Raw genomic sequence first — 284,772 nt, forward strand, 5'->3', positions numbered from 1 at the left:
GGATGGCCTCTCATAGTTATTGATTTAAAGGATTGTTTTTTCACTATACCTTTGCAAAAAGAAGATAGAGAAAAATTTGCCTTCATAGTGCCTACTTATAACAATTCTCAACCTTCGAGGAGGTACCATTGGGCTGTCCTCCCCTAGGGTATGTTAAATAGCCCCTCCCTGTGCCAATATTTTGTGAACCAACCATTGCAAATAATACGCAAGAAATTTCCCAAATCTATAGTATACCATTACATGGATGACATTTTGTTATCTGATTCAAACATAGATACCTTGAACAGACTGTTTGAAGAAATACAGATACTGTTACCTAAATGGGGATTGCAAATTGCTCCTGAAAAGATTCAGAAGGGAGATTCTGTTAATTATTTAGGTTATTGAATAGGTTTGCAAAAAATTAAGACACAAAAAGCACAAATTAGGAGAGATCGCCTACGGACTCTTAATGACTTTCAAAGACTGTTAGGAGACATTTCCAGTCTACGACCAGCTATTGGGATAACACCTGATCTAATAATTCATTTGAACAAAACCTTGGATGGTGATAAAGATTTAAACAGTCCCAGAGAATTAACAGCTGAAGCAGAAAAGGAACTGACAATGATTGAGGAAAAATTACAACAGGCACATGTGGACAGAGTGAATCCTGAGCTCGATTGTATTCTCGTCATACTACCATCAAAAATTTCTCCTACAGGAATTTTAATGCAGAGAGATGATATTATCTTGGAATGGATCTTTTTACCACATAAACCAAGTAAGAAACTGAAAACTTATGTGGAAAAAGTCTCTGAGTTAATTATAAAAGGCAAGCTGAGACTTCGTCAACTAGCAGGCATAGACTCAGCAGAACTTATAGTGCCTTTCACTGCTGATGAACTAAAGAAATTATGGGAAGATAGTGAATCATGGCAAAGAGCTTGTGCTAATTTTTGGGAGACATTAATAACAACTATCCAAAAAGCAAATGGCTTAGCTTCATAAAGAGAACTTCTTGGATCCTTCCTCGAATCGTCCGTGATGCTCCAATAACTGGAGCCCGTACATTCTATACTGATGCCAATAAATCAGGGAAGGCAGGTTACAAATCAGAGGACTTGGGTAAGGTGGAACAAAGTCCTTATGATTCTGTCCAGAAGGCAGATTTATATGGCATTCTTATGGTACTAAGAGATTTTAAAGAACCTATTAATATAGTCACTGATTCACAATACGCAGAAAGAGTTATTTTATATATTGAAACTGCTGAATTTATACCTGATGATACAGAACAAACCTCATTGTTTATCCAGGTTCAAGATTTGATCAGGAACAGGCTTTGCCCTATGTACATAACACACATTCGATCCCATACGGGTCTGCCAGGTCCTCTAGCACAAGGTAATGCAGAAATTGATCACTTATTGATTGGTAGTGTGCTACAAGCCTCTGAATTTCATAAAAAACATCATGTTAATAGCAAAGGTTTGAAGAAAGAGTTTTCTATTACATGGCAACAAGCTAAGGAGATTGTAAAGAAATGCCCTACCTGCTCTTTCTATAACCAAATGCCACTGCCAGCAGGGGCTAATCTGAAGGGCTCCCATAGGAATGAAATCTGGCAGATGGATGTGTTCCACTTTGCAGAATTTGGCAAATTGAAGTATGTTCATCACACCATTGACACTTATTCAGGCTTTCAGTGGGCAACTGCTTTAAGTTCAGAAAAAGCTGATTCAGTAATCACTCATTTATTAGAAGTCAAGGCTATCATGGGTATACCTACACAAATAAAGATGGATAACGGTCCTGCTTATGTCTCTAGGAAAATGAAATGGTTTTTTGATTATTACAATATCAAGCATGTTACAGGTATACCATACAATCCTACAGGTCAAGCAGTCATAGAAAGATCAAATCGAACTATAAAGGTTATGTTGAGCAAACAGAAAGGGGTGGAAAACACCCCCAGAAATAGGTTACATAATGCTTTGTTAACCTTGAATTTTCTCAACACTAATGAGAAGGGAACAACGGCTGCAGAAAGACATTGGATAATGGAAAAGTCTACTGAGCTAAATCAACCAGTTTATTTCAAGGATGTGCTGACCTCACAATGGAAGCCAGGAGATGTGCTGCATTGGGGAAGGGGTTTTGCTCTTATCTCCACAGGTGAGGAAAAATTATGGATACCGTCAAAATTAATAAAGGTTCGGTTTGAAGAAGAGAAGTCACTTGGAAAAGATAAATAACAATTCATTCACAAGGATGACGAGCATACTGAGGGTAAGGTTTACAGATCGGTTGGGGGCAGGGTTCGTTTCTTATCTCCACAGGAAAATACTCATCTTCAAAGAATTTAAGGGACCCTGAATATTTAATTACTGATGGATGGAAAATAGTTACGACCCACTAAGTATCAACAATTAAATTCTATACATACTGTAAGTATTGATTTTTTATATATATTTATATGTTTTATTGAACACTTCTTTATAAATGTGTAGAGCTGGTTTTGGAGTTGGACTATGGCTCAGTCCCTCTTTAATTCCAAGCCTGTTGATAAGAGATATTTCAGAGTTTCTGTCTCAGGTCAGGAGCCATGAAATGGGACAGAATAAGAATAATTTTATACTTGATAAACTTTCTTTGCCTTTCCTCATATCTGTGTCTTTCTTTATATGTCAGTATATGTCCTTGTTGTTAATGTTTAAATTTCCCATAACAAGCAACATATTTTCCTACAGTAATTTTTGAAGTTTTCAGGATGAAGATGGGGCCCCAGAACATCAACTCAATCTGGTTTTTATGACGTCATTAATTTTTTTTTAAGCGCTAATATTAGACCTGCTTTTTGGTACCAACTGCAGGAGACAATTTCGAATGATGCACATTTTTGACAACACTCTGGCCAGACCTTCTCAAAACGCTCAGAGACTAGTTCTAATTTTCTTAGGTCAAAGGTTAATTTGGAATTTTAGCATCATTTGCTTTCACAGGGGCCCCTAAGAAGAACGTCGCCCCCATGTCAGCTAGAAGCAATCTAAGAGGACGACGTCCCCTCTCCCAACAGAGTTTGCCCACAGGGTTAGGGACATCTTTTAGTGGTTGGTTTAGGGTTGAGGGGATGGGGAGATATTGTATGGAATTAGGGGTATATTCAAAAAAAGGGGGGGGATTAACTGGTTTGATAAGATGATTGGTATTTGTGACTTACTGTTTTTAGAAAATTATATTGGTACTGTTTCTTGTATATTGATATATTGAATATTGAATGTGAGTGTTCCTACCTCTATTTTTGTATAAGAGTATGATTATATTGTATGGATACATCTATCATATCACAATGTAAATTTCTACCTCTGATACTATTTATGTAATAATATTGTTTACATTTGATATGGAATGACATTGTTTACAGGTGAAGATCATTGTCTTCATATATTGCACAGTTGTTTTTTCTCTTAGTTTTCAAATTAACAATAGTAGAGTGACTGGATAGTGTTGTGTTCTTCCCTATTTTAGTCAAATTACTTTTTTTGTCCATTAAGAATGATGTTGACAGTATGCTTCCTTTTTATTGCCTTTAATATGTTGGAATACTTCATGTACATATATTTTCTCCATATTTTATAAATTGATGTTAGATTTTGTCAAAAGCCTTTTACAAATTCAGTTGTCAAGTATTATTGACAGGTTTGGCTTAAACCTGAATTTTGAGAGTGAAGTTTACAGACTGATTTGCAAATCCATAGAGGAAGCATGCCATTCTTTGTCATTTCGCTATAAGACTACATTTGTCGTGCAATGTGCAATGTCACAATTTTCTATAAGAATAAACACAAGATTGTGGTATAAGTATAATGTGTGGGAGTTAAATAAGATGAAAAATAGGAATAATTGACAAAGCGTAGCTATTGAAATTTGATATGCACTACCATTTAGACAAGTTTTCTTTATGTAGAAAAACCTAAAAATTATGTATCTGGCATATTAATTGACTTAGTTATGTTGACTCTAAGTTGGAGCTTCATTCAAAACAGGTATAGCATACAAGTAAGTCAGCTTGAAGGACTAGACATTGAATTATGGTTTTACCACTTCCTAGATATGTGATATATTGCAATTTCTTGGCTGTGTAATTTTTCCGCACCTAACTTTCCTTCTAAGGAAAATGGAAACAATAATATTCACCACTCTATATAGTCCTGTATATTTGGATTTTGAACTTAGAAGTCATTATACTTAAAACAATGTAACATTCATTATATATAATACCATGGGTTGATATATTGATTTATATTTTGTTATCTTATTAATGTATATAGAATGAAATGATTTATTAAAAGGCTCAAAATTAAAGAAAAATTATAAATGAAAATTAACAAGAAATAATTCAGTGATGAGAGTTTACAAAAGAGGAAGATTAGACCTTAATTTTACAGAATTATGTATGAAGCAAAATTAATGGAAATTGATAGATATTAAAATTATTTAGCCAGCCTTAATTTGCTCACCTAATTACAGTCTGATTGATTATGGAGTAATGACTCAAACCATGGTTAAAGTGGAAAGGCAAAGGTTTTTCAAAATATTCTAAATAGTTATGAAATAATTATTAGTATTATAATACAATAGAAGAAACAAGGTATATTGTCTTAGATGGCAAGGCAAAGGTTTTTCAAAATATTCTAAATAGTTATGAAATAAATATTAGTATTATAATACAATAGAAGAAACAAGGTATATTGTCTTAGATGGCATCAGATTCCTCTTCCTAGAACATGAGAAAACACTGAAAAACATAGGAGGTTCATTATACAAAAGTTTCAATATCAGGTTTGTGGGATGGATATTCAATTCCTTTAATTTATAGTTTTATAGTGACAAAAGCAGAAAGATCAGTGAGAATTAAATGATATATAAAATGTACAATTGTATCAATAAATTTACTTATGGGTACTTACAGCTGCATCTTAACTGATAGAGGTTATAGGTAAATAGATATAAATATTAAAGAAGGTAGAGAAAAGAAAATAAGCAAGCATATACGTATAGATTCTTTGCATAGTTCTGAAGAAAGATAATGCTTTTTGTGGAAAACTTATTTACTTAGACTAAATGAGAAGAAATACTTAATGATATAAAGCAGATTGTGCATGTGTCTTCCCCAGTATTATATCTCAAAGAGAATTAAGACTGTGGTGACCTTGGGAGACCAAGACAGGCTGAATAAGCCACCCCATTATGGATTTTATTTTAAAAGTTACTTAAATCTTTTTTTCTTTTTATTTTTTGAGAACTCAGTTGTATAAACTTGGAGTTTCACAAAATGTAGGCATATATGGTCTGGGATGTCCTTCTGTGTATGTGTTGCTTTCATTGGTTAATTAATAAATAAACTGTTTTGGACTTCACAGGGCAGAATAGAGAGAGGTAGGTAGGAAAACTAAACTGAATGCTATGAGAAAAAAGGCAGAATTGGGAGATGCTATATAGCTACAAGAGGAGAAAGACATAAGATGCTAGCTGGAACCTTGCCAGTAGGCTACGAACCTCATGGTAAAATAAAAAATAATGGAAATGCGATAAATTAAGATGTAATTGCTAGCCAATAAGAAGTTAGAGCTAATAGATCAAACAGTGATTTAATTAATACAGTTCCTGTGTGATTATTTTGGGACTGAGCAGCCGGGAACAAACAAGTGGTCTCCTACTACAGTATACCAGTGTGAAATACACTGGATGATAAATGTCATGTTTGTGGCATTTTCTACTTAATCTTAAACAATTTTGAGATGTCTGACTCCCTTCATTGCTTGGCTCATTTAAAAAATATTCTGTCCACACATATTTATATATTTAACAAATGGTGAATTAATGAATGATTATGATGAACTCACTTATTTTTTTATATTTCAAGCTCCATACATATAGACATTCACTAAATATTCATTGAATAGCTTTTTGGTGAATTATAGGTTTCTCTTTTCTTGAGCCAGACACTTCATTGCTGAATCTCTTTCTTAATAGTTCTTATTCATTCTGGTGTGTAGTACTCAATTGTGTAAATGTACCACATTTTCTTTATTCATTCTTCGGTCAAGGGACATTTAGGTTGTTTCCAGGTTCTGGCTATGACAAAAATGCTGCTATGAACATAGTTGAGTACATGTCCTTGTGGCGCGATTGAGCATCATTTGGATATATACCCAAAAGTGGTATTACTGGGTCTTGAGAAAGGTTGTTTTCTAATTTTCTGAGAAATTGCCACAATGACATCCAAAGGGGCTGTACCAGCTTGCATTCCTATTCCCTCCAGCAATGCAGAGGTGTTTCCTTTAATGATACCTTGAATTTTTCAGGAAAATGGGTGGAGCTAGAAAACATCACTTGGAGTGAGGTAACCCAGACACAGAAAGACTATTATCCCATGTACTCATTCATAAGTGGTTTATAAACATAAATCAAAGAAAACAAGCCTACAAATCACAATCTCAGAGAACTTAGACAACAATGAGGACACTAAGAGAGACATACATAGATATGATCTATATGGAAAGTAGAAAAAGACAAGATCTCCTGAGTAAATTGGGAGCATGAGGACTTTGGGGGGGGGGGATTTAAGGGGAGGAGGGAGGCAGGGATGAGAGCAGAGAAAATGTAGAGCTCAATAAAAATCAATAAAAAAGAAAGATATGCAGAGAAAAATAAATAGTTCTTATTCTTAATGTGGTTTCTGTGAGCTTAGTTAGATTCATTATCACTCAATCTGAAAAATAAAGTCATGAATTTCTATTAATATCCAGGCTTTCACATTAACATAAAATCTGAAACCAGTAATATTTTGTTATATAATTCAAGATAAGTTGAAAACATCCTTTATGATAAAGAAATTTTTGATAAATATTTTGAGTGTTAATCATTTTAAAATTTATATTTAAGCATTTCTTTGAGGATAACATATAAATGAAAATAGGTTCTTCTTATAAGGAAGTTTAACCAAGACAAGCTTTCAGCTTCATTTTTTCAAAGTCAAGAGTCTAAAATCCCCGAGTGTGTGGCTCTAATCTCTGAACTTTCCCAACTGCTAACCGGTGTCACACCTAAGTGAAACTTCTTTTTCTTTGGACTTGGCCTAGAAAGGCCTCTACATCTTTTCAAACTTTAATCTTTTTACTTACTTTTGATTTAGGAGACAAAATCAGCAATAGATCAAACTAGAACTGTATTGAAGACACCACTGGATTTTTTTTTTTGGGTATAAATGTCTAATATTTAATGATAATCTAGGTAACTTTTCTTGTGTAATTTGATTGTCATTATAGTTTTATATTAGACTACTAGAAATACTAATACAAAACAGCTCACTGTCGTCTTAAAAGCAATGTGAAATTGTTCATTCTTGAGTCAAATATGAGTAGTGATAGTCCAGAACAAAAATTTAGATTCATTCAAATAACATAGTCTAACATGGTAACAGTTTCATGAAGCCATTATAGGAATGGAACAAAGGACAGTCAATAATCAAGGCATTTTCCAAATGTAGTGTTAGAAGTAACATATGGCTAATTATAGAAAAGTAGCCAATGCTCTGAAAAGGGATTCAAATGGTATCTGGCAACATTCTTATCTTTGGTCTTGGTGGAAACAAGTATTGAACTAAATTAGTATAACCCCAAAGTTAATATAACATGACAGTCACAAGCTGTTACTTCAGATACAGATGTGAGCAAAGAATGACAATGAAGGGGGCTAAATGGAGCCCAAGAATATTCCAAATCTCTTACAATATTCTAAATAACTATTCATTTTTACAGAAACTTTAGCATGGTGATAACTTTTTCTTGGAACTTTTTTTCACAAAGGCAACTATTTGAACATGGCAGTATAGGCCTAGAGCAATGAAATATCTGCAGCCATGTTCAGAAGATGAAAAGAGCAAGTACTCCTTTAGTGAGATGTGGACTTATCAACATAGAAGCCCTTTCTGCAATGCTATTGCTTAGAAATCTTCAATGCTGCCTATTTTCAGAGTTTAACTCAGAAAATAAAACATGCTATTTGTCCTATTTTTGTATCTTTTTTTGGATATTGTCCAAACTCGTAAGCAGGCTTTCTTCACAGTTTCAGAATTCTCACTTTCTCTGAAGAACCCACACCCCAGATGACATTTCTTACTTACACTCACTACTAAATCTGACTTCTGACTTAAAGCCTAGAAATCAGGGCTTTCTCTCTCTTCTTCAGTAGCCCCTCATGAAGTTGGTGAGACCTCTTGTTGCCTTTGTGAAAAAAAGTACCACTGGATTTTTTAAAGAAACATTACAAAGACATGCATAGGATTAAGTCCAGAGATATAAATCTGGGGATATTCACAATATCCCGTAATTATAATCAAACCTACACAATTAAAAAGTAAATCAAATAAATGGTATCATTTCCATGAAAAAACATGCTTGTGTTCCCAGTATTAGAGAAAGGATACATGAGAACATATCTTTTTTTTTTTTATTGAGAAAAGGAGAAAAAACAAAAACAAAACAAGTTTCCACCTCCTCCCAGCCTCCCATTTCCCTCCCCCTCCTCCCACCCTTTTCCCCCTCCTCCTACCCTTCTCCCCCTCCCCCCACTCTTTTCCCCCTCCTTCTGCAGTCCAAAGAGCAGTCAGGGTTCCCTGCCCTGTGGTAAGTCCTAGGTCCTCCCCCCTCCGTCCATATCTAGGAAGGTGAACATCCAAACTGGCTAGGCTCTCACAAAACCAGCATATTAAGTAGGATCAAAACCCCGTGCCATTGTCCTTGGCGTCTCCTCAGCCCTCATTGTTCACCATGCTCAGAGAGTCCGGTTTTATCCCATGCTTTTTCAGTCACAGTCCAGCTGGCCTTGGTGAGCTCCCCGTAGATCAGCTCCACTGTCTCAGTGGGTGGGTGCACCCCTCGTGGTCCCGACTTCTTTGCTCATGTTCTCCCTCCTTCTGCTCCTCATTAGGACCTTGGGAGCTCAGTCCAGTGCTCCAGTGTGGGTCTCTGTCTCTATCTCTATCCATCACCAGATGAAGGTTCTATGATGATATGCAAGATATTCGTCAGTATTGCTCTAGGATAGGGTCATTTCAGGTTCCCAATCCTCAGCTGCCCAAGGAACTAACTGGGGACCTTGGCTTGGGCACTTGGGAGCCCCTCTAGGGTCAAGTCTCTTGCCCACCCTAAAGTGGCTCCCTTAACTAAGAATTGTGGTTTCGTGCTCCCCTATCCAACCTTCCTTTATCCCAATCCTCCTGTTTCCCCAAGTCCCCCCCTCCTTCCCTTCTACCTTTTCTCTCCCTATCTCCCCTTACCCCCATCCCACCCCACCCCCAAGATCCCAATTTTCTCCCCGGCAATTTGGTCTACTTCCCTTAGCCAAGAGGATAACTATATGTTTTTCCTTGGGTTCACCTTCTTACTTAGCTTCTTTAGTTTCACCTATTGTAGACTCCGTGATACCCTTATTTATGGCTAGAAACCAATTATGAGTGAGTACATCCCATGTTCATCTTTTTGGGTCTGGGATACCTCACTCAGGATAGTGTTTTCTATTTCCATCCATTTGCATGCAAAATTCGAGAAGTCATTGTTTTTTACAGCAGCATAGTACTCTAGTGTGTATATATTCCACACTTTCTTCATCCATTCTTCCATTGAAGGGCATCTAGGTTGTTTCCAGGTTCTCCCTATTACAAATAATACTGCTATGAACATAGTTATCTTAAGAAAATCAAAAATAAAAAAAATGAATTTATGAGTAACAAAATAGAAAACATATGGAACAATGGTTTTTCAATTAGCCTCTGAACAAAATATGTGGCAAGCAGTAATAAAGTTACTATCACATATAGTGTACAGACAATATTCATGTGATTGCTAAATCTTGTGTTTTATAGCAACAAATATATTAATACATAGTAGATGTATCCCTCTTAGCATAATTATACAGTAGCATTGAAAGAAAAAATCAGAATTCTCGTGGAACCAAGAAATTCTGTTAGATCTCATGAAATTGTATGCATTAAGGATGTTTTCTGAAATGTAGATGTTTTTGAAATAATACTCATTGAACCTCATTTGAAATATTTCAAATTGTTCTATTTTACCACATGAATAATTTTGGAAGTTATCAGGAGGGAACAGAACATTCCTATAACCATCTCTTCTTCTCAATGGACAGTTTTAGTCTATGTTTGTTTTCTCAGGAACTCAATGATTACGTTTTTACTCTCATTGCTGCGGTAGACTAGGCACCCATATGCCATCGGTGCCATTACTCATCACGTACCACCCATTCATGAATCCTTACTCTCCTCTTGAATTCCATGGTTATTCACTCACTATATTCAACCAAATGAAATTGATGAAAGAAGATGACAACTATTCTACAGAGAATACTTGAGAAAGGATAGGATGTTCATGAAAGACCCTACAGACCCCCTCCTCAAAACCCGTAGCTAGCATGCTCCCGGGGAACGTCCTGTTTGCTTTAAAAAAATTCTCCGGATCAGCAGCCAGCCTGCTCCCGTAAGAACATCCCATGTGCCTGAGAGAGCAGGAGATAGAGATAGGAAGACATCTTGCAAGGCAAGATGTCAATAAGATAGGATGTCAACAAAGCAGGTTAGCTATAAGATAGGAACATGATGATTGTTGCCAAGCATCCATGCTGAGAGAGGAAACCATTCATGCCCCCCGCCGCATTCTGATAACCATGCTTTTGCTTCTGTAAACTTGCTTCTTGCTGACACCCATGCTGAGAGAGGAAACCATTCATGCCCCTGCCTCATTCCGTTCGACCGATAACCACGCTTTTGCTTCTGTAAACTTGCTTTTTGCTCTTCCCTATAAAAAGCCCGCCCTCCAGTTGGCAGGTGCGCAAATCTTCCGAGAGATCTTGCTGCCCACAGGTACCTGTGTCTACTCAATAAACCTCTTGCGATTTGCATCCGTGCGGTCTCGGCCTGTTCCTTGGCGTTGGGGAGGTCTCCTCCCGAAAAGAGGTCCTCGTTGAGGGTCTTTCATCAACAGACTGAAGAGTTTCCTTTCTTAGTAACTCAGTTACTTCCAGGCAGCTGGTCTCTGTCTCAGAGTCTTTGCAGCTTGGCTTGCTTGCCCTGTCAGTGAATCTGGTCAGTTCCAGAAACTTCCTAAAGCTATATTGAGTTGTTTGCAATCCTGCTTAAGGAGCTTCCCTTAAGAATGGGATGTTTCGATCTTGGAGGAAACTAACACAACAAACCCTATTCCTCTACCACTAATCCTGACCCTGACCTTAATCCTGATCCAAACATAACCTTAACTCTTAACATATTCCTAATCCTAAAGCAAACCCTAACCCTAATTCCTAACCTTGACAGGAATCTATTACCCCCCTAACCTGGCAGGGACCTTATTCTTCCTAAGGGCTCAGTGAGCCCCTTGGGAGAAGTGGGACAGGAGTTGATTAAGATTAGGCTGTTGGCCAAGTTGTAGGTGGGAACTGATTGGCAGGGACAAGAAGTGTAGGCTGACTTTTCTGTCCCACCAGCCAGTTCTCAAATAATGACAGAGATTTATTAATAATTATAAATGCTTGGCTGATAGCTTAGGCTTGTCCCCAGCCAGCTCTTACAACTTAAATAACCCATTTCTCTTCATCCATGTGCTGTGTTGTGTACTTCACCCATGAACGTCCCCTGTTGTTTTTTCCACATCTGGCTCACTACTCCTCAGACTCCTCCCTTCTTGTCAGCATTCCCCCTGCCCCTAAAGTCCTGCCTAGCTATTGGCCAATGAGTTTTTTATTAACAATGAGAGCAACACATGTTCACAGTGTACAAAGGATTATTCCACAGCAGAGAAGAGTTGAGATGAGCTGGGGGGATTACATGGCAGGGAGCGGGGGGGATTTTTGGACAATTTTCCATTCCATCTTACAAAATTATCTAATCAATTTAGAATATCAGAAGTTTCCAATTTGGGCCAGCAGCGGTCATTGTCCGATGTATACTGAGATCAGATTTGGGGTCAAGAGGTAAGTAACTGTGGTTGTTTTGAGGTCTCCCAAATGAAGCTCTTTAAAATTAACCCCCAGACAGGCTTAGGCTGTGTCCTTTGATACTGATAGTTTGGAACCCACAGTAGATGTGAGACCAAGCTGAAAACAGGGGTCAGATCCAGCTGCCCATGGCATCTCCCAAGATTCAGATTGACCAAATGTGCCTAGAAAGTTCAGGGCGCACCCTCAGACTCATACCTTCCAGCAGTAAAGCGGTCATGAGTCCTGTGGAAAGCTCTTGGAAATCTCAACTGAAGAACTCTCAAGACAAGACTGACAGGGCCTCCCATGAGTTCCTAAGACCTAACTGGGCACTTCTAAGTTAGGTCCCATGAGTTACCTTGTCCCAGCATTTAGCTATGTTGGATGTGTGGTCCAGTCAAATGGATAGCAGCCTTTTATCTAGAGATCGGACCCAACAGAGCAAAACAAAAGTGAGAGAAGCAAAAGGCAGAGGCAAAAGATAAAAGAAATGACTCCTTGGGGAGATGGGTGGCCCTTCCAGGCCTACTCAAGGCCAAGTTCCAGAGAGCAGATTAGAAAAATGAAGGTCCAGCAGAGGACTCAAAGCTGCCAGAGGACTCCAAATGTCTGCCTGGGTTTCAGCACCAAATGTTAGATTTCTGAGGCAGCCTATATGCAGGTCTGTGTTCTCCCTTTGTGGGAAGTGTTAACTTCAGGCAAGACCAATTATCTTGAGAATCAGGCTGCAAATGCTCCTATCCATGCTAAGCAAGATTGAGCGAGGTCATCTGTAAATGCATGGGATCCTGTTTTCATAACTGAGGCCCTGTATCACAGTGTCTGAGGAGTGACAAGTCAAACTTGATTAAATTGGGTTCGCCATCACTCAAGCACTCATGTGGACTGGAGAGATGGCTCAGTGGTTAAGAGCACTGACTGCTCTTCCAGAGGACCTGAGTTCAATTCCCAGCACTGACAGGTGGCTCACAAGTGTCTGTATCTCCAGTTCTAAGGAATCTGGCACCCTCACAAAAACATACATGCAGGAAAAACACCAATGCACATAAAATAAAAATAAATAAACTATTTTTAAAAAGAAGATGACAGAGAAGCACTGGCTTCTGGTTGTGGTCTTAGATCCCTGTTCCTACTTGAGCTCTGTCCTATCTCTGCTTACCCACTAAACCAGCTCCTTGCTGTGGCTCAAGGAGTAAGAATGTGCTTCAAGATGCTTCATGGGCCTCGCAGATGCTTATTACTTCTCCTGGACCTAAAAAGCCTCAACCCCAACTCAACTGGCCCCGGGGTTTCAGATCCTGAGAGTCACAGCATCCACATCAAAGGGCAGATTACTCCTCCCCACCTCCCCCACTGCCGCCCAGTGTCCCTTCATGCTGACAAACTGACTAGCCCTCTATCTTTCTGCCCTGTAAGACACTTGGCTTACTGTACGCCTGTTTCATTTCCTCTCTCTGAAGAGCAAGAGCTGCCTCTGGGTGGAAAAGTCAGAGGAATAGGGCAGTGTGTATCCTTGATCATTAATTGTAGCTATCATCGTGATAATAGCTATCCCCAGCCACCCCAAGTGCTGCTCTAGCCCTCAAACTCCATCTAACAGCCTGGAGCGGTTCTCCCATTCCTTAGGCTGAGCATCCTGCTGCAATAAACCCTGAAGCTTCCACTGGAGGCAAGGCTATGCCTCTCAGGCCATCTACAACGAGGAGTGCCTCTACTTTCCTCCTCATTGGCATTGGCACCTGTGATGCCAGGCAGCACTGTGAATGTGGAGGAGATGATCCACCAACCCAAGGGCAGCAATCAAGTGAGACAAATAAGTAAATAAATAAAATAAAAGACACCACAATCGCCCAACCCAAGCAGCCCTCGGAAATCTCAATTCCTCAGTAAGGATGGCTTGTCCCTAGCCACACCCACATGTTTGAGTCAAGACTACTCACATCCCAATTCCCACCCCAGCAGCATCCACTCCCTACCATAAGGAGCATGGCCTTAAGGATCAAGTCAACCAAGGCCAACAACAAGGCACGTTCAGCCCCTTCCTCTCCCAGAACCCCACAGGAAGTCTCCCAGCCCTCTCCACACCGTGAAAGCATCTTCAGATGGTACTGGAGATAGGCACTGCCCAGGTGCCCCTCAGCCAGGCTTTCCTGGGGATGCAGAACTCAGATGACAAGGGGCTTCCTCTCCTCGCCAGCTGAACAAAGTTACTGGCCCATACTTCTGCCTCAAGTTTGTCCATGTTGCTACTGGGCTCTGCAGTGTGGCACACGCTCAGAGATACCAAACAAGCATCCCATCGCTAAGTGCCAGCCAATTGGCTGTTTTCATAACAGCGTGGTCTCCATGGTAACCAATATGCCTCAACGAAGCAGAGAAGAAGATTGCAGTGATATCCCACGGGAGATCACCAGCCAGCAGCACCACATATGTGCACTGATATCCAGCATCATCCCACAACTCTGAACTCTTGATAAAAAAAAAAAAAAAAAAAAAAAAAAAAAAAAAAAAAAAAAAAAAAAAAAAAACTAGGCATTTACTTTAAAACACCTAAATCATAAAGGCCCAATTTATGGGGCTGGGGAAATGAATGAATGGTTAAGAGTACTTGCTGCTCTTGCAGATTAACCCAGATTCACTTCCCAAGCTCATAACTATCTATAACTCCAGTTTTAATAAACCCAACACTCTCTTCTGGCCCCCTACCTGCCCTGACTCCACCCAGGGCAATGAGGTCTCCAATGACAAAGTGTCAAGTGGGAGGACGGGGGAGGGGGAACGGAAGACAAATGTGATACCTGGGATGGGTCAGGAGGTCTCACATAAGCTGGTGACTTACGCCAAGCAAGTTTATTGAAAAGTACAGCATCTTTGTGGGGAGAAAATGAACCAAGATCATCACAGAGCTAAATCTGACAATGTTGGGAAAGAGAACACAGGACGCTTCAGACACAGTTGCCATTGGGCCAATAACCACAGGCCTGCAGGGGAGAAAGCTGGGTTTCCAGGAACAGAACCCAACTCCTTAGAGGCCCCGGCTCCGACCTCAGACTGTACTTGACACAGAACGAATGTTCCCTTTGTCCTTTCAGTGGGTCTTCTGAGAAAGTCTTGGGCTGGGCTGGCTCCCAACACTCCCCAACAACCACGTCTGCCTTGACAGCACATTTGGGATTTTTCATGACCCTGACTACATTTTAAATGTATTTTTTTTTAAAAAAAAATTAGTGTTTTTACAAACTAAAATGACTGGCAAAGGTATAAATCAAAATAAGTTCTTACGCCGTGGTTGGAATAACGACCATGTTCTGCCAACACAAATATTGCGAGGCTATTCTGACTTGCATCTAACACTGATGTCACTGTGATTTTTTTTTATCCTTAAAAACATCGTACCCCCTGAACTTTAGTGCAACAATATTCCTGAGATGCTATGCCACTCTTGGTCACCAGTCAAAATAAAGGACTCTTTCTTATCTTCTTAATTAGCTTAATAAATGTGATGATACGTCACTTTCTCACAAGCATCATTTCATGGGCAGATCAATCATCCCTATGTACTCTCTTCATCTAAACCAGAAAAAAAAAATCCCAGTGAATAAAAACTGTGCCCGCTATGAGGTAACTCTCAAGCCTGGATCCAGCTGTGCTGACGTATCCCCATCAGGATGGGTGTGAGGAGCTATCCTCAGCCGACTGCATGGATGCTGGCCTCTGAGAACAAGAGATAGGAGCAGATTATTTATGAGAATCCTATCCTAAGACCTGAGAAGCCTCCCCGGAAATAGCTTTCAAGGGCTGGAAGAGAGACAAGGAAGAGGGCAGGGAAGAGACCGTTGGGAAAGCAAAGTCAATTTCAGCGCTATTTATCAGTCACCTAGCAAGATGCCTAAGTCCTACTCTTGCCCTTGCTCCTGGCCCTGTCCACTCTCGCCTTGTGGCTCAGCTTCTAAGCTCCACTGGGACAAGGGCTAGGGCAGCTGGCAGAATGGCGGCCTAACTGTAAGCTCAAGACACCTAAGAGTGGACGAGGGTCTTAGCTAGGCTTTCTGTCCTTATGGTGAGACACCATGACCAAAAGAAACCCGGGGAGGAAAAGGTTTATTTGGCTTACACTTAAACTTTGTAGTCCATCCCTGAAGGAAGTCAGGACAGGAACTCAAACAGGGCAGGAGCCTGGAGGCGGGAGTCGATGCAGAGGCCATGGAGGGGCGCTGCTTACCAGCTTGTTCCCCCATGGCTTGCTCAGCCTGCTTTCTTATAGAAAGCCCAGGGACAACACCCCTCACAATGGACTGGACCCTCCCCACCAATCACTAATCAAGAAAATGACCTGCGGGGGCTGGAGAGATGGCTCAGAGGTTAAGAGCACTGGCTGCTCTTCCAGAGGTCCTGAGTTCAAGTCCCAGCAACCACATGGTGGCTCACAACCATCTGTACTGAGATCTGGCCTCCTCTGGCGTGTGGGCATACATCGAGGCAGAATGTTGTATACATAATAAATAAATAAATCTTAAAAAAAAAAAGAAAAGAAAAGAAAATGACCTGCAGCCAGATCGTCTGGAAGCTTCCTCGGTAAAGGCTCCCTCCTTTCAGAAGACTCCAGCTTGTGTGAGTTGACAGAAAACTATGCCCACCCACTCAGCTGGTGACTAGTCCCCTCGGTCCTCTGCAGCTCAGCGGTCATTGGCTTTAGAGTCTTTCCCAGAGGTCACTGTGCTTGCATGCATGGCCCGCTGGGTGCCCATCTCAGCCCAGCCCGGCTTCAGGGCTTTAGTGAGGCTCTCCTGTAGCCATCTGTGTAGTCAAGAAGACCAAAATGCAGATGCCCTCTGTGCTCGTGTGGCACAAAGTACAGACACACTGGGAGCACATGGACACTGCATACACACATGCAACAAACACGCAGAAGTGCACAATAGGAAATCACATGCAGATGCACATTTAAACCACAAATTACACGGTAGAAAGTTCAGAGGAAAGGGGAACTGGAAGTCATATGTTCTAAGGAACAAGTACATGATTAAGTGTGAAGTGTGGTGTGTGTGTGTGTGTGTGTGTGTGTGTGTGTGTGTATGTGTGTTAAATTGGGCAGATAAATTAGCGGCTCTTCCTTTAGCTTCTGGGAAATGTTTCAAAACAGGGCAGAACAGAGAGTTTTTATTTGCAAACACTATTAACCATTTCCTGTTCCAACCTCAGAAGTACCTTCGAAACAGCTGTCACCTGGGCCGCTGGGCCCTGTGCCCCAGTGAGACCTCACTGTGGGCCACAGTGGGTTTGGGGTCTGGATTCTGGCCTGCCCCTCTACCTCCTGTTTCCCTTACACTTCTTTCAAAATGATCCTTCTGTTTTCTGAACTTTCTGTCCCTGTCCCCACCTAGATGGAAACTTCCCATTACCTCCAGAGTGTGGGGATCCCCTCTCCCTAACTTTCCACCTGTGCTGCCTTTGTGTGATAATCTTGAGGTCAACACCCTGGAAACTCACGCTTCTCTGCCCTGTCTAGAAGGAGGAGAGCCCCCACCGGGGCGGGGAGACTTCTGAGGGCTTGACACAGGGAAGCTCCGCTGGTGACCACCGAACTAAGTCTTGGGTTAATTCTTCCTACCTGGCTTACTGAGTATTTCCTCAGTGAGTCCAGTAAGAAACAGATGTGGATGCAGGCTCTCCAGTTCATGCTACCATGACAACCTCACATCCAACGATCACACTCACGGAATGCTAACTGCTGGCCATACCCAGATCCACACAAGAATGTCCCTAGCAGCTCTGCCCATGATCCTTACCAACTGGGATCTTCCTACACCTGCCTCAGTTGGAAACAGATCATGACACCAACCCTGGCTCAGTACCCAAAGGGAGAGCTGACCTATGACTGGAGGGAATGATGCCCCATTAAAAACTGAAGCAACAGGTAGCCAGCACAGTGGGACAGCTTGTGTGTTAGGAATTATGTGTGTATTGGGACATAGCATGGGTATCAGAGGAGAAAGTGAGTCCTGAGGATTGTGTGTCTATTGCGAGACAGTATATGTGTTTGAGACTGTGGATTATATCATGTGTGTTGGGGATTGCATATATATTAAGAGACAGCATTATGCTGGGAATCGCTTTACTGGGGAAGAGAGTGTGATAGCGATTTTATATGTATTGGAAGATAGCATGAGCCAGAAAGTGTTGGCTCACGCCTTCATCCCAGCACTCGGGAGGCAGAGGCAGGCAGATCTCTATGAGTTCGAGGCCAGCCTGGTCTACAGAGCTAGTTCCAGAACAGCCAGGACTACACAAAGAATTGGAATTGGGTGTGTACTGTAGGATAGTATTGTGTTAGAGATTGCATGTCATGGAACATAATGTGTGTGTTTGGAATTGGAAGTACTGGAGGACAACATATGTCTTGGGGATTACATGTGTATTTGCAGATCACTGAGAACGGGGAGATCATATGTACTTTCTAGAATATGTGTGCTTGGGGCTAGCATGTGTATTTTGGACTGTGGTTCTGGGGAATAATATGTATGTTGAAGATTGTGGGGTTTGTGGGGACGGTAGGATAAGGCGTAAATAGTGTGAGTTGGGGTATGACCCAGCAATCCCTCTATAGGCCTGGTCCTAGGACCCCGTTGTTCCATACCCAACACTTCCCTTTCCCTCCTGCCCTTTCTCTCCCACTGCCTGCCTCCTTGCAAGCCCTGGGACCCACAAGATTCAGACCCCAGACCCTCTCAGGAAAACATTTCCTCGTGAAGGGGGTTGCAGCGGCTATTGCCACAGGAAAACCAAGTAGGGCTGTCCCTCACCCCACTGCTAGGGAGGAGAAAGGAAAGAAGAGAGAAATAAGGCCTAGAGATAAAGGGGAGGAAGAAAGTGCAGCAGAATAGGAAGGGAGGGAGACAGGCAGGGGTTTTCTCCCTTTCTATAATAAGATGTCCCACTACTTGCTGGCCTAGGATGTTGAGTCAGCCTCCGGGAATGGGATGAGAGCTTGCTGCTCACACTCCTTCCTGCTCCTCTCCAGTCCTCACAAGCTACTGTACCTTGTAGAGCCCGAAGTCCCAGAGTCCAGCAGGAGTCTAGCTAGAACATCAGAACAGGACTGCGTGGGCTCTGTCCAGAACCCACCCTAGGCCTGTAGTCTTTTCCTAATTGCCCAGCCCGCTTGAGGGACTTGCTAGCCTGAACATGCCTGGGAGCCACAAGGCTGTCAGGAGGCTCTGTAACAGCCAGGCCTGGGGAGGGGATCCCCCTCGCTTCTGCCCACAAGCCCCATACTGAGACTGGGGGCGGCCAGTCTGTGCCTCACACTCTTTTTCCATCTCGGCGGCGCTGTACAAAGTAACGTTTCCTTTCCTTCCCCGCTGAGCCCGGTGCCTCTGAACTAGGGTGACTGCCACAGCTGGCAGATGGTTTCCAGCCGGGCTGGTTATTTTAGGGTTGTGAGACCCACACATCTAATATCAGCAGTTTCGTTTTTCCTATTTCCCATTTACGGTGACAAAACACATGAGAGCCGAACTCTTAAGTAATCAGAGATGTCCACAAATGGCCAACCAGCCTGGGGCTATACGCACAGGTCTGCCTACCCCTTCCCTCCCCAGGGAGACAGAGACAGGACAGGTGTTGGGGGTCCCCCACCACCTAGGGAATGAGAAAGGTTGACTGGGAAGGACATAAAACCTGACCACTAGGTCAGCGAAGAGGAAGACCGAGGTCAGCAGGACCAGCAATACTAGGACCACTATGGAAGCAGAGAAGACAGTGAGCTGAACAGGTGGGCCCAGTGTCTTGAAGGGGAAAAGAAGCCATGAGAGAAAGCCAGACCAGACCCAGGGGGTTTTTGGGTCTGAGGATGTGGCTGGGGAGAGAGGCATCTTCTTGGGGGTACTAGGAGAGGCTTTCAGGCCTCCTCTGACCCATCGGGCAGAGCAGGTGGCGGTGGCTTGGCTCTTGCTCCCCAAAAGTAAAGGACCAAGCCATAGCTCAGGGGACTCAAAGGTCACACTTGCCAGCCAAGATAGGTGAAGGTCCAGCTCACCCTCCCTGCAGCCCAGGAGTACACCCATCCTCCAAAGGGACAAGAGTAAAGCCCTCGTCTCAGGCTCCCTAAACCTCAGGAGCTAACAATCAGGATGTAGGGAATGGAAAGGACCAAATTTGCCCTCAATATGGGGCCTGAAGTGGAGAAGACCCATAGTGGGGCGGGAGGCAAAGGCATCTGGTCTTCTCTTCTCTCGCTCTGTTCCCCAACTCCCTCACCTCTCGCTACTTCCCCAACTCCCTCACCTCTCGCTAGCCGCCCCCACCTGCTCCTCCCAGGCATCTTTCCCTCCCCCTCCTCCTTCCCAGGCCCCTCCCCCACCCTTCTTTGCCTGTTCTCCCACCTCTGTGGAGGTGGAGGAAGAGGGGGCGGGAGCCAAGAACAGGTCTCCTCCCTCCAGCATAACCCAGGACCATTTCCCTTCCGCTATAGACAACTCTGCCTCAGCAGCCGAGGAGGAGGAGATAGCGGGCCCCCGGCGTTTGAAGGAGGCGCAGCCAGGGGCTCTGGGCATGTGGGTCCGGCAGGTGCCCTGGCCTCTCACTTGGGCTGTGCTGCAGTTGAGCTGGCAAGCAGGGTGGCTTCTAGGTATGTGGCTCCGAGGGACGTGGGATCAGGGTTGGTGGCTGGGGCAGGGCTTGAAGAAACGGGCACCCAGAGTCCCTGTCACTGGAGGAGAGGAACACCTGTGTCTCTTGGTTACCTAGATTGGCTCCTTTTTTTTTTTTTTTTTTTTTTTTTTTTCGCCCTCGGTGGGTTTTACAGGTGGAGGGCCTGCCAGGGCTCAGCATCCGCCTCCTAGTTTCTTCCAGGCAGACTGAACATTTGTCCAATCTCAGCTGATCCTTTATGTCCCTCCCTGTGGAGCAATGGTGGGTCTGGCCTTGGCCACCACGGCTCTGCTTCAGGATTCTGCCAGGCCCTGGTGTCCTTGGCCCTTCCCTGTGTCTTCTTATAGTTGGGGACATCCCTCCATGAGGCCCACACTACACACTGGATAGATGACTGGCAGTTTCTCCCCAAGGGTCTATCAGCTGTATACTCCTCATGGGCACAGTTTCCTATGTTGCCATCTCTGGAGGACTCTAGACCGCACATTCCTGGCCTCCTAGCATCCATGGTGGACTCGGGGGAGGGTGAGATCGAGGGGTACAGCGATCCTGGTCAAATTCCTCACAGAGAAAACTTGACCTCACTCCCCTATACTCTTTACCCTGTACCCTGTACCCTCTACTCTCAGGACTGAGCCCACCTTCACTGGGAACCCAGGGCTAGGGGAAAAGTCACCTAGCTCCTGGGCCAGGGCTACTCCTGCAAAGCGTAAGACAGTGACCCAAGCTTCTACCCTGTGCTGACTGCCCTAGGACATGTTTTACCTGTAACGATGTCCCCTTGCTCATATGAGGCTTCAGTCACCTCCACCCCGGCCTCTTCACAATCTTGAGAGCTGGGTAGGACTGGGAACTGAGTGTGCTCATCACCTTAGGCTGCAGGCCAAGGCCGGTTGGGAGGCTGGGAATACTTGGCCTCCATGCTGGCCTCTGGTAGGAGAGCCCTTGGGTTGCTCTCAGGACTGATGAGCATACAGCTCTGAACATGGGAGATGGTCCGAGGCCCTAGGGATGAAAGATGAACCTTGGGGGAACCTTGTCAGGAAACCCAGGGAACAAAGAGAGAAGGATCATGGGTCACCGGAGAGAAGGACCCGAGACCTAAAGGAGGCTATGACTCACTCTGGTGACCTGGTACACTGGGCATGTCCCCAAATGCAACTTTATGACAGAGTACGGACAGAGGGGTGTGTTCTGCAGGCCTGCTCTAGATTGTCTGGCAAATGTCTTGGAGCCGGCGTTCCTCTCTGGCCATCTGAACAGCCTTGCGCCGAGCCTGTCACACAGCCAATGCCCTGCACTTGGTGGCAGTGGACTTTACGTCCAGGACATCTCTCCCTTCCGGATTGCCTCGCTCTCTTTATTTCAGTTGGTCCCGTAGACAGCCCCTCTCATGCTTACTAGTTTTACATGTCTCCCAACCTCAACCCTGACTGCCTAGTGACTAAGGTGAGGAAATTCAGGCTTGGAAATGGACCACCACGTATCCAGACTAAAGACAAGCATAGCTGAGCATGCCCGTCAAACGTTCAAAGCCAGCCTGGGCTGCCTTGCTGGCAGACCCTTTCAGAAGAAGCCGTAAGTTAGGAATCCATAAAGCCATTGGTGAACATGGTGACCTTTGGCGAGCCTCGCAGTCTCTTTACGGTTTTCTCGCCTACATTTTCTTTCTTTCGTTCTTTCGTTTTTCCATTTTATTATTTTATCTTAGGTGTATGGGTGTTTTGCCCGTACGTCTGCATCGCATGTGCGCCTCGTGTCTGGGGAGGCACTGGAGTTACATGTGGTTGTGAGCTGCCATGTAGCTGCTGGGAATTGAACCTGGGTCCTCTGGGAGAACAAACAGCCAGAACTTTTAACCACTGGGGCATCTCTCCAGCCTCCCACCTACAATCTGGGAAAAACAGTGACTGCCTCGTGAGATTTGCTCAGACCACTTATGAAAACTGCCAAGCGCATCCTAAGGACACATTTCCTAAAGTCAGACTTGCTTTCTATAATCCATAATTTTGAAAAATACGTACATACATATATGTATATACACGTCTGCATAGATAACCTATTAAGCCCATTCAGGCTTGTTCCTATGTGTACGTGTTCAGGGTTGACCTCTTGGGATTGGACAACCTGCCTGGGAATTTGTCTTTGAAGCAACTGATTCCCCCTCTCTTGTTAGCCATTAGCCTCCGATAGCTTTTCATATGGGGATAGGACCGTGTGGAATTTCCTCTGTTCACATCTGTGTGGCAAGTGGTGTTGTAATCATGCTAGTCTTGTGTTCAGTCTGCCATGGTTGAGAGCTCATGGGTGTACTGGCCCTGTAGTGTCCAGGGAACGCTCTGTCAACAGGTGGCCTGGGCCTCCGGCTCCTACAAGTTTTCCACGCTGTCTTCTGTGATTTCCCCTGAGCCTTAGCGTCAGGGTTTGCGTTCCCAATCTATCAGTCGGAGCTGTGCGATCCAGTCACTTGTTCTCCTGTGACTGTGTTGGGCATCTCTGAAATCACCGCCTTATGCTGCAAAAAGAATCTTCTTTGGGGAAGGAGTGGGAAGTAGATTTGGCATGTGAAATGAGAAAGGACAGTTTTTTAAAAAAATTAAATTAAAAAATTGAAAAAAATGATAAAAAAGAAAATCTTCTTTGATGAGGGATGAGGGCACATTTGTATTAATAAGGATAGATATTTAGAAAACAGCGATACATACATGATAGGTAGATAGATAGATAGAGAGATAGAGAGATAGATAGATAGAACTCTGTGTGTATATGTGTTATATTAGTTTAGAATATTGACCTTTCTTGGGGCAATGTCTCATCAGATTGCCCAGGCCAGCATAAAACTCAAAATTGTCCAGCTCTAATCTCACCAGCACACACACACAATCTCACCTGGCTTATTGGTACTTCCTGTCTTTACTGGCTTGACTGGACCACTGTCACCAAGTACCACAGCTTATGGAGAAGGGGCTTAGGAAGCATTGTCTCAGGCTTGGGGTCTTAAATTGGAACTCAAGATAGGGGGATCCTCAGTCCCTGTGAGCCGGTTAAGTTCCAGGTCCCCCTCCTGCCTCTGAATTCTCCAGCAACCTTTGGATTCCTTGGTACCTAGACACCTCCCCGTCTTCTGCCTTTACCCTTCTGCATCAATGTCCATAATCCCCTTTCTACATAGACATCAGTCCCTCTAGCTGAGACCTACCCTCTCCAAAGTGACCTTATCTAATTAATCCTATAGCTAGCCCCTACTGCTAGTGAATTTCTATCCCTAGGTGCTGGTGTAAAGGCTCCAGTTTGTGTTTAGGAACAGTTCAGCCCCATCTCCCATCTCCTCTCATCACTGTGAGGCTCTGCATCACTGAGCATCAACGACAGATGTTAGGAAGCCTTTTACCCGCATCCCTGTCAGTCCCATGGAGACACATCCCCACCTAGATGCAGCTAGAGCTCTGACTAGCTCATCTTGCTTCTAACTGGCTCGCTTCTCCCTGGCTGGAACCCTTGTGGGTGGCATGGTTTTGGCTGAGTGTCTGCAGGTTCTTTGCCTTTGGCTTGGTTAGCCTGTGCTCTTAGCCGCTTAGGCAAGAAATGTGGAGTGTCATCTGGGACATCTCACATCTACTTGAAACTACAGCCCTGGTCATCTTTGGAAGTGCCCTTCTGGGATCCTCACCCTGGGGACATTTCTCCAGGTGGACATAGGGGATACAACCCATTTGTAATGAATAAGAAGACCCCTGTCACCCCCCTGACCATGCTGTCGTCATCCCAGATGAGTCTTGCCTACATAAGGTACTTTATGCGTCTATGCAGTTATGATTTGGCCTCAGCGCACAGGAGCCTGTGGTCTGCAGTGCGCTTGTCGTGTGGCCCTCCAGGTTCAGGCTGACTGAAAGGACTCATCCTTTCAACCTCCCAGTGCTAACCAGGACATGGCACTCACCCATCAACTCAGCTCTGTCCATGAACCCAAGAGAAAGCTCAGGGAAACCGAGAAGACCCCTGACATCTGTGAATCACACCTTCTAGGCAGAACCGCACAGGTTAAGGAGGCCAGGAAGACTCCTGTGGGGAGAAAGCCTAGCTTAGTCCCTGTTCTGCTGTTCTATTTATGAAGAACAAGGTTTAATCATCTCGGGGTTCTAGGAGCAGGGAGTCTAAGATCAAGAGGTGGTCTCCAGTGAGTCCTTCTTGCCAATGGGAGGAGTGCAGGGTCCCAAAGTGGTCCGGGGGATCCTAAGAAGGACGGGGCAAGTGCTCAGTCTTTGAGCCCAGCCTCTTCCTCCACAGCATATGACCCAACAGCCTGTGAGTGGGCACGCAGCTCCCTCCCGAGCTCTCCCTTCCCGGTATCACTCGCATATGACTTGGGGGTTAGTGTTCTGGGGACAGGCACTCACTGACGACATGATTGTGGGGTGAAAACTCCCAAGTAAGTTGGACAGGGGTGGGGTTGAAGAGCAGAAGGCTAAGTTGCCACCACTGGCACCCCCACACTTGACCTCCAACGGCAGAAGTCCCAGGACAGGTTGGACAGGGGAAAGGGGCCCTTTACATTACATTCTGGGCTTCACACCCCACTAGGTTGGAAGACAACGGGGTGAGTTCAACTAGGCTGGCTCTGGGTGCATCCCCAAAAGGTATCCCAGTCAGTTCTAGGTTCCCAAATCCTGGTTAGAGACCCACAAGATGAGCAGCAAAGTGAGCTAAACATGAAAAAGGGCCAAATCTCCTCACTGGCATGCACACTACCAAGTGAAGGACAGGCTCATCTGTTAATTTTTACAAATAAAAGAAGCGTGTGCATGCGTGTGTGTGTGTGTGTGTGTGTGTGAACATCATTGTACATGCACATTTATGTACATGCGTGTGAGCATATATGTGAAGACCAGAAGTAAATATTAGATGTCTTCCTCTGTTTCTCTCCATCTTAATTTTTGAAACAGGAGCTCTCTCTTACTGACTCAGTCAAATTGGCTCTCCAACATGCCTCGGGTGTCCTCCTATCCCCGCCTTCTCAGTCCCAGGATTACAGGCAGGCACTGCCACACCGGAATTAGATAGATACTAGAAATCAATCTCCTCACATTTGGTTGGCAGACACATTAGCAACTGAGCCAACACCACAGCCCTGTGACGCTTCTGGTGTGTGGATGTGGGTGTCCGTGGGTGCACGCACCTTTGCCTGCGTATGTGCCGGCCAGAGGAAGGTACCCTGCCTTGTTGCTCATACCTCTATGGAGATTACACCCGCTAGTGATTAACTCCGAGTCCTCAGTAATGCATCCGTGTCACATTAAGGAAAGAAATTGAAGCACCTCCCCTTGGAGTCACTTAACCAAGAGCCATTCCAGATTGGAACTCTCTGCTTCATGCTCCACGTGTCTCTCTGTTTGAGTCTGAATCTGTGCCTGCGTAAAAGCTGGCTTGTGCATCTGCCCGTATGTCTGTGTCTTCTGTTCAGTGTGTATGTGTCGTAGCTGTCCGTTTCTGTGAGTGGTGTCTGTCTGTTGTATGAGCTGTGTGTATATGTCTGTCTGTCTGTCCATTGTGGACGTCTGTATCTATGTGTACTGTCTGTCTGTTGTATGAGGTGCTCATGTGCTTATATACAAATGTGGCTGTCATGGCTGTCCGTCTGTGAGTGGTGTCTGTCTGTCTAACATAGCTGTCTGTATCTGTGAGGCTGTCTGCTGTACGAGTTCTGCATGTGTGTGCCTGTCTGTCTGTCCCTCAGAAAGGACTTTGCTCTGTCATTATGGAACAGCATAAAAAGCATCCTATGGGGAGAGAATGGGATACTTGACAGAAATCTTTAAGAGTGTTACCAGGGATTAAGTGGCTGGCTCCCACTGATCTCAGCTGACCCAGATGACAAGCACCATTGTCACCCAGTACCCGTACACGGATGCTTTCCACCTTTGTGACAGATTTTAGAAGACTGCCTTCAGCCTCTGCATTTTCTGCTTGCAGCGAACGGTCTACATGCATTATCTGGGTCAGCGGCATGCAAGAGTGTGTAACTTAAGACTGCAGCTATGCATTGCTCGGGTTGTAAAAGCTGATTACGTGGGAGATCCAAGGCATGTAAGGTTCATTGTTATATTGTTCTCTTAAAGGCAGGTTATAGTGGGGCTCGGTGGCACAAAGCTTGGAAGGCAAATGGATCTCTTGAGCTCAAGGCCGGGCTGAGTACACAGTGATTTAGCAGTCATTTTTTTATTGATTTTATTGAGCTCTACATTTTTCTCTGCTCCCCTCCCTGCCTCTCCCCTCCCCTTCAACCCTCTCCCAAGGTCCCGGTGTTCCCAATTTACTCTGGAGACCTTGTCTTTTTCTACTTCCCATGTAGATTAGATCTATGTATGTTTCTCTTAGGGTCTTCGTTGTTGTCTAGGTTCTCTGGGATTGTGATTTGTAGGCTGGTTTTCTTTTCTTTATGTCTAAAAATCACTTATGAGTGAGTCTATGTGATAATTGTCTTTCTGGGTCTGGGTTACCTCACTCAAAATGATGTTTTCTAGCTCCATCCATTTGCCTGCAAAATTCAAGATGTCATTTTTTTCCTGCTATGTAGTACTCTATTGTGTAAATATACCACATTTTCCTTAACCATTCTTCGGTCGAGGGGCATTTAGGTTGTTTCCAGGTTCTGGCTATGACAAACAATGCTGCTATGAACATAGTTGAGCACAAGTCCTTGTGGTATGATTGAGCATCTTCTGGATATATACCCAAAAGTGGTACTCCTGGGTGTTGAGGAAGGTTGTTTCCTAATTTTCTGGGAACTCACCACACTGACATAGGATAGCAGTCTTAAGTCTTCAGTGAACACAAGCTATTATTAACTTTGGCTGTGAGTTCCAACAAAAATCCCAGTCTCTTAAAATGTAAGTGATACTTTCAAACTATTGCATCACCACACACCATATTCCCTTGAGACAATATCTTCCACTAAACCTAGAGCTTGCGTTCTTCAGCCAAGCTAACTGGCTGTAAGTCTCCAAGGCTCCTCCTGTCTCTACCTCCCATGATGCTGACATTGCAAGCACATACTGCCACAGCTGACTTTTCCTTTCCAAACTCCCTCTCCCAGTTCTCCTTTCTCCCCCCTGTGAAATTTCTAACTGTGCACATGGCATCAGAACAGTTTCCTGGAACTTACCGTGTGCGAGGGGCACAGGGAAATCCTCCCTCACTGTACCCAGAAGTTGGTCTTCTCACATCTCCTCGCCGCTCACTTTGGATTAACCGGAAGTGCCTTTCTCACAGCAGGACAGCGCCTGCCTGTGATCTTGGCACCTAGGGGGCAGAAGGTGAATTGTGAGTTCAAGGCCAGCCTCAGCTCTTGAACCAGTTCCTGTCTTTAAAAGAGAAGCCACCGTTATGCGTTCTAACCACAGTGACACTTCACTTTCATCTACCTGTGCGCTCCCACAGGCAGCCACAGCATGAAAGGGAGACTCAGAAGTGCTGCCTAGGGCCTCAGATGCTGCAGCATTTGTCTCGCTTTCTCGGGACTGCAGTAGATGCTTCGTGCTGAACACACCTAGCCGCCATCGCACGCAACGAGGTGCTCCCAGATCAGCTCCTGATAGCTCTCTCAAGGGCCTATTTTCTGAGTGACACTGTACTTCTATGGATTATCTGAGTCCCTGGGGGTATCCCACTCCATATAGTATTACCACCTTGTGGCCTTCAGAGGCAGACACTCTCTTGCCAAAGCCCAGTCCCTCCTAACATCCCCCCTATGAGGAAGTCCCCACCCTTGTCATCTCTAGGCCCACCACAGGCACATGGAGGGAAGACACATGCCAGTTCAAGAAAAGAATTCCCACACGAGATGACTAAGGGAAGATAAGAGACTGTGGGGTACAAAGGGAGCAGAGACTGCTCTGAGGAGGGAGGAAGGGACATGGGGGGAGGCCCCAGACATGGACAGAGCAAGATAGAGCCCTGGGATGGACACAAGCAGAGACCCACAAGAGGACAGAGACCTGGGAAGTCAACGACCCTGCCACCAGAGGAATAAACTGCAAAGAGTCAGTGAGAAGACAAGTGACCCAAAATGCCATACATGTAGACGCAGGAGCAGGAGAGACGAGGCAAGGCTCTGAGACCCGTGATCAAATGTCTACCCAAGAACTCATCTCGGGCAACCTAGGGGCCAGCGTTGAGAGGGTGGCAGGTGGCTCCCTGAGGACACACCACGGTCCCAAAGCCTAGGGGATGGATCCCATCTGAAGACAGAAGGTGACATTTGGGCAGAGGGGCCTGGTGCATTCACAGGTCACAGCTACCCTTGGAGAGGTGTGACAGTCCTGCCCAGAACAAAGAAGAGTCCTATACCTTTTGGCTCTCCGGGGGCTTTTCTGGTCCTCATGACCCTGGTAACTCTTGAGAATCTATTTGGAGATCAGTGCTTAAGTGCGGCTGTTGTGGTGGCTTTGCGGTGTCAGGGTAGGGCTGGACAGATTACCTGGAGTGCTAAAAGGAGCTCAAGTTTCTAGTTCCAAGGATGGAGACCATAGACCAGACCACACTGATAGATTCTAGAAGGGTGAAGGTGGGGATGATATGTCTGCTTCACCAAATCCGAGTCTAACCTTACTATAGTTGCTGGAGGCCTTCTTGAAAAAAGGCTCATATATTTCTTGAGTGAATGTTCGAAGAAGAGATTTATTGACACTACTCTGCTGTGACATGCTAGCTGCATGTGGTTTAGACAGGCCAAAGGAAGAGTATACTGTAGCCCCATGATGTTTGTGTTGCCTCTGAGGAGGGACGGAACTTGGCTAGGATGGGAAGATCTCACACTGGCCACCCCCAGCCTGGGCGTGACTCCTCTGAGGACCCTTGACATCATTGTTCCTCCTGGCCCACACAGACCTACAGACCACTACCCAGAACCGCATGACTCAGGCTTCACCAACTGCGTGAGATCTAGGGACCCTGGCCTTTGCAGCACTCCAGGCCTGGCTCATAGACTACGCCCACCCGCAATTCAAGTGGCACTAGGTCATCAGCAGGGCCTGGCATCGTGCATCCATCACCCCTGTATAGCGGAGAACATCAGAGAGGGGAAATGTCAATTCTGCTTATTCATTGGTGGAGGCAATGTCTATAGTACAGTGCCCTGGGCCATGTAATTGGGTAGAATTCCCTCGCTATATGTCTAGGTACAACTGGGGACACAGCTCTGTCTTTGCACTGGCCCTTTCTCTACACGTTCCAGGTGCCCAGTGACTAGATAGGCCAAGGGCAAAGAATGCTGGCAGAAGAGCCAGAGTCGAGGCCAGAGCATCTTCAAGGATGGCTCTGTGGCTGTTTCCTGTGTGCATAGCTGTCTCCCCAGCAAGTGTGTGTTTGGCAGATCTGTCTTCCCTTGTCCCTGGAGCTTCTGACTGTACCCACATCTCTGACTGTGGGTTCAATGGTTGGCATCACATGGGTCCCAGTAGGGAGTGTTTTAGAGTACCAGCAGGAGGTTATATGTAAGTGTGCACATATATGTGACAAGAAGCCTGTCAGTGAGATAGGCACCTGCTGAGAAGAGCCACGAGGCCCTGCAGGATGTGTGAGGTACCCCTGACCAAGCCCTGGCAGCCATACCATCCCGCTCATCTTTGTTTTTGGGAGTCCTGCACCATGGGACCTCTCCTTCTGTCCACTTCAGGGACAATGGTCTTTGGAGGCCCCTGGCTGTGACCTCTAATATGGCTGGAAGACACGACTGCCCCATAGCTTCTGCTACCAGAGCAGCTCTGTCATGCTGGATGGCGTCTCTGGTCCAGGACACAGCCTGGACCCCAAGTTTACTAAAGAATACACTACCTCCAATGTCTGGGTTTTTCGTGGAAGTCCCACTTCCCAATGTAGCATCCCACTGACCCTTCTAACAGAACTAGAAGGCTAGGGCTAGAACATGCAGGTCTGGCCCAGGACTCCTTGCACTGGAGTGGGAAGGTAAAGATATCTGGTGGGGGGGGGGAGATTCTCAAAGGATAGAAGTAAGCATGTCAGATAGATGCTTCCAGTCTCTAAGTTCAGTTACACTAAAGGAAGAACCCTGCTTGTTGGGGATAGGGACTCACATAGCCACAAGAAGCTACAGGCTCCTGAGCAGGGGTACTGCTTAGGAGATTGGCCTGGGGTCGGTCTGAGAGAACCATTCCTCTCCCCAGAGATTTCAGAAAATGGTCAAAAAGGGTACGCCCCTTCCTCACAGAGTTTTTTTTCTCCTCCATCTCAGAGGTCTCCAGCAATTCCTGGAGGCCCCTCACCTTCTCCCCAGCCTGGCTCACAGTGTCCGAGGGAGCAAATGCCACCTTCACCTGCAGTTTCTCCAACTGGACCGAGGACCTTATGCTGAACTGGTACCGCCTGAGCCCCAGCAACCAGACTGAAAAACAGGCCGCCTTCTGCAACGGTTTCAGCCAGCCTGTCCGGGACAACCGCTTCCAGATCACACAGCTGCCCAACGGGCATGACTTCCACATGAACATCCTCGCCACACGACGAAATGACAGTGGCATCTACCTCTGTGGGGCTATCTCCCTGCCCCCCAAGCCACAAATCAAGGAGAGCCCTGGAGCAGAGCTTGTGGTAACAGGTGCGGCTAGAAACATCTGAATCGGAGACCCCTTATGGTGGAGCCCATGGAAGTAGGGTGGGTAGCCAGTCAGGGCCCATTCAAAGTGGGCTTGAAGCAGGCAGGATGGTTGCCCCTAAAGCGAATACATGATTGGTGTCCTAGAACTCTATCCTTTGTGGTCCTGTAGAGAGAATCCTGGAGACCTCAACAAGATACCCCAGCCCCTCATCACCCAGGCCAGCAGGCCAGTTTCAAGGCTTGGTCATTGGTATTATGAGTGTTCTAGTGGGTGTCCCTGTGCTGCTGCTGCTGACCTGGGTCCTAGCTGCTTTCTGCTCAACAGGTGTGTCAGGTAAGGCTCTTCAGAACCCTGCCCCTACCCCTGCCCCAGCCCCAGCCCCACCAAAATCAAAGCCTCAGGCCTTGCAAATAGTCTTGCTGGCCATTGTCCACCCACAATGCCTCCTTCCAACACTTCTACCTCCTACCTTCCTCATGGCTCCTGACTGTCCTGAAACCTTGTAGTCCCAATACTTCACACCCACTTGGACCATCACACATGTCCTAGCCACTACAAGAGCCTATATCCGCCCCACGCACAGCTAGCTCCAGGAGCGTCCTAGCTAAGTCTGGTCATCAGCCAGCTAAGAAGCCACACAGAGTATCTGCAGTATGTCTGCCGTGTGCTATGGTGCACTAGGAAAATGGTCACACGTGGGCATCCATCCCTGTGGCAGGCCCATAGTCCACAACTCATGACCCAAGTGGGAACTCCCAGATACTAAATGGGAAGGGCATGAGTGGGAATAGAAAGCCTGATGCCTTCCCATGGTCTAGGTCTCCTCAGGGCCTGAAACCCCTACTCCAAAACACACACACACACACACACACACACACACACACACTGCCAAGACATTCCCCTCCACCAGGGAGGATGGTTCAACAGCTGCCCCTCTAATTCAGAGTATGTTTCTCAACAGAGGCCAGAAGAACTGGAAGAAAGGAACAGCCTCTGGTGAGTCTGGGTCCCCTTTCTTGAGGGATTCATCACAGTCTACCCCAGGGCTTGGTACAGGCAGAGAGGACCGTGAGGCCTGGGAGCTGCAGCCTAGAGAATTAAGCTCACAATTCCCGCCAGGATCCTACAGCCATATTCTGATGTTCTACCCATCAGCTGACCCCAGAGTGCATAGCCCTGACATTCCCATAGTCATTCTGTTCTGGGTAGAGACAAGTAAAAATGTCACATTTTGGAAAACTAAACCTGCAAGAAGGCCAGGAACCATTTAGAGGTAGAAACTGAACCAGAAACAAAGACGCTGCATCCTAAATCTCAGAGAGGGAAGTAGGGAGAAGGGACAGCTGTTAGGTCCCAGCTTCAACGGCTGAGGTCTATAAGAAGAACCCCAAATCCAGTGACAGATTGGAAACTCAGCATAGGGAATGGCTGAGATTATGGGATGCACACACCACCCCCAAATGACTACACAGACAACTCTTTCTTCTTCCTCCCTTGAAGGAGGACGCCTCAGCTGCACCTGTCTTCAGTGTGGCCTACGAGGAGCTGGACTTTCAGGGAAGACAGAAGACTCCAGAGCTCCCCACGCCCTGTGTACACACAGAGTATGCCACCATTGTCTTCACTGAAGGGCTGGGTGCCTCATCCTTAGGACGTAGGGGCTCAGCAGATGTCACTCAAGGTCCCCGGCCTCCAAGGCATGAGGATGGACACTGCTCTTGGCCCCTTTGACCAGATGCTTCCACCATTAGCATTTTGCAGACTCTCAACGGAGAGCACCGGTTCATTCCTCCATCAAGAGGAGCATGCGGGTTACCGTGCCACAAAGGCTCCCAGGGTCTGAGCTACCTGGAGTGACAACCCACCACTTGTACCAGTTCCAACACATGCGTTGTTGAGTGACAGTTCTCTTAATGTCTGCCACGAGCTGGGAGCAGCAAGCATCCCCGTACCCTTGGGTCACAAAGCACAGAGCTGGCCTGAGCCTAGGTCTCCTGAACCCTGCTGCTGGGAACTGTGAAAGGATTGTGTGTCTGTAGCCTATGGCCTCGGGGAATTTTGTGTCTGGAAATGGGGAACCTGATTAGAGACTGCCTATGAGGCACCCCCATAACAAGGAGCTCCAGGTATACAGTAAGTAGACACAACACCTAAAGCTGTCTTTGAGAGACACTCAGCTGGGAGACCATAGGCTGGGGGACCTGGGGACCCTGAACTAGTTCCAAGGCCTGGAGAGGTTCTGGTGAAGACTAGGAAAGTGCCCAGCATCAGGGGTCTGGGGAAGCATGACCACTCACCAGGTAGAGGCTCTATGAGGGTCCCTGCTGTCCTTCTGTATGCACAGATACCTCAGATCTTTCTACAGCTGGGAAACTGAGGCAATGATGGGGCCCAACAGAGCTAGAGACCCACCCACACCTCCAGTGAGGCACTTGCCTCTCCCCTGATCTCCCTTAGGGACCAAAAGCACAGGTCCCGTGTCAGCATCAGGGAAGGGAAAAGAGAGACATAGTTTTGACTTATATCAACTGTGGCCATCTTAGGCAGTGGTTTGGGTGTTGGGGTCTCTCCGTTCATCCTCTTCTGGAGTCCAGTTCTGGCTGCCATTCACGCTGTGCTGTGAGCTGGACAAAGGATTTCAAGGGTCCCCTTGACACTTCAGACAGTCAAGGCAGCGAGAGTCTAGCTGTCTGGTGGGCACCCATATGGCCAGGGCTCCGTGTCCCTTTCCTTTGGTTCTAGCCTATTATAATTAAATGGTAACAAAAGCTTTAAGAAATTCTGTTCTCCTTCTGGCAGTGTTGGGGCCAGGGCAGTAAAGGAAGCGCTGCAGGGCCATGCCGAGGCTCCAGGTGAAGTAGGGCAGGTCACCACCCTCTTCAGGCCCAGTCTGAGCCAGTCCTTTCTATTCCTGACATACACAGTCACTCCCTAGCCTCATCTCCATTCGTCATTCTCAGGGTTACATGTCACCACCCAGGGACGAAAGACCTCAAGCGCAGAGGTTGAGGAAGAGGCATGCTCCCCACACCAGGCCTTCCGAGGCCCCCATGGCAACAGACCCCAAGCCTCAGCCCAGTTGAAAGATCCCCTGGGCTGCTTTGCCTGTATCCCCCATGTCCTCCTCTGTGAATCCTTCCAGGCAGCGTTGGTGCCATGTGTTGGGAGCCATCTCTGTAGGGTGGGTGAAGAGTATCTGGATGAGAGAGGTACCTGCGGGTCCCTTCCCAGGACACAGCATAGGACATTTCAGAAGGGATAAACTGTTCCCAGCCCAGCACTAGCCCGAGGTCCTGACTTTTGACAACAGAGGAAGGCGGGCAGCCTTCCAGCCTCTGCTGGAGACCAGAGAGCCGCCTTTGGGTGCCGCAGCTACCCACACATCCCCTACCCCTTGAGCCTCTCCTGAGCTCACTGCCATCAATCCGTATTGAGCAAGGGAGAAGGAGATGCCATGTCCTGGACAGGCAGTGTCAGAGGAGAGAGGTCAAGAATAAGCCAGGGTTCTAGGAAAACTCACCTGCGCTACAAAAGAAACCTGGTCACCCAGTTGATAGGAAGAAGGTGAACATCAAGAGATGGGCAGCTCTCCACTGTTCAAGAAGCCCTCTAGGGTAGCAGACCGTTGCGTGCTGGCCTGCTCCCTCTAGCACAGCTACAGGTGAGACATTACCCAGAGCAGTGGTCTCAACCTCCCTGATGTTGCCACTCTTTAATACAATTCCTTCTGCCGTGGTGACCCCCAACCATAAAATTATTTCATAAAAGCTACTTTGTAACTGTAACTTTGCTACGGTTATGAATCCTAACGTAGGGATTTGCTACGCGATCCCCGTGGGAGTTGCGGCCCACAGGTTGAGAACTGCTGACAGGAGAAGCAGGGTACACACATGCCTTCCCAGGGACACAGTGCTCTGCTCACAATGGCACCATACTGCGGACATGGTAGCTCTTCCTATAATTCTATAAATTCAACATCGTTCTGATAGAGAAAAAGTCTCACCTATATGTATATAAGAAAGTGGACAAAGAAGCAGACAAGATAATCGTGCAGGAAGGGGGAGAGGAGGCCCCACTGCCTGCGCTGGGACCAGAGAGGAGCCACCTGAAGTCCCTGCAAGTGGGGACTTCCTATTAGGTCCTGGCATTCTCCTGGCTCAGTGTTCAGGTTCCCAACACATGCAAGACACTTGCACACTCCCAAACCCAGCAGAACATACGGACAGAACGTACAAGAAACTCAAGTAGGTGAGGGTGTGTTCCCAGACAGCATGGGTGTGGGACAAACCCCAGCTTTGGTCAAGGAGCAGTTCAAAATAAGATGGACATATTCAGCCCACAGAGTGGAAGGCAAAAGCCTCAATTCAAGGTGGTGAAAGACTATATCATACACAGCTGGAGTAAAACATCTGCCTGTCACACGAAGACCCAATGGAAAAGGGAAAATTCAGCCTATAACGGAAAAGTTGGCAGGAGATGTAACCATCAGTTCACCAAAACATGTGGTGCACATCCTTTAATGCCTGCTTATACACGTGTGCATATATGGTGTGTATGTTCACGCATGTGTTTTGTGTCTGTCCTTGTATATCTGTTGATGCACATGTGGATAAAGTGTGTGCATGGATGTGTGTGCCAATGCAGGTCACATGTGTACACACGCGCACACACACACACACACCTTAAACGGGGAAAGAGTGCTCAGTGTTACTCATCATCCCCTCCTCCATGGCAGAAGGCACCAAGCTTATAGCGTTCACCTTTGCCCATCTGTTCCCTGTGTCACACTGTGAGGGAGGGAGGCACAGGACTGTCAGTGCTGAGTCAAAACCACACCAACCCAGCCATAGGGATCCGACCTGGCCCATGCCCTCTCATCCCCATCAGCAGTCTCAACGATTTGAGCAGAGTCAGCACAAGGTGCAGTAAGGATGACCAGCAACTCCCTGTGTCTGAAGACAAAGAACCAAGTTAGATTTGCGCCAAAATGAGAAGGGAGCCAGGTGCGCATCAAAAAACACCAGAACTAAAATCCGATTAACTCGCCTTGTCTATGTTGTTACAAGAACATCGTTATGAGTTAAAAGAATATAAAAGGGATGGAGAGTACAAAAAGAAAAAAAGAAAAAAGGAGGGAGAAGAGGAGGAGGCACAGCAGGCGGGAGGAAGTGGTCGTTTCTCTCAACGGTTCTCTGAACCTCCCGCCTGGCTCTGGGCTGCAAAGGCGCTTCTGGGCCAGGCCATCCGGTGGTGGCAGCCCCTGTTCAGATAAGAACTGAGAACAGCAGGGACCTGTCAGCACTTCACATCCGCTTTCCCGTAAAGCAGCCGCCGTGGCTGCACCTCCCCGCACTCATTTTTTCCGTCCCCTAGCTCTGCCCCAGGCACTTGTGTCACCGCCCGCCCGGCTGGGACCCTGCGCCTACCCCCTCCCACTGCGGTGTCCCTCATCTCTGGCGAGGCTGCAGCCTCAAGCAGCCTCTTGATGTGGCTCCTCCGCCACAAATCAAAGCTGACCCCAGGGGAGCAAGACCCAGGTGTCCAAGCTACCTACCCACGCTGAGCCCCGCCCAAAGGGTTTCTTTTTTTTTCTGTCCCCTCCCCATCTCTCAGGAAACGATGCCCTCCCTAACTGGTCTGCAGAGGTGGACAAAGGCCCCGGATTCAGACAATTAGGGTCTGGCACTGTAGGATGAAGGAGGCAGGAGAAGCAGCAGGGTTCTCTCAGAAGCCCAGTCAGTAGCTCTTGCTAAGGAAGGCAGGACTGGCACCTAGATCCCTGTGAGGACTAGAGGCTGAGTCCTGGTGGTCTCAGTCGTACAAGGTCAGTGGGCGGGTGCCGGTGGAGCCCCTTTGCAAGAGAGGAGCTCTCGAGTTTTTAAGGGTTCAAGGTGTGGAATTCCTCCAGATGGCAATCAATCCATCAAGGTTCTGCAACACAGGACATGAGAATCAACAAGGCCACTCGGGACACCCTTTCTTCTCTTCTAGAATAGATTTAGAGTTTGTTTTGTTTTGTTTGAGACCACAGGGTCTCACTATGTAGTCCTAACTGGCCTGGAACTCAGATCTGGCTGCCTCTGCTTCCAGAGTACTGGGATTAAAGATGTTCAACAGCACATCTAGTCTTTAATATTTTGTAAAAGGGTGTGTGTGTGTGTGTGTGTGTGTGTTTTCATGGACTGTGGGCATCATTTGTATGTAAATGTCCGTGGGGGATAGAGAGCATTTGATCCCTTGGAACTAGAGCTTCAGGCAGATGTGAGCCACCTGGTGTAAGTGTTAGGAACTGAACCTTGGTCCTCTGTAGGAGCAGTGGGCATTTTTAACTGCTGAGCCATCTCTCCAGCCAATGTATAGACCTAGTCAGGCTCCCCTTCTCACTGACAGGATCCCCTGCCAGAAACCTGGCCCCAAGGTATGGTCAGAGGGGGCTGTTACCAGGTAGCAAGCACCCAGGGACACCTGGTGGGCATATGTACACTGCTAACCCGCCCACACATGCTCATACAATCTGTAGCTGTTTGGAGGTTCATAGGTTTTTATCTCCAAACCCCAGAACCAAATCATTCCACAGGCAGAATGTTCATCAGGCATAAAAAGGGAATATTTGTGTCCCCCTCCACAGGCGCTTCCTCCACAAGAGTGAAGAGGTAGGAGCAGTCAGAATGTCCATCAGGGAAGGAGTGAATGAACCAAATAGAGTCACCCATACAGTGGAACATCGGCCCCAAGAGGGAAGGAAATTCTGACATATGCTACAGCATGGATGAATCATAACAGCAGCGTGCTCAGGGAAGTAAGCCGTTGCATGCAAAGATAAACTGCGATTCTACTCACACGAGGAGTGGACGTCAGAGATGGTAAGTCAAGCAGCGGCTGCCAGACCCTGGGGTGCAGGTGGCAACTTTGTACTTAATGGGCCTAGAGTTTGTTCTTATAACAAGAATCTTATTCTGGACTGGAAGGGCCATTGCTAAGCCAAGAGGGCTAACAGGGACATGTGGCCCTCTGCCTAATCCCAGAAGCTGCCTCAGTTAGGCAAAAGGGAAGGATTCTCATCTGTGAGCACGTGACAACTGGCATTCCTCACTAAAGTAAGGGGAAACCAAGGCCCCAAGAGGGTCACCCTTAGTAGGAAGAGCTTGCCAGGGTGACAGGATCAGCAAGATCTAGGAGAGATGTGTAGGGCTCTTGTGAGCAGGACAGGCGGCAGGCCACCAGATGTGGTGTAAAGTGAAACCAGTGCTTAGAACTTAGCCCTTCTAGAGGGCAGCTTCTCCACTCACGACTCCTCGGCTGCAAAAGAGCTCACATACAACACGGTCCTCGGTGTCACTCAGTCTGCCAATGTGGTCGTCAATTTTGTCCGAAAATGAGTTGGCGTGAGGGCTCAGTGGTTATAAGAGTAGGTTCTACTCTTCCAGATGGTCCTAAATTTGGTTCCCAGCACCCACATCAGACAGCTCATAACTGCCTATAACCACAGCTTTAGCAGGATCTAATGCCTCTGGCCTCTGCGGGCACCTCTACTCCTCCTTCTCCCTCTCTCTCTCTCTCTCTCTCTCTCTCTCTCTGTGTGTGTGTGTGTGTGTGTGTGTGTGTGTGTGTGTGTGTGAAAAACAAAACATCTCCCCAGCAGCACCTGGTTTATATGTGACCCACAGCTGGGGACCATACCCTGGTCACAAAACTAGCCAGTCGGTTCAAGTCCCAGGTAAACTAGATGGACAGGGATCAGACCCTGAACACTTCCCAGTGTTGACAGGCTCATGAAAGGTAAGATAGGAGCCAAAGGGCAGGCATTCCCCAGAGCCAAGGCAGCCCTATGGCTGTTCAAATATCAAGTTTGTGGAACATGGTGATGAGTCAAGATTATGCAAATATGCTAAAGACTATGCAAAAAATCTACTCTCCTTTCTTAATTTTACAGCTTTATTGTTACACATTTTTAATGAATAAACTTCATTTATTAAAATTGTTTTGAATTTGCAGAAAGTAGAACGGTCCTATGTATTCCTCATCCCATCCCAGACAGCTAGGTGCAGAGTCCCTGCATTTAACAGATTTAGGGAGGGCATTTGCAGCTCCTGTACATCCATGCTCACCCATCATTGTCCTCCAGAGCACAGCTTGCATCATGTTCCCTTGTTGGTGGCACTAAGTGGGTTTGTCAGATATCTGATGACATATACGGCCTTGACAGGCCCTGTCGAGTATCTTTCACAGCCCCAAACGTCCTCTTTAAGCAGGAAGAAAGGGCAGACGCACATGACTGCAGGTCATGAAAAGATTAACTCCAAGATCCAGCCACCAAGAAAGACCATCCCTTGGACTGTGCCAGACCTCCCACCTCCCCAGGGAGTATGCGAAATCCTCACAACACAAGAAAAACCAACCTACAACCCACAAAAGCAAAGTAATTAAAAACAAACTTTAAAAAGCAAAAAAATTAAAAATCACCACTTTAAAGGATCTCATCCTTTCTGTTTGTTTCCAAAACTAAAAATGAAAGCTCCTGGATGTGGTGATGCAATCTTCTGAGAATATTCCTTACATTCTAAGAGACTGGAAGTTTGCTGCGCCTTGCAGCCAGAGTTAATAATACACGTGGAGTACTTAAGACTCAAGAGTGCTATCCCACTGTGTACCCAACCTGTTTGCTTAACCTGCCTTTAAGAGAACGATGTAACCATCAGCCTTACATGCCTTGGATCTCCCACGTAATCAGCTTTTACAACCCAAGCAATGCATAGCTGCAGTCTTAAGTTACACACTCTTGCATGCCGCTGACCCAGATAATGCATGTGGACCGTTTGCTGCAAGCAGAAAATGCAGAGGCTGAAGGCAGTCTTCTAAAATCTGTCACAAAGGTGGAAAGCATCCGTGTACGGGTACTGGGTGACAATGGTGCTTGTCATCTGGGTCTGCTGAGATCAGTGGGAGCCAGCCACTTAATCCCTGGTAACACTCTTAAAGATTTCTGTCAAGTATCCCATTCTCTCTCCATAGGATGCTTTTTTTTGTTTGTTTTTTTGAGACAGGGTTTCTCTGTAGCTTTAGTGCCTAGCTCTTGTAGACCAGGCTGGCCTCGAACTCCCAGAGATCCGCCTGCCTCTGCCTCCCGAGTGCTGGGATTAAAGGCGTGCGCCACCACCGCCCGGCTCATAGGATGCTATTTTTGCTGTTCAATAACGACAGAGCAAAGTCCCTTCTTAGGGACAGACAGACAGACACACGCATGCACAACTCATACAACAGAGAGACACCTTCACAGATACAGATAGCTGTAATAGACAGACAGACACCACTCCCAGCCACGGACAGCCATGACAGCCACACACATACACAAACACATGAGTACTTCATACAACAGACAGAGAGTACACACAGATACAGACGACAGACAGACATATACTCACAGCTCATACAACAGACAGACACCAGTCACAGACACAGACAGCTACGACAGACAGACACACAGACAGACAGACACACACACATACACACACACAGCTCATAAAACAGACAGACACCAGTCACAGACACAGACAGCTATGACATACAGACACACACACACATACACACACACAGCTCATAAAACAGACAGACACCAGTCACAGACACGGACAGCTACGACACACACACATACACTGAACAGAAGACACAGACATATGGGCAGATTCACAAGACAGCATTTATGCAGGCACAGGTTCAGACTCATACAACAGACAGATGTGTGGAGCATGAGGTAGAGAATTCTAATCTAGACTGTCCCTTGCTTAAGTGACTCCAAGGGGAAGTGATTCAATTCCTTTCCTTAATATGACACTAGTCCATTCTTGTTGACTCGGAGCTCATCACTAACAAAATAATCCACACCCCTGGACCTGAAAACAGTTCTTGAGTCTCTGGCTTACTCCAGCCCGCTCCCACTCTGTGGAGCATACCTATACTTCCTTATCTATCTTAAAATATCTATACTTTAGCTACTATATTTCTGTGTCTCCTCAGTTCTTTGTTTAAGACACAAAGAACCTGGATATCAGGTCACAAAAGACATCCAAGATTCTCCGCAGTTACACTCTGAGTTCTGCATAGGCACACACACACACACACACACACACACACCTTCACTCAAGTCCTGACCCCTTCACTCCTTGGCTTTGCCTTTTCCAGAAAGTCCTGTGGTTGCAATCACACAATAAGAGACTTTTCATATGGCCTCTCCTAGTCAAATGCATTTGAATTTCATCTCTGCTTTTTCATAGCTTGATAGCTATTCTGTGAACGTTTCCTGGGAAAATGAACAAACCACTTTTCACCCCAGACGGGTCCCCAACAACAAAGAAAAGTATTTCTCTATGTAGCCCTGGCTATCCTAGAACACACTCTGTAGACTAGGTTGGCTTCAAACTCTCCTAATCTGCCTGTCTGTGCTTCCTGAGTGCTGGGATTAAAAGCATATACCACCACCCGGCTGCCTTAAAGTTCTTTTTTTTTTTTTTTTTTTTTGGTTTTTTCAAGACAAGGTTTCTCTGTGGTTTTGGAGCTTGTCCTGGAACTAGCTCTGTAGACCAGGCTGGTCTCGAACTCACAGAGATCCGCCTGCCTCTGCCTCCCGAGTGCTGGGATTACAGGCGTGTGCCACTACCACCCGGCCCCTGCCTTAAAGTTCTTACAGAATGAATGAGAGGCTATTTATAAGAGCACGGGCAACTTATAAACAACTAGACTACTGAATAAAATGTCTTTCTCAGCAAGTTAGCAGTTTATATATCCTTGGGGAGGAGTATGGCTGCATAAGCCACCTCCCCATCAATCATTAAATATATTATAATGTGTATAATATATTTATAGATAGATAGATAGATAGATAGATAGATAGATAGATAAGATAGATAGATAGAAGATTGTGGGCGGAAGTTTCTGTCCTATGTGGTCCTGCAGCCACTCAGTCTCAAGAAAACACACAGGGGTTTATATTAATAATAAACTAGTTGGCCTGTTAGCTAAGGCTTATTATTAGCTAACTCATACAACTTAAATTAACCTATATTCTTATTAGCCACATGGTTTGGTACCTTACTCGGTGAGGCATTCCCATCTTGTTTCCTTTGCATCTGGCCAATGACTGCAGACTGAGACTTTCCTCTTCCCAGAATTCTCCTGGTCTGGTCACCCTGCCTAAACTTTCTGCCTGGCTACTGGCCAATCAGCGTTTTATTAAACCAATATGAGTGACAAATCTTTACAGAGTACAAGAGCATTATTCCACAGTGGAAGATAGATTGATTGGTTGATAGACAGATGATAGAAGATAGAGAGATGATAGATAGATAGATAGATAGATAGATAGATAGATAGATAGATAGATAATCTCCTCAGAGAAGGGCAGGGCCCAGAAACAGTTAATTGCTGATATATCTTCAGAGAGAAGGTTACCTTCTAATTCTCTCATTCTATAAACTGTTAACTGCATATCCTCAAGAAGGGGGAGAGCCCTGTAGCCCCTTCCTCTCCTCAATGAAGGAACACTAAAGGGCTCAGTCTTCCGAGACTCACATTGGTAGTAACATCCACTGAGAACTCGAGTGGGCAATAGCCACATCTTGCCTGGAGAACAGCAATCTGAAATAATACACTTCTTTTTTTTTTAATTTTTCATTCATTTTCTATGCATTTGATTAAAATTCTGTCTACGGAGATGGATATGCGTATGAGGACAAGAGAGGGACTTCAGATCTTCTTGATCTCCAGTTACAGGCTGTTGAAAAGTTCCCCGTGTGTGCTGGGACCTGAACAAGGTTCCTCTGCAACAGCAACGATTGCTTTTGCCAACTGAGTCATCTCTCCAGTCTCCACAAACTGAGTTTGGAGGAACAATGTCTTCATCCACTTCCCCTTCTCTCGTAAGCAAACGTTCACGTTTGGTTTTCCTTTGCTCTGAGCCCTTGAGCATATCTTCTGCAGAGGTCAATCCAGACAGGTTTCTCCAAAGAAATCCTGTTGGGATGTGCTTCGGCCATTAACTAAACTGAATCCCAGTAGCCAACTCATTGGGCAGGGTAGAGGTTGCTTAGAGTGTACCAGAGTCCACTGCTGCCCTTCCCCCAACCTGCCAATCAACTCATATGCAGCTTTGTATTAAAGCCTGAGCCATCATGCTGTCTTTCCCCAGATATATATATGTGTGTGTGTGTGTGTGTGTGTATACACATATTATATATATATATATATATATATATATATATATATATATATATATATTAAATAACACACCCACAGAGCCTACCCAGGCATCATTGGTAACCACACTGGCTGCTGCTTCTGGGGTACATACACCTGTAGCTCACAGCTGGCAGGGTCCTAGGTTTGCTTCAGGCGTTTGAGAGGGGGCTCCAGTAAAGAGCAGCGAGCAGAAGCCAGGGAGCAGTATGCTCCAGCCAGCAAGCAGGAGTATGAATCCACCCTTGTGTTCCAGCTGGGCGTCTCAGAGACCTCGGAAACATGGGCTGTAATAAAATCCAGTGCCGGGGTTTTCAGCTGCCCCGGGTATTCAGCGGCCCTGTGCTGTGGAGGTCAGCCAGGAAGAGAGTGTGGGCGGCATTTTCCACAGAGAGGTGCCCGCAGAGGGCCCATATGACCTTCAAACACCCCGGGCCAATACTTGTCAGCAGCTGCCAGCACAGCATCTGCCATGCTGTCTGGGTCTGGTTCCTTCCCGGTGTAAATGAAGCCCATCATTGCCTTGAAGACTTGCAGCCCTGCCGTTCTTTCTGCTCTCCTCCACGTCATGTCCAACAAGGCTCTGAGAATGGAGAGCGAGCTGCTAAGAGGGCCTTGTGAGCGGAATTCCCTGCCAGCTACCACCAGGCAGCAGTCCGTGGAGCTGGAATTCTCCTACAGCTCTCCTAGCTCATCTGCCAATGAATAATGTCCTTCTCTTTAGTGTTCAGGCCAGGGTTAGCAGTTGTGAATAAAGCTGCTATAAATACCACGTCTGGAGTTTTGTGTGGACACAAGCTTTCAACAGCTTTAGGTAAACACCGAGGAGCACAATGGCTGAATTATATGGCAAAAGAATGGTTTTTTTTCTAAGAAACTGTGAGATCTCTTCCCCCATGGCTCCACACCCCTTCCAGAAATTGGCAAGGCTGAGGCTCCATGTCCCCTGAAATCTGGTGAGCTCAGAAGGGCTCTAGCAGGCCTGAGCAGGTCCTCTTGCTGAACCATTAGATTACAATCCTAACCCCAGCCGCCAAGGGCTGCTCCTTTATTTGGCCATTGTCTCATGCCTGAGACTGACCACCAAGGACCAACCGTCAAAACATCAAGGTTCAGCAATCAAATTGCATGATTTTGACTGCCCTAATTAAAATACCCAGTCAGAACTTACCAACACATCCTAGCTCTTTCTGGCACAGACCTCTGCTGTGGGGTATACACTGAAGATATACTGACTGGTTTAATAAAGAGATGAAGAGCCGATAGTTAGACAGAATGATATAGGTGGGACTTCCAGGCAGAGAGAGAGGAAGTAGGAGATGAATCTAGATGTGAGAGATGCCATGGAGGAACGAGTCAGACATACAAAATGGGAGAGAGGTAAAAGCCACATGATAGATGCAGATTAATAAAAATATGGGTTAAGTTTTAAGAGCTAGTGGGACAAGCCTAAGCTAAGGCCAAGCTTCATAATTAATAAGAAGTCTCCATGTCATTATTTGGGAGCTGGCTGGTGGGACAGAGAAAGACTGGTTACAGACACACACACACCCTTTTCTCCTCTTAAAATTAACACTTGAAGAGCACTGTTTCTGCCAGGTTCAGAGTCTCTTTGCCTTGGTTAGGAAAGGATACCTTGACATTTGATTTGTGCTTGGAAATTGGTGTTTGAGTGTGGTCTGTGCCTAATCTGGGGTCCAGAGAGGAGCACCCCACAGTGCACGGGTCTCTTCAAGGTCAGTGTTCTGTATCTGTGGTAGTCTGAATATGGTTGGTCCCCATAATCTCATAGGAAGTGCCTCTATTAGAAGTGGCTTTGTTGGCCTGGATATGGCCTTGTTGGAGGAAGTGTGTCACTGCGGGGGTGGATTTTGATGTTTCCTATGCTCAGGATACTGCCCAGTCCTGTCGCCTTCTGATTAAGATGCAGCCAGCACCATGACTGCCTGCATGCCGCCATGCTTCCCATCATAATGACACTGCACTGAACCTCTGAAAGTGTAAGTGAGCCACCCGAATTAAATCTTTTCCTTTTAAGAGTCGTCATGGTCACGGTGTCTCTCACAGCAGTAGGAACCCTAACTAAGACAGTATTGTAGCAAGTCTAAGCAGCCATTCAGGTGGTCTGCCTTGAATTTGTAATCCCACTACCTCAAATCTCCCAAGTGTTGGGATTACAGGTATATACCACCACTTCCAGCCTCTACTTCATCTTCTCCCAGTTTTAGTAAGTTATTATTTTCCAAATGTTATCTATTTTTATATGAATTGTCAAGTTTATTGTATAAAGCTGCTCACAGTATATATATTTTAATCTTCAGCAGTCTATAGATCTCTGGCAAGCCTCTCTCATTCTTGTGAGAACTGTAACAGAAAAAAAATGTCTCTTTTATCCAAGGGTTGAACAAGTCAGGAAAAGCACCATCTTAAAAGAAAGTTGTAATAACACCATCTGACAAAAACTCTTCCTAAGTCAGCATCTTCTTTAAAATCAAAATACATGGCCGGGCGATGGTGGCGCACGCCTTTAATCCCAGCACTCGGGAGGCAGAGGTAGGCGGATCTCTGTGAGTTCGAGACCAGCCTGGTCTACAGAGCTAGTTCCAGGACAGGCTCCAAAGCCACAGAGAAACCCTGTCTCGAAAAACCAAAAAAAAAAAAAAGAAAAAATCAAAATACATGCTCACGGTTGCATTCTGCTCAGCAACTGCAACACTTGCATGTGAATTCTAGAAGCACCAAGCCTTTTAGTCCATCACTCCCGAGGCAGAGGCAGGTGAATCTCTCTGTGTGTTCAAGGCCAACCTGATCTACAGAGTTCCAGGATAGCCTGAGCTGTTACATACACAGAAAAACCCTGTCTCAAAAAAAAAAAAATTTTAAAAAAGAATGTGAGACCTAATCTCTGACCACTCATAGTGAGGCACAAGAGCCCTTTGCTCTAGGAAGAGAGCCCACTGGTCGTACTTGCTTCCTGACTTGGCATGGTGATGTGCCCTTCTTAACTGGCTTTGCTTTGGCTCACTCGCCCTGTCAATTCCTGAGAGAGTTCCAGTCACCACTGAGACTCTGCCTGTTTGTGCCTATGAATTGGTACAATTTTAAAGCCTGACAGTAGCAGAATACAAACTTACAGCTGCTCTGACTTTCTTTTGCACGCTTTCTTTTCCACTGGCAGAGGTCTCTTCCTGCACACCCACTCTTACGAAAGTGTCCAAGTGCCTGCCGTAGCCCGCTCCCTGCTGCCAGCCTCTCCTGCTCTGTGTGTCTGTCATCGTTGGCATGCAGCTGTTCGGGTCTTTGATGTTTGTTCCTGTTTTTTGCCGACACAGCCGATTTGTCTTTTAATAAAAATGTGTTTAGTGTAATTTGGGTGTGTTTGGGTTTGAGCTGATTGTTTTGCCTTATGTCTCTCTCCTTTTTGTTTTTGCCTTCCCCATTCTGTATGCAACTTCTCATTCCTGGTATGCTTTAAGCTGATCTTTTTCCCTTTCCAATTGTCACCTCTCGATAGGGGGAACAAGCAACCCCCTCCAGTGTAGGCTCTAGTTGATATGTCCCATCAGTAGCTTCTACAAATTAGAGCTGTCAGCATTTTTTGGACATAGGGCGCCCTCAAGACACCTGCCTTCTGTTTGCTGCCAACTCCACCCCATTGTTCTTTGTTATGTTTGATTTTTAAAATTCCAGTCCATTTTTTCTGTATTTGAAAACATAACTCTTTTTTTTCTTGATTAATTTTTAAGATAGACTTTCACTATATAGCTCAGGCTACCCTTGACCCCTGGGTCCTCTTGCTTCAACCTCCACAAGTTTTGGGCTGACAGGCATGGGCTTTCAGCCACTTTTGAGTGGCTCTCGGGTTGACAGTTATTTTCTTTCTGCACACTCTAAAGAGAAGTTCTTTGGTGGCCTCATGATCTAGCACGCTGGTTGACTTCCCAGCTTCTTAGTTTCCCGTGGTTTAATACAATTTGCTCAGCTGTGGTTTTTCTTTGGGTTTATTCTGCTCAAAGTTACAGGCAACATCAAGTGATCACAGCCACTCCCTTGACCACACCCAAAAGAGACGGTGAGCCCTTTGGGATCAAGCAGTCTATCTCTCAAAGAAAGCCCTTGCCTTTTGCTCCAGCCACCATCCTAGAAGAGGGAACAGGCTCCATGAAGTTAAATGGTCATCCTGGTAGGGCTGGGTTTTATACCTGGCACTTCTGTCCTCAGGTCTAAGCCCTTTCCCCAGTGCTAGTGAAAGCCCCTGCACTTCTTAGGCATGCTGGAAGAGACCTACCAGCCCCTCCTACCCCCCCCCCCCCCCCCACTCCTTTGCATGTGCTCTGTCCTGCAAGACCTCCCCTTTCTATCCTGGCCTTCTCACTATTTTTTTTTATTTTTTTTATTTTTTTCCTTCTCACTATTTTTGACTATGGCTCCAAGTCTGAAGAAAAATGAAGATAGCCCCTCTTCCCCATTCATCCAAAATTTCATTCTTGTTGTTTAAATTTTCTTTCTTTTTTTTCTTCTTCTTCTTTTTTTTTTTTTCCTTTTCTAAAAATTTTGCAGGCACCACCAAGTAAGGACCTCCCAACCCCACAGTATAGGAACAGTCCCACTGTGAACCTAACAGAATTGCATCTTCCAACAAGGGAGACACGGCAGGGATTGAAGGACAGGTAAGACCTCTGCTTTGTGACATCTGCTGCTGTTGTGGTCAACCTGATAGGATCTAGAATTACCAGGGCAATAAGCCTCTGGCCACATCTATGAATCATTATCTAAACTGGGTCAATTGAAGTGGGAAGACCCCCCCCCCCATCTGTGAGCGGCATCAACCCGTGGGCTTCAGTCCTGGATAAAGCAAGCTGCGCCTCTGCCCTCTACCCGGGGATGCAGTGTGATCAGCTGATTGATGTTCCTGCTACCGTAAGTGCCTCTCCATGATGGGATGTATCTTCAAACTGTAAACCAAAATAAACACCTTTCTCCCTTAATTTTCTATGTCAGGGTATTTTTATCACAGCAACAAGACAAGTAACTGATAGAGTTATGGAGGGCTTTCTTATTTTCTCAGGAGTCTGCACACAGCACCAGGAGATACTGGGCGGAGGGTGGGGGATGATACCGACATGCGTTGGATCAAGCAAATTGCTATGCAAGTATTTACTCTGAATTAAACTGTCACCTCATAAAGGAGTGCAGCGTGTGGTGGCACATGCCTTCAGTTCCCAGCATTTCTAAATTCAAAATAACACACAAGTCTTGAAGCTAGAGAGATATCTCAACGGGTTCTTGCTTTGCTGCAAGATGTGGGAACAAGAGTCTGTGCTTCTAGCACCCACACAAAATCCAGAACAGGGGTATGCATATAACCCCAGAGCTGGGGAAATGGAGACAGGAAGATCCAACGGTATTGATGACCAGCCAGTCTAGCTGCAGGTTCACAGAGAGACCGTACAAAGCCCCTCACCAAGGTTTACTACTCATATGAGCAGTAACAAAGATCTCTGAGCTGTCTGCAAGCCACTCAGGGATCTCAGGGATGAGGTTTCTTGAGTTGTCACCCATGCTGGGGTAAGCTTTTCTTTCTTTTTTAAACTCATTTTTTACTGCATGTAGTCTGTGCACCACATTCGTGCAGTGCCTGAGAATGCCGGAGGATCCTAGAAAACTGAAGTTAGATTGTTATAAGCCTCTCTGAGTCCCGGGAATTAAACCAGGGTCCTCTAAAAAGAACAGCCAGTGTTCTTAACCATTGAGCCATCGCTCCAGCCCCTGGAATAGGCTTTTAAACAATGCAACTGCCTTTGATTGACCCAGGCATTTATAAGTAACCCCTCATCTATGCACCTGTAAGTAATGACAAAAATATAATTTGTTCAGCAAGCTGTAGTGGGGTAGAAACATTTCTATGGTCTGTTGTTGATGCCTTAGCTGGGGCAAAGGAAAACTTTTTGTATCTCTCCGGAGAAGTCACATAATGTAAGTCTTCTGGCCCAATCCTCAGGAGCTGTGTCTGGCTACTCCTTTCAAGAAAGAGCTACCGATTAAAATTCCAGAGACCTCTGCTTAACTATCCCACATTTGGGAATCTGATCTACAGAACTGGAAGTCTATCTGTAAGAACCCAAGTTCCAGGACCTTAAGAAGAAACACTAAAAACATTCTGAACATCCACGAAACGAGGACACGCTGAATAACTACAGAATGTCCATACTACAGAATGTCCCATGCAGGTTTTCCCATAATTTTTTTTATTGTACTAAGATACACATAAAATTTACTACTCTATTCTGCCATGGTTTGCATATAAAATGTTCCCCAACCTTTATGTGTTAAATGTCATGCCACCTGCAATGGTCAGAGGTGGACTTTGGGGAAGTGATTGGATTCTGAGAACCTGGCCTTATCAATAGATCTGTAATCTAGTTGCTGGGATGTGGTAGAAAGCAGGAGGTGGGCAGAATTGGAGGACGTGGGTGATAGGGATGTGCCCTGCAAGGCCCCGGTCCTCCCACTATAGTGCTTAGCCTCCTCTGACTCACTCCTTGGTGGCTGCCATCATGGGCACAGCTTTCCTCTGTGATCCCTCCCACCATAGTGCTTTGCCTTGCCTCATGCCTAATCTTGGACCAAAACCTAAAGCTGTGGCTCAGCACAAACCTTTCCTTTAGGTTGGTTTTCTCTTCTGCTTTGTGACAGCAATCACAAGGGACTGGCAGGCATTTTCAGCGCACAGCTCAGCAGCATGCTACATATTTTTACAGAGTTTCTGTGTATCTTATCACAATAAAAATGCTGGGGAAAACCTGCAGGGTAGCCATCTCCCAATGTTCATCCCCAGAATGTTCTGTCTAAACAACTGAAACTCAGCTGGATGGTGGTGGCTCATGTCTTTAATCCCAGCACTTGGGAGGCAGAGGCAGGTGGATCTCTAAATTCAAGGTCAGCCTGGTCTACAAAGTGAGCTCCAGGACAGCCAGGGCTACACAGAGAAATTCTGTCTTGGGAAGAAATAAAAAGTCTGAAACACTAGAAGAAAATAGAAACGATCAACAGAGCTTTGTTGTTTATTAATTGTAATGAAATGTCAAGCACAGACAGCTGTTACCCCAGAAATGAGCAAAATAAGAAAACAGAACAATCCAGACATGACAAAAAAGAGAAATACAGAAACAAAAAAGATATAGAGAGCTGGGCAGTGGGGTCGCACGCCTTTAGTCCTAGCACTTGGGAGGCAGAGGCAGGCAGATAACTGTGAGTTCAAGGCCACCCTAGTCTACAGAGTGAATTCCGGGACAGCCAGGGCTGTTCCGTAGAGGAACCATTGTCTCAAAAAAATAAACAGCCGGGCGGTGGTGGCGCACACCTTTAATCCCAGCACTCGGGAGGCAGAGGCAGGTGGATCTCTGTGAGTTCGAGGCCAGCCTGGTCTACAAAAGCTAGTTCCAGGACAGGAACCAAAAGCTACGGAGAAACCCTGTCTTGAAAAATCAAAAAAAAAAAAAAAAAAAAAAAAAGACGTGTAGATGGAGGCGTAGAGATATAACAGACCAAGGTTTGGGGAGGTGCTCAAGGAGCAGAGAACACCCCAGCCAACCAGAGAAACTGACCAGCTTGAAGCCCAGAGGTGAAAAGAGAGTCACAGAAAGGTGAGTTGTGAGCCCCAGAGACAGGAGCAGGGCTGGGGCGCTGGTTCGAGAAACAATAATCTTCACACTCTATAACAACACTGGAGACTCAGTAGCAGAGGTGAAGCAATTAAGTTTACAACCTTGCTAAATCAGGTGGGCATAAAAAGAAATGACTTGCATGCTGATTTGACACAAAATAATGCTGCTGTTGCTCTATATCCCTCAAATAGCATTTCCTTGACCACTGAATTTCTCATTGCTGAGTTCTTCAGAGAGATACAATCTTTCCTGCGTGTCTAGCAAAGTCCCCACCCTAAATTTCTCCATCCTTCTGGGGCTTCAGAACCCCTTCTCTTTCCTGGCAAGACATGGGGACAGTGCCTCCTCGCCTGTCGTCCATGGTGAACTCTCAGTGTACCTACTACTGAAAATGGGCAGCAGCTTATTTCTGGCTACTCCCAACTATATGTTGTGAGTATTATTTTAACTATGTAAAGATGTGTTACATTTGTTTGTGCTGCAGAATATTACTCTAACTGTGTAAAGGTGTGTTACACTTGTTTGTGCTACGGAATATTACTTTAACTGTGTAAAGGTGTGTTACATTTGTTTGTGCTACAGAATATTACTCTAACTGTGTAAAGGTGTGTTACACTTGTTTGTGCTACAGAATATTACTCTAACTGTGTAAAGGTGTGTTACACTTGTTTGTGCTACAGAATATTACTCTAACTGTGTAAAGGTGTGTTACACTTGTTTCTGCTGCCTTTGTTAACAGTGTAAAGGTGTGTGGCATTTATTCTTGTGGCATTTGTTGAATTATGAAAATGTGTGTTGCTGTTTCACCTCACCTGCCTAAGGTACCTGATTGGTCTACTAAAAAGCTGAATGGCCAATAGCTAGGCAGGACAGAGACAAGCAGGGCTGGCAGGCAAAAAGTATAAGTAGGAGGACTAAAACAGGACCCTGCCCTAAGCCTAGACACTCTCACCACATCCTCCCTCTCTTTGGGGTGCCACTCAGAGAAATTCTGTCTTGAAAAACTATATATACACATTTTCCAGTATTTCTGAAATGGCCATACTTTTGTTTTGAATTTTGCAGAGAAGTGTGCAAGTACTGATGTGTATTATATACTCCTAGAGGTCAGAGACCAACTTTGAGTCGTCCTTCAGATGCCATCACTTTGTATTTTGAGACAGAGTCTCTCCCTGCGACCTGGAGCATGCCACTTAGGCTCAGCGTCTGTCCAGGGAGTCTTGCGGACTTACTGATCTCTACCTCTCCAGGGCAGAGATCCTAAGTGTGTCATAAAACCAAGCTTTGTACATGATGCTAAAAATGAAACTCAGGTGCCCGTGATTCCATGGCAAATGCTTTACTGAGTGAGCCAGCTTCCCATCCCCCACAGGTTTTTATCATCAGAAATTAGGACTTTAATAAGAAATACAAAAGGGTGTTAGGTGGTGGTGCACGCCTTTAATCCCAGCACTAGGGAGGCAGAGAGGGGTGGATCTTTGTGAGTTTGAGGCCAGCCTGGTCTACAGAGTGAGTTCCAGGATAGCCATGTTTGTGTAGAGAGAGAGGGAGGGAAGGAAAGAAGGAAGGAAGGAAGGAAGGAAGGAAGGAAGGAAGGAAGGAAATACAAACAGGCTTTCCTGAGGGAATAGCTCTGATAAAACAAAAGCCCTCTCCAGAGAAGGGTTAAAAAGTGGGCAGGTTCTAGGAAGTAACCCTCCTCAAATCAAGTTCTGTCTCTACTAGCAGGGGAGGCTGGCTCCCCAACCGGCTTCTCAGAAAGTTCAGAAAGTGACCAGACTTCAGTCATCAGCAAACTTCAGATTGATTGGGGTTGGCGAATAGCAGGGTAGTGAAAAGAGGGACTGTATGTCACTATTCCTCTTGCCTTCACCCCTGCCAGCCACCCCTGGGATGTGAGAACTGAGCAAGGTTGCCTTCACCCCTGCCAACCACCCCCCACCCCCGCATGTGGGAACTGAGCAGGGTGAAGGCGGGAAATGTGCATGGTGATCAGAGTGGTGAGCTAGAGTGTAAGGCCCCAAGACTGTGACATGGAAAGACACAGACACAGCACAATCCTTTTATTTCTCACTCACAGACTGCAGCCAGCTCCCCAGTGACTCGGCCCCCAGCAGCAGTGAGGAAGAGACTGTCCATCCCAGGGTCATGCTGACCTGCCCCTGGCTTCCTCTATACACTTTACACTTCCTCCCCAGGAACCTGCCCGAGGGCCAGGCCCTCAAGAGGGCCAGCAATGCCCCTGAGGCTTGTCCCTCAAATTGTGTCTCTCTAGGCCAGTGGGCACATTCTCCAGAACATCACCCAATGAGAACAAACAAAAAGAGATATCTTCGTAGGAGGCCCTCGACCCACTCTCAAACAAACAGGCAAAGGCCAGGGATGCCCCAGGCACAGGCCCAAGGAACGCCAGGTCAGAGTAGCCACTGGGGCCCTCATAGATCACCCAGGGCTCTGACCAGCTATGGGGATCCAAGGGGGACCGGCTCAGGTAAATTCCCATGTGGAGCCGAGCTCTACGCCCTGATGGGTGGGAATACAGCAGCCATGTGGGACTCTGAAGCGGGGAAGCAGAGGACATGGGGAGTTCTGGGGTCCAGGATGTCTTATCTCCACCTGACCCACGTTCTCGGCCGTGTTTCACTGGGCCCCAAGACTGTGGGTAGCCGAATGGCCCTCTGGGAACCCAACCCTCAACAGAAACCCCAACACCTTCCCCTGAAGACTCCTGTGCTCTAAGATAGAAGGATGGGGACTGTGGGGTTTTCCCAAGACCCACTGGCCACCGGTCCTCCTGAGGCCTGCTGGAGGGTGGGGCTGGGAAGCCCACAATGCTACCCTGGCAACCACGGGCAGTTTCAGCCAGTGTAGGCACCAGCTCCCCTGGTAGGAAAGAGGTTCCTTCATCAGCGCTCAGTGCCTGCACCCGGTTTCCTAGAGGGCTCCTGGCATTGCAGTAGAGGAAGTCTCCATCCACCGCAGCCAATTGGCACTCTCCAGAGCGCAGGTTGGGCACAAGGCCTCCACAGTGCCAGGAGATCCCGTGGTCATCACTGTAAAAAGCCAGGGAGTGGGGACTGGTCCAGCAGATCCTGCCAAAACACTCCCGACGGTCCACGTGATAGGTGTAAGCAGGAACAAGCAGGCGACCTGAGCGCAGCTGGACTCCGTGGCCTGGACCCACAGCAAAGGTGGCCCAGTCTACAGAGAGAAGGAGCCAGAACCTTGGGTTATAGGTCAGCTGACTGCCGACCTATCCTGGACCCCGAATGCACCCAGAATGTGTGCAATGGAGTCTGCCAAGGCTGTCTTTAGAAAGCTAGGAACCTGCTTGATCGTGTGCTTTTTAATATTTTTTTTTAAAATATGTATTTTTAATTATGCGCATTTGGAGGGTGTGCACATGAGTGTGGGTGCCCATAGAGGCCGAGGTGGCAGACACTCTGGAGCTGGAGTTACAAGCAGTTGTGGGCCACCCAATCCGGGCACAGGGAACTGAACTCCAGTTCTCTGCAAGAGCTGTAAGTCATACAAGCTCCTGGTCATCTCTCCAGCTCCTTGGCCAAGTGTTTTGCTTTTTGCCTTGGGATGCAAAGCACAGAAACCAGACCATACCAGTGGCCTACCTCTGAGCCACTCCCCAGCCCTTGGCCAATAGACAGTTGGCCAATGATCACCAACAGAGCTCAACCTCTGGAGCAATTGCTACACAGGGCAGTGGAGGAAGGAGACCTCGGATGAGGTTTTTGATGAGTCCTGTTTCCTTGTCTCCCTCTCAGAAGCTGCTATATCCCTCTATGTAATACTCATGGGCCATGGACCAGGTCCTATAGCCCCTAGGGCCACTGCCTATCAGCATGGGGCAGGGTGGTGGATGAGGAACCGACCAGTAGGCCAGCAACTGGGGAGTAGGGGCTGCAGAGGAGAGAAACAAAGACTGAGGCCCAAAATCCAAAAGACTGAAGTCCAGAGATCAGGGCTGAATGAGGAGGAGGTGAAAGGGAACAGAAAGTGGTAAAAAGAGAAGGGTTTGGGAGTCAGGACTGAGATCCGCAATCCTCTTCTCTGCCGACCAAGACAAGGAGAGCCTCTGGTGGGCTTAAGTTGCCAGCCGTGCCAACACCTATTGGCCTGGTGCTGAAGATGCTTCGGAAATGCCAGACAGTCCTAGAGACAGCATTAGGAGGTCATTGCTCGTGGGTGACATAGGGCAAGAAACTGGGGACAGGGAGTGACAGAGTGAAGATTTCCAAGTGATTGGTGGACCTATGCAAGGGGCAAGCCCAAGCCCCCTTGAGGCCACGCCCATATTGCCCTGTCCTGTTCCTACCCACCCCGTTCCTCCACCCCATACCTCTAGCCCACCCCACACCAGGTGCCACCTACCCTGCAATGCTGCACCAATGGCCTCCTCAGTAAGGTCTCGCACACTACCCCAGGTCAGGCCTGCGTCACAGCTGGTCACACAGCAGAGTCGAGCAGCGTTCTTGCCAGTGGCAATCTGCACGGCCTCTGGCGTGTGGCCCAGCACGGCAATGAAGAAGAGAAAGATGGTCCCGGAGTGTTCGTCCAGTACCGGGCAAGGGTTCATGGACCTGTGCTCCTCCAGCACCGCAGTCTCCAGCACAGTCAGGGTGCCCCACTGAGGGAAAAGAGGCAGCTGGTCAAGGCGTCTGGAGCCTGACCTCAGTCTCAGGGGCTGGGGGTGGAGGGGGGAGGGTGGGGATCAATAGAGCTGGGCTTCAGTTTCTGCTCTGCACCGAACACTCACCCTCACTGAGCCCCTGGCCAGTGTGCCCCTCCGCAGCACCAGGCGGTGAGCATGGGAGTCATCGGGGCTAAGTCGCTGTTCGGCGAAAGCCAGCAATGTCGGCCTGGGAGGCACACAGAGCAACGCAGGCACACGGTAGGTCAGGCCTGTCCTCTCCCGCTGAAAGAGCACCGTCCTTCTGGGAACACGTGGGGCTCCCATGCCCTTCAGGTAGGTGCGGGGCACCTGGAATCTGTGAGGGTGGAGGCTCCACAGATTTACCTAGCCACAAGCAAGCCCCACACCTGCCTGCCCATCTTGACGGCCCTTTCCATCACCCTTGCTCCAGATTTCCCACAACCCATCTTCAGGCCCCTCACAGTCTCGGCACCCCAAATCTCTATAGAGCCCCTTCATTCTCTCAGAGCTGTTCCTTTGCCAGGCTGGCTGGTGATGGGATGCTGGGGAGCTGGGCAGAGTGACCCAACATCCTGCCAGCTAGTGTGCCCTGGACGCATATCACCACAGAACTCACCCAGTGAGAGTATGGGCAAATGGACAAAGTCAGACAAAAAGAGAGGGCTCAGTGTCCACAAATATGGTATGTGAGACCAGGAAAGGCATACCACACAGCAGGGGCAGATGAACACTGGAACCTACCCACGTGGAAGCAGAAGGGAGCTCTAGAACTCTCCACAGGAAATAGCTTCAGACATGGGAGATGGACCACTGGACCCTGCAGAGCTGTCCTCACCTGCAGCATATGTACCAAGTGGCTCTCATAGGCACCAGAGAGAGCCAGGGGCAGCACCAATCAAAAGACAGCAAAAGGAAGGAAAGCCAAGGAGACCAGAGAGGTCCTGGCTGGGCCCTAAATTGATGTCAGTGTAAAGGCTGAGAAAGTAGAGGAGTGGGGTGGACAGCATCCCAGGGCCAGGAGGATGTAATGAATGGGGGATGGGCAAAGGTCTCTCCTTCGGGTCATCCACTGTCCCGTCTCCCACTCTATACTCTGCCCCGTAACCACCTCCTAATGTCACAAGCCAGGGATCAGGCAGACGACAGTCTCTGTGTTGTGATCAGTGATGCCTATGACAGCTTACCCCTTCTTGTCTATACCCTCTGGAGCCCTGAATTGTGGGACAGCTGGGAAACACGTCCACATAGAACTGAAGCCACAGGAGGGAGTAGCCAGGCAGTCCCAGAGCGTGGTTCTTCCCCACTTAGCCTCTCAAAGAAGGATCAGTGGCAGGTAGGTTAGGGGCATGAACTGGGCCTTCCAGGGACCACTGTCCCATTTACACAATGGCAGACCAGAAAGTGAGGGTCTATAGCTTGTGTGGGGTTGATGGGAAGGCATGGCAGTGGATGCATTACCTGCAGGACATGAACAGTCAGGGTCTACAACCACCTAGGACAGACCACCACCAGTCAAGCAGCTCATGGCCAGGTACCCCAGACCAGACCAGACCAGACCAGAGCCAAACACACAGCCCACACCAGCCACTCCTGACCAGCCTGCCACAAGTCACACAGAAGTAACTAGCACAGAGGGGAAGCCAAGAGATCAGGATGCTAGCGTGGCACCTGGACAGAGCTCAAGCCTCAGTAGGGACCTAGCATGACCTCCCAGACTAAAACCCAGGATAAAGAAGTAGAGGACAGTCACTCACATACAGCACCAGCAGGCTCTGCAGACCACAGAGGGCTATGCTGACCACCACTAGCTCCCAGCCTTAGGTCCTCTGCGTCTACCAACCACAGTCCGCGCCACAAGCTCCGTGATGCATGCCGTCCTGCTCACGCTCTGGGCCTTCTGAGCGGCTTCCCATCTCCTGGAAGCCCCCAGCTCTGCGCTCAAAGGGCAATTGTACCCAAGTAGAAGCAGGTGCAAGAAGCCAAATGTCCCTTCAGACTGCACAGGCACAAGAGAGACATTTTCTCTGTATTTGGATGGCTTCCCAAAGCCTCAGACCACAGGGACAGTGAACACAGACTGCAGAAGCTGGGAGCCTGAGCCCACTCCCCAGGCTGGGAGCACAGCAGGATGGAGAGAGGTTCCAAAGACCACCAGGTCACTCCCATTGCACACAGGGGAAACTGAGGCCTACAGAGGGGACAGAGCTGTCATCCATCAGAGGCATCCTTTCCTGAGTCAGCTCTGGGTTTCCATGGAGCCTCGCTGCCCCAGGGAGACCTCGGGTGAAGAGCAGAAGCTGGACCTCCCCCATACCAGCTGCCCATGTGGCCCATTTAGCAAGTTCCAGGGACAGGGATTGTCCAGGAAAGCTGGGTTTTAGCACAGGCTCGTGCCATCCTGAGCCAAGTCCTTCTTGGGAGAGGAATCACAGAGAAGAAACTGAAGCCTCGGCTCTGGCAGAGATGGCCACAGACTTCCTGTTACAGCTTGATCTGGGCAAGCTACCCCAAGTACCAAAGCCAGCCCACATCTTTACCTCCTACCCTCACAGGCCACCCCATGTTTTGACATGTTGACTTGATACTAGGGAAATCAGAGTCCCTTCTCGGGGTCTTTAATCTTGATTATTTTTTTTTTTAAATAAACTACCCTTTTTGCTGTTTCACTTTGATTTGTATCTATAAAGATTATGTATATCTATAAATAACTTGGATCTTTTAGTCAGGTGTGGTGGGACACACCTGTTGTACCATGGAAGGTTGAGCCAAGAGGATTTCAGAGCCAGCTAGGAACATAGAAAGACACCCATCCCCAAAAGAGGATGGCAAACATAACCAGTATAATGGTAGGTGCAAGTGAGAAGCCATCAAATGACAGAGGTTTTCCTTCAAACGCTAATAAAATTGTCTAAGAGCGTCCCTCAGGGACCATTATTAAATTCTTTTATGAAATTTTAATTCAACCCAATTAATGAATTAATCAATTTAAAAGAATTGTATAAATTCTTTTCATAAAATTAAACTAATGAATTAATTTAATATGATTTCATAAATTCTTTTAATGAAACTAAGAATTTAATGGCACACACCTTGAATCCCAGCACTCAGGAGGCAGAGGCAGGCGGCTCTCTGTAAATTTGAGGCCAGCCTGGTCTACAGAGTGACTTCCAAGTCAGCTAGAACTACACAGAGGAAACACTGTCTCAAAAAGCAAATAAAACAAAAAAATTATAGAAAATAAATTATTGCCAACTGTGGTAGTTTGATGGCCCCCAAAGGGACAGGCACTGTAAAGAGAAACAGGCCATGAATTTGTGAGCTAAGCGGGAGTACATAGGAAGGGTTGAATGGAGGAAAGTGAAAATGATCTGATCATGTTTTTTATTTCCGGTATTTATTCAAGTAAAGTATTAAAAATAATGAAGGAAGGGGAGCAGAGAAAATATATATAACTCAATAAAAACAATAAAAAATAATAATAAACTTTTGACCAGACTGATGGCTTATCCTGGAGAAACGTTAATTTGTCCTGCATTTTACTCCTGAATTATTTCTCCAGCAGCTGCAGGGCCTCAGCATGCAGCGAGACATCATCATGCTCCATTTCCGTGTTCCCGCAAAAGGGAGACAATTGCCTTTCATGCATCTGCCTTTACATAATTCATAAATTCTTAATCTATCACTGAATGCACAATTAGCTCACTTGATGTTTTTATTTTAGCAACAAGACTTTCCCAGTGAAGGATTTGGGGCATGGTCTACATCCCATCACAAACTCCTTAATCCAGCGTTTGTTCCAGAGTGTTCTCCCAACCTTGCAGCTCTAGTCTCAGAACACGCTCTCCTCCACAAAACTTAAGCTCCAAACCATGTCACCAAGGAGAAAATAAGAATGAGTATAGCTTCCAAAAAAGAAAAAAGAAAAGAAAAGAAATGGGAATTCTTTTTATAATTTATTTTTATTTTATGTGCATTGGTGTTTTGCCTGCACGTATGTCTGTGAGGGCGTCAGATTCCCTGGAACTGGAGTCGCAGACAGTTGTAAACTGCCATGTGGGTGCTGAAAATTAAACCTGGGTCTTCTGGAGTCATCTCTCTAGCCCTGGAATTTTTGATATAGTATAAATATTTTTCTTTAGCGTTTATATTAAAAACAAACTAATAATTTTTATTTTTTAATATTCATTTATTTGTTATATATACAATATTCTGCCTGTGTGTATGTCTGCAGGCCAGAAGAGGACACCAGACCTCATTACAGATGGTTGTGAGCCACCATGTGGTTGCCGGGAATTGAACTCAGGACCTTTGGAAGAGCAGGCAATGCTCTTAACCGGTGAGTCATCTCTCCAGCCCACTAATAATTTCTATAGAGAATTTATCTCTTAAAGATTAAGAGGAGAGAAGCAAAGTTAAAGAAAGAAGTGATCAGTAATTATCTTTAGTTCTGACACAGCCTCTGACTACTTTTTAATATTTTATTAACTTTTTATTTATTTTTAATGTCTCTTAATGTACATGTAGTTTTTAAAGCTCCTATTAATTCTTGCAAATTACCAATTCTATCATTTTGGTGGTTTTCTTTTTTCCACCAAAATAAAAGTCTGGTTTATTGAATCTGGAGAAATAAGACCTGGGGTTAAATTTACTTACCGCTCTTGCAAAGGACCCAGGTTCAGTTCCCAGCTCCCACATGTCAGTTCCCAGCCATCTATAACTCCATGTCTAGGGCATTCAGCACCCTCTTCTAGCCTCTGTGAGCACCAGGCACCCACACAGTGCACACGAGTGCACATGTGCGTGCATACATACATGCGCAAAATACTCATACACATAAACAAAAGTAAACAAATACTTTTAAAAGGAAGAATAACTATAGTTTCCTATTGGAAATTGTTTCACATATACACCAAACAAACTAAAAAAATAAATAAATAAACAGTAACTTCATATACAAAAAAAGAAAGTTTTCATGTTTGCCTTTTTCCACCATTTCTTACAAATAAACTACTTGTATACAGTACGGGAACCAGAAATCGTTACTGGAGTACTCAGAAAGTGATTTCATTGTTGCTGTTCAATGTGTTTTTTTTTTCTCCTTTGAGATTATAATGAGCATGGTTATGCCACAAGTAAAATCAGAAGCAGGACATAGAGCCTGCCATGGGTGGCAGACGCCTTTAATCCCAGCACTTGGAAGCAAAGACATGCAGATCATTGTGAGGTTGAGGCCAACCTGGTCTACACAGTGAGTTCCAGGACAGTCTTTGCCACGGAGAGAGACCATGTCTCAGAAAGCCAAAGGAAAAAGGAGAAAGAACTTAGAAAGCTCCTAAGGCTGGGTCAGTTACCTATTATCATTGAAAGTGGCTGGTGCCTAACAATATGTACAAAAATATGTAATTTAAATTTTAAAAATTCCTTTTAAGTTTTTTTAAAATATTTATTTATTTATTATGTATACAATATTCTGTCTGTGTGTATGCCTGCAGATGGTTGTGAGCCACCATGTGGTTGCTGGGAATTGAACTCAGGATTTTTGGAAGAGCAGGCAATGCTCTTAACCTCTGAGCCATCTCTCCATCCCCTCTTTTTAAAACATTTGTAGGAAAAAAGAAAATGGAAGTTTTGGTTCTTTTCCCTCCCTGTTGCAAGTTTCACAGTCTGATCATTTGTGGGCAGCACTGCCCCCTACAGGCAGGCAGTTGGGTCGGCCCCTCTAATCAAAAGTGACGACATTTAGATTCTGAGACCCACAATGGAGGGTTGATTAGGTCACAGTGGCCTTTTAAATCTAACATTTTCTTTTTCACTATTTAGTCATCCTATAGGTCTTTTGCTTCTTGATCGCCTCGGCTGCCCACTAGCCCGTAGCTGCCTCAGCTTTTCCTCGTCATCACGGTCCTCTCCCCCGCCCCCGCCTTCTTCCTCTTCTTCATCTCCCTCATTGTGCTTCTCCGTTTTACTCATTAGCATCCCATGGGCAGGGGCATCTCTTCTATCCTCTGCCACTTCCACAAGTCCTTGGTGTGCACTGCACGAGTTCGCCTCGGAGCTGGCGTCTATACTTTGACTTGGCAGGGTCCAGTGATCCAGTGCAGCGGGGACAAAAGAGAACAAGAGCTGGAGAACTCTGGGAAAAAGGCTGCTGGGTGCAGGTGGCTGCGACAGGAAAGGAACCTGACCCTGGAAATCCATCCAAAAACGACTTTCTGGAGCACCCCGTCGTGATTTCAAATCTTAATTCAAGTAGGCTACCCAGTTATGATTTTTTTTATTATTGCCCAGGACTGCTAGACTTTTGTTTTGTTAAGCACACAAAATAAGTCAATATAGAAATAGTGAATCTCGTTAGATTTTTTCCAATTTTTTTTTAAATACTTGCGAGTTAACTCATACTGGAATCTAACATAAAACTGGCTGGAATACCAAATAATGTGTTTTTCTCCAAACATCTCCTCTTTCTTTAGATTAGATATGGGAGAAGTGTCTAGAGGGTTGGGGTGGGGTACTGATTGCACAAGAACAAAACAACATGTCTACTGAAGTCTATAATGAAACTAAGGTAAAACTGAATGGTTTGAAATTTAAAAAAAAATGCTTTCAAAGAAAATAAACAAAACAGATAATGTCATAGTTATTGTTCTTTTGCTGTGAAAAGACACTATGGCCAAGGCAACTTTTGTTTTAACGTATTGAACTATAGGCTTGCTTACAGTTTCAGGTTAGTCCATGATCATCATGGTGGGAGCAAGACCGCTGGGGCAGCAGCTGAGAGCGGACAGCTGGTTCACAGGATGAAGGCAGAGAAGGAGGGATGGGAGGAAGGAGAGGGAAGGGGAGAGGAGGGGAGAGGAGGAGAGGAGGAGAGGGAAGGAGGAGAGGGGAGGGGAGGAGGGGAGAAGGAGGGGAGGGAAGGAGAAGAGGGGAAGGGACCAGAAGACTAGACTTGGCATGGGCTTTTGAAACCTCAAAGCCCACCCTGAGTGACATGATGACGTTCACTGGAACCTCCAGCTCACCTGTGCATGATTCAGAAAGTCATTCCTCCCCCCCAAACCCAGCCCACTCAGAGAGTCTCTGAACAAAGGAAAGGTGCCAAAAAGTCCAGTTCTGCATTCTTGGCAGCTACTGCAGCTTCTTCCCCTGAAGTTGCCAGCCGCCCAAGTCCCCACCTAAGCCCTCCGTTTTTGACCATACTTGGGCACAACCCCAGCTTGTGGTGGACACGTCATCACCCGTCTCCCACAACCCATAAAAATCTCCCTGCTTTCATTTGGCAAAAAGCACCTAATATTCAAATAACCAAATATTCAAATATATGAGCCGTTCTCTTTCAAACCACCACAGAGAATGTAAACCAAATGTTTTGAAAGGGGGGGGGGAGTATTTATCAAATAGGGTCCTAAACAACCAGCTCAGAACAAACAACAAAATGGATCAAGAGAGCTCTGAGTCCCAGAAAGAACTCACCAAAATCCACCTGGAAAACCCGTGTTGCCAGTACCTCGCTCTCATCTAGCGAGTCTTCCGGGTGAAAAGTGGGTAATTCTCAGGGCCCCGTGTCCAGGTTTCAGAATTGCCAATACAAATCTCAACGATTTTCACCTCAAATGACCTAGTCTGGAGCTGGAAAGACAGGCCAGCAGTTAAGAATCCTGGCTGCTCTTCCAGAGGACTCCAAGAACCCACATGGCAGTTCACAACCATGTATAACTCCAGTTCAAGGGGATCCCACGCCCTCTTCTGACCTTCTCAGACACCAGGTACATGGGTGTGTGCACAGACACACACGCAAGCCAAATACCTATACACATAACATAAAATAAAACTTCTTAAAAAAGACTTAGTTTATTTTGGAGGCAAATATGAGTGGCCACACCTGAAGCACACAGATTTAGGGTACCTCCTACTGCATGTTACAATGTGATAATAGCTTGATAAAACTTTTAGGGTCACAGTACAAAAAAAAGTCATAAATCATGGCACTTTTCAAATACACTGATCGAAACACTAGATAAGCAAGTTAAAGTGGAGTAATCTCTTCTGTCATTTCTAGTTGATGACACGCTGAGCCTTTGTGTTGGGAAAAGACGAGAGTCTGTTTAAACATTCTAAAGGGCCTTACCTGTTAGTCACAAGGCTCTTAGGTCAGACAGAGATGAGCCACAAGGAAGCTAAATTGCGGCCAAGATAAACAGTGACGAGGCACTGAAGCCACAACTTTGGAACCTCTCTACCCACACTCGAGGATCCTAACCTGTTCATCAGAAGAGGGTTCAGCCGAGGGTGTGGCTTCTTCTTTCTTGTAGAATTTTCATTCACTCTATGCTGTAATTGTTTGTTTTTGTTTCATTTTAGTTTTTGTTACTCTTTGGGGGCCTGTCACCCAGCTCCCAAATAACTACACGGAGACTTATTCTTACTTATGAATGTCCAGCCTTTCAGCCTGGCTTGTTTCTAGCCAGCTTTTCTAACTTAAAATATCCCATTTCCCTTTAACTACATTTTGCCTCTGAACGTTTTGTCTTGCTTTATTCTTTATATCATGCTTTCTTTCATACTCCATGGCTGGCTGTGTGGTTGGGCGCCTGGTCCCTGGTGTCCTCCTCTCCTTCTTCTTTTCTCTCTTCTCCCTCTTTTCTTTCAAGCCTAGATTTCTCCTCCTATTCTTTCTGCCTGGCAGTCCCGCTTATCCCTCTCCTGCCTAGCTATTGGCCATTCAGCTCTCTACCTGGGTGGAGCTCCCTAAAGAGTTAGAGAACTCAAAATTCTGCTGGAGGAAACTATGGGCTGTGTCTCCTGCTTACCATAGCTAACAAAAGGACAATAACACATCCAACAGAAGCTCTGGAAGGGGAACCTGCTCTGGGAAAATCTTTCTGTACCCTGTGAGTATGTATCTCTGTTTTGCCTCATCTGACTGGGGCGCCTTCTGATTGGTTTAATAAACAGCTGAATGTCCAATAGCTAGGCAGAAGAGACTAGGCAGGACTTCTAGGCAGAGATAGGAACTCTGTTTTAGAATCTGGCAGGGGCGTGGTTCGCCAGTGAGACAGAGGGAGTCAGAGGTACAGAATGGAGGCAGGCAGATCTCTGTGAGTTCAAGGCTAACCTGGTCTACAGAGCAAGTTCCAGGACAGCCAGGGCTACACAGAGAGACCCTGTCTCAAAAAACAAAAACAAAAACCAAACAAACAAAAAAGGATTATACCTACAAGGCCTATAACAAATTCTGATTTCTAGCAGGGCTGATCTCTTTTTCTATCACAGTTCTTAGTAATAATGAAGGTCACAGGCAAAGATAATTATGTTAGAATTTTTTTAGAAGGATACTATCTTGCTGCCCAATTCCTCCTGTGACTTTTCATTTACTTTTCCAAACTAAAACCTTTGTACAATCATAAGACTTAAAATCTTTTCATGTGAGTATCCACAGTTAAGAATTTTGATGACTTAGATACAGAAATCAATCTTTCTTAAGAATTTAAGTTTTTTTTTGTTTGTTTTTTAAATTTAAGTTTAAGCCAGGTATGGTAGCACACTCCTTTCTCCCAGCACCTGGAAGGCAGAAGCATGTAGATCTATGTGAATTTGAGGCCGGTCTGGTCTACACAGTGAGTTCTAGGTCAACCAGGGATACACAATGAGACAGTGCCCTCCCACCAAAAAGAAGAAGAAGAAGAAGAAGAAGAAGAAGAAGAAGAAGAAGAAGAAGAAGAAGAAGAATTAGAGGTAGCCACTCCAATGAAATTATAACTAGATCAAACTGGCCAAAAGAAAACCTAAAATTAAAGGATAGTGTTTTTTTTTCCAATATCGTAAGTATAAATAGTCTATAGAATATAAATAAATACAGGGGAAACATATACTCAATCTAGGGATTTTCCCAACATAATATTTTTATTAATTATTTGGGAATTTCACACAATGCACCTGATTACACTCAATTCCCATTCCTTCCATCCTTGTGCCCCACCCCCAAAAAAACAAAACAGCAAGTCCAATTTGTATTGACCATACAGCCATACAGCCACGGGAGCATGGTCACACTCCCGGTAGCCTACCCCTTTCCCCACTGTCTGCGAGAAACCACCAGCTGTGAAGATCTACACTATCACAGTTTCAAAGGGATCTCTTCAATAGTTTCCTCTCTGGACTTTCTTTCGGGGTGCAGGGACGGTGTCTTCATCCAGCCTCAGCTACATCAGACCCCAGGGATGTGAGACAACAAAGCTATGTGGCCCCTAGATACACAAAATGTGACGGTTGGTAAACAGAGGGACTTGGGACAAGTTTCTAGAAAGAACCATAGCCTACATTAAACTTCCTCTAAGGCTGATTAACTGGTTAGAATCTCAATCGTGGAGAGGCTGGGATGCCGCAACTTCTCCTGAGTTCTCTCCAGCGCCTGTGATCACTAGGGTTGCTGGGATGAAACACTGTGAGCAAGAGAGTTGAGGAGGAAAGGGTTCATTTGGCTCACACATCCTGAATTGAGGGAATCAAAGCAAGAACTCAAACCGGATGACAAGCTGGACCAGAAACGGATGCAGAGGCCATGGAGGGGGGCTGCTTTCTGACTTGCTCAGTCTGCTTTCTTATGGGATCCAGGGCCAGGGGCCCAGGAATGGCCCCACCCCCTGCTGGGTTGGACCCTCCCCCATCAGTCACTGGTTAAGAAAATACAGTCTTCCCTACAGCCTGATCTCATGGAGACATTTTCTCAGTTGAGGCTCCATCCTCTCAGATGACTCTAGCTTGTGTCAAACTGACAGAAAACTGCCAGCACAGCCAAGCCCCTTAGCCACTTCTTGCCCGCCCGTGTCTGACCTAGCATCCTGTGACTAATGGGAACAGCTGTCGCGGACCAGCCTCAACTGGATTCACACGCTCCAGGATAGGAGCATGCGGATTATAATAATTATTAAGCAGAAGGGAACAGAGATAAGAGAGAAAGAAGAGACGAAACATAGAACACCACCGGGAGGGACACTGAGTGAATACTGAACCGGCCCTTTAATTTCCACGTCTTTTTATACTCCACTCCAAAAGGAGAAGGGGAGGCAACAGACTTCGTAAACAGAGCATCTCTGACCTTTGGCCAAGATGGAGCTGTTACCTTTCATACTCAAATCACTAATTAGCCATTTAGGTCAGGGCCTCTTGTCTTGTAGCCACTGTTGTCAACAACAACTTTTGAAAGAGCAAAACAGAGCCAGGGCAGTGGTGGCGCACACCTTTAATCCCAGCACTCGGGAGGCAGAGGCAGGAGGATCTCTGTGAGTTCGAGACCAGTCTGGTCTACAAGAGCTAGTTCCAGGAGAGGAACCAAAGCCACAGAGAAACCTTGTCTTGAAAAACCAAAAAAGAAGAAAAGAAAGAAAGAAAGGGAGGAAGGGAGGAGGGAGGAAGGGAGGAAGGGAGGAAGGAGGAAGGGAGGAAGGGAGGAAGGAAAGAAAACAAGTTTGAACTCTGACCTCTAGGCAAGGTGGAATGGACTCACAGTTATGGGCGCTGACATAAACCTCTGAGAATGTAGTAAAACAGACCCTGGTTTCCACCACCCGAAGGCTCAGAATGCCATCAGTCAGGGACCTGAGGCCTATAGCAGGGATTTCCTCATTTTCCTGGGACCCGTCTGCCTAACATTTCTACCGATATATTTTTTTATGTGTCTTAATTTATGACTTTCTTTGTTCTGGTACTATGAAAACTTCATCAAACTGTTTCAGGTAGGAATAGGAATTCAAGGTAACCTAAATTGGTGTTCCTGGGTCATGATCACTCACTCGCCTTTGGCTCCAGAACAAACTATCTCTTATCCCCTTGAGGTGAGAGTTGTGTTTTTGTGTGAAAAGAATAAATATAGATTAGAGTGCAGGACAGTGCCCATTATTGCTTCCTGTGTATTGGGACAATGATTAGACTTTGGGTAGAGTCTTTAATAGGAAATAAATATTACTTTGCTTAACTGATAACTTAATTTTTATGTCTATTTTAGGTATAGTTGTAAAAAAATGTATGAATGAAATGGGATCCATGTTTATAAAAATTTTAAATTAAGTCATTGAAACTTATGAATCACTCCTACTCTAATTTAGGAATAGTTGTAAAAAAATAATGTATGAGTTAAAATGGGATTCATGTTTATAAAAATTTTAAATTAAGTCATAAAAACTTATGAATCATTCCTAAGTACAAAACAATGAAACATCAGTGGCTGACTATAATTCAAGTACTCTTGGCTTTTTATAGTCTAAGAAAATAGTGTGTGTGTGTGTGGGTGTGGGTGTGTGTGTGTGTGTGTGTCTGCCAACAAATATATCCTATTCTACATAAAGAACATTTTTCCTGAGAGAAAGCATGTTTTCAAAGAAACAAAATATTTTCATGAATTGCTCATACACACATGTATATATATATATATATATATATATATATATATATATATGAGACAATTGAAGGTTGTCCCATATATTCAATTGTCACATATATATTTACATACATATACATGTATATGAATGAAAGAAACAACTGAATGCTCTTTCTTCCTGAGTCTTTCTTGAAATTAAGGGTTCAGGGCTGGGGACATGGCTCACTGTTAAATCACTTGCCTAGCACACTCGAGATCCTGGGATCAGTCTCCACAACTGACAAAAAGAAAAAGAATTAAGTCTACTAAGAATGAAAAGTTCTAATTAAGGAACCAGAGAAATGTCTCAGAGGCTAAGAGCACTTCCTGCTCTTCTAGAGAACACAAGTTTATTAAGAGTAATTTCATCCAAATTCAGAAGCTTGGTTTCGCTTTTGTTTGATTGGTTGGGTTTTTTGTTTGTTTGTGGTTTTCTGTTTTGTTCTGTTTTGAGACAGGATCTTGTTTTGTAGCCCCAGAAGTCCTGAAACTCACTATTATGTCCAGGATAATCTTGAACACAGAAATCTGCTTGCCTTTGCCTCCCCAATGTTGGGATTAAAGGCCGGTGCCACCATGGCATTCTTGACTAACTCTGTTCACTTTGGGAAAGTCAGTTTTCAATTTACAATGTTCTTTTGGATTGATAAATTCGTTGTACCATCTCTAAACTCACTGACAATTATTTTTCTTAAAGTACCCCTATTAAATTGCTGTCCAAAGGAGCACGGGCCCTCTTGCCCCGAGCTGGAGGCTCCTACACAGAAGAAAAGCCTCCACTCAGACTCAACAAACACAAAGTTCAAGCTGAAGCTGTAGGCTGAGCATGTGACAGTGACACCTTGCTTTTCCCAGGCTACTTGGTGTTAGGCACCCCAGGTAACCAGGTTTCTCATCCTGCAAGAACTGGGGGCTGGGGACTTAGTAGCTCCCCACAAATGACAAAGAGAGGCACCAAAAAAAAAAAAAAAGTCCTTGAGACTATACACATCGTGGTTTCCAAGGCAACCAACGGTCCCTGGGACCCTCTGAGCACCGTTGTCAAGTCCAGCACGTTCTCCTTCAGGATTGTCCAGTGGGACACTATAAGGTGGACCCACCTGTGTGCAGCTAACCAGCAACTTTCACGTCTCTCAGTCTACACCGTTCTTCAGAAAGCCAAAGATGGGAGGCCACCTGTTCACCCATCTCCCCTGGGCCCACCTTTGAGCTGCTTCCTGAGCGCTCTATGCAAGCCTGGCTCTGGGTCCAGTGCTGAATCTGTGGGGCTAGAAACTCCCAGGGAGCCTTTCTGAGCCTCTTCATGGGTCGCCAGGCCATTGCCTAAGCCCTTGTGCTCTCCGAGGCTGATGTTCACCTGATGGCCTGTTTAGTCTGACTCCTGCAGACAGATAATTAAAGGCATTCAGGCCTGTCCAGGACGTGTCTCTACAATGGTTGGGTTCAGCCAGAGTCCGGCTGTGCCTGTTGTCTTAGGTGTTGGGCCCTCTCCCCAGAGCTGGGGATAGGTGGATCTCTACACAGAGGTTTCACCCTGTTCTTCCCTTGGGAAAGGTAGGCTGGCAAGTTTAAGGCTCCCCGGGAAGCCTGGGGAGAAAGGGTCATTTAGCCAAACCCCTACTTTTTCGGCAAGGGTATGTCCTTTGGAGGCTTGTCGGGAAACTGCAGCGTGTACAAGTGGGCCATGTATTGGAGCTCTGGCATCGCCATCCTCTGACAGATGTGCAGTGTAGCATTGTCCAGACCCTGCCTAAGATTGTAGCCCAGAATTTCAGCATCTCCGGACTGATAGGGGAGCATATTCTGATCTTTTATCTGCGTCGTGTTCTTGGGCTCGGGGTCCTGAAGACACAGGGTGGTGAGCTCTCGACGCCTCGCCCGCAGCTGCGCCAGCTCTTCCCTGAGCTGGCGGGGGCTTACCTCCGCGTACAGCTGAGCCCAAAACGTGCGGTTGAAATGCTGGTAGAGCTGCCAGTCCAGCTCGCACCAGCGCTTGGCACGCTCCTGGCTCTCTGGATTCAAGTGCGAGATCGTACGCTGACTGCGTAGGTTCAGCTTGAAGGACACCACGTCATCCAGCTGCCAGCGCAGCCGCCTGCGCAGCAGCACCATGGACTCATCGAAGTAGTCCGCGATGAGCACCAGCTGGAACTGGCGCTCCACCTCCGAGAGGCACCTGCGAACGTAGCCCTCTTCAGCCTGAGCATTGTTATCGAAGCCAAAGTCAAACCACATGTTGTTTCTTGCATAGGCATTTTTCAGGCCCACGCTGACGTTGTAGTACTTCCACGGATCTGCCAGGAACTGGTCCAAGGTCTTGACTTTCCGGAAGGCAGGCGAATATCTCTTATAGTAGATGAAGGAAGACTCCAGCTGGGAAACTGGGTTTCGTAGGATGGACAAGTAGAAAGTGTCATTGGGCATGACTTTCTGCACCTATTTGGAAAAGGAGGAAGTGGTACCCCAAGACTCCTGTGTTAGATGGACTATACAAAGTTCCCAACTCCCACCTGTCCCAACTCCTTCGCACACCGCAGGAGCAGGTGCAACAGACAGTTCAGGGGCAACAAAAGCCCAGTATGTTCTTCCAGAACCAGAAATTCAGGGATATGAGAGAGGGTTGAGATGCCCTCAAGAAGACAGAGTTGGGGCTACACGTCTCATGCCAAGAGCAATTACAAGCCACTGGCCGCTTGAAGAGAATGGCAGGGTCGGCAGGCAGGCCTCTCCACCCCTACAACTTCAGACGACTCCTGCACTGACTCTACACCCCACTCCACCCCACCTCCGCCCGTGCAAGCACCACGGTCACTCACAACCAAAACTGCAGGCGAGGCAACCTCCAGCCCGCCCCGTTCTCCCACCTCCACGTTTCCCACCTCAGGAAAGTTGAACCGCAAGTGGTTGCCCATGACGTTGAAGTGATGATCCTGTGGGCCATTCTGCTCCATGCCCTCCACGTAGCGTGCCACGAAAAGCCAGGGGTAACCCAGGTGGAACATAGAGTCCTTGGGCAGCGCCACGGACAGGTTGTGAGATTCCGAAAAGCGGTAGAGAATGTTGAGCATGGTGCTGCTGGCTGTCTTATGTGTCTTGAGGAACATGATGTTGGTGACCGGCATAGAGTCCCTGGAGGAGTCCTGGGCCTTGATCCTGAGCAGACTAGGAGAGACGGTGTAGGCCACCATCATTAAAGGGGCCACAGACCCCCAACAGCATCCCCCAAGTAGCACCTCTCAACATGGGATCCCTACATTGTCTCCTTTGGCTTTCTTCCAGTGCTGTGTCCTGTCCCCGTCCCTCCTCCCCCCCCCACCCAGCACCACCACTCTGTAATCTTGAGGTCCGGGGGGGGGGGGATTTTCTGTGACAGATATGATTTTCCCCTTGCAACAAGATGCCCTCAACAGCTGTTCTTTCTATACTTTCTGTTCTCATACAAGCTATACACTCATACCTAAAACCCCAAGCATTCCCCTAGGCCCCCAAACCTGCTGTCGGTCTCCCAGGGCACCCTGTGTGGCAGTGGTCCAGTGACTTCAGACAAGATAACCAGCCTAACAAATGCCAGGATACACCCAGATGGCCTGGGTCCCCAGGCACCTTCTTGTCTCTTTTTTTTAAAAAAAATGTGCATTGGTGTTTGACCTGCGGGTATGTCTGTGTGAGGGAGCCAGATCCACTGGAACTTGAGTTACAGACAGTCATGAACTGTCATGTGCGTGCCGGGAATCGAACCCTGGTCTTCTGGAAAAGAAAGCCAATGCTCTTTAAGGCGTCTCTCCAGTCCACAGCTTCTTGTGCTAATGTAGGCCAGTAAGATGGACAAAAATGGTGAGGAGCAGGATCCAGTGGATCTTGGGACAGTGTGTTTCCTCTGAGGACAATTTACCCCTCGTCATACAAATCCAACTGGAGGATGCATGAAGGCCAGGAAGATAAGACCCTCCCGGAATCCTGGCCTGGGAGGCAGTTGGTTGTGCAAGTGGGCATAGATGGCCACCCTCTGGATGGGGTAGCCCTGGCAGGCAGGGGAGTGAGTGCTTTGGGGCCTAGTGACAAAGGAGTACAGTTGTGACCTCCCCACCCAAAAGCCATGCTTAGAAAAGCCAAGCCGTTTTGTAGACTGGGAGGTGGCCTTCCCACGGCTCCCACTGTAGACCCAGCTCTCCTCAGTTCCCTTCCCAGGCCGGGCTGGCTAGGCCACGCCTGCTCCCCAGAGCTGCCTCAGAAGGCTTCCAAGCAGGCTTGCCATCATAGGATACATGCCCAGGACAAGCATAGCTTAGCACTTTCTCCCAGAGAGGACTCCGAGGCTCAGTGAGAACGTGAGCGCTCTTGGAGCTGCAGGAGAAGAGCTCAACCTCCCAGAGCATAAGGCACCTGCGCAGAACTTACGGCTTAAACTTTTCGACGTCCACATTCAGGAAGCCCGCCATCAGGAGCACAACCAGCACCAGGAAGAAGAGTGCCACATGGAAGGACCTGTGGGCAGTAGCAGCTCAGTGTTGCTTGGATACGCAGCCCCACCCACTGCTCCACAAGGAACCCTGTAACAACCTACAAGCCCGGAGCAGGGTACTCAGGCATGCTCATCTCTGATCACCTAGGACTTGGGGGCTTCTCGGGCCCCCCAAGCCCCTGAGCTGCAAATGGGTGATTGCAGGGTAGATGCATGGACTGAGCCCCAGGCTAAGGCCCCAGCCCCCAATAGGAAAGCAGTTTTAGTGGCCTTATAAGAACACTCATGGGAACATCGGAATTGGTATCCTGATGAGAAGACAGGCACAGAGCTTGCCTCCTCTCTGCACCCGACCCTATCCTGTGAGGACAAAAAGAGGTGCTGTCTTCAAGCCCAGGAACACACACACACACACACTTCCTTCTCACAGTCTCTAGCTTCCAAAGCACCAGAAGGACTGCTCTTGCTTAAGGGTCCCTGCGTGGGGAGGGGCTACATCAGGCAAGTGGACACCTTGGGACAGAGAGGGAGTGTGCTGGCATTCCATCCTCTGAAGCAGAAGCGTTTTCGCTGCTGCTCTGCGGCTGATTGTGCCTCAAGCTAAGTCACAGTGAAAAGCTTACTCAGGTGCCAGAGCTGCCTGGAGGGCAGGCCTCTGCTGGGTCCTAATTCTTAGGACACAGAGCTACTGCATGAGGCACAGCCACCCTGGCCCAGGACATCCCTGGACATGCAATAGAGTATTAGAAAACCATCTCTTCCTAACCTTGGAGATCTTGGTTTGGGGTTGTTTCCCTGCCTTTGTAGCCCTCCCTGCCTGTACCTAGGATGTGTATTTACCTCTCAATGTCTGGGTCTGGTTTTCTAATGAGCACACTGCTGTGTTTGCTCTGTGAGGAGGCACCTGCTCCCCAGGTTCCCAAGCATCCCACTGGCTCCTCCTTTTCCTAGAAACAGGATCGTGACAGGATTTTTGCGCTCTCTGACAAGCTCTGGAAGGACACATGGACAGTTAGCAGGAGCGTGTGGTGCTCTCCTGATATTGCTGTGCCTCATACACCACATGACATAAAACAGATAGCGCCCACAATCTAAGTGGGCAACAGATGGAGTGGGTTAGGATTCCAGTTCTCCGAGAGCTGTATCTAGCACCTTCCTGGGCGTGGACCCTGAGCTTTGTTGATGACTATATGACTCCCGGATGCTCAGTCTAAAAGGCTATACGATGTACTCGGTCACCATTCCCAGGTGACCTCTCTGCCATGCATTGAGAGCAGACCCATGGTAGCTGGCAGGGAGGAACCCTGGAACATCACCCACTCCTCACCTCTATGTGAAAACCCACTAATACCCTGTGGCTTGAGGTTCAGTTGTAGATCCTAATTTTTAGGTGTTTTGAGGAGTAGGAGGAAGTTAAGTTTTAAGGGCCAGATTAGTCTGGGACTTCCCCTGAAACCCTGGGCATGGGAAAGAGTCATTGTCTAAACATACTTGTAAAGGTCAGTAAAGACCTGAGGCCAGGACCTTGCAGGGAGCTATGGCTTCAGATCCTAAGAACTTAATTTTTCTTCTCTTTAAAGAGCTATGGTTCCCAGTCTCAATGCCACTGAGTGCTGATCTGTGGCACTTGGTGTTGTAGAATATTATTTTAAGATGTGTTACATTTGTTTATGCTGTGGAACATTTGTTTGATGATACAAAGGTGTGTTGCCTTCTTTTATGTTGTATTTGTTTTACTCTATGGAGCTCTGTTACTTTGCCTGTCTAAAACATCTGATGGTCTAATAAAGAGCTGAACAGTCAATAATGAGGCAGGAGAAAGGATAGGTGAGGCTGACAGATAGAATAAATAGAGGGGGAGTGAGAGAGACCAAGGTTTGAGAAAAGAAGGGACCAGCCACTCAGCCAGCCATAGACTAAGAGTGAAAGTAAGATATACAGAAAGAAAGAAAGAAAGAAAGAAAGAAAGAAAGAAAGGAGAAAGGAAGGAAGAAGGAAGGAAGGAAGGAAGGAAGGAAAGAAAGAAAGAAAAGAAGACTATAAGCCCCAAGGTAAAAGGTAGATGAGATTATTTAAGTTAAGGAAAGCTGGCTAGATATTGACCTCATGAGGCCCAGTGTAACTTCCTAAGCCTAACTTGAATTTGGTGAGGCCCAGTTTAACTTCCTGAGCCTAACTCAGCACAGCCTGACCTAGGCCCACCTCTGCCCAGCCACCGCTGACATGGCAGGATATTATTGGCCTTTATACCACACTCCACCTCACCCCATCCCAAGACTCCAGCCCACTACCTCAGCCTTATATAAGTTCCTGCCCTGATGCAATAAAGTTTAAAATCCTGCTTTGACAGACTCCCGGCTCAGTGTGTTTCTCCTCGGTGGCCAGGGGGGAGGTCTAGGTTGTTTGACACTCACCATCTGGCTCAGCCCCAGGGAAAGACCGGCAGGACTAGCTGCTGGAGAACCCTGCAGCTAGAAACAAGCCAAGCTAAGGCCAGGCATTTATAAGTAATAATAAGCCTCCGTATGTGTTAATTTGGGAGGTGGGTGGCAGGCCCCCAAAGAGCAAAGAGTAAAAAAAAAAATCGACAACAACTTGGTGTACTTGAGATACCCTATGTTCCCTTTGTACAACATTGCTGATATCTTCTTGCTGATGCTATCCTGTTGTATGATAGCCTTTTGCTGACTCTGTCCAATTTCCCCCTACAAACAACATGTAAGATGCTATACTTCTTAATAAACTTGCTTGTCATTATCCATCAGGTTATGGAAGATCTTGTGCTTCCAGCTTTCCTGGCTTCTTTATTTTCTCGTTCCCAGGCATTCCTGGGGTCACCGAAGAATGACCGGTCCAGGCTGAGTTTGCACACATGGCAGGACCTAGCGAGGTCATACATTTCACAGGCCAGAAAGGAAAAGAACCTGACCAGGGAGGTGGTAGGTCTCATCCCCCAGGACACAGTTCCTCTAATCATATTGTCAACATGAAGCTCCTCTGTCTTATGTTTTCCTTACATCTAGTTAGATTTGCTAGCGTTTGCTGCCGTTGTAGACAAAGCATTTACCTAGGTTCCCCTTCTAAGGGCTCACTGCTTGAGCTGCCTGGGTACCAGCTGTTCTCTGATCTCCTCCTACCAGGATATTTAAGACCGTAGCAGTAGGAACAGATGGCACACATCCTTGCGGGCTCCAATTGGAGGCTTTCGGCTGCGTATCTTTTCTGGGGTGTGTACAACAGTGGCCCCTGCTGTACACGGCCCGGGTTGATGTGTCACACAGTGGCCAAAGCTCGAAACGGGTGTGGAAAGGCAGTTGGGAAGCTTCTTCCTGGTACTCTGAGATAAGTAAGTGTTCCCCACCCCGCCTCACTGTACCTGCTAGAATTCGGGCATCTGGCCTGGCCTGTCCTAGGGATCGTGACAAGATATGAGGACTCATCTGCAGCCACTAAGAGCATCTCCTGTGCACATTCACTACGTTCCCTTTAAAAGGTGGGCCTTGCCCACCTCTCTCTCTCTCTCTCTCTCTCTCTCTCTTTCTCTCTCTCTCTCTCTCTAACAGTACCCACCGCCCTAAGCCTCTGTCTCCCAGGTGAGTCCGTCTGTGTCCTAGCTGCATACGGGGCTGTAGTTAAAAGGCTTTTGTTGAAATATCTATCCGGCCTGCTACTGACTGCCTTTCTCTGGTCTTTGTCAGCTTCTTCGCTAACCTACCAAGCTCATCTTCAACTTTCCTAGTCCAGGCCTAGAGTCAGCCATACCTCTTCAAGGAGCACCGGACATGTCTGGCAGGAAACAGTCCTTAGGGATCCTAGTCTAAGGGCCAAGGATACTTGTTGCTCCAAGAGGGCCAGATCTTCCAGGTCTTCTGCATAGATAAAGCCGGGGCTCCACATATGACAGAAACCCTCCTGAGGCTACTCCTACATGTCTGATTCAGGGACTACAGCCATTAACTGAGCTTCTTCCAGTCCAAATTATTTGTCTCCTGTCTTCCACACCCTCAGTGGGGCTCCCAAAGACACAAGCCATGATAGATGTGGGCATTCCATGATGACATTAGCTACTTACTATACCTGTACTGAAGAGCACAAAAACCCCCTTAGGACCCCAGGGCAGCCCCACTACCCAATGCCCACCTCATTGTGCCATTCAAAGCTCTACCCTAGCCAGGATGGAACATGTCACCTGTGCTGGGTATCAGCCATGTCTCCAACACTCCCGGGAAGTCTGTATAGACAAAGAGCTCAGGAGCTACCCTGAGGAAGAAACTAGACAGACATCACAACCACACTGGGCCAAAATTGGCCAAATGTCCTCAGTTTCAGGGTCCTCTCTCTGCCAGATGAGCAGGGTTGACACCGAGGCAGGGGGAAAACAGAAAGGAGCAATGAGGCTGTGGAGTCTCTGCTGGAGATTCCTCATGAGTTAGAGGGGCTTCCCAAGCACAGTGTAGGCACCACCTCAAGTTAAATGCTGTTGAGTCATTGCGGTTACCACTCCCTGAGAAGTTGGCTGCATGGTAGTGAATTGTTTACAGCCTTATATAGTTAGGGTATAATAAGAGTATGTTATATGTGTATATAACGTTATATAGTGACAGTATGACTTCCACTTGATAAGAACGGTGAGGAACCCAGCCAGATAACAATAGCTCACCTTCTGTTCTCCCCCAGCTATCACTTTGGTCCTCCACATAAAAATCCTTCCTCAAACAGGCCACCTTTCACTGGCCTCCTCTCGGATTCATAAACTTTCAGCGCCCACTAACCATCTGTCTTGGAGCTTGCTGGGAATGTACCTTTACAGGGACAGCCCACAGTCCAGGGCTCCCAAATCATAAACTGAAGAGGGCTCCAAGCCTATACCACCTGCCCCTGCCTCAACACAGCTCATAACCCTTCACATGCCCTCCCTGCCTGAGCTGGGGGCCCACACAAGTCATAGTCTAAGACCTGAGACCCAGCCCGGTCCTCTACATGAGGACAAATAGGAACTTCAGTGTTTTAAAATAAATCTTGATTTTCATGTGCAGAAAGCAAAAGAAACTCTTTCCTTCTTTCTCAAAGCATTGACTTAAACTTACCACTGTGAGCAGAGCACACCTTTAAATCCCAGCACTCAGAAGGCAGAGGCAGGCAGATCTCTGAGTTCGAGGCCAGCCTGGTCTACAGAGTGAGTGCCAGGACAGCCAGAGCTACACAGAGAAACCCTGTCTCAACAAAGAAACAAATAGAACACTTTCCACCGTGAATCCTCCTGCCCTCAAGATAGATGTAAGCATGTCTAAAACCTTTGCAAGCCTTCTGCCAGCTTCACAGACCATCACTGTTTTCCCAGGACTTCTCTCTGAATAGATCCATGACATAAAACCATCTGGTGCCTGGCTCCAGGTCATAAACCAGCTTCCAGCTGCAATGACAGGAGACATTTCTTTTTCCTTTAAACTTTTCACTACATTTAGGTATTTATTGTACATATGTATGCATGCATGCTGTGTCATGCAAGTGAGGGTCAGGGGACACTCTGCATGAGTCATTTCTTATCTTCCACCATGCAGGTTCTAGGAACTAAGCATGCATATGACTGGGTATGGTGATGCACACACCTTTAATCTCAGCACATGAGGGGCAGAGGTCAGTGAATCTTGGGGCCAGCCTGATCTACAAAGCAAGTTCCAGGACAGCCAGGACTGTTACATAGAGAAACCCTGTCTTAAAATCTGCACCCCCCCCAAAAAGAACATGGATATGAGGGGGCATATTTCCCATGACTCCCACACATCCCTACCTGGACACCATCTTCCACCCCCAGACAGCCCCAGACCTTTGTCTATTCTACCCTTAGATGGAGGACAGAAGCTAAGGTTTTTACTTAGAACCTAGTCCCCCAGGTATCCTCTCAAGCCCTCCAACTCCACTTTTTCCACAGCCTGAGTGTCTCAATCAGCTCTTCGAATCAAGAGGTTTCCACCAAGATGGCCTGCTAGACATGGTCACAGGTGCCAGGGTAAAGGAATCTTGTGATCCAGTTGCCCCAACTACCAAAGAAAGTACGGACCCCATCTGAACATCAAAGATGTCACCTTATCTGCTGCTAAATCACCCAAGCCAAGCTTGGATAATTTTAACAAATAGGTTAGTTGGACCAGTGTAAATGGAGACCACATTTTTTGTTTCCCGGCCACCCACACCCAAATAATCACACAGAAACTTCATTAATTACAATATTGTTTGGTCAATGGCTCAGGCATATTCCTAGCTATCTCTTACATCTTAAATTAACCCATTTCTATTATTTTATATTTTACCATGAGGCTCATGGTTTGTTACCTCACATCTTGCTTCTTGGGCCACTACATGACATCTGTCTGACTCTGCCTTCTTTCTCCTTGCATTCAGTTTAGTTTTCCCTCCTAGCTATAGTCTGCCCCGCCATAGGCCAAAGCAGCTTCTTTGTTAACCAATAATAATAAAATATATTCATATCATACAGGGGGAATCTCACATCAGAACAAAGGAGGTTTGCTGCCTGGAGAAAACAGTCTCCAGAATGTTCTACTTCCCTTCTCCAGTGGAATATTCCAATTCCCTTTCCCAGTGTGGCTGTCAGGCTCTGGTGAGCTACCAGGACAAACAACACTTTACGGGGAATGACTCAAATTATCAAATCTTTTTACCCAAGCACCTGGTCCCACCATACTTCCCCAACCTTTACTGGAAAGAAAGGCTGTGAAAGTCTAAGGCCACAACTCTCATAGATCCCAGCATGATTCAGAGAGAAACAGTAGTCACGGCATCTTCCTGCAGAGCCCAGAGAACAGGGGTGGGCTAGCCCCTGCTGGTGGCTGAGTCCTATGCGACAAGGGTTACTCCCAGAAGTGGCAAACACTCTGTGGTCCTGGGAGTATTAGAAAACTTGTACAGGGCTGGAGAGATGGCTCAGAGGTTAAGAGCATTGCCTGCTCTTCCGAAGGTCCTGAGTTCAATTCCCAGCAACCACATGGTGGCTCACAGCCATCTGTAATGAGGTCTGGTGCCCTCTTCTGGCCAGCAGGCATACATGCAGACAAAATATTGTATACATAATAAATAAATAAATAAATATTTACCAAAAGAAAAAGGAAAAAAAAAGGAAAACTTGTACAGTTCTTCCAATCTGGCCCACCTAGATGCTCTGGTGGTAAACCCTGCCCAGTCTGAGACACCTATGCAGAGAGGCAAGAAGCAAAGCTACTTGTAAGAATGTGTGCAACATACCCCTTCCCAGATGCCAGACCTCTGCTCTTCTCAACTGTGGCACCTCTAACCCACCCTCAACCTATCCAGTACAGGCCTTGGAGATAAACTGTCCGCCCCAGGGCCACCTGTCATGCTAGTCAATGGGTAACCTGACCTCTACCCACCAGAATAGGAGGTGAGACCAGCCTAGGACCCCCCTGGAGAGCCACAGCATGAATCACTTGCCAGTGATCCAGAAAGTTGGGCATCCCTGGACCAGAGAGTTTTGGGTGCCACACACAAACACCTTCTAAACAGTAGACAGGTAGATCTGTGGACAATAGGAACAGCCTCTGAAATATGCTTCTTTTCAGTTTTTCATGTCAAAAATGACATGAAAACTCCAAGAACTATCCTTCCTACTGTAATGGGACATGGACTTTCAACAGGCCAGGGTACCTTGTCCTCTCTTAAGATTGGAGGGGGGTGGAGGAAGGGTGTGTAGAGGGAGTGTGAGGGGAGGGGAAGGAGAGGAGGAAGTGGGAATTTGGATTGGTAATTTTTTTAAGTAATAAAAAAATTAAAAAAAAAGAAGTTAGAGCTCATGGGCCAAGCAATGTTTTAATTAATATTACCACCCTCTCCTCCATGTCTTCCCTACCTCCCACACCTGACTGCATCTTGGCGAAGGCGTCATTTGGCTCTCAGCCAGCCAGGTTCTAAGGATGCAGGTCTACAATACGGTCAGGTGGCCTCCACAAACAAAATCGTATACCACCTACTTGGGACCTAGCCATTAGTCTCCAGGGCCTGTTTGCATCACAACGCAAGCTTTTCTACCTTTTCTACAGTTCCTGGAAAGGACACTCTAAACTGTTGAGCTGCCTGCAGGCTGTGTGGTTGTGCTGCAAGGTCCCAGCTTTGCGAGCTGTCACCTGTGCTGAGGTAGGCTTTGGTGAGGCAGCTGTCTTTGGGTCACTTCTGCTCCTGTAAATAAACTCTCCCATATTCCTGTAATAAATTCCTGTAACTCCAGTACAACTTATTGGTTCACCAAGCTGGACTTTGGTGGTATCTGTCATAGGCTCCCTATCTGGGGTGAGTAGATAGGTATGTCGTGTCTCCCCAGGAAAGGTTTGTCACACCACAGACATATGACACCACACTCAGCCTCAGTTCTAACCTCACCCACATGTGGCAGACTGTACCCAAATGCCCTTACTTTACCCGCTACTCTTCAAAGCCAGCTTCCAAAGTGGGATCCAATAGCTGGTCTCAAGTGACAGCTTATCAGAGGACACATAGACTCCATGGCCACATCACACACACACACACACACACACACACACACACACACGGAGATGCATACTATCCACAAGGTCACACAGGTCCCCGTGGGCAGCTCTGTCCCTGAAGGAGACTTCCCCTGGACTCAACACTCTAGGAGCACAGGTTTTCAGAAGGCCTTCAGACTCGGGTCCCTAGAGGCAACAGGAACCTGGAATCCCCTAAGCTAAGGGTTGCCCTGAAGTTACAGAGGTTTGTGCCTTACCCCTCACTAACTAGGAAACCGCGGAGCCTATTCTTTACAATATGCCAGCAAGATCCATGAGGGGGGGGGGGTGTTTACATGATTCAGAGCAGAGGCCAACTCTCTCTCTACAGCTGTGAATCAGGGCACTATGCCCGGGGCTCATAGCCCAGACATTCTTACAAAAACCAGGGAGGGACCCAGCCATAGGGCAGGACAGAAGTCACTTAACCAAGCTAATAAGTCCCTGACCCCAGTGCCTTCCCACCAAAATCTCCAGCCCAAATAATCCAGGTAAACTGCTCCATATCTCTGTGCTCAGAGTGTGGCTTTCTCATGCAGGGGCTTCCCAAACTACAAAAAACGCTCTCCTGTCCAAAGTGAAACTGGGCCTGGGGTATAATGCTATGGTTGAGGGCTTGCTTCAACCACAAGCTGCAGGTGAAATCCCTGGGTTTAATCCTCAGTATCAGAAAAATTAAAAAAAAAAAAAAGTTGACAGGAAATCTAAAAAGATTGATTTCAAGAAGGTGTCTGCACTGATTTCCCCAAATCCAAGCCAACTTCCTTTCAAAGACAGAAAACCGTCAACATATTTTGTCAGCTTCTTGAACTATTCTAGAAGGAAAGCAAGTGCCCCCCCCCCTACGCTGACCACCTAAAGCCATACCACCTTACCTCTGTGTGCCTCCCAGGATGGACAGCATCCTGACTCAGAGCCTCCAACAGAGATGGGCAGGGAAGTAGTGGTCAAGACTACTACTGCCTTGAGTATGAGACAGCCCTCTCTCAGCATGCCAGGTAGGACACAGCTTCAGGGGAAACTGAACTTAAATCCCTAAGAAGCTCACCTGCAGGCTCAGGTGCCACCCCAGGCCCCACCCTCTACTCCCCACCCCCACCCCAGTAACCTGGTTTAACTGCTGTAACCTAAAGAGGAATCGGACTTCCCTTAAATTCAGAAGGGAATGCTGGCCCCTCCCTCACTAGGTTTCCTCCTCCTCCTCCTCCTCCTCCTCCTCCTCCTCCTCCTCCTCCTCCTCTTCCTTCTCCTCCTGTATCACTAGGTGGGGCCCTGGCAGCTGGGATGTCTGTCTGACCCAGGAAAATTTCCCTGTTCAGACTCATGTTTTCGCCTTCTGCACCTTCCATGTTAATCCTCAGTCTCGGAGGGAGCTGCCCCAGTGGTGGTGGTGGACTTTTGGGGGTGTTTAGACACACATTCCCTAATTGTTGTGGGTAATAGAGATCTGGGAATGGGCCAATCGTTCTGCAGATGTGTGATCAAACTCCAGTAATATTTTCTTCTTCAAAGCTCTCTTTATACTAAAAGGAAAAGAGACTTTTTAAAAAACAAAACAAAACGGGGTTTTGCTGTAGTTTTAGAGCCTGTCCTAGAACTAGCTCTGTAGACCAGGCTGGTCTCGAATTCACAGAGATCTGCCTGCCTCTACCTCCCGAGTGCTGGGATTAAAGGCATGTGCCACCAACGCCTGGCGATTTTTTTTTCTTAATCTTGGGGTAAAAAGGAACCTTTGAAAGAGGACAGTGATGTCAAAAATGAATATATTTTAATCCCAGCACTCAAGAGGCACAGACAGTTCCTGCATGGTGGTTTTTAATCCGAGCACTCAGGAAGACAGAGATAGGCATATCTACGTGAGTTCAAGGCCAGGCAGAGCTATATACATAGTGAGATTATATCTCAGAATTACTTAGTTAATGAAAATTCTGAGAAATTATCTTACTTAACATGTAAGAGGTAAATCCAAGTCAGGCAGTGATGATATGATGGAGGAAGGTCATTGGCTAATAAAGGCACTGCCCTGGCCCATTTTATTGGTTAGAGGATAGGTGGGAGGAGAAAACAGGACAGAACACTGGGAGGAAGAGGAAGTGAGGTCAGAGTCTCGACAGCTTTCCTCTCAGGAGCAGACGCCTGAGAGAGACGCCATGCCCTGCTCCTGGCATGAAGCTCCGACCCAGGATGGACTAGGCTAGAATCTTCCCGGTAAGACCGGTTCTCACAGATTATTAGAGATGGGTTGATTGGGATGTGAGAATTAGCCAGTAAGGGCTAGGGCTAAAGGGCCAAGCAGTGATTAAAAGAATACAGTTTGTGTGTTGTTATTTCGGAGCATAAGCTAGCCATGTGGGCGGCCGGGTGTGGGGGACGCAGCCCTGCCGCCCCATATTACTACAATGATACATGCCTTTGATCCCAGTACTCGGGAGGCAGAGGCAAGAGGATCTCTGTGAGTTCAAGACCAGCCTAGTCTACTGAGGGAGTTCCAGGTGAGGGCTATACAGAGAAACCCGGTCTGAAAATAAACAGACAAACAACAACAAAAGAGATAAGTCCACGCAGACAGCATCCTATACAAGCTGAAAAAATGATGACAGCTCCCCACAGAGAGCCACAGCAATCCATGGTAGTGGCCCTGACCCTGTCGTCCATGGCTAGCTCTGGTTCTTGACCTATGAGAAAACCTTGAAAACTGCCCTTCTCATGTGCTTTTAGACATCAGAACACTGGACACCCTGCATCCTTGCTTTGGCCAGTGACCTGCACAAGATGACTATACACCAGGGTAGGATGGATGCTCAGAAGAAGACAATACCTTGGGACCTTTCACCACCCAGAAGGCCAGAAGAACACGAGCTCCAGAGATACTGTCTTAGTTACTGTTCCATTGCTGTGAAGAGACACCATGGTGAAGGCAACTTATAAAAGGAAACATTTAACTGGGGGCTTGCTCAGAGTTTCAGAAGGTTAGTCCATGATCATCATGGCGGGAAGCATGGCTGCAGGCAGGTAGGCCCAGTGCTGGAATATAAACTGTGAGCTTACATCTGATTCACAAGATGGAGGCAGAGAGAGGGAGGAAGAGAGGGAGGGAAAAGGAGGGAGGAAGGAAGAAGGATTGAAGGGAGGGAAAGAGAGACTGGGTCTGGTATTGGCTTTTAAACCTCAAAGTCCACCCTGAGTGGCATACCTCCTCCAACAAGGCCACACCCACTAACCTTTACCAAATAGTTCCACCAACTGATGACCAAGCATTTAAATATATGAACCTACAGTAGTTCTCATTCAGACCACCATACATGCTTGTGAAGATTCGGAGAGATCAGAGAGACTGAGAGAGGCAGGTGTTAGCCCCTTCCACTGAGGGTCTTGCCCTCAGCATAGCAGCTCCTATTCAGTTCACCAGTGTGTTCAGTTGCTAATAAGGGCTAGGGGCCTCCAAAATTGTGTTGTCTCATAAAGCAGTGGCTGGGGCATCTTGGCTGAGAAACTGAAGTGTAGATATGGTGATTTGAGTAGGAATGACCCCCACAGGCTCATATGTCTGAACATTTGGTCATCAGGGAGTAGTGCTACTTGACAGGGATTAGAAGGCATGACCTTGTTGGAGGAAGTATGTCACTGGAGCTGTGCTCTGGGGTCTAAACACTCAAGCCAGGCCCAGTGTCATTCTCTCTTCCTGTTGCCTGCCAATCGAATGTAGAACTAACTCTCAGCTACCTCTCCAGCACCGTATCTGCCTGCATGCTGCCCTGATTCCCACCATAACAGTAATGGACTAAACCTCTGAAACTGCAAGCCAGTCCCAATTACTGTTTTCCTTTATAAGAGTTGCTGTGGTCACCGTGTCTCCTCACAGCAACTGAACACTGGCTAAGCGATAAAGAAGAAATGTCACTACGAACGAGGGCAACACGTGAGCTGGCAAGATGGAGCCCAGACAGACGAGACAAAATATCATCTTAGTGATGGACAGACAACTGCAGCAGAAGCGAGGTGACTTTCAGACCATTCCCAACTAGAATGGACAGCAAATAAGTAGCCATATTGACAATCAGGAGCAAACATCACAGAACCTTATGACCCAGGCTGGGATAGAACTCGAAGGCACAAACAAGATCCCCGCCACACAGAAGAGTGACACCTGCCGCTGATTCACGCCGATACCTAGCACATTGTCCTCTCAAGCCAAGGGAAAAACAAATGGCTTCATTTATCTAAGTCCTATAAATAATTATAACTTATAAAGAATTGTAACTAACTATAATTATTTATAGTAGTTACTTATTGTTCTGTTTTGTTTCTTGAGGCAGGGTTTCTCTGTGTAGTCCTGGTTGTCCTGGAACTCACTCCCTTTGTAGACCAGGCTGGCCTTGATCAGAGATTCAGCCGCCTCTGCCTCCCAACAGTAGCACCCAGACAGGGACTTGAAGGTACAAAGGTTTCACAAAGCATGCCTTCTTCTCACAGCTTACACAGTTCGTTTATAAAGTCAGTTCATCCCCTTCCCCTCCCAGTTTTTCAGACTTAAGTGTTTTCACGTCCTGATAAGTTATCTCCTAATTATTAAATGCTGAATCTTAGGTGGTTCCTGAAAGGAAAAAAAAAAGCGGAGCCCTCATCAGAGTCCTTTAACAACCTTCTCCACCGGGGCCAAGAGCTAGACAGAATTTTCTAAGGCCAGTACACATCCCAGAACTTAAAGTACAAGGGTCTGGCAATTAGCTCTCCAAAATAACGGCAGGTGAGTCTACAGATGTGTGGTACTGGCTGCACCAGGCTGTTCTCTGCCCCACACCTCACCTCCCCCACATTCCACTCTGGAAATGGTAAGGGTTGCTCCACCTTAGGAGAGGAACTCACGGATCCTCCCGTCCAGGCTACAATCAGAGACATAATGGATTGTATAGTGAACCTCATGCACCCCTAAAACATCTCAGATACTTTAGCTGCTCTACAGTGACAGACAGTGGCCCAGAAGGCAGAAAACTGTCCAGGACACATGTAATCAGGTCCTCAAATTAACACCCTTCTTCAAGGCTGGGGTACCAGTTCTCTGGATTCTCACTGACTTACAGGGGCTGAGCAGAAGGAAGAGGCCATGTACCTTCATGCCCCTGAGAAAAGACAGGACATTGTGACAGTGTGGCGCCGTGACCCCTAGCCCCAGATTCCTCCAGAATCTGGAGGGGATGGCCAGTCACACAGAAGGTGCAGTCTCCTGTGACCAAGAGGCTCTACTGAGACACAGTCTGTGGCCTCTAGCCCTTCTTTAAAGTCTCAAAGGCTCAGGGATGTGGCAGCTTAGAGTAACAAATTATTGTGTCTAGTGGAACATGACCTGACCCAGAAGACAAAGGAATCTCCAACTGGCCTTGCTGGCCCATGAGATGCATTGTATGAGACAGCTCCATCTCCCTGGGGTTCTGCCTTCTCCCAGACCAGTTCTGCTAATGTGCTAAGCATAAAGTCTGTGCCTCCCCGCAGCCAGATCCACAGCTAGCGTGGGAAGAGTGCCACCCAAGGCTGGTCAAGCCCATTAGTTTGCCTGTCTAGTTGGTGCCGCTTGGCCATCTGGCATCGAGCCGGTTCTGCCTGACGTGCCAGAGAACAAAGGATCAATTCTTCACATCTCAGGCTAGGGTTGGAGGACAAAGAGTCTACCTGTCAAACAGAAGGCAAGGGCAGCTATTGGCCAGGTCAGTGGGGCCTGCAGTAGGGAGGGCTACGGTCCAGTGGCTCCCTCCAGTGCATGGTTTAGTGAGAATCAATAGGAGGATCAATCTGGCTGCCCCTGGCTTTCCACTTTTCCAGAGCCAGAGGCCAATCTTCATGTGTTGCCTGAAATGTGTCCTGCTACCCGTCCTCCATCTCCCCCACTGTCCCAAAGACCCCAGGGCCACATAACCAAATACACTGCCTATAAACTAAGGCGGTGGCTGGCAGTCACACATTCTATAAAGAGAACTCCAACGTCCAAGGCTACTGTCCCAAGGAACACCTGTTTATATTCCTACTGAATGAGGGCCAACAGGGGAAGACGGCTGCAGTCCTGTAGAAAAGGGCAAGCCAGGATCCAGGGAGACCAACCGTCATCTGGCCCACGTGCACCAGGTCAGACCAGGCTCCCAGTTGCACAGGTCACATTCAGGCCTCAGCCAAGCGTTCGTCAAGTCTAACTTATCCACTGCCCTTCTTTTCTACTACCCTGCCTGCCATGTGCTGTTCTAGAACCTAACAGTTAGTCTTGTACTTATTGAGTAATAGCCTCTGATCATGAATTGAGGCTTGTTGTACTAGCCACTAGCCATAAAGACGCAGCCCCAGTCTGACAATTCCACGTTGCTCAGGTATCAAAAACAAACCACCCTAGGGGCTGGAGAGATAGCTCAGTGGTTAAGAGCACTTGACTACCCTCCCAGAGGTTCTGAGTTAATTCCCAATAGCCACATGGTGGCTCACAACCATCTATAAAGGGGTCAGATTCCTTCTTCTGGTGTACATGAAGACAGAGCACTCAATACATAAAATACATGAATAAATAAATCTATTTAAAAACCTGTGTGTGAGTGTGTGTGTGTGTGTGTGTGTGTTCAGTTCCATTCCACCTGCAGAAACAATATGCCCAGGGATTGAAAACAGACCACTCCCATTTCCTCCCTCCCTCTCTCTCTTTTTGTATGTGTGTGAGTGTGAGAGAGTGAGTGTGTGTGTGTGTGTGTGTGTGTGCTCAGTTCCATTCCACCTGAAGAAACAATATGCCCAGGTATTGAAAACAAACCACTCCCATTACCTGTGTGTGTGTGTGTGTGTGCGCGCGCGTGCATGTGTGTGTGCGTACATGTGTGTGTATGTGTTTGCCCCCTCTAAGCATGCTCAACCTCCATCCCATGGAAAGGTTGGATCCACTCGCTGCTCCAATAAAGCAGTCTTGGCTTGTTGAGATGGAGTCTATTTCTCTGCCTCTTCTCACTGTGCTCCCAGGGCACTGGATCTTGAGACCGACAGGAAGGTGTCCATGAGTGTAAGGCCATAGCCGCCCCATGCACTCTGCAGCAGGACATGCCTCAGGCTGTCCATAGACCTGAGGCAGGAATGTGCAGAAATGCCAAGGAGCACTTTGCAGGGGCAGACCCTGGCCCTAACTAGCGATAAACGGTCATGCTGAGAGAAAATACAGTTACCTCAGGCTGCCTGCACATTTTTAAGAAAAAATGACACCAGGCTCAGAGATGAGGTACCCCACCAGGAGGGAGCGCATCAGGGCACAGCTCTGTGACTCCAGAGTGGTAGCCCATTCTAGGTATGCTTGCTCTCAGCAGAGGGGTTCTCTTCTAATGCCTGTGGGTCACCTACCCGCGCAGGCTTTGGGATTCCAGATAGTCAGCCATGGGAGGTTGCCACCAAAATACCAAGAACACGAGCAGAGGTCCTCTGCATCCCCTATGTCCAGGGGCAGGGGCTGGTTCAGGATGGCCACTACTGGATAGGGGTGCTGGGCCCAGTGAGCACAACCCCCACAAGTAAGGTCTCCATGGCCATAGCCATACATGGCACTGGATACTGACCACCTTCATGTGACATCTGTCCTTCTTCTGTGAAGCACACTGCTCTGGAAGACCACACGGCCCCTTGTAGTCCTGGCCAGGGCCTGCCCACGCCCCAGCCATCTTTCCTAGGACTGAGACCGAGTTCTCTGAGCAGCTGCTGGCCCCGGCTGTGCTCCTCCCACCGTCCTGATTAGGTAAGCAGGGCTCATATTCCAACAGCTCAGACATCTGCAGGGGGAACCCTAAACTTCTAATCCAGACACAATAGCCCCTCCCGGTTTGTACACTAGAGACTTCCTGTGTGCAGTGGAATGGGAGGAGTCAGATGTTTGGTCCTCCATCCTTGCGTTTTAAGACAGGATCTCGCTACGGAGCTCTGGCTGGCTTGGAACTCTCTGATTTAGAGATCGGCCTGCCTCTGCCTCCTGAATGCTGGATTAAAAGCAAGCACCACTCCACCCAGCTCTCTCCCACAGGGGGGTTGTCATCTTCTGACAATAATCTAACTCTTCTTCCTGTGTTGAGGTGTTAGGGGACAGCTGTGTCAGAGGCCTAAGGTTTCTCAAGGAATCTGACTGCCACACACTTGACCAAGGACATCGGGCCAGCAAACCACGATGGGTTGGGGTGTGCCTCCTATGTGCCCAGGGTAGGTTCAGGATGTTCCCTGTCCTCGGTGACTGTAGTCTGGTCAGTGAGCAGACTCAGAAGCAAGTTCATTTTCCAGCTAGCTTTTGACATGGGTAGAACTCGCTGTTGTTCCCTTGTCTGAGCAGTCAGTGCTAACACAACCCTGGATAGCTTGTCTTCCGGGTACACACTGCTACACCGACCATGCTGTATTTCATCAACTCTTAGATGCCACTCACGTCAAAATGTACTGACTTCAAGACACAAAAGGGAAAGCTATAGGGTTTTAAGAAGTGACCCTTCCCCAGGGATGGAAGAATCAAAGGGAACATCACATAGCAACTCAAGAGGAGAAAACCACAGCCCCTTGGCCCACCCCTCACCCTGTGAACTCCACAAACAAATGCCCAGCAGGAGCAAGAGTAAGGTTGGCACCAACCAGAAGGGCTTAGCACACACCTGCTTTGGGACCCCACATTCACTGGACCTATTTGAACCACGCTAAAGGGCAGGGCGGCTGCAGCCTTTTCCTCCTCCAATACCCATCACCACCACCACCACCACGTTTACTTCCCAATCCACATGTGAAGACACACTGGGAACCCAGAGAGCACCAAATGTGCGGAGGGAGGGGTGTTGTAAGCCAGAACTTTACAACTGAGTTTATGTAAATGACTTTCCAGCAGCAGGTTATAATTCAAAGTTTTCTTTTCTGGAAATTAACGATAGCAAAGAGGAGATAGGTGTGTTCGACCTCCCAGATTGCCAGGAATCTAGGCCAGGAGAACGGCCAAAGTCCTGGAGGGCAGGTGTAGGCCACAGGGTAGGCCCAGGACTGAAAGTCGCCTCTATCACTTCAGTCTGGAGATTGTCCCCTGCCAGTAAGTTCTGCAAGCACTCACAGCCCACCACACCTGCTTACCAACCAGACAGGCCTTCAGGAACGAGGTAAGCCGGGTGCAGTGGCACTGGCCTTTAATCCCAGCACTCAGGAGGCAGAGGCACGGGCAGGAGGATCTCTGACAGAAAGATCAGTCTGGCCTACATAGTAAGTTCAGGATAGTCAGGGCTAAACGAAACAAACAAAACAAAACAAAAAACAAAAAAAAAAAAACCAAAACAAGACATATGGTCTGCCTGATCAGTTGCCAACCCAAGACCTGCTTGGTAAGACAGAAGATTCCACTCAGCTCCATGTGGATGAGTCGTGTGGCATTCTACATCATAATGGTAACTGATCTGGGGCTGGACAACTAGCCTGCAGCCCTCACAGGGCACACACATCACACAGGGATCCATTCGGTGAAGAGATCACACCACACTCCTCCCGGAGCTGCAGCAAGGCGGTCTCCACCAGCCACCACAAAGCAGGTGAGAGCCGGCCTGTTTGGGAGTGGAGAAACTGCCTGCCCACTTAGTCTATCCACAACAAGCTGGCAGGAGACTAGAGAAGGGACCAGGCGGCTCTGTCTACTCTGCTCAACTCACAGAAAGGCAGCCCAGTCCAGAGGGTCCTCAGAGTTGGCTCCCGGCTAGCCAGTGACACCTGGTCTGTTGCAGGTGTCATCAGATGGCAGGCCACAAGGCCTATCAACCCTGCCGTGCCCGAGGTCCCGGCGTCTTGCAGCAACAAGATTAGGCCTGAGCGGGCAGAGTCTTATAGGGGTTCAGGATGCCTTTGGGGTCCAGCAGGACCTTGAGCTGTTGCATCATCTTCACAGCCACAGGCGGCTTGCTGTAGCCGAGGACGTTCTTCTTTTTGAAGCCTAGGCCATGCTCGGCGCTGACACTGCCCCGCTGCTCCGCTGTCCAGGCATACACGTAGGGCTCCAAGGCACCGAGCAGCTCCTGACTAAAGGCCTCTGCTGTCACATTCAGGTGAAGGTTACCATCCCCTGGGGAACAAGGGAACAATTAGTCTGAGCAGGCCCCCAAAGGTCCTCCTCACTCCTAATATCCTGTGAGATGCACTCTCCCCTAGCCAGATGTACCTTGCCCATCCTGGTTATGAATCACAGCCCTTCCTTACCCATTCCTTCAACCCTCCATGACTTCGAATGGCAGCTGCTGAGCCCCACCTTACAGTACCTCAGGCAAGTGAGGCCCTGGGAAGCAGCAAGAAGTCCACAGCTCCACTGCTGGCCCCAACCCAGCAAGGTGTCAGAGACAGGCAGTTGGATAAACAAGTCATTCCTGTCAATCAACACCATGGGACCTACAGCATCACTTTTCTATCCTCCCTAGAATGACTGGAAACTGACTTTGGTCTAAAGAGACGGGCTGGCGAGAACCATTCTGGTACACAAAGACTTTTCAAACAATACCTGAAATAAAAGAACTGAGGGCAGAGTGTAAGGGTGCACAGATTCAAGCCTAGCACTCAGGAGGCAGAAGCGGGTGGGGCTCCTTGAGCTCGAGGCCAGCCTGGTCTACATAGTGAATTTCAGGTCAGCCAGGGCTACAGAGTAGCAAAGAGATACTTTGTCTCAAGAACTGAAAACAAAAAACCAAGAAAAGAGAAAGAAATAACAACAAGGGCATCCTCTCAATCCAGGACTTGAGCCCTTTGATGGTACAAAACACCGAACTCAACTGACAAGCTCAACTATAGAAGTTGCTAAAGTGATGCTGTTTTAAGAAAGTATCTCTTACAGTCTAAGAAACTGGAACTTTTGCTGGACCTCACAGCCAAGTTAATATAAGACTACATAATTGACCGGATACCCTGCTATATACTCAGCCTGTTTATTTAGCCTGCTTAAAAAAAAAAACAATGTAAGAACCAATCGTACATGTCTCATATAATCAGCTTTTACAACCTAAGTGAATGCATGGGTATAATCATAATGACCCTGACCCAGAGGAAACACGTGGCTGTATATAGGTATGCGATGGTAATCATGCTGTATATAATATCAGATTACTCCTCCATGCCCCCACCCAGAGGACACATACATGATGGTAATCATTTGCTGAAAACAGGAAATGGTGAAAAAAAGCCTCAAATGGCAAATCTCTGTCATAAATGTTGGAGTCAACATGGATATAACTTGATAGTGTATGTTTATAGTTCTCTTTGTTCACTGAGTACTTTGGGACTGGCTGGGATAAATTGGAGTAAATACCAATCGATTGTGAAATTCTGTTAGAGATTTCTGTAAGTTATCCCTCATTCATTCCCCATATGACCTTTCCTAGGCTGTTCGGTAAATATAAAGGACTTTGTTCGGGACAGACAGACAGACGGCAGTAGAGCCTCCGAGGCTATCTTTAACATATTTAACTCAGTGCACCACAGTGAAGCTCACCCAAGTGCCCGTATCCCACCACATGTTTGGCACGAGGGCCAACGCGGGTGCGCAGGTCGATCACGAGGTCATAGAGCCGTTCTACCGGGAGGGATATGTCATACTTGAACACGTAGCCGTCACGGCTGAGCGCCTCTGTGATCCTCTCCCGCAGGGCCCACAGCATCTGGGACAATGAAAGAAAACAGGTCAGCGCACACGTTAACGGGGCTCCAGGGGCCAGTGTCTCTGACATGGCGCTGCTTTAATCCAGGGCTTCACAGATGCAGGTGAGGGGCTTGGTGAGCCAAGGCCTGGGCTGTTGGAAGAACCGGTGGAAGCTGGAAAGGGGATAGGGAGGCCAAAGCTGAGCCGAGGGAACCTGGAGCAGAGTTGTTCATTCACAAGAACTGTGCCATCATTACTTAGCTTTCATACACTGAAACTTACAAGGACTGACCCCCATCTCTCCCCTGCAGAGTCAGCCACTATCTGCCACTTTGTCACACCAGGAGCTTCTGTAGGGCAAAAGGGCCAGCCAAAGAAACCCAGCCTGGCCCTGAAACCAGAGCCAGTGAAAGACACACTTTGACCCTGAAATCAGAGCCGAATCTGCCCCTGACCAACTAAGCAGAAAACCAACCAAACCTCAGCAGGAAAACGAATCAGTTCTAAAACAGAAAACCAACCAATCCCTGAGCACACGAGATCTAGCCAATCTGAGTGCAAGGGACTGAAATCTGACCAACTGCCACCCTGAAAAAATCTCCCTGGAAAAACTCAGCCCCTAAGGCGCTCTATATGAGCCCTCCATCTCTTCAGTTTGTTGCTGCCTTTTTCCACCCCGGCAGAGTCAGGCAGAGTCACTCTCCTGGATTCTTCCCTCTCAATAAACTTCTTGAATGAGGTTTGGGTGAAGACCTTCTCTGGAGCAGAGACGAAGCGTGGGCCGAGTGGAGCCGAGCAACGCTATAACACTTGTTGGGGAAAGGTTCCCCTAGCAGAGCTGAATGGAGCGGTTCTACAACTTCCCTGGAGAAACCCTCCCCTGCCAGAGCAGAGCTGTTACATTGAGGAAGCCTTCCCAGGAGCAGGGCTGTAAGCTGCGACTCTTACTGGGACCTGTGGTGTTCCTTGGCTCCTGATTGCCAGAATACTTTTCCATCCAAGCAGTAACACTTAGTATTCCTTGGCTCCCAACTGCCAGAATTCCTTTGCATCCGAGCCACAGTGCTTACACCTTCACCCTTGTATCAGTTCCTGAAAAAACCCCAACATTTCAGGGAACGTACCAAGTAAAACAAAAGATAAGGACTTCCCCTGCCACCTGCTCGCTCGCTTGCGCGCTCTCTCTCTCTCTCTCTCTCTCTCTCTCTCTCTCTCTCTCTCTCTCTCTGTGTGTGTGTGTGTGTGTGTGTGTGTGTGTGTACTACGTGTGAAGGTATAAGGACAACCTTGAGTATTGTTCTTCAGATAGCATCCTCAAATGTTCCTCAGGGGTCTCTGAATAGCCTGCAACTCAAGCGTCAGGCTAGGCTTGCTAGGCAGCTGACCACAGGGATCTCCATCTCCCAGGTGCTCAGATTAGAAGCCCATCCCACCATGCCCAGCCTTTTACATGAGTTCTCAAGATCAAACTCGGGTCACCGCACCTGCTGCACAGCAAGTAATTTACTGGCTCCATAGCCCCTCCTTTCCTACGTTTCCTCACAACAGGCTTAACCCTGAATAATAATAAAAAACCACAATCCCTCATCACCATTGAGGCTACAGTCAAAGCCCAAATATCCCCAATTCTTTCAGGTGTGTGTGTGTGTGTGTGTGTGTGTGTGTGTGTGTGTGCAATTTTTAGAACCAGGGTTCCTTTCTGTGTCTTGGAACTTGCTCTGTAGACCAGGTGGAACACAGAGATCCACCTGCCTCTGCCTCCTGAGTGCTGGCATTAAAGGCATGCGCCACCACTACCCAGTTTTGTTTTGTTGGTTGTTTTATTTCTCTCAACTTTTAGCCAAATGGCTACTATCCAGTCCTCACCACAGACACATCTAGCTCTGAGAGGAACGTGGTGGATACTGATCTGTGATGCTCCCTGCTTGTCCTGCAGTCACTAAACCTACTGTCCCTAGCCAGCCTCTGTCCCCTAGCTCTGCTTCAGCCTCCCCAACCTCTAGAACATCTACCCTCTCTCCCATACCCCTGGGGATATCTTCCTACTTTCCCATCCCATCACCCTGTTGCCCTCACCTGTGTGGCCTCCCTCCAGGGCTCCTCACGAGGCAGGGCTGACAGGGCCCTCACTGCACTGGTGTGAGCCTTGTACGGCACCAGGTCACTGCTGGTGTCCAACCAGTGGGATACCTCGTTCTCATACAGCGCAGAGACATACAGCGCATAGAGCCTGGTATCTGCTGTGCACCTCCAGCAGGGCGAGGACTGGGACAGTTTGCATGAGGGGCCAGAGGTCCCTGAAGCGAGATGGGCCCTCTAATCACCGCCATCATTTAGCTATTCTACATGCCAGGCTGCAGGAAACATTTCGTCTCACATGTAGAATCTGTGTTTAACTGTATGTACATACGTATACATATATGCATGTGGCATGAAAGTGGAAGAGAACCTCTTTGGGGCAAGAAAGGGGACCCATGGGAAGAAGGAAATACTGAGGTTGGTAGCAGCGAGGAGATATGAATAAGATACAATAAGTATGCCTAACAATGTCACAACAAAGACCAACAGAATCTTTCATCAAAGCAAGGACAGAGGCTGGAGAGATGACTCAGTGGTTAAGAGCACTTGCTGCTCCTGTAGAGGCCCCGGTTCTTTTCAACGACCCACATGGTGGCCACAACAGTCTGTAGGCTCCAGGAGGTCCGCCATCCTGTACAGGCACAAGGAGTGCAGTGCATACACATACGAGCTGGCAAAGCACTCATACATGTAAAATAAAAATGAATCAATATTTTTTAAAAAAGAAAGCCAAAGTAGAGTGTGAATCACCGTAACTTTCCCAGACACTTGTTGGCTCCTGCTGTTATCTGAGCTAATGACCGCCCGATACTTCGGCACTAGACAGCACTCTGAATACACGTGCAAAGGTAGATGTTTAGTAGGCAAGTGGTGAACACTTTCTGACACATTTGCTTCCTATAAGTCAGACGTGTTCCTATAAATAATCCTAGTACACTCATTTATCTCACCCCAGGCTAGACTTGACTCTTCTGTCAAATGTAGATGAGGCAGAATGGAAAGTACACAGATAAGGTAAACTAGCCTTGGGGCAACACGTAGATCAATAGAAATGGGCTAATTAAGTTCCAAGAGCTAGCTAAAAGCAAGCCTAAGCTATTGGCTGAGCTTTCATAATTAAAAAGAAGTCTCTGTGTGTCTGGGAGCGGCTGGTGGGGCAGAGCTGACCGTTGGTCCCAAAAGAAAACTCCACCTACATACACACACACACACACACACAATAATAATTTTTAAAAAGGGGAAAAGGCCAGAGAGAAGGCTCAGCAGGAAAGGCACTTGCTGTGTATGGCTGGCAACTTGAGTTCAATACCCAGAATCCACATGGTAAAAGAAGAAAACTGACTCTGCAAAGTTGTCCCCTGTCCAACATGCCACACATGCTATAACACAAATGCACACATATATGTACATGTGCACACACACACACACACACACTAATAAATTTCAATAGAAAACTCGGGGCTTCTGAAGAAAAAAAAGGACCAGAGGGCAGGGTGACTCAGGACTCCCCAAGGCCTCATTCAACATAAGAAGTCAGCAGAAACATCTTCAAAACCATCCTCGCACCAGAAAAGGATGCTCAGGGATCAGACCACATCCTCTCACTGAGCTACAGCTCTAGAAAAGGGTGTCAATAAACCCGAATCCAAGTCCAGCACCAGCTAAGTAGAGAGGGGGATGCTGGGACACTCCAGTCTCTCCCAGACATTTTCTAGGAAACTCCAGAGGGACCAGCATGATGGGGAGGGACATGGGGACCTTGAGGGCTCAGAGTGAGCAGCTCTACCATCAGGAGCAGATACAGGGTCACTACCAGGCGGGAAAGTACCACATCAGGATGAAGGAAGAAGCCTGGTGTGGGAAGTCCTTCTGTATACGTGTTGCTTTTATTGGTTAATGAATAAAGAAGTTGGTTTGGCCTGTGATAGGGCAGAGTAGAGCTAAGTGGGGAAAACTAAACTGAATGCTGGGAGAAAGAAGACAGAGTCGCAAGAAGCCATCACAGACACCGGATGGAACCTTGCCAATGAGCCACAGCCACGTGGCGATACACAGATTAACAGAAATGGGTTAAATTAAGATGTAGGAGCTAGCCAATAGGAAGCTAGAGCTAATAGGCCAAGCAGTGATTTAATTAATACAGTTTCTGTGTGGTTATTTTGGGGCTGAGCAGCTGGGAGCAAGCAAGTGGCCTCCTCCTACAGCAGAGGCCAAGGCCAAAGGCAGGCTGAGAGTAACATGTTCATCATTGCCAGCCTCCAAATCAATCTGCGGCAGTAAGGCAGCCTCATGGAATCAAATCGGCCACAAGGGCTACCACATTCCCCTCAACACCTTTGATATGAAGCAGTGTAGTTGCTTACACTTCAATAAACGTGGACTGTAGCGTTAGTATGTAGCTCAGTTGTAGGGTTCTTACCTAGCAACATGAAGCCTCAGGTTGCTACACTAAACCAGGCATGGAAGAACACCTAAGCTCTTGAGGAGTGGAAGATGGAGGATCAGAAGTTCAAAGATACCCTCATCTATATAGCATGTTCAAGGCCAGATGAAGCTGTATGAGAACCTGTCTCAAAAAAATCTAAAAGCCAACCAACTAACAAAACAACCGCAACTATAAAGAAAAATACTTTAAAAAATACAATAGGATATATAACAGGCTGGCTCTAGAGGTCAAAGCTCAAGGATTCAGTGTTTTTCACACTCCCTAGGCACCTTCCTTTTTTCTCTCTTCAAGGACCAATGCTGGCTGCTTCCTGTAGCCTCTCTGCCCTCTGCTGGCAATTTACCATACTGCAGACAGCAGAACCAAGCAGGACACCAGGAAACTAAAACTCAGTTTAGGTGAAGAGCAGCTCCCAAACAGATATGCCTCCTGTTCCTTTGTCCCCCTACGAGAACAAATGGCTTCCTGACAATATAGTAAGGCTGCTGTGGACTATTCCTTTACACTGTGTGAATATATGTTGCTGTGACTGGCTTAATAAACTAGCTGACTGGCCAACAGCTGAATGGGATAGAGTTGGGCATGAAAGCCAAACAGAATGTAGGGATGAGAAAGGACAGAGTCTGGAGTTGCCAGCAGATGCAGAGGGAGCAGGAGATGAATGTGCCACGCTAGTAAAGGTACCACCATTTGGCAGAGCGTAAATAAGGAATATGGGTTAATTTAAAATGTACGAGTTAGTTAGTAATAAGCCTGAGCGATTGGCCAAGCGTTTATATTAAGTCTCTGTGTATTTATTTTGGAACTAGCTGTGAGGACAGGAAAACTCCACCTACATAAAGTCTGTCCCTCGGGCACCCCATTCCCAGGACTTGTTGGACCTTCAGGTTTGCCTTCTACGGCCCTTGCAGTTCTTCCTGCCTTTCCACACTGTAGACAGGTCTGTGGGGAGCGGCAGCCAACTTACAGGCAGCACACAGTCAGCTACGTAGATCTATTCACCACGTAGCCTGGGGGTGGGGAGACGTGTGGGAATATTTTGCTAATGTTGGTTAAAATGATCTAGATAGCAAGAACACGTTTTTGACTACAAAGAGGTTTTCTATCTACACCATGAACCCGGCTGTAAGCTTGTCCACACGCTACAGTGTTGCTGGACAGACCAGGCTGTAGCTATGGGAAGGGGAGGGAAGGAAGGTGGAAAGCAGCATAACATCACCTGGACTTTCCTCTGGTCCGTGGCAATGGTGCCGTCGCTCACCAGGCCAGAGTTCAGCACCTGCTCCAGAACGCTGGTCAGCTTCTCAGTATCATGTCCTGCACTGGAGCCTGAGGTCTCCACAAGGACATAGAATGGACTCTCTGTAAGGGAGCAGGAGATGCAGTGTAAGCCCCGGGCCCACCTGCTGGTTAGAGCCACTTCACTCTGGGTCACACAGCAAAGACAGCTCATCCCAGGTGCTTAGGGTGGCCTATGAACAGGAAGCATTCGGGCAGGCTCAATTTCACATGGTTTAAATGTAAGTTTCCTGCTGGCAGACCAAAGGTGACCCTCTGTGTGATGCCCCACCCTGTTCACCCTCAGCCTCATGGCTGGGTCCAGCTGGGTACCTCCTAAGAGCCTGCTGAGGAACAAGGCTGGCACAGTAAGGCAACTGTCAGCTTTAAGAGCTGGCTTATCCACTCTTACATGCTGTTTTTATCTAAGCTGTTCTATTTACCAATAAAGACTCGGGAGTCAAGATGTTGAGGTGAAAACCTGCTAGGTCAGAGAAGCCGAGAAGCAACCTGCTGACCTTCCTAATTGTCAGGAGACCCAGCAAGAGCATGTGTCTCCATCCACCCCAAATGAAAAGGGCCCATGAACCTCTAAGTCCCTCCCTACTCCTTCCTGTGCCTCTTTCTATCCATCTTCCTGGGTCATCCATACTTTCTATGGTTAATTCTTGTTAACTAGTTGCTGGCTCCACCCCTGATCCAAGGTTAATTTTACTAAGTCAGTCTCGAAGTTTCACAGAGAGATCAAATATCCTGCAACACTTACAAAACTCCAGAACCTCAGGGAAAGGCCACCTGTCGGTAGACAATCAGCCCAGACATGGTTACTACGGGCTAAGGGCCATAATTTCTACCATAAGAACTTACTGTCTAAAATGTGTATGACTAACTTACTGAGGGGCACTGTCCCCTTAACACAACATTAAGGCTTCTTCCAGTACAATAATACAAGTTCATCCTACCACAGATTGAATTCAGTGTTAAAAGACAGCCAAGCTTTCCTATACACAATGGCCACACAGTGCCTGCCTGGGACATGCCACTGCTGGAACCTCAGAGGGGTCCAACTTGTCCCATGGTGTCGAAGCAGCAAGGCAGTGTTGCCCAACTGCACAGGAGCAGGTACCTTGTACCGGGTTGGTCAGGTGGAGGTGCTGTCCCACCAACTGCATGCATTCGGCATCCATGAACTCAAATGCAGACAGGATCTCGCCCAGCATCCCCTTGCAGGTGCTGAATGTCTGTAGAACCTCGGCAAATCCAGGGCAACCTGCAACGGGACATAGTGCACTACCGAGGGAAAGACAGTGGGACCCAGGGTCTCACCCACCGCCTGGCAAGGTCACCCCCTTCTCAGCAACAACATATCCCAACTCACATGAACAAGGGGAGTGACCATGAAGGGCTGGGCGCTACAGGAAACACTCCACGGTTCAGCCCACAAGTTCACTTCAAGATCTCCAGATCTGAAACTACGCCTACGAACTGCTACAGAGCACTCAGAAAGGCAAAAGGAATCAGAGAGGCAAAACCTAGAAAAGTCTGTAAACATGGGGGGCCAGAACCAAGAGTCATTTCGCTCACCCATCAGCACCAAGGTCTAAGTTGGTCTCAGAAATTCACCAAACACTCATCTATGGACACCTGAGGTCTCTGCAGGGCTCCAGGACTTGGGAGCCACAGAGCAGCCCCAGGGTAGCTGTATGGAAGCGGAAAGGAACTAAGGGACTGTATCCACAGGTGGAAACCCTGTCGTAAGAGATGACATTCCTGGACTTTACAAGATCCAGGACCACTGAGCAAAAGCAACACAACCCCTTCCAAGAGGAAACCACCCTCATCTAGGTTTCTAGGAACCAAACAATTGAAAAACATGGCTATGTTTCCAGCCCAAGATAATTCAGAACATACGGACAAGATGCTGTGAGAAACCAGGTCCTCCGCTGCAAGGAAGGGTCTTGGATGCAGTTAGAGAGAACAAGAGACTGAGAAATGTCTGATGCAGCAGACGGACGAAGAGTCAAAGAAATGGCCCACAAGCAGTGCTGTGACAGAGACTTTAAAAAGATCAACTACCTGGGGGCTGGGGAAATAGCTCAGTCTTTGGTGCTGTGCTGGCTGTCGTCCAAACAAAAGGACCTGTGTCTCATCCTCAGCATGGGGCTGGAGAGATGGCTCAGAGGTCAAGAGCACTGGCTGCTCTTCCAAAGGACCTGGGTTTGGTTCCCAGCACCTACATGGTAGCTTACAACCATCTGTAACCCCAGTTCCAGGAAATCTGACTCCTTCCTCTGGCCTCCATTGGCACTGCACACACACGGTGCACAGACATACATGCAGGCATAACAACGTACATGTCGGTAAAACAACATACAAGTTTTAAAAAAAAAGAAAGAGAAAGAAAGGAAGGAAGCAGGAAAAGGAAAGAGAAGAAAAGGCAGGTATGGTGGCAAACACCTGGAATTCCTACTCTGAGGAATCGAAGACAGATACATCTCTGGGGCTCACTGGTCAGCCTGCTTAGTCTAATCAGTGGTTACCAGGACAACAAAAATCTTGTCTCAAAAACAAAAAGGTTGGCCTCTGAACTGCACTAGCATGCACATAAATGTGCACCCCACACACATGACTATAATAGATAGAGGGCATAATAAGAACAAATGACTGGGAAAGACCATAAGAAAGACCGACAGCCTCCTCTGGTAGGATCTGGTGAGTCAAGCATGCCTCTTTCTCTCCAGAACTCACTCAGCTTAGCTGAATGGGTCAGCTGCAGACAGAAGCTGGATAACAATACAGAAGGAGGAAAGAGAAAAACACGAACCACAGGCAGGCCACAGACAGAAGCTGGTGTTACATCAGTTGCATAGAAAAGGACGTCCGATGTTGTGAGAACCCTATGTATGGAGAGACGCTACAGCCAACTGCGGTGAGCTAGAGCAAGGAAGAGAGAGACCGACTGCCCCACAGCAATTACCACCAAGCCACTGTTTCTCTCAGAATCACAGAACACACTTCTGAAATCCAAGCACAGTGGGACAAAGAAGAAAAGAGCCTCGATTGTGCTAAAGTGTGGTCTGACAAGAAACAGATTATCACTTCTGTTTCAGGCTACACTCTGGACACCTGGAGGACCAGGACCCAGATCTCCAGATAGGAAGCAGAGAGGCAAGGAGCAATGGGCTCCTCTCATTCCAAGTTTGCACCAACATGTCCGACTCAGAAGCAGGTTGAGGAGGACCTACCGAGGAAAGCCACATTCACAGCCTTGGGCCTGGGTGGGCACAAGATGGACACAGCTGTGATGATTCCCAGGGTGCCCTCTGACCCAATGAACAGCTGCTTCAGGTCATAGCCTGTGTTATCCTTCCTCAGGGAGGTCAGGCAGTTCAGGATGGTCCCATCAGCAAGTACCTGGCAAAGAGGAAAGAGACAGGCCTTCCCACATCAGCCACCCTTACCTTCTCTGGAGATGATGACCCAACTCCAACCTCCCCCGACCCCAGAAAAACAGTCAGTCATAAACCCTCTGCCACTGTACCCATCCCACCCCCATTTACTTCAGGTTGGAGTCTGGGGATGAACAGAACCTGGAGTGGATTAGTCAGACTAAAGGGATGACGTTTGTCCCCAGCTAGAGCAAGACTCTCCCAACCGCAACTTAAGTTCATTGTCTGGCTGGTGGAGGGAAACCCACCCAAGACAAAGAACACACGGAGGCACACATGTGGAGGGCAAAGACCACAGCTAGAGGGAGAGGGCAGCATAGCTCGTGCAAGTGAGGGACACAGCTAGGAAGGGTAGGGAACATAGATGAGGGAACATAGAAGCCGGGAGCATGGCTTCGGTGGGCAGGGAACATATCTGGGAGAGGCAAGGAACCTCTAGAGCTGGGAGGAACAAATGCACAGCTTGGGGGGCAGGGAACACACCAAAAGAGGGAAGAGCCCATAAAAGGGGACCGAGGAGCACAGCTGGAGATACACAGGGGAACAGCCCTGCCTTGAGGGTCCCCCCACATCCGAGACCCTAGGGCATAAAGGCATTGCTCATTCCCATATGACAATTCTAACCTGAGACCTGTTGGCTAGTATATCAAGTCAGTAGCTAACTGGATTTTCAGTACAGTGAGTACAGAAAAAATAGTAGTGGTAGCTGAAAACCAACCAGAAAGCTAAGCCACTGGGACACTGTGACTTACTGGAGAAGAATGGTTTTCTGTCTAAGAAAAACATGCTCTGCCCTTAAAACCCACAAGGATCGGGAGGCAGAGGCAGGCGGATCTCTGTGAGTTCGAGACCAGCCTGATCTACAAGAGCTAGTTCCAGGACAGGCTCCAAAATCACAGAGAAACCCTGTTTCAAAAAACAAAAAAAAAAAAAAAAAAAAAAAAAAAAAAAAAAAAAAAAAAAACCACAAGGAGACGGGATAAGTAAGTTAGTCTTCACTGTCAACTTAACCAATAGAAAATCAGGAGCTGCGGAGGTCGTTCAGTGGGTAAAACATGCTGCATGACTTGAGTTCCAAAGTCCAGCACCCATGTAAACAGCTGGATCTAGAGCCTGAGAGAAGGCTCAGGGGTAGGGGCAGCTGCCACTAAGCCTGACAACCCAGGTCGATCCCCATAATCTACAGAGCAGAAATAGAGAACCAGCTTCTACAAGCTGTCCTCTGGCCTCTACATATGTGCCATGGTATACACACACATGCACACATGCACCAAATATGGAGAGTCAGACATGGTAGCACATGTCTTTAATCCCAGCACTCAGGAGGATGAAGCAGGTGGATCTCTGCGACTTTGAGGTCAGTCAACACAGAGAGTTCCAGGTCAGCCAGACTGACACAGTGAAACTCTGACTCAATAAGTATATATAAAAATAAGTGAGATGGATGTACATGGCAATCTGTGTTATAATCCCAGCCCTGGGAGGCAGAGATAGGAGGATCACTGGCCAACTGGTATAGCCAGTTGGTGAGTTACAGGTTCAATAAAAGACTATCTCAGAAAACAAGGTAAAGAGTGATAGGAGACACTTAAGGTTTCTCTCTCTCTCTCTCTCTCTCTCTCTCACACACACACACACACACACACACATATATATATATATATATATATATATATATTCGGGTGGGGGGGAGAGAGAGAGAATTGATTTTAAATTTAAATTACCATGGAAGCCCTGGGCCTGTGGGGTCTGTGTCGGTGTTTCCAGAAATATTTAACTGAAGTAGGAAAACCCACCTTGATTCTTTCTTCCCCCCCGCCCCCTCTGGTTTTTTGAGACAGGGTTTCTCTGTGGTTTTGGAGCCTGTCCTGGAACTAGCTCTTGTAGACCAGGCTGGTCTCGAACTCCCAGAGATCCGCCTGCCTCTGCCTCCCAAGTGCTGGGATTAAAGGCATGGGCCATCACCACCGGCCCGGGAAACCCACCTTGAATGTAGGCAGCAGCAACAACCCCCAGCTTGGTTAAAATGGCTCGCGCTTGAGCACCAGAATTTATCTTTTTGTGCTTCCGGATACAATGTAACCATACAATGTAACCAGCTCGCTCACCTTCCGGCCAGCATCCTTTCCCAGCCACAATGGTCTGTATCCTCTCAAACTAAGTCAAAATAAACCCCTCCTCCCTTATGTCACTTGTCAATTACCTTATGGCAGCAGTGGGAAAAGTAATTAATACAGCAAGGGTTCAGGGAAGGGGAAGAGAGTCCAGGAGGGAAACTGGCAGGACTGTGACTCCATATCAAGGTGGCCTTAGCTAACCTTCCTCTTTCTCCAATCCCTGAAAGTCTGGTACAAGTAGAGTGTTGCTGCCTGAATGAAGTGACCCCTGGTGTCCCTGAGGTGCCCAGAGCCAGGAACCATTACAGTAGGGTCCCTAATCTGGAAATGGATACACACACACCAATATAGCCCCACGTCCTGCACCACTGCCAAGCCAACACCCTCAGACTGAAGGTAAGACACCCCCAGGACAGGCTATGCACCCTTCTAGAACCCAGCTCACCACTTCCAGGCCCAGGACAGTCCCTCGAAGTGAGCCATAACGCAGAAAGCGCAGACCGCCAGCGTTGGTTGCCACATTACCCCCAATGTGGCAGCTGCCCTTGGCTCCCAAGTCCAGGGGCATGATGAAGTCCCGCTCCTGCAAATACTGACTCAGCTCCTCCAGCACACAGCCTGCCTGGCAGACCAGAATTCCTACAAAGAGCAACTGAGTTACCAACAACTTCTGGGTTACCAGGGGTTTGAGAATGCTCGCTGGTGAGAAACCCCAAACTCCTCTGTAGTAAGAACCCCCACAGAGTGTTCTCCTCCAAGGCCAAGCAAGAAGAAAGACTTCCTACTACAGAGGAAAAACATCACTTGGTCCTTTGTAATTACAATATAAGCCAAGAAAAATTAGAATGGCAAAAATGGAGAAAAGTGCTTGTCTAAGGGGAGGGAGTAGAAGAAAGGGTTGTTACAAAGTGGTGACCTCAGCTTGGGGAGCACCTGGGTCCCAGGTTACAATGTTTAGATCTGTTTTGGTGAATGAAAGCTGTTGCTGATTGCAAACAACAGTCCCCTGTACAGCAACCCAGCCTCGGTCTGGGAGAAGGCTATGAAACCCCTTCACAGGAATCACTGTGTAGCAAGTATGTCCAGGACAAGCTGCCGTGGCAAACTCTGGATACAAACGAGACTTGTATGGCATGTCCACAGTGTGAGCCACCTAGTGACTTACAGCACAGAGAAGATGGCCCTGATGCATCTATGCAGCTGCCAGCTCTAGCCTAGTCAGGATGTCCCCACACCACCCCCCACGAACACATTTGCTAGCTTAAGCACAGTCCCAGGCTAAGGACGAAGGACAGGGGAGTTCCGAGCACACAGAACACAAGCTTACCGGATATATCATGAAAGCTGATGACTTGGTTCATGAGGGCAGTGGACAGGATGATTTCATCAAAGACGGGGACACTGCCCCCCACCATGCCAGTGTTTCCCCCTTGGGGGTTCACAGCCAAGTTTCTCTTATGGCAATGGCTGGGACAAACATAGAATAGATATCAAGCCAGCATCCCAAAGCCCAGACAACCACCCTATCGCCAAAGGACAGGCTCCCAAGCTGACACCTGTCTCCGAAACCTCATCTCCTTTCTAGGCCTTCCTGCTACAGAGGTTCTTCCCCAACACCCTGTGAAGAATTCAAGGGAGAGTCCCCCACTCTCCTCCCACAAAACTATACACAGAGGAAGGGAGGCTGCCATGGTCCCTGGGGCATGGGGAAGAGGCCTATGTGGCCTAATTCTAATACCTTCAGAGCTCTCTCATTGTTTTTTTGGTTTTTTGTTTGGTTGGGTTTTTTTTTTTTTTTTTTTTTTGGTTTTTTCGAGACAGGGTTTCTCTGTGGTTTTGGAGCCTGTCCTGGAACTAGCTCTTGTAGACCAGGCTGGTCTCGAACTCACAGAGATCCGCCTGCCTCTGCCTCCCGAGTGCTGGGATTAAAGGCGTGCGCCACCACCGCCCGGCTTCTCATTGTTTTTAAGAGTCAGCAGTGACACCATCGTTACCTCCACCACCCTCACCCCCCTCTAATCCCACTGTTATAGGCTGAGTTCTGAGCCTGGACCACCAGCCCTCGGGCTGTGCTTGGGAAGCATCCTCCAGCTAGGACTCTTGCAGATAGGGATCTGGAGAAAGGGATGCCCTTGCCTGTGAGCCCGCAGTGAACCCCAAGGACAGCAAACCACAGGGATCTCCTATTGGGCAGGTGTGACTGTGGCCCTTGGTATCGGAAAGCACTGACGGCAGACACCTCCTCACTTAAGAAAACAGGAGATTTCCTCTTACCTAAGAATCTGGGACACTTCCTCGGTGGTCTGGGGCCTCAGCAACACTTTACTACAGCCTGTGACAAGAGAATAGACTTGTCAGCCCACGAGGAGGGAAGAGGCTCAGTCACAATCCTTCCTTGAAGGTGACACCCACCTTTAATCCCAGCACGTGGGAAGGCAGAGGCAGGCGAATCTCTGAGTTCAAGGCCAGCCTGGTCTCCAGAGTGAATTCAGGTCAGCCAGGGCTACACGGAGAAACATTTGTCTCAAAAGAAAAAAAAAAAAGTGTGCAGGTATCGTCTTTGCCCTCATCTCTCCTGCAGGTACCTCTCCCTGATAATCTATCTGTCCTGGCTAGTGGCTAGTTTTATGTCAACTTGACACAAGCTAGAGCCATCTGAGGAGGGAAACTCAATTGAGAAGATGCCTCCACCAGATCTAGCTGGAGGGCATTTTCTTAATTATCAATTGATGGGGGAGGGCCCAGCCCACAGTGGGTGGTGCCATCCCTGGGCTGGTGGCCCTGGGTTCTATAAGAAAGCAGGCTGAGAAAGCCACGGGAGCAAGTCAGTAAGCAGCGCCCCTCCATGGCCTCTGCATCAGCTCCTGCCACCAGGTTCCTGCCCTGACTTCCTTCGATGATGAATAGTGATGCGGAAGTGTGAGCCAAACAAACCCTCTCTTCCCCAGGTTGCTTTCTTTAGTCATGGTGTTCCATCACTGCAGTTACCCTAGCCAGGACACCACCAAAGGAACATTCTGTGTCACCAGTCACCCATCTCAGGCCTGGCTGCCCAACGCCCCTGTGGCTCCCTAGCCTTTCTTCCTGATGAACTCATTGGGACTTCAGTAACCACGCATATTGGGGACAAATCTGACTCGCTGCCTATTTTTACAAACAGGAAACACGAAACACAATCGTGTCCTAGCTTATGCTCGTCCATGACTGCTGACGCCCCTCCAAACTTCTATTCACCTTGCCTCTACACCCACGAGCAACGACGCTTCCTCTGGCTACTGCAGGCGATCTGCTTCCTACCTGGAGCCCCACACCTGTGCAGCTCGCTTACTTACGGTCCACCACTCCCGTTTCCTGGGGCTCACTGCCTTTCCCTTCCTCCCCTTCTACCCATCTTTCCCGCATCCTCCCCCATCGGCTCTGTAAACCAGCTAAAATGCTCTCATCTTAAAACAAAAAAACTGAAAACAAACCTCCTCTGGCCTGGGATCCTATAAAATGCCCTCACTTCCCCTATCCCTGCATGACAGTTTACACTTCCAGGAAACACCCAAGAGAATCACCTCCCTTGTCCAGTCTGGAATAGGCTCTGGCTATTTTTGTCTTTCTCCAAGGACCAAGCCCATAGCTCTGAGTCAAGGTCACTATCTCAATCACCTTCCCTAATCTGTTATCACACGTGGTAATCTGTGCCCCTTACCAAGCCTTTCTCCACTGATTCTGTACCATATTCCTTAGGCTCCCTGCTGTCCCTTGGCCTTGCTTTCCCAGTCTCCTTAGCTGGTTCCTCTTATCCACTAATGGCCTTGGGTCCCAGTGACCCCAATGCTGGACTCCAGATTGGCCAATGGGCCGCATCTATCTGTACAAACCCAAACTCCGTTTCCCCAGAGGCTTTCCTGGGCCCCTTTCTAGCCAGTACACAGAGATCCAGGGTTCCACTGTCTACACAGCCATGCTGTTGTTCCTCTGTATCTCATACACAGACCTAGAGACAATCCTTTCAAGTTCCTCTGGAACCTGTGATGGCTCAGTTTTTATCAGGTCTTTCCTGATAACAAGAGAACATCCATGAAGTATTGGGCCATCCTGCCTGGCACTCAAGTATCCTCATTTCCTGTCAAATGCTATGTAGTCGCCAAGTACTTCTCCTTATAGCAAGAACATCATGCTGTGTTTTCAAGTTGGATGAAATCACTTCAGAAGAGAAAATGAGACATAGTAACCACTGGGCCTGGGCTACTGAGCAACAGAAACAGGTGCAGCAGGAGGAGGAGGCTGAGAGCAGCAATTATGTAACACCCAGAGCGCCAGTCATGCATCCCACTCTCTAGAGATACCTGGATCTCCACAAAGCTGGAATCTTAACCCTGGAACCTATGGGAATGGCTTGATATAGAAACAAGCTCATATTTTTAAATTTTTAAAATTTATTTATTTTTATTTCATGTGTGTTGGTGTTTTGCCTGCATATATATCTGTGTGAAGGAGTCAGATCCTCTGGAACCAGAGTTAGACAATTGTGAACTGTCATGTAGGGTACTAAGGATTGAACCCCGGTCCTCTCAAGAGCAGCCAGGGCTCTTACTCGCTGAGCCATCTCTCCAGTCCAATGTGGAATAGGCTCTTGACAGGCTAATGAAGATCTAAGGCTGAGTGCTGGAGACGGCTGAGTAATCAAGAGCAGAATAGAGGACTAGAGCTTGACTCCCAGAACCCACACTTGGCCGCTCACAACTGCCTCTAACTCCAGCTCCAGGAGCTCTGATGCCTCCTTCTGGCTTCCACGTGTACTGCATTCACGAGCACAAACCCACACTCTCACACACACACACAAAATTTGTTTGTTGTTTTAAACTTCTCAAGTTAAGATCATTCTGGACTAAGTGGGCCCTAAATACACTGACAAGGTTTCTCTGAGACAGAAGAGGATACCTGGAGAGATGGCTCAGTGATTAAGAGCACTTGCAGCCTTTGCAGAGAGCCCACATCAGGCAACTGACAACTGCTGGGAACTCTTAACTCTAGGATGTCCAACATCTGGCTTCCTAAGTCACTTACTGTTCTCCCACGTACTCGAGCGCGTGTGCGCGCACACACACAAACACATACACACAATAAATCTTTTCTTTTTGTTTGCTTGTTTGTTTTGTGTTTTGTTTTCAAGACAGTGTTTCTCTGTGTAGCCCTGGCTGTACCGGAACTCACTTTGTCAACCAGGCTGGCCTCGAACTCTAAGATCCACCTGCCTCTGCCTCTGTGCTAAGATTAAAGGGTTGTGCCACCACCTCCCAGCTAATAAATTAAAAAAAAAAAAAGAAGAAGAAGAAGAAGAGGAACAAGGATTGAGGCCACATAAAGCCGAAGCTGGAGGGTGCTACCAGGAATACCTGGAGTCACCAGAAGGACTCTGAGCTTCCAGAGCTGAGAGGGGTGGGTGCCTTGGGTGAAAATTGCCTAAGAAGCTGTACAGATGCAGGCAGTGGTATCACAGCCCTTGCTTCAGCCAAGGACCTCCGCTTTTCAATCTGCCGGTTTTACTCCCTGAAGACCTCAGCGGTGTCTTCCAAGGCATCCAAGGTGTGTTCACAGTGACCTCTACTCCCCTCACCTGGTCTTTGCGCTTCGTTCTCTTACTCCACTGCCCAGGTCCTGACTCACCCCGGACACTCCTCAGCCAGTCCACATTGCATGCCTCCAGCTGCTCAGGGTCTGTGATCACTCTGCCAGGTATGATGCGTTCAAAGGCAGCCAGGTCCTCCTCAGACACAGTGGAAAATGGCAGCCGTTGCACTGGGTATCGCTCAGGGGTCAGCATCACCTCAGGGCTGCCGGAGACGGAGGAGTACCCTCTGCAAGCCAAGGGGCTGTACGTATCCCGAGGGCAACCCAGATACTTCAGCCCCACTGAGGCTCCCTGAATGTAGGTCCTCCTCCATCCTGATGACGCCCAGAAGAGCCTTGCAGAACATCTGGGCACCAAATGGAACACCATTGCTCCTGCCGATAGATAGATAGATAGATAGATAGATAGATAGATAAAGATTGAACTTTCAACTCACGAGCAATAAAGTAATGATCCCACAATGGCCTCTGTACCATATATGAACTCACATACACATTGCCTAGAGCAGCGGTTCTCAACATGCTGGTCACCACCCCTTTGGGGTCGCGGAGTCGCCTATCAGATATCCTGCATATCAGTATTTAAATTATAGTTCATAACACTAGCAAAATTACAGTTATGAAACAGCAACATCCCGACTGGTCTAGGTCTAAGGTGGTGCAAGCCCACCACCCCCGAACTGCAGCCGGCCCACTACGCACCCTAGCGTCCGTCCGAGTGCAAAAACTGAATCCGCAGACGCACCCAGGTTCCCACCCTTGCACCACCTTAGACCTAGACCAGTCGGGATGAAGCAACAGTTTATGGTTGCCAGACATGAGGAACTGTATTAAAGGGTCACATTAGGAAGGTTGAGAGCCACTCGCCTAGAGGAACAGGATGGCTTGGCACTAGAAGGACAGAGGAAGGGGATTCAGGCTGCAGGACATAGAGGATAAGATGCTTGGAAGGGTTCGGTTCTGAATGTTCCACCCAGCATATCAGCCCTGTAAATTCACTCGTGTATACTTGGTGGTGGTGCGTTCACTCCTGGGCATTATATTTTATCTTTTGCAAACAGCAACAGCTTTTCCAGACCCTTCCCCTTCAAAACAAAACTAGGTTTTTTTTTTTTTTGTTTTTTGTTTTTTTTTTTTTTTTTTTTTGGTTTTTCGAGACAGGGTTTCTCTGTGGTTTTGGAGCCTGTCCTGGAACTAGCTCTTGTAGAACAGGCTGGTCTCGAACTCACAGAGATCCGCCTGCCTCTACCTCCCAAGTGCTGGGATTAAAGGCATGCGCCACCACCGCCCGGCTACAAAACTAGGTTTTAAAGCCCCAAAAGAAAGGCATCACGGGAATTGTGCACCCAAGCAGTTGAAAGGTAAATTTTACATTTTACGTATACTTTGTCACAAGTTTTAAAAGGCCTGGGTAATCAACAAAAATGTCTCGAAGGGAAGGGAACTGCGACAGTGTATACTGGCCCGGGTAAGGCAACTAACACAGGAGGCTTATCCAGAAGACGCCACCTTCCAACTGAAACCTCTACTTGGCCGCTACTTCCGCCTTACCTGAGACGGAAAACCACAACACAGCATGCGCGATGCATGCGCATGCGTCATGTGCTGTGACGTCAGGGAGGACAAGCTATTTGCAATCCTAGCCAGCACGGCCTGGGAGCATTGCGGGTGGAAACGCTGTAAATAGGCTCACGCCGCCGGCAGTCCCGGCTCGCTCCCGACCTGTGCAATCACTTGACAGGCCACAGCCCCGGTGGCACAGACCCAGACACCAGCGCCCACCACCCCGGAACTGCAGCCGGCCCACTACGCACCCTAGCGTCCGTCCGAGTGCAAAAACTGAATCCGCAGACGCACCCAGGTTCCCACCCTTGCACCACCTTAGACCTAGACCAGTCGGGATGAAGCAAGCGACTGCGCATGTGTCGGCCCTCCCTTCCCAACCCCGCCCTTAGGCCCAGACTTAATCCTCCGAGTCCTTCCCAGTGAGCTCTCCTGACCCGACCTGAGACCCCCCAGGTCCCAAAGAGGAGGGTGTTCTGCTTGGATCAGAATCTGACTCCACGCAGCAGATGTCCCAGCACTCCCTATTTCGAGCGCTTTTTCCAACTGGTCCCATCATGGTCCACACGACTAGCCCCAAAAGCTAAGTGCCCGCTCCTTCATCTCACTGTGGCTCCTTCCCCAGGAACCCTGTCACCCTTGGAAACTCTTCTCTTCCCCAGGGGTTTTTGTTTCCCTAGGGACCTCTACCGCCCCTATAAATCTCTACCCTCTTCCTCTCTTCCCCGAGCTTCCGTCTCACCTGAGATCACAGGTTCATCAATAGGCACTACTTCGAAAGCCCAGCCCTCAAAGTAACACTTCACTGAGCAAGGTCCAGGGCTGGGACGACCTACGGGTACCACAGAGGCCAGTCCAGCTCTACAGAGAATTCCTGGCCTCCTGGGTCCGGCAGTACCTGGTACTGCGGTTTTCCTGGGGCACCTCCAGGAGCTGTTACTTCTTCCAGCTTACGCACTTCCATTTACCATCACGGGACAAGCCCAGGAAACACATTCTGTAAGATGTTAAGATAATTTAGGGTTCTGCACCAGCTACTTTAGATCTCTGTCCCAGGAAGAGCAGAAGGCTCCGGAGGCAAGACTACAAGTATAGCGTTGCTTCGCTGAGAAAAAGCCAAGGCATCCAGATAGTCCTTGCAAACTGGGTAAGAGAAGGCAGCACTTAGGGGTCAGTAGCTATATGCTGTGTGCTGGGAGGGGGAGGATGCAAGCTGTGCCTTCAGTAGGCCAGTTCCCTGATGTCTGTCTGTCCACTCTCCCGGGTTTGTCAGACAGGGGCACTGGAACACGGTCAGTGCATCATCCTGGCATTGTCCAGGTCCAAGTCACAACTGCATCAGGATTCCTGTACTGGTTAGGACATTCCGGAGGCTTCTGCTAGCCCCTTCATACTAAGTTGGTCCTCACTCCATAGGCCACTGAGGGTAACTGGCATAGAGAATGTCAGTGGGCTGGATAGTTCTATGTCAGCTTGACACAAGCTCGAAAGGAGGGAACTCCAGTTGAGAAAATGCCCCATAAAATCGCCCTGGAGGGCATTTTCTTAGGTAGTGATTGATGGAGGAGGACACAGTCCTTTGTGGGTGGTGCCACCCTAACCTAGTGGTCCTGGGTTCTACAAGAAAGCAGGCTGATGAGCCAGGCATATGTACGCCTTTAATCCCAGTACTTGGGAGGCAGAGGAAGGTGGATCTCTGTGAGCTCAAGGCCAGCCTGGTCTACAAAGTGAGTTCTGGAACAGCCAAAGCTATTACATAGAGGAAACCCTGTCTTGGAAAAAACAAACAAACGAACGAACAAATAAAAAAAAAAGCAAGAAAAAATGAAAAAAGCAGGTTGAGCAAGCCAGTTAGCAGTATCTCTCTATGACCTCTGCATCAGCTCTTGCCTCCAGCCTCCTGCCCTGTGTGAGTTCTTGCCCTCACTGTTTCTGGAGATGAACTGTCTATATTGAACTGTGGGTGAAATAAACCCTTTCTTCCTCATGTTGCTTTTGTTCATGGTGTTTCATCACAGCAGTAGTAACCCTAACTTAGACAGTCAGTTACAGTCAGGAACTAGAAAGATGCCCAGAGGGTGGTTTGGTCCTTTTCTGTGAACACTCATAGCACCTGATCACCACAGCCCTCATTACCTGGTAGGCCAATAGCATCTTGGCCCCCTGGAACTGGTAACAGTTCAGAGCCAGTTAAGATCAGCAGTTTTAACTGAAGAGATGGCTCAGCGATTATGGGCACTGGTTGTTCTTCCAGAAGACTGGGGTTCAATTCCCAACACGCACATGGCAGCTCACCAGCATCTGCGACTCCAGTCTCAGAATATCTGATGACTTCTTCTGGCCATTTCGGGGACCAGGCACACACACATGGTGCATAGACATACATGTAGACATACACTCATACATGTAAAATAAACATAAATCTTTAAAAAATGTCAGGTGGTGGTGGCACCCACATTTAATCCCAGAACTCAGGAGGCAGAGGCAGGTGGATCTCTGAGTTCAAGGCCAGCCTGGACACCACATAGTGAGTTCCAGGATAGCCAGAGCTTCGCAGGGAAACTCTACCTGAAAAAAACAAAGAACAGACAAACTAAAAGATCAACAGTCAGTCATGCCAGCAGTGGAGGATCAAACCTTTAATCCCACCACTCAGGGGACAGAGGCAGGTGGATCTATGTGAATTCTAGGCCAGCCTGGGTCTATAGATCAAATTCCAGGACAGCCAAGGCTACACAGAGAAACCATCTCAAAAAACAAAATAAATAAATCTGCAAGAAAACAAAAAAAATAAGCTGGCAGTCAGTCACTTGCCTATTCCACCACCCCAAGAACTGGACTTTCCTTTAATCCTAACAGCCACCCTGGGAAGTGACTGCTGATACCCTGGATATACATGGAGAATACAACATGTTGCCACAAAACCACAGCCTCTGACAAAGTTTCCCGTGATGGGTGAAAGGCTGGGCCTCATGCTAACCGGTGTCTGGAAATTCAGCACTGTCCAAGGGAATGTCTAAGACAACTCAGTAATCTGTGTATGCCCAGATTCATGTGTGGAAGCCCTGACCCCTAATGTGACTGGGGACAGGGCCTACCTGTGTGTAATAAAGGCTAAGTAGGGACTTATGGTTGGAATCCGCAGAACTTGCTATAAACACATGCGGACTGGCGATGTAGCTGTTTGATAGAGTACTTGCCTAGCATGCTTAAAAGTTCTGTATGCCTATGTAGGCCAGGCTGGTCTGGAACAAGCTATATAGATCAGGCTACCTCAAGCTAAGAGATCAGCCTGCCTGACCTCTCATGTGCTGGGATTATGGGTATGTGCCACCGTACCTGGTAGTGGCAGCTCACACCTATATGCTAACAATTAATCCCAGCATTTGAGAGGTAGAGGCAGGTGGATCTCTGAATTTGAGCCTGGTCTACAGAGATAGTTCCAAGACAGAGAAACCCTGTCTCGAAAATAAGAATTTAGAAGACACAGTAGAGAATTCCCTTCCTACCTAGCCCCACTCACCTTGCCATGTGAGTGCACGAGAGGCAGCTGCCTACAACCCAAGAGCAAACCCCCGGCAGATATCAACTGTGTGGTGTGTTTGTGTGTGCGCGCACGCATGTTAGGTTCCTGGCCCAGAAGAGGCACAGCACACGTCAGACAAGTGTCCTACTGCTGAGACAGATTCCCCGACCTGTTTTCAAAATGACCTATTTACAAGTTTCTTCCCAAAAATACTTTATTTATTAAACAATATATCCATAATCCATGATCCAAAAATACAGATATACATCTTTACATTATTTAATAAAAAGATTTACAATAATATCTCTCCTTTACAAAGGGGACAAAGGTAATAATTCCTTGAAAATAAAATGTGACATTCATGTTAAAGCTACATCATCCGATGGATGGAGTGTGGTGAAGAAGGTCCACCACAGCACACTCTGAGGGAAAAGACACTTCTTAGACCTCCCCTGCTTTAGAGCTCCTCTCGGCACAGGCAGTGAAGACCAATCTCTGCTCACAGAAAACAGGGTTCAAAGCCTGAAATAAATGTCCCTCACTGTTTGATTTCACACCCTGAAGACCTGACCTCCCAGCCTCCTAACAGGGCCAACCCTGGCACCATATCACGTGGAGGAGTTGCTCTCCGAACAGTGTTATTGCTTGAAGCAGCCCTGCCAAGGCCTTCTGGAGGCAGGTGAGGGATAAAAGGCAAGATGCTGTATCCACAGGAGCAAGCAGGCGGCCACTTCCCCAGCCATCCACAAGCCCTCCCACCGCACGGCTCTTCGGCTCTTCACGGCAGAGTGGAAGACACAGTCGATGGCCTGACTCCTGCTGACGTCACCTGCTGGACAGGCGAGTGGTCAGCACTGCTTGGACCATCACACTGCTAGCATATTCACAGATTGTGGGGCTCAGTTCTCTATTAATTCATCATGCTTCTATAAGAAACGGGAGAAATTTAAACTACTGATGATATGCACAAAAAATGAGGAAGATGATTCCTCTCCTCTTAGCAAAACACTCACATACTTACAAGGAAGGGGAATGAGACAGCAAAGACCCAGTCTTGGCTGCCACTGACCTGTGGGGGTCACCCTACTCACTCTGACTAGCACCAGGTCTCAATGGGCAGGCATGGAAGAGTATCTGGTCCAATGATGGAGACAGACAGGGCTCCTAGAACGGTGCTCAGTGGCACAGCACCGTGGCTTCTGTGTTTCTGCAGCACCCAAGCAGGAGCTGACAGTACACTTTTCCTTGAATAGCCTCCCTGCTCACAGATACTAACAATGGGACAAGCACTCCATCAGAGCCCAACTATGACCCAAAAGACCTTCCTTCCTGCTTTTTCCTGTTTCGTTGCCAAGGATCAAACCTAGGCCATCACTTCTGGAAGGCAGGTTTGCTCACCACCACACAACCAATGCCACACTGGTAGGCAAGTGATTCCACCACTAAGTTAAATTCCCAAGTCCATGAATTCTGTTGTTTCCAAACTATACGAATCTTATTTTGGTGACATTACTGTAATTGTCAAAAGTAAAAAGAAAAAAAAAAGCAGATAACTATAGAAATCTGCAAAATAAATAAATGTTAGAAGCCAGTATGCAGGATGGCCCCAAAGATGGAGTTTAACCAGCCTCTAGCAGGTCCACCAGGAAACCTCCTCTGCCTTAGGCTGAATCTCAGGTATTAAATCAGTTTCTAATGCATTATCAGGCAAGATCTGATTTAAAACTTCTTGTGCTTACAGAGATTATAAGAGGTAAAGACATTACAGGTGGCACACACCTATAATTCCAACATTTCATGGCTAAGGCAGGATGATGCTAGTTCAAAGACTGGCCTCCAAATAAATAAATAAATTAAATAAAATTAAAGGATGCATGAGGCCTGACCCCTAGGACTAAAGAAAGAAAAAAATAAGAAAGACTAAAGAATGAAGAAAAAGAGAGGGGGATATAACTCAATCTGTAGAATGCTTGCCTAGCGTGCATAAGGTTCTGGGTTGCAGCCAGATAATAGTGTACGCCTTATCAGACTGTGTGGCACACACCTTTAGTCCCAGCATTTGGTAGGCAGAGGAAGGCAGATCTCTGAGTTCCAGGACAGCCAGAACTACAAAGAGAAACCCTGTCTCAAAAAACAAAAACAAAAACAAAAAAAAGTTCTGGGTTTGGTCCCTAACATTGTAAAACCATACCTCTTGGTGTACACCTGTAACTTTAGCATTTGGGAGGTGGAGGAAGGAAGATCAAAGTTATCCTCGGCTACATTGTGAGTTCAAAGCCAGCCCAGGATACATAAGACCTGGTCTTTAAAATAAAAGGGAAAAGAGGGGAAAAAATTGTATAACGTATCCTCACAACGTTTACTACGACAAAAGAAAGGCTAAATTAAGAAATGAAAATGTCTAGCCGGCAGTGGTGGCGCATGCCTTTAATCCCAGCACTTGGGAGGCAGAGGCAGGTAAATCTGTAGCTCGAGGCTAGCCTGGTCTACAAAACTAGTTCCAGGACAGCCAGGGCTAAAAAGTGAAATCCTGTCTCGAAAAACCAAAAACCAAACCAACCAACCAACCAAACAACCAACCAACCAAACAAACAAACCCCAACCAACCAACAACAACAAAAATCCAACAACAAAAAAAAATGAAAATATCTAATTTGAGCCTGAGAAGGGGTCCCCAGGAAGAAAGCCAGCCCCTCAAGCCTAGAGGCCACAGGAACTGCATTTCCAAAGCTCCTCCTAGCCTAGAGACAAGCTTGGACAACTGCCTGGCACCTGCTGCCCAGGAAGAGTCAACATGGACCAACTAACTCAGTAGCATAAACACAAGCCATTCCTGTCTCCCTCTCACTGGGATAGGCTGTGCAGGACACCCTGACCAGTAAGAACAGGACCATGATGGCATAATGTGGGGCAGATACAACTCCCTCTTGCCTTGTGTCCTTTCCTTGGATAAAGTGGGAGGGAACTGTATCTATCGATTTAGACATGGCCATCTTAAAACAATATGCCTGTCGTCAGATAAACAACTGGTCTCTCCTTAAATTGGAAATCGCATAGCCCAGCTCTGCCTTGCGGGTCTTTCTCTCGAGTGAGGCCAGGGACAGGCTCTCTTTGGTTTTCAGAGAGCCGGAGACACTAAAAAACATGCCAGAGGAATTCTAAGTCATAGGAAACTCTCAGGATCCTGTCACACTTAAGGAACCACCACAGATGCATCTCAACAGGCCCTGTGCATACATCCCCCCACCCCCGCCCAAATATTTCCAAATTCAACACTGGTTTCGTGGACACTGGTTAGACGAAGAGTATACTCTAGTTTCCTACCTTCATTCCAGAACCGCTACTGGGCACACAAATTCACAAATCATGTCACATAATTGTAGCCCCTTGAATATAAGCCGGTGGTCCAGTGGGATGCAACACAGCAAAGTTCTAACATCAGCTCACAGTACAGACTCACTTCATAGACACACAGACCCAAGACCTTCATGCTATTACAATAATTTCATCTTCACAGTAAAAAAAAAAGTTAGGAATTCCCAGAGAGGTGGAAGCTCAGCCTGACTGTTCTGTCCGCTGTTGGGCAGTGCTGGTCGGATAACTGACAGTTCGAGGCTAATGGAAGCTGAATCTCCAGGGCGAGCTGGAAGTTCACATGGAAAGGCGGTGCACAACGAAACAGAGGGCACTTCTACCTGGGAAGAGCCCCCAGTCCCTTCCAGACACATCAGAGGTATGTTGGCCAGGAGTCCCTGGTCTTCAGCCAGGGTAAGAGCACAGCATTGGCCAGCGTCTGGGAAGACCTGGCTCACAGAACAGCAGCTTCCATGGTGCCACAAGCCGGTCCTGGATGACACGGACACGCAAGGCCGACCCTCTAGTGACAGAGCAGTGGCAGTAGACCAGGTGAAAAACATGTCCAGCCTGCACCATGCACTTTGCCTACAGCCCCAAGGGACCCTCGGCACAAGGGGTGCTGCCATCCCAGTGCTGGGAGGCCGCAGGAGTGGGGAGCCTGCACGGGAAGTCACTGTGGCAAGTCCCTGCGAGATTGTTCTGTGCAAATGGTGCAGTGGCTTCTTATTTTGGGAAATATCCAAAACTACAATTGGCCACTGAATTATTAAATATCAGTTGAAATAAGGTAGTTTTTAAATGAAAGATAATATTGCAACATGAGTGAAGAAATATATTAGCTTGCTCTTCAGCCTGGCACAACAACCTCTTCGTTACTTCTTCTTCCTCTTTTCCTGCACACATCGGGGACAGAACCTGTGACAAGAAAGACACGGCAATCAACCTTCTGCATCGTATGTCCTGGCACACAGGACACCCACGTACATACTTCCTGCCTCCCCCAGGGTAGCTGGATTCGGGGAAGACAGTGCCGGAGGACAGACACAGCAAGTGAGACGTGCGGTCTTTCACCTGGGGAGCGCTGGCTGCATATCTGAGGTTGACTAGTACATGTTGATAAAACTGGTCCTACTATGAGGTGCCCCCTACTGAGGTGACACCAACGGCTGGCTGGCTGGACATGCTGAAGACCCCATGTGCAGACACAGGCCTGATAAGCCTGTGGACACTAGTTCCTGAGACAGCTGCACTTGGCCCTGGAGACTGAATGGGTTACACAGACCCAAGAACTTCATGCTATTACAATAATTTCATCTTCACAGTGCTGTCGGTCAAGCACACATCAGAGCCTCAGACAGTACTCATGAAAACTCCAGAACACAGCAGCCACTCAGGATCCAAAGAGACATTCCAGTAAGGTCCTGATGTGGAGCCAGCTCTCTGACACATGCTACAGCTGGCATCACTTCCCTCTGTGCTCAGAAGCTCTGAGTACCTACCAGTGCTGCAGTGATCATGTTAGTTAGAAGTTACGAGTCCCTCTGAGGAAGCCCATTCCGGTAACTACAGAAAGACACGCTGGAACCCCACTCCCCAGTTCCTCTGTCTGGCTTTGGGCCTAGCACATCGAGTAGCTACCAGGCTTACAGACTCTCCAAGCTTGTGACATTCCAATAGCTTTGTCAGACTCCCTACCTGGAGATCCTGCAAGCACCACGTCCAACTTGAACCTGAAGTCAGATTCCACTGCCTCATGCAAGCCTGCTCTTTTCCCTTTCCTCAACCGAGAAACCACCACCCATCGGCAGCCCAGCCATACACCTGCTCCCACACACCCATTGCCACGGCAGCCCAACCCACTCCCACAGGGCACAGGCCCAGCCAAGGCACGTGCATGCCATATGGTTCTCGTAACATGAGGTAAGGAGCCATGCACAGTAGGCATGCTCGATAAGGTGAGATTACATTCACACCACACACATCTGACCAAAAGTCCTTGCAACATGGCATCCACCCCTCCTTTCCCAGGTGACTCTCAAACTGGCCACGGGCTGATCTACACACCAAGAATGTTACCGTGAGAGAGATGCTCCAATTGCTCCTAGGAGGAAGGCTCAAGCCCTACTATTTCATTTTAAGAACATGCATTCACTTTTAACATAAGTCAACAAAACCAGGTTTTTATTCAAAGAAAACCTTGAGAACCTCTTGAACAGTTAAGTAGTCTGCTGCTGGCCAAATGTAGGATGGAAACAGGAACATGCAAGCCTCCTGTGCCCTGGTAGATGGAGCCCCTGGAGGGGAACACAACAATTCTACAGTTCCTTCCTATGTTCTTCATGATCCCCATTTTCCCCTGGAGACAAGAACCTGCTCTCCTTTTTTTTTTTTTTTTGTTTTTTATTTTTTATTTTTTTTTTATTTTGCTGAAAATAAGCGCTACCCAACCTGGAGCCAGAGGGCGAAGGTGACACAGTCCAGTGGAAGAGCACTGGCCTGGAACACTGGGTGCACACTGGGCTGGAGACAGGGAGCCCTTCTTCCAAGGGCGTCAGTGTAAGACTATATACACACCCAGGTAAGCTGAGCAGTAGACCTCTGTCTCTAAGTCTGCTAACACCACCACCTCCCCTCCCCAGTCAGGACCAGTGCTGCAGAAATACGGAGACATACAACAAGACCCAGAGCACCAGACAGGCTTGTCCGAGACTGCAGTCAACCCCATACTAACCACTTTCCTTTGGGCTTTGTGGTGAGATCCACACAGGCAAAGTGAAACCACTCAATTGGACACTGCAAAGCAAGGGAAAAACCTGTGTCACATCTATGCACTCTGTATGTTAGACATAGAAAGGTTAACACCCACCCATCTCTACAAAGTTCGTCCCAGGGAACATGTATCCTTTAAGATCCACTCATGCTGGGTGATGGTGAAGCTCATCTTTAATCCCAGCACTTGGGAAGCAGAGGCAGGCGGATCTCTGTGAGTTCAAGGCCAGTCTTGTCTACATAGTGAGTTCCAGAATAGGAAGGCTATACAGAGAGCACTCACATCTGGATTGTCACAGCCGATCATCTCCCCGTAGGACACCTGGTGGCACAGGCAGTACGTAGGCTCATTTGGATCCACAGGCATGTCCAGCACGTCAGAGGGGTGCACAGATAGGATGCTGTCGGTAAACTCAGACCTGAAGGGAGGGAAAGATCTGCTGACTACAGGACAACAGGAGGAAGGCAGCAGATGCACAAGGCCATACCACCGCCCTTCCATCAACGGCCCACAGCTCCTCTCCCCTGGAGCCAAAGATGCTTGCAGGTTTCAAGGGAAGAATCTGCAGTGACCCTGAGCTAATGATCACTCATAAACTTGCTTCCGATTTCCTTGTTACTGGAACTTGGGAACAGCCCTAATACCCGTCACTGAGATACATTTTCAAGGATAACCTCACAACCTTCCAGCCAAATCTCTAAGAATTTATAGTGAGAATAATATGGTGTGCTAATATCAGCGAAGAGATTCCCTTGGACCGTCACAGCCACAAACCTGGGGCAGCAGCACACGGCACTCACACTACCCACTTAATAACAGCAGAGGTCGTAGAAGCAGGCAGTGGGGTCTGAGATTGCTAATGGCACTCAGCAGCAACTTAATCCAACATCAACCATTGCTGCCTACTGGGGACAAAGACCCCTCCAAATGGACAAAGCTGCTGCTTTCTCTGGGCCTCCCTTCTGTTTCAGCTGTCACCTCCTGGTGGTGACAAAAGCATGGCCCCCTGCCAGCAGATAGCTAACATTTGGGAAGAGTCTGTGTCTCACCCAAGGCTGACCTCAGGGTTGAGGCACTCACCAGAACCAATGGCTATACCCTCCTCTCTTGGAAAGGTATCTATCCAGATACCCTTCTTAGTCTCCTTTGGGTTCCAAGTATCTACCCATTAACCTCACCCAGCTGCCCACCAGACTAACAAGAATCAGCTTGGTACACACTATCCTGATGTGGGAAGGTCATATGTCAATCGTCAATCTGTTGATTTCATTGGTTAATAAAGAAACTGCCTTGGCCCATTTGATAGGCCAGCCCTTAGGTGGGTGGAGTAGACAGAACAGAATGCTGGGAAGAAGGGAAGTGAGCTCAGAGCCATGCCGCTTCTCTCCAGGGCAGACACGATGAAGCTCTGGCCCAAGATGGGCGTAGGCTAGAATCCTTCTGGTAAGCTACTGCCTCGTGGCGCTACACAGATTATTAGAAATGGGTTAGTCGAGATGTGAGAGTTAGCCAAGAAGAGGCTAGATATAATGGGCCAGGCAGTGTTTATATGAATACAGTTTGTGTGTTGTTATTTCGGGTGTAAAGTTAGTCGTGTGGGAGCCGGAAGGGATGAAAAGCAGGCCTGCCTGCAGCTCCTTCTACACTATCCTACTCACTCCCCAATGCTGGAAGCTGCCTCTGGTCTCTAAACAGCAGCCTGGTGAGAATGCTGCCCCTTCGCTCTCCCCGGTACCTGGTGCCTACACAGTGAAGCCCACCCTTCACTATAGACCAGGACATTGAACTTACACTTTACATGTGGTTTTCTTTTTTTTCGAGACAAGGTTTCTCTGTAGCTTTGGAGCCTGTCCTGGAACTAGCTCTTGTAGCCCAGGCTACATTGGTATTTTGCCTGCCTGTATATCTGTGCGAGAGTGTCGAGTCTCCTGGAACTGGATTTCTAGACAGCAAGGAGCTGCCATGTGGGTGCTGGGAATTAAAACTGGGTCCACTGGAAGAGCAGTTAATGCTCTTAACCACTGAGCCATCTCCAGCCCCTTTACATGTGCTTTTCAAATAACCATGTAAACTGTAGGGCAGTCGACACAGTATAATCCCTAAACCTGTAATACCACTATCCATACTTACACCTCAACCAGGAATGATAGTGATGATAAATTAATATGACCAGTTCCCATGAGGCTACGGCAAGCACAAGGTGAGAATGATATAAATTAATATGGCCAGTTCCCATGAGGCTATGGCAAGCACAAGGTGAGATAGTGATATAAATTAATATGGCCAGTTCCCATGAGGCTATGGCAAGCACAAGGTGAGATAGTGATATAAGTTAATATGGCCAGTTCCCATGAGGCTACGGCAAGCACAAGGTGAGATAGTGATATAAATTAATATGGCCAGTTCCCATGAGGCTATGGCAAGCACAAGGTGAGATAGTGATATAAATTAATATGGCCAGTTCCCATGAGGCTATGGAAAGCACAAGGTGAGATAGTGATATAAATTAATATGGCCAGTTCCCATGAGGCTATGGCAAGCACAAGGTGAGATAGTGATATAAATTAATATGGCCAGTTCCCATGAGGCTATGGCAAGCACAAGCTGGCACAGCTATGACACAGCTGCTGCCAAGTCCTTTGGCCAAGTGGCCACTGGGCCACGGGAACCTGACTGAGCACTGCTCCAGGTCTCCCATGGAAAATGATGGATACCACAAGCTATAACTGACACGTTAGTCCATCTCATCATGGAAAAAAACCTGCCGAACACAGGCTAGAGACAGGCACTGTGTAGAACTCAAGACAGCAACAGGCAAGTGTCTAAGCTTCAGGCTCTGAAGCCACAAGCTCCCACCCTGATACAGCAAGTCCAGGACTTCAGTGCCTTGGGCTATCTCTGGATGCCTACTGTCAAGGCCTGAGCACACCCCTTGTTCCAGCACTCTCCCGACTGAACATATGCAAATTGGGATAGCGGCTGCACCGCCACTCATGGGCCAGAGGGAACAGGTGCCCTACCACTGTCACCAACCAGCCACGGCTGCAGCAAGCCCAGCAAGCAGGTCTGAAAGCAGTGACTGTCTCCTAAGCATCAGACATAACATGGTGGCTCCTGTCAAGGGAGAAACTGAACAGTCTGCCTCATCTGTGAGATTTTAGGAGTAGTTACAATGCCTGTCTTATACCTGAGGCCTTAGGGGGATGCTCCAGCCAGTGGGTACTGGCTTCCCCACCACCTAGAGACCCCTATACTGAGCTCCTTGTGCTGAGGACACTATGGAAAACACTCAGTGAAGAAGACAACCAGCAAGACTGTCTGTGCAAACCCAGAAGCATGGCGTCTGGGTTTTGGGGAAGGAAGGAGCAGAGACACCATGCTGCCATCCCACAAGTCAGAAATGCAAAGCTCAAAACCACTTTACAGGCAGCAAGACCCTGGAGTAATAGAGCTGGGTGATCTGCAGCAAGAGAGAGGTTGTCCATCTGGTAGATTTGGCAAGAAGGGTGGTCGAGCTATTTACATAACACTGTAGGACCTACATGTGGTAGCCATGGACACCCAGTCTATGTGCTGAACATGAACTAATTGAGTTTTATGTCAACAAAGGCAGAGTGACAATTTCCTCGCTCTAGAGTCTGTGAGACCAGGACTCATTTTCACAGCCAGTTTGTCCTCAACGGAGAAGCAATGAGGGCAGTAAGAAGCTGATTTACAGAACACATATACAGCCTTTCGGGATGTAAACTTGAGAGAAGAGAGCTTTAAATAGCTATCGTAAGGAAGTTAATGCTCGGCACTCGGGATGCCAGAGTTCAAAGTGCATTGATTTTTGGCCAAAGACTAAGACCTATCTAAAAAAAAAAAAAAAAAGAAAAGGTTAAAAGATTTATGACTAGGACTGAAGGGATGGCTCAGAGGTTAAGAGCACTGGCTGCTCTTCCGGAGGTCCCGAGTTCAATTCCCAGCAACCACGTGGTGGCTGACAACCATCTATAATGAAATCTGGTGCCCTCTTCTGGCCTGCAGGCATACATGCAGGCAGAATGCTGTACGATAAACAAATAAATAAATAAATAAATGAATGAATAAATAAATAAATATTAAAAAATATTTATGACTAAATGGATAGAAATATACATCATTTTCAAAAATAGGAGCCAAAACTGTATTTTTAAAAAGGGAATCAAATCAAACGGGTGCTCTAGCACTGAAAACTATCATCTTTATGCATACACAAGTTGCTAACCTATAGTCTGATTCTCTCCCACAATGAGCAGACATCTGTAATAGCTGCACAGCCCACTGGGGAGGTACTGGTTAGATGCACACAGATTAAGCCTCCCCTCAACCCCGGTTCACAAAGGAATTCTACTTAGCAGCACTGCTTAGACCTCAGCTTCTTGAACTGTGGGTCACGAATCCTAAACTATATGAATGTGTGAGGGTGGGGGTTCCTCAGAAAATCTGGCAACAGTAGGTTTCAGAATACTCAATAACCAAATAATCTCAGCACTTGGGAAACAGAAGCAGGTTCTGTGAGTTCCAGACCAGGACTACATGGTGAGATTCTGTCTCAAAACTAAAACAAAACAAAAAGACCAAAAAAACAAACAAAACCTAAGAAATTCTTAGCACTGACAATTGTAAAATTAAAAGATCAATCAACTCTAAAAAACAATGAGAATGTTCTAAATCCTTCACTATCAAATCTCAAGCAAAAACAAATTTTTATGTTAAAAACAAGTAACATTAATAGGTACCTCACTAGTATACAAACTTGCTTTATCAGCCAGGCGGTGATGGTGCACACCTTTAATCCCAACACTTGGGAGGCAGAGGCAGGCAGATCTCTATGAGTTTAAGGCCAGTCTGGTCTACAAGAGCTACCTCCAGGACAGGCTCCAAAGCTACAGAGAAAGTCTGTCTCGAAAAACAAAACAAAATTTATGGTCTGTATTCACAGTACGTAAGTACTTAGGAGGCTGAGGAAGAAAGATCATTAGTCCAAGGCCAGTCTTGGCCATATATCTAACCTTACCCCAAAACATAAACAAAACAAAACAAAAACCAGGACCCTGTTGGGAGGACTGGCTGTAGCTCAGGGACTGAACAAGAGCTAGTGCTTAGCATATGCAAGGCCCTGGGTTTCCACTCCCCACAACACCCAAGCACCAGGAGGTTCAGCCAGAGTTCCCTGCCCTCCCGCTTTGGTCAAGCTTTGGCTTCTCCAGCCTCCCCCAGAACTCATGGCCAGAGGTCTCCTGTCACTTCACAATTTTCCCTTTAGTCCAGACATCACGTCAGTGAAACAGCACAATGCCTCTGGGAGAAGAAAGTGGTAGACAAGCCTGAAGAATTCAGGATAAATGATGTTGTGTCTAATAAGTGCAGTCACATAGTTTAACGGCAAACATGGACAAAACACGCATCATTGTATAAAACCACCAACAGTAAGTTCAGCTACTTATAGAGTGGCTTCGACCCAGCACTGCCAGTAAGTACGCAGCACTCTCCTGACGCCGAGGGTGGTATACATATGAACTGTCGCGTACACAGGATGTGAAGAGACTGCCCAAGGACAGTGTGCACCTGGCCTGGCTCAGCAGGCATGAAGTGCTAGAGTAGTGGGGACTCACCCAGGCATTCTCCCTGCTGCTCGAAAACCAGTGTTCCATTGGGAAAAGAGGGTGGAAACATCTTACCCGCTTTTATGCTTCTTTTTCTTAGGTGTGTCCTCTTCTGACGTCCTCCTGCCTCGGCCCCGGGAGCTTCTCTTTTCTTTCTGACTCCGACCTTCTGAAGGACAAAGACCCATTATTATCACAGAACAGACCAACGTGGAACAAGATTCACCCACTCATTTACCATCGTGTCCCTAACACATTTAGAGGAAAGCCTTCCAAACTGCAGTCACTAGCAAAGAGAACATCAGTCAACTTGCTTTTCAAGCTTCGTGATCCAGTGCTTTCAAAGTCGCTTCCGTCCATCCTGTCCTTCAGGTCAGCCTCAAAGCGTGCCAGGTCAGCATCAAGCCTTCGGATGTGTTTGTCCACCTGCAAAAGGACACTTGGACATGTGACTTCATAGTAAAACGAAGGCTAGGGATGCAGCTCAGTGGCTCAGCGCTTGCCTGGTGTGCACAAAGCCCTGGATTAGACCTCCCCAGGAAAACACCAACAAACAATGGTTCCACCAACAAGCAAGACAAGCAGGGCCCAAAAAAGCAAAATCATGGAAGTAGGCCCAGATGGCGACCCCCAATGCACCCTCTCTCTGGATGCTCTAAACTCCCACCCTAGATACATGTTTCCATACACCTTTTTCCTCCTGCGGCATGGGAGGCAGGAGTGAAGGCCTGCACTGCGCCCCTACACTCACCATCTCATAGGTCTGCATGGCTAGCTGCACCTTGTCGTCACTGTACTCCTTGCACTTGCTGTAGGCGTTCTGGATCTTCTGCAGGTGCTCCACACGCTGGTCTGAAGAGAGAGTCTTCACTGTGGAAATATACTCCGCAGCCAGGATGTCAATCTCTGCCTTCTTATCTAAGGGGGACCGGTGAGAGGCGGAAGAAAGAGGTAGAGTGACACGCATCCAAGAAGCTGGCAGGAGCGTCACTGGCGGCCATGCCAGTGTACACTTTGTGACACAGCGACTTGTCCAAGGCAGACCCAACACAAGCATCATCTAGCAGGCAGTCAAATTGCCCTCTGACTCTCATGAACAGCACATTTTATGGGCATCGTGCCTACTTCCTGGTGCACAACTTAGTCACATACCCACAGGAGGAGCACTTAGGCACCAAAATACACTTAGGAAAACACACAAAACCCACAAAAGCAAGAAGCGGTGAAAATGTCCAACCCACAGTCAGACTAGTGAGCGAGGCTATGCTACATCCACACCACCTAGGGTACAAGGCCAACTAATGACTTACAACCTATGGTTGAGTCCAACAGATGTTGACGGTGAACAACAGAGCAAAACGTGTAAAAACACGCTGCATGCTTCCAAGAGCAGGGACACATGCAACTCTGCTCTAACCAAGAAGTGGGACTTCTTCAAACATTCCACACACAAGACCAATAACAATGTCATATAAAACTGCCTTCCCGACAAAAATTTTCCCTGTTTAGATGAGTTGCAACCCCCCAGGATAGTTCAGTACAGTTGTAAATGTTCCAAAATGGAAAAACATAAAAATCCAAAACACTCCAGGCCCAAAGCATTTTGGATAAGGAATACTCACTTATAAACGGTACAGAAATGGGAAAAAAAACTTGGAAGGAGAAGAGCAACAAACATTCTGACTGTAAAGGACAATAGCTGAAAAGCTCTAAAAATTGTGTAGGAAGCCAGAAACCAGGCTGGGGAAATAGCTCAGTGGGTAAAGCCATCACTGTGATAATGACATGAGTCCAAGCCCCCCAAAAACCACTTAAAAGCCAAGTGTGGGGAAAAAAAGGGGTGGGGGGCCTGGAGAGATGGCTTAGAAGTTAAGAGCACTGGCTGCTCTTCCAGAGGTCCTGAGTTCAATTCCCAGCAATCTATAATGAGGTCTGGCGCCCTCTTCTGGTGTGTAGGCACACATGCCAGAACACTGTATACAAAATACATAAATCTTAAAAAAAAAAAAAAAAAAAGAGCCAAGTGTGCTCGCATGTGCATCTGTAATTCCAGCGCACTCACTGGGAGATGGGGGCCAGAGACTGGAAAATCCCAAATATGCAGAAGTAAACAAGAAAAGAGATCTTGTCTCTGAACCCAAGGCTGTCCTGTCCTATATGCCATGACAAGTGTGTACCCACACACGTGCATATACACATATCATGTATGTACACACACAGAGATTAAAAACAAACAAACAAACCAAGAAACTACACTTGAGTTAAAAGCACCAGCACTCTCCTCCCGACCCCCACACACAGGAGGCTATGGAAGGTACATTGGGAGTTCATGGGCAGCCTAGGCTATGGAATTAAGACCTCATCTCTAAATAAATAAATAAGAACCTGAGATGGGCATGGTGGTACACACATCTAATCTCAACATTCAGGAGACAGAGGCAGGAGGATCCCTATGAGTTTGGCCTGCTCTACACAGGCAGTTCCAGGCCAGTCAAGGCAACATAGAAAGACCTTGTCTCAAAAAACTACACAAGAAAAAAACCCACCAAGTGTAGTCAGAGTTTTGTACTTATAAGCAATCTTAAATCTCCATGTTGATTATTTGGGAGCAAGCGGTGGGGACAGGAAAACTCTGACTACAAGTCAGACAGTGGTGGCGCACGCCTTTAATCCCAGCACTTGGGAGGCAGAGGCAGGTGGATCTCTGAATTCAAGGCCAACCTGGTCTACAGGATGAGTTCCAGGACAGCCAGGGATACACAGAGAAATCTTGTCTCGAAGACATTGTATGATGCAAAGCCTGTGCTATACAAGGTCCCTTCAGAGCTCTCTGATACCCTATGTCCTTTGCCATCTCTCTCTGACCAATGCTCAAAACCCAGCTCAGGCTATACCCACCTTCCGTTCTCTGGTCTAGCTCTCGCATCAGCTGGAAGTTCCTCTGAAGTTCACAGGGAAGGTTCTCAATGCCTGAAAGAGACAAGAAAAGGCTGTACTTCTCAGCAGACGAAAATCTGCCTCTAGGGCTGGAGAGATGGCTCAGCTACTAAGAGCACTTACTGCTCTTCCAGAGGGCCCGGGTTCAAGTCTCATCACCTATGTGAAAGCTCACAGCCATCTGTAACTCCAGTTCTGGGGATCTGATGTCCTCTCTGGCCTCAGAGGGCACTGCACACATGTGGTGCATAGACATACATGCAGGCAAAACACACATATACACAAAATAAAATAAATCAATAAATCTTTAGTGGGAAGAAAAAAAACCTATCTCCAGGGCCTTACACCAAAGCCTGCAGGCTTTATCATCATTTCTGTTCCAGTTAGGAACTAAAATGACTGAGACCATTTTAGGGGCAGGTACCAACAGCCTGAGAGAACCTGGGTCCTATCGTGATATTTCATTTGTATTTTAATAACTAAAGCTTGCCTGAAGACCAGAGAGTAAAACAGCCACACTCGTCAGCCTCACAGACCAGGCAGCAATAACACACACCTTTAATCCCAGCCCTAGAGAGGAATATAAAACGGGAGAAGACGGCTCTCACACACAGTCTCTTTCTGAGATTCCCGGAGGCAGGATGTCATTTCAGACTGAGGTAGAGATAGGAGCCAGTAGTTGGCTGTTTTGCTTTTCTGACTTTCAAGTTGAACCCCAATGTCTTCCTCTGGGTTCTTATGAAATGTGCTAAAGAGTCCTCCTGGAAGCCAGGCGATGGTGGCGCACGCCTTTAATCCCAGCACTCGGGAGGCAGAGGCAGGCGGATCTCTGTGAGTTCGAGACCAGCCTGGTCTACAGAGCTAGTGCCAGGACAGGCTCCAAAGCCACAGAGAAACCCTGTCTCGAAAAACCAAAAAAAAAAAAAAAAGAGTCCTCCTGGATTTCTCCAACCCTGTCCTGACGGCTACTGCACCAGGAACTGTTGACCAAGCGGTCCCCAAGACATGCTCTCTCTGCACGGCCCAACATATCAGCCTCTAGCCACATGCAGCCGTGAGCCCTGGAAATGCAACCAGAGCCACCGAGTAGCTCTCTAGTCCCTGTGGTTAGAGTTAGTCCACTGCTTTCCTGCCTGCACTGTGTCCCCTGGTGAAGAGCCACCTGCATCAAGCTCTCGGCAGGCTCCTTCTGGGTCCTGTCCCACTCCAAATACTCTCCACAGCCAACATGGCCAGTACTTTAGGCCTACATCTTATAACACTTGCCGCTATAAGCCTGTATCTTCCTGAGCTCATCAAGTCATTATCACCCACAGCCTGACTCCATGGCCCTGGCAAGCTAGTCAACACTCGACCATCCAGTGGCCCTCTCTACTCTCAGAGAGAGGACCCTTTATCTGCAGTCTCCACTGCTACATTTATTTCCAGGCCTGAGACTTCTATGAACTTTAAAAAAAAAGGGGGGGGGTGAGTGTGCCTCAATTATCAGTGAGTTGTGGAGAAATGGGGCTCCTGCCCACCTGTGGCACAGGGCAGGTGGAGAGTGTGGACATCAACCATCACATGATGCCAACACTGAAATGAACCCGTCTTGGATCCACCTCAGAATACCCACTGGATGGACACTAGACTGATGACAGATCACCTTGGACACCCACTTCCCAAACCCAGCTAGATAATCAAAGCACTAGGGCGCCGCACTGGCTTGATCCACCTCCCTACAAAGGGTCTCAATTCCTCACACGTAAAGAGTGGAAAAATAATCTCCCTCAATTCTCGCCGGGAGTCAATCTCACCGTCTAAAAATAAACGGAGGAAGACATGCCCGGGATGTCAAAGATCAACCTGTTACACAGGACATCGTACCCTGTCAGACTGGCTTGTGACAGACAGCACGACTTCCCGCGAAATAACGTACCCCACTAGCCTAAAGCTCCCTACTGCTGTTCCAAAAGCAAACACCACAAGCCTCAGGTTAAGAAGGGGCGGACCTCCCCCAAGCAAGACTGAATTGGAGGGGAGGGGACCGGGGCGTGGTCGGCGTCGGGGGGTGTGGCTGAAGCGGAGAGGGCGGGCTGAGCCTCAGGCTCCGCCCCTGCGTGACGCACCTGGAATTGGCGCGGCGGAGGCGGCGGGACCCCGCGCCGCGCCCCACGCCCTCCATCCACGACCCCGCCCCAGAAAGGCCGTGATCCCCCACTTGTTCCCATGACCGGTCCCCATCCGCGACCGCACCCCGGGGTCCCGCACGAGTCGCGGTGGGCCAGGGGCGGCGGCGGAGCAGACCCGCGAGGGCGGGCGGCTCGACCAAGGTGCTTACTGTCCAGATAGTGCTCCAAGTACATGGCAGTCGCCATCTTCGCTGCGGCCACGCTCGGGGTCTGCGCGAGCGGGCGGTGCCGCGGACTCGGGGCGGGGCGGCGCCGCGCGCTCACTATTCATGAGCTGCGCGCGCCGATTGGCCGGCGGAGGGGCGGGGCACGTCAGGGCCCACCCCCACGCTTCCGGCCGGCTGCGGTCGTCAGGGGGCGCTGTGGGGCTTCCCCTGAGGAGATCCGGGTGGGCGATGGAGTCCGTCGGCGGTTGGCGATGCGGAAGCTACTTCTCTGGCTCCCGCAGAGGTCCGAGCCTTGGCAGTGCCCTGTCGAGCGCTCGACTGGGGAACCCTGCCTACACGTGTGCCGGCTCCGAGCTTCACTTTCCGGTCTCTGCCGGCGTTGTTCGGATCTGGGGTCTGGTCGGCCCGAGAGCCGGCGCCCGCTGCTTGTGGCTTCTCGAAGGTGGCAGCGTGGTCCTCCAGGAAGGAGATCCCCCCCCCCCTCCATACACACACACACACACACACACACACATACACACACACGCGCGCGCGCGCCTTGGTTAACATTGATGCGCTGTGTTGCTATTTAGTCCCGAGGGGCGTGCCCACGCTGGACCTGCGTGTCCTGACCCGCACTTCGTGAAGAGGCCATGCACACCTCGACGCCTGCAAAAAATACCTGGAAAGCCGGGCGTGAGAGCACGCGCCTTTAAAACCCAGCACTCGGGAGGCAGAAGGAGGTCTGTCGCCATGAGTTCAAGGCCTGCCGTCGTCTACCTGCCCGCCCAGACTAGCGAGACCCTCGTCACAAATTTAGAAAAAAAAAAAAAACAATAAAAAGGAAAGTTAGCGGGGGTGGTAATGGCACATCCCTTAATTCCAGTACAGCAGAGACAGGCAGATCTCTGAGTTCGAGGCTAGTCTGGTCTACAGCCAAGGTTACACAGAGAAACCCTGTCTCTAAAAACAAACAAAAGGGGGTGCGCTGGGTGCCACTTAAATATGTCAGATGGTGGAATTAAGTGTGGGTTCTCTGTGTCCGGACCTTACTCGGTGTTATCAGCGTGGATGCGCTTGCCAGTCACCACTTAGCCCCTGTCACTCCGAGCCAGCTAAGATAAGGAAATTATCTTCTGCAAAATTTCATGGGCGTAAGTTTAGGTGTCACGGGCCAATCCTTTCACTCTAACTTCACGCTGCCCGGGAATAAGGAATTCCTGTCCTGAAAGCTCCAGGGCCAAGGAACAGCTGGGGTTACAGCAATAGTGCCAGAACAATCCTCACAGCCTCAGCCTCTGACATTGTTGGTTATACAATTTTTTAGATTTTATTATTTTAACAGGTATGAGTGTTTTTCACACATGTGCATCACGTGCCTGCCTGGTGCCCAGGAAGGCTGGGAAAGGGCATTAGATCCCCTGAAACTAGAGTTGTAAGCCACCATGTAGATGCTGAGAACAGAAGCCAGTTCCTCTACAGAGCAGCAAATGCTTTTAAACTCTGAACCATCTCTTCAGCACTAAAGAATCAGGATTTTCTTGTGTAGCTTTGGAGCCTGTCCTGGAACTAGCTCTTGTAGACCAGGCTGGCCTCGAACTCACCGACACCCGACTGCCTCTGCCTCCCGAGTGCTGGAATTAAAGGCGTGTGCCATTACCGCCCGGTCAGGGTTTTCCTTTTTCTTTTGGGTTTTCTTTTTTTTTTTTTTTTTTTTTATGTATAATTTATTTATTTATTATGTATACAATATTCTGTCTGTATGCCTGCAGGCCAGAAGAGGGCGCCAGACCTCTTTACAGATGGTTGTGAGCCACCATGTGGTTGCTGGGAATTGAACTCAGGACCTTTGGAAGAGCAGGCAATGCTCTTAACCATTGAGCCATCTCTCCAGCCCCTTCTTTTGGGTTTTCTGAGACAGGGTCTTCCTATTTATGTAGCTCTGGATGTCCTCAAACTTGCTAAAATAGAGACCAGGTTGGCCTTGAACTCATACAGATCAGCTGCCTCTGCCTCCCCAGTGCTAGGACTAAGGGCATGTGCCACCATATCCCCTGGACCAGGGTCCTCATTATTTAAAATGCAATTTTGGGGGACATGTAGCCCCGGTTGCCCACAATCTGAATATGCAGCCAAAGATGATCTTGAACTGTTCCTTCAGCCTCCACCTCCCAAGTCCTAATATTATAGCGGTGTGCCACCATGCCCAGTTTACTTGGTATCTGTGAGTGCTCAGTAAGCATTCTACCAAGTGAACTATATTCCCAGCCTTAGAAGCATTTACTCTAGAAAAAAATTCGAACTATATAGCAATTTAAAATGTTTCCCACTCGGTCCAAATACTAAACCAATGGTCTTTACTTTGCGTCCAGGTCCTTCCCTTTGAAGAAGGTGCTCATTCCTGAACGCCTAATGCCTCGTGAGAACATATACACGACTTTACTGGACCTGCTTTTCTGTTCAAATATCTCTGTTCTGGAGCTCATTTTAAAGACTAATAATCTTTTTCAAAGCAGTCTTATGTTTCCTGAAAAATTGAGCATACAATCTGTATAAGGGTCTCCAACAATTTCCTCAATTGTAGACATTTTGCATCCCTATGGCAACTTTGTTACAGTTAATGAAACAATATTGATACATTATTAACTAAAATCCATAGTTTACGAGAGTCCACGCTTGCTGGAGTCTCATATTTCTGACAAATACATACTAAGTATTCCGTTACAGCATCCTGAAGAATATTCACTGCCTTAATACTACAGTATGGGACCCCCCCCACACACACACACACATATACTTTTGTAACCAATAAACATTTTAAAATCTCTGTAGTTTTGCTATTTTCTGGAATGCCATGTAGTTGGGGCTTACAGTATAGACTTTTCAGACTGGCTTCCCCTATACTAGGACACTTCAGGTTCTTCCATGTCCTAGTATGACTTGATAGTTGATTTCTTTTTTAGTTGAAAAGGATTCTACTGTGTAATTAACCAGTTTATTAGTTTGCCTGTTAGAGACATCTTAGCTGCTTCTATGTTTAGACAAATACAAATAGAACTGATACAACCATTTGCCTGCAGGAATTTCTGTAGACATAGTTTCCAGCTCATTTGAATAAATACTGACCATATATTAAAGAGTAAAGAAGTTTCTTGAGGAACAGCCAAGCTGTCTTCCGAAGTGGCCACACACACACACACACACACACACACAGGTTTTACTTTCTCATCCGCATTGATATTTTCCTTTGCTCCAAAACCTCACCAGCATGCTGTATAGTTGGAATTGTAGGTTTGGGCTAGTCTAGTAGAGGTGTGAAGTTATCTTCTTTTAATGTACGATTCCTAATAATGCTCATGTTGAGCATGTTTACATATCTGTTGGGCATGTGAATACCTTCTCTGACTAGGTGTCAGTTTGCATAGACCTTGAATTTCTTCTCCTGCCTCCACCTCCCAAGGGGTCAGGATTATAAGATATGTCTCCCAATATATCGATTTTTCTGTGCTGGGTATGAAATCTAGGGCTTTATTTGTGTTAGGTGAATGCTGAGAGCCTCCTAATCAGTTTTGTTTTTTGTTTGTTTGTTTTTTCTTTTTTTTTCAAAGCTTGATGACCTCTTTTTTGTTAAGATTTATTTTACTTATTATGTATACAGTGTTCTGCTGGCTTGCATGCCTGCACATCAGAAGAAAGAGGGCAGCAGATTTCATTATAAATGGTTGTGATCCACCGTGTGGTTGCTGGGAATTGAACTAAGGACCTCTTAAAGAGCAGCCTGTGCTCTTAACCTCTGACCCATCTCTCCAGCCCCTTGTTTTTTCAAGACAGGGTTTCTCTGTGTGACAGCCCTTGCTGTCCTGTAACTCACTCTGTAGATCAGGCTGGCCTCAAACTCACAGAGATCCGTCTGTCCCTGCCTCCCAACTGCTGGGATTAAGGCCACCACCTCCAGACCCCCTAATCAGTCTTATTGAAACGTATTAGCCTTTAACTCACTATACTTCTGCCTCAGCCTCCGAGTGCTGTTTTGAGATCTGGCCTCACAATGCAGCCCTGGAACTTGCTATGTACATCAAGCTGACCTCAAACTCGCATAAATTGTGCCTGCCTCCAGCACATTTATTTTTCCTGATTGTAATCGTTTCTATAAAAACACTACTGGAGCAAAGCAAGAAGAAAATGGGAATTGTTCAGTTCTGGCCAAGGCTGCAATTAAATCCAATTACTTCCACCAACTCTGTCCCTCGGTTTTTGACACAGTCCCAGTACACTAAAACAGCAAACATTTCTGAACGCTTTGATGAAGCTGCAGCACGTCTTGGAAGAAAGCATAAGATGGGTTTATTTGTTTGTTTGTTTGTTTTCAAGACAGGGTTTCTCTGTAGCGTTGGAGCCTGTTCTGGAACTCGCTCTGTAGACCAGCCTGGTCTCGAACTCACAGAGATCCGGCTGCCTTTGCCTTCTAAATGCTAGGATTAAAGGCGTGGACCACCACCGCCCCGCTAAAATGGCTCTTTTCTTGTGATAAAAACAACTTTTAGAACCCTGCAGTTGCGAGCTCAGAGCCATGAAAATTTGATTCCGCTACTGTTGTGGGATTTCCACGTGAGCGGAGCCTGCACAACCCTAACCCTAGATTGGCCCTTCCAGGGCACTGCAAACGGAAGTTCCGCGAGTGGGAGGTTACCAGGCAGCTGGGACCCGGGCCACGGGCTACGCAACGTCCGGAACCGGAATCGGTTCTTCCTCAGGCTACACGAACTCGGCTTCCAGCCGGAAGAGGCGGTGCGGCAGTACCTGCGCGCTCCCGCCTTCTGCTGCAGCTAACATTGGCGGGAACCTGACAGGTTGGCGGGAACTGAGCGGGATGGCGATGGCTTCGCGTCGGGGGGCGCTCATCGTGCTGGAGGGCGTGGACCGTGCTGGCAAGACCACGCAGGGCCACCGGCTGGTGACCGCGCTGTGCGCCTCGGGCCACCGAGCCGAGCTGCTGCGTTTTCCCGGTGCGCGGACAGGCCAGTGGGCGGGTCGGTGGGCGGGACTTGAGAGTATCTCTTTTCGGGCTTAGTTTTTGTTTTTTTAAAAAGTTTCAAGATATTTATTTATTATTGTGTAATGGATGTGCTGCCTAGTTTTAGGTCACCTTGACACAAGCTAGAGTCTTTGGGAAGAGGGACTTTCAATTGAGAAAATTGCCCCCACCAGCTTATCCTGCAGGCAAGCACGTGAGACATTCTCTTGATTGGTTATTGATGGAGGGCCCAGCTCACCGTGGGCAGTGTTACTTTGGGCTGGTGGAGACGGCTTAATTGATAAAATGCACATTGAAATGAGGACCCGAGTTCAGTCTTCGAGGTAAAAAGCCGGTACAGTTGTTTATAATCTTAATGCCGGAGGGGTGACGACAGGCTTGATCCTCCTTCCGGTGGCTAGCCAAAACTGAGCTTCAGGTCCCAGTGGAAGATCTTCTCCGGAAACACAAGGTGGATTACTCCTGGAAAAGGAACCTGAGGTCGACCTCTGGCCTTCACCCCGTGCACTGGAACACCAACCCCTAACCCTACAAATTAAGTAGATGGGGAATTGGAAAAATGCTTTATTGGACATTCTTTTTGTTGTTGTTGTTTTTCGAGACAGAGTTTCTCTGTAGCTTTGGAGCCTGTCCTGGAACTAGCTCTTGTAGACCAGGCTGGTCTCGAATTTACAGAGATCCGCCTGCCTCTGCCTCCCGAGTGCTGGGATTAAAAGCGTGTGCCATCACCCCTGGCTTTTTTGGATAGTCTAATCTTTAAGCCAACCAGTCAAAAGTCTTAGGGGTACTTTTGAAATCAAGGATTACATGGTTTCCACACAGTAATGCGTTCTCTCAGGGAAACTACTCCGGCTTCTTCAGAGATGGTTCAAACCTGTCTAGAGGTTTAATAACGTTTAGAGTTTGATATGAGTACAAGTCATAATCTTAGGTGCAAACTATCATGTAATTCGCAATTTTCTCCTTCTAGAAAGATCAACAGAAATCGGCAAGCTCCTGAATTCCTACTTAGAAAAGAAAACAGAACTGGAAGATCACTCAGTGCACCTGCTTTTTTCAGCGAACCGCTGGGAACAAGTGTAAACACCAACTCGCTGCTCCCCCTAGTAACTTGCAGACTTGTGTGGCATGCATGGGAATGCATGTGCGGCTTCATTAATTTTTTTTTTTTTTATTTTTTGGTTTGGAACTCTTGTCTCTGCCTCCTGCTTGGCTATGTATACACATTTTTGTGTACTATAAATGCCTACATGTATGCTTGTGACCTCATACCTGCAGCCCATGGAGGCTGAATCCCTGTACCTAGAGTTATAGGCAGTTGTAAGCTGCCTTATGGGTACGGGAGCCTCTGCGAGAGCAGTAAGCATTTAACTGCTAAGCCACCTCTCCAGTCCTGACCTCTCTAGCCCTGAGACAAGATTTCCTTTTTTTAGGTTTTTTGAGACAGGGTTTCTCTGTATAACAGCCCCGATTATCCTGGAACTTGCCTTGTAGCCCAGGCTGCCCTTGTTCCCAGAGGAGTCAAAGTTTCTTACTGAACCTTGAGCTCACTAATTTTGGGTTCTGGAGATCCAAACTCAAGTCTTTATGATTACACAGCAAACAATTTATCCACAGAGCCATCTCTCCAGCCCCCAACTTTTTTTTTCGAGATAATGATTCCCTCTGTAGCCCAGGATGTACTCTAGTTAAAGGCAAGCCTCCTGCCTCCGCCTTCTAAGTGCCATTTTCTTTGTTGCATTTTAAGGACACATACTTAGCTTGTCAGTCGATTGTATTCTGGAGCTTGCATTTTCACTTGTTTAATAGTCTCTTGCACAGCATAGCTTCTTAATTTTACTGAGGCTGGCGTATCAGTCCTTGCATGGATTTAGTCTTTGGTGTTGTCAAATCCAAAGGCATCCAGGTTTTCCTCTTTCTTTTGGTATCTCAAGACAGGATTTCTCTGTGTGACCCTGGCTATCCTGGAACTTGCTCTGTAGACTAGGCTGGCTTAGAACTCACAGAGGTCTATCTGCCTCTGCCCTCCCAAGTGCTAGGATCAAAGGTGTGTGTCACCACCGACTAGCTCTCTTTGTTTGGTTTGGTTTGGTTTTTAAGACAGGGCTTTTTTGTGTAATCCTGGATGTCCCAGAACTAGCTCTTGGCTGGCCTGAACTCACAGAAATCTGCCTACTTCTGCCTCCCAAATGCTGGGATTAAAGGCATAAATCACTACCACTTGGTTCGATTTTTTTCTCTTTTATATGTTCACATTACTGACTCTAGCTCCATAAATTAAAAACCCTCTGGGACAGGCTAGATAGCCAGCGGTTAAGAGCACTGGCTCACAACCATTTTTAGTGGGATCTGATGCCCTCTTCTGGCATAAAGTCATACATGTAGATAGAGCACTCATATACATAAAATAAATAAATCTTCAAACAAACAAAAACTCTTAAAGGTCCTGCCTGATGTATATGTAGTCTAGTTTGCTTGGAACTGAGAATTCTCTGCATTAGTCTCACAGGTTTTAGGATTACAGGTTTGTGCCATCATGCCCTAAAGATCAAGAGCTGGGAGCCAGCCTGGGCTACATAGTGAAACCGATTTCATTTTTTTTTTTTAATTTATTTATTATGTATACACATGCCAGAAGAGGGCACCAGATCTTATTATAGATGGTTGTGAGCCACCATGTGGTTGCTGGGAATTGAACAGTCAGTACTCTTAACCTCTGAGCCATCTCTCCAGCCCCAGTGAGACCGATTTCAACCTTCTTCCCCCACCCACCCAAACTGAATGCCTCCTGTGAGATGAGATGAATCTGACTTGGCCTTTTTTTTTTTTTTTTTTTTTTTTTTGCTCATGCTAAGCCCTTCATCCTTACACATCTCAGGTCTGGCACCCTGGCAATGGTGGTGAGCCTGTGGTGTTTGGGGGCAAACGTCCTTGATCTCAGTTCAGATTTGGGCACAAGTATAGGCCTCATCTTCTGGCTCCCCATGCCCTCTGCTGTCCTTTGCTCTTTGCGGGTTCCCCTTCCCCACATGGCAGGGCAGGAAGTCTCCACCGGCATCATCTAGAGAGAGGACCCCCAGCTTTGTAAATAAGTCTGTACATCAGTGTGCTGTGACTGTCATTGTATGGGATTTCCACGTTGGGATAGTTTGGGAAAACCGGTTCCATCACTCAAGAGCGTTCTGTTTTTCAGGCCATTAATTAAAGCGAAGTTGAACCAGGGTGTGACCCTTGTTTTGGATAGATACGCCTTTTCTGGGGTCGCCTTCACTGGCGCCAAGGAGGTGAGTACTGTCTGGCTTCTTTCTCGGGTTGCCAGGTTGGGCCCGGGCCTGCTTTTCTTCTTCAGTGTCACCGACCACGATGAGTACGTACGTATTCAAGTTACTCTTAGGAATTTGATGACCCTGGCATTCCTTTGACTCTCTCGCAAGATTAAGTTGGTTTTTATCAATAAAGAAATGTATATGCGGGATTTTCACATACAGTGTTGTGTTTTCCATTTGAATGATTGATCTCTCTTCCTGTGCTGCCTCACTCTGTGACCAGAGAGAGAATGACTAGGCTACTGGAGCCTCTACATCGCTTCATATGTGTAATGGTAGGACCTGCAGTGCCTTTTTTCTTTTGTTTCTAAAAAATATTCTCCCATTTATATGTGTTTAAGGCAAGGTCTCACTATGTAGCTTTTGCTAGCCTGGAACTCACTGTGTAGACCAGACTCACCCTGAATCATAGAGATCTCCCTGCCTCTGCCTATGCCTCAAGTGCTGGGATTAAAGGCCTGCCCCACCACCACCACACACACACATCTGACAGTGCTTTTTAGTTTTTAAGCCTCAGCTGTTTGGCAACAGAAAACTTCCCGGTAGTATCATTAGCTTCAGGTACGCTCACATCCTCTGCTCGGTATCAGATGGCATTGTGGATTCTTAATAAAAGTTTACATCTAAGATGTAACTCTGTGTGTATGTGTGCGCGTGCGCGCGTGTGTGCTGGTTGGGGGTGGGGGGGTTGTTCATTTGAGACAAGGTCTCACTGTGTAGCCATGGCTAGTCTGCAATTCACTATGTAGATCTGACTGACCTCAGGTTCACAGAGATCCACTATCTCTGCCTCCCTAGTGTTGGGATTGGGTTTTTAAAATTGTGTGTGTGTGTGTGTGTGTGTTTTGTCTGTAAGTATGTCTGGTGCCGGGGCTGGAGAGATGGTTCAGAGGTTAAGAGCATTGCCTCCTCTTCCAAAGGTCCTGAGTTCAATTCCCAGCAACCACATGGTTTCGCACAACCATCTGTAATGGGGTCTGGTGCCCTCTTCTGGCCTGCAGGCATACACACAGACAGAATATTGTATACATAATAAATAAATATTTTTTTTTTAAAAAAAAAAAGGATGTCTGGTGCCCATGGAGACCAGAAGAGGGTGTTGGGTCCCGTGGAACTGACATTACAAACCATTGTGAGCTGCCATGTGGTTGCTGGGAATTGAATCTGGGTCCTCTGGAAGAGAAGCCAGTGCTCTTCACTCCTGAGCCATCTCTCTAAGCACCTGGGGTTGCTGTTTTTGAGTCAGGGTCTCTTATAGTCCACACTTAGGGGAAGTCACTCAGTAGATCGTGTTGGCCTCAGACATGTAATCCTCTTGTCTCAGCCTTCTGAGCACTGGGATTCCAGGAGAGAGACACCACCACTTCTAGCCCAAGAACGTTAGTGTAAGAACAATCTTACCTCAACACAGACATCAGTCACTAAACATGCAATGTTCATGTTTCCCAGCTCTCAAGCCTTGTATTTTTATTATATTAAACCAGAATCTAGTTGATTAAGGTCCATGCATGGAGGCGCCTCTTAAATCTCTATTTATTTGTTGCTATTGTGTGTAAAGATACCACAGCAAGCATGTGAAGGGCAGAGGCCCACTTTGGAGAATTACTTCCCTCCTTACACCGAGTTTTGGGGATTTATCTCAGGTCTCAGACTGTGTGGTAAGTGTCTTTATAAGCTGAATCATCTCAGTGGCCCACGGGGTGGGCTGGTTGGTTGTTTCTGCTGGGCCTTGGACCTAGGGCCTCACACATGGTAGCCATTGCTCTCCAGTCCCTTAAGTCCTTGATGTGTAAGTTCCCACGTCTCTTTCTGACATTCACATCTAAAATATTCTGAGTCTCTAGGTTGACTGTGCCACTAGGACATCTGCGTATGCCATGCCTTATTCTGAGATTTATGAACCAGGACGTAATGTGGTTCATAAGCCGAGCGTAGAGCACAGAGCTGTGATGCCTTCCTGTTAACTCTTATCTGCAGCAGGTCCCCCAACCCCACTTTGAAGCAAAAGCTTATACCCCACTCAGTCTGCTTTCTCTAACTGTTGGCAGAATTTTTCCCTGGATTGGTGCAAACAACCAGACGTGGGCCTTCCCAAGCCCGACCTGATCCTGTTCCTTCAGTTACAATTGCTGGACGCTGCGGCACGGGGAGAGTTTGGGCTTGAGCGCTATGAGACCGGGACTTTCCAGGAGCAGGTTCTGCTGTGTTTCCAGCAGCTCATGAAGGATGAAAACCTGAACTGGAAGGTGAGTGCTGGCTACAAACAGCCGTCGAGGAGCTGTGTGGCAGTCTCCCATCTGCTGACATCAGCACGGCCGGTATAGTTTGTTTGGTTACCCATCTGGGAAATCAGGGAAGCTATTCTGGTTCTCTGCCAACAGACTTTCTGGTGGTAGTGGTGCTAGCTACAGAACCTAGGGCCTCACCTACCACTGGGCTATACTTCCAGCTCTCTGCCAACAGATTCTAATCCTCATACCGATTTTACAAAACCCTAAGATTCCTGCTTTGTCTATTGGGCTAGATGAGTTTAAGGAACAGTCCTCATAAGAATGAGATACCCTCTATCTGCAAGACTCAAAGATGAGCCCCAGCAAACGTCTGTTATCTTATTCTATACAAGCCTTTAGTCCTGTGACATCACCATTCAGAACATGGTCTTGCAAGCTATATCACACTTTACTTTGCAGTCTTTTTCATAGGAATGACTCTTCATTGTACGGATTATACTTACTGTCAGAAGGTGGAGTTTGCCAGTTTCATGGTGAGATGTCTTTTTTTTTTAGCTCATGCAGTGATTTCTTCCTGGCCTTCCTGTTGGCTCTCGGTCATTATAGGCACCTTCTCCTCTATAGCTACAACCTGGGCCTTTATCCTGCCCATTTCTTTGAAGCCTGTAGGCCTATGTGTGGCCATTTCCTGGAGCACAGAAGTGTCCATACCAGGCTTCCCTCTAGTCCTGTTTCCTCTACTCTGTAAACTTGTCTCAACACTGGTCTCAGGAATTGGCTTCAGCTTCCCTCTTGTTCCTCGCACGGAAGCCAACATGAGCCCCTTCTCTGCTGCTTGCTCCTACTCTGACCCTAACTGCACCGTCGTTCCACACATCTACTCTGGAATAGGCCTGGTGGGCCTGGCATTGCCCGCACAGGCCGTCTTTTAACTGTTGTCTACGGTTCCCAGACTTGCGGCTGGCACTTGAGTAGCACAGCATCACAGGCCAGTTTTGTCTACGAAGGCGCTGTTTCCCTGACATTACTTGCCCTTTGTTTCTGTTACATGTCCTCAGGATTGCAAAGTTTATCCTAAGTTTCTGCATCGTCTCACCATATTAGAGCAGATGCTAATACCCTTCTCTTTCCTGGGCGTTAAGTCAGCCTAGAGAGGCACCCTGGATAGTCTGGGCAAGGGTTGTGTGGCTGTAGTGGGGCCGCCACGCTCCCTTCCAGGAGGTGACCCCTGTGGCGTTTTTCTGCACACAGCCATACTTTGAGAAATACCTGGACTCCTTCCATAACCCTTCTGCAGCTTTTTAAATGTTTGCTGCCAGAGGTCTTAGCCAGACTTACAGAAACAAGGGTCCTGTCCAGACCCCCTCCAGATGGGGGGACTTGGAGATGGTGACACTTATTCAGACCGTCTCTCTTGGTTCACACCTGATCTACCTGTCCTGAAGGAACAGAGCAGCCGTTAGGACAGCTGTCATCTCCCAAGAGGACAGGAAGCAAACCAGGTTGATTTTTTTTTTTTTTTTTGAGACAGGGTCTCTACATAGCCCTGGCTGTCCTGGAAGGAACTATGTAGTCCTTAAATTCAGAGAGATCTGTCTGCCTCTGCCTCCTGAGTTCTGGAACTATAAAGGGTGGGTCACCATGCCTGGCATGGAGCCTGTTCATTCTTATCAACTGGAGGATAGTTGCTCAGCCTGCTTAGGAGCAAGATGAGCAGCTAGTGCATGTTGCTTCCCGTATCTGGGATGCAGTAGGTATGCAAGCTACAGTGTGCCAAGAACATCAGGTTCAAGGAAAGCTGTGGGTGAAGGGTCCCTGAGATCTAGGTTGGCTCTTGCAGGCCCTGGCTCACTGAGGTCACCACATGCACTGGGAATAGGGCAGAGGTGGTGTAATGTCGCTTTCCTGCTCTCTCCTTGTGGTGACAGGTGGTTGATGCTTCCAGAAGCATTGAGGATGTCCATGAAGAAATCCGTGTCCTCTCCGAGGACGCCATCCGCAGCGCCGCACAGAGTCCGCTGGAGGAGCTATGGAAATAAATTAGACTTCCACTGCAGAAACTGTTCTCTGGTCCTTTAGGAGACTGGTGGAAGACTCACAACACTGTTCAGCAGGAGCTCTTCCTGAAGAGACCTACAAGCCTCCGTCATAACCTGAGATGTTGGTGGTATGGACAAGTTGTGCAATATCTTCTCCTGTAAAGGTATTAATGTGTTATGGTATTTCTATACCGAGCTTTAGTGGTAACTTTGGGCAGTTTTACTGAGATCATTAGAAACATCAATTAGTTGAGAGTTGTATTTTTTGCAGACACTAATAAAAGCTTATTTGAAAATGTACCTCACTGGCTTCCCCTAAGAATTTGTGGAGATGGGTCTGCTTACTACTACATGGGATTTCCATTGTGGGCTTGATCAGTGTTACCAGCCTCCATGCTCTGATTCTGTGTTCTTGGGCGTGGCCAGGCTTATCAAAAGGCACGATGTTCAACATTCTAGACATTCTAGATAATAACTTTTGTGTGTGTGTGTGTGTGCTGCTGAAGCTTCTCACACTATCCCCTCCAAAACAGGATGATTTGACATTTATTTCCTGGTAGAATACAGCCTGTATGTGTAGGGTGTGTCACAGGTGAGGTGAAGCACATTCCCCCTCAGGATCAAAAAGGTATGGGCTAGGTGGATGTCTTGGCATGGTACCTTGTGCTGAGAACTACCCTGGTGTGGTGATGCACATTTAATGCCAGCACTCAGGAGGCAGAAGCAGGTGGATCTCTTGAATACCAGGCTAGCCAGGGCTACACAGTGAGATAATCATCAAAAAAACCAAACCAACCAACCAACCAACCAAAAAAAAAAAAAAGATTAAAAAAAAATGGTAGGGGATTAGCCAGGTGTGTCATCAGAGGCCTCTTAACAACCAGTCTGAGGTCAGGAAATGCAGAGCATCTGTAGCCCCGAGAGGAATGGAAAAGCCTCTGGATGCCGGGAAATCAGCCCTACTGCCAGCATAGCCTGCATTTCCGGAGAGCAGTGGGCCGAGTGTTGTGCGCAGAGCAGCCCTAAGAAGCCAGCAGAGTGATGCTAAGCCTCGCCTGGGGCCGTTGTACTGGGTCAGCAGTTTTCCTTCATTTGGACTCAGAGCAGGTAGGTGTCACCTAGGATTGTCCCACTGAGATGTCACCAGGCAGAATGAGGTAATGAAGTGATCCTCAGTCTACTAGTCCCCCAGGCCAAAACCAGGTACAGCTTGCCTGGAGGGAACTCAAGGCAAGCCTTGTAAGTGCTTTTCACTGCTTTCATTTTTTAAGTTTTTTTTTTTTTTTTTTTTTTTTTTTGAGACAGGGTTTTTCTGTAGCTCTGGCTGTCCTGGAACTCAGAGCTCTGAGTGCTAGGAATAAAGGTGTGTGCCACCACTGCCCGGCTTAAACAAGATTTTTACTATTTCTATGTGTATATGCCCACAGGGACCAGGAGTGTTAGATCCTCTGGAGCTGGGGTCATAAGCAGTTGTGAGCGGCCCAGTTTAGGTGCTGGGAATGAACTCTGGTTCTCTGGAAGAGGTCAGAGCTCCTAACTGCTGAGTCATTTCTCCAGCCCCCAGCTCATTTTTATACCATGTTCTCCTTGCACTTCTTCCCATTAGGGCCCCAGGTTTACTCAATGAGGGAAAACGACACTGGCTACACAGTTAGGCCAGACACAGGGCAGACTACTTGTCCGACGTGGGGAAGTCTGTCAACACTAAAATCACAGCCAACCATAACTGGAGGAAAAAAATCAACACACACACAAATGTTGTTTTCTACTGAAACTTATTATTTACCATTAAGAATTGCAAACTAGACTACTAAGAATGAACAACCTCAGGAAGTCTTTCTCAAGCCCTGGGAGCTCCCTCAGGTTGTATTGCTCCACACATCTGCCCTTGGTACCATCAGCAGGAGTTGCAGCAAGACCCTGGGCCACAGCAGCACAATAGCTACTGGACTCAGGAAGTGGAGCCCCAGAGGAATGGGCCTTCCCCCATCCCATCCCACCTGAAGCTAAGGGACAAGATGTAGTAGAGACAGAGAGTGTAAGGAAATAAATTATGTCATGAACACTTTGTGGGCCACTCTTGAGTTGTCACATCTGGCATATGCCATCAGAGAGCAGCTCCAACCTCACCCGTTTACAGGGTCCTAGGGAAGGGCTTTTAGGAAAAGCTGCAAGGGCCACCCCAAGCGGCAATGCCCTGTTCATATCTTCTAGGGCGAAGGAAAGGCCTCTTTCTAAGACAGCAGACCTAGAGCATCAAAGCTTGAAGGCCCAGAAAGCCAGGATTAGAAGGTGGCGGGTATGGGAATGAGCGCCAAGGAGGGTCTGGACACTGCACCTGCTGGTGCCTGGAGCTACCAGCTCCGTTTAAATATACTCTATTGTGGACTAAAAGCCATAGCTCTTTAACTTTTTGGCCCCAAACCAAGAAATTCTCTGTGACCCAGGAGGGTTTCTGAGAAGGGCAAGAACATGGAAGAAGGCTCAAGAAGCAGTGTGTACCCTACCACCAGCAGGCACAGTGTCACAAGCAAAGAGCAGCTCTGCTCCCCTCCCTTTCCTCCCAGAGGGAAGCTGGGTAGCAAGCTAACAGCAGCAGGTGGTGTGTCTTGAAATGCATCAGCCCCTTACAGGAAACAAAGCTCTTCCCTAGTGAGGTCCTAATGGGAATCAGGACCACGGCTCCAGATGACCCGGGAGCTTGTCAGCTGCTCCAGGGTCCAGGTGTCCACACTGTGTCCATGCACACCAGTATCTTTGGGTTTTCCAAATGCCCCACCAGAATACTTTCTCTCCAAAGCCAGCAGCAGCCTTGCTGTAATTCTTTCCATGTGCTCTCCTACTGAGGTAGCCCTTGAGAACCACACGGGGCAGATGACAGCCCAAATGCTCACCCTGCCCAGCAGTATGAGGCCATACGTGACTGTTACTCTGTATACATCAACCTGCAGGTCTTCTAAGACTGACCTGGGAAGTGCCCCAGAAATTCATGTCTTCATTAAACAACTCCAAACAGGGCTTTAATTCCAAATAAACCACAGACCAGGTGCCCAGGAAAAAGCAGGACCAAAGCTGATATGCTGGCTGGGGCTGGCAGTGTCAAGCGGAGAACTCTGGAAGCTCCTGGCTCACCGCACTTCCTGACCAGGCCTTCTGATGGGCGATTTTCTCATGTGGACAGGCCTTTGCTGTGTTTGGGGTTAGGCAGTCTGACTCCAGGCACCGCAGTCCTTGGTCCATGAGCAGAGCAGGCCCTCTGACAGAGGTGGCACAGCCGCACAGCACTGGCAGGGGTGGGCTGGGTGATGGAATGCGCAGACACTGAGTGCCCAAGGCAGGTCTGGGTTCTCAAAGCACCCCAACGAGGGCCATGAAGGCCATCCCCAAACCCTAGGATTTTCAGAGGGATAAGATTTCAAAGTCTTCATCCTCAGAGTCAAAGAACCTCTCCAGTCTCTCTACATCAGAAGAATCTGGAAGGAACAAGATAGAACATTAGGCATCTCTCAGGAGCTGGTGTAGGTGTGTGTTGGCTGAGGAGAGGGGGACAAACTAGAATAGGTCTGCTAGGCCCTGTACAGCCCCTCCTGACTGCAGTCTTAACAGGCACAAAGGAGTGCAGACAAGGCCCCAAAGAGGGATGGGAAGTCCACGAAAGGAAGGAGAATGGCACCTGACTCCTGGCAGCAGTTCAGGAGGATGAGGGCATCCCCTCCTTGCACCAGCTTAGGAATGAGCAGGTCCGACCAGGCTGCCCTCCACTGTCGCCCAAGGCCAGCCCCTGAACTCTACCTGTGCTGGCCCATAGGACCCAGGCTGCCCCCTGCAGGCACACTAGCTATAGGCCAAGGAACCAGGACTGCTCATCCCCAGTGGCTCTTAGACCAGACTTCATCATCACAAACCTGTTGTGCCTGGTCTCAACAGTACCCAAGGAACCTGTGGGAACATGTCTGGCTCAACAGTCCCTAGCAGACTATGGATATATTGTGCTGCTGCCGAGCTCAGGGTTTGAGGTACAGGGGCAACCAACTATTTGCACCTGGGCTCATATAAACAATGGTTAAAAGGGAAAAGACCGAGACCTGAGGGCTTGTGTCAGGCACAGACTACACAAAAGAAGAGATCGGGACAGGAGATTATCCCAGTCAGACTTGACTCTGCAACCTCAGCACTCACCTAGGGACAGGTTCAGGACGTCCTGGCAGGCCAGATGGGAAGGCTGCTGCTCCACTAGCTCAAACATAGGTAGGGCACCACCAAGCAGGGATAGCTGTCAGTGAGACATGGCTGTTAGATGCACCTTGACAGTTACTATAGCCTCACAGATAAGAAAATGGAAATGGAATCCATACTAAAGGTTACAGCATAGACCAACATAGTGGTCAACAAAGCACGGGCCTGCCCCACTGGTAATGGCTTGTTACCCCATCAGGCATACATGATCACAAAAGGCACAGGGAAGACAGCAGGATGCAACTGGCACAGGGGCAGCCTTTGGCTTACAATTTATTGCCACCCCAGAACCTCAAGAGGCAAGTGAGTGGACCAGAACTCTACCATAAAGTTAATGTGCAAAACTTAGGTAAAAGATGGCCAATTACGACCTAGACATGGCTAAGAGAAACAGCAATGTGAGGCACCCTGTCCCATTCAGTCTGCCCACATGTGTGAGGCAGGAACAAAACTCCCCATGCAACCAGTAAATAGGGCTCCTAGCTAGGCCATGCAAAGAGGCTCCCTTTACCCCAGCCACCTCATTGCCTGGGTCCCCAGAAGTTTCATCTTGGCTCTGGACAGGGGCAGCTACAGACCTTTTTGACTTGCTGACACCAATCGTTAAAGTCTTCCTCGGTCTTACAGAAAAACCCCTGAAATGAAAAGGACTGTGAGTAATGACCACATCTGTATGAGGATGAGGCTGTGATCGCTAGTCTTCAGGGATCCTGGTATGCACTCGGCAACACATGCCAGGCTGTGTGCTCTGCCCATGCTATGGTTCATACATACGGACACTGTGCTCAGTGATGGTAAGGCCTATCCCATGGTGGCAAGGGGAGAGATTCTACCATGTGTTTCCTTTGATCTCAGCTCTCAAAAGCTAGAACTGTGGCTCAAACTTGGTGCTCTCTGCACCTGCTAGCCCCATGTGTCTAGCATCTTCTATGAGGTGGGCTGTTTAGGTGGCGGTAGGACACCAAGTTCCAATCACTGAGCTACTGACATGCATTCACTGTAACATACACACGCCAGTTAGCTGAGTAATTTACCAGCGGGTTCTGCAGGAAGTCCCAGCCTACTGTCTGTAGAACTTGGGAGGGCATATATTGCAGAGGATATTCCGGGTGTTGTGTCTGTGTGACAGCTGCACACTGGCACTAGACAGGCTGCACTTCTGCCAACGAGCAACACGAGGTGCAGCCTAACTGGGCAATGACTTCCCCGGGTATGGCACTGTTTTCACATTTTTAGTTTTTCATCCTCTTTCTCCCAAACACATTCTGAGTAGGCAGGTTTATATAACTCACCAGAAATCCCTACTATATCATCAAAAAGGGAGATGGAAAAGCTCATTCAAGGGAATTGTCTCTAAGATATATTAAGTAAATAAACAACAAAATGATGATGAAAAAGCTAAGAGGAAATGAGGAAGAGACAGGTGACTCTAACAAGCTGTCATTTGTATTTTAGAGAGTAGGAAAAACACACACCCTCACACTTGGTACGTACACTCAATCACAGGCAACACTCACACACACTGTGGTTGTGACTGCCGCTCAGAAGGTGCACAGTCTCAGGGGAGGATATGAGGATCCTTAACTATATAAATCTAATCCTCTAAAAAACTACTACAGTGTAGACATATTCCTTTATATTCCACTGCAGGACTCCTGGCAGTTTGCACGGTTGGAACATACCACAGCAATGGACGGGTCAAGCTCTCCAATGCCCATCCTGCAGGGAGGGTGCTGGCAGTGGAAGCTCTCATCAGGGATAAAGCAGCTGTCAGTCAGTTCCACTGCAGGCTGTGTAGTGTGGGGGTCCAGATAGATGAGCTCCTCACCTGGGCGAGATGACAGAGAAGTCAGACGTGGCTGGCTAGGGCTGGGCGAGAGGGAGGGAGCAGACCAGAGCAACATCCAAACCCACATCAGAGTCAGCAGACAGAGGAAAGTAGACATCAAAATGCCAGGCAGAGTGGGGTGAGTGAGGGGGAGGCAAATGAATACAATACAACTCCACAGAAACACCCACTTCTTCAGGGAGACAGACCATCCCTATGAACCCATAGCGTACAAGTCAGACTCACCAACGTAGCCAATGAAGTAGTGGGCACTGTTGGGCTTCCCTCCGATAACACCCAGGGACTGGGGCATCATGAAGCAGTGCTGCAGGAGAGAAGAGGGAAGGCCACTGAGCACACTGGCCTTGCAATGCATGCAAGAAGACTGCTCCTAGACAGTCCCACACACTAGCCCAGTACACGGCCGGGAGCATGTGTTTCACCATCCACAACCTCAGGCAGGCCATGGCCTCCAGAGGCTTTCCTGAATGACACAAGAAGAAAAATGAGAAGACGTATCTCAAAGAGCTTCCAGTACAGACAATACAAATACACACCACTGGCTCATAGTTCTATCTGGGTAAACTTTGGAGCAGTGACAGGATTGAGGAACAGCTTGTGCTTTAACAATAGGTGGGCGGTGGTGGCGCACGCCTTTAATCCCAGCACTCAGGAGGCAGAGGCAGGCGGATCTCTGTGAGTTCGAGACCAGCCTGGTCTACAAGAGCTAGTTCCAGGACAGGCTCCAAAGCCACAGAGAAACCCTGTCTCAAAAAACCAAAAAAAAAAAAACAAATTAGGAGGGAAATATGAGCAGGCACTCGGAAGAGGTAGCCTGGCCAGACATCAGCCTGACCCAATGGGACAGGAGAAATGACAACAGAGGATAAGTCAGAGAAAAGTGGGAATTTGGTTGGGGGACGCAGAAGTGACAGAGGAAGTGATCTTGGGACCTATAGCAGAGGGAGGGGCCAGGGTAGTCAGGAGTTCTGGAGGGACAGAATAAGATCAAGAGCAGTGAGGAATTTTATACTTGGTTTTATCTGAACATGGAGAGGTGATTAGAAAGTCAAAGACTTTAATAAAAAGTACTGCCATTCTGTACAGCAAGGCTCTCAAGTGTGGCTCCTTAGTTTAAAAATCTGAAGCCAGGCTGTGGTGGCGCACGCCTTTAATCCCAGCACTTAGGAGGCAGAGGCAGGCAGAGCTCTGTGAGTTCGAGACCAGCCTGGTCTACAAGAGCTAGTTCCAGGACAGGCTCCAAAACCACAGAGAAACCTTGTCTCGAAAAACCAAAAAAAAAAAAAAAAAAAAAAAAAAAAAATCTGAGGGAACCAGAGTTCAAAAGGGTTTGCCTCTTGTTTTTGTCATGGAGGTGGGGGAAACCAAAGAAGTAGGTATACAGAATTCTCAGTAAATCTACCTGCAGTTCCCACCCTCCAGACCAGCAGTTCTCAACCTTCCCAATACAGTTCCTCATGTTGTGGTGACCCCCGACCGTAAAATTATTTTGTTGCTTCTTCGTAACTGTAATTTTGCTATTGTTACGTGTCATAATGTAAATATCTGATATGTAGGATACCTGATATGGGACCCCCGCGAAAGGACTGCTCAACCCCCACAAAAGGGTCACGACCCATGGGTTGAGAACCACTGATCCAGTCAGAAGTAGAGGCTCAAGAGATACCCAGGAGGGCACGGGAGAGACCTGGGAGAGACACAAGACCCTGATGCCAGGTTCAGCACCAGGCTGACTGGTCTTGAAGACCCTTTATAAACTCCAGCCATTTAAGTTTTCAACATCACCTATAAGATTAAGGCCTTTTCTCCCTCTCTCCTAAAGCTACAGCTAGTTGACTACACTTTGAGATAGATGAAAAGTTGGGAGCAGGCGCTCAGGTTAAAAGCTGCTCTTAAGACTCACCTTCAGTGTCTCCACATAGGCCTCATTGATGTCAGTAAGTCCCAGGCGGAGAGGGATAAGAAGGACTAAGGGTCTCCAGGCCGCTGGTCTGTTGGTGACTTCAGCTCCAGCAGGGAACCCATTACAGTGCCGCTCCGAATCTGCAGGAGGAGCAGCAGCTCCCGCACAGGGAAGACTGGCCCTGCACAACCTTCCTGAAGGGGAAGACATGTTTTCCATGAGCTAAGCAGCAAGGAAAAGTGTTTTGAAAACTAAGTGCTTAGGGGCTGAAGAGTTGATTCAGTGGTTAACATGACTATGTTTTCAGAGGACACAGGTTTGATTCCCAGCATGCACACGGCAACTCACAATTGTCTATAACTCCAGTTCCAGGTGATATGACACCCCTTTATGGCGTCTGTAGGCACAAGGCACTCAAGTGGTGCAGACACACATGAAAGCAAAAATACCCATATACATAAAATAATTTATGACAAACACACACACACCCCAAGTGCTTTAAATGTAAGTATCATGGAGAACAAATGTCCCCACTCAAAGAAACATGTTCTTGGTGCTGGAGACATGGCTCAATGGTTAAGAGCACCTGTTGCTATTGCAAAAGACCCATGTTCAGTTCTCAGCATCCACAGGCTCACAACCATCCTTAACTCCAGTTACAGGGATTCTAATGCCTTCTTTTGACCTACCCAGATACCAGATATGCATGTATTATACACACAGACAAGCAAAATATTTACATACATTAAAAAGACTTACTACACATAAAGACTTTCTTTTAAATATGTATATGGTTGCTTTGAATGAATGTATGTCTGTGCACGATATACAAACAGTGCCCTCAAGGACAGAAGAGATCTCCTGGAAGTGGAGTGAGAGATGCTCGTGAATCGCCATGTGGGTCCTCTGAAAGAGTAGCCTAGTGCTCTTAACTGCTGAGCCATCTCCCCAGCATACACTCTATTTGTTTAAAAATTTCTAATTACCATTAGGCCAAGTATGGTGGTGCATAGTTTTAATCCTAGCACTTAGCAGAGGCAGGGGGATCTCTGAGAGTTCAAGACCAACCTAATGTGTGTACAATGTGTTAGAAAAATGTGTCTCACAGTGCATGTGGCAGTCAGAGGACAACACTGTGAAGCTGGTTCCCTCCTTGCATCTTTACGTTGTCTCCAGGGATGAAGCCCAGTTTGCCAGGCTGGTGTGGCAAGTGCTTTTACCCACTAAACTACCTCACTGGTCCCACACGCACTTTCAAGCAAAATTTAAAGTGGCAGCCATGGGCAAACCCAAACCACTCAGACCCCTCACCAGCAAAAAGAGCATCAAGAAACAGCTCCTCTCCATCCTTTACTGTGTCTCTTGTCTATGCACCAGTCTAGCCTTCAATAAACATATTAATTAGGGTCTGGTGGTCAGAAAACTCAAGTGTTATGGAACACACCCCACAATGTTTTGCAGTCCCATTGTGGGAAGGGACCACACAGGAGGAGCTGAGAGCATTTCCTTTATGCTAGAAAAAAAGGTGTGCCCAGTAAGAAGATATGATCGGAAGCCCAGTCAAGACAGTCAGCCTGAAGGGGTGCTACAGGTCAAATGTTAGGTAACACGGGATCAAAACTGACGGTCCTAGGCAGCACACTAGGTAAAAAGAACCCATGAACCCCCAGATGCTGACAGGCTCTCAAATTTAAAAATTGAAGAGAGAATGAAATACTTATCAAGAATGCCTGTCCAACAGGTAAAGAGGGACAATGTAGAAAAATCACTATTCAAAAAATGCTTCAAAGAACATCAACATATATTAGAATCATCTTCATTAATTTCAAGGAATGGTTATCAATGAGACAAACACACCATTCTAGGGCTGGAGAGATGGCTCAGGGGTTAAGAGCATGGCTGCTCTCCCAGAGGTCCTGAGTTCAATTCCCAGCAACCACATGGTGGCTCACAACCACCTATGATAGGATCCGATGCCCTCTTCTGGTGTGCAACCATAAATGCAGGCAAAATACTGTATACATGATAAATATATAAATCTTTAAGAAAAAAAAATCACCCTCTCAGGCAACCCAGTGCAGCATCACAACACAGACACTATGAGAAATGATGCAATGGTTGGTCAAGAGCATTTACAGATTCTGTAGAGAACCCAGGTTTGGTTTACCAGCATCCACAAGGAAGCTCACAAAACACTAATTCCAAGAGATTATCTCCACACACATGGTGTATATAAGTTCACACACTCTGTCACACACACACACACACACACACACACACTCAAACAAACTTTAAAGAGAGTAAAAGTGGTAGTGATTCATGGTTCTGTAAGATTGGACTTTTTAGGAAATAGGACAGAGATTATTTAGCAATTTGTTTTTTAGTTATTTAACTTGTTTAAAATATCTTTAAAATTTTTATTCATTTTATTTTCTGTGTTTTGTTTGTGTATATGTGCACCACATTCCTAATTGTACTCATGGAGGTCAGAAAAGGGTGTTGGAAGAAATGGAGTTACAGATGTAAACCACAAAAAGAGTACTGGGAAATGAACCTAGGTCTTCTGTGATGTGGGATTACCCTCTGTATGCTTGATTACCACTGGTTAAAAAAGAATCTGTCTTGGGCGTGATAGGGCAGACTAGAGGTAGGCAGGGAAAATTAAACTGAATGCTAGGATAAAGAAGGCAGAGTAAGGAGAAGCCCCACCAGAGGCAGACAGTGGACGGCCACATGATGATACACAGATTAATAGAAATGGGTTCAATTAAGATGTAAGATTAAAACCAAAATAATAATAAAAATAAAAGCTGGGCAGCGGTGGCACACATCTTTAATCCTAGCACTTGGGAGGCAGAGGCAGGCAGATCCCTGTGAGTTTGAGGCCAGCCTGGTCTACAAGAGCTAGTTCTGGGACAGGCTCCAAAGCTACAGAGAAACTCTGTCGTGAAAAACAAAACAAAAGATCTAAGTGCTAGCCAATAAGAAGCTAGCGTTAAAAGGCCAAGCAGTGATTTAGTTAATACAGTTTCTGTGTGGCTATTTCAAGTCTGGGTGGCCGGGAATGAACAAGTGGGCCCCTACTACAAATTGATGCTCTAACATGTACTAGCTAAATCCACATAAAGCCTGAGAGAGCTTGGAAAGGAATTCTAGACACTAAAAAAAAAACAAAAAAACAAAAAAACAAAATTTAGCTGCTTTTTTTTTTTTTTTTGGATAGGCTCTGCTTGCTGGTGGTATGCTGCAGTTTCTTAAAGAGAGATCTTCCTGATTCAGCGGTAGCAAAAAAAATGTGCATTTTCAAAAAGCATGGCGGCTTCCTGGGCCATGCTGCCAGCACAAACTCTGACTCTTTCAGGAGGCTGAGTACTTGAATGTGGTTTGTGGGCAGCGTGCTGCAAGTTATTTGGTGGTAGCATGGGCCAGCTGATTACCAGAGTTGAGGTGGTGAGGACAACTCCCACCCAGCAGCCTCAGAGGCAGTGAACAGACTTCTGCCATGTTGGACTGAGCAGAGCTAAAAGGTAAAGCAGCCTTAGTACTAGCCAAGCTGTTTAACATTTTAAGAAGTGGTCCTGGTCAAAAAAGAATTACAGATGGACAATAAAGACAAATTCAGATGAAAAAGTCCTCTAAATGGGTCACAGTGCTGGATAAATGTACATAGGCTTGGGAGAGAGAAGGAAAAGAGCATAGAGTTATAAAAAGAAGTAAATTGTTTTAAAAATAAAACAAAGCCTTAAAAGAGACAGCGTAAACTTGTAGAAAAGTAACAGTAAGAAAAATAAGCTACATAAAGATGGAAAATACAGAGTCTGGATTATGTATACTATTGTGTGTTTTCTTTGAACTTTTTTTTAACTATGAATGAGCTAAGTACAGAGAGACATTTCATTGTACAGACTGTTAAACTAAACCAACATATATACTCTAAACGTATATTGACTTCAAATTTTGGATCTAAGCATATGTTGTTGCTTTGGAAAAGAGGTTCTTCTTTTGTTTTAACAGAGGATGAGAACACGTGGAATCCTTCCAGATTAATATGATTTGATTGACCAAGACCACCTGAAAGGTTGCCATGAACACCACCCCCCAAAAATACTTTGCCCAACAAAAAGCAGGAAGCAGTTAGGCGAGAACTAGGTCCAAAGTCCCTAAATGATTGTTTATAAATGTTCATTTACATTAAAGGGGGATATGTTACAGAGATGAATACTTTGCATTGACATGGATCTTGGTTTATTGATACAAATTTAAGGTCAATTTTATTATATGTATATTTCTGCTACTGATTAAGTTATAGTGTTTGTGCAGCTCATTTAAAAATGTAAAGTATAATTAAGACATATAGGTTAATAGATAATCATCAATAATAGTCAAGCCTGTAGTCATATTAGTTATGTTTTCCAGATATATAGAGATTTCAGTTAGATAGGTATTCTTCAAATCTTTCAAAGACTAACAGAATATGGCATTTAAATGTTTTAATAACTTAGGACATTTCATGACATGAGACACATCTGCTCCTGATAGCACCAATTACTTCAAGAGGATGATGGGCACCAAAGAGGCTACTTATGGCATTGGTTAGCCATATGGGCAAGAAATTGTTTTTGCCTGGACTGCTTGATGTTATGCTGTATGAACTGGACATGCGGGACCACCAGAAAAATGACTACTGAAATTGCCTAAAGGTGAGACAGTCCTTTGGGGTTCCTGTTTAGAAGAGAGTGACTGACAAATTGCCAATATAGGCAAAACTGCCTTTGAAATTTCTTGCTTTGTGGAAAAGTCTGCTGAATACTATGGGCCTGTAGGCTGAATATGGGTGCTCCAATAATATAGAACTTTGGGTGACTGTCCAGGCAGCAAGATGTCTCTGTCATTTCTAGAGTTTTGGAAGTTGCAATGCGCTTCCTGTTAACTTAGGTAATATTATAACCTTCTGGAGTCTTTGATGGAGTTGAAGGATAGTTATAGTTTTCCTTAGTTATGATAAGATAAAGTAGATATAAATATTGTAACTGCATTCTTGCTTGATACCTGTTTTGTATATGAAATTTTACTATGTTAAAACTAAAACCTTTTCATTTAGACAAAAAAAAAGGGGGGGAGGAAGTGATGTGGAACTGTATGCTATGGTTACCACTGATTAATAAAGAAACAGCTTTGCGCCTATAGCAGGGCAGAGCAGAGGTAAGTGGGGAAAACTAAACTGAATGCTGGGAGAAAGGAGGCAGAGTCAGGAGAAGTAATGGAGTCTTGCTGGTAGGCCATGAACCTTGTGGTAAAATATAAAATAATGGAAATGGGTTAATTCTAGATGTAAGAGCTAGCTAGCAATATGCTTAAGCTACTGGCCAAACATATTACAAATAATATAGTTTCTGTGTGATTATTTCAGTTCTGGGCAGCTGGGAACAAACAACACTTCTGCAAGAGCAACAAGTGCTCATCACCACCAAGCTATCTCAGAGCCCCCTTATTATTATTGTTGTTGTCATTATTGTTATTTTAATACAGGGTCTCACTATGTAGCCCTGGCTGGCCTAGACTCTAGATTGGCCTTGGACTCACAGTGATCTGCCTGCCCATAGCCTAAGTGCTGGGACTAAAGGCACAAGGCATCATGGCCAGCTTTTAAATTATTATAAATTCCTTATTGTATGTATGTGTACATAAACGTGTGTGTTCGTACACATGCCAAAGCACATGCATAGTATCAGCAGAGAAGGGTGGGAGTCGGGTCCCAGGACTACACTTACGTTGTTAGGTGTGGCAGTAGACTACCCACCAAACCACTCATAGGCCCACTGTCTAAGTTTTCTAACCTCTAAGCACATTATTGTTTACCAGAGCCACTTTTAGAATTTATTTACCTATTAATGTTTTTTCAAGATTGGGTTTCTCTGTGTAGACTGGGCTGTCCTAGAACTAGCTCTGTAGACCAGGCTGGCCTCAGAGATCTGCCTGCCTCTAGTGCTGGGATTAAAGGTGTGTGCAAACCTTTAAAACAAAAATAAACAAAATTCTTTAAGAGCTCAACTTTAAGCGGTGAAGAAACAGTTCAGCTGTTAGGAGTGTTTGGGGTTCTTACAGTTTGGTTAGCAGCACCCAAACTGGGTGGCCCGCAACTTCTTTTTCTAGCTCTCCACAGGCACCCACCCACCCACAGAGAGAGAGAGAGAGAGAGAGAGAGAGAGAGAGAGAGAGAACAAACAAGTGAGTAACGATGATTCTTAGAAAACCAAACAGACAACTCTAAGTGAGCAGATCTTTCTCTTATTCCTTTGGAAATGTTCACTGCAAACATCTGACTTCAAGTCATTTGTTTTTTCAACTGCCACTAGGAAGCTTAATTTCAGCCTTCTTGGTTCTTCTCCCTCCTCCTCTTCTGTCAGCTGTTCTTGCAGTGGTGCTCAATTTTCCTCACTCAGTGCTGACATGTCTTTTCTTTGCCCCCACCTCCTTTTTTTTTTTTTTTTCAAGGCAGGGTTTCTGCCCTGGCTGTCTTGGATTAGCTCTGTAGATACGGCTGGGTTTGAACTCAGAGATCCGCCTGCCTCTGCTTCCCTGGGATTAAAGAAACATGCCACCACCGCCTGGCCTGACACATTTTTTCTAATCTACATTTTCTCCTGCTATCTGGGGACTTGCTACTTCTGGTATAGTTATGAAGGTCTAAATCCATCAGCATTTGCTGGGCATGGTGCCTCACATCTGTAATCCCAGAACTAGGGAGAGGCAGAAGGACAACCTGAGCTATAGAGTTAAGGCCATCTCAAAAAGCAAACAAGGCTTCCCTCTGCTGGCATACTTCTAACATCTGTGGGCCTGCTATATAGGCCAGCTCTCAGCAGAAGGAAGCTTTGGCAGCCTTTGTGAATGACATCAGTTCTTCCCTAACTGTCCCATTCACAAGCAGTTCAACAAGTTGGAAGGAAAGAAACTCTGCTGCTACTACACTGTGACCCTAGCTTTGCTCTGCTACCATTTCTACAAACTGGGCTATTGTGCGCAACCTTTAGTAGTAGGCTAAAAAGGTAGTTTACTTCTTTTAAACACGTTTGCATGTGAACATGTGAGCAACAGCACATGTGTGGAGATCAGAGGCCAAATTGAAGAGCTGGTTCTCTACCATGACTGAGTCACAGAAACCAAACTTAGGTCATCAGATTTGGTGATGTGCCATCTCACCAGCATGCGTCCTGTCTCCATGGATGCCCTCAAAAGCAACTGTCACAACCCCGAGAACCGTCTTGTCTACCCTACCACACTACAGCACGCGCTTTACCCGCAGCTGCAGGCCTTCATCAAGTCCTCATGTAATTTGTCCTTGTTCTGTAATGAGCACATCCTTCTGAACAGGTCCTGGTCACAGCTAAGCAGCCTCAGGCTGCTCCCTGGGATCTGATCCCATTCACATGGCAAGGCCTCAGTTCACGAGTTTATTGGTCCAGCACTGATATTCCAGACAGTGCTGAGACCACAGGAGAGCATCATCATGGCTCCCACAGTGCCATATGTACCCAGGTTATGGGAGGGGTGGAAGAATGGGACAAAAGTACCAAAGGTCATGGCAGAAAGAGAATCACCTCCCAAAAGCTGTCCTCTGACCTTCACATGGCAAATGCACATTATACAGACATGCATTTGCACATACACACACAAACTTGTTTTTTTTTTTTTACTTAAAAGTTACTATATGGAGGCAGAAATCCTTAATAAATAAATAAATTAAAAAAAAAAGTTACTATGAGTGCTGGGCAGTGGTGGCACATGTCTTTAATCCCAGCACTTGGGAGGCAGAGGCAGTCAGATCTCTGTGAGTTTGAGGGCAGCCTGGTCTACAGAGCTAGTTCTACAAGAGCTAGGACTGTTACACAGAAAAAAAATGTGTGTGTATATGTGTGTGTATATATATACACATATTATATTGTCTTGAAAAAAAAAGTTACTATGGGGGCTGTAGACATGATTCAGCTGTTAAGAAGAACACTTGCTGCTCTTGCAGAGACCTGAGTTCATTCCCTAGCACCTGTGGCCAGCCACTCACAACCATGGTAACTCGCCAGATCCAACGCTCTATTTGGTCCTCCAAAGACTTGTGAGCATATTCACAGGCACAGAAACACACATTAAGTCTGTAAGAACAGTCCCAAAGATTTCTGCCATATCAACAGTCTTTAATACATCTTTAAAAGATACTGTTTTCTTTCTTTTTTCTATTTATTACTACTACTACTATATTGTTTCCTTTTTTTGTTTTGTTTTTTGAGACATGGTTTCTCTGTGTAACTTGTTTTGTTTTTCAACATACGGTTTCTCTGAGTAGCCCTGGCTGTCCTGGAACTGGCTCTGTGCATCATCTTAGCCTTGAACTCAGGGATCCACCTGCCTCGACTCCCCAGTGCTGGGATTAAAGGCGTGCACCACTACCACCCAGCTGCCACCATGTTTTTATTTATTTATTTATTTATTTTTTTGGTTTTTCGAGACAGGGTTTCTCTGTGGCTTTGGAGCCTGTCCTGGAACTAGCTCTGTAGACCAGGCTGGTCTCGAACTCACAGAGATCCGCCTGCCTCTGCCTCCCGAGTGCTGGGATTAAAGGCGTGCGCCACCATCGCCCGGCCACCATGTTTTTAACACTAGGGAAAAATGCTTATGATATCACAGAAGGTTTTGGTTGTTGTTGGATTTTTGTTGTTGTTCTGTGAATGTGTGGGAGTACTAGGAATCGAGCTTAAGAAATCTACCACTGAGTTATAGCCATAAACCTTTTGTTTGTTTTTTGAGATAGTGTCTCATTAAGTAGCCTAGGCTAGCCTAGAACTATGGAGATCAGACCTCGAACTCAGAGATCCACCTATACCTCCAAAGTATTAAAATTAAAGGTATATACCACCAAACCCAGCTACTCTTGTTTTTTGATTTAGGGTCTCATGTAGCCCAGGCTGGCCTTGAACTCCTGATCTTCCTACCTCCATCTTCCAAATACTAGGATTACAAGCATGCACTACTGTCCCCTAGAAGTTGGTTTGGGCATTTCCGTCAGGCTGCTGGTAGGCCTTCATTCCAGAATCATGTACTTCCTTCTTACAAGTCCTTCGCTGGATATGTGGGAGCTGGAAAGCCCTTCCTGTATCTCACTGTGGTGCATTAGTGCAGTGCAAAGCATACAAACGATTCTCTTCCATGGTAACCATCTGTATGTGGCCTATGCCATTATATTCAGCACTGACACATTATCTGTAGCACACACACAAATAACTAGCTTGATGTTGGAGAGAACACCTTCCTCTGACTTAGCCCAGGGGACAAAGTAAGGGAATGGGGTTTACAGATGTTCCCCTAGGCTTCCACCTATTGGGAAGTGCCAGTGCTGAGGCTCCCTCTTGGGCCTTGTCAGCCAAACCCTGAGCCACTTACTGATCTCCTCCATCACCACAGTGTTGTCCATTGCTATGTGAACAGCCAAGGAACTCCACGTGTCGAATACAGCAAGCTTCCTAGAGAAAGCAAGAGAATACTCCCATGAGCCTTTGACAGCATGAGCATTGCACCATTGCAGTGACAATCAGGAGGCAGCTTCCAAGTTTAAGTCAAGGATTTGTTCACAAACTCAAAGAGGAAGGAAGCGGGATGTTGCTCATGGGGAAGTGCCAGCTGGACAGGAGCCCTGTGTGACAGAGCAGCGCAGGTTTCTCCTGCAGGTGAGGGGCAGGTCCAGCTCACTGCGGAGCGGCTTCTCTCCCAGCACCTCCCATTCTGAACTGATAGCCCCAGAAATCTAAAGAGCAGCACAACTGCAATCACCAGTTGGGAGGAAGCACGGCTGCAGACTTACGGCTCTGAAAGAAGAGCAGACAGCAGCCATGCTACGCAGAAACAGAATGTAAACAGGGTGCTATGGGGACGACACAGAAAACCTATTAATCGATGAGAAGACAGAAAGCAAGAAGGGACATTTTGTCCATGGAGACAGTTACTAAGGACCTAAGCTGCAAGATCCTGGTATGTTTAGGAACACAAGAGGCCAATGCTTGGAAGGCACTAGGGCGGTGGTTCTCAACCTTCCTAAAGCTGAGACTCTTTAATACAGTTCCTCATGTTTTAGTAACCCCAATCAAAAAAACTATTTTCATTGCTACTTCATAACTATAATTTTGCTTCTGTTACAAATCATAATGTAATCAGCTGATATGCAGGGAATCTGATATGAGACCCCCACGAAAGGGTCATTTGACCCCAAAGGCGTTGCAACCCCCAGGTTGTGAACCCCTGCACAACACAAACCACACAGAGCCCCTTCCCCGGAAGTGGAAATGTGGAAGGGGCTCAGCAGAGCCAGTGCTTTCTCACTACTCATCAAGCCCTTCCAGGAGACAGACCCAGGACACGGCGTCACAGCGGCACTTCACTGTGTTGACGTGTCTGGAAAGGCAGGCTGGGGGAACGAGCAAGTAGGGCAGGCTAGACAGGCCTCAGGGAAGGGCTACTAGGCTGGGGCTCTAAGTGATGCAAAGGTCCTAAAGAAGAGTGTATGAGTAACAGATGTGCCATCCAACGGTGTGTCAGGACAGAGTAAGCTCAGCGGCACAGGATGGGAAATGCTGTGGCAATCAGCTAAAATGCCTAGGGCAGCCAGAGTCTCAGAGAGGGCTGCTGCCCTTTATGGAGATGACTTTGGTTAGTATTCGAAAAAGTCTAGGATGAGAGACAGAGAATGAGACAAGATGTGGACCAGGTTGGGGGAGGGATGAACAAGGGTTAAAAATGAGACTTATTACGAGTTTGCAAGCTCAACTAAGAGTCAGAGAAGTCTAGAATCAGCCCACATTTTGGCCTAGGCAGTTGAAGAAACCCTACAGCATCTACTTTGGGAAAAGCAACAGGTTGATACACCCAAGAGCTGGCAGAGTGCTCTAAGTTTGGAAGTTAACATGCCTCATGAGCCTCCAGGTAGAAATGCAATAGAGTTCGGAGATGTAACCCTATCCCTGGGTGTAGGACAGAGAAGTAGCCACAGGTGAGGAAGTGGACTAGCAACAAAAGCAGAGGAGGCCAGGGGCAGAAATAGTAAGCATGAATAAGTGCCGGATCTGTCATTTCCAGAAAGATGTAAACAGTAACACTAAGGTGCTGCTCTTTGCCAGTGAAGGCAGAAAAAGTGAGGCCACAGATAGAACCAAAGCACTGATGGTGAACTGACGGCTACTGGTAGCAGTAATATAATGGCTCTGTACATTACATCACAAGCTAAAGGGGTGTGTGATAGTTAGAATTAGGACTGCCCCCCCCCCCATTCCCCTCATATGTTTGAATGTTTGGTCCCTAGTAGGTAGAACTGTTTGAAAAGGACTATCTGGCCTTGTTGGAGGAGGTCACTGGGGGTAGGCTTTGAAAATTCAGAAGCCAGTGTCATTCCCAGTTAGTTCTTGTTCTGCCTCATGATGGAGGATCAGATGTAAGCTCTTGGCTACTGCTCCATGGCCATGCTTCCTGCCATGGTGATCATGGACTCTAGCCCTCTGGAGCTACGACCACCCAAAAATAAATGTATTTTTTGTTTTGTTTTTTTTTATTTGTTTTCTTTTTTATAAGTTACCCTTGTCATGGTGTTCTGTTGTTGGAAAAGAAAATCACTAAGGCAAGGCAGGACTTGGAAAAGGATGCTAAAGGGTACGGGGTGGGTGTGCGTGTCACAAAGAAGCCAAGTCAAGGAGTCACAGCCAGCCATGGCCTGGAATGGCTGGGCATCAGATATAGAAAAAAAGTGTCCAGATGGAGCATGTAGGAGATGGCCATTGTAGTCACAGGATAGGCTGTCAAGGGAACATCCAGCTAGAGAAAGATTAGAGATACTGGCTTTCAGCCCCACAGGAAAAGGTCCAATATGAGTGAGTCCTGGACATTGGTTTGGCACCTCCCAGAGGCACTGGAATATTATGCTTCAGGGAAATGTCAATCAGGTCAAAAAACAGGGCAGGGAGGGGAGTGTGGGTAACACAGAGAAGGTTCAGTGGTTCAGAGCACCTGCTGCTCTTGCAGAGGATCCAGGGTTCAGTTCCCAGCACCCACACAGCAGCTAACAACCATCTGTTAACTCCAGTTCCAGGGATCTAACAACCTCTTCCAGCCTTCCCTGTGAGCCTTGCATGTGTGACATGTACAGACATGTCACATCCATACACAAAACATAATCTTCAACCTTTCTCTCTCTCTTCCTCCCCCCTTCTCTTCATCTCAATAAAGCTCCTCACTTCAGAAAAAAAAAATCTTCAAAACAAAATCACTGAGGGGGTCATACACTAACAAGTGGCATATCCCTGAAAACAGCAGAAAGCCATTTCAGAGGAAATTCCGGAGCAAGTGCCCCTCAGGACAAGTAAGGCTGACTAAGATCCAGACTCTAGGGCCACAGAGAAGACAGGAAGGGACAGTCAGGAAACAACACCAACAGACTCTAAGCAGCATGTAGAGGCTTCTGATCTCTGACAAATCCAGAGGAAGAGGGTTACAGCACCGGCAGACAGAGTACCAGAACTCCCATGGTTCCAGATCTGAGATGCCCTCGTTACAGATGGATCTGTACAGAGGACAGGGCCATGCCAGGGCTCTGACCTAAATACAAATCCCATTTACAGAACAATAGGCATAATCACCCAGAGGACTCCTCTGGGTCTCTAAGCAAAGAATAAGAATACCTTATTTCCTGTGGCAATAAGTACTCAAGGAGTGGGTAAATGCCAAGGAGAACTCATGCTGACCCCAAGAAGCAGAAGGGCTGGGCTCATTTACGTACTTGAGGACCTGGGCAACAGTGTTCGGCCCGTACCACTGGCCTATAGACTTGCCTTCGCCAACTCCCATTTGCGCTGCAGGAAACAGACCCATGTTAGCAAATACAATCATTCTAGTGAGCCTTACTTTTGGTACATCAGTAAACGCTTCATAAAAAGGTCTACACCACACACACACACATACACTTTTATCAGTAAACACTTCATAGAAAGGTCTAGACAGGACACCTTCTCTACTAAGAAATGCAAACCTTCAGGAGGAGCCTAACTCCCACAGACTGCATGGAATCAGTCCCTGAAGGCTGTTTAGCAGCAGGGGTAGAGCAGGCTTGAGTCTAAGCAAGTGCTGGAACACCAACAGCAGCTCACAGGGCTCAGAGGCTAGAGAATAACCAAGAAGCCTCATTCTCCAACTCTGTAAGACTTGGAAAACTCCCAAGGGAGTCCCAAGGAGTCTGCCTTCTGCAAAGAGCCATGCCTAGGTCATATTGAATCCCCACCTATCTGATGAATGGAGTAGTAGCTGTCCTTTCTGTCGAGGAAAGCATTTAGGACGTTGAAGTAACTGTCAGGCTGTCTCTTCTGTTGAATCCATCTCCAATCTATTGGAAACAAAACAGGATGTCAGTTTGACCACACAAGTAACAAACCTTTCTTTTATAAAGTGCTCAATGTTCAGATGTACAAAACTTTATTTTTGAACCTTTTTAAAGTTAAAAGTCAAACTCTCTAGGATTTCAAATATGCACACACTATCTCATCCAAACAAACAAGAGGCTGGAAGCAGAAAGCTGTTTCAGCAGTTTAAAGATAATTTCTAAAAGAATAATCATTTATATCAATATAAATTATTAGGCTTGGTGATTCAGGCCTATAATCCCAGCCACTTGGGAAGCTAAAGCAAGAGGCACTGGTTAGTTTTATGTCAACCTGACACAAGCTAGAGTCATTTGGAAAGGGAATCTCAATTGAGAAAATGCCTGGACAAAGAGGTCTGTAGGCAAATCTTTTGAGCATTGTCTTGATTAATGATTGTTGTGGTAGAGCTGACTGGTACCAATCCTAGACAAGTGGGCCTGTATTGTCTAAGAAAGCAGATTGAGCAAGCCAGAAAGCAGCATTCCTCCATGGTTTCCTCTTCAGTCCCACCTCTATGTTCATTCCACACAGAGTGTGAACGACAGTTCTGAGATGAAATAAATCCTTTCCTTCCCAAGCTGCTTTTGTTCATGTTGTTCTATCACAGCAACTAAGACATAAGAGAACTGCAAGTCCAAGGTCTGCCTGGGCAACTCTGGGAGCTCCTGAATTGAAATATTAAGTAAAAAGAGAGCTAAAAATGTGTTCAGAACTGCAAGCTTCCTACAGAGGGCAAAAGAACTTTTGAATGGTCTTTCCATGACATGAAAATTGAGTATGGCCCATTGGTTTCCACTGGAAAGAAACACACACCCACACATGCACAATTTGTTGGAACTGGACAAGCACCATGAAGTATCATACACTTTTTTGTTTTTTTGTTTTGTGAGACAGGTAGCTTTGTAGCTTTGGCTGGCCTGCAATACTATATAGACCAGGTTGGCCTCCAACTCATAGAAATCCACAAGCTTCTGTCTCCACAGGGCTGGGATTAAAGGTGTGTGCCACCATGCCTAGCTTTTATGATGTGCTTTAAACATCCCTTACTACACAGACTCCATTTAAGCACCGTGACTCACCTCGACCTAAGTGCCGGCATACCAGGGCCTGGGCAAAGATCATCTGTCCACACCGAAGCATGCAGCCCCAGCCTGTATCTGAGGTAGGGCCAGTTCCCCCTGTGTGGAAGACAGAACAAGATGCATTCACAATCAGAGGGCCCAAGAGAGGCCAAGAATCCAGCAACAGGAGGCATTTGGGCAGCTCCATACCACAGGCACGCCGACCCCCTCACATATCTGTATATCTCAAAGTGCAGCTCTGAGGAAACATAAATGCAAGATCCGTATCTGCTGGGGAGTAGAATGTAGTAGGCTTTCTTTTGGCCACCAACCAGCTCCCAAATCATGACACAGAGACTTATTATTAGTTATGAGTGCTTGGCATTAACTTAGGCTTGTCCCACTAGCTCTTATAACTTATTTTAACCTGTTTCTCTTCATCTATGTTTTGCCTTTGGGCTTTTTAACCTTTCTTTCATTCTATATGTCCTACTCTGTGACTGGCAGATGTCTGCTTGGCTGGCCCTGGGCATCTCTTCTTTCTCCTTGGTTCTTTACCCTCTCTCTCTTGTTCTCTTCTCCTACCTATTCTCTCCACCTGCCAGCCCCACCTATACCACTACTGCCTAGCTATTGGCCTTTCAGCTTTTTATTAAACCAGTCAAGTACCTTATGCAGGCAAAGCAACATATCTTTACATTGTTAAACAAATGCAGCATAGGGACTGGAAAGATGGTTCAAGAGTTAAAAGCACTGGCTGCCTTCCAGAGAAGCTGGGTTCAATTCCCAGCACCCACATGGCAGCTCTCACACTGTCTGTAACTCCTGGTCCAGGGGATCCAATGCCCTCATACAGACAAACCTGCAGGTAAGACACCTATGTATATAAAATAAAACAAACAAAAAACAAATGCAACATATCTTTAATTAGTTAAATATTCCACAATAGCAGAATGTTCTGACAATCCCCTCAAGAAGGGCAAAATGTGAACAATCAGTCATGCAGTGGTATAAACACCTGGCCTGCAAACAAGAATCCCCATGACTACTCTGGAGATAGGGAGCTAAAGTAGGAGAATCATTTCCTACTACCAGAAAGGCAGAAATGCAAAAGCTACACGATGCTGTATTGCTGACAGTCAGGGTTATGGCAGCCATGACAATTCTACATCTTTCTGTCAAGTCTGTTTTGAGTCCCTCCACTGATGTCCATTCACTGGGGCTTGGAAGACTGACAAGAGCTGTGGAATCACCTTTAACATGACAGGAATGGGGAGAACACTCTCAGCAGGTATTCAGGGGAATGTCGCTGTACAGCTATGATGAGGAAGAGGCACAGTGTGATGAGAACTGTGACAAGGAAATCAGGGGTCTGTGGATGGGGTTCCCCTGTTTCTACACCTGTCACCACTCTCACCCCAAATCATCCCTACAAGACACAAGGAATATGCAGGCCGCACTTGGTTCTTAGGACAATGATGAGCTGCCTTAATTGTCAGTTTTAATTGTCAACTTGACATAATCTGCAATTACCTGGTATGGTACTTGGAGTGAGAATGGCCCCCACAGGCTCATATTTGAACACTTGAGTCTTGGGAAGGATTAGGAGGCGTGGCCTTGCTGGAAGAGGCTTATCACTGTGGGCATGCTCTGCGATTTCAAAAGCCCATGCCATTCCCAGTTAGCGCTTTCTGCCTCCTACATGTGGACTGAGATATGAGCCCTCAGCCTCTGTTCCAGTGCCACGCCTGCCGGCCTGTCTGCTATTATGCTCCCTGCCACGATGAGCATAGATTCTAACCACTTGGAACCATGGGCCCCAAATATGATTCTTTCTTTTGTGGGGGTCCCTGCAAGCATCACGGCAGGCAGAGAAATAAACTAAACTGCAAAGAGGTGAGAATGAAAACTCAGTTCAGCCTGTCTCGGTCAGACTAGATCAAACGTCATGAGTCTGATGCCAGGCAGTTTATTGCCTGCATTTTTAAAAACAGTACAATCTGGGAAAAAGTTTCTAAGCAACAATCATTTCAGTTCTAGGTGCACAATAAAGCTTAATGTGTGACTACACAGAAACTCCTTTGCAGAGTAGACGTGACCATAAAAATGGGTCCTACAGCTTAGAGGCCTGGGATCTGGTGTGGTCTCTGACCTAGATGCTATAGAGTCCATGTGACCTCTCCCCTAAGGATGGGTTCTGTTGACTGAGCTGAAGAGGAAGGTTTGGGGAGGGAGAGTCTGGGATACACATTCTGGGGCATTACAGATAACAAATGTCATCACCAGGTCACCAATAACATTCACTCCCACCTTTCCTTTTTTCTTTTTTCTATTTTTTGAGACAGGGTTTCTCCATGTAACAGTTCTGGCTGTCCTAGAACTGCTTGGTAGACCAGGCTGGCCTCGAACTCACTTGAGATCCACCTGCTTCTGCCTCCCAAGTGTTGGGATTATAGGTGTGCACCACCAATGCCCAGCTCACTCTCAGCTTTCTAGGTGGAATGTGGATATTTTACTTCCTCCACTGAGAAAATGTCCCTGAATGTTTAATACTCCTGGTTTCCTTAGTGCTTTATGGACGCAAAGACCTTTGGGCCCCAGTATTCTTGTCTAAGTTACCTTGGTAGTGGTGTTTTGTCACGGCAAATGAAAAATAACTAAGATGCCTGGGGAGAGATTCTCAATACTGGTTTGTGTCTTAGTTACTGTTCTATGTTGTGATGAAACACCATGACCAAGGCAACTTCTAAAGGAAGCATTTAATTGTGGGTTTGCTTATAGTTTCAGAGGGTTAATTCACGAACAGCACGTTAGGCTCAAGGTGGCAGGTCAATAGGCATGCCGCTGAAGCAGGAGCTGAAAACTCACATCTGATCCAAAAACTGGAAGGCGACAGAAAGAAACAGCAAGAAAGATAGAGACAGACTAACCAGGCCTGGAATGGGCTTTTGAAATCTCAAAGTCCATATCCAGTAACATACTTCTTCCTACATGGCCACACCAGCTAATCCGTCCCAAAAATTAACTGGGGACTAACCATTCAAGCAAATGAGCCTATGGGACCATTCCTATTTAAAGCATCACAGACTGTCTAGATTAGGTTTGCCCATGGGCACATCTGTGAGAAAACCCATCTTGAACGTGAGAGCCCCTCCCATTCTCTGGGTTTGCTCCCTAGACTGTATTAAGAAAGTGAGCTGAGCACATGCATTCACACATACACCAGCTCACTCCTCTCTGCTTCTTGATTATGGACGTATTGTGCTTGGCCGTTTCAAGCCCCTATTGCTATGACTCCCCAGAGAAGATGAACTATAATCTGAACTGTGAGCTAAAACAAGCCCCCCCACAAAGGTGCTTTTGCCAGGGTATTTTATGACAGCAACAGAAACAAAACAAAGACACCTCACCTCAGGGATGCTTAGAACTAGTCAAATAATAAAAGTTTTTCTCAGGTTCCGAGGTACTCTCCAACACCCTGGCAGTTATTATTCACCATGGTTTCCTAGTTCAGTTTCTACTGTGGCGATAAATACCATTACCAACAGTAAAACCTGAAAATGGTGTATTTGGTTTCCATATCCTGATCACAACCCATCCCTGAGGAAGCCAAGGCAGGAACAGGAAACTGGAGACAGGGACTGAAGCAGACACCCCAGAGGAGTGCTGCTTACTGGCTTGCTCCATGGCTCCCTCAGCTTGTCTTTTTTTTTTTTTTAATCACAACCAAGACTACTGTTATTAGTCTGACTATGTAAATGTGTTGCATTTGTTTATGCTGCGGGATATTAGCTTAACTATGTAAATGTGTTGCATTTGTTTATGCTGCGGGATATTAGCTTAACTATGTAAATGTGTTGCATTTGTTGATGTTGCGGGATATTAGCTTAACTATGTAAATGTGTTGCATTTGTTGATGCTGCGGGATATTAGCTTAACTATGTAAATGTGCTGCACTTGTTTAATTATGTAATGATGTGTTACCATTTCACCTTGCCAGCTTGAGGCACCTGAGTGGTATAATAAAAGCTGAATGGCCAGTAGCCAGGGAGGAGATATAGGCAGGACTTCCAGGCAGGGAAAGGAAGAAGGAGAATTTAGGCTTGAGGGAGAAAGTAAAAAAGATAACAGGGAGCCACTAGGGGCCAGACAGACACAGAGGAAGCAGGAGAGTAGGACATATAGAACGAAAGAGAGTTAAAGCCCTGAGGCAAGACATAGATGAATAGAAAAATGTTAAGTTAAAAGAGCTAGTGGGACAAGCCTAAGCTAAGGCCGGGCATTCATAACTAACCATAATCCTCCATGGCTTTATTTGGGAGCTGGTTGGCAGTCCAAAGAAAATTCCAACCACAGACTTCCAGTTCAGGGGTGGTACCAGACACAGAGGGCTGGGCCCTCCCACATCAATCATTAATCAAGAAAATGCTCATACTTACAGGCCAATTTGATGGAGGCATTTTCTCAATTGAGGTTCCCTCTTCCCAGAAGATCCCAGCTTGTGTCAAGTTTAAAAAAGAAAAAAAAAATGCCAGGCGGTAATGGCACACACCTTTAATCCCAGCACTTGGGAAGCAGAGGCAGGCAGATCTTTGTGAGTTTGAGGCCAGTCTGATCTTCAGAACAGTTCCAGGGCGCCAGGGCTATACAAAGAAACCCTGTCTCAAATAAAACCAAAAACAAGCAAACAAAAACCAAAATAAAACAAAGAACACAAAGCAAACCAACTAGCACAGAACCAATCTCAAAAACAAACAACAAAATTACTGTCACGATCCTTTATCCTGACTACAATTTCCAGTGACAAGTGGCTGACAAGGAGCTAGAAGCATATGATTTTTGTTACAAGTTGTAGAAAAGTTGGGATACTCAAGCTGGGGAGGGAGCTCAGTGAGTAAGGAGCTTGCCATGTCCGGGAAAGGATCTGAGTTCCATCCCTGGAACCTGCATAAAGCTCAATGCAGCACCACACTTCTGAACCCCATTGAGCACCACACTTCTGAACCCCAGAGCTCCTACAGGATGATGGGAGGCAGAGACGGGGGAGTCTACCTGGACCAGCTAGACTGACATACTCAGTGATGAATAGCAAAAGACCTTATCTCAAACAAGATGGAAGGCAAGGACTGTCCTTTGACCTCCATACATGGTGCCCGTACCCCGATACACAAAGACGCAGACAGACACAGAGATTAAAAACAAATGATCCAGAACATCTGAAAGATTAAAAATAGGGTACTCACCAATGGCTGGAAAGTTTCTCCTGTATGTAAACCAGAGTCTGGACGCCACATCAGACAAGATTTCGTCTTTCTCTAGTTATTTAAAAGAGGAAGGCAAACTGTCAGCAATGATTACCAGCTCAAGACTTCTGCAGAAGTGATCAGAGCCAAGTGAACAGTACCTGTGAAAATGCTGTATTTTCTGCCCAGAATCCAAACAGGCTCTGAGGTCTCGGGGAAATCTTCAAATTCGGCAAACCGGAGAGTATCATATGTCAAGGTGGCTGTAGAAACACATTTGTCTGATTTCATACTGAGATCATTTCTACACAAAAGATTCTTGCAACACCTGTATCTTTGCACTGCCCTAACAGTCACATGAACATATATACATGAGCATACATGACAGCCTGTGAAACAGCTGCTCTGCTGAAGGCTGGGAATAGAAGTCAGGTAAGCACTCCGGAGTCTAAGACACCAAGTCAATGTCTGACAGCTGTCATGATGGAGACAAACTTTAGGTAAAAGATTCCTCCTCATAGCTGGGCAGTGGTGGGGCACGCCTTTAATCCCAGCACTCGGGAGGCAGAGAAGGCGGATCTCTGTGAGTTTGAGGCCAGCCTGGTCTACAAGAGCTAATTCCAGGTTAGGCTCCAAAGCTACTGAGAAATCCTGTCTCGGGGGGGGGGGGGGGGGGGAAGATTCCTCCTCAAGTAAAAAAAGTCAGTTCTTAGTTATATGAGACTTAAAATGTTCTTTCTTTACTTTTTTTTTTCTTTTGGAGATGGTCTCTCTACACGGCTCGGATTGTCCTGGAACTTGAGATGTGAACCAGGTGGGCCAAATACTCAGAAATCCACCTGTGTTTGCGCCCAAATGCTGAAACCAAAGGTGTGTGCCACCATGCCCAGCTTTATTTTTTGGGACAGGGTCTCATGTATCCTATTCCTTGAACTTGAAATGCAGCCAAGAATGACCTTAAACTCCTGATCCTTTTGCCTCTACCTCTTGAGTGCAGGGATTACAGGCATAAACTAGCAGCTCAGCCTATGAGGTGCTGGGAACTGAATCTCATGCTGGCTTCATGCATTCTAAGCAAGCACTCTACCAACTGAGCTATGTCCCAGGAAGAAGGTGTCCTCTAAGACTCTCCTAACCACCTGCTATACACTGTGGACATGGGTACCCAGTGTATTCAGCTTCTGTGCTGGGGACAAAACATGGCAAAGGTGGGCACTACCTCTGAGCCCTGGTAGCCAGGGTCTAAATCTAGCTAGGAGGCTCACGAGCTATTGGTTTCTGGGACATTTATACAACTTCTGAGTGTAAACAATCACTCATCCATAAAAATGGGGTAATAACAGGGCTGCTTTGCCACACAACAATGAAGCCTTCATGAAAGATTTCCCATGACGTGCTGGCAGGCAGACAGAAGGGCATCAGTGTCTGCTGGTGTCATTAATATCAAGGATAAGGATGCAGAATCACGGAGTTGAAAGCATACACATTTTACTATGCCCAGAGGGCTTCACTGGGAAATTTGGACTGTATCTCCCAGAAATACAGGCCATACTGAGAAGCCCTCAGCACCAGAGCACTGCCGAGGCTTTCTGAACAGGGTAGGGGCCAGGCCCAGTGGGTCTTGTCATGGAACTCCGCTGTTCCATATTTTAGCTGTCTACTTTCAAAACAATGCCAACAAACTGCTCAGTAATCCTAAGCCCAACTAAATCTCTTCCAATTTTTACATACTGTTATTCCGTTTCATGATGCTAAAAGCTAAGTTGGAATAAATTAACAAGTTTTCAAAATGTCAAAAATCATCATGTATCCCGAATGTCTATAGCAGTAAAATGCAGAGTAGGCAAATTTCTTAGGTTTATTAGCAAACTTTACAGGTAAGGAAGCCAGCTTCAAAGTGAAAGCAGTAAATTGGGATCTATTAAGTTCAAATGTATCACCAAGTCTACTATCGTAACTATGAAAATTATAGGTTGTGCAGCTTGACAAACCAAAAGCCAGGCTGGGGCTAAGAAACCAGAAGGGAACAAAACTACAAAGAGGCAACCACAGCTCCCACCAGCTTCACAGCAGCCAAGAAGCAACAGTAACGCCAATGGTCTGTGGAGCAAAGTGCCCAGCCCTCCAAAAGAACCCCATACTCCACTGGGGCCTCACAGCAGACTGCTCCCTGTGCCCCTCTCCCATTCTCCCCACCACACTGCAGCCTCCGCAAGTGACAACAGTGTTCACTTTGTTCCTAGAGGAAACTGTGCAGGGGCATCTGTCTGTCAGCCTCAAAGGCATTCGTTCCTGGGTAGTAGTCAAGATCCCGGCTGTGGAAGCAGGGGTCTGAGGCCACCAAAAGCTAGCACGTGCACGTGACCCCTGTAAGTCAGTATCCTTTCTGTAGCTCTGTTTCCTCACTGGGGACGTGGGAACAGCTGTGCTTTCCTCACGGGGCCGGGAAGTCAGGGCTGTAGAGCTCTGAACCACCCAGGAGTGCTGGAAGCACACTCCACAGGGCCAGCCTTCTTCAATCCTTGAAATGATGAAACACTTTGAGAAAAGAAATCCATTCTGTTCCTAGACGGGAGTGTAACAATGTACAGGAGACTCTAATCAAACATGTTTCTTCCCCAAAATAGATTCTAACCCAAGAGACTTTCCTCGAGAAAAACATGCAGTACTGGTGTGATGGCACACCTTCAATCTCAACACTCTGGAGGCAGAGACAGGTACATATCTGTGAGTTCCAGGGCAGCCAGGCACTAAAGTAGGGTAAGACAGTTTAAAAAAGAAAGTACACACACACACACACACACACACACACACACACACACACCATTTAGAGCAGAAAGCCACTATGCTACCAGAACAAGTGACTTAGACCTTTCACCTTGGAAAATCAGCACCTAAGGCTCCACGGCCTCAAAGACTCCAACTAGAAGGGCACACGAAGGCTCTCTCATCCTTTTGCTGTTACAGGCATCCCACTGGTCTGGAAGACAGGAGGAAAATCATGCCACCATCCCAGAATACCACACCTTACACGGGAATACCCACAGTGTCAACTGAAACACACACACACACGATTGAGAGGCTATTCATAAAGCATCATTCAGGCAAAGCTGACAGGGAAGAGAAATTTCTAACCTTCTGGATCTACATTAAGTGAAAAAGGAGGTTTTCAAACCCAGGCTCTAATTAGGACTGAGACTTGCTCTTGGAGAGAGAGCCCACACTTGGAGTCACATAGAACATGAAACACTTCTCTAAGCTTCTATCACCTAACCCAAGAAATGGGCACCACTAGCTCTGTCCAAGGGGACGAGAACCCAGACAACGTGCCCACCAGCACAAGGGCTCTCCCCCTCAACACCAACTGGCCTCTCCACCTCTCCAGAGGTTCTTCAGTTCAACTGCACTGCCCTTGGTACAATCTTTTTATATCCCAACGTATGTCACTAACAAAGCATTATGAATGGCTACAGAGACAGAGAGAAAAGAGTTTCCAAACCCCCAAGCAACAAGTAAATTTGTCATTAGACAACATGCAGAAGTAAGATGTCCAAGAATCCTCTGCCCTATGAAAGAGCTCTTCCATTTGAAGAGCGCCCTAGTGTAGGACTTTCCCACCCTCTCCCTGGGATTTCTGTGATCACAAATGAAAGAGAAAATGTAAAGTGTTTTTTAATAATACGACATCTTAGCTAGGAAAGGTACTATGATTTAATATAGTTTATCTGACAGTCAGAAAAATGGAGAATTGTGCTCAATGAATGGAACTAACCACACAAATTACTTAAGCACAAATTACACTGTCATTCAAGCAGGGAGAATCACAAAAACATACAGCCAGTGGGTCTTTTAGTTTACTGCAATATATCTCATATTGCGGAGTAATATTTTGTACACTGTGAAGATGTGTCTCTGCCTAAAGCACCTTCTGATTGGTTTAATAAAGAGCTTAATGATCAATAGCTAGGCAGGAGAGAATAGGTAGGACTTCCGGTGGGAGAGAGGAACTCAGGAAGAATCTGATGAATGTGGACTAAGCTAGCCAGATTTGGAGGGAATTGGACATACAGTATGGAAGAGGTAATGAGCCATGCATGTGGAATTAATATAAACAGGTTAATTTAAGTTATAAGAGCTAGTAGGGAACAAGCCTAAGACCAAACTTTCATAAAGTCTGTGTTATTATTTGGGAACTGGAGGTCCAAAGAAAGTCCCAGAACAATCTCTTGTATTTTGAAGTTAAGAATGATGGCTCAGCACTTGGAAGTCTAAGGAAGGAGAAACATTTGAGTTTGAGGCCAAGTCCCTATCTCAAAAGTTTGTGATTTTTTTTTTAACCGACCTATGTTTACACTTATAAGTTCAGCAGAAGAATCCTTTCCTTTGAAAAATTCTTTTGATTAAAACAACAGTCTGCATGTAGAGGGAAGTAAGAATTTTCACTGTTAGAAAACTCTGCTTTAATATATACTCCACAGAATGTCTCCATCTAAATCCACTGCTATGAGGCTGGGGATAGAGCTCAATTAGTAGGATGCTAACATAGTTCACAGGAAGCCCTTGGTTTGCTCTCCAGTACCACATATATTTGGTGAAACATTTATAATCTTAGTCTGTAATCTGAAGGGAGGTAGAAGCAGAAGGATTAGAAGTTCAAAGTTACCCTCCATTAACTGGGACAGAAGCATTTCAAATTTTCAGTGTTTGCCTGTACACAATAGGATGATGGTAGTGGTACAGCCACTAATCCTAACAGTAGGGAGACAAAAGGAGAAGACTCTCTGAGTTCAAGGCCAGCCTGGTCTACAAAGCTAGTTCCAGGACAGCCAGAGACACAGAGAAACCCTGCCTTTAAAAAACAAAACAAAACAAACAAACAAACATGACACCGCATCTCATTGAAAAAGGACCAGGACCCAAATTCAAATATGAAGCTTACTTAGGTTTTATCTACACACTTTATACACAGCCTGACACTAACTTAAATGTGTGTGTGTGTGTGTGTGTGTGTGTGTCTACATGTGTGCAACGTGTTAGTGCCAATGGAGGCCAAAAGAGTGCATCAGATCTGGAGCTAAAGTCACAGAAGGCTATAAGCTTACAGAAAGCTAGGTGCTAGGAACTGAACTCCAGACTTCTCACAGAGTATTAAGTTCTCATATCTGCTAAGCTACCTCCAGTCCCCTGAAATTAATTTCATAAAATCTTTTAATGTGATAGTGGTTTTAAAAATCTGATTATTTTTTCCTATTTGTTTTTACAGTACTAGGAACCGAACTGAACACATGCTCGGCAGACATTCTACCCAGAACTACATCTCTGTCCCTCTTATTTTACTCTTTATTTTGAAAAACTGTAAGCTCAGGCTAGTCTTAAAACTTACTCTGTAGCCCAAGCTAGCTTTGAACTTGTGATCCTCCTGTCGTAACCCGCTAAGTAGCAAGGGTTACAGGCTCAGGCACTAGATTCACTGTTGGCTTTCTTTTAGATGAGACAAAGTCTCACACTGTATTGTAACTAAGACTAACCTTGAACTACATAACCCAGGTTGGCCTCAACCTAGTGAAAATCCTTGTCTCAGGATCTTCAGCTGAGGGATTATAGGCATGAGTGATTTCCAGTTTTTAAAAGTGTTTTCTTGGTTGTTCTTTACTCTTTACGGGGAGGGGCCCGCTACCCATTTCCCCAATAAATCACACACGAAGGCTTTTTATGAATGCCCAGCCTTAGCTTAGCTTGTTGCTAGTCAGCTTTTCTTAACTTAATTACCCCTTCTACCTTTTGCCTCTGGGCTTTTTCCTCTTACCTTCTGTATCTCTTTCTTTCGTTCTCACTCTGAAGCTGGCCATGCAGCTGGGTTACTGGCCTCTTCTTTTCTTGCTCTTGGTCTCTTGTGCTCCCAGATTTCTCCTTCTATTGACTCTCTCTGCCTGCCAGTCCCGCCTCACTATTTCTCCTGCCTCACTATTTCTCCTGCCTCACTATTTCTCCTGCCTCACTATTTCTCCCGCCTCACTATTTCTCCTGCCTCACTATTGGCAGTTTAGTTCTTTATCTGAACAATCAGGTGTTTTAGACAGGCAAAGTAACACAGCTTCCCAGAGTTAAACAAATGCAATATAAAAGAAGGCCACGCATCTTTGCATCATTGAAACAAATGCTCCACAGCATAAACAAGTGTAACACATCTTAAATAATATTCCAAAACAGAGTCTCAGTAAAACCCCTAGGCTGGCCTCAAATTTATAATCCTCCTGCCTCAGCTCTTGAGTACTGGGATTACAGACATACAGTATCACACATGGCATAAAGAGTTTGGGCATTTCATGGCTTCTGTTTGTAGACAAGATTTCATGAATTTGAGGTTGGTCTAGAACTCCCTATACAGTCAAGGATGACCTTAAACTTCTGATCTACCAGCCTTCACCTCCAGGGAAGTACTTGAATCACAGGTATAGGGCACCATGTCTAGTTTCACTGAATGCTGGAGATTATGAGCATTTTGAATACTTAGTTTGAATTAGGTAAGCTCAACTTGTAGTTGAGAGATAGGCAAGTCAATAATAATTCCAATTCTGTTTCACTGGTTACTAACCATGTGCCGACACCATGTGTGGCCCTAGAGACATGAGCATTAAATGTTGGTTCTGTCTGTAAGAAGCAGACAGCATGGCTGCTTAGGTGCTGCCTCTCAACAGCTCTTTATATTTTATTTTATTTTTTGAGACAGTCTCACTGTACAGCTACAGCTGGTCTAGAACTCAGAAATCTACTTACCTCTGCCTCCTGGGTGCTGCAATGAAAGGCATGCACTACCACAAGCAGTTAGTATTTATTTTGGTGTGTGCGGTGGTGTGTGAGGAGCTACACACACAAGTGTGTTGAGAGCAGAGGCTGCTGCACTTCACTTTTATGAAGATGCTAAGGATCAAAACTCAGATCCTCATGCTTGTTCAACAAGTCCTATACCGACTGACCATTCCCCTAGTCACCAACACTCTGAACTAGGAGCATGTTTGTATACACAATGCTAGAAATAGGTAGAGAGGTCACCCAAACCACTTGGGCCTTCCACCTCTCTATACCAGCAGACTTGGGGCTCCCTCCCTGGCTTCTCGTATTTCCTATTCATGTGCAGACCCTGGGCAATTTCATCCGATAACAGCTTCTGCACATCTTCAGTATAGAGTTATTCCCTTAGCTCCCAGCCTATGTAACCAAAGGTCCCTTAACAACACTACTTGGACATCTAACAGGCACCTCACACTCAGCAAGAACAAAACCAGTCTGGACAAGTCTTTACCACACATCTGGATTCTAAGTTCTTCCAAGATACAGCATCTCTTTCCCTGTCTTATTGAGGCAGACTTTTACCTTCTGGCTTCATCCCTCTTCAGTACATTCTCAACAACAACAACAACAACAACAAAAAAAAAAAAACCCAGGAAGACCAGCAAGATGGCTAAGTGAATAAAGGGACTTGCCTGCAACCTGAATTCAATTCCACATGGTAGAAAGAGAGAACTGTCTGCCATGCATTTATCCTATGACCTCCACTCCCATGCTGTGGCATGTATAAGTGTGCGCCAACCACACACACAAACCTTCTCAATATGATGGATCTCATGCCCAACACTAGAAATCTAGCCAACTACCTGAGGCTTGTAATGCCATGGATCTTAGAGAACCTACAATCGGTACATTACGACAGCAACATAATTCCTAGCAACAATCCAAACATTTACCCATATTTCCATAGATAAGCATAGTTCTCACCCAACAAGGAAACTTCTCAACAGATGGAAACCACTACAGAAAAACATAACTGATCAAAATGCAGAAAACAAGTGACCATGTGATACCCATCCATAACTGTTACATCTACAACATAGCTCCTGCAATTATGGCTCAGGGATCATAGGGAAAGAAGGGGCCAAAAGACCAGAAAATTTGCTGTGAGGGTACATCTCTTAGAAATGTCAGAAGTACCCATAGCGGCTAATGAGCATGCTGCCTAAACAAAACCCAAACAAGGACCATGTCATAGAAGAGTAGGAATGATAGAAAAATAGGTATACTAAATATTTTACATTGGTATGGAGTTTTGTATAGTGATTTTTGACATACTGTATATATGTTTCTACTCTTGTTTAAGGTATTGTACCTATGTAGCTCATTTTAAAATGTAAAGTTCTAGTCCTTAAAGGCTATTATTACAAACTGTTTAAGATAATTAAGAAATGTGGGTTAGATAGTCATTTATAAATAACAATCAAATTTGTGGCCATGTTGGTATGTTTTTAAGATTAAACAAAGATATAATAGATAGACGGTCTTCAAACACTTCAGAGACCTACAGAATATGGCATTTAAAATGTTTTAATAACATAAGTCTTTTCACGACAGTGAGACATGTCTGCTCTGGCAGCATCAATTTACTTCAAAAAAAAAAAAAGAAAAAAAAAAGGATGATGGGCATCAAAGAACTTCCATACGGAGTTTGTTTTCCTTGTGGCAAAATTGGCTACTGGGCAAGAAACTGTCCTTGCCTCAGCTGCTGACAGAATGGAGTCCAAGCTGAACAAGCAGGTCACAAATGAAAGAGACTGCAGAACTTTGCCAAGATAAGGTAGGCAAGTCCTTCAAAATTCCCGCTTCACAGAATGTTGGTCAGATATTCTAGGACTATTGGTCAAAGGTAGATACTGCAATGTTGCAGAGGAACCTTGGGTGACTACTGAGGCAGCCAGCTGCTTCTGTCTTTTCTATAGTTTTGGAAGTTGTTCCCTCCAGACTTACTGTTTACTCAGGTAATATTATATCCTTCTTGGGTCTCATAGGTTGAAGACTTGATTGTTATAGTTACAGTTTTCCTTGTTACCAGATCCTGAAAAGTAACTCACAAAAGAGGTGCAAAGTGTATAAGGTTGAGAGACATAAAAGTTTAAATAGTTTATCAAAGAATTTTTTTTTTTTTTGGTTTTTTTCGAGACAGCCTTTCTCTGTGATTTTGGAGCCTGTCCTGGAACTAGCTCTTATAGACCAGGCTGGCCTCAAACTCCCAGAGATCCGCCTGCCTCTGCCTCCCAAGTGCTGGGATTAAAGGTGTGCGCCACCACTGTCCAGCAAAGAAAATGTTTTGAAATCTTAAAAAAGATAATCTTTTGGGTTAGCAATACAAGTTAGGATAGAAAGTGAATTAGGGTACGGAACTCTGGACTCACTGAGATAGATAACAGTTTCTCTGAATTCACCAAATGCAGATGGACTGGACATTGTGAATGTAATTCCAACCTGATAATCGTTCTTGTTGTATATAGTTTTATTTATTGTGTTAAGAGTTAAAACCTTCCCTTTTTATTTAGAAAAAAGGGAAATGTGGGATATTTGTACACTAAGTGAAGATATATTAATAAGATGGGTATAATAAAAAGCTGAATGACCAAATAGCTCAGCAGGAGGTACAGGTAGGACTTCTGGGCAGAGAGAGAGTTCTGGGAAGAGGAAAGGCAGTCACCAGCAAGACATGGAGTGGAAACAGGAGGTACAAGATGAAAGATAGGTAATTCCACATGGCAGAACATAAGTTAACATAAATGGGTTAATTTAAGTTACAAGAGCTAGCTGGGGCAAGCCTAAGCTAAAACCCAAGCTTTCATAATTAATAAGTCTCCATGTCATTATTTGTGAGCTGGTGGCCAACAAAAAAAGCTTGCTACAAAGGGAGATATGTCATGGAGACCCAATCCTAGAAAAAGAACTACAACCAGCCAGGCGGTGGTGATACACACACCTTTAATCCCAGCAGAGGCAAGTGGATCTCAGTTTGGCCTGGTCTATAATGCTAGTTCCAGGACAGCTAGGGCTACATAGAGAAACACATTTCAAAAAACAACAACAACAAAATTTCAAGAGAACTACAGCTAATGAAGGAATGCCAAAAGCAGGAGAAACAGTCTTCCCTGGAAGAGCCTCCCCAACTGGTTATCCAGGATCAAACGGTCAATCCTAAACTCATATATATATATATATATATATATATATATATATATATATATATACACAATAGAGATTGTGTAGGTTTTATTTATATACTTAGAAACACACATATATATTTCAATTTTAAAAGATAAATACAAATGTTTTTTTAAAAAAATCCCAGAACAAGTCTGTAAATTTTCACATACTCCTCCCAAACCTTCCAAAGAATTCTACTCAGAATAAATGCCTGAGTCCTCACTGTGCCCAAGTAAGGATCCATGACTGAACCCAAATAATCTTTCTCCATCTTTGCATTAAAAAAAAGAAGAAGAAGAAAAGAAAAACTAAGGTAGGCAGTGGTGGTGCAGGCATTTAATCCTAGCACCCCAGAGGCAGAGACAGGCAGATCTCTTGAGTTTCAGGCCAGCCTGGTCTACAGAGTGAGTTCCAGGACAGCCAGGGCTACATAGAGAACAGACAAAATAGTCTCCAAAAACCAAAAACAAAATAAACAAAAATATAAACTATGTGTAGGTGTGTGTCTGAACGTGAGTGTAGCTACCTGAGGATGTCAGAGGCACTGGCTCCCTTTGACCAGAGAAACAAGAGCTGCTTGACATAGGTACTGGGAACTAAACTAGGGTCTTCTAGAAGAGCAGCAAGTTAGTTCCTTAACCACTGAGTCATCTCTCCAGTTCTCTAACTCACTTAACTCTCAGGTTCTTGGGCACACCAACCTCCCTGGTGCTCTTCCAGCAGTTCACTTACGTCTGTCTGTCTGTCTGTTTTGGTCTTGGTAAGAATGCACTTACAGGACGGGTGGAGTGTTGCACCATTGCCTTTAATCCCAGCACCCAAATAATCTTTCTCCATCTTTGCATTAAAAAAAAAAAGAAAGAAAAAGAAAAGAAAAACCAAGGTAGGCAGTGGTGGTACAGGCATTTAATCCCAGCACTCAGGGAGGCAGGTGCAGGCAGGTCACTTGAGTTCAAGGCCAGCCTGGTCTAGAGCTAGTTCCAGGACAGCTAGGGCTGTTACACAGAGAAACCCTTTCTCAAAAACCAAACAAAGAATGCACTTTCAGAGAGCTAGAGGTGGATAAATGTAAAAGGGTTTGGAGTGAGGAGAGGGAAGGGGAAAATAATGAATGAATCTCAAAAAATTAAAAATATACTTTCAAAGAGCGATTTTTCTTGGCTATCCTGCTACAATCCCGATCCCCTATAAGTTGGCCCACATCACTCTCCCATATGAGCACCATCCAATCCTACACACTCCTGGTCTCCTGCAGAGAAGGTCAGCTACTTCAAGTCACCATTTTTCTTTATGGTCCACTTTTCTAGTCCAATGTCTAGATTAAATTCCTGACACTCAAGGAATTTATAACCAAGTAAGGTAGAGCATGGTAGCTCACGCCAGCCTGGTCTACAGTGAATACTAGGACAGCCAAGATTTGGACACAGAAGGAGGAAGGAAGGGAGGGAGGGAGGGAGGGGGGAGGGAGAAGGTGGAGAAGGGAGGGAGAGAGAAAACACAATTAGAAGAACAACTAGTCATATTACAATGTGGAGAAGGCAGAATTTTCAAGGACCCCCCTCCCCAGGGATTAGTGGGTAGACCATAAAAGGCCATCAAGCAAGCACTACATCAGGAGAAAAACTGCCCCATCATACCCTAAAAAAATTGTGTTTTTATCAGCACTAACACAGGTCTTCAAACACAAGTGTCTTTTTGAGTTTGATCTGTCAGCAGCATTCACTCCCCACTTAAGGTCCCATATGGTGTGGGATACTTTGACACTCCTGAGGCTGCCCAACAACACTATACCTTGAATCAGAAGACAGAGCCAGCACCTAGCCGACAAGAATTGGCCATAGATAAGCCAGCAATTTTTTTTTATTTTTTTTTAATATTTATTTATTTATTATGTATAACAGATGGTTGTGAGCCACCATGTGGTTGCTGGGAATTGAACTCAGGACCTTTGATAGAGCAGGCAATGCTCTTAACCACTGAGCCATCTTTCCAGCCCCATAAGCCAGCAATTTTGACAGAGAAGACATCCAGGAAAGAAAGGGCAGGGGACTGGAGCCTGAGCTTCCTCCTGGTTCTGGGGCAAGGGATGAGAAGTCTGTAGCGGGGTATTCCACCAAAAAAGCTAAGTCAGGTCGATGCTCTGAACTAGCAGGTTTTTACCCCAGCCTTAAGCTCTGGAGTCTTATTGATATATAGAAAGATAAAGACTTAAAGCAGCTGTCCGGACAAGAAGCCCTGCCAGGCTAAGGCGTGAGAGGCCAGACGGCTTTGAGGGGGGCGGGGGAAATGTGTGTAGGCTGTAGGCTATAATTAAAATAACAATAGACTCACGTGGGGCCGACAAGCCAGAAAACTTCATGTAAATGTGCTTAACTTGAACCATTTTCACCTTAAAGGTAATACAACTATGAAATTCCATCTTAACGTAAACATCTCATATTAAGAGCTTTAGGTATCTAAAAAACATCTACAAAGAAAGTGGAATTGAGTGGTGCTCATCTTTAACCCCAGCACTGGGGAAGCACAAGCAGGCAGATTTCTGTGAGTTTGGGGCCAGCAAGGTCTACATATCTAAGAGTTCCAGACCAGACAAGATCGGTTTAAGACGGTAAGGCACTGTCTTAAAAAAGGTGGGGGATGAGGGATAACTAAAGAACTCTATGTTTTATTCACCCCATACCTCCAGCAAGCATTATGGCAGTTTCAGTTATCCAGTCTTAAAAAAAAAAAAAAAAAAACTAACTTCACAAATTTACACCTGGTTCATGCTTCTTGGGGAGTGAAGGTTTCTGCTTCCTCCAGCCATTTAAAACGCTGAAAAGATAGACGCCACAAACTACTGAGATGCGGATTAACGGTAAGCACCACTCCCAAGAAAGAGTCAATTTCATCTCTGGTGCAGCTGTCAGTCAAGATAAACACCAAAAGCAATGCCATTCAAGACAGGTACAATTAAACCAGGTGGCAGGATTCCTTCACAAAGGAGTGGATTTTTGAAGACAAAGCAGCTCTTTAAAAAAATTAATTAAACAAATGAAAACTCTAATGCTGATGGGGGAATTAAAGAGAGATCCGTTGGGGGGGGCGTGGATATTTTTAGGTCTATTAGCAAACGATGTATTTGGTAGATTTACATCTCCAAGACCAGCTCGCCTGGAAAAACAAAGAGCCGTACTCTCTCTCGAGCTTCGGAAGCAAGAGCCAGTTAAGAAACACCACCCACACTTCACCCGGTATTAGGACGCCAAGAAATCAAAGTAGGATGCGACTGAATCACGCTCTCCAGCCGCAGAAACAGAAGCGTGGATCACCTACACAGGTTATCGAACTTTAAAGACAAAAGATGTGCATCTTGTGACTGCTGGAGCATCAGTCAACAACTTGACAGAAGTTAAAGAGCTCGGCTTCCTCGCTCGGGCAAGGAATGGCCTAGCTCCGCGACGCACGGGTCCGCCCCGAACACCAATGTGCCGGCATCCTGATCGTCGCTCAGGCTCCCTGTCCTCCCTCCCAGAGCCGGGAGCCCGCAGGCTGGGGCGCTCCCCGAGGGCCTCAGCGGCGTCGGAGGCCGCGCCGTTGATGGGTGACCCCGAGAACCGGGTGCGGAGCGCAGCGGGGAGGCGCGGTCCGCCCTGCTAAACACACCGGCCTCCGCCCCACCGGGCGGCCTCAGGAGCCCGCCCGCGATGGGGCAGGCGCCCGCCCTCCTCACCTGCGTCCATCTTCCCAGTCGGGTCGCCGACTGACCGTGGTGTCGCTCCGACGGACTACTGCGCGACACGGCGACGGGAAGCCGCGGTAGCCAAGCGCGGCGCAGCGGAAGCGCGGGCGTCGCCATCTCGCCGTACGGCGGTGGGAACGCGGGGGCGGGGCCTCGGCGCAAGTGGGTCCTGACCGGACCCGATCGCCCCGCCCTCCGCCGCCCCTTCGGAAGCACCCAGGAGCCGGCCCGAGCAGCGCTCGTCCGGCGCAGCCATCTTGCCGTACAGACGGCAACCCGCGCATGTCTCGGTACGGACTCGCCGCCCGTTGCGGCCACGACGCTCGCGCCGTGGCCCGGCCGCCCGGGCGCAGCGTGGTGCGGGCGGCAGCGCGCAGCCATCTTGCCGTACGGCTCGGCCGCGGCCCACGTCCCGAGCCGTGTCGCCGCGCTCCCTCGGGGCGGGTCGGACCAGCGGGCGGGCGGCAAGGACCGGAGACTGGCGGCGCCTACGACCGAGGCCCGCAATGGTGATCTGCTGCGCGGCCGTGAACTGTTCCAACAGGCAGGGCAAAGGCGAGAAGCGCGCTGTCTCCTTCCACAGGTACGCGGCCCGCCTCCGGGTCCGCCACGCCCCCGCCCGGGCCGGGCCCGTGGGGAAACTGAGGCCGCGCGGTGGGTCGGGCTCGGGGGACCGGGTGCTGGGGGACGGCTAGCCGAACGCAGCTGAGGTGGGCGGACGGGTCGTGGATCTTTGTGACCTTGGCCCGGACCGCCGGCTCTGGGGACCAGCGCGGCCGTGCCTCGGGTAAAGCGGCCGAAGGGCCCCCGCCGCCACCTCCACCCACCGGCGCCGCACTGATTTGGGCTGGCGCTGCCAGTTTCAGGAGCATCCTGCAAGGACGCTTTCTCGGGTTAATCCTGCTCTTAGGTTTCGAGCAGTTCTCCGCTCTTGCCTCGGCGGGGCAGCTCGCTTGGAGGTGTGTGGCAGGAGTGCGGCCCGGCGTACGCAGCTCTACTTCCTGCATCCATAGCCCACATCGCTCTCCTCCGGGGGTCCTGCGGCCAGGGCACTGGCACTGAACACCTCCCGCATGCTGCATTCCGGTAGAGACCAGCGGGAGGACCGTGGAAGGGCTTTCTGGACGGGTCTCGGGTGGCCCCCGGGGCGGGCCGCGCCTTCCTAGGGCTTTCAAGACTCCCCATTTCAGTAGGTCCTCTCCTATGATTTCCAGCAGGAGTTACAGCGAGCGAAGGGACTCTGCCTTAGAAGCCGCTTCGCACGTCCTACCTCTTGGTACTTGTTAAAATTTGAAGATGGGAATGGCACGTGTCTGTTGAAAGTTCACAGGGTTTCATTGAGTCTCGGGTCTTTGGGGTCTGGTTCAAAACAGAACCTAGTAACATTAAACAATCTTACAGATTAACCAGAATGTTTCCGTAGCAATTCTAGTTAAAACATGCCCCAGAAGTTTTGTTAACAATTTTTGAAAAGGAGGCAGAGTTGCAAGGACTACGGCTTAGCATTCCCTCTGTGCTAACATCGGTAGATGGAACCCGAATTGGGGGCGGGGGAACTTGAGGAATCAAGCTCACAACACAGTGAGAAATAGAGTTAGAAGGTCGCGTTGCTTAGAACATCCAGATCCATCCTGTTAGGGCCGGTCTTGATCCACAGCTGTCTCCTGAAGGCTGGAAGACTTCAGGTGGATCGCGGCCACCAACCCTACAGACCCTCCCTTAATAAGTCATCAGTAAATAGCTTCATTAGAAGAGGGAAGAAATTAGGTATGTTATTGAGCATCCCTATTTTTTCATTTTCCTTTTATGACGCATACAACATAAATTTGCCATTTTTATTATTGGGGTGTTTTGTTTTTTTGCTGTTTGTTTTTGGTGTTTTGAGACAAGGTCTCATTGAATAGCTTTGTTGGCCTAGAACTCACTGTTACAGTCTGTGCAGATCTCAGACTGACAGCAGCCCTCCTGCCTCTGCCTCCCAAGTGCTAGGATTATACATGCACGACACCACAAGCAACTTTTTATTTATTTTATTTTATTTGAGACTCTACGTAGCCCTGAACTCACTATATAGACCAAACTGGCCTTGAACTCTCAGAGGTCCAACTGCCTCTGCCTTCCAAGAGCTATACTTCTAATCTTCCAGCTCCTTTCCATCTGTTTCTTTTCTTTCTTTCTTTCTTTTTTTTCTGAGACAAAATCTCAGGCTAAGGACGTAGCTAAGGATGACGCTGGCCTGAGTCATCCCACCCTCCTCACCTCCTGAGTACTGGAACTACAGGTATACACTACAACCGCTGGCTCACGGTTAGTCTGGAGCTTTGGGGCTTTATGCTGAAGCAGTTTCTTAAAGCTAGCTGTTGCCTCACTACTTGAGCCTCAGCTATTTCCTGGTGTCTGGCTCCCAGCTCCGTTGCCTTGCTTCTCATTAGGGTTCTAGCAACCAGACCCTGCTTTTCAGGTACTGGAAGATTTGATCAGTAGTCCACTTGGGAAAGCTATTTCTGGTTGTCTGGGTTCTACCTGCTGTCTCTGAGCATCCTTTGTGCCCAGGATCAATTGCCACACCTAGGAGGAGTGTCTTTAGTTCCTCTCTACCCTATAGACTCAGGGTCCTAAAGATATACAGGAGGGCTTTCTCCTTTCCATTTCAGTAATGATCTGCAAGACGGTCCTGAAATCCTTATGAGTTTTTAAGTGGATGACATCAGTATGGGTTTGGATGCCTGCAACAATACTTGATTTGCTGTTATCGACGATAGTTTTAAGGAAGGTCATCTCAGTATTTCTAAGTACTTTGTTGTGTGTCCTGCAGATTCCCCCTAAAGGATTCCAAACGACTGATCCAGTGGTTAAAAGCTGTTCAGAGGGATAACTGGACCCCCACAAAGTATTCGTTCCTCTGTAGTGAGCATTTTACCAAAGACAGTTTCTCCAAAAGACTGGAGGACCAGCATCGCCTACTGAAGCCCACAGCTGTGCCCTCTATTTTCCACCTGTCGGAGAAGAAGAGGGGGGCAGGAAGCCATGGCCATGCTAGGAGAAAGACCATGAGGGGCCACACAAGCACAGCAACAGGGAAAGGAGCCGTAGGTTCCTCACTGCCTTCAACAGATAACTTGATGGCCAAGCCTGAGTCTCGAAAGTTGAAGCGAGCTTCTCCACAAAGTGATGCCGCCCCCAAGGCCACTCCAGGTGCTGTCTGTCAAGAGCAGGGGCAGTCCCTGGAAAGAACTCCAGGAACTGGACTGGCTGTCCCTCTGGCCACCCACCAGAAGGAAGCAGAAGTGTGTGCTACAGAGGCTGACCACCAGAAGGCCTCTTCCTCTGATGATGCAGGTGGGGCAGACAAGAGTGGCATCTCCATGGACGACTTTACGCCCCCGGGATCTGGAGCTTGCAAGTTCATTGGCTCACTTCATTCTTATAGTTTCTCCTCCAAGCACACTCGAGAGAAGCCGTCTGTCCCCCGTGAGCCCATTGACCGAAAGAGGCCCAAGAGAGATATGGAGCCAAGGTGCAGTGGGAATAGTGTGGCCCAGAGTCCCCCAAGTTCCTCACTTACAGCCACCCCTCAGAAGGCTTCCCAGAGCCCCTCTGCCCCTCCTACGGATGTAACTCCAAAGCCAGCTGCAGAAGCTGTGCAGAGTGAGCACAGCGATGCCAGTCCCATGTCCATCAATGAGGTCATCCTGTCGGCCTCCGGGGCCTGCAAGCTCATCGACTCGCTGCACTCTTACTGCTTTTCGGCTCGGCAGAACAAGAGCCAGGTGTGCTGCCTGCGGGAGCAGGTGGAAAAGAAGAACGGAGAGCTAAAGAGTCTCCGGCAGAGGGTCAACCGCTCCGACAGCCAGGTTCGCAAGCTGCAGGAGAAGCTGGATGAGCTGAGGAGAGCGAGTCTCCCCTACCTCCCCTACCTAAGTGGCCTGCTGCCCCCCAGCCACGGTCAGTACTTAGCTGGTGTGCTCCCTTGCCTTCCTTACTCTGACTAGGAGAGGTTGTCCTGCTGTGTGCCTGATGTCTCTGGGCTCCACATTCCTTGTGATCTCATGACTATGCTCATTGGCCAGGGAACCCAGGGTATTGGAGACCTAGTCACAGGAAAGGCCTGTGTGCGTGAAGATTTAACATTGCCAGTGGCCGGGCGTGGTGGTGCACACCTTTAATCACAGCACCCAGGAGGCAGGGCAGGTGGATCTGAGTTCAAGGTCAGCCTGCTATACTTTAGTTAGTTCCAGGCTAGCCAGGACTGCAGGGAGCAGTGGTTCTCAACCGTCCTAATGCTGTGTGACCCTTTAATAGATAGTTTTTCCATGTTGTAGTGACCCCCAGCCATAAATTATTTTCATCACTACTTCATAATAACTATAATTTTGCTACTGTTAGAAATCTAATATAAATATCCGTTCTTTTTCTTTGCTCAGTGTAGCCCTGACTGTCCTGGAACACTGTAGACCAGGCTGGCCTCGAACTCAGAGATCCTCCTACCTGAGATCCTCCTACCTCTGCCTCCCCAGTGCTGGGATTAAAGGCTATGCACCACCACTGCCCTTCATATATCTGTTTTCTGATGGTTTTAGGCAGCCTCTGTAAAAGAGCCTTCAATCCCCCAAAGGGGTCACAACTTACAGGTTCAATGTTGAGATCCACTGACATAGGGAGCTTTTTTTCTTTTCTTTCTCTTTTTCCTTTCTTTCTTTCTTTTTTTTTTTTTTTTAAGCTGGGCTTGGGGTTTGAGACAGGGTCTCACTATGTTACTCTGACCATCAGACTTGACAACAAGATCTCTTTACTTTTTGAGCCTTCTCATCTGCCCCTTTATTTTACTTTTGAAAACTCATTTCTAGGCTGGGCATGGTGGCACATAACTATAGCCCTCAGAACCCGGGAGGTAGAGGCAGGTGGATCTGTGAGTTCAAAATCAGCCTGGTCCATATAGATCCATGTCAGCCAGGCTATATAATGAGACTCTTATCCCCAAAAAGAAAAAAGAAAAAAAATGATTTTGATTACTCGGTATTCCTTTACAGAGTAAGGATGCGTGGCTAGTGTTCAGTGCATACAGAAAACTTTTCTGACCACATTCACTTTGTCAGTATCAACCTTTGCCAGGACAGGTGTGATGGATTGGTCTGCTAGAGCAATCTTTAGGGCCTCCTGACTCTGGAGAGAGCATGCTAGGAAGAGCAGCCTCAGTCACAAGCTGATGCGGGTGTACTCCTTTTGTAAACCCTCGCCCATAATGTTGCTTTTGGTGCCCTTTTGCTGTGACCACTAGTAGAGAACTTTCTGAGCAATTAGCCCTGGCTCTGTCTACATTGTTTCTGTTGTTATTATATTATTATATTGTTTCTTTCTCTTTGTTTTGGTTTTACTTATTCTGACTTCTGCAAAATTTCCTAAAACCTGAAGTTGAGGCTGTGAGTCTTTTCTACCTGAGGGCCCATTCTGGATTGCTTTATGCTATATTCATTCGTCACCAATACTTCATCATCTCACTCTTGCGTCCTTCTTAATCCTAGAGCTATTTAAATGGTGACAATGGCTCTGATGTAAATAGGTTAGTAGAGGGGAGGTCATTTTTGGAGTTATTTTAAATTTTATTATAATGAGACTTAATGCTATGTCATCTTTAAGCCTGCTTTTTAAAATGTTGAGATTTCGTTGTGGCTAGCACAGTGATTTGAAAGTGGATCATCAGACCTGTCAGCAAGTGTCTTTCCTTTTGACTTGAGTTCAGAAGAAAGTGTCCTCTCTACTGGCTGGCTACAATACATTGCTCTTTTCCTGACTGAGTCTGAGACCTTGGCCTCCTGTGAGTTGGAAGAGTGTTGCCTAACTTCTGGTAAGGTATACAGTCAACTGATTTCTAGAAAGGCGAGGCACTCTCTCAAACACCCTCCTGCGATTCCAGAGGTGCCTGTGTCCTCTGGGTGTCTGTCAAGTTAGTTTGGGTTAATCTTTTGAGGTAGGGTCTCACCGCGTAGCCCAGACCGGCCTTGAACTTGTGGTTGTCCTTCAGCCTCAACTTCCCAAGTGCTAAGATAGCACACCTGAACCACCACACTTCTCTGTATTTGTCAAATTTTGCCTTAGATTTCAAACCCTTGTTAGGTGTGTACATCTTCCCGATGACCATAAGCACAGAAAGCCTTTCTCTCATGTAAAGACATCTTGTTTTTGAGATTGAGTCTCATTTTGCTCTCTGGCTTCATTCCAGCTTTCTGTTCTGCCTCAACCTCCAGTTCCCTGAGTAGTTGGAGTCTCCAGACTTTGCTTCTACTTCAAGGCTTCCTCTCCTCCCTTCTTTTCTCCCCTCTCACAGGTGTTGTTGCCAAGTCTGACCTTGAACTACTGGTCTCTTCCCTCAGACTGACAGGCGTGGGCAACCACACCCACCCACGTTACTTCTCTATTCCTTTCATTTCAGTCTTTTCACATCACTTTATTTTATAAATAAATTTTAATTATCTTTAAGAGTTGCTTTGTAGGGTCATTTAATCTGCTTATTATCATTATCAATAAGTTGGAAATTTTATTCTTAATTTGTTAACCTTTTCCTTTTTAGTTGTTAATATGTTTGATCTTGGAGATGGTCTCACACTACAGCCCTAGCTAGCTTAGAACACAACTGTGTAACCCAGGCAACCTCAAACTCAGCAGTCCTCCTGCTTTGGCCTTCAAGTGTTTGCAAAACCTGAACCACCAAGCCCAGTTTGTTACTCTGTTTTAAAAACAAACATGCAATCCTGGGTGGGGTAGTCAACATGCTTTCAGGACTTGAAGACAAATTCAAGATTTCAAGACCATACTGGGCTATATGATATATGAATTATGTGTGTGTGTGTGTGTATGTGTGTGTGTGTATGAGTGCATTTATGTGTAATATTCCTCTTTCTGTGACTGTAAATAGCTGATTAGTTACCATGCCTTAGCCTGTTAGATCAGATAGATAGGCTAGGGTTTCGATTTGTACTGCTTGAATTTTCACCTCTTCAAGTAACCATTAAATATTTGGTATTAAAATTAATATTCTGCTGGTTACTTTATTCACCACTGTGTATGTATTAAAGTTTGTCCTTTTTGGAAATATCTAGTGGTTTATCGGATTTTTGTTTGTTTTAGTTTTTTGTTGTTGTTTTGTTTTTAATTTTTTAGCAGGGGCCAGAAGAGGGCATTGGATCCCCTGAAGTTAGATGCATGCAGTTGTGAGTGGTCAGACATGGCTGCTGGGATGTGAACCAGCATCCTCCAGAAGAACAAAAGTGCTCCTAGCATATCATTAGCCTCGCCATATCATTAGCCCTTTTTTTGTTTGTTTGTTTGTTTTTGAGAAGGTTCTCACAGCTTGGTCTGGAACTTGTTGTATAGAGGATGTCTGGCCTCAAATTCACAGGAATTACCTGCCTCTTGATTACTGGGATTAAAGGCAAGTGCCATCAGGCCCAGTATCTGGTCATTCATTCATTTATTGAAGTTCTTGTTCTAGTGCAGTTTTGAGAGAGGGCTGATTTGATTGACAGGGTTTGTTTTTGTTTCCCCTTAAAAGAAGCTTTTTCAGTCTGATTTGAAGGAATTATTCTGCCTCCTACACCAGTTGCCTTATCCATGACTTGCCCCTTCTTCAAGCGTAGTAAGAGTTCTTTGTTACCTGTTGTGTCTGCTTTGGATCTCGTCACTCTTGTGTGTTCTTTGACCTAAAAACTCAGGTTTTCAAATGTGAAATTTTGTTGTTGTTTTTTATTCTGTCTTGGTGTGTTGGAAAAGGATGGCTGGTCTTATGCAACTTTACTCAGTGAGTTAGAGGATTCCCTCTGCTGTGTAGGGACAGTGCCCAGGGCTTCCAGGAGACACAGAGGAAGTAGAAGTCAGGCACTGACTGGGGCCTGAGAAGGAAAGGATGTAGAGAGCAGAGTCTAGAGCTGGCCTGAGCACCAGGGAGGATGGTACCTCCTCCCCCACAGAAGCCAAGGCCTGGGGCACAGGCACGGAAGGGCTTAAGATGCTTTCAGGTACCAGCACAGGGCTTTGAGCAGGACCAAGCCTAAAATTGGGGTGCGAGGTCAGAGTGTGTGGAGGACTGGGTAAGGGACTGAGCAGACTTCCTTTCCAGAGGGGGTTAAGAGGGAAAAGGGCTCTAGGCAGTGTGGGAAAAGGTGGTTGTTTGTCTCCAGTCTCACCAGGGCTCTGAGGGTGGAACCCAGTGCAAAGGTAGTGTAGGAAATGTGAGCATTGACGCAGACCCAGCAATAAGTAGATAGCAGCCTGAAGGGCCATGGCCCGAGGGAAGAGAACTGTTGTTCAGGCGAGGATCCTGCAAGGCCCTAGGCAGTGTGAGACTGAGAGCCCAGAAGCCTGGAAATGGAAATGGGATGGCGACCAGGAGTCAGGCAGTCACTGCCCATCTGACTCCAGCAGTGAGGCCAGGCCCAGCTTGTGAGCCTCCAGGAAAGCAGGAGGTTCTGGACGGAGCTCTTGAGAGGATGCCCACCTTGTACTCCAGCTCTGTCAGGGCACCCACTGTTGGTTTCTTGCTCTGACCTCTCTGCTCAGATGGAATCCTCCACTGGAGAAGGAATGCCCTGGCTACTTCTTAGGTTTAAATGAAGAGGGCTGTTGATATTTGTTCATTACTTTACTAATGGACAGCTTACCCAAAATGGAGCATCTGGGCCCATGGGCTTGAGGCTGGAGCAGACTGCTCTCCAGAAGTATGGCAGATTCTTCCTCTGGGACAGGCTGCTAGCATGTCCTCCAGCTTCTCAGACCCTTACTTCAAGACCCAGAAAATGTCTGTTTTTCTGCAGCCTTTTAGAGTAATGTTTTCTGTCTTTGCCTGCTTATCCCCCTCCTGATTGCCACTACTTACCTTACTTTGAGTTATCTGTGTTGTGGTTTTTGTATTTTATTTTTTACATTGTATCATTATTCTGTGTGTGTTGGTACTTGATAACGCGGTGCATGTGTGGTGATCAGAAGCCAATTTTTAAGTCAGTTGTCCATCTATCTAGTTTTCAAGGCAGGATTTCTCTTGTTTCTGCCATTCTCCAGGCTAGATGACTGAAGGGCTTCCAAGTGAGTCTCTTGTCCCTTATCCCATCTCCTTTTAAGAGTGTTGGGATTTTTAATGCACACGTACACACACACGCACACACACACACATGCACACGCAAGCTAGGCTAACTGACCAGCAAGCCTGTCTTGGTCAATGCAATTGTGCCACCATACACAACTGCTTTTTTTCTTACTTTCTTTCTTTTCTTTTTTTAATTTGGGTTCTAGCAACCAAACTCTGGTTCTCATGCTCCCAAGGCAAGCATTTTACTGACTGATAAATCTCCAGCTCTCAGTCCCGTATTAACTAAGTTGTTCTTTCCCTTTTTGTTGAGCTTTATAAATGCTTTGTGTGGTTTAGATATGTCTTTCATGAGATGATACTTTGCAAAGATGCTCCCAATCTGATCTGTCTGTTCTCTTAACTGTGGGCTTTGGCAGAGTGGAAGCTGTCTCTTGGTTTGTAGGTTGGTTGGTTGGTTGAGGTGCTAGTGATTGAGCCGGTGACTTTGTATATGCCACACATGGGGTACCCCCAGCGGTGTCCCTAGCCATGGAGTTTTCAATTTTATTTTTTATTCATTTTATTTTATGTTGATGGTGTTTTGCCTACATGTATGTCTATGCATGCCTAGTACCCACCAGAGCCAGAGGAGGGCATTTGGATCTCTTGAACTGGAGTTACAAACAGTTGTGAGCCACCATGTATAGTGCCAGGAATTAAACCCAGGTCTTCTGAAAGATAACCAGTAAGTACTCTTTTTTTTTTTTAATATTTATTTATTTATTATGTATACAATATTCTGTCTGTGTGTATGCCTGCAGGCCAGAAGAGGGCACCAGACCCCATTACAGATGGTTGTGAGCTACCATGTGGTTGCTGGGAATTGAACTCAGGACCTTTGGAAGAGCAGGCAATGCTCTTAACCTCTGAGCCATCTCTCCGGCCCCCAGTAAGTACTCTTAATCACTGGGCCAGCTCTCCAGCCCAAGATTGCAGTGGGTTTGTTTGTTTGTAGGTTTTTTGTTTTGTTTTGTTTTTAGTTTTTCCGGGATAGGGTCTCACTGTAGCTTTGGAGCCTGTCCTGGAACTAGCTCTTGCCTCAAACTCACCGAGATCTGCCCACCTCTGCCTCCTGAATGCTGGGATTAAAGTTGTGTGCTACTACCACCCGGCAAGATTTCAGTTTTAATGAAGTCAATGTGATTTCTGGAATCTGGAAGTTCTGCTACTCAACACTAACCCCTTCCTGCCCCCAAAACAGAGGTTAAAGAAAGAGACAGTTTTTTAGTACAGATCCAGACTGTGGAAGATGGGGTAAATGTTCATTATCATCTGCCTTTTTTTTTTTTTTTTTTGTCTCAGAAATGTGTATGAGATGGTGGACTGGAAATTTAGGAATTCTACCCTTCTGGCTTGGCCAGGCTCTTTGTCTCCAGACCCATTACTTCGGTAGATGTTTGCTAAGGGCTGTTTTGTCCCCTCTCTCTGGCGATCAGGATCTGTACTACTACATGTCTGTTTACTGATTTGCAAGTATGGAAGGGCTAATCAAAGGTAGGACTAAGTGCAGCTAGTGTAGGTCATGTGATGCTGGACGCTGCCTTGCATTTGAAGCCACCCTGGGAACTTAGAAGACCCCATGAAAAGGACAGGTTCTCGGAACTGTTACTTTAATTTCATTTTGGATTTTATTTCTTTGTGTTATTTTCTGTTTTTCCATCAGAAAGGAGTTCTTCCTTAGCTGAGCTGAGTGGGCTGCTGTGGCCTGCTCATTCTCTCTTACCAGCTTATGTGGGTCATGCTTTTGTTACTACTGCTAACAGCTCTTACCGAATCAAGGTTACCTAGATTTTCTCTGTTTCCTCCAGGAATTTTATAGCTTTGCATTTTTACATTGGGGTCTGCGGTCCATTCTGAGATAACTTTTCCACCGCAGGAGCACTATAGTAAGCACTGTGGTAAGACTGGACGTGGACTGCTTCACCAGCTTTACTTTAGTGTGGTGTTGACTGTTTCAGATTCCTTTACCTTCCCACATGCTCTTTAGAACCGTTCTGTTACTATTCCCAGAATATCTGGTGGCACTCAGACAGGCCCAGCGCTACATCTGTAGAGCAAGTTGGAAAGAACTGACAAGCTAACAATATGGTTCTCCATAAAATTCTGCATTATTTAGAGTTTATGGTATCACTTACCTAGGTTGGTACTTTCCCTCAAAATTTAAACATATTTTCATGAAAGTTATGATATCTGGATAGGTAAAGGTCCTTGTTGCCCAGGCTAATGACCTGGCTTTCGTCCTTAGGCCCCACAAGGTGGAAGGAGAAAACAGATTTCTGCAAGTATCCTCTGACTTCCAGATGCATACCGTGGCACATGGTTGCTCAGACATGCACACATATACACACTAATAATTAATGTTTAAAATGCGTACATAAATATTTCATTAGATTTGTACCTAAATAGTCCCTTTTTAACACAAATGTGAATTTTATTATAGGTTTAATTATAAAATTCCAGTTGTTTATATAGAAAAGTGAATAATTTTTATACATTAACACTGTATAGTCCTTGCTATAATTACACTTTAGTCCCAGAAGTTTTTTTTTAAATATTTATTTATTCATTATGGATACAATATTCTGTGTGTATATCTGCAGGCCAGAAGACGGCACCAGACCTCATTACAGATGGTTGTGAGCCACCATGTGGTTGCTGGGAATTGAACTCAGGACCTTTGGAAGAGCAGACAATGCTCTTAACCACTGAGCCATCTCTCCAGCCCTCCCAGAAGTTTTTTGTACGGTCTTTAAGTTTCTTACAGTCATAATTGATGGACAAGGACACTTGTATTTTCGCTTCCAAAATCTTGTGTTTTTATCTGTTTCTTACTCTGTATTTCCTTTTCTTCTGTTGCAATAACTGGGACTTCCAAAATGACGCTAAAAAGCAGTGACCATAAGCAGCATCTTTGTATTAGTCCTGAGCCTAGAGAAAGCTTCTCCCCAGCTGTACATGTCATTGTGATACAATAAGAAATATCCAGGCACAGAGCTCCTAAAACTCTGCTCCTTCGGGATTGTGTATTGTGGGGGATGAGGATAGCATCTTCCAGTGAGTCCTGTCAGTCACACCTGCGTTTGTGCTAATGTAATCTGTCCTTGACGGTCAGGGAGGTCACCGAGGGAACCCACGGAGTGCTAGGAGGGGTGGAAGTGAAAGCTGCCCTGAGGTGGGGGTGGGGCTGAGCTAACCACTCTGGCCTCACTCTTGCTGAGGCCCCTGGAGAAGTTCACAGAACAGGGCTGGCAAATAGGAGGAGGTGAGCAGGGCTTACAGGGGAGGACAGTGAGGAGGACAAATAGGAGGAGGTGGTGAGCAGGGCTTACAGGGGAGGACAGTGAGGAGGACAAATAGGAGGAGGTGGTGAGCAGGGCTTACAGGGGAGGACAGTGAGGAGGACAAATAGGAGGTGGTGAGCAGGGCTTACAGGGGAGGACAGTGAGGAGGACAAATAGGAGGAGGTGGTGAGCAGGGCTTACAGGGGAGGACAGTGAGGCTCTGCACTCACCTCTAGTCTTGCTGATATTTAAGTTTGTTGTTTGATGGCCCAGGAGGTCATCTCTTTTGGTTGCTATTCTGTGTGAACTTGAGAACAACTTGTAATTTGTTGTTGGATAGAGCAGTCTTAAGATGTCAGTTATGGCCCCGAATCACTGATTTTACCCCCTGTTGGATCTGCTCTTTTCTGGCAGAGGTCACTGCTGCCTGCTTCTCCCGCAGTTCTCTCTTGTGTTCGTCTCATGTGTGAAGGGCTCGACTTAAAGACTGGCCCCTTCACTTCTGAGACTTCTATTATGTAATGCCCAATTGCCTCTGTCCCCTAAGTGCTGAGATTAAATGCATCCTCCATCCCCACAAAGTGTTAGCATGACACATCTTGTTTTTCTTGCTCTTCCTATGCAGTTCACACTAACCTTGAACTTGAAATTCTGCCTGAGCCTCTGAAGTATGAAGCAAAAATATACAAGTTCAAAGTCAATTTGAACTACGTAGTAAGACCTTATCTCAAAAAAGAAGAGCCGGGCGGTGGTGGCGCACGCCTTTAATCCCAGCACTCAGGAGGCAGAGGCAGGCGGATCTCTGTGAGTTCGAGGCCAGCCTGGTCTACAAGAGCTAGTTCCAGGACAGGAACCAAAGGCTACGGAGAAACCCTGTCTCGAAAAATAAAAAAAAAAAAAAAAAAGAGAGAAGAAAGATGAAGAAAATTATAGGCAAAAAGAGAAGAGAGACTTTGTCTTTTTTCACGTATGCTTGATGTTCTTGCTCTGGATTTGGATTGGAGTTTCCGGCCTAAAGGTCTATTTGGAATACATTTCCTTAGTTTTTACTTGAAAAGGAGTCCTTGCCTCTGAAGAACAATTTCACTGGCTTCAGAATTGCAAACATTTTTAAATTATTATTTTTATATTGTATGTAACATGTCACACGCATGTGGAAGTAAGTCAGAGGACAACATACAGGGGCCAGTTGGTCCCAGGGATCAAGCTCCTTTGCCAGGCTTGGTAGCCAGTACTTTCACTCCGTGGCCCATTTCTGAAGACCTTGTCTTGTTTCAGGTTTTGGTGCTGTTAGGTGTTATGCTAGAAGTGATGAGCCCAAGGAATAGGGATAAATAAAAGTTTTACCAGACCAGAATTGATTACCTAAAAAACATACTATGGACAGAAACACCGTGTATGAATTCTCAGAAGGAATAGCTCCCTGAGGGGAAATGGCTACTTTTAGAGCAGTTAAGGGAAGTCTCCTGGGCTGTTTGTGAGGGTCTTATTTGAGTAAGAAGAGGGCAGCACTGTCTTGTTGGTAGGAAATCTTACAACACCACTTGTCTTCTCTGACACGAGTTAGCAGCTAATTGTTTGTATAAGACAGCACAAGCTGGCTCTTTTTAGATTTTTGTTTATTATGTATACAGTGTTCTGTCTGCATGTCTGCGTGCATGCCAGAAGAGGGCACCAGATCTAATTATAGATGGTTGTGAGCCACATGTGGTTGCCAGGAATTGAACTCAGGACCTCTGGAAGTACAGCCAGTGTTCTTAACCTCTGGGCCATCTCTCCAGACCACAAGATCGCTCTTTTAAAAGTTGTTTTATTACATTTAATTGTAAATTGTGAGTGTGTGTGCATAAAAGCACAACAGTGCGCATGTGGAGGGCTAAGGACAACTTGTAGGAATCAGATCTTTACCATGTGGGTCTCAGGGATTGCAGCCCCTTTACTTACTAAACCATCTCAATGGCCCCACAAAATATTTTTTAAATCAAAACAACTTTTTATCAGAAATGTGTTTCTGAACATAAAACCTTTTCTCTTTTCCACACTTGTTTCTTTATGTCATACTTTTGTTTATAAAATCTCTGATATAATGTGTATATATATATATATATATATATATATAATGGACACAGACCACATTTGATCACTTTTTTGTTTTTTTTTAACCAAAGAGATCTTGCTAGAAGGTGTTAGTGAATAAACTGTTACTGGCTAAAATTTTTTAATATCTAGCCTAAGTTATCTGGTGCCTTTTTGTTTGCTTGTTTTTGTTTCTCAAGACAGGATTTTTCTGTGTAGCCCTGGCTGTCCTAAAACTTGCTGTATAGACCAGGCTGGCTTTGAACTTACCGAGAGCTGCCTGCTTGAGATCCACCTGCTTCTGCCACCCCAATGCTGGGATTGAAGGCATGTGCTACCACCGCCCTGCAAGGCATTGGTTTTTTTTTTGTTTGTTGTTGTTTTTGTTTTGTTTTTGTTGTTTTTTGTTTTTCAAGACAGGGTTTCTCTGTCACTTTGGAACCTATACTGGAACTAGCTCTTGTACACCAGGCTGGCCTCGAACTCACAGAGATCTGCCTGCCTCTACCTCCCGAGTACTGGGATTAAAGGTGTGTGCCGCCGCCACCAGGCAAGGCATTGTTTTTATAGTGCTAAATTAACCTTTTATTCTTAGAGACTTTTAACAAGGCCATGAAGGCTTGGATATAAAGAATCTGAGTCCTAACCATGGCAAAAGAGATCTAGTTGAAGAATACCATTAAGTGGCCAGCATTCTTGGTCTAGGAGTGGATTTAAAGGCCAAGTTTTGTTACAGAGGAAAATAAGGTTAATTTTGTTTTGTTTTTTTCTTTTTGAGATTCTGAGAGTCAAACTTAGCTAGTGTTTGAAATTCTATTCTGGTAGTGAGTCAGAGGAGACAGAGGACACAAGGCCTACAGTAACTCCTCCTGGAGGGGCAGGGTTTGCCCTGGAAGCGCCCTTGAGTATATTGGACCTCCTTCCCACGTGTTGGTGAGACTCAGCTTCACTGCACTGACTCCTAACATCCCCAAGTGAAAAGATGACCTTCCAGTCCTCGGAGATGAAATGTGCTATCCCTCCATCTGCTTCCCCACAAACCAGCTGTAAGGGAAAGGGGGACTCACTGTCCTGGAGAAATGAGACCCTAGCTACCTGTAGAAGTCTGTCAGGAAGGGGAATAGCATGTGCAGATATGTCAGGCGCATGTTTTGCTTCTTTCCAATCAGTGTATGGAGAATGCCAGGACTGGAGAAAGAATGGGGGAAGAGGTCTGAGTCCTTCTAGTATGTGGATTCACCCTATACAGTTTGCTACCAAAACCCCTTGGGTAAAATAGAAGGGCTGGGAGCATAAAAGGAGTGTTTTTCTCTAGGTAAAGTCCCCAGACTTTGTGTAATAACTCTCATTTGGGAGAAAGCTCAGTTCCTTTTATGATAGCCACCCTATCAGAGACATGAAGTGATGTTTTTTCATGTACCTTTCATACTGTGAACCTAGTAGGTTTCCTGGAGACAGTATGGGTAAGCTTCCTTGAAAATACAGGTAAGGAATTCAGAACTGAAGCCCTTAGCAGTCTCTTGGACCTGCTCCTCCACCTACAGTTCATATAAGTCCCTTGAAGTTCCTGCCAACCAGTATCGCCTGTAGTTGTTTTCTTCTTCTTCTTCTTCTTCTTCTTCTTCTTCTTCTTCTTCTTCTTCTTCTTCTTCCTCCTCCTCCTCCTCCTCCTCCTCCTCCTCCTCCTCTTCCTCCTCTTCTTTTTCACTTTCTTATTTATTTATTTGGGTTTTAAAGACAGGTTTTCTCTGTGTATCCCTGATCGTCCTAAAACTCACTCTTGTAGACCAGGCTGGCATTGAACTCAGAGATCCACCTGCCTCTGCCTCCCCTTTGCTGGGAATAAAGGCGTTCTCTACCACTGCCTATCTCTCCTGTAGTTTCTACCTAGAAACACGGACTGGGCTGTGATTCCGTATTAGAGAACTGTCAGTGGGCTTGGTTCCTGTCGGGTTAGCTTGTCTAGTTTCTTCTATATTTCTTGTAAGGTGGAAATATGATCACTATTTTTCTTCTCCACTCCCCCTTCTCTTTCTCTCTGTCTTCTGTAGGTGGAGTTTTCCTATACTACAGCTGCTTCCCAAATAACTGACACAGAGACTCAATATTAATTACAGATAATTAGTTGGTAGCTCAGGCCTGTTTCTAGCTAATGTTTACACTCAATTAATCCATATTTCTTACCTGTGCTTTGCGACGTGCCTTGGTGCCTTTTTTCAGTACGACATGCCCATTTTGCTCTCTCTGCGTCTACCAGCAGCTCTCTCACTCCACCGCTCTTCATCCCAGTATCCTCAGTTTGATTGTCCTGCCTGACTGTATCCTGCTTTACTATAAGCCAGTCAGCTTCTTTATTAACCAGTGAGAGGAATATATAGTATTCACAGTGTGCAGGATTATTCCACAGCATTCTTCCTTTCTGTCTCTCGGGGGTTTTGTTGTTGTTTGTTTTGTAGAGTTCTTTGTTTTGTTTTTGAAACATGGTTACTCTATATAGACTGTCCTGGAAGTCACTCCATAGACCAGGCTGGCCTTGAACTCATAAACGATCCACCAGCCCCTGCCCCTCCTCCCTCCCCTCTCTCATTCTAAACAGATGTAATCCTGACTGGTCTATTGCTCCTAGTGTGTAGCTCAGACTGGACTCTGGCCATCTGCTTGCCTTTATCTTCCTAGTGTTGTGATACAGGTCTATTCCACCATACTACAGCCATTTACTTCTCCTAGTTGAAACTAGAAACCCCTACATCGCTGTTAAATTTGGTTATTCATTGCTAATATGTGAACAAGCTACTAACTTTAATAACTTGCTAGTGGTCTTAACCAGCTTTCTACTGCTGTAACAAAACACCATAGCCAAAAGTTACTTGGAGAGGAAGAGGTTTATTTTGAATACCATACAGACTTACCTACCGGCATTCTGATGGTGATTTTCTCAGCTGAGGTTTCTCTTTCCAGATAACTTGCACTTGTCTCAAGTTGACAAAAAAAAAAAAAAAAAAAAAAAAAGTAACCATTTATCAGAGTCTGTCATCCTAATAGTGCTCAGAAGATTAACTAGATAATCAAACATAATCTTTGCAAGCCTGGTTTATGTTTTATGAATTCGGGAGCAGTGTTTGTTCTGTTTTCCATTGGTCACCTCTGCTTTTCCTGTTTCTGTGTGTGCCCCCTTTCTGTTGTGAATGATCGATTGGACCTTGCTGTGTCTTGCTGCTAGTGGGACCCAGACCCTGCACGTCCTGCGGAAATGCTTCCCTTTATCCAGCTCCGTGCTACTGGCCTCTGCTGTTTTGTTTTTTTTTTTTTTAACTTTGTAGTACTGTATGATTAGTGTCATTTTCTCTGCTTGCCACAACAGGAAACACTGTTATTGCTAACAAATCAGTGATGTGAGGGTAAGGATCATGAAGGACTTTGTCCTCAGGTCCCAGCAAATATATCCACCAATGTCTTATCACAGACTGAAAACCCTCATGTTTAAAGCTAAGCTAAGCAGAACAGCATACTTGAAGACAGAAAAGTATGTTAAGAGCCTAAACGCCTGGCAAACGTTCCTGAAGAAACAGTGTCTGTCTGTGCCTGCCCTACTATGTTTTCCGATTTAGTGAGTTGGTTCCCTCAGCCAGTCAGTGAAAACAACAGAGGTGGGATCCTCACTCCTTACTCTGGATGGGACAGTTAACTCTCTGGCCTGATCCTGACTCATAAGATGCAGCTATTTCCAAAGCTCTGTTGGCTCTAAAATGCTGCCGTCTCTCAGGCTGTCTTTGTCTTCCACATTCTTCTGAGACTCGGTCTTTTCTAAACTACAATTCCCAGAATGCTCTCTTAGGATTGGCATTCATTTCCTGCAATGCCATAACAGCCAGGTGCTCACATTTCCCGGCAATTGGCAGAAAATAACCTTGAGGAACCTTGACGGAGTGTGTCGGAGTTCAGAAAACTTAGGGATGGGTAAGCCTGCTTTCAATGTTTAGGCCACTTATTTATAGAAAATTTAAATTTTATTTTTGCAGTTTAAGATTTTAATAAAAGAAAAATTAAATCAAAAGAAAATTCATAGAAAAACCTGTCTAGTTTTTTAAAGGAGATTGACAACTACTAATAGGCTAGGTTCTTATACTTTTTGTTTTGTTTTTATTTTCCTAATGAAGTTGAATTTATATACAGTAAAACACAAAGTTCTTGAGGCTGTAGTTTGATGGATTTCAACACATGCAGGCTCCGTAACTGGATGTTTGGGCTGTAGAGTGATTTGATTGTCTTCACCCGCTGCTCCACACTTCAGTGAAAGTAAGGAGAGTGGCCAGGATTGGCAGCAGTTTCCAGACAGGAATTCTGGGATAGGGGAAAGAGCAGAGAGAACAAACCAGCCCATCTAGTGTAGTCCAGGTGTACTGCCAGGGTGGGAGCATTGATTGTTTAGTGCCCTTGTCCAAATTGGCATCCTTTAATAAAGGGCAGCGAGCTGGGAGGGCAGAGCCAGTGCTCAGTGATGACATGCTGCTTTTCAGGCTCTCTTCTACGCTGCACTTGTGGGTCATGAACCTTGGCACTCTGAACATCCTGACGTGTAGACAAGATGGTATGCCCTTCATTTCCAGTTATGTGTTTCCTACTCATCATCAGAGAATCTCGTGGTCCTGTGTTTCTCTTCACTTGCCAAGTGTCACAGACCAGCTTATGAACCTTGCTCGCCACAAGATTGATGGTGCCTAGGTGTGCAGTTCTTCCTCCAGAAGCACCTGCTGAACTTGTGTTTATATAGTGGCTGCCATAGCCTGCGGTGCATTTTCCCAAGTCCCATTGATTCACAGGCACTGCTCAGTGGGCTTTAGTCAGAACTTGGGCAAGGTGCAAGCTAGAGCACCCAGCAGTCTCTTCTGCCTTCTTTTTGTTAGATGCTCAATCCATGCCGGGGTGCCAGTCTGCTGAGCAGGCCACTCTGGCAAGTATAGCCAGCCTGAGGCTGCTATTGATCTTGGCCTTTGTCACGCATCTTTGCTCTGCTCTCCTGCCCATCCCCTTCCTTTCCTTTGTAACCGCCCCACCTCCTCCACTTTCTTTACCATGTGGTATCCAGTGCGTTTTCTGCCTCTGGGTCTGATAATTCTGCCAGCCTCATCCCTTATTAATCGTTGCCCTGTCCAGGTCCGCAGAACTCTGATTAGAGAAGACCTCTACCAGAAGCTGGCTGTGCTGATAGCCCTTAGCACAGAAGGAACAAGCTACAATGCTACTGAAAAGGACATCTGCAACCTGCTCTTGCTCCCAGGACAGCAGTCACAGCTAAGCCCTACCTCAGACCCACGGGCCCAAATGGCAACTCGTGTGCCCCCTGGGAGCCCTGCTCTCCACCACTACCTAGTCTCGGCCGTTCAGCCCCTCAGACTTCGTTAACATCCTTGTTCCTTTTTCTTCCTTATAGTACAAGACATTTCACATTTCCAGATTCTCCGCAGCCTCCCTCTCTGGGCTTTTCCTGTTTGTCCCTTTGTGATAACTTTTTTTCCCACTTTCTAGAGTGCTTCCTAAGTTGTCTCCACCTCGTTTTCTTTTATGTGGTATGGGTATTTTGCCTGCATGTATGTGTGCAACACAAGCGTGCAGTGCCTGCAGAGCCCAGGAAAGAGCACCCCCTGGGACTGGAATTGCAGACAGTTCTGAGTCACCGTGTAGGTGCTGGAAGCTAACCTAGGTCCTCTAGGAAAGCATTCAGAATAGACTCTGCTCCTGAGCAGTGTTGGAAGAGGGGAAGCAGACACTAGAGATGAAAACCTTCTAGCTCTGAGGGCCTGGTTCAACCTGGCCAAGCTTTGCAGAAGTACATTTCCTGCCCTGGGTTAACAGATACTTTACCGTGCCCACTTAGCTCTTCTCACAGGTATTTCATGTCAGGGTCTTGTTTGTTGAGCTAGTAACCGAATACTTCCTCAGTGGGAACGCTCCTGTAGCACTGGCTGCTTCCTGGAACCTGTTCCCAGGATGACCCTGAGCAGCTTGAGCCCTGTTCTGAGATGTAGCTGAGCTCTCCAGACTGGTCCAGAGTAGCCAGGGGCTTTTCAGTCCTACCCAGAAGAGGAAAGTTAGATAAAGGAGGGAGGATAGGGAGAGCACAGTGGTACAAACACGTAGGTGGAGCAGCTAGAGCTCCCAGCCCTTAGGCTTTCGGATACCACACCCAGCAATGCTGTGACTAACTAGTAGACCAGGCAGCCAGGACAAGCATCTGTGACTCATACCACCAGCTGCTACGTTTGAACACATCTTTAGAAAGCGAGTTGTTTTCTTCAAAATCAGTATTTCTTGATTTACTGAAATACTGAACTTAGAATGTTGCAGCGGTGGAGCTCTGTCCCAGCCCGACAGCAGACTCTGGGCTCTTGGCTCATACAGGTCTCCACTGAGCCATCTCTCCAGCCACTAACTCAACTTTTTTTTTTTTTTCTGTTTTTTCGAGACAAGGTTTCTCCATGTAGCCCTGGTTGGTTGTACTTTATAGACCAGACTGGCCTCAAACTCAGAGATAGTCTGCCTCTGCTTCCCAAGTGCTAGGATTAAAGATTTACACCACCAGTGCCTGTCACTTGAACTTCTTGATAACTTTAAGAAGGTAAAAGGAAACTAGTGTAACTAATTTTGTTGCTGTTGTTGTTTTGGTTTTTTGGGACAGGGTTTCTCTGTAGCTTTGGAGTTTGTGTAGCTTTGGAACTCACTCTGTAGACCAGACTGGCCTCGAACTCACATCACAGAGATCCACCTGCTTCTGCCTCCCGAGTGCTAGAATTAAACGAGTCTGCCACCACTGCCTGGCTCAGTATAACTAATTTTAATAATTATTTTATTTGGTGTCATTTTTTTAAAACACCGTCATTTCACTAAGTGCCCAGTCATTCTAAAGTTCTGGAATACTAGAAATTACTTTTCTGAACTGAGTTTTGGGAAGCCTGTGGATGTGTCTGAGCAACCACCTCTCTGGTGCTACAGAGCTGGCCCCTCAGGTCTGTAGCGAGCATAGAGCACTGGCAGCTGAGGCTAGCGACAAGATACTTATACCCATGTTCTTTCCTTGTGGTCTTGTCAGTTGGCCCTGTCTTCTGCTGTGGAGAAACACTGGCTTGCTTTCCCTCTGTGTAATGGGAACCCTGGACACTGCATAAGAGTGGAACCAGGTAAAAGCTGCTCTTGAGTCCGCTTCTGTCGCCCAGGCTTACCTGTGCTGTACAGTTGGTAACCCGTTTGCTTTTGTGACTAAATAATGTTCGCTGTCTGGGCTTGCTGTGCTGCATGTCTCTCAGCAGGCGTTGGATGTGAGTTGTGCTGTTGGCTGCAGCGCATAGTTAGGGCTGACTTTGGAGGGTGCTTCATTTCTGTAGGCCCTGTGCCTGGGGTAGAGCTGTTGCTGGGCCCTGCTCCATTGTCACCTTTTTAAAACTTTATTGTTTTTTTTTTTTAATCTACATCATCAGGTCCCATAGTTTGGACTTTGGGCTAGCACTCTGCCCACATCTGTGCTGGGAGACACCAGCATGTCTTCCCATGAAGGAGCTGTGCTCCATTTGCTGTGCTTCCATAGCTTCACTTTGACACCCTTGTGGCTGCTGGTTGGGTATAGTTATTTTCCATTGCTGTGATAAAACACTCTGACTACAGCCCTTAGAGAAGATAGAGTTTCTTTGGGCTTATGGTTCCAGAGGGATAGCAGACTTTCATGGCAGGAGGTGGCAGGTATTGTGGCCAGAGCAGGAAGCTGAGAGCTCACATCCTCAACCATAAGCACAAAGCAGAGCATACTGGAAGTGGCCTTGAGTTTTAACTCTTAGTCTGCCCCCAGTCACGTACTTCTTCCAGCAAGATCATACCTTCTCAACCTCCTCCGACAGCAACACCAGTAACTGGGGCCCAAGACTTCATATGCCTGATACTATGAAGAACATTTTCTAATTAGACTGTTTTGGGGTTTTCCCGAATAGGCTTACTCACATCTCACGGTTTAGTCTTTTGGATTTAATGAAGAGTTGTCTTGCAGAAGCAATAGCCTTGCTCAGGATTTTAGGGTATAGTAACTCATCCCTGTGATCCAGGTTCTCAGGAAGCTCAGCAGGAGGAACTCATGGTCAGCCTGGGTCACATAGTGAGACAGAGGAGATGATTCAGCAGCTAGAAGTGCTTACTGCTCTTCCAGAGAGTCTGAGTTCAGACCCAGTCCCCACGTAGGGGAGTTGGTTCTCTCCTTCCACTGTAGGGTTCTAGGGATCCAACTCAGCTTGTCGTGCTTAGCAGTGAGCACTCTCACCTTTTTAAATCATGTTCATTCCTGGAAGAGGCAGCAATGATGCTGACTTACTTTCTGCATCCCAGCAAGATCCTCGGACAGATTGGAGGGAAGAAACAGCAGGATCAGTCTCAGTATCAGTCTCTCCTGCCTTAGCTTATTCTGTCTTTCTGTCCTCCTTCTCCTGGTCTGTGTCTCTCACCTGACATTTGAGGACCATCCTTCTTGGAAGCAGTGTAAAACCAGAGTTTCAGGGGGTCTGAGCTTGTTTCTGCTGGAGGAAAGAACTCCAGGAGGGAGGAGCTGAGTGACTCCTAATAGAGGGGTGTAGGCTGACTTTTCTTTTCCACCCACCAGTTCCCAAATAACTGACATGGAGGCTCAATATTAATTATCAATGCTTGACTGATAGCTCAGACTCATTGCTAACTAGCTCTTACAACTTAAGTTAACCCATATATTAATCTACATTCTACCACATGGTATTACCTCTCTTTCATCTTGCACCTCTCTCTGTGTCTCACTGGCGACTCCTCTGACTTCTCCCTTCTTCCCAGTGCCCTTAGTCAGATTTTCCCACCTAACCTTATCCTGTTCAGTTGTTGGCCAGTCAGCTTCTTTATTAAACCAAGCACAGTGTAAATTACAGTTACAGAAGGATTATTCCACATTAGGGTGGTCTAAAATAAAGGCAGTGCTGGGCAAAAGTGAGGGGCAGCAGAGGACACTGGGGATAGGAACAGACATAGTTGGTTCTCAGAAGGGGCATCTGGGTCTGCAGCTGGTGTATGTGACTAGAGCCAGGTGTGGGTCATGAACATTAGTGCGGGGCCTGATTCTAGCTCTGCCTCCTGAGAGGGTTCTTGACCCCTCCTTGAGGAAGCCAAGGCGTTTCCATGGATTACATACATATCTTCGCCCTGTCCTGAATATGTCCTGTCAGAAGACTGCACTGCCTGTTGTTGCCAGCCTCCCACCCTAGGGGGCAGACATAGATCATCCTTATCCTGACTGCAGGCTCATAACTGGGGGCAGGGGGAGCAAAGTAAAAGGGGAAAGAATGGAGAAGACTGCTGACTGTGGGCACAGGTGCTCACGGAGCATACACACTCATAGGATAGACATGCTAATCATGCATGAGACACAGGCATGCTTATAGGCAACTCACTGACAGGGCTTGCTTTTGTGTGTGCTTTCTTACAGTAAGTATGTGGGAAGAGCTATAAGGGAGAACTGCTGTTTCCTCGGCAGACTGTACAGGATGTCACATGTCCGTCATGGCTTCCCACAGAGACATTCTGAAACATAGGTACTCAGCCGCACTTCTCCATACACAGCCCTCTATGGTTTGGATGCTGCCAGGCTCATCTGACTCCTGCAGAGGGCCCCCTCTGTCAAGGCACCTGTGTTGTCCCCACCGAAGGGCTCAGGTGTTATGTTAAAGATCATGACAGCGAGTTAGGCAGCAGACTGTCCTGCTTGCTCATCGTGACAGTTCTCTTATGCCCTTAATTGGAACAGCTTGAGGTCATAAGCCTCACTAGAGTGTTTTTCTGCCTACCCCTGCCTGTTGGGTAGAGGCTTCAGTTGAGATGTGGAGCTAACTCAGCACCCTAAGTAAAAGGGGGTGGATGGGAGCTTGGTCTGCCTGTGATCTAGTGAAGATGTCCAAAATTTGACCCATTGCATTCACATAGACTCACAAACATATATGTAAATAAAAATAATAAATTAAAATTTTGTGTGACATTTATATATTTTATGTAAAATGTTTTTACCTGCATGTATGTGTGTACACCCAGTGGGTCCTTGGTTCATGGACAGGTAAAAAGATGGCATCAGGTCTCCCAGAACTGGAATTATGGATGGCCTTGCAGTGCTGGGAATTGAGCTCTGGTTCTCCACCAGGGCAATAAGTGCTCTTAACAGCTAGACCATTTCTCTAATGCAGTAAAGACATTTTTAAGGACTGTCCAGATGGCTCAGTGGGGGAAAGCACTTGCTGCCAGGTCTGATGAACGGAGTTCAACTCCTGGAACCCACATGGTAGGAGACAACCCTCTACCTTTAAAGGGCTTTTCCTTTCTGGTTCTTCTTTCCAACTCTTTCAGTTCAGAGTTATGTGATACCGAAACTAAAGTAGTTCCCAAGGCTGTCCTGGAACACATGGTGAGTCGCTGATTCTGGAAGTGAGTATATGTCAGACGGTAGACTGCTGAGCTTGTCAATCTCTCATTCTGCTCGTCCTCCGAGTTGCTTTCCAAACTCCAGATTCAGTACTTACATTTGAGTCTTAGAAGGGTACCAGATATCCTGGCCACATGTGGGAATTGGGCCGGAGGTCCTTATCCGTCTCACCACAACCTCCGCAGAGTTGGGGTGAGAGCAGTATTGATTTAGGGTCGGGAGACTTAACCACAGAAAGCACCTGCTAAGCAGCCTCAGCCCCTGTCTTCACAAGTGCTTCCCAGAGCAGCCTGCTCCAGTGTACCTCATCCCTGCTTCCAGCTCCTCAGAGATCCCATGCGCCACTGTCACACTTAGGAGACAGTTGAGCTCCATGGATATAAAGAAGGCACAGCTGAATAAAAGGAGAGTGAAATATTCTGCTATCAGTTTCCAGTTCCGGCCTCTCCTGCCTGTTGCTTTTCACCTCTGATTCTGGAGCCCACCTACTATATCCAGTCCCAGGACTCCAGGGGTTAGAGGAGGGTACTCCGGCTTTCCTTTCTTCATTCCCCGCACTACCCCAGACTCGGCACTGCAGAGGTTCCAGAGGATCTCACCACAGGGCATTTGAGGGTTGTGTGGCTGATCTGGCAAAAGTACGTCATTTACTGTTCCATCCTTCATTTTCAGAGCCTCCCAAGATGAACCCAGTGGTGGAGCCGCTGTCTTGGATGCTGGGTACCTGGCTGTCAGACCCGCCAGGAGTTGGTACCTTTCCTACACTGCAGCCCTTCCAGTACCTGGAGGAGGTGCACATCTCCCATGTGGGCCAGCCTATGCTCAACTTCTCGTAAGTCCCTCCCTACCTGGCTGATGGCCTGCCTAGGCCTTCAGATAACTCCAGACATGTCAGAGACATGCCAGGCAGGAAGATGCCAAAGCACTGTAGATGTGCTTTAGAAATTTCTCTCCCAGAACCTGGCAGCTGAGGCACGGGTTGATGATGAAAGTGGTCCTTTCTTGCTCCACGATATTCTTTAAGATGACAAGTTTACAAGTTTGTTAATCTAAGCAGACAAGCATATTTAATCTCTAGTGTCAGTCTAACTCGTATGGAAATCAGTCACTATAGTGTTGCTGAATAAGAGGATGTGGCTTTCTTTTACTTTTACCCTGTACTAGATGAGGTGTACAAGAAAGTTTATGGTTCATAATAGGAAATAGTGTTGCTTTTAAGGGTAGCTGAAATATAATCACCATAGTTAATAGTGTTTAGCAAGTTTAGAGTAGGGACATACCTCAGTGGTGGAGTGATTTTGTCGTACGTACAAGCCCAGGATTTGTTTCCAGCACATCACGAAAATTCCATTTCTGCTTCAGTCTCCACTCTACAGTTCTCTTTTAAGAAGCTAACTTAGGGACTCTCAAGGTGGGTCAGTGAGTGGTGGCACTTGAACCTCCAAGCCTGACGACCTAAGTTCAGTCCATTTCAGAGGTTCAATCCCCAGCACCCACATGACACATTGCAGCTGTCTATTTCAGGGGATCTGATGTTCTTTTCTGGTTCATGGATACTGCACATGCCTGGTATACAGTCATCCATGCAGACAGACACCCAAACATATAAAATAAAAAATAAATCTTGGGCTGGAGAGGTGGCTTACATGTTAAGATTGCATATTTCTCTTCCCAAAGGACTCAAGTTCAATTCTTAGAACTTAAGCTTAAAACTAAACTAGCTGTCACTCTAACTCCAGGGGATCTCCAGCCTCTGGCATCCACAGCTGTCTCCACACACACAGCATACACACACATACCCATGAGGGAAAACCAAATCATCTTTAAAATGTAAATAAATCTCAAAATAGTCTAGAACAGCCAGGTAGTTAATGCCTATAATTCCAGCAATTGGGGGACAGAGGCAGGAGGATCACAAGATTAAGGGCTATGTAGCAAGATTGTCTCAAAATTTAAAAAGTAAACAGAGCTAGGTATGGAACTGGAGAGATGGTTTAGCAGTTAAGAGCTCCTCCTGCTTTTCTGGAGGACCTTGGTCCTAGGTTTGATTTCTGGCACCTAAAAGGTGGCTAACAACCATCTGTAACTACAGTTTCAGGGGATCTGTTGTCCTCTTCTGGCCTTGCAAGGCACCGGGCACTTTAATTATCTATAGTGTTTATAGCAGTGCCTAAGACTGAAAACTGAAATACACAAGCTTAAAAGACCTGATACTCCATATTATTAGATTCTGGGTCAGAGGTGTGACAGCTAATACCTGCTTCAAGTCCAGCAATGGACACACACACACACACACACACACACACACACACGATTTCCTTTCTTTAAGAGTTGGTCATCTAGGAAGAGTTAACAGGAAATGAAAGGGTGGTGCTGGGGGCTGGCAGATAGATCAGAGTCAGAGGAACCCTTCTGACCAGACTGATTCATGCCCCTGCAGACCCGTAGCTGATGTTCCTTCCACAGGGATTTTTGCAATACTGCATGACCTTTTCTGGGGATCATGAACTGTTCACTCCAGCTAGGGCATCAACAGCAGGATTCTACCAGGGTCTGACTTGGTGAACCAGTGAACTTGTTGGGCATATTTATGGGACATGGGTGAGAGGTTACTTATAGGAGCATAGGTAGCCCCCAGACAGCTAAGTTACCACAGAGTACACCCCGTCATGGATAGCAACCTCACAGAAGCAGCATCACAGAGTTCCCTTTTAGCCAACCTTCCACTTCTGTATACCCAAGCATCTCCCCGTCACTTGCACCTGTCGGTGGACAGTGGACAGGAGGCAGTAATGTGTGGAATCCCAGGCAAAGGTCCTGTACTGAAGAGCACTGACAGCTCGGTTACCACAGATCTAGCCATCACCATATTGTTCTGGGTATTTTGTTGCCATGGTTTCTAGAACAGGGAAAACATGTAAAGCCTGAGAGAAAAACATAGCACATCAGACCCCTGTCCTCCAGGTCTTACCTTGGAAAGGTGATGTGTGTATGAGTTCTTTTTCTCCTTTTTAAAGCATTTGATCACTATGTCACTTAGATGGGCATTATTATTTTCAACAGTTTAACCATGAATTTAACACCTTACCACCACTACTGTAAGAAGTCTTCTCTCCACAACCAAGGCCAATAGTAGTAATAAACCGTGGGCATGAACACAAATATTTGGAAGGTCATGTGATAGTTATACACATCCATTCAACAAAAATGAAATCCGCCCCCAGGCTTCCCAGCCATGATTTTTGTTCTCACTTACATTACCAGATGTGAATTCTCTTTTGTGGGGAAAGCCTTAAATACAGTTGGAAAGTTGCTGGCTGCACTCATAATAGTTGCTGCTACTATTCTTCCAGTGGGCACAACCTGCGTGGCAGTCTGGTAGTGTGGCTCTCAGTCTACAGTGGGACTGTTCCTGGCTGTTCTCCTGAGCAGCAAAGCTGTGAGCACAGGAGTTTCCAGCTGAGTTCAGCTTCATGTGTCCATGGTCTGCAACCAAAGCCTGTAGTATCTTCATCGGGGAGATCCAGCCGTCTAGTTCTGACTTAGAACAACAGCGATGAGAGTACTCTTTATGATTTGGGGTTCTTTCTGACAAACAACTTCTAGGGGAGTAACCTACCGTGGCCCTGAGATTTTTAGTTGACAGCCTCATAGCTTTTGGAACATTTTCTCCACCATGCAGGATCTGCTCTTTGGACTCTTACTTTACTGCCGTTTCTATGGTGTCACACCACCTGTGTAATGTAGCCCTTTTGTAGGCACCACTATCCATTCCAAGCAAGTCTGAGTTGATCTCAGGGTGAGCAGCTAAAAGAGGATACTAAAGAACAATGTTCGTGAGGTCCAACACAGCATGAGAGCAGTTCCATCGCTTGTCTCAGTTGTATCCTCAAGCAAGCACACAGGATATAATGGCATGGAGAAGGTATTTATTACTTTATGTAGTTGTCTATGGCCCAGTTATTCTCTTTGAACTATTTTGCCTCTTTATCCTTGGGCACTGTTGCCATGATGCTGATAAGCATTTCTCTTCTCCTGATGGGCTAGTTTGTGTTCAGCACAGTTCAGAGCCAATGGGGAGAAGGGCTGTTCTCATGTCTGCATTCTCACGCCTGACACTTGAGTTGGCTCCCCGGGTCTGCCAGGCAGACTCTGGGCTCTGTGAAAGTAACCACTGCCATTGCCTCTCCCTCAACTGCATAAGATGCCGTGAAAATTGCAGCCTGGGTGAATAGCTCCCATAGTCAGAATAGTCTAACCTGACTTCCTGCAGGAGGGGAGTGTGCATAGCCTACCTGGACAGGAGTAGGTGATCATCAACACACTTCGTATTTCCATCTGCACTGTTTTGTCGTTGATGTTTTCTGTGATGCTCACTAGAATAGCATTTGTCTTTCTGCCGTTTTATTTCCTGAGGAATTTCAGTTTGACACAAATCTTGTCATATGTGCCTTCAGATGACAAGACAAACTCCCTTATCTGTTTAACCTCCCTTCATTTCCTCTTGATTGCTGCAACACGTTAAGGGCCCAATTTAAGTCACCCAGATTCAGCAAAAAACCTCTTCTACCTTATAAAGATAATACCCAGCAAGGGGCTCAGCTAAGCAACTAGAGCTCCATTCCCATTCCCAGGGTCCCTGCTGAGTTAAATTTCTTATTTAAATAGAAAAAATGGTCCCTTCCTGATCAGTGAACTTGGCTCCATGCACCACCTCTCTCTACTTTTCCTCAGTGGCTTCCTTCTGTCCCTCCTCTCTGATTCATGGGGCCCTCAGCTGTTGATAACCGAGTGTCGTAATGTCAAAGAGCCAGTCCACCAGGAACCGATTTCCTTCCTGTTGTCTCAGGTTATTCAGCCTTTGTTCCAAGAAGGGATGGGTTAAGGCCAGCTGGCCTAGGTCTGAAAAAGCATGGGATAAATCCGGACTAGCTGAACATAGCGGACAATGAGGAATACTGAGAATTCAAGAACAATTGCAGTGGGTTTTTGATCCTACTGCACGTACTGGCTTTGTGGGAGCCTAGGCAGTTTGGATGCTCACCTTACGAGACCTGGATAGAGGTGGGCAGTCCTTGGGCTTCCCACAGGTCAGGGAACCCTGATTGCTCTTCGAGCAGATGAGGGAGGAGGACTTGATCGGGGGAGGGGGAGGGAAATGGGAAGCGGTTGCGGGGATGAGGCAGAAATCCTTAATAAATAAATAAATTTAAATAAAAATAAATAAATAAATAAAGGGATGGGTTATATTGATCAGTTAAACTCTCCTTCCACAGGCTTAAGAGCCAAACCAGGTTGTGAGTTCTCACTTCCTTTTTTTAAAAAGATTTATTTACTGTACAGTGTTCTGTCTGTGTGTATGCCTGCGGGCCAGAAGAGGGCACCAGATCATAGATGATTGTGAGCCTCCATGTGGTGGCTGGGAATTGAACTCAGGACCTCTGGAAGAGCAGCCAGTGCTCTTAACCTCTGAGCCATCTCTCCAGACCCCTGAGCCATCTCTCCAGACCCCTTTCACTTCCTTCTTAGAAGTCACTCCCAACTCAGACTGTTCCAGGTATTCCCCTGACTCTTGATTTTCTGTCCGTCCAGTCTGCCTGCTGAACTATAGACTTTCCCTTCCCGTAGATGAGAAGTTGGACTGAGCCGTAACTTCTGTCATTTTTACCTTATCTTTTCCTCTTCACCAGCTGACTCTTCCATGGGATTCAGGTCTTTAGTCACTCACAGGAGGGACTATTTAACACAGATCTAATGTGTGCTCTTTCTGTTTTGCGCGCCCCCTCCCCCAGCAACAAGAAGTGGTGAGCCAGCAATTCTTTTAACTCATCTTTGTATCTAATTTACCTGCTAAATCAGGACTAACATGGAGAATAATGGCTGTATGACCCTTCCCATCGTAATTCTTACTTGACTCAAGCAAAGTCTTCCTGGGGAGCCGTCCTGATTTTGGTCACATGTCTTATATGCAGTAGCAGTCACACAGCTGCTATCGCAGCCTGCTGGACCCTTGTCCCATCTGTGCTGCTCTCCAGGACTGCTGTGGTCCTTGAGCTGTTTTCAGGTGGGACCTCCCTCATCAGGGTCAACATGGAGCAAGAAAGCCGTCCTAAGGAATGCCTCCCACCACCCCCAATGTCTCAGTGTTAGTTATGTGATTTACTACCCAGAGCAAGGCCCCCTGACTGCTGCCGTAGCAGAAAGACACATACCTCACACACATGGGAAAGTCCTGACGGCTGTGCAGTTGCTCTTCCCGAGTCCATCGTGGATCTGCCGCCTCACATTAGGACTCCAGCTCGCTGCATGAGGAGACATGAACAAATGTCTACTCACCAACTGTGGACCAAAGTGGTTCTCAAACCAACGAGATTGTAGAGGTTACTTAGAAAACTGTAGGTGACCCTTAAGTAGCCATGTCTCTGCGAAGTCCCATCTTACCATACGGCTCAGAGGTGAGGCAGAAGAGAATGGCGGCTAGAATTCCCAGGGAAGCGCCTATGGCTCTCCCCTTCTACTAGGAGTGTTAAAACTATTATTAGCTGGGTGTGGCGATACGTGTCTTTGATCCCAGTACTTAAGAGACAGGCAGATTGTGAGTTACAGGCCAGCCAGGGCTATGCAGTGAGAAGCAAAAAGCCACTTCACCACTTTCATAGGCCTAGCTGTCACTGTTTTACTTCTTCCGTTGCCATGACTACGAGGCTGAGGTGATCTCCAAGGTGGCATGGGATGATCATGTCACGCCCAGAGGAGAAGCCTTGCAGCAGCAAGTTTTGTGAGGCGGCCCTTTGAGGTCCTGCGTCTGCTTCACTCTCTGATTTCCCTTCCAGGTTCAACTCCTTCCATCCAGACACACACAAACCAATGCACAGAGAGTGTGGCTTCATCCGCCTCAAGCCTGACACCAACAAGGTGGCCTTTGTCAGTGCCCAGAACACAGGTACGGGGCCCCTTCCCAGGGCCTGCTGGCCACCTTACAGCAGTCGTCTCAGGTGGCTTTAAGTGTGCTTCTGCTCGTGGTTATGTATTGTCGGGACGGTGAAGATAACAGTTCTCCAGACTTCAGCCTTCCTCCTAGCTCAGTCTTAGTTTTGGTATTTTACCCGTGCCAGCACAGTATTTGCCCAAAGGACAGACAGGTCCTGGCAAGAACAGGCCAACTGGCTACATGATCTTTGTCTGGAAGTCTGACAAGCTGATGTCTTAGAACTCACTTGACAGCCTGTGTGACTTTGACCATGTCCAGTCTCACTCCTGTTCAGGATTACCTAACTTGGAGTGATGCTGGCACCAGGCGCTGTCAGACACGGGAGTATGCAAAAGCCAGAGGGCCTTCATCTGTGGCTCCTTCTTCAGCATAGGGTAGTACTACTCCTGTTGAGAAACGCAGGTCGGAGGACTGGAGTTCAAGCACCTCTGCAGAGGTGACCCTCCTTTGAGCATTTGCCCTGTACGCCCCATTAGAGGGAGGAGGCAGGAGATTCTTAACTACATGAATTCCAGACCAGCCTAAGCAGCATAATGAGACCCCGTCTCAAGAACAGGCATGGGGGCTGGGGAGGTAGCTTAGTGGGCAAAGTGCTTTCTGTGTGAGCATGAGGACCTGAATCTGAATCCCCAATACCCACAAAACAATGCTACACACTGTAAGCCGGCATTGCGAGTGCAGAGACAGGCAAATCGCTAGGGCTTTCTAGCCACCAGCCAGCCTAGCAAAAGGGTGAGAGACTGAACATGTCTCCAAAAAAAGTAAGAAAGAAAACCAAAGAGAAAGACACTCAAAGTTAACCTCTGACCCCCACATGAATAAACAGACACATACAAGGGGGTGGGGGATTCTGAGTCACTTCCTTGGTACCTGCAAGAGTAACTTCAGAGGGAGAGGGAAGAAATGCTGTACCTGGGTGGTAGCAAAGTTAAGGTTTCAAGTGACTGTCCACAGTGCTTCTGAAGTGGGATGCCTTGGTACCACACTAACTGCCCCTCCCTTACAGGTATAGTGGAAGTTGAGGAGGGTGAAGTGAACGGGCACGAGCTCTGTATCTCATCCCATTCCATCTCCAGGATCTCCTTTGCCAAGGAGCCCCATGTGGAGCAGGTGAGCCCGACCTCCCTCTCAGTTGCTCCCAGAGTGTTTGCACTTGGCAGTGGTACCACACCATCGGACAGATTTCGGAGTTCCGTACTGCTGTCTCCAGCTCTTACTGTTTTCCTTTAACACTCTCCCACGGGGTGAATGATCCCTGCTGTAATACCTGGTCCCTGCACCTTTCAGGTGTGTTGTTTTCCGTCACAAATATCCCTTTATATTTGCCCTGCGTACTTTTTTAGATCTATCCAGATCTACTGGATAAATGTCTCCTAAATTACTGAGCCAAAGGGGAGGTACATTTTGAATGGGAGATCCTGGTAAATTGCTTCACAGTGAAACTGGTAGCGTTGCCTGACTCTTTCCTGCTTATTTCCGTTCTTGTTTTCTCTCTAACTTGTGAATCTATATTACCTTGTTTATTCCATTTACACTGGGTTTTCTGTAGTTTGTGATTCTATTGTTGGTTTATCGGAGGCTGTGGCTGTCATCTGTTGTCTGCTGCCTGTGTGGCTAGTATGGCCCCAGTCAGGTGCCTTTAATTTATAATGCCATCTGCCCAGGTGTTTCTTTTATCATATCTGGACTCAGGCGCCTTTAATTTATAATGCCATCTGCCCAGGTGTTTCTTTTATCACATCTGGACTCAGGCACTTACTTAGGAATTCGTTTTCTACTTCAAAATAATAGTAATTAATAATAAAAATACTACCTCCTTTTCTCTTGCTTTTGTGGCTTTGCTTTTCTCCATTCGACCTTTAATCTGTCACATTTGCCTTTCTGTGGGATGCAGGTTCTGATACCCGCCTGCTCAGTGACTTGTCCTCACGTGGTTGATAAGGTGCTGCACATCTCTTAGACCATGCTCATATGAGCATATGGTTTGTCTTTCCACCTGCTTATTCTCTTGGTTTTTCATAGGGTTTCTCTGTGTAGTCCTGGCTGTCCTGGAACTCTCCTTGTAGACTAAGCTGGTCTTGAACTCAAAGATCCACCTGCCTCTGCTTCCCGAGTGCTGGGGTTAAAGGCGTGTGCTGCCACTATCTGGCTAGTTATTTGTTTCCGTGATGAAGCTTTTGAGCTTCATGAGATTCCATTTATTAATGCCTGTGCTGTCAGAATCCTTTTTAGAAAGTTCTTTCCTGTGCCAACGAGTTAAGGCAAATTTCCTCCTTTCTCTTCTATCAGATTTGAAGGTATTGGTCTTCTGTTTAGATCTTTAATCCATTAGAGTTGGCTTTTGTGAAAATAGACTTGAATCTATTTTCATTCTTCTGTCTGCGTTATCCACTTTGACTAGCATGATTTGTTGAATATGCTGTCTTTTCTCCAGTGTATGTTTTTTGTTTCTTTGTCAAAAATCAGGCTGGGGATGGTGGCTCACACCTTTCATTCCAGCACTTGGGAGGCAGTTTCTGTGATCTGTGAGTTTAAGGCTAGCCTGGTCTACAGTTGTAGACAACCAGAGCTACCTTGTCTCAAAAAGCCTAAAAAATAAAATAAAATAAAAATTCTGTAGGCATGCGGAGTTATGTGTGGGTCTTCTTTCTATTCCATTATCAACGTATCTGTTGTACCTTGCCTTTTTATTTTTCTTACAGGTTTCTTTACATACTGCTAAACTCACTGTGTAGACCAAGCTGTCCTTGAACTCACAGAGATCCTCCTGCTGCCAGTACTGGATACTATGATCTTTTTATTGCTTTTTTTTTTATATCACTAGGGGTTATGTATCTGTTTTAAATTGTTTATTTCATTTTGACTTATCTTTAGTAGGTCATATGTGTAAAAAAATTTTTTCCATTCTTTTTTAGGTTTCCCAATTTGATGAAATGCAGATTTTTTAAAGTATATCCCTATGATTTCCTGCACTTCTTCAGTGTCTGTTATAATGTCTCCCTTTTCATTCCTAATTTTACTAATTTGGGTCTTCTCTTTTTCTTTTGGTTAATTTGGCTAAAGGTTTATTGATCTCACTGAATTTTTTTTTTCAGAGAATCAACTCTTCATTGACCTTTGTATTTTTTGTTTCTATTTCATTAATTTCAGCCATGATTTTATTTGTCTTTCTATCGTTTTCAAGTGTGTTAAGTTATTAATATAAGCTCTCTAATTTTTTAATATAGGTGCTTAATGCTATGAACTTTCCTTTTTGAACTGCCTTTATTTTGGTGTGTTGTATTTTAATTTTTGTCCAATAGAAAAAATGTTTAATTTCCTTTTTGATTTCTGTCTTCACCCTACTTTCTAATGCGGTCTATTAGTTTGTGTCTTTTATTGGGGAATTAAGATGAGAGTTATTGGTGCTGGAGATATGGCTCAGTGGTTAAAAGTGCTTGCCATTCTTGCATAGGGCATGGTTTGGTCCCCAGCACTCATGGTGGCTCACAGCCATCTATGACTACCCAGTTCCAGAGGATCCAGTGCCACTTCTGTCATTCAAGGACTCCAGTCATGTACATGATGCACAGACATACATGCAGGCAAAACTCCCATAAAATAAAATACATAAATCTAAAAAATTGAGAGTTTTTTAGTAGTGCTTATTAACTCCTGTTATGTTTTTGTTGTTGTTAGTTTTGTTTTTGTTCTAAAATTCATTTGGGTTTCCTGTTCTGTTATTATTATTTTCCTTGTGTTCTATTGGGTGTAGTTCACCTAACTTTTAGAGTTAAGTTTTCCTCCTATTATTTTCTATAGAACTGGACTGGTGGTCAGAAATGTCTTAATTTTTTTTTTTTTTTAATCATGGGATGTTTTCCTTCTAGTGTGGTTGATAGTTTTGCTGGGTATAGTAGTCTGGGTTTGTCTCTATGGTCTTTCAGAGCTTATAGAACACCCATCCAGGCCCTCCACTGATAAGTCAGTGGGCCTGCGTTTATATGTGACTCGGTCTTTTTCCCTTGTAGCTTGTTGTTGTTGTTGTTGTCGTCATTGTTTTTCCAGACGGGGTTTCTCCATGAAGACCTGGCTGTCCTGGAACTCACTCTGTAGACCAGTCTGCCCTCACACTCAGAGATCTGCTTGCCTCCTACTCCTGAGTGTTGGGATTAAAGGTGTGCACCTCCAGTGCCTAGCTTCCCTTGCAGTTCTTAATCTCCCTTTTCGTTCTGTACATTAGTGTTTGACTATGTGTAGTGGAGACCGTCTTTTCTGGTCCTGATCAGTTGGTGTTCTGTATACCTTTTGTGCCTTGATAGGCTCCTCTTTCTATAAATTTGGGAAATTTTCTTTTATGATTTTGCTGAAACTATTTTCTATGCTTTTGATCTAGGTTTTTTTTCTTCCTCTATAACTATTGTTTATAGGGTTCATGGTGTCCTAGATTTTCTGAATGTTTTATGCCTGACTTTTTAGATTGAATATTTTCTTTGACTGAGCTATCCATTTTTTTTATCTTGTCTTCCAGATGTGAAATTCTGTCCTCTACATGGTTTGATCTGTTGGTGAGGCTTTTATCTGAGCTTTTTGTTTGGCTTCCTGAGTTTTTCATTGTGAGTTTTATTAAGTTTGACTTTTCTATAGTGATTCTATTTCTTTGTTAAATTCTATTTTCATGCCTTGAACTGTTTTCATTAATTCATTCAACTAGTTGCTTGTGTTTTTCTAGTCTTCTCTGAGATATTTATTCACAACCTCTTTTTAAAATTTATTTTATGTTCATTGATGTTCATTTATGTCCATTGGTGTTTTGCCTACATGTACATCTGTGTGAGGGTGTCAGGAACCCTGGAACTGAGTTACAGACAGGTGTGAGCCTCCATGTGAGGGCTGGGAAGTGAACCTGGGTCCTCTGAAAGAGCATAAAGAGTTATCACCCACTAAATCATCTCTCCAGCCCGTATCCATGTCCTTTTTAAGGTTCACGAGTGTGTCATTCTGAAGTCGCCTCTTGTGTTTCAGTTCCGTTGCTTTTTTTAGGAAACACTGTACTAGGAAGCTGGTTTCTGGAGGAGGCAGCTGTCTTCGGTGTTAATGTTTGTGTTTGGGGGAAGTGATCTAAGCATCTAGAGCTCTATTCGTGGTGTTTCTCGGTGTGGATATCTGGTCACACCTTTGTTGGTGTGTGTTGAGGTCTTTGTTTGCTGTCAGGTAGTGGATTAGCCAAATGATGCTTGGTTTTGAGTCTTGGGCCTCTTGGGTTTCAGGGAGCAGTGTCAGGTGGGCTGGCTCTAGACACAGAAAGCAGTCCCAGATCAACGCCGTGGGAGGCTGATTGAGTGTTGGGGAAGGTGACTGACGCAGGGATCTCTTTGGCTGAGTAATGTTTATTTGAGTTCCAAGACAGCTAGGGCTGTTACACAAAGAAACCCTGTCTCGAAAAACGAGAAGAAAAATAAAAGACTTGGTTTGTGGCGTAACTCAATGTTGGTCCTATAGAATATCACATAAACACTTGAGTGTGGGTAACTGCTGTTGGTTAGAGCACTCTGTGTGATCTCTTAGATCTACTTGAGTTATTATGTTGCAAAATATCCTTAATTTCCTAATTTTGTCTGGATTTTCTATTCATTATTAAGAGCTGAGTAGTAAAGTCTGTGTGTCTGTCCTTCCCACTCCACTTTAGTGTCCTTTGGAAAGGACTGTGCAGGGTGAAGGCCTTAGCTGTACAGTGGAACTGTAGGTTAAACATGTCAGGACTGAGGACCCGTGGAAAGTGACGCTTATCTGCCCCCCAGCTTGTCTTACAAACTGTCTACATGTAGCCCAAGCTGGCCATGCGTCTGCCTGCCTCAGCCTCAGTGGCAGACATGCATGCTGTGCTCAGCTGTTCGCCTCGGTTTTAATTCTGTTGGCTGTGTTGAAACCCTTACAGCGGGAGCCAAGTACCAGACCCTGAAGTAAAAAAGCTTTCCTTCCTGAGCCATCTAGTTTCCCACCTTTCTATCTGTCTCAGTTCCCATTGTATCTCTCCTGCATTCACCCATCTTCCTTTTTCTCTCCCCAGGCTTTAGTCAGTACGTTTCCTACTGTCCATTTTCCAGTCCTACTTCATGTGCCGAATTTCTCTGATGTTTCTGCATAACTCCAGGGTGGGCATCCTGCTGGGAGGCAGTCTCTTCGTATTTTTGATTACATATTTTCTTTTGCCCTTTTCTCCTGGATTTTTTCTCCCTTAATTCTAGCATAAAAAACTAAAGAGTGCTAGGCAGTGGTAGCGCACACCTTTAATCCCAGCACTTGGGAGGCAGAGGAAGGCGGATCTCTGTGAGTTTGAGACCAGCCTGGACTGCAGAGCAAGTTTCCAGAACAGGCTCTAAAGCTACAGAGAAACCCTGTCTCAAGGGGAAAAAAGAAGTTAAAGCGATAATTTGAGACTTTGCTTAAGGTTCCCTCATCTCAGCGTTCTTGGACTGGACTCACTGGTCTGTTTCTGCTTGGCTTGGCCCCAGCTCTTGTGCGGAGCGGGACTGGGAGTCCAGTGGAAGCCAAGTTATTTTCTCAGCTAGACAGAGTTGGAATCCAAGAAAGCCCTCCAATCCTCACTGGGCCAGCAGGTCTAAGTCAGGAGTCACCTCCACCTCTCCTCCTTGTGTCCTTGGTGCTTCCTGATACCCTTAAAGAACTTTTTGTTTTGGTTTGGTTTTGGTTTGGGGTTTTTTTTTGGGGGGGGGGGGGTTGGGGGTTTTTGTTGTTGGTTTTTTGTTTTGTTTTGTTTTGTTTTTGACAGACTCAAGCATCCCAGGCTGGCCTTGAACTCGTGATACTCCTACCTCTCCCTCCAGGTATTGGGCAGGTATTGGAATTACAGGCATGCACCACCACATCCAGTTTATTTAGTGCTGGGGAGCTAAGCCAGGCTTCACGCATGAAGGCAACCACTCTGCCAACTGAAATAGTTCTTCAATCCCTAAGTAGACTTTTGATTTGTTTTTCTGTTTTTAAAATTACTTGTCTGTGTGTGTCTGTGTATACATCTCTTAACCACTGAGCCTAGTCTCTTCAGCCCCTCTAACTAAACTTGGAATGACTGACATTTTTGTCTTCTTTTCAGCAAAAGGGTTGGGAGTCCCAGTATTGGATGTGGCCGAGATAGCCCATGGTCCTGGAGCAGTGAAGTGATCGGCCCTTAGAGTTTAGACATTCATCTCTCCTGTGGTCACACTGTCCACAACCTTCCACACACGAGGACTGTGGTTGAGGACGTGACTCAGGATCTACTTCATACTCTTGCGGGAAGAGCCATATGCTATAGTAGACCGGTGTGCTGCCCTGGTCCTCCAAGAACACATTTGATATGGTTTAAGATGGCTCAGATGGAAGTGGGAGATTATAGTCAGCAGAACACCATCAAATATTAACAGACTTAACAGTAGCTCACTGCTGGGAAGCGGTTGGTGTGCCCCATGGTGGCTCACGCCCAGAATCTTAACCACTGGGGATACCCTGCTCACAGGCCTCTGACCAGTGGCTGACACAGGTGGACACTCCAGTGTTTGTTCAGTATTTTTTTTTTCAAAAAAAAAAAAAAACCTAGGTTAGTGTGAAACTCATGTTGCCAGGCTGACCTAGAATTTGAGATCGTTCTCTTGTCCCAGCCTGCTGAGTGCTAGGGTTCTAGGCCTGCGCCACCACACCCAGCTTTTATTGAATAATCTGAAGGTGTGAAGCTTAAGTGCCTTGTTTTGTTCTCTACTCAGATTACTCGAAAATTCAGACTGAATTCTGAAGGCAAACTTGAACAGACGGTCTCTATGGCAACCACTACACAGCCAATGACTCAGCATCTTCATGTTACCTACAAGAAGGTGACCCCATAACCCGGAGCAGCTCCCAGAGCCTGGGGAGGAGTCTGGCTCCCTCGTCTAGCCCCCAGTTCAGTAGTCATCCAATGCAGACATGGTGTGGCCACAGGCTCTGCTCTCACAGAACTGTTGTCCAGATGATCTTGTAATGGCATAGAAAACCAAATAAAAGGCCTTTATTTTTATGGCTGAGGATTTTGAATATTATCACTGTGTAGACTGTACATTTTTCATCTGTTGCTGATAGTTTGTTTTCCAGACTTTTCTTTAAGAAAGGATTACATGCTTCTTTCCTTCCTTTCCTCCCCTCCCTACCTACTTTTCACAGGTTTTGTTTTTGCTTTTTGCAATGGTAAGGATCTAACTCATTCTAGGCAGCTAGGCCCCAGCCCTAGCCCCAGGAGCTCATTTTACATTTATTTTCTCTTTATTTTCCCCGAGACAACATGTGAAGTTACATTGCGGAGTCCGTGACCTCCTCGTGGCAGTTAGGTGTTAGCTTGACTGCACTGAGAAGCACCTAAGGGATCAGGGACGTGCACCCCTGGGTGTGTCTGAGAGAGTCTCCAGACACTCTTAGATCTAAGGACTCTGACCTAATCAAGGGCTTAATCACTTGATGGATCATGCATATGGTGGCATTATTAGGAAGTGGTGAGCGGTAGGTGGGGGAACCTAGTTGGAAGAAATAGGTTAGGGTGTGTCCTTAGGGCCTCTATCTCGTTCTGGCTCTTTTCAGTATGCCCTTTGCTCTTCTCCCTGGTTGTTGTGATGGGAGTTGCTTCATCAAACCCTTCTGGCCGTGATGGACTGGCACCTGAAACCCTGAGCAAAACCATCTTAGCACAGTTCCAGCTACTCTGTCACAGTGGTAAGAATGCAGACCAAAACACCCTGACGACATTAGCTTGTGGCATACACCTTGACAAATGTAGATGAGGGACTGGGGAGGTGGCTCCCTCAGTAAAGCTCTTGCCACACAAACAGCACCTGTGCAAAAAGTGTGTGTGGCAGCATATGTCTGTGTTGTGACTGTCCTCTGAGTCAAACAGCTGCCATCTTGAGGAAGTCGAGCTTTGCCCGCTTGCCAAGGGGCATCCCAGCTGGGCTTATTGACTGTACTCCCCATCATGGAAGGATAGGGAGGGTGGGGAGACCTTCACCTGAGTAGCCACCCATTCCCTACCACCTGTTATATACAAGTGTTATATCCCACCTATTATATACAAGCCTGTTATATACAAAAAAGATTATTTGTTAGATCGTTAACAAAATATCACTATATTCCCCTTTTTGTTTAATATAAAGAGGTTATAACTAATATGAGGAAACTATAATAAGTACAATAACTATATAATATATATGGGCAATAAATACATCAACAATGTCTAGTCCATTTGCATTTGACAAAGATAAAATATTCCATTATCTATCCTATCTTGGTGAGTCCAAAGTCTTGTATCTGATTTACTATTATAACTTGCATTATCATCTAAAACTATCTTTTGATGTTTTTGAAACTTACTTTTGATGTTTTTGAAACTTAACACACTTTACACTTTAGTGAATTTCTTTTCTGAGTCTTGTAAACAAGGAAAACTATAGCTATCTAGTTTTCAACTTTCTCAGAGACCCAAGATAGAAATAATATTAGCTGAATAAGCAGGAAGTGCAAGCAAGTAACTTCCAAAATACTTCCAAAAAGTGTGAGAAATTACAAAAGCAGCTGGCTGCCTGGACAGTCACCCAAAGTTCCTCTGCAACATTGGGGTATCCATCTTCAACAAAAGGCCTAGATATTCGACAGACTTTTCCAGGCAGCAAGGTTTCTGAAGGACTGTCCTGCCTTGTCTTGACAAGATTTGGCAGTCACTGTCTTTTGTATCCTACTTGTCCAATTAGGACACCATACTGTCAGCAGTCGAAGCAAGGACATTTTGTTGCCCATGACCTCTTGGAAGGGGCTAGAGTATGTGGGCTGAGACTCGAGGAGTGGGGCTTCATCTTTTGTGCTCTAGGAAAGCCCTCCCTTGTTGGGTAAAGACTTTCCGAGTACAGTCTGTTGGGACAAGGGAGTGCCCGCTTCCTGAAAATAATTTCACCTATGTGCCGTAAAAAAGCCCAAGAAAGTCATTGGTTCACCAGAGTAAATTTTGTCAGAATCATGCCTACATTTGCTTGGGGGGCCTGCGGAGAAGGGATTGCCTGTGTCTCCCTATGTGAAGAAATTTTAAAGATAGCCCATAATCCCAGTGCTGGGAAAGTAGAGACAGGAGGAGCCCTGCGGCTTGCTGGCCATTCAGTCTAACCAAATGAACATGCTTCAGATTCAGTGAGAGATCTTGTCTCAAAAAACAAGGTGGGGGAAAACAAGGTGGAGGACTAGATGGCTCAGAGGTCAAAAACACCCTGCTACTATCCCAGAGGACCCAAGTTCAGATCCCAGCATCCACAGCTCCCAGGTGACTGTGGCTCCAGCTCTAGGAGCTCCAACATCCTCTTCTGGCCGCCATAAGTGCACACATGCACATAAATAAAGAAAAGGTGGAATGTGGAATGGCGGTGCTTGCCATTAATCCCAGCACCTGCTGCAGTAGCAGGCGGATCTCTGAATCTGAGGGCAGACTGGTCATAGGGAATTCAGAACATCCAGAGGTGGAGAGCAAGTAAGAAAGACACCCAGCGTCAACCTCTGGCCTCACACACACATACAAACCATACAAACACAAGAAGCTGGGTGTGGTGGGAAATGCTTGCCACCCCACTCCTGGAGCAGCTGAGACCGGCAGATCTGAACCTACCCTAATTGGCAAGCTCCAGCCCAATAAGAGACCATGTCTCAAAAAGCAGGCAGGAGGGGCTGGAGAGATAGCCCAGTAGTTGAAGAGTTTTTACTGCTCTTGCAGAGGGCCTCGAACATTCACATGGTGGTTTACCACTGTCTATAACTACTGCAGCCAGCTCAGCCTCGATAGCCAAGACTGGGGTGGGGGGTGCCAGGATTGAGACATGGAGGCTTCTTTTCAGGTGGAAGAACAACAACCTTTATTTTGCCCCTTGTATACCTCTACTCCTTCTGTGGAGACACACCGGCCAGAAAGAACACAAACATCCTTGTCAATTACAGACCACAAGGAAGTTCTGCTGTCAGTCAGAGGGAGTGAGGGCAGCGGGATCACAACATATAACTCCGGTTCCAGGAACTTGACACCCTTCCCCTTACCTCCTCGGCACCAGGCACACATGTGGCTTCTGTACATATATGTATATGTACATTGGGCAAAACACTCATAAAACAAATCTAAAAAAAAATTTAAACCGTGAATAGCTGTTGAGAAACAACAGCCCTGGGTTGTCTTCTGGCCCCCACAGGAGCACACACGTGTGCATGAATACCTTGCACACAGATCGTGTGGCTAGAGAGGTGGTTCTGCCGATGGGGCGTTTACAGCTCTTGCCTTACTGCTTCCCCCACATCCAGCATCCAGCTCCAGGGGGTCTGACACCCTCTTCTGGCCCTTTCCTGCATCCACACATGCATGTAAAAATCGCCCTATGCATGAGCACCCTCAGAGCCGCAGCATCCCAGCCTGAAGGGGACAGCAAGCCTTCAAGTCTGAGGAAGATCTCCTTACAGGTACGAGATCCGCAGCGGAGGGGTCCTGAAGGAAAGAGCCCTTAGTTCCCAGGGCTCCAAAGGGTTAGGAAAATTACATCATTGCACTAGTACCTGTGAATTCTGTCAATTCCCTTGAGATCCAAAGAACAAACGAGGTTCTCCTATTACAGGTTTTAGGGAGTGCAACGGGATGGGGTTGGGGATGAAGAAATCAGGAAGGCACTGATTTCCAGCGAAAATTCAAGAACCTCTGAAAAGTAGAGGGGAGAGCAGCTGCAAGGGGATGGGAGAGATGCCAGGCTGAGAGCTACAAGGTTGCAGTTTGCTGTCTTACCAACTCTCCCCAGGGGAGGAGACTGCAGAGGAGCCTGGGTGATCTCTGGGGGAAGAAGCAGCTAGAGGGCCAGTTTCCAAGTTTATTCTTTGGTTCTGTTTCTTCTAAGCTGAAACTTTAAATAAGTAATGTTACCTAATTGTATAGGATATATGCAGTTATCCTGAAAATAATTTTTAATGACAAGACCGCTGATTCAAATTTAATTTTTGCTAGTCTTTATACTTCTATTAAAACCAAAACTTAAATGTGTTATATTAATTTCTGACTGTGCCATGCCACCAGTTTGGTATGTAAGTTCAGTTGTTCTGTTTCTGGATTTGGTGGCTCTCTTAAGTTCATTTTGCTCATGTGAATCACATGAGTGGTTTTGGTGTCAGAATTCTGGAACAGGATGCATCTGCTATCCCTCCCTGATGCCAGCGTTAGGATCCCTTCATCTTTTGCTCATTAAACAGTAGCATATGAAGCCTTTTCTGTCATTTTGGAATTTTTCCATTTTGTTTTTTGACATTGATTTCTAGAAGTGAGATTGCAGCTCACAGGGCTCGCTTGTTTAGACGTGGGTGGCCCTTCCTCCATGGAGTTCCAAACCCCAGGGCCTGGGCCAGATGCCCACTCCCCAAAACAAAAGAGAATGGTATTGGGCGTGGGTTTGGACCAATGATGGGGGAAATTGGGCGTGGGTTTGGACCAATGATGGGGGAAATTGGGCGTGGGTTTGGACCAATGATGGGGGAAATTGGGCGTGGGTTTGGACCAATGATGGGGGGAAATTGGGCGTGGGTTTGGACCAATGATGGGGGAAATTGGGCGTGGATTTGGACCAATGATGGGGGGAAATTGGGCGTGGGTTTGGACCAATGATGGGGGAAATTGAGCGTGGGTTTGGACCAATCAATGATGGGGGAAATTGGGCGTGGATTTGGACCAATGATGGGGGAAATTGGGCGTGGATTTGGACCAATGATGGGGGAAATTGGGCGTGGATTTGGACCAATGATGGGGGGAAATTGGGCGTGGGTTTGGACCAATGATGGGGGAAATTGGGCGTGGGTTTGGACCAATGATGGGGGAAATTGGGCGTGGGTTTGGACCAATGATGGGGGAAATTGGGCGTGGGTTTGGACCAATGATGGGGGAAATTGGGCGTGGGTTTGGACCAATGATGGGGGAAATTGGGCGTGGATTTGGACCAATGATGGGGGAAATTGGGCGTGGATTTGGACCAATGATGGGGGAAATTGGGCGTGGATTTGGACCAATGATGGGGGAAATTGGGCGTGGGTCTGTATTTCTCTTGTTTTTTTTCTTCATGACACAGAGTTTACAAACTTCTTTGAATTAGAAACATTCATCCTAATCCCCTTGCTTTTTAATTACAATTTTTTTATTAAAGTAAAATGCATGCAACACACAAGTCAACATTTTAACCATCTTAGAGTGTCCAACCCAGCATCATTTGGTACAGTCATGCGTTGTAGCTCTCACCTCTACTTATCAGACTTTGAGCACATGTGGAACTCACTCTGTAGACCAGGCTGGCCTCGAACTCACGGAGATCCGCCTGTCTCTGCCTCCCGAGTGCTGGGATTAGAGGTGTGCGCCACCACCGCCCAGTTGACTTTTTTTTAGCATTGCCCACGTTTTACACTGGCCTTTGCTTTACTGGCATTGGTCTTGATGCAGGGGTCACAGTGTGATGGAGGAAGGTCATTGGCTAATAAAGGAACTGCCCTGGCCCATTTTATTGGTTAGAAGATAGGTGGGAGGAGAAAACAGAACAGGATACTGGGAGGAAGAGGAAGTGAGGTCAGAGTCTCGACAGCTCTCCTCTAGGGAGCAGACGCCTGAGAGAGACGCCATGCCCCACTCCCGGCATGAAGCTCCGACCCAGGATGGACTAGGCTAGAATCTTCCTGGTAAGACCGGTGCTCACAGATTATTAGAGATGGGTTGATCAGGATGTGAGAATTAGCCTGTAAGTGCTAGAGCTAAAGGGCCAAGCAGTGCTTAAAAGAATACAGTGTCTGTGTAATTATTTCGGGCATAAGCTAGCTGGGCAGGCGGCCGGGGGTGCTGAGAACACAGCCCTGCCGCCCTTATTACTACAGTTGGCGCCCAGACATGTGGACAGCCTAAACCCACTTAAAAAACCTGAGAAGGCTTAAAAATAAGGGAAAGAGAGTTTAACACAGATTTTTGCTGTTTGTTGGTGGCGTGCTGTAGAGAGATTTCCTGATTCAGCAACAGTAGCAGAAAAAAGGCTGTGTCATTTTAAAGTGCGACTTCCTGGGGCTGTGCCGCCATTGTGATCTCTGTCTGGCTCCTGCGGGAGACAGAGCTTTTGAATAGAGCATTTGGAGTAAAGTGCTACGATTTGTTTGATGGCAACTAGACTCGCTGTGTTCTCGGGTCTACTCTGCTTGCCAGAGGCAAGCAAGTGCCTCATCTAAGAGAGGCTTCCCGACTCAGCTTTAGCTGCAAAGTCTGCAGCTCATTAAGAGGTCCTGCCACGAAACACTTAAATGGTGTTGATGAAAAGCTGAACACATGCTTTTCGGTTTTCAGCCGTAGCAGGAAAAAAGCTGCACAGTTTAAAAATGCCGGCTTTCTGGGCTGTCCTGCCAGGGCAAACTCTGACTGTTTGAGGCAGGAGGGCCGGCTACCTAGAGAGGACTTGAGTGTTGTCTGTTGTAGCTCACTTGCTGGCAGGGACCTTGAAATGCCATACAGTTGTTGCAGTAAACATGGCTACAGCCTGTATATCCGCTATGAGGCTGGAAAGCTAAGGAATGGACTGGATCTAGCTGGCAAAGCCACGCCTTTAATCCTACCCATATTGCTCAGTAATTTAAAGGCTCGTGTGGTCAGAAAAAGAGAGATATACAGTAAAGAGAGATTCAAAGACGAAGAAAATTTCTGAATGGTTTAAAGTGTGTTAAAAATATATGCAGACTAAAAGTTGAAGTTCTTAAAGTAAAAAACAAAAAAAAGGAAGAGAGTTGTGTGTGGTAGCACACGCCTTTAATCCCAGTGCCTAGAAGGCAGAGACAAACAGATCTCTGTGAGTTCAAGGTGTAGTAGTGTACACCTTTAATCCCGAATGCCTGGGAGGCAGAGACAGGCGGATCTCTGAGAGTTCAAAGACAGCCTGGTCTACAGAGTTACTTCAGGTCAAAGATACAGAGAACTTATCTCAAAAAGCAAAAAGTTAAGAGTAAAAATAAACAAAATAGAGGTTAAAATAAAACGAACAAAGATGGAAAATACACAGAGAATCTTGATACTGTATGCTATTATGCTCTCTTTGAATTGTTTGAATGCTGAGGAAGGAGCAACAGCTGTTAAAAGATATTTATTTATAAATACTGCTGAACTAATCCAACATAGATATTATGAATTTGGATCTAAGGATATGATACTTTGGAAAGGAGTTTCTTATTTTGTTTTCACAGAGGATGAGACGCTGTTCATTTCTTCTATTCTGATTTGGTATGATGGACCACGCCCTCCTGAAGGGTTGCAGTGAACATCTTCAGAAAATTGCTTCGCTCAACTGCCAACTGAGATGAAACTAGCACACAGGGTTATACCATGAAAGACCTAATTAACGACGCCCCCATTCAGCAGGAAGCAGTTTGGAGAGAAAAAACTGCGCCCATGTTCCCAAATATGGTTTATAAACGTCCTTTTACATTTAAAGGGGGATATGATATAGGTATGAATAATTTGCATTAGTATAGATTTTGCTTTATTGATAGAGATTTACGGTCAATTTTGCTATATGTATAAGTGTTTCTGATTTTGATTAAGGTATTGTGATTGTGTAGTTCATTTAAATATGTACTGTATAATTAAGAAATATAGATTGTTAATGGATAATCATCGATAATAGTAAAGCTTGTAGTCATGTTAGTTAGATTTTCTAGATATATAGAGATATATTTTAGATAGACATTCTTCATGTCTTTCAAAGATTATAGAATATGGCATTTTAAATGTTTTAATAATTTAGGACTTTTCATGACAATGAGACACTCTGCTCCTGGCAGCACCAATGTACTTCAAGAGGAAGATGGGCATCGAAGAGGCACCTTATGGAGTTTGATAGCCATTTGGGCAAGAAACTGCTCTTGCCTGGACTATTGCATAAACTGGACACAGAGAACCCGCAGAGAGAGGACTACTGAACTTGCCTAAGGTGAGATGATCTTTCGGGGTTCCTGATTCATTTTGAAAGAGTCTGCGAGACATTCTGCAGGACACAACAGATAGTGACTGAACTGACTTTGAATTTTCCTGCTTTATGGAAATGTCTGCTGGATACCATGGGCCTGAAGGCTGAAGATGGATGCCCCAACGGTACAAAAGAACTTTGGGTGACTGTCCAGGCAGCGAGATGTCTTTGTCATTTCTAGAGTTTGAAGTTTCTTAGTTCTTGTTTACTTAGGTAATATATCTTTCTGGAGTCTTTGATGGAGTTAAGAATAGTTAGTTATAGTTATAGTTTTCCTTAGTTATGATAAAGATTATTGTAACTTTTACTTGATAACTGTTTTGTTATATGTAATTTTGCTATGTTAAAGTTAAAGCCTTTTTTTTTTTGTTTAAACCGAAAAAGGGGAAATGATGGAGGAAGGTCATTGGCTAATAAAGGAACTGCCCTGGCCCATTTTATTGGTTAGAAGATAGGTGGGAGGAGAAAACAGAACAGGATACTGGGAGGAAGAGGAAGTGAGGTCAGAGTCTCGACAGCTCTCCTCTAGGGAGCAGACGCCTGAGAGAGACGCCATGCCCCGCTCCTGGCATGAAGCTCCGACCCAGGATGGACTAGGCTAGAATCTTCCTGGTAAGACCGGTGCTCACAGATTATTAGAGATGGGTTGATCGGGATGTGAGAATTAGCCTGTAAGTGCTAGAGCTAAAGGGCCAAGCAGTGCTTAAAAGAATACAGTGTCTGTGTAATTATTTTGGGCATAAGCTAGCTGGGCAGGCGGCCGGGGGTGCTGAGAACACAGCCCTGCCGCCCTTATTACTACAACAGTGCAGATCTGCTGAAGTTGTTCTCTGGGCTTGAGAAGACACTTTCATCAGACTGAACTTTCTAGACATTGGAGTGTGACCCTGGGTTATCCATTTCCCTGGTTTTCCGGCTTCTGATTGTGCTAGAGCCTCAAGGTCAAATGGGGCAAGTAGGACTGTCCTCCCATTTCTCCCACTGGGGGCGGGAATGGTTCCTGGACCGCATGCTGGCTTGCCCGCTCTTGGGTGTGCACTCTCCTCTGCCCCCTTTCATCAATTCTATAATTAGCTTTGTTTTGATTAAGACAGGAAACACCCTGTTTTGTAAGGAATCCATCTGGTTTATGAGTGCCCACCTGGAGGGCTGCCCCATCAGCTGGCTCCTTGCTGACCTTCTGTCTGTTCTGCTCTGTCTTGTGACTTGAAGGTGTTTTTAGAGCTGGCCTCATATAGACTTCACAGTTCCTGTTCCATTTATGTCTCCAGCTTTTATCTTTTTGCTGTTGGAATATGTCCTGTGTCCCCATTGTGTCCTCTGACTAAATGTGCACACCGATCTCTGTGCCACTTTAAGCCCTGTGCTTTTCTGAGTTCTTAGCATTGAGTGCTTACTTTCTAGTGTGGGAAACGCACCAAAGGGTTTGATCCAAGGACAGAAGGCTGGAGAGGCAAGACCACCCACACACCGACATCGCCTTTTCTTTCCCTCCCTCCTTCCTTCCCCACTTCCATCCACCTGCTGTCCACCAGGCAGCAAATGCCAAGACAGAACTGGGTGATGGTCACATACTAGGGTTCCACCCTAAGACTTCACCCAAAGGCCTCTAAGATACCCCCTTGGGGCTGGAAGCATGGAGTAAGTGGGTTGGCCTTTATAGGAGGGAGTAGCCAGGAGCACAGCAGGGCCTAGAGGTGGAGGGGGGAAAGGCAAGTATAAGATCAAGACAGGCTTCAAGGGGCTTAAGGATCTCTGACACTGAAGCCTTGGCGGTCCCTGGAATTCTTGCTTCATCAGGAAGCCAGATGGCTAGGCTAGAAGGCTTTTCAGTTACCCGTCACAGCCTTACCGTAAATTGAGAGAAACCAAGGCTAAGAGACTGTGGGTAGCCTTCACACACGGTCTTAGAGCCTGAGCAGGAGCCAGTGAGCCTTGGGCAATATCCCTGCCTCAGTGGGTCCTTTCTGGCTCCAGCGCCACAGTGAGGCCAGCCTAGACGCAGACCTACCATGAACTGGGCCTACAGTGAAAGACTTGAGGTGCTGGAGCTGACTCCAAGCAGTGAGGTGGGTAGCGAGGGAGTGGGTAGCAGGAAGCTCCAAGACAGCTCTGCCAAATCTCACACCCACCAGGCCCTTTTGTCTCTCTGTTACGTCCCTAAACTGGGTGGAGCGGTGCACTTCTTTAATCCCAGCACTCAGGAAGCTGAAGCAGGAGGATCTCTGTGAGTTTGAGGCTACCGTAGTCTATGTATTGAGTTCCAGGATAGCCAGGTCTAAATAGAGACTCTGTCTCAAAAATACAACAACCAGCCGGGCAGTGGTGGCACACGCCTTCAATCCCAGCGCTCGGGAGGCAGAGGCAGGCGGATCTCTGTGAGTTCGAGGCCAGCCTGGTCTACAAGAGTGAGTTCCAGGACAGGCTCCAAAAAAAAAAAAAAAACCAAAAATAAATAAATAAAAATAAAACAACAACTACAAAAAAATTTTCACATCTTTAGTTGGTTCACAGTGGCCGCCAGGCCTATGCTTCCACCGTCCAGCCAACCAGTGATGGTTCCTATCCTGCCCATAGCTATGACCCTGAATGCTTCTGCTTGGTGAGTCTTGTCAGTATCTCAGCCTGGTCCCAATCGTTCCTCCCACTCTTGATAGCCATGTCTACACATTTCCCATCACTTTGCACAAATAATGTAAAATTTCTTTAGCGACAGTACACCTGTCCCTGTCCTGTCCCCTACCCTCTTGGGGCCTTCTTGTCTCAACTTGTATCCAAATAACTGCTTCATAAACATCCAAGTCGAGGTCCTAAGGACCCCTGGGAGATCCTCACCAGGCCTCAGAAATGCCGGGTGGTCATCTCCTTGTGGTCATCTCCTGGTGGTGGACATTGCTATCCTTAGAGGGAGAAACCCGCTGCTGTGGGAAGCTGATTCGTTGCCTCCGACTTCTCATTAGGCCCAGTGTCCCCAGCTTCCTCAAGGCCTCCCACACAGCTTCATTCTAACTCCTGCTGTCCCTTTAACAAGAGACCTCCTGTGAGACTAGTTCGGCATGTTCCACGATCCAGCCACCGGTGAGAGGCCCTGGGCTGGACGCTCAGCAGCCTCAACTCTGGCTGAAGAAGGTAAGAGTCTCTGTTAGGGCAGATATAGCGCTGGAGGCTTCTGTGGGATGCCAGAGCTGGGAATCGGAAGTCCTGTGTCCATCCTTTCCTTTCCCCGTTTCGTCCGGCATAGTTAGGAGGGCCCCATTATTTGCAAGGAACTCCGTTTGGAGAGTGTTCGGTCACCAGAACCTGGCCTTCCCCGTATCTTGATTATCTCTAGTGCCACATCACACCCTGGACCAGCACAGAGCTCTCTGTTAGGCAGGCATTAGCGCCTTGACTGGAGAACCAATCAGAACCCTTCCCTCTCGGGCCATAGACCAGCCCTTCATACCTCTAAGGGCTCCACGTGGGCCACTGAACACTCTACGGTGGCTCACCCGAAACAAATGGTTTGTACCCTTTCTGCCCTCCAAGGGGATGCGAACCCCATATAGCGATAGAACATCTTTCTACAGGAGCTTTCTCAGCCTGACACACAGCCCAGTCCAGCACACACAGCCTGGCTGGGGGAGGGGCGCAGGCAGGATGCCAGGGCTCCATCAAGTCAAAGGATAGGCTCAGGGAGATAAAGGACAGGGCATATCCAGCCAGCACACACCTCCCCAGCACTACAGGTCTGGCCGGGGCTCTGAAACACTCCCGTGGCCTGATTTAAACAACTGGTATCAAGGAAAGGCTGGATGTGGGGAGCCGAGCGAATGTATAGAGAAGATGAAGTCCCGCATAAATGTGTATTGTTTGACACAGGCCCGGCCATTGTCAAAGGCCCAATGCCTCAACCCATGAGAAGGGAAAGTCTTCCTTTGGTCTGACTGAGTGTTGACAGTATATGCTAGTATGAGTCTGTATGAATGATTGACAGCGTGTAAAAAAAACTAGCAACTGTAGCTTCCTCCTCCTAGATGTTACTGCTTAAGATTGCACTGACAGACACCTTGCCAAGACTAGCTAACCCTTCCCTGTGCTGCACATAAGGAATACGCTGAGGTTTCAGGTCGTCACAGCTCCAGAGTGCGCCTGTCCCACCTGGGCCCAGCTTGCTTTCTTTGTCCCCTCACAGTCCCCAATCAGGTCAAGTCCAAAGCTGCTCAGTACACAGCAGCAAGAGGAGGAGGTTAGACTTCATGAAGGACTGGCTTCCCAAGTCTGAGTTCTTAGAGGTCCCAGCTGGCGATGTTTCGCAGTCCCACGAGGACAGACACAGAGAAAGCAGAAAAGGGTCTCACACTCCACTGGGTAAAACTTTATTGGGGTCCAGCTTAAGGAGACCACTTCATCCACAGGATCTCTGCTCATTGGTCAGACGAACTACCTACACCCTCGTCTCTGCCACGAAGGACCCATTGTGGGTTAGGGACACCTTCTTCATCTAGAAATAGCCTAAGCAGCCACACAGGAGCCTTCTGCTCTGCCTTCAGGGACAGGAAGCATCCCTGGCTCCTGCATTAGCCAGAGTCACCTTCAGATCAGATGGACAGGACCTGCTTCCCACAAGGACTGAGGCCAGCTCGTGTCCTGGGAAGATCCCTCCCTGGGGTGAGGCCCTGAGCATCAAGTGAAAGTGTCCCCCGGTTCCTTTCTCCAGGGCTGGACACTGACCCAAGGGAAGAGCTACAGAAGACACTGAAGCCAGCTCCAGACTCTGGGATGGCCTCCTCCACTCAGCCCTCCCAGAGACCGGGGTCCACAAGGAATGGGGTTTGGGACAGGGCCCCGGGGGCCGGATGCTCCCAATCTGAGAGAGGAAGGTGCTTTGCAGGTGCTGCGGGCCCTGTGCGTTGGGCCCAGGGGCTCTAGGGGTGGCCCCTGCCCTGGTAGGCAGCTCATCTCTCTGGCAACAACAGGAAGAATGCAGCCTTCAGGAAGCGGCCAAAACTGCAGAGCGTGGCCACGAGCCAGTGGGAATGGAAGCCAGGGTCTGTGCTGACCACACACTTGAGGACATCAGTCTGGGAGAAAAAAAAATGGGATAGTTAGCCAGACCAGGCAACCCGAGGTCCCTAGTACCTTGCTCTAGAAAAATGTCTCATCGAATCACAAAGGGAATATACAAAGCTGTTTGAGAAAGGAGGATGTGGCCCATCTGGGCCTAAACTTGTTCAGGACTCCTGAGAGTTAGAAGGGGAAAGGTCTCAAGCCAACGTCCTTGCCTACCCATTTTATAGGCGAAAATGGGCTTCTGGACAGAGCCCATCCTCCGTGCCCAGTACCCAAAAGTATCTTTGGTTTGGCCAACCATGTAGGCAGTCAGGCACAGAGACTAGGAGGCCCTGATCCTGACGCTTGCCCCTCTAGGTCTTGCTTCTTGAGAATGGAGAAAAGTGGGGCTCCCAAGAGGGAAGTGAAGTACTTTGGGCAGCACTGAAATCTCCCTGTGAGGGGGGCTTGGTTCTGTCTCTGAAAGACTACCTGTTGGCCTCTTTCTGCCAGGCGCCTTCTGGGAACAGCAAGGGGACCAGAGTTTAGGGTCTGGGATCATGTCAGCACAGGCACAGAAGAGCCAGCACCTACCTGCCTGCATCCCAGAGCAACCCTGAGTCCTAAAGCCCTTGCTTATGGCCCCCATATTCCATCCCACTCCACCCTCTGTTCCCTCACTAACACTCCGGGGCTTAGCACACCATCCCCACCCCACCACACTCCACAGCCCCACTGATTCTCAGGCTCACCCATCCACCACGCCTCCGAAGCCAGGTCGCCAGGGTCTTGCGCACAAACTCCCCCAGGCAATCAACCAGGGCATGAACCATGGCAGGCTGAGCCTGCCGGACACAGTCCACTGCCAGCCCTGCAGCCACCGAGTACAGGGACACTACCTTGCCCCATGTGATGCCTAGAGAGAGAGAGAGTTGCTGATCAGACCCAAAGTGGTGTCCAGCCCCTAGGGTACCATGAAGAGCTGAGCTTCTCTAAGCCACTTTCCTGCCTGCCTTCAGCTGGTGACTAATGATGACAATGGAGCCAGGACCTTCTGTGCAGAGCACCACCGCAACAGGGCACTTGACCAGATATACTAGTCGGCTTGACCACCATCTCCAGCAAGTCAGGTTTTCTCTCTCGGGCTGGTCTCATGTAGATGCAGGCTCCCAGCCATACCTGCTGGAGCCTAGGAGACCAGCCTTCCCCGCATCTGAGAGAGGGGGCCACAGGAAAGCAGTGCAGCTCAGCACAGCGGGGTTGAGCTGACTCAGAACTGGGCAAGGAAAGCAGCAAACAAGGATGTGTCTGACCCTGTTTTGTCTGCTGCTCTGAACCTTGACGCCAGGGCAGTAGGTCAGGGCCTATCCCAGGCTTGCTTTAGAAAAAAAGCCACAGTCCACAGGGGGACTCCTCCCCAGACTGCTGACCTGCTGGGAGGCATAAAGATAAATGAACAACATTGTGAGGGATTACACGCAGCACCTTAACATACAGAAATGTAGGGGCTGGGGAGACAGCCCAGTAGTTAAAGTGTTTGCTAAGCAAGCCTGGAAACCAGAGTTCGGAGCCCCATAACTCATATAAACGCGGGGTGGGTATGCCAGCTCACCCTCCCCAATTCTAGTCTCGGAAGACAGAGACAGGATCCTCGGGGCAAGCTGGTTAGCAAGCTTCACTGTATCAGCGAGCTCTGGGTATGTCTGAGAAACCCTGCTGCAGTGAATTAGAAGGCTAACGCCCACATCAACCTTGGGTCCCCGTATGCATGCACACGTATGTGCCTAGACACGCAAACATGCGTACACACACGGAAGTGGAAAGAATACAGAAACTTTGTATGCTATCACTAGTACTGACAAAAAAGAGTCGGGTCTTGGCATAATCGCAGCGTTTCTGTGGCAGAGGCAGGGGAATCAGAAAGGAGCTCAATCAAGGTCATCCTCAGCCGGCCTGGGTTACATAAGTTCTTCTCTCCAAAGAGGGAGCTGGAAATATGGCTCCGTAGTTAAAGAGCACCTATTGCTCTCCCAGGGTCAGACCTGAATACACGCGTACACATCCACACAGAGGTACAAACACATACACATAATTAAAAACAAAACAATGTTTTAAGTATATTATTTACATTTAAATATTAAAACATAAAATATTAGACATTTGTAAATATAAATATTAAAACTAAATTATATAGTTGATATCAATATTTAAAATTATATTAAAATAAAAAAATATTAAAAATAGAGTAAATCAGCCAGGCATGCTGGTGTGTGCCTTTAACCCAGCACTCAGGAGGCAGGGGCAGGCGATTTCTGAGTTAGAGGCCAGCCTGGTCTACAGAGCGAGTTCTGGGACAGCCAGAGACACTTTATCTCAAAAAACCTAAATAAATATATTAATTAATTAAAACAAATCTTTTAGAGAGGAGGTAGGTGAGGTAGTGTGCTCCTGTAATCTCAGTAGCAGGAAGCTGAGGCAAGAAGGTCTTGAGACTGAGGGAGCCAAAAAAAAAAAAAAGCACAAATAACACATTAAGCATTTGAAAAAGTAAAGCCCATTTCCCCTTGTTAACAGCATAAGAGGACAAATTCTAACAAAGATGTTAAAAAGCTTTAGGGGCTGGGGAGACAGTAAGGTGTTTGCTATGCAAGCTCGAGGGTCAGATTTCAGATCCCCAGCCCCCATGTAAAAAGCCGGGCATGCCAGCATGATGGCCTGCACCTGTAGTCTTAGCACTGGCACCAGAGGGGGCAGGGATGACGGAGATGGGAGGATCCTTAAGACCAGCCAACCTGGTCATCAGTGACCTCCAGGTTCAGTAAGAGACTGTCTCAAAAAATTAACTGGAAGAAGCTACAAAAAAAGATACTCATCCTTAACCTCTGACCTACACACAGGAGCGTCTGCACCTACAGGCTTGTACACACACACACGCACACGCACGCACGTGAAGATTAGATGAGGGCTTAGCTAACTGCTGTTCTCAGCTCTGCTAGCAAAGGCAGTTGGAGAGCTTTTGGTAAGACCTGAAAAGCTCACACAGCTAGCCACAGCTGGCCTGTGAGATGCTAAGTCGTGGCATTTTTAGACTATGACATTCCCCTCAACCCACCTTCACACAGCGCTCGGAATGACCTCTTACCAATGCGCCAGTCAGCACACAGATGTTCACCACCAAGGAAAAGCTAAGTGCTCGTGGGCAAACTGCTGAGGTCCCGCAGCGGCACGGTTATACAGCCAATTACCAGAGTTTAGTTCGGATGAATGCCACACACGGCAAGGGAAAGGAACCAAACACAAAAGGGCACAAATACTGTGCCAGTCCACCTAGAGGAAACCCAGAACAGGCACGCCCACGAATCAAAAAAAAAAATCATAGGGGTTTGGGGGCGAGGGACAGGGTGTTACTGCCGATAGGCAATATGTCCTCAGGATTGGGACAAACAACATTCTGAATGTGCTAAATGCCACCAGATCTGACATTTAAAGTGACTAAATGTACAGTATATGAATGTTGTTAGCTCAAAAGGGAATGGGAGAGGGGGAGAACCCAACCCCCCTGAAATAAACAGTACCACCCATCAGCTTCTTACTCTCCCATTGGAGTGACTTTCCGTCTCCTTCGAAATAAACCCAAGTTTGGAATCCAGCTGCGCTCCACTCTGGCATCCACAGGCACCCCTGTCACTCCTAGGGCACAGCCCTGGCTCTCTGCCTGCTGGGTATCCTAGGCCAGGGTCACCACTCAGGGTCAGTGACTAACAGGGCCTTGTGATCAGGTCCTGTTGTCAGTCCCATTCTCACAGGGTTCCCTGCTGTTAGCTGTGACCTTGATGTGATAGAGAAGTCACGCGTCACCCACAGAGTGCCCTGATCCACCACAAGAACCGAGGAGCTCGATGTCCTGTTAAACAGTGAGCTCCATAGGGCGATGACGTTCCCAGCAGAAGAGGGGGGACATCTTGGGAAACGTCTGCTTCCCTTGGGCTCTCATATATTCATGATCTAATTCTGGAACATTTTTTGGTGTGTGTATGGGGAGACAGGGCTTCTCTGTGTCGCTTTAGAAGCTGTCCTGGAACTCGCTCTTTTAGACCAGGCTGGCCTTGAACTCACAAAGATCTGCCTGCCTCTGCCTCCCAAGTGCTGGGATTTTTCTTTCTTTCTTTTTTTTTTTTTGTCAGGGGGTTATTTGTTTTTTTGAGACAAGGTCTCTCTATTATATACCTCTGGCTATCCTGGAACTTGTACTGTAGACCAAGCTGTTCTCAAACTCAGAGATGCACCTGTCTCTGCCTCCAGAGGGCAAGGATTAAAGGCATGCACCACCACGGCCTGGCCCTGATTCATTTATTTTTTAATGTGTAAGGGTGGGTGTTCTGTCAGACTGTGAGTCTGTGCACCATATATATGCTATGCCCAAGGAGACAAGAGGACTCAGCCTAGAACTGGATAGAACTAACTTACAGCTCTGCTGAGAATTGAACTCAGGTCCTCTGGAGGAGAACTAAGTGCTCTTAATCGCTGAGCCATCTCTCCAGCCCCCATAATTCCAGAACATCTTATCTCTCCAGAAGAAAGCCCATAGCCACTGGCCGTCATGCCCTGCTTCCCCATTGCCCCCTGGTGACTTCTAATCTGCTCTGTTATCGTCAGCACTCTGCACGTTTCTCAAATGGAATTTGTGTGTGACACATTTAAGGTTCCACACTCCTCTTCATGGTTGACCAATATCCCACATCCACTGTCAATTCATGTACGAGTGGATAGTCACGACTTTTGCCTGTGTAACTGATGCTACTGGGAACACACACAGGCAAGCTTCTCTGCAGACACGTGTTTTCTTCTGTTAGGTTTACATCTAGTAGTAGATTTGGTGGGTCACATGGAAACACCATGCTTCACCATTTGAGAACCTGCCAGGCTGTTTTCTGAAGTGTGTCCCACCAGCTATTAGAGTCAAGGCTGAGTTCCCCACATCCTCATCAGCGCTGTGGTGGTACAGCCGTCCTGGTAAGGATGACGCCATTCTGGCGCATGCAATGATGCTGATCATCATGTGTGTGTGTTTGTCAAGCCTGCTGGTACTTCCTGACCTCCAGTGAGATGTGACCACCCTGCATTCCCATGGCTTCTCTTCCCCCCACCTTCTCCCCCCAGCTTGGAGACAGACACTCAAGCAGCCACCCGTGGTTGGCGTCAGCTGGAAAGGGCTCTGTCTCCCACAGGGGATCTCCCAGAGCTGCCTCTCTGGGCTGTCTCCATGCTCAAGGTGGATTTGCACCAGGAAGGGACGGTGGACAGGGAGGGGTTAAGGTTACTCTGGCCTTTTCACTCACTACCACCCCCAAAGCCCCAGTCGCTTTCTCCTGCTCACTCCTGCCACTCACGGAGGTCCAGTCTCTCCTGGGCTCACCGAAGCCATCCACGGGCTAGATCTGCAGCCTCAGAAGCAAAGTTCCTTATAAATCTAGCCATCCCTGGCTCGTAAACCAGCCTGCTTGACAGCTTAGAGACAGACGCCCAGGCAACAACCCATGGCTGGCGTCAGTTGCAAAGCTCCAGAGAGGGCAAGGGTGATCCTCCACCCAAAACTCATGGCTGCTGGCTTCCTTCCTGAGCCCTCCCCACTATCGCTCCAACCAGGTACCTGCAGGTTACCTTCAAGAAAGGGACTGGAGCTAGCCCATTGACTCCTGGTACAGTTTCTCCCCCACCCGACCCACACCACAGCCTTTCCCCACCTCTCCCACTCCATCATCCATACACTCATTTTCTACCCACAGCCCACCCCCCTGACCCCACATTTTTCGGTCCAGAAGCCACACTGGCTGACCCTGACCTCGCCACTCCTAGGGAAAAGACCACATGGATCTGGCGTAAATGACACATGTGGACCACAAGGTCTAAGGGAAGAGCACGGCACAGGAAGGTGTGGGGAGATAAGTCTTGCAGCCTACGGTAAACCCGGGGCAGGGTACAAAAGGCAAGCAGCGATAGTGGAACTTGAGGCAGAGAGGGAGGAGGCTGCAGGAGCTAAGAAGCGGCCTTGCCTGTCACTCACTTCTGGAGCAGACATGGAAGGCCCTGGGAAAGCCCTAGGTGAGTGTGGTCGCAGTCACCCAGATAAGTGTGTCCCTGATCTCCTAAAGTGCCCCACAACCAGGCACACTCAGAGACTCTTCGGAATACCCATCTTTTAAAATATCCCATGTGGATCTAGCTGTGGAAATTCAAGTACCATGGTCACCAAAACCCAGTATATGCAGAGGGCCACTGCCCTGCAGGGTACCACCACCGCAACCCATGCTGGACCATTATCAAATTATCAGGCAGTCCTGTGTCAACAGCCCTCAGGATGGCCAGCAGCAGTAATTATCAAGAAATCTCGATAATAATAAAGATACTCATAAACAAAGACCACCCAGCCACTACTGTTAACCAAGTAGCACAACCATGTATCACTGCTACTCCTACGCCCCCTTCTCCCATTAGTCCAGTCTCATCCCTTTCATAAACCACCCTTCACTTATATTATTAAATTCCACTACCACCTCAACTCATTACATATATAACTCCTATACCCACCATGAAAACTCCCAGCCCCACCAAATTAGACTCTCAAGTTTCAGGGTATTCAATTTCAAGGCACCTAGGGTCAAGCCTGAGACTTGAATTCAATCTCACCATGAAAGGAGAACCAACTCCCAAAAGTGCCCTCTGACCTGAACATATGTGCCGTGGTTCAGTGCACACACACACACACACACACACACACATACACACACACACACACACCAAATAAAAACATAACAAACAGCTGGGGATGGTGATGCCAACTTTAACCCCAGCACTCAGAAGGCAGAGAGAGGATCTCTGAGTTCGAGACCAGCACGGTCTACAGAATTCTAGGACAGCAAGGGCTAGGCAAAGAAGCCCTTTCTCAAAAAACCAAAATTAAGAAGAAAAAAGAAAGTGGCCAGCAGCACCGCACGCTGCCTTCCGAGCCAGCTCTTGCTGGACTGGGCTATGACATAGTTCAGCACAGCCCAGAGGGCCAGGAGGCTGGCAGTGTGCTAGCAGTGACTTGGAACCCATAGGACTGTGTCAGAGGATCCCAAGGGTTTTCTAACTTTGTAAGCCTGCCTGACCCACACATGTTGAGCCTCCTCTCCCAGAGGTGCCTTGAGTAAACAGGCCAGACCTACCTGCTGAGAAGATGTGGCCTGCCACAGCAAGGAAGGCATCCGTCACCACAGGCTCAGACTGTAGAGAGATGTGCAGCTGCCGGGCCACGTTTCGGTACACACTGGGGCGAATCTGTTCCAGCTCATCCCCTGCATGGGCACACAGGGGTTCAGGTCCTCTCACACCATAGCCCTGTGGCTAGCACTGACCACGACTCAATCCTGTCCTTGATCCACCTGACCTCACTTGACCTGCGGGCTCACACCTTTCTCTCCACTCGGCCCTGATACTCCATTCTGTCTGTTTGACACCCACCCACCCCTTCACCTTATCTTACTTCATTTGACTCTCCCAACCTTGGCCCCACGAACAAAAAGACTAAAGGAGGCCATGGAACCTCCAGCTCCCAAAGGCAAGCTGGCTGGGCCAGTGGGGCAGGAATCCTGCAGTGGTGCATGGGCAGTGCCTACCCAGTCAGTGACTCACAGCAGGCAGGCAGGCAGGCAGAACCCAACATGGAGAGGGGCTCGGCTAGAATATGTAGTCACCGTCTGCTGCCTCGTAGGATTGTCCTGGCTGAAGCACTAGCATCACTAGTGATGGCTCAGTGAACTGACTTGGGCTGAGCCAAGGCCCTGGGACAATGGTACCACCCACATGCCAACATGGGCTCCTGGTGCCAAATGGGTGTGCTTTTATATGCTCCTACGTCAGTGCAGCCATGGCTGGGCCAAAGAGGATGCCTGCCACCGTCCCACCTGCCCCCCCGGGCTGCAGTGCCCTTGGCAGCATCATGCACGCACAGGGAAAGATGGTGCCGGGAATTCCACACGGCCTCTGATTGGGTGCCCCTGGTCCAGCCACTTCCCCAGCCAAAGCAAACAGGGAAATGCTGCTGCCGCCTGGCCTGTCCCAGCGATAAGGGCACCCACGTCATCCCCGAGGCCAGCTGTGCTCTATCTAATTAATTAAGATCTGGAACGGGTGCAGAATCAGGAGGAGGAGGGCCAGGGGATGAAGAGATGGCATGGAAATTCCCAAGGCTGGCCTGGGTATTGCCAAGGATTAAAACCCTGGGGGCCTCTGGAGACTGACCCCAGGGAGATTGTTGAGGGACACAAGCTGGGCTGCTTCCTGTCTGTGGCTGGGGTCATGCTTGGGGGGGTGGGCAGGAAGCTATCACTGAGCTTAGAAAAAAATCATCCTGAATAGTCATGACAGCACCAAACATAACCTGAACAAGCACACACTGGGATGCAAGTGCTCTTCCTCCAGGAAACCCCTTAGCTGTCCAGAAAGGTCTGAACCCCAGAGTGTAGGAACAATAGGACTGAGTGATGGAGAAAGGCCTTAAAGTTGCTAGCTGAGCACAAGGCTTTGACCTGTTCCTTTCTAGAGGCCAGTGTTCAGTCCTCCCAAGACCTACCAAAAGGGCCAAGAGGACAGACATTGAGTGGGTCAGACCCAAGGCAAGACTTCCTCCCTGCCACCCCGTGCCCTAGGGACTCTCAGGAGGTCACTATGTCATTTCTCCAGCAGCAGCTCCCAGTCTTCTTCTCTGATGAATTTGCTTAGCCAAACCCCTTCACTCATCCTTCCCACACACAGAGATAGCTCCCTCTGTCCATTCACAGCCCTCCTTCCTGGATGCCCAACTCAGATGGATTAACTCTACCTCTTGGGCAGACCAGGTCTACACAGCCCTGTTCCTTGAGGCCATCGCAGCCCAGAGATGCAGGGCCTATATAAGATAGTATGTGTGCATAACTCATCTCACAGGAAGCCAGCTCATCCATGGCTCCCTCCAACCAGGAGAGTGCACACCAGCTCTCCCTGACAACCACTCACCTATTTATGTGATCTCTGCTATTCACCTATTCCCTTGGACAGCCCCAGGACAACGCCAGGCCCCAGTCCGGCTGTGATAAGGTGAACTGTCCACCTTCCAAAAGGAAGGTTTGCCTATCCTTCCCCCTCACGTGTCCAGGCCTTAGAGGAGCTAAGGAGAGCCACTGAGCTGTGTGTGACCCCTCCAAACAATGTCCCAGATGTCCTTCGAGAAGGCCCTGGCGGGGGGCCTTCCCATCAAGGGAAACAGCAATGGGTGTCGGATCTCAGCCAATAACTAAAAGGCCTATTTTCCAAAACAAACATTGGGACATGTGGTCCCACAAAGGATTTTTTAGTCCAGCAGAGTACAAGGGTCACAATAAAGTTTAGCCGCTAAAATATTACTCTTCCAGAGCTTTCTGTGGTTTACGACAAGAATGTCTGTGATCTGAGCTAAGCAGACTTGGGGGGTTAGGGGTGGGGGGGCCTGGCAAAGGAGCCAGCAAGCAGGCAAGCCTAGGGGAGAACAGAGGAGCACCAACCTGGGTGGCCTGTCCTGCACCCTCACCATTCCAGACAGATTTGGGCTCCCACACATGCACGCCTCCTCTTTACCCCAGAGGGAGGGTGAGGCGCAGCCAAAGAGGGACTGGAGAAGGGAATGTCGTTGCAGAACAGATGTACTTAGTCCCCCGAAACACAACAGGCAGGCCCATCAACCAGTTATGGGAGCTAGGGGGGCTGGGATCGTAGCTGCTGGTGTGCCACACTCACCCAAGCGCAGCAGCACGGTGCACACCTCCGCTAGGCGTCCTCCAGGGGCAGGAGAAGCACGCTCCGGTGCGCTCCAGGAGAGGCCGGCGCGCAAAAGCCGCGCGTGCACGTACTCCCGGCCTAGTGCCTTGGCCTGGGCCACCAGCTCCTTGTCTGTGGGCGAGCGATCAAAAGCGTCCATGATCTCCGCAGCGAAGACAGAAGAGCGCCGCAGCACCTCCATGGCCGAAGCGCAGGCGAGAGGAACCACACCTACGACAGACAAAGCACAGCCGGACGGCCTCCAGCCAAGCGGGGAAGGGACGCCCGCCACGCGAGGAGACCGCGAGGCACAGCGGTCCCCACCGCGTGCGCCCCGGTCCAGTGCCGATCCAAAGCTCACAGAGGAGGTCGGCTGGCCGCCGCCCTCAAAAAGGGCCAGTTTCGGATGGCCTCTCGTTTTGCTCCCCAAGCCTTTTAAAACACAGTGCCAAGTTCTTTTAGGTTCTAAATTAAATCACCGGCGGTGGTCAAGGGTTGGAAGCACCGCGAGAAAAATAGCGATAGGTTCTGTGGTCACAGTGCCCAGGCTCGAGGACCAGTTTGGGGGCGACGGAGGAAGCAGAGTAGCCTGGGCGACCAGGCGACAGGGGCTCCTCCGGCCGGGAAATCAACTCCCAAGCAAGGCTCTAAACGGCGCGGCGATCCAGGCCACGCACTTGTGCACCTCGCAGAGCGGGTGTTTGTTCCCGGTGTCGCCGTTCCCATGGTGCTACATCCAGGGGACAGACGCCACGCCTGCCCGACTCACCTCTCTGGCCGCATGGCGCGCGGGGCGGCGATGGAGTTCTGGTTTCAGGACCCGCTCGCCGTTCTCTCCGCCCGTCTAGACCATTCCATTCAAACCCGCGAGCGCGCCCCGCCCCAGCGCCCGCCCCGTCCACGCCCGAGCTGAAGTACAGGCTCCGCCGGTCTTCCCGCGCTCGCAGAAGTCCTGATCTCCAGTGGTGCGTGCGGGAGGCGTCCCGCGGACTCCCCGCAGGCGAGTGGCCAAGCCTAGGGCTTCGCCTTCTAAGGAAACGGCAACCCCCGGGGGTGGAGCCGCAGCCCAGCTCTGCCCAACGCCTCCCTGGGTTTAAGGAAGGCCAACACCAGTTCTCGGGATGCGCCGCCCGGGAACGCAGCCAGGCTGGAGCTGTCCCGACAGGCAGCGCGAAGAACATCCAGCTCTGACACCAACCCACTGGGGCGCACCGAGTTCCATTTTAGAATTGGCTGACTTACCCTTTCCTTAGTGCCTTGTAAGAGGTTCCTTATAGATTCTGGGTTCTTGCAGTTCTAGGGGATCCAGTGCCCTCTTCTGACCTCGGAGGGCATCAGGCGCACACGTGATGCACAGACATACATGCAGGCAAACATTCATACGCAAAACAAAACTAAAAATAAGTAAATCTTTACAAATAGATTCTGGATTCTTGACTTAATAGAAGCCTTTGTTTGGAGTGTGATGGAGACTTGGCTTTGTACTTGATTGAAGATGCTCCTCTCCCACTCCAGCCTGACTTTGCTTCTAATGAACTGAGTGAGTTTTCTTATATGAAGCCCAATATATAATTTTTTGTAGTTGGTTATCTCTCATTAGGGTATTTTCCTTGGAGAGAAAAAGAGGGAGGGACAGAGAGAGGGCTGGAGGGAGAGAGAGAGAGAGAGAGAGAGAGAGAGAGAGAGTCTGAGAGAGTCTGGTCTGGAACTCTGTGTTGACCAGTTGGTCCAATTTGTAGGTATCTTCCTGACACTGACTCCACAGATGCCAAGACCCCACACTCAGCTTCTCTAGTCTATTTTTTTCAGAAACTTAGTAATTTTAGGATTCATATGTAGGCCTATGATGGATCACAAGCATTACTGTGTGGATGATGTGGTAGTTAATCAGAGCTCTTTGTTTCCATGTGAATTTCTAAGAAAGTCGGCATCATCTACTAGACTCTGGTAGTCTTCATCTTTTGACCCAACTGTACAATCCCAACGGCAGGATTTCCTCACTTACCTTATATATATTACGAATACATACATGTGTCCATATAGGTGTTTTATCTGCATGTACATCTGCACACACAAGAAAAGGGCATTGGATCCCATGGAACCAGTTACAAATGGTTGTGAGTGGGTGCTAGGAAGTGAACTCAGCACCTCTGGAAAAGCAGTCAGAGCTCTTAACTGCTGAGCCATCTCTCCAGCCTCCCCAATGGAAATATTTTCAAGGGAACAATGGTTAAAAACAACAACAACAACAACAACAAGCAGTATACATCAAATCTATGAGATGCAACTAAAGCACTGCTTAAGGAAACTTCTGACTGAAATCATTTGGGAGAGAAAGAGGCGGGCAGAGAGAGGCTGAGCAAGGTGTGGTGGCTCAAGTCTCGGATCACAGACCTCCTGGTGGGGCAGGAGTTTTAGGAATTCAGTCATTCTCAGCCACATAGCAAATTTGAGACCATAAGGCTGTTGTGGAATACTATTTTACCTAGGCAAAGATGTGTTACATTTGTTTATGCTGCAGAATGCTACTTTAACTGTGTAAAGGTTTGTTACATTTGTTTCACCTTGTCTGCTTAAGGCACCTAATAAAAAGCTGAACCCCCAAAAGCTAGGTAGTAGAAGGCTAGGTGGGGCTGGCAGGCAGAGAGAATAAACAGGAGGAGAAATGCAGGCTCAAAAAGAAAAAGAGAAGAGAAGGAGGAGGAGAGAATGAAGGAGAAAGAGAGGAAGCTGCCCAGGGTCAGCCAGGCAGCCGCCAGCCAGTAGACACAGCATAGGATTTACAGAAACAAAGGCTAAAAAAAAATCCCAAGGCAAAAGGTAGATAAAGAAAACAGATTAATTTAAATTAAAAGAGCTAGCCAGAAACAAGCCTAAACAGGTCAAACATTCAAAACTAATAATAATAAGTCTGTGTCATGATTTGGGGACTGGTTGGTGCTCCAAAAGAGAACCTGCTACATAAGGCCCTAATTTTAAAAATAAATTGTTTTAAAAATGGACTGGTGGAAAGATGGCTTAGAAGATGGTGTTTGCCCCCAAGTCTGACTAAGCTCAATATCTGGAACACATATGACAGAAGGAAAGAACCAATTCCCACAAGTTGTTCTCTGACCTCCACATGCATGTCATGACATATGTATGCCCCATATGAAAATAAACATACATTTTTTTAATAAAGTGCTGGGATTAATGAAACAAAAAAGCCAGGCATGGTGATGCACACCCTTAATCCCTTAATGTTAGGAACAAACCTCTCTCTCTCTCTCTCTCTCTCTCTCTCTCTCTCTCTCTCTCTGAGTATGAAGTCAGCCTGGTCTGTATAAGGAGTTCCAGGCTAGCCAAGGCTTAAATCACTGTCTCAAAATAAAAAGAAAGAAAAGAAGGGTTGAGAATTTACAAAGATAGCTCAGCAAGTTAGGAGTGCTTGCTGTGCAATCATGAGGAGCTGAATTCAAAACCTCAGATGCCTGGCACCTTCGTACACGTGCCTGCAATCCCAGTGCTATTAGGAGCAAAAATGACGCAATCCCTGGGGTTTACAAGTTTCACTAAGAGAGCCTGTCTTAGGGAATAAGGTAGAGAGAGTTAGAAAATGAAGGGGACTCTGCGGTGTCCAGGCAAGGAAGCAAACCGTGAGGAGAGTAAAGATTCTGTTTAGGTTGACTTCATCAACCTGGGTCAGATTTGGAGAGTCAGATTTCAGGAAGTTTATTCCCAAGAAATTTTGTTTTGTTTTGTTTTGTTTTGTTTTTCAAGACAGGGTTTCTTTGTGTAGCTTCAGAGCCTGTCCTGGGACTTGCTGTCTGAGATCTGTGTCATTTGTTAGGCCGGGGCATATCAAGCTGGCTAGTAATCTGACTGATCCTTACAGTCAGGGGTTCCCCAAGCTCCCACATCCAGGAACGAAGGTGGCTAACAGCACAAATGACCTCTGTGCTATCTGTGTGACCAAGACCATGCCAGGGCCCTCCCTAGGGCCTTAAACTAGTATAGAGAGCCTATCTCCAGAACTCATCTCGTTGGAAGAAAAGACACTGGACCTTGAGTTGAGCTTCAGTGTAATTATGCCTCCTGTGTACCGGGGATTTTATCACACCAGGAAACTTTTGTCCAAATTATACAGTGTTTAAATTTGTTGGGAATAGGCCAGGCAGTGATGGTGCACTCCTTTAATCCCAGCACTCAGGAAACAGAGGCAGGCAGATCTCTGTGACTTCAAAGCCAGCCTGGTCTACAGAGTGAGTTCCAGAACTGGCACCAAAGCTACACAGAGAAACCCTGTTCCAAACAAAACAAAACAAAACAAACAAACAAAAACAAAAAAAAGGTATATGATCGAATTATATTGAGTAAAAAAAAACCAAAATAATAAATAAATAAATAGATGGACAAATGAAAATAGTATATACAACCTCACAGCAATTTACATTTTTAAATATAACACAGTTTACCAAAACTGACTCTGGAAGAAAAGAAAATCTGAACAATCCAACACCAATTAATATATTTAGCTTGTAAGGGTATTCCCATACTGTTTTAGTTACTTTTCTATTGTTGTGAAGAGACACCATGACCAAGGAAACCTAGAAAAGAAAGCATTTGGTTGGGGGTTTGCTTACAGTTTCAGAGTGTGTGATCCATGACCATCATGGTAGGAAACAGGCAATAAGCAGGCAGGAATGGCCCTAGAGTAGTCGCTGAGGGGCAGAGAGAACCTGGCTTTTGAAACCTCAACACTCACCCCCAGTAACACATCTTCTCCAACAGGACAACACACCTTCTAATCCTTCCCAAACAACTCCGCCTACTAGAGACCAATCGTTCAAGTGCATGAACCTTTGGGGGTCGTTCTCATTCAAACTGCGACACATATCACCATTCGAGTTTTATACAGTTTGTTGAACTGAAGAAATATCAACAAACTTACATGGGTTTTAAATTTTAAAATGAGAAAATATTTCTCGAGCTGTTTTTTAATCTAGCCTTGATATCCAAATCTGTCAAGCACACTACACAAAGGGTGGAAAAGGCTCTGAGTGATGGCTCAGTAGTTAAGAGTTCATACTATTCTTGCAGTTGGCCCAAGTCTGAGCAGCTCCCGACTGCCTGAAACTCCAGGGGGATCCAATGCCTCTGGCTTCCCAAGGTACCTGCTCTCGCTCATGGGCACACAAAGACACCCAGACACAACACACATATACACAATTTTAAAATAATAAATAAATAGTTTTAAAAAGAAACTCGGGGGCCAGGAGTGTTGGCACATGCCTTTAATCCCAATACATGGTTGGCAGAGGCCGGAGGATCTCAATGAACTTTTGTTTAATTAAACATTTTGTTGTATGTTTATGGGTATTTTGCCTGCATGTATATCTGTGCACCATATGCATTCCTTGTGCCAGTGAAGGCCAGGAGAGGGCATTGGATCCCCTGGAGCTGGATTGACAGACAGTGGTGAGTCACCACCATATGGATTCTGGGATTCAAACCCTGGTGAAGAAGAGCAGCAAGTACTCTCCAATGCTGTGGAATAATCTTTCTGTACACTGTGAAGATGTGTCACTCTGGTTGGTTTAATAAAAAACTGGACAGCCAATAGCTAGGCAGAATTTCCAGGCATGGAGAGAGGATGTTGGGAAGAAGGAGGAGAGGTGCAGGGGATGCAGAGCAAGCAGGCGGGCACTATGGAGATGAGGTAATAAAGTCACAAGGCAGAAAGTAAATTTGTAGAAATAGTTGATTTAAGTTATAACTGCTAGTCAGAAACAAGCCTAAGCTGTCAGTCAAGCGTCCATAATTAATAATAAGTCTCTGTATCATTATTGGGGAGCCAGCAGTCCTGTTGAAGAAGTCCAGCGACACTCCAGCCCTTCCGTGTACTCTTTAATGCAGAGTTGAGCACTGTGGTAAGACGGTCATGAATTCGGGAAGAACGCTCAAGCTCGGGATTCCGGCTCTGGATAGGTAGAAATGCAGAAGCTCAGCAAGCGAAAGACGCTAACCCCGAGATGGATGAAGAAAGGGCGTAGGCACCCCTTAACCTTAGAGCATGACTCTAAGTCCTTTGGGATTTACCTCTGACAGGGAAAGAGCTGGAGTCTACAAACTTACACAACTGTTCTCACACCTGCTTCCTTCAGTCCCTGGGTAGCCTCCAGCCCTTCCGGCCCTGCTTAGGCTGTTTTCTTCTATGTAAAATGAGACCATGGTCTCCACTTCCGGTCTCCTGCTGAATGAAGCCTGATTCCTTGCAACACAACAGGAGTGAGTCACTGGGCGGAGTGGACGGCTGTCTCTCAGTCCTGGAGTGCAGAAAACATGTCAAAAAACCAAGCCACCACTGTGGCAGATTCCACCTCTAATCCTTGTGCTCTGGAGGCCACACCGTGAATTCTCAGCCACCCTGGGTTACACAGTGAGACCCTGTCTCAAAATAAAATAAAATAAAAATAAACAAAACCAGGTATGGTGGTGTACACCTTTAACCCCAGCACTCGGGAGGCAGAGGCAGGTGTTCTCTGTGAGTTTGAGGCAGGGGAGCAACCTGTGCTACCAAGATCTCTTCCCTGGGTGGTCTAAGTTATCACATCCTCCCAGTTTGATACCTCCCAGTCACCTCAGGATGCTGGTTGACACTAAGCAGAACAGAGGGCTAGCCTTGAAGTTCCAAATCCTGGTCCTGTGGGCCAGGTCTCCTGTCTCTTACAGTAGGGAACATCTCCACCCACTGGCTAACAGGACCTCCAAGTGAAGTACCCTATAGCAGGGTGAGCCGAGATGTCTCATGAGCTGCGGAGAAAAGGTCCAGAGAGACACTTTGGAAGGGGAACAGCTCTCCCCAGGTGAGGCTGGCTCCTAGCTGGCCCCACGCTTTCCAGGTTCTGCTTTGGCCCTTTATATCATACAAGGGGCTTGCCACCCCAGGAATTTTTTTCTCCTCCAGACCTCAGCTATCTCCGAAGTGTGTGGGGTGGAGAGATGCCGAGGCACCATGGATTAGATAGGTATAGATAGATGTAGAAAGGTCTTGGTGAGGCTGGATGATGGGGTTGAGGAAGGAGGAACCTCTGGAGTTCAGGATGAGATATGGTATGAAGAGGGGTCCACAAGAATCTGACCCCCTGGTGGGCCTAGTGATGCCTAATTTCCACAGCCTGTGTCTGGGGGAGGTCTTCACTGACCAGCTCCCCTGCTGCTGAGTGTCGGATGAACCCTGTGTGCAGAATGACCACCACCACAGTTTCTTTCTGAAGTCTCCTTTCCAAATGTGCCCTCAGATGGCTTCTTCCCAAAGCCCTTGCTGCCATGGCTGAGGTCTGTGTCAGCTGCTCCCCCTGAACATCCCTTCTTCCCCACAAGCTTGTCTTTCCAGGCCACCACACGCATAAGGCACTAAGAATGCTGTTGTGTTTATCTATGTTGTTCTATTATCAATAAAAACTTGGGAGTCAGATATTGGGGTGAAAACCTGATAGAGCAAAGAAACAGAGGAGGAGTGACCAGCTGATCTCCTTCCCCCCACCCTTGTTTTTATACCTGAGACCCAGCCCAGCCTGTCTCTCTCCACATGTTCCAGACCAAAAAGACTGAGAATCTCTAAGTGTAGGCGGATTTTCCGTCAGGACCATTGATTCCCCAATTGCTGTGGAACAATCTTTCCATGGTTCTCTCTCCCCCTCACCCCATCTTGGCCTCTTCTCTCTGTCACCAGCCTCCTCAGAGGTCCTCTCTTTGGAGACTGGGAGCCTCTTCTGCCTCAGCCACTTGCCCCCCCCCCCAGAACATTCTTCCCTAGCTCTTACAATCTTCCCGGTGTTATTTCTTCAGAAAGGCCTGCCCCTCCTTTAGCCTCTCCATCCTTGTCTTAGTTGGGGTTACTCTTGCAGTGATGAAACGCCATGACCAAAAGCACCTTGGGGAGGAAAGGGTTTATTTGGCTTACATTTCCACATCACAGTTTATCATCACAAAAAAATTAGAGCAAGAACTAAACAGATCATGGACCTGGAGAAAGAAGCTAATGCGGAAGCCATGGAGGCATACTGCTTGCTCATTGTGGCTTGTTCAACCTGCTTTCTTTTTCTTATATCCTCTCTCTCTCTCTCTCTCTCTCTCTCTCTCTCTCTCTCTCGTTGTTTTGGGATTTTGTTTGTTTGTTTGTTTTGAGATAGGGTTTCTCTGTGTAACAACAGCCCTAGTCATCCTAGAACTCCCTCTGCAGATCAGGCTGGCCTTGAACTCACAGAGCTCTATCTGCCTCTGCTTTCTGAATGCTGAGGTTGAAGGCATGCACCACCACCACCTGGCTTCAACCTGCTTTCTTATACCACCCAGGACCACCAGCCCAGGGTTGGTTCCACTCACAATAGGCTGGGCCCACCCATATCAACCACTAATCAAAACTGCTCTACAGGCTTGCCTGCAGCACAATCTTAATCTTATGTAGGTATGTAGGCATTTGCTCAGCGGAGGTTCCCTCCTCTCAGATTATGCTAGCTTATGTCAAATTAACTAAAAAAACTAAACAACCCAGTGTTTCTTGTGGGGAGTGTAGGAATAGTGGGCTCTAGTTGGCAGTGAAAGAGAGCTAATGTGGGCTCATTTTCTGCAAGAGCGGGGCCAACCCCAATCTTCTCTGCTTTGAACTGGCTCATCATGATCCTTCCTGCTAGTCTGGAAGTGCCCTTGATCGACAGATAGTCCTTGCTATTATGAAAGTCTAGAACATCACCAGTGCTGCTCGTACACAAATCTTGCAGGGTTTGTTGAGGGGGGGGGGGGGGGTTGCTTGCTTTGATCTTGTTTTGTTTGCTTTTCAGCATATAGCAACTGGTATTCCAAAGAGGTCTCCCATCCAAGTACTAAGCACTGATTTGCTTCCAAATCAGACGAGATTGGATGTGTTCAGCATTCAGGGTGGTATGTTGTCAGCTGTCTGTCCTGAGACAAGGCCATGATGGCCTCAGATTCACTGTATAGCTGTGTTGGCTGGGTTTTTTTGTTAACTTGATACAAGCTCGATTCATCTGAGAGGAGGAAAACTCAATTGAGAAGATGCCTCCATAAGACTGGCTTGTCGGCAAGTCTGTGGGGCATCTTATTAATAACTGTTGAGGTAGGGCCCAGGCCAGTAAAGGTGGTGCCACCTCTAGGTAGGTGATTCCCGGGTGGTATAAGAAAGCAAACTAAGAAATCCATGAGAAGCAAGTCAGTAAGCAGGGTTCCTTCATGGCTTTTGCTTGAGTTCCCGCCTCTGTGTTCCTGCCTGAACAATGACTGACTGTTACCTGGAAGTATAAGATGAAATTAATCCTTTCCTCCCCAAGTTGCTTTTGGTCCTAGTCTATATCACTGCAAAAGAAACCCTATCTAAGTCAGTAGCTAAAATTGACAGTCCTGCCTCAGTTTCCCAAGTGTTAGGATTGCAAGTGTGCACTCTCATGCCTGGCTTGCTTGTTTGTCCAAGACGAGGTCTCTTGTAGCCCTGTGGAGCTTTATTGTGAACACCCCTGCCTATTGCTCATTTGAGCTCTTGTGATTTCAAGACAAGAAGAGACCACTGAATTGCTTGCCCACGGGTAATGCTCATGGGCAGTAACTGACAGCATCTTTCTTACTTGTGATGAGCTGCCCTGGGAGGGAGAGCTGGCATAGGTACCAATGTAACTTCATCAATGCCTGTGGGTGCCAGGTCTAAAAATACTACCTTGACACATACTAGCCAGAGCCTTTTCTCACTGACAAAGGGACGGAAGGAATTTCCTCCTTCCACAATGGTCTTGTCACTCGGCATCTGTCCATGGGGCTGGTGGCCCTGACATTCTGGATACCAGCCTGGCCAACTTGGATGGGGATGCACTCACATATGGTGCCTATAGGTTAGAAGGCTGTGGTGGTTTGAAAAAAAAAAAATGGCTCTCAAAGGGAGTAGCACTATTAGGAGGTGTATTTTTGTTGAAGTAATGTTGTAGAATATTATTTTAAGGTGTGTTACATTTGTCTATGCCGTGGAACATTTGTATAATGTTGCAAAGATGTGTGACATTCTCTTATGTTGCATTTGTTTAACTCTGTGAAGCTGTGTTGCTTTGCCCATCTAAAACACCTGATTGGTCTAATAAAGAGTTGAACGGCCAATAGTGAGGCAGGAGAAAGGATAGGCAGGGCTGACAGGCAGAGAGAATAAATAGAAGGAGAACTGGGGAAGGTAGAAGGAAGAGGAGCATGAGAGCAAGGAGAGAGGATGCTAGGGCCCAGCCACCCAGCCAGTCAGGGAGTCAGAGTGAAAATAAGATTACAGAGGTAAGAAAAGGAAAGAGTCCAGAGGTGAAAGGTAGATGGATTAATTTAAGAAAAGCCAACCAGAAACAAAATCAAGCTAAGGCTGGGCACGTATAAGAAAGAATTAAGTCTCTGTGTGTGATTTGGGAGCTGGGGGGTGAGTCCCCCAAAGAGTAAGAAGAGTAAAACAACCAATAATAGTATTTTGTCATTCCAGCGTGGGGCTAGAGTCAAAGAAAATCCAACAGCAGAGAAGATATGGCCTTTTGGAGGAAGTGTGTCACTGTAGAGGTCGGCTTTGAGGCCTCACTTATCCAAGCTACTCCCAGTGAGATAGATCACTTCCTGTTGCCTCCACAAGATGGAGGGCTCTCAGCTCCTTCTCCGCCACCATGTCTGCCTGCACGCCACCATGTTACACCATGATGATAATGAACTAAACCTCTGAAAATGTGAGCTACCTCAATTCAATGTTTTCCTTTACAAGGGTTGCCATGGTTACGGTGTCTCTTCACAGCAATAGAAACCCTGACTAAGACAAAGGCCAAGGCTACAGGAACAGATGCCAGGTGCTGGATATTGTCCTCGGCAAGCTCGAATTAGAGGTCAGATAACCACTATCCAGGATGTTACCTCCAAAGTTTCTTTTCTTGTTCAGAGATTACACTTAGTAATAGATAAACGCATCCTGGGGACTTTTATTTGCACGGGGTTTCTGCATTCCCAACATCACAGGTCTATTCTCAGGCTTTCCCTGAACTACTGTGTTGTTTGTTTTTATTTCAAATGGTTTTATATTTAAATGCCAAAGACATATATTATAGATCAGGAACTCGTCTGTTTTTTGAAAACTCAATTTTGTGAATAGTAGAAAGATTTTTGCTTTCTTTTTGTTTTCCTCTTCAAATTGTCTTAGTGGTTGAACTGGCACTTCCTGAAGAGCTCCTACTGACATGGAACTCTATAGACAAGGGGCTCTATACAACAAGGGGCTCTATACGACACGGCCCTCTATACAACAAGCTGCCCTTATGGCTCTCTGTAGGCCCAGCTCCTACTCATCCAAGTGCTAATCACTTTATCACAGATGTGGATCGTTTGATGTAGTAAATGCCACTCAATGGATTTTTGTTTTGATTATGTGCCTGTGTCTGTGCACTGGTGTGGGTGGGCACCCATAGAGTCTAGAACAATGCACTAACTCCTCTGAGCTGGAGTTTGTGAGGCGCCTGATACGGGTGCTGAGATCTGAATGCTGAGCCTCACGATTGAGTAGAGTACACTTGTGCATCTTAAGCCAAATTTTATCTATGACTTAAGCAGGCTAATAGTTCCTTGACATTGTCGGTGAGAATTAGCCGCTCCCCGCTCTTCAGCCCTGTACGGCATCCGCCCCCCAACACCCTGGGATCTAACCCCACATTCCTTTGTTCTATTCCGCTCTGCTTTGTACTTGCCGATGTTAATGGCGGTTGACTTTCCACGTGAAAGATAAGGAATTAGTTCCCCTAGTACTTTTCTGTTTCATGTCTTGGTTCTTCTCCCACCTTCACGGAGGCAGCATTTGAATCATTTGATAGCCCAGGCGGGAAAATCATATTAGGAGATGAAAATTTTATTTCTAACATCAGTCTTGCTGTGGGAAACCTGCACACCAGCAATTATACTTTGGTTTGGTTTTTAGATATGTCTTCACTTTATTCCATTGCATTTACTATGTTTGTTCTCTGAAATAGCCTGGAAGTAATTCCTTTAACTTTCTAGTGGTAGTTCTCTGTTGTTTACCACACCTGTGCAAACTTTTGTTGTTCCCAGTGTCCAGGTTAACTGGTCTAGGAAGCTTTCCTCGTATAAATAGTCCTTTCTTTCTTTCTTTCTTTCCTTCTTTCTTCCTTCCTTTCTTTCTTTCTCTCTTTCTTTTTTCTTTCTTTCCTTCCTTCCTTTCTTTCCTTCTTTCTTTTCTTCCTCCCTTTCCTTTCTTTCTTTCTTTCTTTCTTTCTTCCTTTCTTTCTTTCCGTGTGTCTGTGCAGGTGCTTGTGTGTAAGGGGTGTCAGAGGACAACATTAGGTATTGTTCCCCAAGCACTGTCCACCTTCTTATGTTTTTTGAGACAGGGTCTCTAATTGACTTGGAACTTGCCAAACAGGCTAGATTGGCTGGCCTTTGAGCCCCCAAGGACCCCCCTTATCTTTGCCTCCCCTTTTGGGTTCTGGTGATTGGATTCAAGTCTTTGGACTTGCAAATCAAGCATTTTGCCAACCAAACTATCTCCCCAGTCCTCCGCTGTACCCCCACATTTTGAGACAAGGTTTCATGTAGGTCAGGCTGGTCAGAAACTTGCTATGTAGCTGAGGATGACCTTGGATTCCTCCTCTACTTTAGCCTCCTGGGGCTGGCATTACAGGCACGTACCACCACACCCAGGTTATGTGGTGCTGGGGTGGAACCCAAGGCTTCATGCATGCCAGGCAAGCACTCTACCGCTGACATACATTCCCAGACTCTTGCATAATTATTTTCTACCAAAAATAAAAACACAGAAAACAGATCAGAGACCTCTAACAGTACACTCTAAGAATTGAAATAGAAATCTTCTCCCCTCCATTTGCTCATCTTCCGAACCCACCTTTTATTTTCTCAGTATAATTGTACCATAAATCTCAATGGCTTTACTCAGGTTGCCAGAAGGCAGAGACATGGCTGTTTAACTTTCACACCCCTCCAGATCCGTAAGAGTCTTGGTCTACACTTCCTGTTTGTCCATCTCACAGGCTGGGACGACCTTCTTTGTACAGAGCACTAACACCCACAGACACCTGGACAACCCTTCAGTGCCCCTCGCCATGTCTCCATAAGAACCCCCAGAGCATTTCCCTGATGTCTCCTCTGCCGTCTGGCTGGGTCTATAGAAGTCTACAATAGCAGAAGGTGGGAACCAAGGCTAATGGGCACACATTTCCTGTCTCTGTTGTCCAGTGTTCTGCTTTCTATCATGGTCTGGGATCAGCCCAGACCATAAATTATTTCTCTGACCAGAGGGGAGACATAGGAAGAAAGACACAACTCACATGACTTTATTGGGGGGGAGTTTTTAGGGATCCCTCACGAAATCCTGAGTTCACATCCTGAAAATTCACCCGTGTTTATTCTCTAAACAACTTTTATACCAAAAGGTAAACTGAAGGGGAAATTCATTTGCATTCTGTTTCCTAGGTAACCAGAAGAATGACAGCGGTCTCATCCACACCTATCTATGCCCATTTTGCTACATCTTTTCATCTATGCCTGCTCTGTTACATAGACTGAATTAACACCTCTTTCCCAGGTGACCTCCCCAATTACAAAGAAGGAGCAGAGCGACATTAACATATCCTGACCCTTTGTTTAGGATGGCGTCAGTTCATCCTAAACACACAGTCAGGTGACCCTTCTGTGTGGCCAGGTACTAACTGTGGCCTGAAAGTCTGGCCACCATACAAAGTAGAAATATAGGCCTTTGTAATATGGCTCAACAATCCACTGCCTCTTACTAATTTAATAAAACCCGTGCTTCAGCACAGTTCAGATGATTACGTCTGTCTTAGGCAAAGACTCCTTTATTTACCCAAATTTACTCGTCCTTGGAACAGGCATTTCCTGTCTTAGGCACCTGGGGAGAAGAAGCTTCAAACCTGTCTCTGCCTGCTAACCTCTGCGAAGAAAAAAGATTAAGGGAGAGAAATACCTTTGGGCCATACTTTTTTGTCAGGAGAAATCATAAGGTTTTTGAATAATCATGTTCCTAAAGACTATAGTCTCCTATTTAAAGGAGAGGAGAATTGCCTGAGCTGAAAATGCCTTTTTATTTATTTTTTATTATTTTATTTTATTTTATTTATTTATTTGGTTTTTCGAGACAGGGTTTCTCTGTAACTTTGGAGCCTGTCCTGAAACTAGCTCTTATAGACCAGGCTGGTCTCGAATTCACAGGGATCCACCTGCCTCTGCCTCCCAAGTGCTAGGATTAAAGGCGTGTGTCACCACTGCCCAGCTGAAAATACTTTTTTAGCTGGTCTAGAGCACTTTTTAAATTTTTTAGATTGTATTAAGATCTAAAATTTCTAACATATGCATTAAACCCTAACATTTACAGGGCGTGCCAAACTTTTTTCAACATCATATAAGCAGTTACAAACATTATCAGGTCAATACCATAATTAACAATAAATCTACAATTTAACATATTTAACCTGCTTATTTATTTTTAATTGTCCTGAAGCTGTAGCTTTTTGAGGTCACCTTGTTTTAAACCTGTCTGTCAGCTCCTAGCTGAAGCTGGGCTGTGTGGCAGGGGGCAGGACACACGCTCCCTCAGTCTGTTGTTTGGGTATTAGGGACGAGGCGGTGCCGATTCTCATCCCCTCTGCTCTGCCTGGGCACAGGCCATGCTTTCTAAGTTTAAAAGTCCCATCGGAGGTCAGTGACTGATACAGATACAGATTTTTTTGATGTCTGCCAGCGTGGCTGCTCTAAGATTGTACCGTCACAAGCTCTGGCGGGTGTAGCTGTGTTGATTTTTTATGATGTTCTTTTAAATTTTATCTTGTAATCATAAAATTAGATTTATGTTTTATTGACTGACTCTGGGCTGCTAACTGTGGGAGTTAAATTTACTCTCTAAACTTACTCTGGTTCCTGCTTGCCTTTCACCTGCAGGTGGGTTAGATTCAGCGGGCTACTACACCTGCGTGTGGAATGCCCCAATCTCAGCAGTAACCTACATGATTTTTTGGGCCAAATGTTGTATTTTGTTAAAAATTTTTATCTACTTAGAAAGCGATAAAAGTTGCAGCTCCACAACTATCACGTTTATAGATTTTAAGTATCTGTCATTATTTTTGTTTTACTTTAACTTTTTAAATTATTAACATATATATCTGAATACTTTTTAATTATATATATAACTTATTATTTACAAATTTTTACTCTCAATTATTTTTTTGCTTTTATGTTTATTTTATTTTATTTTTTTATTTTTGAGCACTCATTACTCACCTTTTTAACCTGTGGTGTAATTTTTTGTGGGTTTTTTATGTTTTCCTCCATATGTCTGGTCACCATTTTGGTGTTTTTTTAGGGTTTATCGATCAGCCCCACATTGGGCGCCATATGTCGTGGTCCAGGACCAGCCTGGACCATAACTTATTTCTTTCACCAGAGGGGAGGCATAGGAAGAAAGACACAACTCACATGACTTTATTGGGAGGGAGTTTTTAGAGATCCCTCATAAAACTCTGAGTTCACATCCTAAAAACTTACCCACGTTTATTCTTCAAAATGTAAACTGAAGCTGGGTGGTGGTGGCACACGCCTTTAATCCCAGCACTCGGGAGGCAGAGGCAGGTGGATCTCTGTGAGTTCGAGACCAGGCTGGTCTACAGAGCTAGTTCCAGGACAGGCTCCAAAACCACAGAGAAACCCTGTCTCGAAAAACCAAAAAAAAAAAAAAAATGTAAACTGAGGGGAAAATTCATTATTTTTCTGTTTCTTAGGTCTTATTCATAGGTACTTTTTCTGCCATGGAAGCCCCTGCTTGGAACAAAGGATGAGAAAGCAACACTGTATGTCCAGTGGCACCAAGAGACGGAGTGCAGGAAAGAGGGTCACAAGTTCCCAGTCCATAACAGCCCCGTTTCTCTCCTACTGACTTATGCCTTCACACTGTAAGGAGTCTTTCTCTGCCCCACCAGTCAGCTCCCAAAGAATGGCACAGAGACCTCTTATTAATTATGAAAGCTTGGCCTTTAGCTTAGGCTTGTCCCACTCCCTCTTATAACTTAAACTAACCTGCTTTTATTCATCTATGTTTTATCATGTGGCTTTTTACCTTTCTCTCATTCTGCACGTCCACTCCCTCCATGCCTCATTAGCGCCTCCCCTGTGCCTTGATTATCTCCTCCTCCTTCCTCTCTCTGACCAGAAGTCCTGCTTAGCTATTGGCTATTCAAATTTCTTTTAAACCAATCACAGCAATATATATTTACACAGTGTACCAATATCCCCGCAGCACCCCACCATTCCTGAGGTCATCTATGGCTGGATGGCTCAAACACAGTTCTTCCCTATCCCAGCTGTGAGTGATGAGCCAGGCATGGAGCTAGATCCCTCAGGGCAGTGGTTCTCATCCTGTAGGTCATGGCCCCTTTGAGGGGTCATATATCAGATAGCCTGCATATCAGATCTGTACTTTATAATTCATAACAGTAGCAAAATTACAGTATGAGGTAGTACTAAAAATAACTATGGTTGGAGGTCACCACAACACAAAGAACTGTGTTAAAGGGTCACAGCATTAGGAAGGTTGAGAACCACTGCCTTAGGACAGCCAGTGGCGTGAGTGTTCACCCCATGGCTGAGGCTTCAAGTGCAGGGCCTTCAGAGTTACCAAGGTGAGTCATTGTCACAGTATCCTCCCTTCCCACCGGTGAGAGGGTACACTCACCTGACATGGACTGAGATAAACCACATGACGTATCTCAACCAATGTCATACATACAGAGTGATGAGGGCCACCAGGGAGCAGAAACCATCTGGTCACCCCGTTGATCCACTGTCAGAGAGGGCTGCTCCCTCCACCTTGCTACAGGATGAGAGCAGAGCTGCAGAAAACTCAGTATGTGCAAGGAACTCAGGAGCAGAGACGTCTTGGCTGTGTATCTACCGTGACCCTGGGCTATTTGTTACACCCCAAAATGTGCCGCTGCCTACAGCTACATCTATGGACCCGGTTCCGACTTTTGGCCTCCAGTGGATGGTAAAGAATATCAAAATCTCTCGTTTGGTGTGGGGAGACAGCTCAGTGGGAAGAGAGGTCTCTGCGCAGCCTGGTGACTTCAGTTTGATTCCCAGAACACACACCAAGGTGGGAGAAGAGAGCACACTCTACAAAGTTGTCCCCTGACCAGTAACATGAACAGCCATACACATATCATACACACACTAATGATAATAAAACAGCAATGATAATTTGTAAATATCCTGTCTCTCCCCGATTTTCTTTGTCCAGGGTCCTTTCTCCCTAGTTTAAAAATACCTTACTGGGGTGGGGGGAGGGAAATAGGAGGAGGTAGAAATTTTTAAGTAAAAAATAAATAAATAAGAAAAAAAACAATAAAAAATAAAAATAAATAAAATTACCTTATTGGGTCTGGTGGTGCACACCCACGCTCCCAGGTCTCAGGAGGCTGAGGCAAAAGGCCCTTAAGTTCAAAAGCAGCCTGTACTACAATAGCCAGTCCTGTATCTAGTAATATATCTATCTCTAACTCTTCACTGTCATTTCAGGTCAGTGTCCTACTTCTAGCAGGAATTGTAGTCCCCACTAATTGTGCATGTCATTTCTCATCAGCACCTGTGGCTGCGTACCCACCTTTTTCTTATGGGCCACCTACCAGTTCCCAAATCAGAACATGGGAACTTACTATTAGCTATGAATGCGTTTGTCTAGCTTAGGCATGTTTCTGGCTAGCTCTTTTAATTTAAACTAACCAGTTTCTCTTTAGCTACCTTTTGACTCAGGGCCTTTTGCCTCCTTTGTGCATATTTTACTTTCACTGCTTCTCCCCTGATGGCTGGTGACTGCTTGGCTGACCCTGGGCCTCTCCCTCATTCTCTCCTCTCTTCTCCATCTTGTCCCCCTCAGGCCTAGATTTCTCCTCCTACTTACTGTCTCTCCCTGCCTGGCAGTCCCACCTATCCTTTTCCTGATTAGCTTATTGGCTGTTCATCTTTTTATCAGACCAATCAGGTGCCTTAGGCAGGCACGGTGAAACAAATGCAACAATCTTCACATAATAAAACACACATCCTTATATAAATAAATGCAGCATAAACAAATGAACACATCTTTGCCTAGCTAAAATAGTATTCAACAACAGGCATGGACTCTGAGCACGCTTCACTGGCTTCTCTAGCCTGTTGTACTGGCATTAAATCCTCTGTTTCTTTCTTTCTTTTTATTTTTTTTCTGAGAGAGGGTTTCTCTGTATAGCCTTGCTGTCCTGTAACTTGCTCTGTAGACTATGCTGGCCGTGAATTCACAGAGATCACCTGCCTCTGCCTCCCAAGTCCTGGGATTAAAGGTGTGCACCACTGCCTGATGTTTTCCTTTTATTCTCAGGACAAGTTTGTGAGGTCATAACTTGCTGGTGCCCTGTGGGATTGTGAGTACCCTTAATTCCACTCTCAGGCTCCAAAAGATCATGGTTTAGGATAGATCTGAAGCTTCACCCCACCCTTTACGAGTCTCACTCATCAGTCTAGTTTTGCTTACCTCATCAAGCTTTCTTCTCTTCCTCTCTCTTAGATTAATTTCCTAGCGATGACCACAAACCTGGCACTATATAGCCACCATCACTTATCCCTCTAAATGAATTCCAGAGATCAGAAGTCCAAGCCCGGGTGTGGGAGAGCCAGCCCTGCTGTGGAAGGATGAGGGCTCACTCCAGCCCACATAATCCTGAAGCTTCCCAGCAGCCTTAGCATTCCTTAGCATAGAATCTGTGTCCCTTTGCTCTGCCTCTCTGGTCACAAGGCATTCTCTCTGTGTTCCTGAGCCTCTGTGTCCCAATCTCCCTCTCCTTATAAGGACACTAATTGCTGGTCTGAGGACCCACCCTAACTTGGTGCCACCATATCGTAGCCTGATCATAGCTGCAAAGGCTGCTTCCAAATAAGGCCACAATCCCAGGTGCTGGTGGTTGGTGTTGGAGCCTTACTCTTTGGGGGATACAATTCATCCCCCTCCACCCTTTCACATTTTCATTTTTTCTTTATCCCAGAGTAATTCCAGTCTTTAAGAGGGAGAGTAGAGGCAGGAGGATCAAGAATTCAAAGCTATCATCAGCTGAGCCAGAGACTCTGTTCGCAAAACAAACACAAAACAAGCAAAGCAAAGCAAAACAAAAAACCCCAAAGCAAAAAGAGTGTGTGTATATTTCTTTCCTGTTTTATTTTATATCTTATTTATTTATACGTGGGTGGGTCGGGGCTCTTGTGTACCATGCCATGCCTGTGGAAGGAAGTCAGAAGCTAATTGAATTGATTCTCTCCTGTCAAGTAGATTCTGGGGATTGAATTCAGTTCTTCAGGCTTGGCAGCAAGCGCCGTTACCACTGAGTCATCTCTGTGGTCCCATTTCTCCTTTTTAATATGACAGTTTTCTTATCAATTTTTGTGATATTTTTATCTTCCTGTATGTGTGCATGTGTATGTATGGCATGTATTTGTGTTTTGAGTGTCTACATTTTTGTGTATCTAGTCCATGTGATGTCGGTGTGGTGTTTGTAGTTTATGTGTAGTGAGTACATGTGAAGGGTATTGTAGATGGGTCTTTGTGGGTATACGTATGTTTCTATATCTTGTATGCATGTCTGTGATTTGTATGTAGTGTGAATGTATTGCTATGTGTTTGTGTATGTATGCTATATATATTGCTGTTTGTATGTAGCATATGTGTCTATGTATGCTATGTGGTATATATTGCCCTGTGTCAGTGTGTGGTATGTATGACTGTCTGTCTGTGCCTGGTGCCCCAACCCCAGATCCTGGCACATGAATAGTAGAACCTATGTGTCCATATTCCATATCTCTTTTTCCTTGAAATCATTTTCTGGTTCCATGCTGGAGAAATTGATTTCTGAGCTCTGTCTTCTCGGGAGCTCCTCACTTACGATGCTACTTCATCTGAGTTCTACATTTGAATCTACATTTATCCCCACCTCTATATATGCACACGGTCCCCTGATTTTCCTCAGTCACCCTCTCATCATGTTTTTCAGGGGTAGGAGCAGGAGCGATTTCCTTCTCCAACTGAGCTGGTGTTTCCTGTTTATTTTGGAGAGATGCCTGAATAAGGGCCTTGATGCCCTGCTCTTAATCCCCAGATGCTTATCATGGCAAAGAACTGCAGATGACACTGAACTCAGGGGCTAGAGATGATCCTGGGTCTTCACAAGAACCTCAGAAGGAAGCAGGAGAGCCAGGGTGGGGCGGAGATGTTCAGTGGAAGCAGACGATTGAGAGGTTGCTATTGGCCTTGAAAATGGACAGAAGATGGGCCCGAGAGATGGAAGACTGGGAAATAGGTCCTTCAGGACCCTTCCTCAGGAGAGCCTGATAACTCCGCACTCTCGGTCTGCTGACATGCCCAGAGAATGACGAAGGTGTTTGTGGTCATTTGTTATAGCCGTCAGAGAAAATGGATGCAACGATTTAACCGTGTTCTCTGTACACTGTTACACTGATCGCTGCCACAGTTATGTCTCCTGCTTGGGGTGGGAGGGAGGAGAAGCCTGGGGGCCCTTTGGGGTTGCTCTTGGTCCTCCTCAAAGGTAAACTATTCATAAACATATTATTTTGTTTTCTGAAGTGCTGGGGACCCAGAACAAAGGATGTGTTAGGCAGACACTACTACCCAACTGTCCTCCCAACTCTACATGTTCATCAAAAACACAAACAGAACTGGAGCCAGATGTGGTGCTGGACATTCAATCCCTGTGCTGGAGACAGAGGCAGACAGATCTGTAGTAGGAGCTGCGGGGCCGCATTCCTCCACCCAGCTCCCGCCACTGGCTAGCTTTACCCGAAATAACAACACACAAACTGTATTCTTTTAAACACTGTAGGCCGAAGATGGATGCCCCAACGGTACAGAGAAACTTTGGGTGACTGTCCAGGCAGCGAGATGTCTCTGTCATTTCTAGAGTTTGAAAGTTGCGTATTTCTTGTTTGCTTAGGTAATATTGTATCTTTCTGGAGTCTTTGATGGAGTTGAAGAATAGTTAGTTACAGTTATAGTTTTCCTTAGTTATGATAAAGATAAAATAGATGTAAATATTGTAATTTTTACTTGATAACCGTTTTGTTATATGTAATTTTGCTATGTTAAAGTTAAAGCCTTCCTTTTTTTTGTTTAAACAGAAAAAGGGGAAATGATGGAGGAAGGTCATTGGTTAAAAAAATAAAGAAACTGCTTGGCTGGCCCTCATAGGTTAAAACATAGGTGGGAGGAGTAAACAGAACAGAATGCTGGGAGGAAGGGGAAGTGAGCTCAGAGACGCCATGCTCCCCTCTCCCGGGCAGACACGATAGCTCTGCTCTTTGAGGCAGACGCGATCAAGCCCCCCCCTCCCCCCCCCCGCCCAGGATGGATGTAGGCTAGAATCTTCCAGGTAAGCGCACCTCGGTGTTACACACTTTATTAGAAATGGGCTAGTCCAGGTGCGAGAGTTAGCAGAGAAGAGGCTAGATATAATGGGCCAAGCAGTGTTTAAAAGAATACAGTTTGTGTGTTGTTATTTCGGGGCATAAGCTAGCAGGCAGCCGGGGTGCTGGGGACGCAGCCCCGCTGCTCCTATTACAACACAGATCCCTGTGAGCTCGAGGACAGCCTGGTCTACACGGTGAGTTCCAGGTGAGACGAGGCTACTTAGTGAAACTTTGATTCAAAATAAACATATAAAAGGAATTCCAGGTAAAGTGGCTCACAACTCGTTCTTGGCACTTGGGGGTGCAAGGCAGGAAGATCTTGACTCTAAGGCCTGTTAGTTCCCCTGGCAGCAGCCGCCTCTGCCACCAAGACAGTTTCGCCGTCATCATCTGGCAGGTGCATTTCCCCAGTTAGCTATGCCACATGTGTGCCCCTTAAAAGTGTTCGCCTGGCACAGCTCGCCTGCTTACCTCTCTTCCCTGCTCCGTCTGTCTGTCTGCCTGTCTGCCTCTCTCATATCCCCACTCCAACACCGCCTTTGGCCTTTCCCTCTCACCCTCTCTCCTCCCCCAATAAACCTCTCGCACTAACTCTGTGCGTGTGGTGTTTGCTTAGTGGCATAGCTTGGTAGAGGTACCCACTTTGCCTTTCTGTTTTTAATCATTACAAGGTTAAGCTGGACCTCATCCTTTTTACCCCAGTAGGACAAACATATCTGTATAAGAGGATTAGGGGTAGGAACATATTAACACAAGATGACAAGCTGGGTCTGGCAAGGTAGCTCAGGAGGTAAAGATGCTTGCCGCCAAGACTGACAAGTTGAGTTTGATCCCAGGGACCCACATAGAGCACAGCGGAAGAAGAGAACTCTCTGTAAGTTGTCCTCTGTGGAATATATGATCGTGCCTGCATTCCCACGCACACAAATAAATAAGTGTAGGTAAGTGTGTGTGTGTGGGGGGAGAGAGAGAGAGAGGGGGGGGGCAGAGAGAGAGAGAGAGAGAGAGATGGGGAAGGGGAGGGGAAGATGGCAACTGAGTAGGGATAAAGACCAGGGTACCCATCCGTACTGGGTAGCTCTGGAAAGAGGGGAAGAGGGCACCAGGCTGAGCCAGGAACAATCACCTCCCACAGGACATGGCCTCTTCTAGCTGGGGCTAAAGACTCCTGGGGGCCCCATCTGCCTCAGTTTTCCCATCTCCAACCTAGACCCAGGATCCGGGCTCACAGGATAGAACATCCTCATCTTTAAGCTGGTGTAGGAAAGGCACCTTACCTGAGGCTCCGCCCTTGTGACTCACCCCTCCTCCTGACCCCGCCCATGCCCACAGCCCCTTCCTCTGGAGTACCTGCCTAACAAAGACCAAGGCCTTGGTGGGGATTGGCCACCTCCCACGTAGTCCTCGGCTTCTACCAAGATCCGCCCCTACAAGCATCTGAGCCCTCTCTTGCCCTCACTCTCTCACTATTATCTGTACTACGCTTCAGTGTTCCTTCACCCTACACCGCCCTACAGCAGGCCGTTCTGATGCTCCCTGCCTTGTGACAGAGAACCAAGACTGCTAAAACCAGGGGAGGGGAAGGGAGTGTGTATTGGGGGAGGTGTCTCCTCCCTCTAAAGCCGCGGCCCCTCTTCCGCTCCTCCGTCCTGACCTGTACGATAAACCTCTGATGGGTCAGGAAGAGCGCACTTGCCAGCCGCGGGTTAGCTGTCAGGGACAAAGAGGACTTCTGAGTGGCCTTGGGTCCTCTCGTGCCCCCAGGCGGCCAGCTGCTCCAGAGAAGCGCCTGGTCCTTTTGCTCTGTAGAGTTTTCAGACAGCTGCAGGAAACCGGTGGCCTGTGTTTCCTGTGGGGACTTTTAAGTTTTTCCCTGTGGATAAGCATTCTTTTCTTCAGTTTGTTCCACGTTCTGGGATCTGCGAGCCCTCCACCCCCACTCCCCCACCCCCAACGCCAGCCACAAAATACGTTGTTTTGAAACAGCATTGTTCTGAGATTTCAAAGCCAAGGCCAGCAGTCAACACGACATTTTTTCCTCCATCTGTAACGGTAAAACCTGGATACACTATACCGGAAAACTGGAAAAGCACGCAAGATTTTAAAAGTCGCAATAGCTGCGTGGAGATAAAAACTCTTGTGGCATATTTTCCATCCAAAAGAATATTCACATTTATATCATACACCCGAGGATCTAAAACCGGACTTCACACTTAATGTTACATGCGTGTTGGGTTCCTCAGGCCTTTCATCACATCCTAAGGGCCTTTGGAAACTCCATCCCACAGCTGGGATCCTCTGCTCATTCTTCCTGGACAGTCTGACCTTGTCCTTGATGTGGTAACCGCGGTAGAAGGAAGCACCACAAGGAAGTGCCTCACCGTGTTCAGGGAGGCAAATTCTGGGCCAGGACTCAACTCCACTGCTGCGGAGACATTGCTCTTTGGTCTGGAAGACACTGGTTCCTTGCCCAAGCCCCAGGGGAGATGGAGAGTTTGTGGTTCTCCACCTGACAGAGAAGAAACAGACTCAGAGAAAGGAATAACTGCCCTACACAAAGCAATTCAGTGGTGAAGTGGGAAGCCTGAGAAACTGGCAGAGAACGCAGGGGCCAGGTGGAGGGTGGGGCTGATAGTGGGATCCAGCACCTCTGTCCTAGGAGCAGACCCAGCAGAGCTCTATCCTGACAGCAAAGGGAGATCTCATTTGGGCATTCTTCCTGCCTGCTGGCCAGCAGCTGCTAAACCACCCCAAGGACAATGACTGGGAGTCCACTCTGCAGTCTATACACACGTGCACACACACACACACACATGCACGCACACACATGCACGCACGCACGCTCACATACACACACACAGGCGCACTTGAGCACACATGCTCACAGGAAATCTCTTCTGGGACACACCCCACCCCAAGGTCAGAAGTAAAAATTACCTAACCTAGAGAGCTGAAGTTCAAACGGGGCAGGCGCTTCCTATCTTCTCCTGGTGGTCTTGTAGCGTTCATTATCTCCCTGGAAGTGCAGGCTTCTCCAATCCTCACATAATTCAGCTGGACCCAAATGGCCAGGAAGTAGTGAAAACCACACAGAAGTCCCCAGGCTGCCCTTGCTACAACCCAGGCAGGTTAGGGATCACCCGAAGAATTTTGCCTCAGCACGTAGGCCACACAGTGAGATGTCACAGGCTGGGTGGACAGACAGCAGCTGTTCTAGCCTTGCCCGTGGCTCATCTAGTCCAGTCCTGGGGCTCTTGGTCTGCCACTTGGCCAAGATCCATGCTTAGACCCCTTGGGGATGAACTCCTTGACACTCATTGCCTTTCCTTGGGCATTGACTTCTCACACTATTTTGCCAATTGTTTTTTTCAGCCCCGCCTCAGTGGTGTAACTGAGTCCTGTACCTCTCCGGAGGCACAGTCTACACCCCACAACCAGCGCCATACTGTCTCAGTCTCCAGGCTAAGTGAACAAAAAATGCCCAGAAGATTCTGATGTGCTACAAGAACGAAATCCACAAAGATGCTCTGGTGTAGGAGATTGACAACTTGGACCATGCGCTGAGGGCTGAAGAAACAGCACAGGAGACCAGTAATAATAACTGTGAGGTCTCAGGAAGAGGAGTCAGCAGCAGCGTTTGAAACCCTGACATTAGGGGAGTCAGGGACCCTCAGGCAGTGAAGCAGACAGGTGGCTCTGGGGCACCTCTGATAGCCATGGAGCCCTGGTGAACAAACAAATAGCAGGCGCCAGCTGAGGAAGGTGAGTGAGGAAGAAGCCTGGAGCTAGACTGCCTGAGTTGGTTCTGGCATCTCCCTCTGATTCCAGGCTGGATTCATGCGTGGATGTTGTCCTAAAACTGAAGAAGAGGCTGAGCCACCTTGGGGGAAGAGTAGGAATGTTAACTCCTGAAGTCAGAACCCATAGGCCTGCTCCCAGCCCGTGGAGGGACCATCTGCAGTACAATTCAAATTTTTGGTTAGGGTGATCCTCAGTGGATCACACGGCCATCACAGCAGCCCTTGAGTGACATAGCTCACTCTAGGGAGTGAAGAGAACCAAGGGATGGCTGGTTCATGCACATCCTCGTTTCCTTGAACATAAGCCAGATAGGATGGTGGACAGAGTACCATAGACCTGGTGAGACCAGTACTACACCTCCAAGTTCTGGCACAGAGCCGGTGACTTGTATGTGAGGTTATTTGCCCTACAACAAAATGTGCAGGACCAAGGCCAAGGGGGGACCCATTTGCTCCAGGCCCCAAGTTCCATGTTTCCTCAGTGGAGGCTTTGTTCATAAGGAGGACAGGTTATATCTAGGCTAGATAATGAAACTGAGACCTTGCCTTCCCTGGCTTTGAGGAAGGTGTGTGCTTATCGAGTATCTGAGTTCCTCTCCCGTGTTTCCCAGGGATTCATTAGGAGGGTGTGCCACTTCATGCTGGGATAAGGTAGACAAGATGTCCCTCTGGCTGTGATCTCCTTCAAACCCTCTCTTTGCACCCAGGACAGCTTCTGCAGGGGAGGGCAGTATCTTTACACCTGGGGACAAGACTTTGCAGAAAGATATGCTGACATCTTCTGTTTGCCCCACTGCCCTACCCCTTATATTTGTGGAACCTGGCACACAAATGCCATCTCCAATAGTCATTTCTCAGGAGTAGTATCGGAGGAACAACATAGCGTGGAAGGCAGCCATTGGAGTCCAGTCCACAGCCGCCCATAGAACAAGAGGCTTGATTTCTACCATGACTAAATGGTGCTGACAGAAGCAGAAGCAACCATAACAGGCAAGAACTATCAAGCTCCTGATTTGAACAAATCATTCTCACAGGGGAAATCACAGATGAAATTTAAACACTGTGAAATGAGTGTGTGGCAGGTTCCTAATCCCAGATCAACACCAGCATCCTCCAGTCCCTCCCTCCCTCTCCCTTCTTCCCCTCTCCCTTCCTTCCTCTATCCCTCCCACCCCCTCCTCCCCTCCTTCTCTCTTTCTCTTTCTCTCCTCTCTCTCACCTTCCCCCTCTCCCTTTCCTTCCTCTCTTCCCCCTCCGCCTCCCCATCCCCCTCTCTCTATCACTCTCCCTCTCTCTCTCTGCCTCTCCCCTTCTCCCCTCCCCACCTGCTTCCTCCCTGACTATGGATGCAGGGTGACAACCTGCCACCATGCTTTCCCCTCATGTGGACTATATCCCCTCAAACTATGAGCCAAAACAAACCCTTCCTTTCTTTCCTTAAGTTTGTCACAAGGAGAAAAGTAAGTAACACAGTGTCTTACTATGTTCAATTCACTCTTCCTGTGCTGAAGTTGAGATGTAACAACACTGATGATTCTGCTTTGGAGAACCCTGACACACACTTACACTTGCTATTATTGATTATCAGTGTTTTATTTTCTACCAGTGATTGCAGATCACGCGCGCGCGCGCATACACACACACACACACACACACAAGGTTCTTATCCCCTTGGGGCTTTAATTTTCACTTCCCTGCTGGTTGCTGACTGAGTACCCTTTATGTTTGTTTTGTTTATTGAGATAAAGTTTCTCTGTGTAGCCCTGGCTGTCCTGGTACTCGCTCTGTAAACTAGGCTGGCCACAAACTCACAGAGATCCACTTGCCTCTGTTTCCCAAGAGCTGGGATTAAAAGCTTGCCCTGCCACCACCACCACCACCACTGGACAGACCTGAGTACCTTTTTGAAACCCCACATTGCCTCTGTTTCAAGTCTCTTTTTACTTTTTTCTTTGTTTTCTTTGTTGTTGTTGTTATTTTTTTCCTTTTTTCTTTGTTGTTATTTTTTCCTTTTTTCTTTGTTTTCTTTTTATTTCTCAAGATTAAAAAAACTACTTGTATGTGTGTGCTTGTGCAGTTTAAGTGCATCGTGTGCATATTGGTGCTGCAGATGCCTGGAGAGGGCGTCAGATCCCCTGCACTGGAGTCGCAGCCTTCATAGAAGCTATGCCTTTATCTGCTGGGCCATCTTGTCAGACACACTTTCATTGTTTTCTTTTTCTTTCCTCCCTCCCTCCCTCCCTCCCTTCCTCCTTTCTTCAATTCTCCCTTCTTCCCTCTCCCTCCCTTTCTCCCTCCTTTCCCCTTTCCTTCCTTCCTTCCTTCCTTCCTTTCTTCCTTCCTTCCCTTCTTCCTTCCTTCCTTTTGTCTTTTGTAAGGGCATAGGGGTAAGATCTCACATGTCCCAGGCAGGCCTTGAACTTGCTATGTAGCTAAGGATCACTTGCCTCTACTTCTGGAATTCTAGGGTTACAGGTATACACCATACCCAGTTTTATGGGTTGTTTCTTTTCTTTTTAACTTTTTTTTTTTTTACATTTAAAAAGTCATGGTGGTACATGCCTTTTATCCCATCACGTGGGAGGTAGGCAGATCCCTGTGAGTTTAAGGCCAGAGGGACAGCCTGGACCACATAGTGAGACTCTGTCTCAACAAAACGAAACAACCCCCCCCCCAAGCATTTATGTGTCTGCATGTGTGTCTGCACACCACATGTGTGCCTGGTTCATGAAGAGGCCAGAAGAGGGCATTGGATCTTCTGTAACTGGAGTTAAGGGCTGGTTGTGAGCCACCATGTGGGTACTGGGAATGGAAACTTGGTCCTCTGAAAGAGCAGTCAGTGCTCTTAACCACTGAGCCATCTCTGTATCCTGCTGTGGGATAACCCTTCTGCATGCTGTGAAGCTGCTTTGGCCTATAGCAAGGCAGAATGAGGCCAGGCGGGAAAGTCAAACAGAAAATAGAAAAAGGGTGGAATCAAGTGAGACACCAGCAGCCACCGAAGAAACAGCGTGCCAACAGAGCAGTAAAAGCCACCAACCATGTGGCAATACACGAATGAATAGAAATGGGTTAGTTTAAAAGTAGGAGCTAGTTAGCAGTAAGCCTGAGCAATAGGTCAAACAGTCTGTAATTAATATTGGGCTTCTGTGTGATTATTCGGGACTGGGCTGCTAGGAAATGACAGTGCCACCTCCATTTATACAGCCTCTTGTTTTCCTTTTCTCTCTTACTGGATTTTGTTTGCTTAAGAGATTTATTTGCTTGTTTTACATGCTTGTGTGTGTACCTTGACTATATGACAACATGCATGCAGGTGAAGCCAGAAGAGGGCAACCAATTGCCTGGAATTGGAGTGAGCTCCCGGTTGTGGATGCTGGGAAATGAACACAGCTCTCTGCAAGAACAGCAAGAGCTTTTAACTACTAAGACATCTCTCCAGTCCTGTTTGTTTTGAGACAGGGTCTCCTCTCTACGTAGCTCTGGCTATCCTGGAACTCACTCTGTAGACCACGCTGGCCTTGAACTCAGAGATCCACTTGCTTCTGCCGCCCAAGTTCTGGGATCAAAGGTGTGTGCCACTACCACCCAGCTTGTTTTCTTCTTTCCCCTTCCCTTCCCTTCCCTTCCCTTCCCTTCCCTTCCCTTCCCTTTCTCTTCCTCTCCTCCTCCTCCTCCTCTTCCTCCTCCTTCTCATTTGGTTTTTCAAGACAGGGTTTGAAGTAATAAGGGTGGCTGCGGCTGCATTCCCAGCACCCCGGCTGCCTGCTCAGCTAGCTTATGCCCCGAAATAACAACACACAAACTATATTCATTTAAACACTGCCTGGCCCATTCTCTTCTAGGCTAATTCTCACATATTAATTTAGCCCATTTATAATCATCTGTGTGTAGCACCCCAAGGTGCGCTTACCAGGGAGATTCTAGCCTAGTCCATCCTGGGTCGGAGCTTCATCCCGGGAGCGGGGGCATGGCGTCTCTCTCTGAGGCGTCTGCTCCCGAGAGAGCTGTGGAGTCTCTGAGCTCACTTCCTCTTCCTCCCAGCATTTTGTTCTGTTTACTCCTCCCACCTATCCTCTAACCAATAAAATGGGCCAGGGCAGTTCCTTTATTAGCCAATGACCTTCCTCCATCAAGGGTTTCTGTGTAACAGCCCTGGAAATTGCTCTGTAGACCAGGCTGTCGTTGAACTCACAGAGATCTTTCATCTTCTGCTTCCCTAGTGCTGGGATTACAGGTGTGTGCCACCACTGCCTGGCTTGTTTGTCAAAATTGTTGCCAAAATTTTGAGAGTTTTTTGGGTATACTATCTCCATACAACAATTATGAATATGTTATTTGCATTTCTTACTTTCCCCTCTTTTTTAAAGAAATATTTATTTTATGTATATGAGTGCTCTATCTGTATTATGACTTTATGCCAGAAGAGGGCATCAGATCTCACTGTAGAAGTTTGTGAGCCACCTTGTGGTTACTGGGAATTGAACTCAGGACCTTTGAAAGTGCAGCCAGTGCTTTTAACCAACCCCCTTCCCTGTGATCTCTCCTGTACCTTGGGGGGGGGGGTCGACGGCAGAGGTTAAGACAGGGTTTCTCTGTGTAACAGCCCTGGCTGTCCTGGAACTCACTTTGTAGACCAGGCTGGCTTTGAACTCACAGATCTGCCTGCCTCTGCCTCCTGAGTGCTGGGATTAAAGGCATGCACCACCACTCGGCTAGTGCTTTTCCTTTTTGTGGTAAAAATATATAAGATGAAAGATACCATTTTAGGTCTACAATTCAGCGGCCTAAGTAAATTTCCAGTGTGACTATTTTTCCCTCATTCCAAACAGAAGGTAAATGTGTCCACAAAGGTGTATTTTCCCATTTTCTTCCTTGGCCCTTGGGAACTGCTACTCCATTTTCTGCTTCTTGGGGTTGGCCTCGTCTTCCTACCATGGGTGTAGAATTATGTTATTTGTCCTTTGTGTCTGCTTATTCAATGGGCAGTTTTATCCCCTGAATCACCTCCCTCTCTTCATTCCCCCGCCCCTTGTACGGTGTTTATTGATGGAGGAGGGTCATTTGTCTATGCGTTACTTTCATTGGTTAATAAAGAAACTGCCTTGACTTTTGATAGGACAGCAGCTTAGATAGGTGGAGAGGACAGAAGAGAATGCTGGGAAAAAGAAGCAGATTCAGGCGGACGGTATAGCTCTCCTCTCCAAGATGGACACAGGTTAAGATCCTTCCTGGTAAGACACACCTCGTGGTGCTACACAGATTATTAGAAATGGGTTAATCAAGATGTGAGAGTTAGCCAGTAAGAGGCTGGAGCTAATGGGCCAAGCAGTGTTTAAAAGAATACAGTTTCCATGTATTTTTTTTTTTTTTTTTGGTTTTTCGAGACAGAGTTTCTCTGTGGTTTTTGGAGCCTGTCCTGGAACTAGCTCTGTAGACCAGGCTGGTCTCGAACTCACAGAGATCTGCCTGCCTCTGCCTCCCGAGTGCTGGGATTAAAGGCGTACGCCACCACCGCCCGGCTCCCTGTAATTATTTTGGGTAAAGCTAGCTGGTGGCTGGGAGACCTCCCTGGCGGCAGGAAGCGGCCAGCCGCACCATCTACAGTTTATCTCTGAGAGCGTGTGACGTGTCATTTCAGTGGAATTTCTTCATTGGTTTTCACTCTGGGGAGTGAGCAGGGTCCCACAGATGCTAAATGCACATTCATAGCTGAGCTGCACCTCTTGGTAGTTCCACAGTGTTTAGTAACATTAATCCTTTTCTTGTGCACTTACAGGGTCAATGGTAAGGGGATGCATCTCAGGCCGGCCACCAATCACCTGATAAGCTCCTTTTCTCTTTAGGTAAACCCGGAACCTTGCCTACACACAGAAAAAAAAAAAATTCGTGACCAGTTAAAGTAAAGCCAAACTGGTGAGTTTATCAAGCATTTAAATAGAAAGACTTCTAGGAAAACTATGGGGCATGCTTAAGACATGGGAATGGAATGAAAGAATCATGCTTATGTATCTTTACAGTGAATGTGTGTGTGTGTGTGTGTGTGTGTGTGTGACTGTGTGTGACTGTGATTTTTAAAGATATATTGCTCAAAGTATATCATTAAGAGTCAGGTGGCAGTGGCCCGTGCCTTTAATCCCAGCACTTAAGAGGCAGTGGCAGGTGAGTCTCTTTGAGTTCAAGCCTAGCCTGATTTACAGAGTGAGTTCCAGGACACCCAGGGAAACTGTCTCAAAAAAAAAAAAAAACCAAGTCAACAAAAACCAAAAAGACAATGAGCATTAACACAGCTAAACTCAAAGCGACCAATGTTCTGGGCACAAGAAAGCATAGTCCATTGTATTTAACACTTTTGCTTGTTTGAAATGTCTTGAAGAAGATGAGCGCTACCTGTGTAGGCATTTTGGTTTCTTGCCCCTCATTCAGCACGAAGCACACTAGCTCTCAGGGTGTCTTACTTAGGGTGTCTGCTGCTGTGAAGAGATACCATGACCAAATGGCAATCCCCAGATCTCTGGGTTCAGACCCCTTCTTGTCCCCATTAAATCATGCAGGTTCAGACTTTTGGTCGTTGATATGCAGTGACTATGTCCTTGTTCGGTCTAATGATGTGTTTGAAGACAGTTCTTCAATTATTCTCAACTCTGAAAGTCTCAGGAGAATAGTAAGATAAAAAGAGAAAATAATTAAGGGAATGTAGGAAGAACAACATCTTGCCTTGTGTGGTAGTTTGAATGTAATTGGCCCCCAAAAGCACAAAGGAAGTGACAGCATTAGAAGGTGTGACCTTGCTGGAGTAGATGTGATCTTGTTGGAGTGAGAGTGTCACTATGGAGGCAGGCTTTGAGGTCTCATATATGCTCAAGCCGTGCCCAGTGACACAGACCCCTTCCTTCCAGATGTAGGACTCTCAGCTCCAGCACCATGTGTCTGCTTTCATGCCAACATGTCACACCATGACAATAATGTACTAAACCTCTGAAACTGTAAGCCACCCCAACTATATAAGATTTGCTGTGGTCATGGTGTTTCTTCACAGCAATAGAAACTCTAAATAGGACCGAAGTAGGTACAATGAGTGGGGTATGGCTCTGATAGGCTTGACCACGCTTTTTTTGGGAAGGAATATATGCTGTGAATTATTCTCATTGTTAATCAAAAAAACTGATTAGCTGATATCAGGGCAAGAAATTGATCAAGACAGACTGACACAGAGAGAATAATGGGAGGAGGAAGAGCAGAGTCAGGGGAGTCGAGAGAGTCTTGACCCAGCTGCCCAGGAAGCAAGACATGCTAGAGGACAGGTAAAAGCCATGAGCCCTATGACAATGCATAGATTAATAAAAATGGGTTAATTTAAATGAAAGAGCTGGTTAGTAATAAGCCTGAGCTATTGGCTGAGCATTTGTAATCAATATAAGCCTCTCTACGTTTATTTGGAACCAGGTAGTTGGGACAGGGAAAGCTCTGCCTACAAATATAGACCTTGGGACTAGGGATTAGAAAAGCAGTTGAATGATTTAAGTACCGCTTAATGGTCTATCCTATTAAGAACATTAAAGACAGGTGCGGAGTGTGATTTGAACTGTGGGTGCCTAGATCAAGGAGGTTTCAGAGGAGAAGAATATTAATATGTGGCCTAGAGATTGTTCTTGTGATATTTTGGTAAAGAATGAAGCTCTTTTTGTCCTTGTTTGAAGAGTCCGCCTGAGGCCGAATGAAGAGATTTGGATTAATTCCATTGGCAGAGGAAATCTCAAAACAACACATAAACTCTGTCTTTGCTTACTAGTGTTTATGCTTATAAGGATTTGTAAAGAAAAGGAGCAATCTGAGCAAATAAAAATACAAAATGATGTGCAGATTGAGAAAGGGGACACCTGGAAGTAGGTTGGAGTTAAGTTCTGTGTTCAAGGAGAAAACATTAAGAGATGGACTAAGGGGAGAGGTGACCTCAGAGCAAGACCCCACCCAGCTAAATTTCCAAATTGTGAAATGGAATTAAAGGAAAGTTTAGAGCCAGGTGGTGGTAGCACATGCCTTTAATCCCAGCACTTGGAAAGCTGGTGGATCTCTTGAGTTTGAGGCCAGGCTGGTCTACAGAGCAAGTTCTAGAACAGCCAAGTTTAAGCAGTCAAAGAAACCACAGAAATAGAAAACTGGTGAAGATGTGTTGAATGAGGGGCCATGTTCCGGTCCAGTGAGCAGCAGATGTTGACAGATTACTGAGCCTGTGGTCCTAGAGTCAAGGCTAGAACAAAGGCATTCTGGAACCTTCCTCTGCAACTGAGGAAAGCAGGCATGTCTCGGGGTGTCCTTGCATGGAGGCCTAGAGAGGCTATTGTATGAAGCTGTGACGTTGAAGCCTCAATTGCCTTGGAGACCCCAAGATGTTGGAGATGCCAGAGCCATGGGATATCTGCTGAGGAGAGTTGCTAACAGGGATGGAACCAGCCCAAGAGAAAGAAGTGTGATGCAGTCAACAAAGCCGAAAGGAGTGGGAGATCTGAAGAGCATTTGGCATCAGACATGGAGATGCAGAGTTTGGAGTTTGCCTAACTGATTTTTGGTCTTGGTTTGGTCCAGTATTTCCTCACTATGCTTCCTTCCCTGCATTTTGGAATGGTGATGTATATCCTCATATATCCTGTGCCATTAACTGTTGGAAGTATGTGAACTGCTTCTTGATTTTGATTTTTTACAGATAATCATATTTAAGAGATTGCATGAATCTCAGAAAAGACTTTGAACTTTGGATTTTAAAACATTGTTGAAATTGTGATAGACTATGGGGACTTTTGAAGTTGGACTGACTACATTTTTGCATTATGTTATGGCTACAAGTCTTTGGGGGCCAGGGAGTGGAATGTAGTGGTTTGACAGAAAATGGCCCCCAAAGGAAGTGAGATTATTAGTCTTGTTTGAATAGGTATGGCCTTGTTGGACCAAATGTGTCACTGTGGAGGTGGTCTTTGAGGTCTCATATATGCTCAAGCCCAGTGTCTCAGACCATTTCCTGTTGCCTGAATATCAAAATGTATCCAGTACCATGTCTGTCTGCATGTTTCCATGTCTGATCTTGGTGAGAATGGCTTAAACATCTGAAAATGTAAGCCACCCAATTAAATGTTTTTTTTTCTTTGCAAGAATTTCTGTGGGGGTCTGAAAATAGGATTCAGTGGTTAAGAGCATTGGCTGCTTTTTCCAGAGGTCTTGAGTTCACTTCCCAGCAATCACATGGTAGCTCACCACCATCTATATTGAGATCTGATGCCCTCTTCTGGAGTATATGCAGAAAGAGCTTCATAATCATAAAATCTCTTTTAAAATATTTAATTATTTTAAAAAAGAGTTGCCATGCTCATGGTATCTCTTTACATCAATAGAAACCCTAACTAAGACAGACTTTAACTGAAAATAAGGATAATTTGATGTCTTACTTTCTCATTCTGGTCCCTTTATGCCTTTTTCATGACTAATAGCTATAGTTAAAACTTGGTGGTGTATGCCTTTAATCCCAGCATTCGGGAGGCAAGGGATGCAGATCTCTGTGAGTTCGAGGCTAGTCTGGTCTACAAGAGCTAGTTCCAGGACAGGCTCCAAAGCTGCACAGAGAAACCCTCGAAAACAACAACAACAAACAAACAAGCCAAAACCTTGGAGCATTATACTGAATAAGAGAGGAGAGTACGGCACTGGCCTTGTCTTGCTCCTGGATTTAGAGGAGATGCTCTCAGCTTGTCTCATTTACTATAATTTTGGCTATGGACAAAGCCATTCTAAACAGAACTGTATTGAACAAGAGCCAGCTCCAAGTATCACCAGAAGAGATTAGATAAAATAAAAAGTTTCTGCATAGCAAAAGGAAACATCAGTAGAGGAAACAGACAGCCCACTGAATAGGAGAAAATCTTTGCCAGCTGTACTTCAAACAGGGGACTAATATCAAAAGTTTACAAAGAACTACAGAAATTAAACACCACAGAAATAAAGCCGCCAATCAGCAAATACACCGGCGAGAGAGGTTAATGAGACAAACACTTTTCAGAAGGAGAAACACAAGTGGCCAGTGACCACTTTTAGATTTATTTTATGTGGAAGAGTGTTTGTGTGTGTGTGTACCTTATGTATGCCTGGTACTACAGAAGTCAGCCAGAAGAGGACCTCCAATCCCCTGGACGGGGTGGCTGTGAACCACTATGTGGGTGCTGGGAATCAAACCCAGGTCCTCTGCAAGAGCAGCCAGTGCTCTCAACCACTGAGCCGACTCTATTGCGCCACGATGCTTTTTAAAAAGCATTTAGCATAGTTAGTCATCAGGGAAATATAACTTACTTCTACTTTGAGATACAACCTCCAGTCACAATGGCTGTCAGGAAATCTGACCACAGGCATGGAGGGCTCAGCAGTTAAGAGCCTGTCTTAGGTTTCTGTCGCTGTGATAGAGGATTGTGGCACAGGAAACTTAGTGAGGAAAGTGCTTACCTGGCT

The 284,772-nt window shown here is 46.8% G+C and overlaps 9 protein-coding genes across 19 annotated transcripts; 3 read left to right on the forward strand and 6 right to left on the reverse strand.

The window, feature by feature from the left end:
- The first annotated feature begins 20,592 nt into the window (after window positions 1-20,592).
- Window positions 20,593-33,165, forward strand: LOC121433331 (programmed cell death protein 1-like). The gene is made up of 5 exons (XM_041631690.1): window positions 20,593-20,668; window positions 30,941-31,300; window positions 31,470-31,634; window positions 32,263-32,287; window positions 32,789-33,165. Exons 1-5 carry the CDS (start codon window positions 20,593-20,595, stop codon window positions 33,030-33,032), a joined length of 870 nt encoding a protein of 289 aa, XP_041487624.1. The 3' UTR covers window positions 33,033-33,165.
- Window positions 33,166-53,244: 20,079 nt separating this feature from the next.
- Window positions 53,245-57,806, reverse strand: LOC121433340 (sialidase-4). Of its 2 annotated transcripts, XM_041631705.1 has the most exons (5): window positions 57,620-57,806; window positions 56,607-56,700; window positions 55,968-56,199; window positions 55,583-55,838; window positions 53,245-54,397 (listed from the first exon to the last, which is right to left on the reverse strand). In XM_041631705.1, exons 3-5 carry the CDS (start codon window positions 56,166-56,168, stop codon window positions 53,418-53,420), a joined length of 1,437 nt encoding a protein of 478 aa, XP_041487639.1. In that variant the 5' UTR covers window positions 56,169-56,199; window positions 56,607-56,700; window positions 57,620-57,806; the 3' UTR covers window positions 53,245-53,417. The 2 variants fall into 2 exon arrangements, with proteins under 2 accessions (XP_041487639.1, XP_041487638.1); XM_041631704.1 differs by lacking the exon at window positions 56,607-56,700.
- Window positions 57,807-69,351: 11,545 nt separating this feature from the next.
- On the reverse strand, window positions 69,352-82,251 carry LOC121433506 (galactose-3-O-sulfotransferase 2-like). Its single transcript, XM_041631960.1, has 4 exons — window positions 82,173-82,251; window positions 72,679-72,765; window positions 71,160-71,442; window positions 69,352-70,716 (listed from the first exon to the last, which is right to left on the reverse strand). Exons 1-4 carry the CDS (start codon window positions 82,199-82,201, stop codon window positions 69,898-69,900), a joined length of 1,218 nt encoding a protein of 405 aa, XP_041487894.1. The 5' UTR covers window positions 82,202-82,251; the 3' UTR covers window positions 69,352-69,897.
- A 7,302-nt stretch (window positions 82,252-89,553) lies between these two features.
- Window positions 89,554-112,360, reverse strand: LOC121433542 (D-2-hydroxyglutarate dehydrogenase, mitochondrial-like). 4 transcript variants are annotated; one of them, XM_041632009.1, is made up of 10 exons: window positions 112,232-112,360; window positions 109,963-110,301; window positions 106,579-106,636; window positions 105,632-105,771; window positions 104,750-104,943; window positions 101,984-102,152; window positions 99,865-100,008; window positions 98,680-98,822; window positions 92,789-92,954; window positions 89,554-91,375 (listed from the first exon to the last, which is right to left on the reverse strand). In XM_041632009.1, exons 2-10 carry the CDS (start codon window positions 110,294-110,296, stop codon window positions 91,116-91,118), a joined length of 1,608 nt encoding a protein of 535 aa, XP_041487943.1. In that variant the 5' UTR covers window positions 110,297-110,301; window positions 112,232-112,360; the 3' UTR covers window positions 89,554-91,115. The 4 variants fall into 4 exon arrangements, with proteins under 4 accessions (XP_041487943.1, XP_041487941.1, XP_041487942.1 ...); XM_041632007.1 differs by lacking the exon at window positions 112,232-112,360 and adding an exon at window positions 111,741-111,773; XM_041632008.1 differs by lacking the exon at window positions 112,232-112,360 and adding an exon at window positions 111,478-111,724.
- A 2,860-nt stretch (window positions 112,361-115,220) lies between these two features.
- On the reverse strand, window positions 115,221-132,126 carry LOC121433529 (inhibitor of growth protein 5). 3 transcript variants are annotated; one of them, XR_005972323.1, is made up of 9 exons: window positions 132,030-132,126; window positions 129,671-129,742; window positions 127,524-127,690; window positions 127,087-127,198; window positions 126,848-126,941; window positions 121,425-121,560; window positions 121,104-121,165; window positions 118,340-119,287; window positions 115,221-115,941 (listed from the first exon to the last, which is right to left on the reverse strand). XR_005972323.1 is itself a non-coding variant. In XM_041631996.1 (8 exons), exons 1-8 carry the CDS (start codon window positions 132,064-132,066, stop codon window positions 119,245-119,247), a joined length of 723 nt encoding a protein of 240 aa, XP_041487930.1. In that variant the 5' UTR covers window positions 132,067-132,126; the 3' UTR covers window positions 117,544-119,244. The 3 variants fall into 3 exon arrangements, 1 of the variants encoding a protein (XP_041487930.1); XR_005972324.1 differs by lacking the exon at window positions 132,030-132,126 and adding an exon at window positions 129,833-129,839; XM_041631996.1 differs by lacking the exon at window positions 115,221-115,941 and having other exon boundaries at window positions 117,544-119,287.
- A 4,664-nt stretch (window positions 132,127-136,790) lies between these two features.
- On the forward strand, window positions 136,791-144,957 carry LOC121433470 (thymidylate kinase). Of its 3 annotated transcripts, XR_005972318.1 has the most exons (6): window positions 136,791-137,032; window positions 138,032-138,140; window positions 140,255-140,345; window positions 142,436-142,633; window positions 143,078-143,151; window positions 144,547-144,677. XR_005972318.1 is itself a non-coding variant. In XM_041631896.1 (5 exons), exons 1-5 carry the CDS (start codon window positions 136,897-136,899, stop codon window positions 144,655-144,657), a joined length of 645 nt encoding a protein of 214 aa, XP_041487830.1. In that variant the 5' UTR covers window positions 136,791-136,896; the 3' UTR covers window positions 144,658-144,957. The 3 variants fall into 3 exon arrangements, 1 of the variants encoding a protein (XP_041487830.1); XM_041631896.1 differs by lacking the exon at window positions 143,078-143,151 and having other exon boundaries at window positions 144,547-144,957; XR_005972319.1 differs by lacking the exons at window positions 142,436-142,633; window positions 143,078-143,151; window positions 144,547-144,677 and having other exon boundaries at window positions 138,032-138,205; window positions 140,255-140,309.
- Window positions 144,958-146,421: 1,464 nt separating this feature from the next.
- Window positions 146,422-186,273, reverse strand: LOC121433413 (cysteine protease ATG4B). The gene is made up of 13 exons (XM_041631793.1): window positions 186,127-186,273; window positions 172,559-172,660; window positions 172,398-172,469; window positions 167,173-167,271; window positions 165,955-166,056; window positions 165,457-165,529; window positions 162,081-162,160; window positions 152,646-152,839; window positions 150,968-151,046; window positions 150,576-150,721; window positions 149,472-149,528; window positions 148,837-148,930; window positions 146,422-148,130 (listed from the first exon to the last, which is right to left on the reverse strand). Exons 1-13 carry the CDS (start codon window positions 186,134-186,136, stop codon window positions 148,057-148,059), a joined length of 1,182 nt encoding a protein of 393 aa, XP_041487727.1. The 5' UTR covers window positions 186,137-186,273; the 3' UTR covers window positions 146,422-148,056.
- Window positions 186,274-186,387: 114 nt separating this feature from the next.
- LOC121433412 (peroxynitrite isomerase THAP4) lies at window positions 186,388-226,105 on the forward strand. Of its 3 annotated transcripts, none has more exons than XM_041631790.1 (6): window positions 186,388-186,718; window positions 188,951-190,080; window positions 211,748-211,907; window positions 217,909-218,018; window positions 219,073-219,176; window positions 225,809-226,105. In XM_041631790.1, the coding sequence occupies exons 1-6, from the start codon at window positions 186,642-186,644 to the stop codon at window positions 225,926-225,928; spliced, it is 1,701 nt and encodes a 566-aa protein (XP_041487724.1). In that variant the 5' UTR covers window positions 186,388-186,641; the 3' UTR covers window positions 225,929-226,105. The 3 variants fall into 3 exon arrangements, with proteins under 3 accessions (XP_041487724.1, XP_041487726.1, XP_041487725.1); XM_041631791.1 differs by lacking the exons at window positions 186,388-186,718; window positions 188,951-190,080 and adding exons at window positions 205,181-205,198; window positions 207,698-207,785; XM_041631792.1 differs by lacking the exons at window positions 186,388-186,718; window positions 188,951-190,080 and adding an exon at window positions 204,450-204,567.
- Window positions 226,106-238,448: 12,343 nt separating this feature from the next.
- Window positions 238,449-250,016, reverse strand: LOC121433439 (bcl-2-related ovarian killer protein). Its single transcript, XM_041631855.1, has 5 exons — window positions 249,720-250,016; window positions 248,930-249,181; window positions 246,346-246,474; window positions 239,890-240,053; window positions 238,449-239,169 (listed from the first exon to the last, which is right to left on the reverse strand). Exons 2-5 carry the CDS (start codon window positions 249,150-249,152, stop codon window positions 239,044-239,046), a joined length of 642 nt encoding a protein of 213 aa, XP_041487789.1. The 5' UTR covers window positions 249,153-249,181; window positions 249,720-250,016; the 3' UTR covers window positions 238,449-239,043.
- Window positions 250,017-284,772: the final 34,756 nt, after the last annotated feature.

The sequence above is a fragment of the Microtus oregoni genome, unplaced genomic scaffold (genome assembly GCF_018167655.1).
Source record: "Microtus oregoni isolate MIOR12 unplaced genomic scaffold, Mior012 000038F_ref0000394, whole genome shotgun sequence".
Taxonomy (NCBI): Eukaryota; Metazoa; Chordata; class Mammalia; order Rodentia; family Cricetidae; genus Microtus; species Microtus oregoni.

Bases quoted from the DNA above. Each gene is read 5' to 3' on its own strand.
- LOC121433506 (XM_041631960.1), bottom strand. From the start codon at position 82,201: ATGCTGTCCATCCTGGGAGGCACACAGAG. The intron at 72,766-82,172 runs GTAAGGTGGTAT...TACTGCCCACAG, and splicing joins ATCCTGGGAGGCACACAGAG to GTCCTTCCATGTGGCACTCT. The intron at 71,443-72,678 runs GTAAGTTCTGCG...CGTCTCTCCTAG, and splicing joins GACGTCGAAAAGTTTAAGCC to TCTGCTCAGGATCAAGGCCC.
- LOC121433439 (XM_041631855.1), bottom strand. From the start codon at position 249,152: ATGGAGGTGCTGCGGCGCTCTTCTGTCTTCGCTGCGGAGATCATGGAC. The intron at 246,475-248,929 runs GTGAGTGTGGCA...GTGCCCATGCAG, and splicing joins CACCGTGCTGCTGCGCTTGG to GGGATGAGCTGGAACAGATT. The intron at 240,054-246,345 runs GTAGGTCTGGCC...CTCTCTCTCTAG, and splicing joins AGGCCACATCTTCTCAGCAG to GCATCACATGGGGCAAGGTA.
- LOC121433340 (XM_041631704.1), bottom strand. From the start codon at position 56,168: ATGGGAGCCCCACGTGTTCCCAGAAGGACGGTGCTCTTTCAGCGGGAG. The intron at 55,839-55,967 runs GTGAGTGTTCGG...CTTTTCCCTCAG, and splicing joins TGGCCAGGGGCTCAGTGAGG to TGGGGCACCCTGACTGTGCT. The intron at 54,398-55,582 runs GTAGGTGGCACC...TTCTCTCTGTAG, and splicing joins CATTGGTGCAGCATTGCAGG to ACTGGGCCACCTTTGCTGTG.
- LOC121433542 (XM_041632009.1), bottom strand. From the start codon at position 110,296: ATGGTGTTCCATTTGGTGCCCAGATGTTCTGCAAGGCTCTTCTGGGCG. The intron at 104,944-105,631 runs GTAAGCTTGTGT...TGCTCTTTGTAG, and splicing joins CAGCTTTCATGATATATCCG to GAATTCTGGTCTGCCAGGCA. The intron at 98,823-99,864 runs GTACCTGCTCCT...GCTCCCTTACAG, and splicing joins CCTGACCAACCCGGTACAAG to AGAGTCCATTCTATGTCCTT.
- LOC121433413 (XM_041631793.1), bottom strand. The intron at 166,057-167,172 runs GTGAGTCACGGT...TGTTTCCAATAG, and splicing joins ATGCCGGCACTTAGGTCGAG to ATTGGAGATGGATTCAACAG. The intron at 162,161-165,456 runs GTACGTAAATGA...TGCTTTCTCTAG, and splicing joins ACTGTTGCCCAGGTCCTCAA to GAAGCTTGCTGTATTCGACA.
- LOC121433331 (XM_041631690.1), top strand. From the start codon at position 20,593: ATGTGGGTCCGGCAGGTGCCCTGGCCTCTCACTTGGGCTGTGCTGCAG. The intron at 31,301-31,469 runs GTGCGGCTAGAA...GTGGTCCTGTAG, and splicing joins AGCAGAGCTTGTGGTAACAG to AGAGAATCCTGGAGACCTCA. The intron at 32,288-32,788 runs ACAGCCTCTGGT...ACTCTTTCTTCT, and splicing joins AGAAGAACTGGAAGAAAGGA to TCCTCCCTTGAAGGAGGACG.
- LOC121433412 (XM_041631790.1), top strand. From the start codon at position 186,642: ATGGTGATCTGCTGCGCGGCCGTGAACTGTTCCAACAGGCAGGGCAAA. The intron at 211,908-217,908 runs GTAAGTCCCTCC...TTTCCCTTCCAG, and splicing joins CAGCCTATGCTCAACTTCTC to GTTCAACTCCTTCCATCCAG. The intron at 218,019-219,072 runs GTACGGGGCCCC...CCTCCCTTACAG, and splicing joins TGTCAGTGCCCAGAACACAG to GTATAGTGGAAGTTGAGGAG.
- LOC121433470 (XM_041631896.1), top strand. From the start codon at position 136,897: ATGGCGATGGCTTCGCGTCGGGGGGCGCTCATCGTGCTGGAGGGCGTG. The intron at 138,141-140,254 runs GTAAACACCAAC...TCTGTTTTTCAG, and splicing joins GCGAACCGCTGGGAACAAGT to GCCATTAATTAAAGCGAAGT. The intron at 142,634-144,546 runs GTGAGTGCTGGC...TTGTGGTGACAG, and splicing joins ATGAAAACCTGAACTGGAAG to GTGGTTGATGCTTCCAGAAG.
- LOC121433529 (XM_041631996.1), bottom strand. From the start codon at position 132,066: ATGGCGACTGCCATGTACTTGGAGCACTATCTGGACA. The intron at 127,199-127,523 runs GTGAGTGTAGGG...GTCCTTTTGCAG, and splicing joins CCATGCAGACCTATGAGATG to GTGGACAAACACATCCGAAG. The intron at 121,166-121,424 runs GTGAGTGCTCTC...CTTGCTTTGCAG, and splicing joins TCGGCTGTGACAATCCAGAT to TGTCCAATTGAGTGGTTTCA.